This window comes from Schistocerca piceifrons, chromosome X (genome assembly GCF_021461385.2).
Source record: "Schistocerca piceifrons isolate TAMUIC-IGC-003096 chromosome X, iqSchPice1.1, whole genome shotgun sequence".
In the NCBI taxonomy this organism is placed as follows: domain Eukaryota; kingdom Metazoa; phylum Arthropoda; class Insecta; order Orthoptera; family Acrididae; genus Schistocerca; species Schistocerca piceifrons.
In genome coordinates this window covers 384,770,854-385,059,211 of record NC_060149.1, presented here as the reverse complement: position 1 = coordinate 385,059,211, position 288,358 = coordinate 384,770,854, and the positions used below count along the sequence as shown (strand labels likewise).

Below are 288,358 nucleotides of genomic sequence, written 5' to 3'. Positions count from 1 at the left end.
TTCAATGCGAGATGCCTGTAACAGTTTCCACAACGAAACTTTGTCTCGCAACCTGGCAGAAAATCCAAAGAGATTCTGTTCGTATGTGAAGTATGTTAGCGACAAGAAACAATCAGTGCCTTCTCTGCACGATAGCAATGGAGATACTTTCGAAGACAGTGCTGCCAAAGCAGAGTTACTAAACACAGCCTTCCGAAATGCCTTCACAAAAGAAGACGAAGTAAATATTCCAGAATTCGAATCGAGAACAGCTGCCAACATGAGTATCGTAGAAGTAAATATCCTTGGAGTAGTGAAGCAACTTAAATCACTTAATAAAAGCAAGTCTTCTGGTAGAGACTGTATACCAATTAGGTTCCTCTCGGAGTATTTGAGAGTGTAGCATCGTGTTTTAGTACCTGAATAGTGTAATTTCGCTTAGTCTCCTTCCGCCGCCGAGCAGTGTCAGCAGTGCGCAAGTAGCAGCATTACTGCATTTACTAGGCAATCTTGTATTTTAATAACCGTTTAAATTTTGTCGATTTGTTTGCGCTCTCTGTAGATTAGTTCAGACGTTCTTAGCAAAACAGTTTTTAGCATGGATAGGGACTGCAACTGCTGTGTTCGGATGCAGGCTGAGTTGGCATCCCTTCGCTCCCAGCTTCAGGCAGTGTTGGCTTCGGTCACACAGCTTGAGGCTGTTGCCAATGGGCATCACTGTGGGGGTCGGGATGGGGGTTTGTCGGGGACGGCCAGCTCGTCCCACGCATCCCCTGATCGGACTACGACTGTGGTTGCCCGGGATACTGCCCGCATTGAGGCTGATCCCTCACCTGTGGTAGAGTGGGAGGTCGTTTCAAGGTGTGGCAGGGGGCGAAAGACATTCCGGAGGGCTGAACGGAAAGCCTCTCCAGTTTGTCTGACGAACCGGTTTCAGGCTCTGTCTCAGGCTGATACTGATCTTCGGCCTGACATGGCTGCTTGTCCTGTTCCAGAGGTTGCCTCTCAGTCTGCAAGATCCGGGCAGTCGCAGAGGGTGGGCTTACTGGTAGTTGGGAGCTCCAACGTCAGGCGCGTAATGGGGCCCCTTAGGGAAATGGCAGCAAGAGAGGGGAAGAAAACCAATGTGCACTCCGTGTGCATACCGGGGGGAGTCATTCCAGATGTGGAAAGGGTCCTTCCGGATGCCATGAAGGGTACAGGGTGCACCCATCTGCAGGTGGTCGCTCATGTCGGCACCAATGATGTGTGTCGCTATGGATCGGAGGAAATCCTCTCTGGCTTCCGGCGGCTATCTGATTTGGTGAAGACTGCCAGTCTCGCTAGCGGGATGAAAGCAGAGCTCACCATCTGCAGCATCGTCGACAGGACTGACTGCGGACCTTTGGTACAGAGCCGAGTGGAGGGTCTGAATCAGAGGCTGAGACGGTTCTGCGACCGTGTGGGCTGCAGATTCCTCGACTTGCGCCATAGGGTGGTGGGGTTTCGGGTTCCGCTGGATAGGTCAGGAGTCCACTACACGCAACAAGCGGCTACACGGGTAGCAGGGGTTGTGTGGCGTGGGCTGGGCGGTTTTTTAGGTTAGATGGCCTTGGGCAAGTACAGAAAGGGCAACAGCCTCAACGGGTGCGGGGCAAAGTCAGGACATGCGGGGACCAAGCAGCAATCGGTATTGTAATTGTCAACTGTCGAAGCTGCGTTGGTAAAGTACCGGAACTTCAAGCGCTGATAGAAAGCACCGAAGCTGAAATCGTTATAGGTACAGAAAGCTGGCTTAAGCCAGAGATAAATTCTGCCGAAATTTTTACAAAGGTACAGACGGTGTTTAGAAAGGATAGATTGCATGCAACCGGTGGTGGAGTGTTCATCGCTGTTAGTAGTAGTTTATCCTGCAGTGAAGTAGAAGTGGATAGTTCCTGTGAATTATTATGGGTGGAGGTTACACTAAACAACCGAACTAGGTTAATAATTGGCTCCTTTTACCGACCTCCCGACTCGGCAGCATTAGTGGCAGAACAACTGAGAGAAAATTTGGAATACATTTCACATAAATTTTCTCAGCATGTTATAGTCTTAGGTGGAGATTTCAATTTACCAGATATAGACTGGGACACTCAGATGTTTAGGACGGGTGGTAGGGACAGAGCATCGAGTGACATTATACTGAGTGCACTATCCGAAAATTACCTCGAGCAATTAAACAGAGAACCGACTCGTGGAGGTAACATATTGGACCTACTGATAACAAACAGACCCGAACTTTTCGAATCTGTATGTACAGAACAGGGAATCAGTGATCATAAGGCCGTTGCAGCATCCCTGAATATGGAAGTTAATAGGAATATAAAAAAAGGGAGGAAGGTTTATCTGTTTAGCAAGAGTAATAGAAGGCAGATTTCAGACTACCTAACAGATCAAAACGAAAATTTCTGTTCCGACACTGACAATGTTGAGTGTTTATGGAAAAAGTTCAAGGCAATCGTAAAATGCGTTTTAGACAGGTACGTGCCGAGTAAAACTGTGAGGGATGGGAAAAACCCACCGTGGTACAACAACAAAGTTAGGAAACTACTGCGAAAGCAAAGAGAGCTCCACTCCAAGTTTAAACGCAGCCAAAACCTGTCAGACAAACAGAAGCTAAACGATGTCAAAGTTAGCGTAAGGAGGGCTATGCGTGAAGCCTTCATTGAATTCGAAAGTAAAATTCTATGTACCGACTTGACAGAAAATCCTAGGAAGTTCTGGTCTTACGTTAAATCAGTAAGTGGCTCGAAACAGCATATCCAGACACTACGGGATGATGATGGCATTGAAACAGAGGATGACACGCGTAAAGCTGAAATACTAAACACCTTTTTCCAAAGCTGTTTCACAGAGGAAGACCGCACTGCAGTTCCTTCTCTAAATCCTCGCACAAACGAAAAAATGGCTGACATCGAAATAAGTGTCCAAGGAATAGAAAAGCAACTGGAATCACTCAATAGAGGAAAGTCCACTGGACCTGACGGGATACCAATTCGATTCTACACAGAGTACGCGAAAGAACTTGCCCCCCTTCTAACAGCCGTGTACCGCAAGTCTCTAGAGGAACGGAGGGTTCCAAATGACTGGAAAAGAGCACAGATAGTCCCAGTCTTCAAGAAGGGTCGTCGAGCAGATGCGCAAAACTATAGACCTATACTCTTACGTCGATCTCTTGTAGAATTTTAGAACATGTTTTTTGCTCGCGTATCATGTCATTTCTGGAAACCCAGAATCTACTATGTAGGAATCAACATGGATTCCGGAAACAGCGATCGTGTGAGACCCAACTCGCCTTATTTGTTCATGAGACCCAGAAAATATTAGATACAGGCTCCCAGGTAGATGCTATTTTTCTTGACTTCCGGAAGGCGTTCGATACAGTTCCGCACTGTCGCCTGATAAACAAAGTAAGAGCCTACGGAATATCAGACCAGCTGTGTGGCTGGATTGAAGAGTTTTTAGCAAACAGAACACAGCATGTTGTTATCAATGGAGAGACGTCTACAGACGTTAAAGTAACCTCTGGCGTGCCACAGGGGAGTGTTATGGGACCATTGCTTTTCACAATATATATAAATGACTTAGTAGATAGTGTCGGAAGTTCCATGCGGCTTTTCGCGGATGATGCTGTAGTATACAGAGAAGTTGCTGCATTAGAAAATTGTAGCGAAATACAGGAAGATCTGCAGCGGATAGGCACTTGGTGCAGGGAGTGGCAACTGACCCTTAACATAGACAAATGTAATGTATTGCGAATACATAGAAAGAAGGATCCTTTATTGTATGATTATACGATAGCGGAACAAACACTGGTAGCAGTTACTTCTGTAAAATATCTGGGAGTATGCGTACGGAACGATTTGAAGTGGAATGATCATATAAAGCTAATTGTTGGTAAGGCGGGTACCAGGTTGAGATTCATTGGGAGAGTGCTTAGAAAATGCAGTCCATCAACAAAGGAGGTGGCTTACAAAACACTCGTTCGACCTATACTTGAGTATTGCTCATCAGTGTGGGATCCGTACCAGGTCGGGTTGACGGAAGAGATAGAGAAGATCCAAAGAAGAGCGGCGCGTTTCGTCACTGGGTTATTTTGTAACCGTGATAGCGTTACGGAGATGTTTAATAAACTCAAGTGGCAGACTCTGCAAGAGAGGCGCTCTGCATCGCGGTGTAGCTTGCTCGCCAGGTTTCGAGAGGGTGCGTTTCTGGATGAGGTATCGAATATATTGCTTCCCCCTACTTATACCTCCCGAGGAGATCACGAATGTAAAATTAGAGAGATTAGAGCGCGCACGGAGGCTTTCAGACAGTCGTTCTTCCCGCGAACCATACGCGACTGGAACAGGAAAGGGAGGTAATGACAGTGGCACGTAAAGTGCCCTCCGCCACACACCGTTGGGTGGCTTGCGGAGTATCAATGTAGATGTAGATGTAGATGTAGTATGCTGATGCATTAGCTCCATACTTAACAATCATATACAACCGTTCACTCGACGAAAGATCCGTGCCCAAAGACTAGAAAGTTGCACAGGTCACACCAATATTCAAGAAAGGTAGTAGGAGTAATCCACTAAATTACAGGCCCATATCGTTAATGTCGATATGCAGCAGGATTTTAGAACATATATTGTGTTCGAACATTATGAATTACCTCCAAGAAAACCTTCTGTTGACACACAGTCAACATGGGTTTAGAAAACATCGTTCCTGTGAAACATAACTATCTCTTTATTCACATGAAGTGCAGAGTGCTATTGACAAGGGATTTCAGATCGATTCCGTATTTCTGGATTTCCGGAAGGCTTTTGACACTGTACCACACAAACGGCTCGTAGTCAAATTGCGTGCTTATGGAATATCGTCTCAGTTATGTGACTGGATTTGTGTTTTCCTGTCAGAGAGGTCACAGTTCGTAGTAACTGACGGAAAGTCATCGAGTAAAACAGAAGTGATTTCTGGCGTTCCCCAAGGTAGTGTTATAGGCCCTTTGCTGTTCCTTATCTATTTAAACGATTTTGGAGACAATCTGAGCAGCCGTTTTCGATTGTTTGCAGATGACGCTGTCGTTTATCGTCTAATGAAGTCATCAGAAGATCAAAACAAACTGCAAAACGATTTAGAAAAAATATCTGAATGGTGCGAAAAGTGGCAGTTGACGCTAAATAACGAAAAGTGTGAGGTCATCCACCTGAGTACTAAAAGGAACTCGTTAAATTTCGGTTACACGATAAATCAGTCTCATCTAAAAGCCGTAAATTCAACTAAATACCTAGATATTACAATTACGAACAACTTCAATTGGAAGAAACACATAGAAAATGTTGTTGGGAAGGCCAACCAAAGACTGCGTTTTATTGGTAAGACACTTTGAAAACGTAACACATCTACTAAGGAGACTGCCTACACTACGCTTGTCCGTCAGCTTTTAGAATACTGCTGCGCGGTTTGGGATCCTTACCAGATAGGAGTGACGGAGTACATCGAAAAAGTTCAAAGAAAGGCGGCACGTTTTGTATTATCGCGAAATATTGGAGAGAGTGTCACAGAAATGATACAGGATTTGGGCTGCAAATCGTTAAAAGAAAGGAGTTTTTCGTTGCGACGGAATCTTCTCACGAAATTCCGATCACCAACTTTCTCCTCCGAATGCGAAAATATTTTGTTGACACCGACTTACATAGGGAGGAACGATCACCAAGATAAAATATGGGAAATCAGAGCTCGTACGGAAAGATATAGGTGTTCATTCTTTCCGCGCGCTGTACGAGATTGGAATAATGAATTGTGAAGGTGGTTCGATGAACCTTCTGCTAGGCACTTAAATGTAATTTGCAGAGTATCCGTGTAGATGTAGATGTAGACGGTCAACAACGCAGGTAAGGCACGTGTCGCGCTGGACTGTTCGTGTTCAGTACGGACTAGGCATCAGTGCAGGTTGTTTACGAGTAGTACACGCTTCGAATTTGCATTCAGACGCCGAGGTCGATGTGCAATGAAAGACATAACCAAGTTCCAAAGAGAGCAGATTGTAGGGGCCCGATTAGCTGGAGTATCAGTAACCAAGATAGCCAGCTTATTGAATGTTTCAAGAGCAACTGTTTCAACGGTCATGATAGACTACACAAAACATGGGAGGCCATCATCTTTTAAACGTTCTAGAGTACGCAAATCAAAACTAAATGACAGAGATCGTCGTACGTTAACACGAATTGTGTCAAAACAGCACAAAACTACGTTGGTTAAAGTGACTGCAGACCTCAATAGTCATCTTCGAGACCCCGTATCTATCGACACTGTCCGCCGAGAACTCCATAAAGCGAATATTCATGGACGAGCTGCTATAACGAAACCATTAGTGGCGACAACCAACGCAAAGAAGCGTAAAACATGGTGTCAGGAGCATAAATCCTGGACGGATGATATGTGGAAACGCGTCATATGGTCAACGTTGAGAAAGTGATACAAGAATGGCGCAAACAGAAATCAGCTCTCAAAACTGACCAATCAATAGCTTTAGGTAGAGGTGAGTTAGCTATAGACATCCTAGCATTTGCAGACGAGTTTCATAATTTTTAATATCTCGATGAAACCATTCACGAAAACGGAATCTACCCAACGGCAACCGAAATTATATGCCAAAAGATGGGACCTGCATACCGACTGACCCAAAATATCTTCAACAAGAAATGTATATCCAGGCTTTATAATACAGTAATGAAATCAGAGTGCCTCTTTTTATCAGAACAGGAAAACAGTCATTGAAAATATGAGAACAAGGAACGCAAAATCGGAAGAAAAATTCTAGACCCAAAACATGATAAAGGATAACACCGATTCAGAAGTCATCACGAAATCAAACAATACACAAATATCCATAGTGACATTAGAAAACGCAAGCTAAGAATCAATAGGCACTTTAAAAAATAGACGCAGACAGACTTACAAAACAAATAATACATTTTTTTGACAGTAGGAGCAAAGCCAAAACGGACACGATGAAGTGGCTGACGATATCAAAACTGTTCTATAATTGGCAAAAATTACTCTAGATGTCCAAAACCGTGAGATTTTCATGTCCAAAATTCACAAATGGCAAGTTGAACAAAATGAAACACCAAAGAAGAAGACTGGAACAACATGGTCTGAAGACAGAAAGGAAGCCCACAAGAAGACAATGGAAGAATTAGAGGCAAAAAGAAGACAAACGCCCATCTCTAACTACTTTGGTTAGTCCTAACGCGGTTCTTCGCAAATAATGTGTTTAAAATTGTGTTATATATGTTACAGCTTTACTTACACAAAGATATCTCAAAGTACCATAGCAAACTGGAATCTTTAGCGCAAAGGTATCTCCATCAACGGAATGTCAGTCAGCAGCCAGCCACTGCTGGGATTAACAAACCAAAGAGAGTAGAAAGTCACATGTTTAACTCTTTCTGCCTGTTTTCATAGTTTAATTCTTAAATTCCTTGAGTGTTTTTGGGTGATTTCGTAGTTAATTCTCAAATCTGTTGCGCGTTTTTTGTATTTGATAGGCCAGACTCGCGGTTTAGCAACTGTGTTGTGTACATTTGCGCACTCCGAAACGCGTTTGTTATTTGTTTTGAAAGACAGTGACTTCATCCCAGCAGTCAGCCGCCAGTCTCGGTTGCTGACGCACCAGGAGATTAGTAAGTCACGTATTTAGCCTTTTCTGTCTGTGTTCATAGTTTAATACTTAAATTTATTTCCAAGCTGTTGTGTGCTTGCGTAGCTCAATATTGTTAAATTCGTTGCGAGTTTCTGTATTTGAAAGGGTAGGCTCACGTTTCAGTAATTGTATAGTGTACTGTATATTCGCGCACTGTGTAGCGCATTTGTTATTTGTTTTGAAAGACCAGTGGTCACTGATCACAGCAGTCAGCTGCCAGCCTCCGTTGGTGACACACAAGGAGATTAGCAAGTCACATATTTAGCTTTTTCTATTTGCTTTCACAGTTTAAGTCTTAAGTTAGTAGTAATAGGACGGATAGGGTGTGTGCATGCTGCGGACCCAGGAGGAGCTGGCGGCATTTCACGACTAGCTGAAGACGCTTATGTCCATGGTCAACCGTCTGCAGGTTGCAGGCTCGCCGTGTAGCGGCGGCGGAGAATCTGGCGCGTAGCATAGGACACGTCAGCTGGCGCTTGTTTCTTCCGCGGGCTCTGCCGCCTTGGAACTTTCCAGCGCGCCAGACGCGTGGCAGCCGCGCTCAACGCAAGGTGAATGGCGGATCGTTACCCCGTCGCGTCGCTCGAGGCAGAGATTCAGTGTGTTGGCTGGCCGTCTGGCCTCGTCGCCGCTCGTTCATCTGGGCACGAGCAGACACACGGCGGGAGGGGTTTGCTAGTTATCTGCAGCTAAATGCTATGCGCCTTATGGAGTCGCTTAGGGAAATAGCGCTCAGGGCTGGAAAGAGGTCGAATGTGCGCTCGGTGTGTCTGCCAGAGGACCTCATCTGAGATGTGGCTCATGTTGCCACCAATGACATCTGTTGCTTGGGCTCTGAGGCCATGTTCAGTTCATAGGAGACGCTGGCGGAAGAGGTGGAGACCGCTGCCCTCGCACGAGGGGTGTAAGCAGAGCTCACAATTTACAGCATCGTTCCCAGAGCTGATCTGGGTCCTTTGTTTTGGAGCTGAATGGAGGGTCTCAAATAAAGGCACCGTCGATTCAATGACGGCGGCAAATTTCTGTGCTTGTGTTATGGGTTGCGGAACTGTAGGACTCCCCTGGATAACTCAGAGATGCACTACACAAAAGAAACAGCTACTCGGGTAGCAGCGTACTAGTGGAGTTTTTAGACTATGCGGCAATTTGAGGTCCTCTGATGAACGCTTGCAAGTCGATACGCAGAGAGCAAAGTCAGATCGCATACAAAGTAAAGAAATTTCGATTGTCAACACTTTAACGGTAAATTGTCGAAGTATTCTTAACAAAGTTCCTGAATTTACTGCCTTCCAGAAAAATGTTTGAGCTCAACTTATTCTCGAAACCGAAATCTGGCTGAAACCTGAAGTAGAAAGCCCCGAGATATATAGCGAAACATGGAAAGTATATCGAAAAGACATATTAGACGCCTTAAGGAGGCGGAGTGCTCAATACGCTGCTCCAGTGTCTTCACATCTGGAGTCAGCTCTGCATACACGATACTTTTGAGATAGCCCCATAATCAGAAATCACAAGGGTTGAGATCCGGTGAACGAGCAGGCCATGCAAGTAGACCCCCTCGTCCGATCCATCGACCAGGGAAGACATGATTGAGATGCGTTCGGACGTTAACGGCGAAGTGGGCTGGAGCACCATCATGTAGCAGCTACATAATTCTTCGAATCATCAATGGCACATCTTCCAGCAGAGGAGAAAAAGTCACCCGCAAGAAACGCCGATAGTTCCGGCCTGTTAGGCGACCTGGGAGGAGGACTGGTCCCAAAATACGGTCGCCAATTATCCTGGCCCACACATTCCGACTACACCGATACTGATGATTCGCTGACACCATACCATGGGGTTTCTCCATACTATCCTACAGAGGACTTTTATGAAAGCTGAAGATCGCAATCCGCATAAAGGTGGCCTCAGCTGTGAATAGGATGAATGACACAAATCCCGGAATCGTGGTTGCCCATTCCCGATGTGGAAAGCCTGTCGCTAGTAAGCCCTGCGCTCGTTGTAAGTGATAAGGGTGGTAACAATTGTCATGGAGAATGTTCCACACGGTCATCTGACTTACCCTGTACTGGTGGGCTAATTGCCCGGTACTGACACGGCGGTCGCCTTCCACAGTGTTAATCACATTTTCCTCCAAGTCTGGTGTCCGAACATTTCGAGTATGTCCTTCATGATCACCTGCTTCCCGAAATGACCCTGTCTCAGACAAACGGCGAAACACTGTTGCAAACATTGAATACTGTTATTGTTGTCTGCGGAGATAGGGCTCCTGATATAACCTTGCTGACCGCCACCCATTGCCATTTGCCTTTCCGTAAGTAAACATCATGTCGGCAAGCTCTCGATTCGAATACGGAACCATTTTGTACAACGCTGTATCACATCCATTACAAGTTGTGTCAGCAAGAGAAGTGAATCGGACACAACATTACCAATTACAATGGCAGGAGAGGGCGCTAGGGGATGATGAATTAGGAACAGTACCATCTTCTAGGAGGAAACCATGCGTACTATAACTGTGGCAGCATGGCACAGCGAGTATTAGACCGCAGTCTCTGTAAGAAAGCATGATTGAATAAATGGTCTCTAGCATGCAAACCATGCATTTCTGGACATAAGTTCATTAGCCTTTTTTTTTGTTCCGTATCCTCTTATCGACCAATCCCAACAGTTTGTACATACACGGTAGGAAAAATCACCCTGTAGATTCATTGCAGGTGGTAAGGTAAGACAGTTGTATGGAGTACTTTTGAACACGTTCTCCGAAATCTGTAGTGAAGTGCGACAGCCCACACGCAGTGGAAGTATTTTTCGACCTTGTAGCTACAAGTTTCTTTCTTTCTTGGGGCCCTGGTCCCGCTTCACGCAGAGTCGGCCGTGTTACTATTGATTTGACAGTGTTAGTTGCAGAGGGTGGCCGGCGGATGCCCTTCCTGCCGCCACCCCGAACCCCCCTGGACGGAATTAGTGAACCCCAGCTGTCTGCGTCTAGTGTAAGCCATGGAATAGTGCGAACGTTTTCAAATGTCTGCGAGTAGTGAGGAGGAACGTGGGAACGAGCCCCGTATTCACCTAGCGGGATATGGAAAACCGTCTAAAAACCACATGCAGGTTGGCCGGCATACTGGCTCTCGTCGTTAATCCGCAGGCGGATTCGATCCGGGACCAGCGCGCCTACCCGAGTCCAGGAAACAGCGTATCAGCGCTCTCGGCTACCCTGGCGGGTTAACCTTGTAGCTACAAGCAGGTGTGATATCGACAGTGTCAGTATAGAGACGGGGGCTAGTAATCATGATTTTATCATAGAGACGATGTTTACTAATGGTAATAAAGCCATCAAAAAGCCTAGGAGAATATTTATGCTAGAAAGAGTAGTTATTATCACCTCACTTAGTCACTGAATGGACACCATTCAGTTCCAATATGATGATCGTAGAGGAATTACGGGCAAGGTGTAAACTGATTACAAATCGTGCCATGGATAAATATGTGCCTAGTAAATGGGTTAAGGACGGAAAAGATCCTCCGTGTTTAATACTAAAATTCGGAAATGCTGAGAAAGCAGATATCGTTGCACCCTCGATTCAAAAAAGAACGCGCAGATTTCGACAGACAAAGTTAATAGAAATTCCTGCGTCTGTAAGAGAATCGATGTGCGAAGCATACAACTACTTCCATCATCATGTCTTAGCGAAAAATCTTGCCGAGAATTCTAGAAAATTCTCTTCATACGTAAAATCGCTAAGCGAGTCAAAGTCTCTCGCCGACCCCAGGTGTGACAACAGAAGACAGAAAAAGGAAAGCTGAAGTTTTAAATTGCAAAAATTATTCGCTGATAGCGAATTTTTTGACATTAACTGTATTAACAGTATTACCTGTTAGTGACACATGAAAATTTGTGCTGGACTGGCACACGAACCCGGATTTCCCGCACATCGCGAGCGGTCGCCTAAACCACTTTGATTACCGGCGCAAGCTCCCAGGATTCATCCAAACCTCACTGTCTGCATCCCCTAAAGCTCCCGACATTACTTGGATTCCCGGAATAGGGAGAATGAGACAATGAGGAGTGTTTTTAACGTCATTTTGCCCATCTGGGGTTGTAATATTTATTTTACTTTACGTTGTCTGTTTCTACAGACATGCACACACGTTTCCAGAGACAGACATTGTAAAATAAAATACATTTTAAATTTCGCGTTTAACACATCATTCATGTAAGAGGACCGTGCAAACACACCGCCGTTTGACCGTCGTACAGTCACCCGTATGGAGGACGTAGTAATAGGCATCCCTAGCGTAGATAAGCAACTGAAAAAGTTGAAAACGAGTAACTCACCAGGTGCGCATGTAATACCAATTCGGTTTTACAGAGAGTACTCTCACGCAGTTGCTACTTACTTAGTTTGCATTTGTTGCGAATCTCTAGCCCAGATCAAAGTCCCAAGCGACTGGAGAAAAGAGCAGGTAACTCCTGTATATACGAAGGGTATAAGGACGGACCAGCATTATTACAGACGAATAGCCTTAACATCAGTGTGCTGCAGAATTCTTGAACGTCTTGTGATTTCGTATATAATGAATTGCCTTGAGACAGAAAAGCTTCTGTCCACAAATAAGCATGGATTTAGAAATCATCGCTCGTGCGGAGCACAGCTTGCCCTTTTCTCACACGATATACTGAAAACCATGGCTGGAGGTGAAAGAGTAGATTCCTGATTCCTAGATATCCAGGAAACATTTGACACGGTGCTCCGCTGCAGGCTGTTAACAAAGGTCCGAGCAAACAGCCTAAGTTCACAGATATTTGAGTGACTCGAAGACTTCTTATGTAGTACGTTGTCTTCGATGGCGAGTGTTCGCCAGAGGCAAGGGTATCGTCAGGAGCGCCCTAGGGAAGTGTATTAGGAACGATCTTATTTTCTATATGTGTAAATACTCAGGAAAGAGAGGAGGAGGAGGAGGAGATTAGTGTTTAACGTCCCGTCGACAACAAGGTCATTAGAGGAGGAGCATAAGCTCGGATTAGGGAAGGCTGGAGGAGGAAACCGGGCGTGCCCTTTAGAAGGAACCATCCCGGCCTTCGCCTAAAGTGACTTAGGGAAATCACGGAAGACCTACATCAGGATGGCCGGACGCGGGTTTGAACCGTCGTCCTCCCGAATGCGAGTCCAGTTCGCTAACCACTGCGCCATGCCGCTCGGTGGTCAGGAAAGAGTAAGCAGCAATTTGCGACTGTTTGATGATGACACTGTAGTGTACGGGAAGTGTCGTCGTTAAGTGCCTGTACGGAGATACAAGATGATTTTGACAAAATTTCTAGTTAGTTGACGAATGGCAGCTTACTCTGAACGGAGAAAAATGTAATTTCATGCAGATGAGTAGGAAAGACAATCTCATAATGTTCGAACATAGCAGTGGTAGTAATCTGCTTGACACAGTCACGTCAGTTAAATATCTAAACGTAACGTTGCGAATTAATGCGAAATGAAAGGAGCACGTAAGGACGGTAGCTGGGAAGGCGAGTAGTCGACTTCTGTTTATCGGCAGAGTTTTATGTAAGTGTAGATGATTTGTAAACGAGGCAGTGTGTAAAGCACTAGTGCGACCCATACTTCAGTACTGCTCGAGTGTTTGGGATCCCCACAAGGTCGGATTAAGGGACACATCGCAGCAATTCAGAAGCGTAATGCTAGATTTGTTATCGGTAGATTCGTTCAGTGCCTCTTGAATTCAAATGAGAGTCCCTGGAAGGAAGACGACGGTCTCTTCGCGAAACGCTATTTAGAAAATTTAGATAACAGGATATTGCAGCCGACTGCAGAACGATTCTACTGACGCCGACGTACATTTCTCGTAAGAACTACGAAGCTAAGAGAAATTAGAACTCGTACGGTGACGTATAGACAGTCGTTTCACCCTCGCTCCGTTTGCGAGTGGAAAAGGGAAGGAAATGTCTCTTAGTGGTACAATGTACCCTCCCCCATGCACCATTCGGTGGCTTGCGGCGTAAGTGTGTAGAAGTAAACGTAGATGTAGATGAATGTCAGACGTGATAGCAAAGAAATGATACTTCGTTCCGAGAAGTGCTATAACGTATCACACGTGGTAACTTCGCAGAACCTGTAAACAAAACATCGAGATTGAAACAAACACATTTAGCACCGCCGAGGCGAAGCAGTAACCGGTAATGTTGCTCATAACTTAGCCATCGAACGGTATTTCTGCATATGTGCCACACCAAGAACATAAAATTCTACTTACCTAGGCCATAAATGTCTTCCAGATTATTTCTTCGTATGTACCCCGTAAACCACTGTGAAGTCGTGACGTGCGTAACTGCCGACTTTGAGTGTCACACACTAAAGTGCTGTTCACAATCGCTGTGTTTTCACCTTAATGAGTAAGTGAAATTAAATCAAGAGGAAGTATTATCAAAAACGAGTTATACGTTAAAAACATTTTTAAATAGAAGTTATTGACAACTAACACAAATTTACCTTCTCAAGAGAAGGCAGCTACTACCTATATACCCCGCAAGCCATTCTGCAGTATGTGGCGGAGGGTACTTCATACGTATATCGACTATTTTCTGTCCTATTCCGTTAGCGTATAGAGCGTGGGAAACATGCAAAATAGGGCTGTACGCGCCATAAACTCTTATTTAATTCTCATGACCCCAGCGTGACTTATATGATGGTGATGGCAGAATTGTCGCGCAATTTTCTTCCAAAACTGATTCTCCAAATTTACTCAACAAGGTTCCGCGGGAACAATGCCATATTTCTTCTAAAGATTCCCATAAAGTTTTCCGAGCATTCCTGTTACAGGTTTTTATGGTCTGCGCCGACCTATTTCGATCTTAGCCATGCGTTCAGATGTTCAGATGTGTGTGAAATCTTATGGGACTTAACTGCTAAGGTCATCAGTCCCTAAGCTTACACACTACTTAACCTAAATTATCCTAAGGACGAACACACACACCCATGCCCGAGGGAGGACTCGAACGTCCGCTGGGATCAGCCGCACAGTCCATGACTGCAACGCCTAAGACCGCTCGGCTAATCCCGCGCGGCTCCTAGCAATGCGTCTCTGATTTCTTTCGATGTCTGATGTCATGTCTGCTTGATAAGGACTCCAAACACTGAAGCCCCACTCTAAAATTGGTCTTATATGCGTTTCCATCGAAAAATGCAATGCACTTTACCAAAACCATTGCGTAAAATCTACGTCTTTCATTCCCTTCACATTGTCTACGTGTTCTGCAAATTTCATATCTCTTCTTACTATTAGAGGAGAGTGTTGTACCTTGGAACATTTCTCAGGCTCTCGTCTCCAGCCAGCTGTGTGATAGAAATGTAATATGTTTTATAATTCCATTTTGAAATGATAGCATTCAATTTATGCTTGTTGCAGTCTTTTTATGAAATTACAAAAATTACTCTGGAAAAGTTAAGTTCTTCCAAATGTGAAAAACTGTTCCAGGGAACAATGTGGTTTTGTACCTCGAACAAATATTTCATTGCGTATTATTGCTGTACTACACTCCAATAATGAGTAAGTGAAATTAAATCAAGAGGAAGTATTATCAAAAACGAGTTATACGTTAAAAACATTTTTAAATAGAAGTTATTGACAACTAACACAAATTTACCTTCTCAAGAGAAGGCAGATCGTCACGACATTAAAGAAACTCAGTTCATTTGCAAAAGTTACATTTCCCATCATTAAAAGACATTCCGTTTCAAAGTACAAGATGGTGCACGTCTGACGAAGTATGGCTGAACCGGTCACGTGTTATGTAATTATTTTTAAACAAGTGCAGAATTTTACCCCTCATGAATCTCTGCCATCATCATCATCATCATCATCATTTAAGACTGATTATGCCTTTCAGCGTTCAGTCTGGAGCATAGCCCCCTTATAAAATTTCTCCATGATCCCCTATTCAGCGCTAACATTGGTGCCTCTTCTGATGTTAAACCCATTACTTCAAAATCATTCTTAACCGAATCCAGGTACCTTCTCCTTGGTCTGCCCCGACTCCTCCTACCCTCCACTGCCGAACCCATGAGTCTCTTGGGTAACCTTGCTTCTCCCATGCGTGTAACATGACCCCACCATCTAAGCCTGTTCGCCCTGACTGCTACATCTATAGAGTTCATTCCCAGTTTTTCTTTGATTTCCTCATTGTGGACACCCTCCTGCCATTGTTCCCATCTACTAGTACCTGCAATCATCCTAGCTACTTTCATATCCGTAACCTCAACCTTGTTGATAAGGTAACCTGAATCCACCCAGCATTCGCTCCCATACAACAAAGTTGGTCGAAAGATTGAACGGTGCACAGATAACTTAGTCTTGGTACTGACTTCCTTCTTTCAGAAGAGAGTAGATCGTAGCTGAGCGCTCACTGCATTAGCTTTGCTACACCTCGCTTCCCGTTCTTTCACTATGTTGCCATCCTGTGAGAATATGCATCCTAAGTACTTGAAACCGTCCACCTGTTCTAACTTTGTTCCTCCTATTTGCACTCAATCCGTTTATATTTCCTTCCCACTGACATTACTTTCGTTTTGGAGATGCTAATCTTCATACCATAGTCCTTACATTTCTGATCTAGCTCTGAAATATTACTTTGCAAACTTTCAATCGAATCTGCCATCACAAGTAAGTCATCCGCATATGCAAGACTGCTTATTTTGTGTTCACATATCTTAATCTCACCCAGCCAGTCTATTGTTTTCAACATATGATCCATCAATAATATGAACAACAGTGGAGACAGGTTGCAGCCTTGTCTTACCCCTGAAACTACTCTGAACCATGAACTCAATTTACCGTCAACTCTAACTGCTGCCTGACTATCCATGTAAAGACCTTTAATTGCTTGCAAAAGTTTGCCTCCTATTCCATAATCTCGTAGAACAGACAATAACTTCCTCCTAGGAACCCGGTCATATGCCTTTTCTAGATCTATAAAGCATAGATACAATTCCCTGTTCCACTCATAACACTTCTCCATTATTTGCCGTAAGCTAAAGATCTGGTCCTGACAACCTCTAAGAGGCCTAAACCCACACTGATTTTCATCCAATTGGTCCTCAACTAATACTCGCACTTTCCTTTCAACAGCACCTGAGAAGATTTTACCCACAACGCTGATTAGATACCTCTGTAGTTGTTACAATATTTTCTGTTTCCATGTTTAAAGATTGGTGTGATTACTGCTTTTGTCCAGTCTGATGGAACCTGTCCCGACTCCCAGGCCATTTCAATTATCCTGTGTAGCCATTTAAGACCTCACATTCCACTGTATTTGATGAGTTCCGACTTAATTTCATCCACCCCAGCTGCTTTATTGCACTGCAATCTATTGATCATTTTATCCACTTCCTCAAATGTGATCCTATTTCCATTATCATTTCTATCCCATTCTACCTCGAAATCTGAAACATTACTGATTATATTTTCACCTACATTGAGCAACTCTTCAAAATATTCCCTCCGTCTGCCCAAGGCATCCACAGGATTCACCAGCAGTTTTCCTGACCTGTCCAAAATACTTGTCATTTCCTTCTTACCTCCCTTTCGAAGACTGCTAATTACACTCCAGAATGGTTTTCCAGCAGCTTGACCCATAGTCTCCAACCTGTTTCCAAAGTCTTCCCAAGATTTCTTCTTGGATGCTGCAATTATCTGTTTGGCTTTGTTTCTTTCTTCAGCATAACTTTCTCTGCCTACCTGAGTTGTAGCATGTAGCCATTCTTGATACGCCTTCTTTTTCCTTTTACAGGCTGCCTTGACTGTGTCATTCCACCAAGCTGTTTGCTTCATCCTACTTTTACACACTACTGTTCCAAGGCATTCTTTAGCCACTTCTGGTACTGTGTCCCTGTACCTTGTCCATTCCTTTTCCAATGACTGTAATTGACTACATTCAACTAACCGGTACCTTTCTGAGATCGCTGTTATGTACTTGTGCCTGATTTTCTTATCCTGAAGTTTCTCCACTCTTATGCTCCTACATATGGACCTGACCTCCTGCACTTTCGGCCTCACAATCCCAATTTCACTGCAGATTAAATAATGATCAGTGTCATCAAAGAATCCTATGAATACACTTGTGTCCCTCACAGCCTTCCTGAATTCCTGGTCTGTTATTATATAGTCAATGACAGATCTGGTTCCCCTGCCTTCCCAAGTATACCGGTGAATGTTCTTATGTTTAAAAAAGGAGTTTGTGATTACTAAGCCCATACTGGCACAGAAATCCAAGAGTTGTTTCCCGTTCCTGCTGGCCTCCATATCCTCTCCAAATTTACCTATAACCCTTTCATACCCTTCTGTTCGATTTCCAATCCTGGCATTAAAATCACCCATGAGCAGAACACTGTCCTTGTCCTTTACTCTAACAACTACATCACTGAGTGCCTCATAAAAACTATCCATCTTATCTTGATCTGTCCCTTGACAATGCGAATATACTGACACAATCCTAATTTTCTGGCTAGACACTGTCAAATCTAGCCACATCAGTCGTTCGTTTACATACCTTATTGCAACTACGCTGGGTTCCATTTCTTTCCTGATGTAAAGCCCTACACCCCATTGTGCTATTCCTGCTTTGACTCCTGTCAGGTAGACCTTGTATTCTCCCACTTCCTCTTCTTTCTCACCCCTTACCCGAATGTCACTAACAGCTAAAACGTCCAGCCCCATCTTACTTGCAGCCTCTGCCAGCTCTACCTTCTTCCCAGAGTAGCCCCCATTGATATTAATAGCTCCCCATCTCATTACCATTTGTTTGCCAAGTCGTATCTTTGGAGTCCCTGGTTTGTCAGTTAGAGGTGGGACTCCGTCACCTCCAAAGGACCGAGGCATTTTGCTCTGATTGTTGTCAGCATCATATTTAAAGTACCAGGGAAGTAGGTTGCTAGCCTTACTTGCCCCGAGTCCCATTGGGTTTTACTCCTAGCGGTTGAGGGACTAACCGGTGGCTTTGGTAGTCTTTGCCGTATGAGCACAAAGGTGACCACGACTCAGAATATGTCCGAGATGCCCAGCCTTATTCCAAAGTAACTGGTATCCCGACTGCCGGGACCACTTACTTGGCCACTCATACGTTGCCCGTGGTTCATGAACTAGGACATGACTACAGGAACCCACACCATGAACCATGAACCACCATGAATCTCTGTAACTGAAAAATTAACAGTATCCGCAAAATAGCTTTAATACGTGCAGGGGTTGTAATACAATATGGAAACATCGCGAGAAATGCGTACTCGAACATAAATGCAGATGCTACAAGCCTGCAATTGGCGCTATTGTATTTTACCACGAACAGCGCCTATCCAATGGCCTCAATACGTTGCAAGTGTCAGTCGTGGTCAGCAGTGTTGCATTATGCCGGAGCTGAGTGAGTTAGAACGTGGACAGTCTCTTGCTTCTCATATGGTGGGTGCTTCCAACCAAAGGAGCAGATGTATTTGGTGTTTCAAGGGGCAGCGTATTGTACATTCGTACATCATACAGGGAAAGCGGAAAAGAAAGTGCGAGTTGAGTGATCGTGACATAGTGTCATTGAAGACGATTGCGAAGAAAAATAAGAGGACGACAACGGCAAAAGTTACTGCAAAAGAGCCTGTCGCACTCACGAAATTGTCAGCAACGAAACAACAAAAATGGAGTTCCGTAAGCAGGGAATTGCATGGCAAGCTGGAATTCCACAACCACTGAACAGTGATGCAAGTGCCCGTAACAATAAAACGTGGTACCGAACCGTAAAACTAAGACTGTTGGCCAGTGGAAGAAAGTCATTTGATCGGGTGAGACTCGTTTCACATAGTTTCCGACTTCTGGCCGAGCTTACGTCACAGAAGTAGAACAAGGAGGGTGTTCAGTGATGATTTGAGCAGTCATACCGTGGTATTCCAAAGTTACTCAGCAAAGTAGCATTATTGCCAAGGATCATGTAACCACATTGGCTGGTCAGGTCCATCCCATAGCACAATGCTTCTTCCGCAGTGGAAATGCTGTGTTGCAAGACAACTCCCTGTTCACACAGCTCGCACCGGGCAGGAATGGTTTTGTGAGCACGATGATGAATTTTCGCATCTCCTCTTGCCACCACGGACACCAGATCTCAATATTCTTGAGTCCTTGAGCCCTACTTCGGAGAGGAGAATACGTAATCGCTATCCACCTCCACCATCGTTACGTAAACTTGCGGCTAATTTTCAGGAATAATGGTATAAGATTCTCTTGAAAACCCACAGGACCTGTATTTATTCATTCCGAGACGACTGAAAGCTGATTTGAATGCCAACGGTTTTCCTACTCCGTATTAGGCACGGTAATGTGTTTTTGGCGTTCCCACATTTTTGCCCAAACCCTGTACCTCAAAACTGTATCCATATGAGTACTGTCCTCTGCATAAATCACCAAGACCGTTCCAGATGTAAACCATCGTCTTTAAGAAAACTTTGGTCGCTTAAAGAACAAAAATGTTTAGATTCAGCCGCGTCTAGTAGCCGCGCGGATTGAGACGCCATGTCGCGGCCCCTTCCACCGGAGGTTCGAGTCCTCCCTCGGGCATGGCTGTGTGTGTTGCTCTTAGCATGTAAGTAGCGTGTAAGTCTAGGGACCGATGACCTCAGCAGTTGGGTTCCTTAGGAATTCACACACATGTGATCGTTTTTAAATTCAAAGTAAGCTTTCTTAATTGAATGTAGCCCTATATAATGTCAGTAACTGTTACACAGATCGTTTCTTAGTAAACTATGAAAGTCGTGAGTAGATGTGTGCGGGGTCTGAAATTGAAGTTCCACACAAAACAAAACAATTTCCTTAAAAAATCAATGAAATCGTATTTTTCTCTGAATATTCGTTATTGGAAAGGGTTTACAAAAATACTAATCTTGAAGTTCGGTTTTACGCATTGGACAACCATGTATGAAAATTCAGATCTGAGTCTCCGGACATAATTACTTTTTATTAGCAAAATCAAATAGATCGTACTAATATTCTCATTATAGGTATCTTCCCAGAATTTTTCTCTATGTATCCAAACACTGCAATTACAGAACTAAAGATCGAAGACATAATAATCTAAGACCTTTCACAGGTCAATCATACAACACAGCTTACAATTAAAACAATTGGTGGACCATAACGTTACCTAAACTGTGGGCAAGTTCATGAAATATTTGGCAGAAGAAGGTCACATTTCTCCCTCTTCGCTTTTGTCTTCAAAACTCATTATGCGAGCCACCGGTAGAGACCACTTACCGCTCGCATCTTAACTTAGCCGATGTTCAAATCAAGGTAAAAAAAATTCTAATTACGAGGGTGGATCGGGTAGCGCCAACATCGCCACGAGTGCCAAGCTGACACTCCGCCCCCCCCCCCCCCCCCCCGCTTTAAATTTATACATTTATATCCCGTCGTCTGGCAAGACCTGGAGAACCTGCAGCAAAAGTCTGTAGTGGCAGCTGATTCAAAATGTGATCCCTCGGGCTACGACCCCATCATCTTCAAAGTACTGCCCCCATGGATGCTTTTTCAGGGTTCAAAACATTTAACATTACTAGGGCTACGTCGGTGCCGTACGGTGGATGATCCAAGAGTTCGCAATGAAATGTTTTCAATGACCTCTCCGACTGTCTCGCCGGTGGGAGGTGTCCTCAGATAGGCAGTGATAAGACCACGTCTCATCCCCTGCAATCAATCGTATTAGGAAAAAGATTTAACTGCTTACGAATGTTATTGTAGGCAGATCCACAGGGATAAACAATGACACGTGACGCTTCATAACCTCACAACAATTGTCACGGATCATTTCTTCCACATGTTATAATGTGGCATCACTGGAAAACTCTAGGACACACCTTGTTTAAAAATTTTTTTCATAATTTGTTGAATTCCTGTGTAAAATTGAATGGGGTTTTCCGCGAAATGCAGTTGAACCAGCAGCAGGCGACGCATTCCACGATCAACGTTCTCTATGGACAGTCACTTGGCCAACAAAAATCCCATAAATCACGCTGTTCTAGCGGGTATACACTCTCTAATAGCACACCTACAGTCTTGCATTAGCTGCAATCCAATAACGGTTGACGGTGAACTTTCTCCATAGGCTATGTGCCACCTAAAAATATGCTGTCAGCTTTTGGAAACTCACAGGCATTAAATTTAAAACAGTGGCAGTCCATAAGAAACACACAAAAATTAAAACTGTAATGAAGCTGCACCAAAGCTGTCGAAAGAGGAATAGAACAGAGAGAAAAGCGTATTTTCAAATCTGACGATAACTGGTTCACTACAGTACGTCACCCGTCAGTTTTGAATAATACACTACTGGCCATTAAAATTGCTACACCAAGAAGAAATGCAGACGATAAACGGGTATTCATTGGACAAATATATTATACTAGAACTGACAATGACTGCATTTTCACGCAATTTGGGTGCATAGGTCCTAAGAAATCAGTACCCAGAACAACCACCTCTGGCCGTAATATCGGCCTTGATGCGCCTGGGCATTGACTCAAACAGAGCTTGGATGGCGTGTACATGTACAGCTGCCCATGCAGCTTCAACACGATACCACAGTTCATCAAGTGTAGTAACTGGCGTATTGTGACGAGCCAGTTGCTCGGCCACCGTTGACCAGACGTTTTCAGTTGGTGAGAGATACGGAGAATGTGCTGGCCGGGGCAGCAGTCGAACATTTACTTATCCAGAAAGGCCCGTACAGGACCTGCAACATGCGGTCGTGTATTATCCTGCTGAAATGTAAGGTTTCGCAGGGATCGAGTCAGGGGTAGAGCCACGGTTCGTAACACATCTGAAATGTAACGTCCAATGTTGAAAGTGCCGTCAATGCAAACAAGAGGTGACCGAGACGTGCAACCAATGGCACCCCATACCATCACGCCAGTATGGCGATGACGAATACACGTTTCCAAAGTGCGTTCACATCGATGTCGCCAAACACGGATGCGACCATCATGATGCTGTAAACAGAACCTGGAGTCATCCGAAAAAATGACGTTTTGCCATTCGTGCACCCAGGTTCGTCGTTGAGTACATCACCGCAGGCGTTCCTGTCTGTGGTGTAGCGTCAAGGGTAACTGCAGCCACGGTCTTCGAGCTGATAGTCCATGCTGCTGCAAACGTCGTCGAACTGTTCGTGCAGATGGTTGTTGTCTTGCAAACGTCCCCATCTGTTGACTCAGGGATCGAGACGTGGCTGCACGATCCGTTACAGCCATGCGGATAAGATGCCTGTCATCTCGACTGCTAGTGATACGAGGCTGTTGGGATCCAGCACGGCGTTACGTATTACCTGCCTGAACCCACTGATTCGATATTCTGGTAACAGTCATTGGATCTCGACCAACGCGAGCAGCAATGTTGAGATACGATAAACCACAATCGCGATAGGCTACAATCCGACTTTTATCAAAGTCGGAAACGTGATGGTACACATTTCTCCTCCTTACACGAGGCCTCACAACAACGTTTCACCAGGCAACGCCGGTCAACTGCTGTTTGTGTATGAGAAATCGGTTGGAAACATTCCTCATGTCAGCACGTTGTAGGTGTCGCCACCGGCGCCAACCTTGTGCGAATGCTCTGAAAAGCTAATCATTTACGTATCACAGCATCTTCTTCCTGTCGGTTAAATTTCGCGTGTGTAACACGTCATCTTCGTAGTGTAGCAATTTTAATGGCCAGTAGTGTATATAGATGCGAAAGTCAAAAATAAAACTTGATAGAAAATACAGGACGTGCTAATAAAGAAGGCTCCTCCGAACAATAGCACAATGAGCGCCACCGAAGCTCGATCCTGTTGTTGGAGTGAACAAAGCCAAGGCCAGCGATTCGGTGCCGTGACAGAACGCGAACTCAGGTGGAGTAGCGCAGGCACCTCGTAGCGTGTACCAACTACTACAAGCATTAAAAATAGACTACACACACTTTCGCCGACCGCAATATCAGGCATTGTGGTGACATTGAAAGCACTCCTTTAGTCTCTTTAGCCTTCAGTGCTGTTGCGTGTTTCAGTGGGAACCATATGTTACCGTCTAAATTAATATGCAGCTGCGGCGTGGTATGAACCGTCTGTCTTTGAATCCTACATGTTATTTCGCACGCCCTTGGTTGTAAAAATAATTTTACAACTGGATGGAAAGTAATGATCCACGTAGAAAGCAGCGGAAGAAAATGTTATTGGATGATTAGAGAGTGTAACGCAGTGCCAGAGCATAGCCAACCGCCTTAAGACTTGAAGGAGCAAAATAGCCTAAGTGAGTGTATAGGGCCGTCACTGTCTCTCCTAAGAGCCGCCAGGGGCATTGTCTCTGGTGTTTCGAAAGATATTTGCAATTTCGTAGTGTCATCCTAAAAGCGTAGTGTCATCCCAAAAGCGTTGGTTTACCTCCCATTGCAAACAAAGTGATTTTTAAAACGGAATTTTGCGTTCCCATTCGATAAAGCAGTCCCAAATTATTTTATTGCGATATTCGTTTTATAGATATTTATTAACGGGGACTCCAAAACATGAAGAAGAACCGGTACTTTAAAAGCAGCAGTCTTTGCCTGGCTTGCCTCGTCTCGTGTGCCGCCCTGTTCCGCACTGTCTGCTACCGCCATACAGCAGCGCTACTTAGTTGCTGCTGGAGTACTGGTTATTTTTCGTGTTTTACTGTCTCTGTTAATACATACCTATGGACCGAATATCGCATTAGACTCACCTGGGACCGCCCTATGAAATGGGCACATGAAATTTCGCTTTAAAAGTTATATTGTTCGCAACAGGAAACAAATCGACAGTTTTCGTTTACACTGGGGGCCGCACGAAACACATGATGAACTATGTTTATTTTGGCCGATTCCATCTACATATTGCAAAATAAAATCGTAAATATCTACCGAAACACCAGAGAAAATGCGCCTGACGACTCTTATGAGAGGCACAGTATATTAGCCAGCGAACTGTATAGGAAGCTCTGTGGGACTGTACAATTAAGCAACTGGAAACAACGATAACCATAAGACATCTAAGACTGACCATCCACAGCGAGCGAAAGTGGTGCAACTACATCAAACTAGCTCAGGGAAAGGAAATACCTGTGTGTGCTTCACGGGAAGAATCCTAATGGTATGTAATACATTCACGAAATAAATGGCCTACGAAACACTCGTTTACCTAATTCTTTAACATTTTTGAGTCTGATAACCTTACCAGGTACAATTAATTGGTGAGAAAGAGAAGATCCAAAGAAGAGAGGTGCGTTTCGTCACCGGTATGTATAGTTAGTGCAAGAGCGTAACTGAGATGCTCTTCAAATTATAATGGCAGGCACTAAAAGAAAGGGGTCATGAATTATGGAGAGGTTTACAGTTAAAGTATCGGGAGTGTATGTTCAAATAAGGGACAGGTACACTGAGGTGACAAAAGTCATGGGATAGCTCCTAATATAGTGTCGGTCTTCCTTTTGCCCTCTGCAGTGCAGCAGCTCGACGTGGCATGGACTCAGCAAAGTCGTTGGAAGTCCCCTGCAGAAATATTGAGCCATGGGATTCATGTAGGGCGATTTTGGTGACCAAATCATTCGCTCGCACTCTCCAAATAATCCTCAGATCAATCACGAACAATTGTGGCCCGGTGACATGGTGCATTGTCATCCATATAAATTCCATCATTGTTTGCAAACATAAAATCCATGAATGGCTGCAAATGGTCTCCGAGTAGCCGAACATGACCATTTGCAGACAATGATCGGTTCAATTGGACCAAAGGACCTAGTCCATTCCGTGTAAACACAGCCCACATCATTATAGAGCCACCACCACCTTGCATAGTGCCTTGTTAACAACTTGGGTCCATGGCTTCGTGGGGTCTGCGCCACACTCAACCCTACCATCAAGTCTTACCAACAGAAATCGGGACTCATCTGACAAGGCCACGGTTTTCCAGTCGTCTAGTGTCCAATCGATGTGGTCAGGAGCCCAGGAAAGGTGTTGTAGATGATGTGCTGTCAGCAAAGGCACTCGCTTCGGTCGTCTGCTGCCATAGCCCATTACCGCCAGATTTCGCCGCACTATCGAAACGGATACGTTCGCCGTACGTCCCACATTGATTTATACTCATGTTTACACAGTGTTGCTTGTTTGTTAGCATTAACAATTCTACGCAAACGCCGCTGCTCCCGGTCGTTAAATGTGGGCCGTCGGCCACTGCGTTGTCCGCGGTGAGAGGTAATGCGTGAAATGTGGTATTCTCGGCACACTCTTGACACTGTGGATCTCGGAGCATTGAATTCCCTAACGACTTCCGAAATGGAATGTCCCATGCGTCTAGCTCCAACTACCATTCTGCCTTCAAAGTCTATTGATGCCCGTCGTGCGGCCATAATCACGTTGAAAATCGTTTCACATGAATCACCTGATTACAAATGACAGATCCGCCAATGCATTGCTCTTTTATACAATGTGTACGCGACACTACCGCCATCTGCATACGTACATATTACTATCCCATGACTTCTGTCACGTCATTGTAATATACTGCTTTCCCACATCTAAATCTCTCGCCGCGCGGGATTAGCCGAGCGGTCTAGGCGCTGCAGTCAGGGACTGTGCGGCTGGTCCCGGCGGAGGTTCGAGTCCTCCCTCGGGCATGGGTGTGTGTGTTTGTCCTTAGGATAATTTAGGTTAAGTAGTGTGTAAGCTTAGGGACTGATGACCTTAGCAGTTGAGTCCCATAAGATTTCACACACATTTGAACATTCGCATCTAAATCTCGTGACATATACATAGCAGTTCAATCAGATAAATCAGAGCTCATATGGACGGTTACTGACAACTTTTCTTCCCACACATCATTCGCAAATGGAATGGAAAACGCGGGAAGTTATTGTGATACATGAAGCACTTTCCGCCACACACGATAAAGTGGCTTCTGGAGTATGGATGTAGATATTGACGTTGAACAGCACCAGTGGTCCCGTCGAGCTGAATGTCCCTATTCGACGAACTGACCACCACAAAAATTTCGCATGCCTCACTCCAAAACACAGTGCGAGAGGTTTGAAATTTAAGTTATAGGTTTTATGTCGAAATGGAAATGTGTTCGACTTAGAAAGTTTCTTTTGCTGCCACTAATATCACTGTTCGCATCTATAGTTAAAGATATTCACAGGAAACTAACTCTTTGCTGTATTTCTCCCTTTTTAATGCATGAAATCTAAGCCAAAAAGATGAGTGACGATTTATCTTTAAATGAAATAGGAGGAACGAAATTTTAGATTTAACTTAACCGTCATTAGACTCGGAGTACAAGCCCCGACTGGTAAAGGACATGAAGAAACATTTGCCGTTGGCCGCAATTTTAAGTCTTTATGGAACTTTTCCAGCTACTGCGTGAAATGCTTTAGGAACACCATGGAAAACCTAGATCAGTGTGATCGGTCAGGGATTTGAGCACTGCTTCTACACAAGAAAAATCCACTACCTTCACCAAAGCGCCATCTCACTCCGGAAACTAGACAGAGGAAGTCGCAAGCCGTATACGGTCTTGATACAGCTCAGAAATTCAAGAATTTTCGTGTAGTGGTTGTTCTGAGTTCTTGCGCATTCTGTAATTGTTGGAGCTTGTAGTTAATCTGAAGATGTTTATCAATGTGCATCACTTCTAGACATAATTAAGTAACATTTGTGTTCAAGACATTTCTATTTTGTACTGAGTCCTCAACAAAAGATGGTCGCATACCTTTGTAACGAGTTTCTCTATTAGAACATTAACAAAAAAAAATGGCTCTGAGCACTATGGGACTTGACATCTATGGTCATCAGTCCCCTAGAACTTAGAACTACTTAAACCTAACTAACCTAAAGACATCACACAACACCCAGCCATCACGAGGCAGAGAAAATCCCTGACCCCGCCGGGAATCGAACCCGGGAACCTGGGCGTGGGAAGCGAGAATGCTACCGCACGACCACGAGCTGCGGGCAGAACATTAACATTGCGTTCTTGATCAAGTGTTGGGACATATCATAAGAAATGAAATTCAGAGTTGAACGCCAATCAAAAGACATTAACCCAAGATTACTGAACCCTCGTAAAGTTTACGATTGCAGTAACATATAAAAGAGGATATTTTGCACTTAATTTGGTATCTAACATACCACTGAAGATCTAATAATTGCAGTCAACTAATAAATAACCTATAAATTATGACTTCCTTTGAATAAGATGTGGGGTAATACACTTTACGATAGTTTAGCAGCAGTATAACATCCCCCCCCCCCCTTTTAGTGTTCTAGGGTTAAAGCTCATAATAGACGCGAGAGTTTCAACAGATGATTTTCGCAACAGATGTAAGCTTATCTGGTCGTTGGATCTTCAGTGCAAAATAACGCGCTCGTTGAAGCAAGTTATTTTTGTTTTCAACTCAGCTATAAAATACTGACCACTTCCGTGAATTATTGTATGAATGCCGAAATAATGTATCGCAAAAATAGAAAAAGGAAGTTTAGAGTTTTACGGCGAAATTACCAGAGGCAGAGCACAAACTCGGATTGTGATAGGAAAGGAAGGATATATACTGGTCCTAGAGGGATTCAGAGACTCAATCTGAAACCTAAATCTGGGTGGCTGGACATGGATTTCATTCCCATTGCTTTCAAAAGTGTGTTCTATGGCTTTGCAGATTACCCATCTCACTCGATCTTAAAAAAAAAAGTATTGCTGAATCAGTAAGTCTGTTGTTGTTGTTGTTGTCGTTGGTTCAAAAAATGGTTCAAATGGCTCTGAGCGCTATGGGACTTAACATCTGAGGTCATCAGTCCCCTAGACTTAGAACTACTGAAACCTAACTAACCTAAGGACATCACACACATCCATGCCCGAGGCAGGATTCGAACCTGCGACCGTAGCAGCCGCGTGGTTCCAGACTGGAGCGCCTAGAACCGCTCGGTCACCAAGGCCGGCTGTTGTCGTTGCTGGTGGTGGTTTTATTGTTCAAAATGGTTCAAATGCCTCTGAGCACTATGGGACTTAACTTCTGAGGTCATCAGTCCCCTAGAACTTAGAACTACTTAAACCTAACTAACCTAAGGACATCACACACATCCATGCCCGAGGCAGGATTCGAACCTGCGACCGTAGCAGCCGCGTGGTTCCAGACTGGAGCGCCTAGAACCGCTCGGTCACCAAGGCCGGCTGTTGTCGTTGCTGGTGGTGGTTTTATTGTTCAAAATGGTTCAAATGGCTCTGAGCACTATGCGACTTAACTTCTGAGGTCTCAGTCGCCTAGAACTTAGAACTAATTAAACCTAACTAACCTAAGGACATCACACACATCCATGCCCGAGGCAGGATTCGAACCTGCGACCGTAGCGGTCGCTCGGCTCCAGACTGTAGCGCCTAGAACCGCACGGCCACTTCGTCCGGCGTTTTATTGTTATGGCCGTCAACACAAAGATGGGCTCAAAGCAGTTCTCCGCGTTAATATATTGTACAAGTATTTTCATACGTGCATAAATACCGTTCACTATCCAACCCTTTGTCGCCCTCTACAATTTTTACCCTCAGAACTTCTTTCCATTGTCATACTAACTATTCCTTGATGTCTCAGGACGTATCTTACAAAATCATATCTTCTGTTAGTCAATTTTTGACATAAAGCTGTGTTGTGTACTGTCCTTAGGTTAGTTAGGTTTAAGTAGTTCTAAGTTCTAGGGGACTGATGACCGTAGATGTTAAGTCCCATAGTGCTCAGAGCCATTTGAACCATTTTAAGTTCTAGGGGACTAATGACCATAGATGTTATGTCTCATAGTGCTCAGAGCCATTTGAACCATTTGATATAAAGCTCTTTCCTCCCAAATTCAGTTTAGTATCCCGTCATTAGTTATCCGATCTATCCACCTAATCCTCAGCATTCTCCTGTAGCACCACATTTCCAAAATCTTCTAATCGCTCTTTCTCTACACTGTTTATCCGATATTAATATATCTGGAAACGCCTTTCTTGCAGTTACCGATGGGAAGTTTTTATCCTCTTAACTTTGTCAATTATTTTGCTGCTGAAATAGCAGAACTATTGAACTACTCTTAGGGTTTTATTTCCTAATCTAATTCCGTCAGCATCGCCTGACCCAATTCGATTACACTCCATAAATATTCAACGAGACAAGTGGTGCAGACACCGGACACGAATTCGGGAGGGCGCAGGTTCAAATCCACATCCAGCCCCAAGATTTAGATTTCCGTGTTTCCCATAAATAGCTTAATGCAATTTCCAGGAAGGCTTCTTAGAAAAGGAGTCCGCCAGTGGCCTTCCCCATTGTTCCCCAGTGGAGTTTATGCTCCGTGTCTCTGACATCGTTTTGGACGGAACTCTTACCCCTAATCTTCCTTCCACAAATAATTGTACTGCCAGTTTGCAGAACAAGCGGCTGATATAACTGTGTTTACGTTACGTCATGCCTTTGAAACTGTAACAGTTGGGTTTTGCTTTCCGCAGTTCTGAAACGAGGTCCTTTGAAATTTATTGTAGGTACCTGACGCCTTCGCGGAACCTGGCCATAAACTGTTTCCTATTGACATACATTAACAGGACTTTACGCGCTGACAAGTCTTGTTATCGGACGTCGCTACCGGGATGTCAACACTCAAAAGTTAATAGCTGTATGCGCGACATTCCAATTCTCTCGGCAAGTCGAAACTCAGGGATGTCGTATGCTACGTGTTTGTTGTCATAACTACACACACACACACACACACACACACACACACACACACACACACACTCTCACTTTGCTGTTGCGGTTTGGGGAATGAGGTCTGTGTGTCCAACAGTTGTGGGTTATTTATACTACCTAGAATGAGGTGGCGTAGTCGCTAAAACAAAGGACTCGTTTCCGACAGTAGGGGGCTTTAGTCCCGTAATACCATCCTGATTAGATTTTCGTTGTCTCCTGAAATTTTTGTCATCCATCTCTGAACAACATAGCCAGCGATCTACAGCAAGTATATATAATCCTCGAGGATGTCGAAACTGTTAACTCTTTTCTCTTTTTTTACCAGAGCCACATTATCGCTATAATTACTGTTACTGTTAGTAGATTTCTTGGTGGAACAACCATTTTTGTATTTACTCAAACATCTCCGGTAAACACAGTTTCCATATTGCTATAGCTTTTCTAGATTTAAAAAAAAAACGTCTCACAAAGTTGAGTAGAATACAGTCTTTGAAATTATGAAGTGTTTTACGAAGACAAAAGCTCGTGCAAAACGTAGGAGAACTTTGGGAAATTAATTAAAATATAGGGATAAGAAAGGAGCATTTTAAAATTTTCCGATGACATTGCAGTTCTTGTGAGAGACGGAAAGGGACTTAGAAGATTAATTGAACGAAATGGACAGTGGCTGGAAGGAAGTCATAAAATGACATTGATGAAAGTCAAACAAGGTTAATGAAGTGTATTCGGCCTAAGTAAAACGTTTCTGAGAAAATTGGATTGTAGCCGCGCGGAGTGGCCGCGCCGTTAAGAGGCGCCATGTCACTGACTGAGCGGCCCCTCCCGCCGGAGGTTCGAGTCCTCCCTCGGGCATGGGTGTGAGTGTTGTTCTTAGCGTAGGTTAGTTTAAGAAGTGTGTAAGTCTAGGGACTGATGAGCACTGAGGTTTGGTCCCTTAAGAACTCGCATAAAAGAAGTCGGATTGTAAAATGATGTGCTGCAGGAAGTAGGCGAGTTTTGCTACTTGGAAAGCGAAAGAAATTACAACTGCAAAAATGAAGAGGATTTAAGATTGACATGGGAACAGGAAAAATATCTGTTGTGCGAGAGAGAAATATATTATCATCAAATATAAATTTAAATGTTGTGAACTCATTTCTGAAAGTATTTGTCTCGAATGTAGATTTATTTGAAAGTAAAACGTGAACGATAAACAGTGTAGACACGAAGATAATACAAGCTTTTCAAATGTTCCCTCGCTAAGTGACGTCACCAATATGTTCTTGCTATCAGTTGTTTCTGGGCAGTAGCTAGATCGTGACAAGTACATTTCTGAGTCTAAGCGCATAGAACTATTGTGAAATCTCTCCGCTGGGATGCCTAAAATTGTGAGACGCATGCCCTGTCTGATTTTATTAAGTTCTCTCTATTGACTCATTCTCACTGAGAATACGTGTAAAATCAATTTAACTGATTTGTCTATGGATTCTTAGTGAAATATTGCAAATATTACGTAAGAAAATAAACTATTTTCTGATGTTCCATAGTATTTTATTTTACACGGATTACGTTTCTTGTTGCAAGTCTGTGTAACAGTATTAGTGTTTGGAAGATGTTATTCATGTTTTTTGGCGTACTGTGAAACAAACAAAAGAAAGCTGCAACCACCAAAACAAATGTGGTGTATTGGTGTATTACGTGGTCGATGCGCTTTGCATGTGGAGAGCAACTACCAGATAACGGCTTACTTTTCTAGAAAAAAACTGAACAGGCTGTATGAAAATACATAGTATGGAAATAGGTGATACAGAAACAAACTCCCTAGACATTACTGCAAATATCCAAACAGGAAGCAATTAGTTTAAAATATACAGGAAGTAGACATTTACAGTCACATCCATTCCAGCAGCTTCACAGAATCACTTTCCCCACAAACATGCTGTATTTCACCCAACTGTACGCCGTCTCCTATCAGTTCTTGCATCCACAACTGAATTTGCCCGAGAACTGTAAACAATGAAAACAATAACTTTAAACAATAGTTATCAGTCCACTATAAGTCACAGTATTCGCTGAAAGAGGAAAGAGAATAAGCTATAGTTTCCCAAGCTCCAAACAACTGAATATATATGCTGCCTATTTTTGGCGCCTTCTCAACAGAATAGGCAACATATTGAAAGTTGAATATTATTTAGTGGCCTACTACATCACAAGGACAGAATGCAAGAAGTTGTTCAACTACAAAGTCATACAATCCCCTACGAACAAAGCTGGATGTATACAGTATCACTTGCCGTGATTGCATCTCGTACTGCATAGGAAGAAGAGGAGATATGTGTGCAGCAGGCTGAGTGAACATAATAGATATCGGATATTTCTTAAAACAAACTTTACGTTTGCACAGCGTTGATTGGAAACCAAACAGAAATAATGTCGATGTGTCCAAATGTGGCACTTAGCTTGAAATACTAGGAATTGAAAAAGTCAGAAGAGCTACTCAGAACTGCTGCTAAACGACCATACGCTTTTAATTTCTCGCCAAATCTGGATACATCCAGAAGAAGTAAAGAAAAAACTGGTTCATTTGAGCCCCTCCCCTAACTTCCATGCACTGTTCAGTCATTTAATCTGTACCAAATCCTCCGTCGTTAAATAGTGTTACGATTATTGAAACAACCTAGACTTTGTTGGCTAAGACATGGTACTCTATTGTCAGTACTGAGTGATGTGAAACTCTATATTCACTTAAACTGTAACCTATTTTATTCAGTTTTAATAGCGTGTAATTGGAATACTCTCTTTCAAATACTAAAGGTGGCAAGGGTAAAATACAGGGAGCGAAAGGCTATTTACAATTTGTACAGAAACCAGACGGCAGTTAATAAGAGTCGAGGGACATGAAAGGGAAGCAGTAGTTGGGAAGGGAGTAAGACAGGGTTGTAGCCTCTCCCCGGTGTTATTCAATCTGCATATTGAACAAGCAGTAAAGGAAACAAAAGAAAAATTCGGAGTAGGTATTAAAATCCATGGAGAAGAAATAAAAACTTTGAGGTTCGCCGATGACATTGTAATTCTGTCAGAGACAGCAAAGGACTTGGAAGAGCAGTTGAACGGAATGGATAGGGTCTTCAAACGAGGATATAAGATGAACATCAACAAAAGCAAAACGAGGATAATGGAATGTAGTCGAATTAAGTCGGGTGATGCTGAGGGAATTAGATTAGGAAATGAGACACTTAAAGTAGTAAAGGAGTTTTGCTATTTGGGGAGAAAAATAACTGATGATGGTCGAAGTAGAGAGGATATAAAATGTAGACTGGCAATGGCATGGAAAGCGTTTCTGAAGAAGAGAAATTTGTTAACATCGAGTATAGATTTAAGTGCCAGGAAGTCATTTCTGAAAGTATTTGTATGGAGTGTAACCATGTATGGAAGTGAAACATGGACGGTAAATAGTTTGGACAAGAAGAGAATAGAAGCTTTCGAAATGTGGTGCTACAGAAGAATGCTGAAGATTAGGTGGGTAGATCACATAACTAATGAGGAAGTATTGAACAGGATTGGGGAGAAGAGAAGTTTGTGGCACAACTTGACCAGAAGAAGGGATCGGTTGGTAGGACATGTTCTGAGGCATCACGGGATCACCAGTTTAGTATTGGAGGGCAGCGTGGAGGGTAAAAATCGTAGGGGGAGACCAAGAGATGAATACACTAAGCAGATTCAGAAGGATGTAGGTTGCAGTAGGTACTGGGAGATGAAGAAGCTTGCACAGGATAGAGTAGCATGGAGAGCTGCATCAAACCAGTCTCAGGACTGAAGACCACAACAACAACAACAACAACAATAGAAAACTCTGTACCTACCCTCTAATCTATTATATTTATTGCTATCAAAACCTTCAAATGTCAAATAAGTTGTAGGTTCATTCGTATAACCAGTACTGACTCAGTTAGCAGTCTTTTCAAGTGTGTTAAGTATCTGTTCTGAGGGCAGCATGAGCACATTAATAAAACGTATAAGATGACGACAACCGTCGTTGAGAGGTGAAGTAAATTTGGGAAATTTCCCGGCCTGCAAAAAAAGCACATTTTTTACTACACCAAATAACTACGTGTGTCGTCCCAAATTATACAATTTATTAGACGGCCGTGGTGTCTTCGGCATAAACAAAAAATTTGAAAAATATTCGTAGTTGAAACCGTTCGCAACTGTGGTGTTTTATGTCAATAAACTTACAGTCAGGTCCTTCACGAGCAAGACAATATGTGATCATTATAAACACACATCAAAAAAAGTTTTGCATCACCCTAGTTCCCAGAACTCCTGAAGATAGATATTGACTGTGGATATTGTATCACAGACACAGTCCCTTTGACTGTTCAGAGATGTCACTAAACCCGCCCAAAGATGTAAACAACCATGCATGAGCAGCGCCTATTAAACAGAGGGGATCCGACAGCCCATCAGTTCCAGTAAATGGAAAATCAGGGTGGCTAGGGCCTCCCGTACGGTCGACCGTTGGCCTGGTGCAAGTCTTTCGAGTTGACACCACTTCGGCGACTTGCGTGTCGATGGGGATGAAATGATGATGATAAGGTCAACACAACACCCTGTCCCTGAGCTGAGAAAATCTCCGACCCAGCCCTGGAATCGAGCCCGGGCCGTTAGGTATGACATTCCCTCGCGCTGACCACTCAGCTACCAGGGGTGGACATCAGTTCCAGTCATTCCACCAGGAAGGAGGTACACAGCTCGTGTTGTCTGTAGTTCATCCATGCCTAGACGGTCAATACCGCAGTTTAATCGCGTCCGCATTGTTACTTTGTGCCAGGAAGGCCTCTCAACAAGGGAAGTGTCCAGGCGTCTCGGAGTGAACCCCAGCGACGTTGTTCGGACATGGAGGAGCTACAGAGAGGCAGGAACTGTCGATGACATGCCTCGCTCAGGCCGCCCAAGGGCTACAACTGCAGTGGATGACTGCTACCTACGGATTACGGCTCGGAGGAACCCTGACAGCAACGCCACCACGTTGAATAATGCTTTTCGTGCAGCCACAGGTCGTCGTGTTACGACTCAAACTGTGCGCGATAGGCTCCATGATACGCAACATCACTCTCGACGTCCATGGCGAGGTCCATGTTTGCAACCACGACACCATGCAGCGCGGTACAGATGGGCCCAACAACGTGCCGCATGGACCGCTCAGGATTGGCATCATGTTCTCTTCATCGATGAGTGTAGCATATGCCTTCAACCATACAATCATAGGAGACGTGTTTGGAGGCAACCAGGTCAGGTTGAACGCCTTAGACACACTGGCCAGCGAGTGTAGCAAGGGGGAGGTTCCCTACTGTCTTGGGGTGGCATTATGTTGTACCGACGTACGCCGCTCGTGCTCATGGAAGGCGCTGTAACGGCTCTACGATACGTGAATGCCATCCTCCGATCGATATTGCAACCGTATCTGCAGCATATTGGCGAGGCACTCGTCTTCATGGACAACAATTCGCGCTGCCATCTTGCACATCTTGTGAATGACTTCTTTCAGGATAACGACATCGCTCGACTAGAGTGGCCAGCATGTTCTCCAGACATGAACGCTATCGAACATGCCTGGGATAGATTGAAAAGGGCTGTTTATGGACGACGTGACCCACCAACCACTCTGAGGGATCTACGCCGAATCGCCGTTGAGGAATGGGACAATCTGTACGAACAGTGCCTTGATGAACTTGTGGATAGTATGCCACGACTAATACAGGCAAGCATCAATGAGGGAGGACATGCTACTGGGTATTAGAGGTACCGGTGTGTACAGCAGTCCGGACCATCTTCTCTGAAGGTCTCGCTGTATGGTGGTAAAACATGCATAGTGTGGTTTTCATGAGCAATAAAAAGGGTAGAAATGATGTTTATGTTGATCTCTATTCCACTTTTCTGTTCAGGGTCCGGAACTCTCGGAACCGAGGTGATGCAAAACTTTTTTTGATGTGTGTTACTACACTAGTATGTTACACCAGTTTATGACGAACTTATTTTATACAATAACAACAGAAAACCGGGCTTGCAATCCAAAGCTAGGTCAAGTAAAACAAAACGTTTTGTAACATAGGCAAAAGATGTGCTTTCTTACGTATACTGAAGGAAAGGAATTTGATGACATTATTACGGAAACAGAAGTGAATAATGATGATATGGTTGTTGTGATATGGTGTGTAGAGCTTGTCAAAGCACTCAAACACTTCAGTCGAAAATAAACACCTGGAGTAGACGGCATTCCTTTAGAACTATTATTATGCATGGGAGAGACCAACCATGACACGCTGTTCCACCTAATAGGTATGATATACATTGAAGAGCCAACGAAACTGGTATCGTGTAGGGCGCCAGCGAGCACGCAGAAGTGCCGCAACACGACGTCGCATGGATTCGACTAATGTCTGAAGTAGAGTTGGAGGGAATTGACACTATGAATCCTGCACGGCTGTCCATAAATTAGTAAGAGTACGAGGGCGTGGAGATATCTTCTGTACAGCACGTTGTAAGGCGTCCCAGCTATGCTCAATAATGTTCATGTCTAGGGAGTCTGGTGGCTAGTGGAAGTGATTAAACTCATAAGAGTGTTCCTGCAACCATTCCGTAGCAATTCTGGACGTGCGGCGAGTCGCATTGTCCTGCTGGAATTGCCCAAGTCCGTCAGAATGCACAATGGACACGATGGATAAAAGTTATCAGACTGGATGCTTACGTACGTGTCACCTGTCAGAGTCGAATCTAGACGTATCAAGGGTCCCACATCGCTCCAACTGCACATGCCCCACATCATTACAGAGCCTCCATCAGTTTGTACAGTCCCCTACTGACATGCAGGGTCCATGGATTCATGAAGCTGTCTCCATACCCGTACACGTCCATCCTGTAGATACAATTTGAAACGAGACTCGTCCAACCAGGTAACATGTTTCCAGTCATCAACCGTTGAATCTCGCTATTGAGGGGCCCAGGCGAGGAGTAAAGCTTCGTATCGTGCAGTCATCAAGGGTACACGAGTGGGTCTTCGGCTCCAAAATCCCATATCAATGATGTTTCGTTGAATGGTTCGCACGCTGACACTTGTTGATGGCCCAGCATTGAAATCTGCAGCAGTTAACGGAAGGGTTGCACTTTTATCACGTAGAACGATTCTCTTCAGCCGTCGTCGATCCCGATCTTGCAGGATCTTTTCGCGGCCGCAGCGATGTAGGAGATTTGATGTTTTACCAGAGTCCTGATATTCACGGTACACCCGTGAAATGGTCGAAAGGGAAAATCTCTACTTCATCGCTACCTTGGAGATGCTGTGTCCCATCGCTCGTGCGCCAACTATAACACCACGTTCAAATTCACTTAAATCTTGATAACCTACCATTGTAGCAGTAGTAAGCCATCTAACAACTGCGCCATACACTTGTTACCTTATGTAGGCGTTGCCGACCGCAGCGCCGTATTCTGCCTGTTTACGTATATCTGTATTTGAATACGCATGCCTATCAGTTTCTTTGGGGCTTCAGTATATGAGACGCTTGAAATACCCACTGTTTTTCATAAGTCATATTTGCAAACTTCTAACACGAAGTATCTACTGAGAGACGGTAAGAGCGGTAAAACTCGACTTAGATCAAAATCAGTTGGCTTTCTGGGAAATGTGGTAACACGTGGAACACTACTGACCTTACGACTTAACGTAAAAAAAAACTGGTTAAAGGAAGGCAAATATTCATTTATAGTATCTGTAAATTTAAAAATAAGTTTTGACTATGTTGTACGGAATACACTCTCTGAAATTCTGTAGTAATCAGGGAAAAATACAAGGATATCTTCAACTTGTACAGTACAGGGTATATAATTAAACTTTCGTTACTTGAGCCAGTGTAGACGAAAAATTATTTACCGAACGAGTACCCAACTTTACAGGAAAGATGTTCAGATTGTGACTACAGGATTTGCGTTGTTAGTAGTGTTAGTGTCATGACCTGCCGTTAAGTGCTGATACAGGTGCGGCGGGTAGTGTAGGCATCAGTGTGCATTGCAGTTGCACACAGTCAACATGGTTCTGGACAAGGTGCGCAGGACTTTATTCGTAAAAGAACTACAGCAATAGTGCTGCTGCTCTTCGCGAATATCGACGTGTTAAAGAAATGTGGAGAGATCTTATTTCCGCTTCGGGGTTGAAGAACATCATTCGGAAGTTAGAATTAACTGGCGATTTGGGAATTGCTTCTGGGAAAGACCGATGGCCAATTGAGCCACAAATTGTTGAAGAAGTTACTGTTGACATGGTGAGAATCCTGGACGCAATGTGCGACAGCTGAACGTTTCTTGATGCACCGTTGGAAAAGTGCTTCGAACAATATTGTGAAATGCTATTCGTACAAACTTCACATTACTCACCAACTTTGGCCACTTGGTGCAGACATTCGAGTACACTTTGTTCTTACGTTTGTTAGAAGGGTTGAAGTTGACGACCTGTGGCCTTGGAACATTTTGTGGAGTAATGAAGCAACACTCACAACTGTCACATTTGGGGTTCGTCACCGCCAACGAAGGCTCATTAAGTTTTGCTGTATAGTGACGGCATCACTGTGTGGTGTGGCTCCACGGCATAGTTCATGATTGGTCTATTTTTCTTTGAGGAACTCGGACTTCAAGGACGAAAGACATTCAGCGTGAACGGCACACGTTACTGTGATCTGCATCGCCAACATGTGATTCCTGCTCTACGGTAGAGAGGTGATTTGGACTCTGTAGTTTTGATGCGCGATGGAGGTCCACCTCATACTGCTCGTGAGGTCACTCGGTTACTCTGTAACACATTTGGAGAGAAGAGAATCATTGGCCGATCTTTCCATACCATGTGGCCACCAGGATCACTGGATTTGAAAGCGTGTGATTTCTGGGGGAGGGGTTACCTGAAGGACAGAGTTTATCAACGGGACGGTAACACACGTTGGAAGTTGAAGATGAAAGTAGCGAGTGAAGTAGTCTACATCGCACCTAAGGTGTTTCGGGCAGCAGTAGAGCAACCTCTAAGACGGTCCCAGACTGTCGTGGTTGCAAATGGTAGTTACATTGAGCAACGTTTGTAACCTGGAATGTAAACAAGGTACCCAATTAAAAAATGTTTTCCTGTCGTGTGGAAATTAAAACGTGTTTCTTGCAGTGGTTTACGCGTTGTTTCTCTTTCTCGTGTCCTTACAAATGTTTCCAAAAAGTTTCATTGTCCTACGATCATTTGGTTCTCGTAGGAGCCCACTCAAGTAGCGGAAGTTTTATTTTAAACACTCAGTACAAAAGGGGAATTAGTTGCCGAGGGAGTGAGACATGTCTGTAACCTGTCCCCATGTCATTCAGTCCGTACGCTGTGCAAGCACTGAAGGAACTTGAGGAGACATTTGAAAAGGAAATGTAAGTTCATAGGGAAAATATAAAACTTTAAAGCTTTCCGTTGACTCTTTAATACTGCCAGAGAAGGCAAAAAATTGGAAAGATCAATTGAACAGAATGTATAATATCTTGAAAAGAGTTTTTAACACAGATAACAGTATCAGTATAACAAGGGTATTGGGGTATATTCTAAGTCTGCCAATGCTGAGGAAATGAGATTAGAAAATGAGATGCTGAAAGAAGCAGACGAATTTTGCTAATTGAGCAGCAAAATAACTGACGACTGCAGAAGTAAAGAGGGTTTAACACTTAGCTTGGCAAAACCAAGAGAAAATAAGGGTACTAATTAAGAAGAGCTGAAGCGAATTTGGGAGACAAGAACTTTGAGCCACAGCTTGAATAAAAGAAGAGATCGTTTGATAGGACGTCTGACTAGTCAAGAGGAACACTTAGGTAATGGAGTAAAGGTTGTGATGTAAGGTTTGTAAAATTGAAACCAAGGCTTCAGTACAGTGATAGGGTTCAAATGAATGTCAGATGCAGAAGTTACCAGTAGATGAAAAGGCCTGCACAGGATAGACTGGCATGGAGACCTGCGTCAAATCAGTCTTAAGACGGATTATTAAAATAACAACATGAATAAAGCTAACATATTTGTCTTGCGCTTTTACAGTCACAAATACATACACTGGGACACTCATATGCAATGCAGAGTTGACCACTAGACGACACGAGAGGCGGACTCGCCAGTATAAAAGAAGGCGGGGAGTATTTTGTTGTCAACAGAGAAACAGTGACGCCATAATGGGCCGATCAAGAAGGTCAGTGACATCGAACGTGGACTAGTTATTGGATGTCACCAGAGTGACAAATCCTTCAGGGTCGTTTCAATCCTTCTTAAGTTGCTCAATTATACTGTCAGTGACTTACACTGCTGGCCATTAAAATTGCTACACCAAGAAGAAGTGCAGATGATAAACGGGTATTCATTGGACAAATATATTATACTAGAACTGACATGTGATTACATTTTCACGCAATTTGGGTGCATATATCCTGAGGAATCAGTACCCAGAACAACCACCTCTGGCCGTAATAACGGCCTTGATACGCCTGGGCATTGACTCAAACAGAGCTTGGATGGCGTGTACAGGTACAGCTGCCCATGCAGCTTCAACACGGTACCACAGTTCATCAAGAGTAGTGACTGGCGTATTGTGACGAGCCAGTTGCTCGGCCACCATTGACCAGACGTTTTCAATTGGTGAGAGATCTGGAGAATGTGCTGGCCAGGGCAGCAGTCGAACATTTTCCGTATCCAGAAAGGCCCCTACAGGACCTGCATCACGCGGTCGTGCATTATCCTGCTGAAATGTAGGGTTTCGCAGGGATCGAATGAAGGGTAGAGCCACGGTTCGTAACACATCTGAAATGTAACGTCCACTGTTCAAAGTGCCGTCAATGCGAACAAGGGGTGACCGAGACGTGCAACCAATGGCACCCCATACCATCACGCCAGTATGGCGATGACGAATACACGTTTCCAAAGTGCGTTCACATCGATGTCGCCAAACACGGATGCGACCATCATGATGCTGTAAACAGAACCTGGATTCATCCGAAAAAAATGACGTTTTGCCACTCGTGCACCCAGGCTCGTCGTTGAGTACACCATCGCAGGCGTTCCTGTCTGCGATGCAGCGTGAAGGGTAACCGCAGCCGTGGTCTCCGAGCTGATAGCCCATGCTGCTGCAAACGTCGTCGAACTGTTCGTGCAGATGGTTGTTGTCCTGCAAACGTCCCCATCTGTTGACTCAGGGATCGAGACGTGGCTGCACGATCCGTTACAACCATGCGGATAAGATGCCTGTCATCTCGACTGCTAGTGATACGAGGCCATTGGGATCCAGCACGGCGTTCCGTATTACTCTCCTGAACCCACTGATTCCATATTCTGCTAACAGTCACTGGATCTCGACCAACACGAGCAGCAATGTCGCGATACGATAAACCGCAATCGCGATAGGCTACACTCCGTCCTTTACCAAAGTCGGAAACGTGATGGTATGTATTTATCGTCCTTACACGAGGCATCACAACAACGGTTCACCAGGCAACGCCGGTCAACTGCTTTTTGTGTATGAGAAATCGGTTGGAAACATCCCTCATGTCAGCACGTTGTAGGTGTGGCCACCGGCGCCAACCTTGTGTGAATGCTCTGAAAAGCTAATCATTTGCATATCACAGCATCTTCTTCCTGTCGGTTAAATTTCACGTCTGTAGCACGTCATCTTCGTGGTGTAGCAATTTTAATGGCCAGTAGTGTAATTTTGAAGTGGAAACGCGAAGGAACAACCACAGGTAAACCAACACAAAGCAGACCATACGTGCAGACGGACAGAAACTGTGGAGCACTGCCGAGGGCGATTGTAAAAAATCACACGAAATCAGCGGAAGGAGTCACTCGTGAGTTCCAAAACGCTACCAGCAGTCAAATGGCTCTGAGCACTATGGGACTCAACTGCTGAGGTCATCAGTTCCCTAGAACTTAGAACTACTTAAACCTAACTAACCTAAGGACATCACACACATCCATGCCCGAGGCAGGATTCGAACCTGCGACCGTAGCGGTTGCGTGGTTCCAGACTGTAGCGCCTAGAACCGCTCGACCACCCCGGCCGGCTACTACCAGCAGTCCAGCTAGGACAATTACAATGTGTTGTCAGTTGCAAAGGTTGGAATACAATTGGTGAGCATCTCCTCATTAGCCACACATTTCTGTAGTCAATGCTCAGCGCCACTTGAGGAGCTGTAAAGGGCGAGGCCTCTAAACAGTGGATGACTGGAAACGAGTGACTTTGAGTGATGAATCACGCTAAGCTCTGTGGCAATCCAATGGAAGGGTTTGAGTTGGCGAATGCCTGTAGAACGTTACCTGCCGTCACGTATAGTGCCAACAATGAAGTACGGAGGTCGCGCGAAGTGGCTGCGCGGTTAGAGGGGCCGTGTCACGGATTGCGCGGCCCCTCCCGCAGGAGGTTCGAGTCCCCCATCGGGCATGGGTATATATATATATATATATATATGTGTGTGTGTGTGTGTGTGTGTGTGTGTGTGTGTGTGTGTGTGTTGTTCTTAGCATAAGTTACTTTGAGTAGTGTGTAAGTCTAGGGACCGATGACCTCAGCAGTTTGGTCCCTCAGGAATTCACATACATTTGAGCATTTGAAAGTACGGAGGGGATATGTTACGGTACAGGGCTTTTTTACGTGGCTAGATTGTGGTTCCCGTATTTCCACATCTACATCTACATCCATACTTCGCAAGCCAGTCTCGTATTGTTCGTGGAAAAATGGTTCAAATGCCTCTGAGCACTATGGGACTTAACTTCTGAGGTCATCAGTCCCCTAGAACTTAGAACTACTTAAACCTAACTAACCTAAGGACATCACACACATCCATGCCCGAAGCAGGATTCGAACCCGCGACCGTAGCGGTCGCGCGGTTCCAGACTGTAGCGCCTAGAACTGTCGGCCACTCCGGCCAGCGTTCGTGGAAAGAAAGACTGTCGGTGTGCCTCTTTGTGGGCTCTAATCTCTCTGAGTTTATCCTCATGGTCGGCCGGAGTGGCCGAGAGATTCTAGGCGCTACAGTCTGGAACCGCGCGACCGCTACGGTCACAGGTTCGAATCCTGCCTCGGGCATGGATGTGTGTGATGTCCTTAGGTTAGTTAGGTTTAAGTAGTTCTAAGCCTAGGGGACTGTTGACCTCAGAAGTTAAGTCCCATAGTGCTCAGAGCCATTTGAACCATTTTATCCTCATGGTCTCTTCGCTATATATACATTGGAGGGAGCAATATACTGCTTGACTCGTCGGTGAAGGTATGTTCTCGAAACTTAAACAAAAGCCCGTACTGAGCTACTGAGCGTCTCTTCTGCAAAGCCTTCCACTGGAATTTATTTGTCATCTCCGTAAAGCTTTCGCGATTACTAAATGATCCTATAACGAAGCGCGCTGCTCTCCGTTGGATCTTCTCTATCTCTTCTATCAACCCTATCTGGTACGGATCCCACACTGGTGAGCAATATTCAAGCAGTGGGCGAACAAGTGTACTGTAACCTAATTCCTTTGTTTTCGGATTGCATTTCCTTAGGATTCTTCCAGTGAATCTCACTCTGGCATCTGCTTTACCGACGATCAACTTCATACGATCATTCCATTTTAAATCACTCCTAATGCCTACTGCCAGATAATTTATGGAATTAACTGCTTCCAGTTGCTGACCTGCTATATTGTAGCTAAATGATAAAGGATCTTTCTTTCTATGTATTCGCAGCACATTACACTTGTCTACATTGAGATTCAATTGCCATTCCCTGCACCATGCGTCAATTCGTTGCAGTTCCTTCTGCATTTCAGTACAATTTTCCATTGTTACAACCTCTCGATGTACTACATCACCATCAGCAAAAAGCCTCAGTGAACTTCGGATGTTATCCACAAGCTTATTTATGTATATTGTGAATAGCAACGGTCCTACGACACTCCCCTGCGGCACACCTGAAATCATTCTTACTTCGGAAGACTTCTCTCCATTGAGAATGACATGCTGCGTTGTGTTATCTAGGAATTCTTCAATCCAATCACACACTTGGTCTGATAGTCCATATGCTCTTACTTTGTTCATTAAACGACTGTGGGGAACTGTATCGAATGCCTTGCGAAAGTCAAGAAACACGACATCTACATGGGAACCCGTGTCTATGGCCCTCTGAGTCTCGTGGACGAATAGCGCGAGCTGGATTTCACATGATCGTCTTTTTCGAAACCCACGCTGATTCCTACAGAGTAGATTTCTAGTTCCAGAAAAGTCATTATACTCGAACATAATACGCGTTCCAAAATTCTACAACTGTTCGACGTTGGAGATATAGGTCTATATTTCTGCACATCTGTTCGACGTCCCTTCTTGAAAACTGGGATGACCTGTGTCCTTTTCCAATCCTTTGGAACACTACGCTCTTTTAGAGACTTACGGTACACCGCTGCAAGAATAGAGGCAAGTTCCTTCGCGTACTCTGTGTAAAATCGAATTGGTTCCCATCAGGTCCAGCGGCCTTTCCTCTTTTGAGCGATTTTAATTGTTTTTCTATCCCTCTGTCATCTATTTTATATTTTATATTTTGCCATCTGTTGCGACAATCTAGAGAAGGAACTACAGTGCAGTCTTCCTCTGTGAAACAGCTTTGGAAAAAGACATTTAGTATTTTGGCCTTTAATCTGTCATCCTCTGTTTCAGTACCATTTTGGTCACAGAGTGTCTGGACATTTTCTTCTGATCCACCTACCGCTTTTCTCTTACGAAAACGCGAAATGTGGAAGGATATGAAAACATTTGACAGCACTGTGTACTATGGGGGAACAATTCGGATACGACGACTGTATAAACATAGCAATGCACTCTGTCAGAAAGCAGCACCTGTGGTTAGTGGATTTGCTGGCACTAACACTTCTGAAATGGAGTGGCCTGCCCATAGCCTCGAACTGAACCCAATGGGACACCTTCAGGATGAGTTAGAACGTCGACCTCGCTCCAGACCCCAACGTCCGACATCATTACCTTCTCTGGTTTCCGGGTTTCGGGAAGAACGGGCTGCCATTCCTCCACAGACGCTGTAAGTGTCCCGAGCAGAATACAAGCTGTCATAAAGGCGAGGGGTTGACGTTAGAGGTCTGCATTATCTCCGATTTTTACCGGCGTGTCCCGCTCACCCCTCTGGCTCTCGGGAGTATTCGGCCGAACGTCCTCTTCCGCCGGCTGTGGGCAGCCGAGCGCCAGCGCTCGGCCAAGTGCGCCAAACGCTCGGCCGGTCGCCAGTAACCGGTGGACTCAGTGCCAGCGAGCGGCGCTTCATCACACTCCTTGAGATCAGAGGCCACCGCTCCACATTAACCACTCACTTATTTCTTTAACAAATGTCTTTCGTTGTTCGCTACCAGTTCTATGATCTAAATAATACACTTGTATATGTCACATTTGATGTTTGTTAATATGTTGCAAACTACTGGAGCTTCGCCTTTGAGGTTATCATGTATTCCAGTAACTGTAACGTTAACAACAGTAATGTCTGTATTTAGTGTTTTGTTCCGTTCGGTAGACAAACGGGAACACAGTAGTCTAACACCGACTATGTGCAGCCTATCTCCAAACTCGGCCACGTATACGTTGTACTAATAATTGAATGCAGGATCGAGAAGGAATGACGGAGTTAAAAGTAATACTCACGAAATTTTGTTGCACAAACGTTAATTTCTGAACAAATTATGACCTGTAATAACGTTACAAGTGAATCGTGACTATACAATTCGTTCTTCGTCATTGGTGCTCCCTGATACACAGGCGTCATTTGTGTTCCTGGAGCTATTACTACAGCTGGCGGTTTGAACGTTTTCCTGTGAAGTCAATGAAAGTGGAATCATACATTCATAGAGTTTGAGGAATGTTTCCTTCCTTGTGATTACGCGGTATGTTGTGAATACTTACGTAATTGTGATGGATCAATAAGAGATCATCCACCTTGTCTGATACCAGGCACGATCTTTTGCTGGACAGCAGGTGACCGGCCTGGCTAAAATTTCTCTCGCTGGCAGCACTAGTGGCAGGAATACAGGAACTCTTCTAGCTATTACCGACAGCCTTGGAAATAACACCGCGTGCATTTTCCACCACTGCAAAATTTGTCCTTCGGCACAGCTACAGTCGGATTTGAAGAGCGAAAGGTACCTGTCGAGTTCATTGGTAGTAACTGTGTGTCCATCTTCGTCGTCCTCATCCGAACTCCAGTCCAGCCTGGACTTTTTCATGGGAAGAACTTGGTCACTGTTTGCTTGAATGGACTCTAAACATGAATGAAAACATCCGTAAGATATTCCTGTCACTTTTAAATACGTATACACCGTAGTTAGAATTACTGGTTACTAAACGACTATTTACGGTGACATTTTATATATATCGCACAAATTATATCAAAACGCATTGTGGAATGTTTAAGCTGCGAAACCTTTCCCAAATATCACATTGTAGACATAATAAATGTTGATCTAACGAAAGATGGCAGATTAGACAAACAAACATTCGTTTACTAATTGGTTTCAGTGAATGAACCTTACCATTTACGGGCAGTTCCAAGTACAATCGTCGAACTTCAGCATACGCAGCTTGCTTTTCGTCTGCTGTGAGTTTCTTCAAATGACGCCGTGAGGGCCCTAGAACCGTGCAACATAATGGATAGACTCAATTTTGCACTTCTCTGTGATGAAGTATGCTGCTCTCCTTTTTATTTTCGCCATGAGCTGAAAAGGAACCCAATATACATAACTGCACTCTGATAACTCAACAGTTGTATAAAGGATCGTAACCTGTAGAAAGTGTTCTTACTTCGTTGTCACTGTTTATTGGTTCACAATGATGTAACAGACTCTTGTACCACGGCAGCATACGTTCCAGCGTTGTCATCTTTGCAGTTTCCAAATCCAAACTCGCTTCTTTAAAGGGGGTTAGAAAAGCGACAACGTCTCGTACGCACCCTTCTTGGAAGGTTTCTAAGAGTGCCGATTGTCCCCGGGATTCTAGCAGATCTCGAATATCGTCGTTTTGACTTATGATGGAATTGAGCATTAACAGTATACTGTTCCACCGAGTTACAGCTTCTTGCTTCAGAGTGCCGCCGACGCCCCGAGTGACTCGATCTCTTCAAATAGCCTACTATAGCTCTTGCTGATAGTAGACACGACAGGATTTCAGGGGCTTCGTCTTCTAAAAACGTCTCTTGAAATGTATGACAAAGCGCAGTCATCAAGCAGTGATCAACGCAAGGCAAACGGTCGTAAGATTCAAGTGCCTTCTTCATATTAGTTCCTTGGTCGGTGACAAAGTAACATTTCGTAAGATCATTCTTGTTAATTCCTAACTCAAGCGTCCGCTCTTCGATTTCGTGCCGTATGTTCTCTCCTGTCTTAGGTACGTGCGGAAACTCGGTTGTTATCAAAACAAGCATTTCCAGCTGCCACTCATCATTCACATAATGCGACGTCACAGTCAAAAAATTTCTCTTCTTGTAGTTATCAGACCACAGATCAGCGTCTAAAGCGCACATTTTGTTCTTTAAGGCACATATTAGCTTGGGCACCGTTGTCACCCGTATTTTGTCTGCCTTTTCTTTAATATGCCGCGATACAGTTGTAGGGTGCGGAAGAACATCTTCTATACTGACTTTGCCGTAAGTGGCGCCAACATTGATGAGCTCCTGCGAATAAATCTTGAAGCCAATCTTACTACAAGTATTTAACGGTAGCAAATCTATTCCACTCATATCGACCAACCTATCAACAACAACTTTCTTTATGCTTCTTGGTACTGAAAGTGGCCGGTGGACTTCTGTTCCGCATTTACTTTTGCAGTGCCGAATCATACCTGTTGTGCTTGACTGGTACGAAAGTATGGTATCGCATGTGGTACATTGCACGAAACCAGCAGAAGCCTGCGTGACAGGATCCACTACAAGTGCAAACGATTTCCAAGCTTCACTTTTCGCCTCCTCTTCCGACATGTCTTTCTTCTTCAGGACTAATGAGCCGCTCCTAATTCTCTCCATAATACTTCTCTTCGTTTCATGAATGGAACGTTTACGACCTATACTTGATTTATCCATAACGCTGTCTGCGCTCTTCAAATCCAGGTCGTCAATTGCGTTTGCACACGGTTTCTAATGCGAGTCGGCACTGTAGAGCGCGCGGCGGTTGTACTGTCACCGACCGAGATTGTGAGTACGCTCGAGCGCCCGGCAGTGCTCGACAGTCCAACCGATAACCGAGAGGTGGAGCACAACCGGCCACATGGCGCATTAGACGGCCGTACCGCAGCGTGGGCCTTTCCCAGCCGTCGAGCAGCGGCACGAAACGGGAAATGCTCGAGCGGTTGTTTTCATCGTAATGCAGAGCTCTAGTTGACGTAGCCCATAATCAGTTAATATCAGCTGACGGCGATCAGTACAAGCCCAGTGAAGAGTCTGTAGAGCCTTGAGCACGTGGTCCATCGTCAGGGCAGAGTAGAAGCAAATGCACTGTCGCAGCAAGTCTGACAGAAGAGAGGGGTACGAATTTCAGCGAGCCTGGAGTACTGTAGCGGCGAGCTCAAGCAGCGAAAGCAGGTTATCGGCGCTAGAACACGTCCCGTCGTTGTGCTTGCGTAATGGCGGCTAGCGGTAACGCTGGAGGCTCGGTACGATAACGAATTTGCCGGCAGGTCGCACGGAACGCAGCTGCCGAGTTCAGTGTGAACACCGCAGGCAGGTACAACCGCAGTTACCTCACCAGAAAGAGAAAAGGGGAAACGAATCTCGCGATCTCGTTCAAAGTGATGTTTTATTACTTTACTACAGCAGTTAACGACACCTTCGGCTCTGGCTTGTGTACTGCATACCATTTTAACCCGAAGGTGCGTTTTCCTCCAACCTTAATTTTTATGGGCAGTTGACGAAGAACGAGTTAGATGGTACAGAGGTTAGCTCAGATGACTCGTTTTCAGAAAGATAATGGTTAAATACTCATTCAGCCATCCGGTTTAGCTTTTCCGTAGTTTTCTTAAATCACTCAAGGTAAAAGCTGAACAATGCCTTTGAAACGGACACGGCCGATTTCCTTTCTAATCCTTACTCTAGCCCGACAATGTGATCCGTCTCTAATGACCTCGTTGTCAATGTGATATTAAACCGTACTCCTCCTTTCCTTCCTTGTTTAAAGAAGATTCGTGAAACTTGTATCCAGTTATCTTTGGAGTTATATGAATCTGTATTATCACATTAGAAGTTCTCATATGAAATTTCCCCTTGCCGCAGCGTGCATGAACTCCGTTAAGCAACTGTATTTATGTTTACCGTCGCTTGCATTTTTACTTTTAAAATTTACTTTAACTGCAGGTGTTGCAAACTCATCAACTGCACAGTATGACACTATTTCTAATCCTTTCCTCCAAACAGAAACATATACAATGATTCAGGTCTCCCAAAAAATGTTGGTGTACAGATTTGAGGTCGTATACATTGAAAACAGAAATATAGACGCTAAATAATGGTGAAATGCTGTATTAACACTTTTGTTAGAAATATTATGACATGCTATGAATTTCTACACTGCAGTAACAATAGGGAAGTAGTTTGGCAAGTACAATGACTTTCAGAAATTTGAGAGAATCACGAAACAGTAACTCAGGAAAACACAAAGCAGCTGACACAAAAATCGAATATAAAATTAGAACATTAATGGTGCACAAAACTATCCACACCATTGGTACTGACGTACGCTATTAGTTACATGGCTCCGTCTCCGAAACGAAGATCAACGTCAATCAAGAGACGTTTAGCCATTCAATACAGTTCAGCGTTTGCGATCGAGAGGTGTTTGATGTGTGAAATACAAAAGAGGCGTTATTGGGGTGTATCAGCAGATCACATACATGTACGTACTTCGAAGGAAGGACGGAATATAGAGGTGACATTAGAGATTAAGCACAGGCTTTGGTAGGAAAGGAAGTTTTATAAAATAGAATGGTTTGGGGAACCCAAGCCTATATGGCTGGACGGAATTTTGAACTTCTCTCCTATAGAAAAGAAGTCTAGGTATTCAGTTTATTGTGATGCCTGTCTCTTTCTGATGCCTGCTTCTTCAGTGAGGACTGCGTCTAGCAAGGTAGCCACAAACTCTTCACCATAATTCCACTGACAATACAGCTGTAAATTCGTCACCATAGATCCACTGAAAATGCGGTCATAAAAGCGTTGTTTCTCTGCGTTCTTCCTCAAAAAAATGGTTCAAATGGCTCTGAGCACTATGGGACTTAACATCTGAGGTCATCAGTCCCCTAGACTTAGAACTACTTAAACTTAACTAACCTAAGGACATCACACACATCCATCCCCGAGGCAGGATTCGAACCTGCGACCGTATCATTCGCGCGGTTCCAGACTGAAGCGCCTAGAACCGCTCGGCCACACCGGCCGGCGTTCTTTCCTCGACCGCTGCCAATCCCAACGACTTTCTGTACCTAAGGATAGTCGCAAACGTTTGCTAAATTCCTAATCATCTTACAATTACTTTTAGAGGGAGTAGATTCAGTGGTCACCCGAGTTCCTTCATCGATACCTACCCATTCTCCACTGTCTGGATTCAAGAACATCTTACAGCAGCTTTTAGTGATGAAATATGAGGCATCAGACGCTACGCTGTGCAATTAATGCACAAGTCTGGTCACACACCATGTGAACCAATGTAAATGACGTAGGATGGATTTGTAGATGCTCGCGTGGAATCAAATTAAATGTGGAGTGCGGAAGATAGTCGCCGATAAATTGGGGAGAAGTAACAAGCTTTAATGGACAGTAAGAGGATACATGATTGGTGGGATTACATATTATTTTTGCTCAACACTAACCTCTGTTGCCGTGATCCCTAAAGCGCATCTCAACTATGGAGCTCGACTCAAGGTACCAGGATCGCATCCTGATGGTGTAAGAAATTTTCACCACTAATAATTGGCCGTCAAGAACAGGAGCGCTGGTGCCGTAAAGGCCTTCATCACCGAACTTTGCACCAATATTCTCGATTTAATTCATAACCACTCGACAGTGTCTCAATTAAGTGAGGGCATGTGAAACTGTTGACGATCATGCGTCCGTTGAATTCACCATCTCCCTTCTCTCATCATCATCCAGCAAGACGTAACTACCGAGGTGGAGCAATGATTAGCACACAGGACTCCCATTCGCGAGAACGACAGTTCAAATACGCGTCCAACCATCCTGATTAACGTTTTCCGTAAATCGTTCCAGACAAACTCCGGGATGGTTTCTTTGAAAAGGGCACAACCGATTTCCTTCTCCCTCCTTGCTGAGCTTTTACTCCGGCTTTAATGACCTCGATGTCGCCTGGACGTTAAATCTTACTCCTCCTTTTTCTTGTTACAAGCATGACATCTCACTTATACACTCGTCTCTTTCAATCACCTACTTTCAACAGGTATACTTAAGACACATCTCTCATGCATCACGTTGTTAACGGCCATTGTGCGCACAGAAAGAAAACCTTTTCCGATCAGGCAGCTGAACAGCCCCTCAGGGCTTCCCAGCCAACAATGTCTAGTAAAATGGTTCAAATGGCTCTGAGCACTATGGGACTTAACAGCTATGGTCATCAGTCCCCTAGAACTTAGAACTACTTAAACCTAACTAACCTAAGGACATCACACAACACCCAGTCATCACGAGGCAGAGAAAATCCCTGACCCCGCCGGGAATCGAACCCGGGCGCGGGAAGCGAGAACGCTACCGCACGACCACGAGCTGCGGACCAATGTCTAGTAGTACAAAATATAAGAACACTGCCGTCCCATAAGGTACATATGGTTATTTCCTCTCAGACATCATTCATCGTTTATCTGCTACGTCGCGTATTCACCGGCACACTTGACGCTATGATCGGCGAGCATCACGTGACTGAGAGATTTACAAAAGCCTTCCAGCGAACTACGTTACCTGCCATATTGTACCACGACGGCGTCGATTTGTCCTCAGGGCCTCGGACCGCCGCCAGTGGGGCTCTCGCGTTTCATAAGCGCTGCACATGTATCAGCTTCTCGACGAATACTTGTAATGTATTAGTGAAACTGCCAACGGCCTTTCCGCAGTGTAACACCGGTTCCCGTCAGATCACCGAAGTTAAGCGCTGTCGGTCCTGGCTAGCACTTGGATGTGGAACCATTCACGTTGGCCGAGCGCTATTGGCAAGTGAATTGCACTACTCAGCCCTTGTGAGGCCAAGCTTGAGAGCCTATTTGGTTGAGAAGTAGCGGCTCCGGTCGCGAAAACAGATAGCGGGTGGGAGAACGATGTGGTAACCATATGCCCCTTCATATCCGCATTCAGTGATACCTGTAAGGATGGCACGGCGGTCGTTTGGTACCGATGGGTCTTCCGAGGCCTGTTCGGACGGAGTTTAGCTTAGTTCATTAATGTAACTACATGCAAGAGTTCTACATGAAATAATTGACGTACAATTCGTCTTCCAAACGACCTTATCAACGATTGTTTAATTTTCTTATATCCTGTAAAATATACACTAGTAATAAATTGGTTTATTTGAATGCGCGTGAGTTCCTACACTGGTGGGCAAAACTCAAGAATTTTCGCATGATGTGTCACTGCCAAGTAACATAGCTCGATACGATTTGGATTATACACAGAAAGAAGAGTATAGTACAGAATGTACTCTACTGGCCATTAAAATTGCTACACTCAGAAGAAATGCAGATGATATACGAGTATTCATTGGACAAATATATTATACTAGAACTGACATGTGATTACATTTTCACGCAATTTGGGTACATAGATCCTGAGAAATCTGTACCCAGAACAACCACCTCTGGCCTTAGTAACGGCCTTGATACGCCTGGGCATTGACTCAAACAGAGCGTGTACAGGTACAGCTGCCCATGCAGCTTCAGCACGACATGTAAGGTTTCGCAGGGATCGAATGAAGGGTAGAGCCACGGGTCGTAACACATCTAAAATGTAACGTCCACTGTTCAAAGTACCGTCAACGCGAACAGGAGGTGACAGAGACGTGTAACCAATGGCACTCCATACCATCACGCCGGGTGATACGCCAGTATGGCGATGACGAATACACGCTTCCAATGTACGTTCACATCGATGTCGCCAAACACGGATGTGACCATCATGATGTTGTAAACAGAACCTGGAGTCATCCGAAAAAATGACGTTTTGCCATTCGTGCACCCAGGTTCGTTGTTGAGTACACCATCGCAGGCGCTCCTTGTCTGTGATGCAGCGTCAACGGGAACCGCAGCCATGGTCTCCGAACTGATAGTCCATGCTGCTGCAAAGATCGTCGAACTGTTCGTGCAGATGGTTGTTGTCTTGCAAACATCCCCATCTGTTGACTCAGGGATCGAGACGTGGCTGCACGATCCGTTACAACCATGCGGATAAGATGCGTGTCATCTCGACTGCTAGTGATACGAGGCCGCTGGGATCCAGCACGGCGTTCCGTATTACCCTCCTGAACCCACCGATTCCATATTCTGCTAACAGTCATTGGATCTCGACCAACGCGAGCAACAATGTCGAGATACGATAAACCACAATGGCGATAGGCTACAATCTGACTTTTATCAAAGTCGGAAACGTGATGGTACGCATTTCTCCTCCTTACACGAGGCATGACAACAACGTTTCACCAGGCAACGCCGGTCAACTGCTGTTTTTGTATGAGAAATCGGTTTGAAATTTTCCTCATGTAGGTGTCGCCACCGGCGCCAACCTTGTGTGAATGCTCTGAAAAGCTAATCATTTGCATATCACAGCATCTTCTTCCTGTCGGTTGAATTTTGCGTCTGTAGCTCGTCATCTTCGTGGTGTAGCAATTTTAATGGCCAGTAGTGTAAGTGAAAGAAAGAGTCAATGAGACGAACAGATATGGCACTTTTATTCAAAGTCAGTGAGTACATTGAAGTCATCGCGATTTATGATGGTCCCCTGGACATTATAAAAGGCGATACAGGGTTCTTAATAGGGTGTGTAATCAGTATAGGCGGCAGTACATGCTCTGCAAGGTCGTCACAAGGTTGGTAAGGAGTTTTTGCTGTAGGCTGTACCATTCCTGCTCCAGCGCTGTTGAGAACTGTGGATGGTTATCAGTGCGTGTGGACACGCCGCAATATCTCCCCAACGCGTCCCACTCGTGCTCGATGGGATATGAGTGGTGGGGAACGGGCAGGCCAGTCCATTCGCGTAATATCCTCTCGTTCCAAGAGCCCCTCCAACTGGGTTGTTCGATGCGGTACCGCACTGTCGTCCGTAAAAGTGAAATCGGGGGCGAATGGACGCCTGGAAAGAACGTACGTTGGGAAGGAATGCAGTGTCATAATAAGTTTCACCGATGCGTGTACCGTGTTCAAAGATTTCGTGGCCACATACCCTCGGAACACTAAGTCTCCTCACACTGTAGCACCTGGACCACCAAAACAGTCATCTTCCACAATGTTCCTCGGTGCATCACATGTTCCCGCCTCTCGCCATATGAGGGTATGTTCAGAATCACTACTCACACTGAATGTGCTCTCATCCGAGAAGAGCACACGAACCCAGGTCTCGTCGGTCCAGCTCCTCTTGTCACCACTGCAAACGGTGCCGCCGGTGTCAACGGAACACAACGTATTGTTTGTCGGGCAAACAGACCACCCCATGCAGTCGCCGTGCAACAGTGGCGTGTGAGGTTGTGTGCCTTGCAGTCTTGTTAAATGTGGTTGCAGCTGCACCCGCCGATTGATATGGGTCTCTTCTTGCCTGCTGCACAGTGCAGCGGTCATATGCTGCTGTAGTGGACCATAGCGGACCATCTCCTCTCCTTCAGGCAGCAGTGCCTGTGGTTCGGAATGTTCCCCGTGCACGTGAAAAAATGCTCGTCACACTTCGTCCTTATGCTGGTTTCCCAATGATTCTTCAACTGCCTCGTGTTACAGGGTCAGCCCCATTTGGCGCTATTGTCACGCTATTTCACGTCATGTAACGTCCAGCTTTCTGTGCGCAACTGGGAGACCTCTGGCAACACACTCCTGCACTTTCATTCATTTCCACTTAGTAGTTAATATGTTAAGTTATTTTATCTACATCGCCCCTAAATTCTGCAGAACAGTGTATTAGCCACATTTCTTTCATGTAACCAGCTCCCAACTCTAGATCTGATCGTTGTTAGGTTACTTTCAGCAGTCTGACGTTGACCTACTGTTAAAACATCAGATAAGACCGGAGGGTCACTGCATAATTTGACGACCAACTGAAAGCATACCACTACAGTAATCTCTTTGATACTGATTTCTAGCCTAGTCAACTTTCCATCCACGACCGAGTCCCAGTTAGCACCAAATTCTCCCCATTGGGCCGGCCGCTGTGGACGATCGGTTCTAGGCGCTTCAGCCCGGAACCGCGCGACTGCTACGGTCGCAGGTTCGAATCCTGCCTCGGGTATGGATGTGTGTGATGTCCTTAGGTTTGTTAAGTTTAAGTAGTTCTAAGTCTAGGGGACTGATAACCACAGATGTTAAGTCCCATAGTGCTTAGAGCCATTTGAACCATTTTTATACTGCTGTTTTAAAAACTTACTATTTAGGAAGTCCGTCTCCGTAATAGAACGGTTGGCCTATCTGAAGGCCATGCGGGGTATTCAGATTATATCCACGCTACTGGGAATAATTATTATTTCCCGGGAGGACTAGAAAGGAGTTTTCTCTCCATTGTGAAACAAATGAGGAGCTACTTCAAGAAGAAATAACGCACCTGTTTTCGACAGCTGCGAGACAGATATGCTGATAACATGCCGCTCCAACACGTCAAACCACTGACGCATTTACTACACAACGATACAGTGACTCAACAGTAGATGGCAGCTTTCAGTTGTTGCGTGCACCTGATCGTGGAGCTTGTTATTGGCCCACGAGAATTGTCTGGCGTTTCAGTTCACAACAAATACCAGTTAAAAGATCAAAAAGAGGTTAGACGCGCTCCATCTTTCGTACCATTTCCCAGGCATAGACTTGTAACTCTAGGGAAATGTAAATTTACTCCCTTGAATTTCTTAGACGACATTGCAAATATGGACAAACTTACATACTTACAAACGTGCGCTTCATCAGTTTTGATCTCACTGAAGTAGGCTGTAGGTCTCCTGCCCTCCTCCTCGCATGTAATGACAAAAACAGGAAATGTACAGGAAATGGGCCGCCCAATTCGACCACTGCAGTTTTTAGAGCTACCAAGCTAACTGTCCTGTCTGCGTAGGAAGGTCCAAGAACATCTCGTACTCGACATGTGTTGTATTACATCTATATCTAAAAATGTGTTATGTTTATGCAATAAGACTGAAGTTTTAAATGGTGAGTGGTATACTGACCAAGTGATATGATATCCTGCCAAAAGAAGTGCATGTTGTAAAGTTTTACCAGTAAATGTGTTGCTGCGTCAAACTTTCGTTAAACAGTTACGTAGGAAACTTCGAATGGAATAGGATATCTTATTTTCAGAACGCAGCCCAAGTATCCCCATTATTTTCGCGCTGTGGTCTTAGTCGCGATGATTTAACGTAACTTCCCGTGACGTGTCACAATTGTGTATGTGGAATGTCCGTGACTGTTGAGTGCTATATAAGCACTTTGCTGCGTTTCGAACTCTGTGAGAAAATAGGAAGAAAAGGAAGATAGAGGCTGAAATGCAATGACGGCACTTAACATAAGCGTCTCAGATACCATCAAAGGGCTGCCGAGCTACATCTCCACCACGCACACCGACAATGAGAGGAGTGTTATTTCAAAAGTAAATAAATGTTCAGTATTTTCAAAATTCAGATTTCTGTAGTTACAAATCAATCTTGTTATCATGCATGACTTGTTGGAAAAGTTTGATCAAAGTCTGATATTTGCCACTGTTATAGGGACTTCACTACTGCGAGCTTTTGCTCTCAGCCAGTCAAAGAAAAAGTCAATAAACACGAACTATGCTATGCTTCTGAGAGACGTGAAGGGAGTATAAGAATGTTGGATGTCAATAACAAAATATAGGACGTCACTGTCAATGTCAGTGATAATGTGAGAGAGTTATCTGCAAGAAAAAGAACATAAACTTGCCACCAGAGTCAACAATAGAAATTAATGGTTTAAACAACAGTATTAACTCCTGATTATTGCTCAGTTCCAGGCAGTTTTATCAGAGAGAAGTTTACAGTAAGAGAGTAGGGTGTGAAACTGAGTTTAATTGTAAGTGATTCAGAAAATGGTACACATGTAATTGAGTACCCAGATGGCATGAAGTCCAGGGCGAGAGTGAAAGCATCCAAGAAGTCCAACAACAATAAGAAAATGCCAGCTATTGCCTGTTCGGTTGGGCTACCAGGTACACCAGTGAACCCAAAAGCTGTAGGAAGCAAAGAATGCACAGCAGCTGATCTAACTTATGACGATATCTGCACTTCTCATTATCATGTAAAAAGTTTAAACAAAACTGACCAGGATAAATTATTATTAAAATAATGGTAATCACATCACCAAAACACAGGAACATCGTGAAAGAAGCAAAAAAGGAAGAATACTGTTTCGATAAAGTACAGCATAAGGAAAAAAGATAGCCAGAGAGTACCTCTCTGTGCTGCAACATTTCAAGCAACATCAGGGATGTCCAAAGGCAGGCTCTTAAGTTTGTCCTACAAATTTCATGTAACAAGGAAGTCACCAACTGAAAACCGAAGGAGAGACCACAGTACTACTAAAGATAAAGAAGTGACACGAGCTAAAAAGAATGACATGAAAACATACAGGTGTAAGGAAAGCCACTGTTATATGCACCTAACAGGGTTTGGAAAGGGCATTATTGTGGGTCTCCATTTGGCCGATTGATCGAATCGTGCAGTATGCAGATTTGTGGGGCGTTCGGATGTGCCAACGGACTTAAGTTGGACAGCCTGGGACGTGAGGGCAGGCATACTGTTCCTGTCGGTCACGTCTGACCACTGCAAAGGTGTACTGTACACTAAGCACATCCGAAGCCCTTCATATCTGCGCTTGCCATCTCAGAACAAGTACCGGACTACCTTTAAGTTTCTGCGTCCTCCTGCCTCATTGATCGGAGACCAGCAGTAGCCGGACTACGGAATTACCGTTACATGCATAGGCTGCCGTTAACAGCACAACACAAAAAAATACTAATGTGTTCATTAATGTTAACACTTATCATGTATGTATATACTGTAAACTGACTCTTCCCACATCATTTTGACAAAAGAACTGTTCATATGCTCTATGGAACATATAACTAACTAACGGCTGCTTTTGGAGTTGTGCCGTGACCAGGAAGCATGGACTGCTGATGAATATACTGAGCTCAGCAAAGAGTCGTGGTTCTATATTAGGCCGGATTAGCATCGTCAGCTAGTATCGCGGAGCCCACGAGGGAGGTCCTCTTCTTCGAATGTTTAGGAGAAGTACGGTGTAACTCTTGGCGTCATGGTGTTGGGAGCCCATCGGTATGACTTCAAGTCACGGCTGGTAGTGACTGAGGGAATTCTGACGGCACAACGGTATGTCACGGATATCCTGCATCCTCATGTGTTACCTCTCATGCACCAGTATTGTGGAACCATTTTTCAACAGGACAATGGACATCCACACATGGCACGTGTCTATGAACTGTCTGCATGATGATGAGGTACTCCTACAGCCAGCGAGATCCCTAGGTCCGTCCATGATAGAACATGTGTGGGACTGGAATGGTCGTCAACCCCACTCCAATGTCAGTGTCCATTACATCAAGGACCAGTTACAACAGTTGTGCGCTCAACGGCTTTATGAGAGTCTTCCCAACGCAGTCACTGCATGCATCCAGGCCAGAGGACCTGCAACGTCATGCATTCAAGTGGGCTCATATCCCGCTGTTTCACGATTCGAAGGATTCCCTGTTCCCAGAATTCCTGTAGCTGTGACAGGAGCCAGTCGTCCACTGTGTCTTTCAGTTCTTCGTCCGAGTTGAAGGTCTCACCTTTGGGATGTTTTGTAGCGGATCTAACACATGGAAGTCGCAGGACGACATGCCCGGACTGTAAGGCGAATGCTCAAGCTGCTCCAATTTCAACTTGGCGATTACATTTTGTGTGATCTTGGAGACGTGTGGACGAACATTATCATAGAGCAGAATCACTGCCTCTGTGAGCAACCCAGGCTGCTTGCTCTTGATGGAGTTGCGCAGGCTACGGAGTGCCTCACTGTACACGTTACTGTTAACGGTTTTTCTGTGCTCGAGGAATTCGACATGTATCGGACCTCGAACGTCGAAAAAGACGATCAGCATCACCCTAGCTGCTGTCGGCGCAACTTTGAGTTTTTTAGGGGGTGGTGACAACATTCGCGTCCCTAGATATCGCACTACGTTATCCCAAACTGGAATATGCAAATTTCAACCGGTTTGGTTGTTACGACACTTCGTACCTTTTCATTTGAACGCTCCTTTTACAATGAGAAATCAGTATCCACCAACGCTAAACCTACACACTACTCTATAGTAATTCGCCCAGAAGCACTTTACGAAGCAGAATTTTTAACTCGGAACAACAAGGTGATGATGGAGACACTGGAAATCACCAAAAGAGAAGTACTACCGGAAAATTTTGAACCAACTGACGAGCAAACACAATACGGAAGACGTCTTAACAGTGAACTTTAAACACATATTGAAAACATAATTAGGACCGAGCGGTCTAAGACGCTGCAGTCATGGACTGTGCGGCTGGTCCCGGCGGAGGTGTGTGTGTGCGTGTGCGTTTGTCCTTAGGATAATTTAGGTTAAGTAGTGTGTAAGCTTAGGGACTGATGACCTTAGCAGTTAAGACCCATAAGATTTCACACACATTTTTTGAACATAGTTAGGAAAATAAAATAGCATTCTAATTCCATATCCAAAGGATGAGTCCCAACAGATTGCCAAAAAGACTGTTCACTTATTTCGGTAAATTATAAAATAAGTTGAAAGGGACATGAACGAACTCAAAATTATCCCACAAGATGCTGACGAATAACTGCCACTCAGAAAGAAATTACAGGATTTCAAACGCTTCCGTAAAAAACCCGAGAAGAAGACTGGAACTAGAAAGAAATTTTCACTCTGCAGCGGAGTGTGCGCTGATACGAAACTTCCAGGCAGATTAAAACTATGTGCCGGACCGAAACTGGAAGTCGGGACCTTTACCCTTCGCGGGCAAGTGCTCTACCGACTGACCTACCCAACCACGACTCACGCCCCGTCCTCACAGTTTCAATTCTGCCACTACCTCGTCTCCTACCTTCCAAACTTCACAGAAGCTCTCCTGCGAACCTTGCAAAACCAGCCCTCCTGAAAGAAAGTGTATTGCGGAGACATGGCTTAGCCACAGCATGTGGGGTGTTTCCAGAATGAAATTTTCACTCTGCAGCGGAGTGTGCGCTGTTATGAAACTTCCTGGCAGATTAAAACTAGGTGCCAGACCGAGACTCGAACTCGGGACCTTTGCCTTTCGCGAGCAAGTGCTCTGCCAACTGAGTGCTAGCTCTGCAGGATCGCAGGAGAGCTTTTGTAGGTTGGAAGGTAAGAGACAAGGTACTGGCAGAGCTGAAGCTTTGACGAGAGGTCGTGAGTCGTGCTTGGGCAGCTCAGACGACTGGCTCCTGTCACAGCCACAGGAGTCCTGGGAACAGGGAATCATTCGACTCATGAAGCAGTGGGATAGTTGTGCTCACATCTTCGAATAAAGACTTACATTATACCCACAGTGTTATTTCGTACCTTTTCTTTTGAACACCCTACATATATGTCCTTTGTGAGGTATTATGCTGTTTTCGTCTTATTAACTCTTGCTTTAATGGCTTCTTTCTCCGAAATGTCTTGTTCAGTTATTTCTCCTAAATACTTGAACCTGTTAGTTCTCTCAGTTTTTCAATATTTAAAAAAAAACTTAACTCCATCTGAACAGGCCTTGGAAGGCCCACCGGTACCGACCGGCCTCCGTATCATCCTCAGCCCACAGGCGTCACTGAATCCGAATATGGAGGGGCATGTGGTCAGCTCACCGCTCTCCCTGCCGTATGTCAGTTTCCGAGACCGGAGCCGCTGTTTTCGTCTTATTAACTCTTGCTTTAATGGCTTCTTTCTCCGAAATGTCTTGTTCAGTTATTTCTCCTAAATACTTGAACCTGTTAGTTCTCTGTTTTTCAATATTTAAAAAAAACTTAACTCCGTCTGAACAGGCCTTGGAAGGCCCACCGGTACCGACTGGTCTCCGTATCATCCTCAGCCCACAGGCGTCACTGAATGCGAATATGGAGGGGCATGTGGTCAGCTCACCGCTCTCCCAGCCGTATGTCAGTTTCCGAGACCGGAGCCGCTACTTCTCAGTCAAGTAGCTCCTCTGTTTGCGTCACAAAGCCTGAGTTCACCCCACCTGCCAATAGCGCTCGGCAGAGCGGATGGTCACCCATCCAAGTGCTAGCCCGACAGCACTGAACTTCGGTGATCTGAAGGGGAACCAGCGTTACCGCTGCGGTGAGGCGGTTGGCCAATTTTTCAATATTTAGCTTTCATTATGTTTGGGGCTACCTTGCCGTTTGTCAAAAATTTGGTTTCATCAAAGGAGATTTGTAATCCTCCTTTTCCAGATTATTATTAAGAGAGCGCCTGAAATACCTTAGCTACTGCTGCTGCATATTGGTTTAAGGAGACTAAACATCTAAGATCAGTAGTCTCCTTTTCACCCCTCAGGAGGGAATTAGTTAACTCCATATGTCTACGTGTAGAGAAAATTCATGTGGAACCCTAATAAAGTTTCCTAAATGTTTGCGTAGCTTGTATCTCAGATGGGACGTGGGTATCGACATATTATTCACCTTTTGGTATGTGGGAAACCGCCTAAAAACCATACCCCGATTGGCCAGCACACCAGCCTTCATCGTTAATCGGCGGGGCGTGTTCAGACTGGGGCTGGAGGGTCCACCGTGCCAGAAGCGGATGCTTTAACGTGGACAGCTATCCAGGCGGGTGGAGTCCCGTTACAATCCAGACGAAATAAATTCACAGTTAAATGCATTACCCTGAAGCGCTTAGATATTTTGATTCTAAAGGAGAAGGAAAGGATAAAGCTAGAAGATTTTCTCATTTAATGTCAGAGAAATTTGTAAAGGTTAAAAGGGTAGCATACATCAAGTGAAGAAGTATTCAGTAGAGGAGGCTAATTAAAATCAGTACTAGCTTTGATTCATGAGAATAAGTTTACTTGACATGTATTGAGAAAGATAATATTGTATGTAGTCATAGAAGGAATCTGACTGTTGCCCGGCATACAGCCTGACATCCAGGAGTGATCGTGTGAGGTGCAATCTCATTTGGTATCAGAACTCCTTTAGTTGACATCGTGACATCCTTACAACATAACGGTGCGTCTATGACATTCTACTCCTTGTTTTGTTGCCCTTTATGTGTTATTCGTTGCGGCGTGATCTTTTCACAAAATTTCAGTCTGCAGCTAAACTGTCGAATGTGAAAATACTTTGTTGACGCCCATCTACATGGGAGGTGATCATCGTAATAAACTAAGAGAAATCAGAGCTTGCAAGGAAATATTTAAGTGTTCGCTTTTCCTGCGCGCTGGTCGGGAGTGGAACTGTGAGCAATGGTGTGAAAGTGGTTCGATGAATCCTCTGTCAGGCACTTAAGTATGAACTGGAGAGTAGTCGTCTGGATGTAGATGTAGAAGACTGGGAAGGAAATCGGCCGGATCCTTTCAGATAAGTCATGCCGCTTTTGCCTTAAGCGATTTTAGGGAAAGCACGGGGATTTGAAACCCGGTCCTCTCGAATGCGAGTCCAGTGTGCTAGCCGCTGTGCTAATTCACTCCTGGAGAACAAAGTAGAACAAAAAGTCGCTATTAAAAGTATGAAGTAACCTTCGCCACGCACCGTACAGTGAGTTGCGAAGTATATATGTAGATGTATCATCGCCTTAACTGATTCTGGGAAACGGCAGAAACCCTAAATCTAGATGGTCGACGGAGATTTCAACTCCGTAGATCCCGAATGCGAATCCACTGTGCTCGCTGTCCCACCTTACGCACCTCCCTTCCTTCGACTCGTGATATCAAGACACCAACATTAATCCATCACTTAAACAGAGTCACTACCTTAAAATTATAATTTCAAGGTACTAGTCTTTCCAGAATAATGGAAACGGTATGTAACACCGTATAATCCTGTGTAGGACTCCGTCCCGAAAGAAAGTGCAACTCGCACGTTAATAATTTACGTTATGCTCTGGACGAGAAAATATCTACATTCATGCTTAAACGAAATACGACCTCACTCAGACAGAAGTAGCTGATTTTAAAGGCTTCTTTGAAACAATATTTTCAGCTTTAAACTGATTTCTGAAAGTCGTTTATTACAGCTGTGTTCAAAGTCTTATATAGCTTTTGAGAAGTTGCAGTTTAGTGCCAAGCCACTATTACCAGCAAAGTGGAGGTAATTCATACGGAAGTCGTTTATGCCATGCAGTTTGCTCAAGGTAAATCGATTGTCTAGGAACAATGTGAATTGTTTCAACAGAAAGATCCCTCGACAAAAGCGAATTTACGAGTACGATAAAGAAAATGGTTTCAGGCGAAAGTTAATGTAAAAGACACTCTGCTATTCGTTTTTCTCCGTGAAAAGAATATTAACGTACGCGAATGGCCACGCAGATAACATCAGGCAGGCGAAACCGTGCACGTACTTTACACTGTAATTCCCTAAAGAACTTAACCTTCTGTTCTGAGAAGCCGTATCCGTGCCAAGCCCCGCTGATTGCAAGTAGTGGAGTCATTACATACTGGCGACAGTAACACATGTTTATCCTGCAGGTCTGAAAAGCCGTGTGGCATGGGGTGAGCTATTCTAACTTTGAGCAATCCTAACTTAATAAGCAAATTCCCTGTCGTGGCCAGAACCTTGCAGTGATCGTGCTAGTAGAGTCGAGAAAACATCCGTCATTTAATGAGCAGCTACGGTATCATTTTTCACAAGTTTCTTGTTTTGCCAGTTTCAGTGTTATTTTGTGACAACTTAGTTTAATTTCCGTTCTTTAATTATTATTCCAATGTTTCCTATTTCATTATTTTCATTATTAGCAGTATTTACTTTCTCAGCTACATATATCAGACAGTACGCATTACATTTATTTACATTATACAGAAAAAAGCATTGTGTCAAATTTGAAATACTGCAGCAAAAAAGTTTCATGGGCTGTAATTCTTTCACTGAAAATTGCTGACAGTTTTTCGAACAACACCATAGTCGTAATTTCTAAACAAATGAAGTGTAAACATCTATAAAATCACAGGACTAATACTACGAGTATGAAGCCAATGTAAGTAAACTAATGAACTTACTTTTTGTTGTCCATCGGTTTTCGCCGAAAAATGCCAATAGGGCATTATTTTTCCCTTTGTAACGACCACTGTTACCCATCTAAAAGGAAAACCGATTGACTAGACGGAATAATAAGAAACTAAATAACAAAATATAACAACATAAGAAAGTAAATTGTGTCACAGCAGCCGGTCGAAGTGGCCGTGCGGTTAAAGGCGCTGTAGTCTGGAACTGCAAGACCGCTACGGTCGCAGGTTAGAATCCTGCCTCGGGCATGGATGTTTGTGATGTCCTTAGTTTAGTTAGGTTTAACTAGTTCTAAGTTCTAGGGGACTAATGACCTCAGCAGTTGAGTCCCATAGTGCTCAGAGCCATTTTAACCATTTTGTGTCACAGCAGCGACGTAAACAAACGAACAGTAAAATAAGAACCAGTTCAGACTGTGGGAGATGGTCACATGAACTTCAACGATGATGTCTAAGTATCTCGCAGCTGACGCTCCATATTGTTAACAGTCGAGTTTAGTTCTTTTCACAGTGAGTGTGAATGCCTCCTCCGTGTCAACCGCAGGACAGAAGACATTACGTCGGGCTGTTCCCTGGAATTCCGACGGATGACATTTCCATATTGATCATGTTTATAAATCAGGGATATAGCATACCTCACTCTACTTCCGTAATTCTCGTTTTGGTTCGAATTAATTTCCTTTCCAAATGAGATGTTTCCTAGTGAGAAAATTCTGAAATTCGATACCAGCTCAATTCAATGAATCATGAGAAGCCATATTGTCACAGAGCGCAACTATAATTTGACAGAAGAATTATGATGACATCATCACTCAACTGTTACTTGAATCAATAGCAATTTTATTAGCAAAAATAAATTAAAAAATTGGGTTGTGCCGTTATCATTGCATTTTCGTGTGATTCATTGCTCTATATTTTAAAGAAGAATTTCATGTTCCTACGTATTTGTTGTGAAGTGGAAGCCATAGTTTGGAACACGCGCTTTGAATACATATTCATGGAATGGGGCCCTGAAACGGATCTCACGTATATAATGATTTGGCTCATCTTATATCCGTGTAATACGTTAAATTTGTGGATAACAAAATTATGGAAACGTTTCGTAACGTATTTCGTTGGTATGAAATACTTTACAGTGAACGAGGTCGCTGACGCACGCCTCTGCAGTGGTGCTGGACTCGGAGATGGCCGTATCGAATTCTCGTAACGGAAAAATTTTCGCGGCCAACATTTAGCGACAAGGGTGTATTGGTGGAGGGGTATACATCTTTTGCGTCAATTTCATGCCTTAAATTCCATATCTCTACGCAACATCTCACGTGGTAATCCTTTCGTGGGATGATGAGGTTAAGCTGGACGGTCACCTTGCTGCTACTGGAAAAGAGCGGTCTACTTACTGGGATCAGGTTTCACACTCTTATATCTCGCTGTCATCAATAGCACAAACATGGCACTAAACTTTACATTTACATACCACATTTGCCTCCACTGGACAGATCTGCTTAAGACACATTCACACGTCGTGAAGGAAAGATGACACCGTCGTATGCGAGGGAGGAAAACATTTCCAGTTAGACCCCTTAGGGTCTCTCAGTCAGCACAGCCAGCTTCACTATTAAGACGGTTGATTTTTCATTCGTTACCTTATTAAGCAGGCGCTAACTATACAGACTGTGATCGTCCAGCATAGCTGCTACATTTACGAATCCCAGTGCTATACTGCTTATAGTAAGTATTGGTAGAGTAGGTGCAGTGAGACAGGAAATATTTAATCCGATTTTTTCAATGTTAAATGAAATTTTTCTGATCTAGTAATAAATGCTATCAAAAAAGGTTTTGCATCACCCCGGTTCCGAGAATTCCTGAAGATAGACGCTGACTGTGGATATTGTCTCAGACACAGTCCCTTTGACTGTTAAGAAATGTCACTAAATCCGCCCAAAGATGTAAACAATCATGCATGAGCAGCGCCTGTTAGACGAAGCGGGTTCCACAGCCGATCAGTTCCAGTCATTCCACCAGGAAGGAGGTACACGGCTCGTGTTGTCTGTAGTTCAACCATGCCTAGAGGGTAAATGCCACGGTTCGATCTCGTCCGCATCGTTACTTTGTGCCAGGAAGGGCTCTCAACAAGGGAAGTGTCCAGGCGTCTCGGAGTGAACCAAAGCGATGTTGCTCGGACGTAGAGATACAGAGAGACAGGAACTGTCGATGACATACCTCGCTCAGGCCGCCCAAGAGCTCATACTGCAGTGGATGACCGCTACTTACTGATTATGGCTCGGAGGAACCCTAGCAGCAACGCCACCATGTTGAATAATGCTTTTCGTGCAGCCACAGTACGTCGTGTTACGACTCAAACTGTGCGCAATATGCTGCATGATGCGCAACTTAACTCCCGACGTCCATGGCGAGGACCATCTTTGCAACCACGACACCATGCAGCGCGGTACAGATGGGCCCAACAACGTGCCGCATGGACCGCAAAGGATTGACATCACGTCCTCCTCATCGATGAGTATCGTATATGCCTTCAACCAGACAGTCTTCGGAGACGTGTTGGAGGCAACCCGGTCAGGCTGATCGCCTTAGACACACTGTCCAGCGAGTGCAGCAAGGTGGAGGTTCCCTGTTGTTTTGGGGTGGCATTATGTGTGGCCGACTTTCGCCGCTGATGGTCATGGGTGGCGCCGTAACGTCTGTACGATACGTGAATGCCATCCTCTGACCGATAGTGCAACCATCGGCAGCATAATGGTGGGGCATTCGTCTTCATGGACTACAATTCGCGCCACCATCGTGCACATCTTGTGAATAACTTCCTTCAGGATAACGACATCGCTCGACTAGAGTGGCCAGCATGTTCTCCAGACATGAACCCCGTTGAACATGCCTGGGATACCAGAATGAGATTTTCACTCTGCAGCGGAGTGTGCGCTGATATGAAACTTCCTGGCAGATTAAAACTGTGTGCCGGACCGTGACTCGAACTCGGGACCGCGAACAAGTGCTCTACCATCTGAGCTACCCAAGCACGACACACGACCCGTCCTCACAGCTTCAGTTCTGCCAGTACCTCGTTTCCTACCTTCCAAACTTCACAGAAGCTCTTCTGCGAACCTTGCATAACTAGCACTCCAGGAAGAAAGGATATTGTGGAGACATGGCTTAGCCATAGCCTGGGGGATGTTTCCAGAATGAGATTTCCACCCTGCAGCGGAGTGTACGCTGATATGAAACTTCCTGGTAGTCGTCCTCGGATAGCTCAGATGGTAGAGCACTTGCCAGCGAAAGGCAAAGATCCCGAGTTCGAATCTCGGTCCGGCACACAGTTTTAATCTGCCAGGATGTTTCAAGCCTGGGATAGATTGAAAAGGGCTGATTACGGATTACGTGACCCACCAACCACTCTGACGGATCTACGCCGAGTCGCCGTTGAGGAATGGAACAATCTGTGCGAACAGTGCCTTGATGAACTTGTGGATAGTATGCCACCGACGAATACAGCCATGCATCAATGAGAGAGGACGTGCTACTGGGTATTAAAAATACCAGTGTGTACAGCAATCTGGATTCTGGACCACCATCTCTGAAGGTCACGTTGTATGGTGGTACAACATGCAGTGTGTGGGTTTCATGAGCAAAAAAGGGCCGAAATGATGTTTATGTTGATCTCTATTTCAGTTTTCTATACAGGTTCCGGAACTCTCGGAACTGAGGTGATGCAAAACTTTTTTTTGATAAAACATTGTAAATGTGAACTACTGAAGAAAGTGTAAAATATCTGTGTTCCGCTGTTAAGAGGTGTAAGACATGTTATCCAAGCTGAATTAATCGAGGCCTTTGTTGGAGTTTTTTTGCCATGGCCCCCGGTACTGGGTAAAATCATTTTACTATCTGCTTTAGAAGTACTGGATACCTCCGGCACACTGGGGGAAGAAAACTTGCCAAGACAAATTGTACTTTCTCGAAGAACGCGTATTTCGACTCACGTGATTGTTCTGTGCCAGATACAACCTTACTCGCTGCCAGATACAACCTTACTTGCACTATACAATTTGTATTCATCTTTACAAACAATTACGTAATCATTAACATGAGCTTTACGGTCAAGTTCACCAAATTTGATCAGGTTGGAATTATAAGAATCTTGAAAGGTGTACTTTGGGTTGTCTTCATCATTTCCACCTCCATTTTTCTCAAATAATTGTTTTGTTGGCTTATTCACACCTTTTCTCACCCATAACTCTAGTTTCTCTGGTGTGTCAAGTGTTCAAATGGTTCAAATGGCTCTGAGCACTATGGGACTTAACATGTGAGGTCATCAGTCCCCTAGAACTTAGAACTACTTAAACCTAACTAACCTAAGGACATCACACACATCCATGCCCGAGGGAGGATTCGAACCTGCGACCGTAGCGGTCGCGCTGTTCCAGACTGTAGCGCCTAGAACCGCTCGGCCACCCCGGCCGGCTGCGTCAAGTGTAATTCTGGTTTTTACTTTATGCTTATTTTTTATTTTCACTTCTTTTTCTTTACTTCTGGGTGTAAATAGCCTCAAGACTTGTGTAAGTAACTTGTGACTTTTGAGATGATGCTTTCATCAGTTTTGTTGCTAATCCGGAAGAGGACTGAGCCATTTCACTTGTTGGTTGAGAATAATCAGTCATGCTCCTCGCAAGAGGTGTAGCAAGCACATTACGTAGTGGAAAGTTATCCCCACTAAAAAAATGTGCTATCTATACCTACACTCCAATAGTTAACACGAATGGACAAAGTGTCTTACTGTTCTCCGTGTATCACTGCACCCATTTCTCCCGCACATTTTATGGACAAAACGCTTATAGTCGCCGCTCCCCACTGCCCTCGACCAAATTTATCTCTCATGATTATCAAATGCAAAAAAATGGCTCGGAGCACTATGGGACTTATCATCTGAGGTCATCAGTCCCCTATAACTTAGAACTACTTAAACCGACTTTTCCAGTGACTGCAGAAGAAGACTGCTACAGATTTGTATCCGTCTATATTCCATTTCGCATGTAAAATCTACATTATGAGCTTACTCCTTGAGTAATCGTCACCTGTTCTTCCTAATGCAAAATAGTAAAATGGTGAAGAATTTGGGTGTAACTTTGGACGAGCACCTCCATTGGAGAAAAAATACTATGACACCGGCAAGAAAACTTCCGCTTTTCCATATGGCCTCTAGAATTATCGGAACATATTTTACAGGGTGTGAAACGTAAACTTGTGTAACCACTCATTAGCCTCGCCCCCTATCTTGCGATGCAGTCCTACTGGGCACGAGTAGTTAAAAATTCTAGACGGTTAGAACTGTGATGTTTGCGTGCGTTACGACTACAACATCTGTCTATTTGAACATATTACGGCTTCATATCCCTAGTTATTTGGAGCCATACACTTTACTTGACTGCTTTTATTTTCGACTTCTATGGTGCACGTTCTATAATTTGTAATTAATGTGACGAAAATATTTATCAACTTTTTTTCTTCATTTATTTGAATTTAGAAATTAAATTTTCTTACTTGCTTACTTTCATAATTTTGTTTTACTGTTAATACTTAGCTCAAACTTTTTCTGAAGTGATGCACGTCTAGGAAGTGTGTTCTGCCTATGTTTTTTTATTATCAAACATTAAGTAATATCATCCGAAATTCTTATGTAATAAATGCGAATTCAGTTCTTTTTATCTCTAGAAGTTTTTCCTTTGATGATCTTTATAGAGTTTTCAGTGAAAATGTTACACGAATATAGTGATAAAAGAGCAAGTTGATTTACTCCTTTTCTAATTTTAGCTTTATATTGCTCTCCATTAACCTCTATCCTCACACTTTGGTTTGTATGTACGTTTAATATTGATCTTGTAGTTATTAGATTTATATGTAATATGTGTCATAATATATGCAATGTAAAATATGCGGAAAAGGATCCTCTGCCTCTAACCTTGCCAGAATAAATGTATAAATAAATAACACCGGTAGCAAGTACCAACGAAAACTTCACTGGTAGGAGTAACCATGTATTGGTTGTCGTTATATGATTTCCCAAATTCTATGGTTTTCTGTCCATGTAAACACAAAAAGGGAGTCATTGTATTCTCTGTTCTTATTTTCGTTGAACATCTCTTTATATGTACTGAAAACTTCTGAGGATGTGAGGATGTAACATCACCGCTTTGTTCTTTTATCTTAGCACCTTTGTTCGTTTGTTTAAACACTCCAGATCTCCACAGCGAAATGTTCATTAAAACCGTTACGAGTCGGTGTCGTAAGACAATCTTGTGCGTATGATACCGACAAACTGCCGCCGTAAAAATACTCGAGCATGGCGACATGTTACGTTTTAGCTACGGGATTCTGAGGAAAAAGGAACGAGTTAACTGTTCTTCCGTCCACAGGTGAAACTACGTACGAGTGACAACTTCCATAATCCTGCACAACCTATAATTACTCTCAATATTTTCAAAACAACATTTATGTAATTACTGCACAGATCGTTATAAAATTTTCCTTGTTTGCTCATTAACAACACTGTCTTGAAATTTCGTAAATGTATATTCTCAGATCACGTGAGAAGTCAGATCGTTCGGGATCTACGCAATGTAATATGACCAAATTTGTGAACATCTATTTTGCCACTCTTTGTACGCCTATGTGATCAATTACAGAAAACCAGTTTTGTTGGCATGCCATACACTTTTCTAATATTTCACCGTAGCTCGTTGTGTAGCAAATTTTCGACGTAAAATAACTTGAGTTAGTTTTACCTCCTCCATAAACGATGCTTGTCACTTGCTTTAGCCACTAATGAGCTTATATAATACCACAAATTGCTGCTCTTGATACTTGAACCAAACGAATGCTTCCCGCTTTGAGTCATCGATTCTGTAATTAAACGCTACAACTTTTACAAATGTAGTGGCGTGCTTAAGTTCATACTGTTCTAAATTTGGAGTCAACTGGATGTTCCTTCTCTAGGGAGAAATTTTGTCAATATCAGACCGAATAACCTTCCAGTTTTCTTCCGGTACCTAATATGTATTCAAGCTTCACAAATCGTTATTATGTATGACGAAGAATGTATATTTTACTGCACCATGTTTCAAAGTTTATTGTTGCTCTATTTACGGACTTAGCGTGGAAAGAATAAATTTTTATGTGCCAGTGTTATTAGTGTCAATTTTACCTTCGCATCGTGAAAGAGGAGGAAAAAATTCAGACGTTGCACCACGGAAATTGGTTCTTGGAAGTTCCTTATTAGTTTTTCACTTGCTATTGTATGGCAAGTTCTATTGTCTACCAATTCGTACTTTTCAGCCAAATTGTGGCGCTCTACTTTGAAACAAAAAAAAAACATGTTTTTACTCATTTCGCTGTTTTTTGTACACATTTCATGCCCCCCCCCCTCCCTTTTATTCGAAGTCGACACACTTACGCAGTATTTCATTATATGTTGTACAGACGTTTAATACTCAAATTCTTTCGTAGACACGCTTCAGCTTTCCAGTATTCCACCACTAAGCGTAAACATTTCTTTTGGTTTTCACACGATGGAATGTATGCGATGGTGCCAGTGTATTTATGCCTAGTTACTTCTAAGTGTCTGGATGGTATGTCTGACTCTAGGTGCATCTTATTACTTCTGTAATCACTGGCTGTTTCGGCACGGGCATATCTTTAAATTTGTCCTTATTTAGAGTCAAATTCTGGGTTATATCTTCTCAAGATAGAAACAGATGTCTCAGACTTTTTTTTCATCAAACATTTTCTCTTAGATAAGCACTTTCTTCGGCGAAGCGTCTGAGATCGCAACTAGTTACACATAACAAAAGCATTAATGATAATGCCATATTTCTCAGAGGCACACCGGAAATTACTTCGGTTGTTGATTGCACAACCACTATAAAACGCTGCAGTCTGAAAATGAAGAAACGCTCAGAGTAATCTTAAATCTTTCTATGAACCTCATGGGGAACTGATTTTTTCCTCAGCAGATGTCGTAGTTCTGTGTGTAATACTTCCAGGGAACATGTGCGGTAGAATATATTAGTGAACATTCCCCTAAGTAATTGTATGTCTTCCCTACTTTCTTCTTGTATCTTCCTTAGGCCTTCAAATTTCGTAAAACAGCTGCTCAGTGCATTCACCGTTCATAACACTGTCAGTTCCTGCTGCATTTCCTGGTTTTTGGACGAACGAATCCCAAGTTGGGGACCAGTTTCAATCACAGAACTGTTGAGTGTTGAGATATGGTCCTTCTTTTCTTCCATTGTATACGGTGTCAAATGTGTATCTGTCTCTTCTTAATGGCTGCTAAGTGGTTGTACTGTTCACCGTTGTATTTGAGCTCTTATGGACCGTTACATAAATTTAAGTAAAGGAGATCGTGAAATTCGGCGCTAAGAGGTAATTTCTTTTTTTATTCACAGGAACCAGCAAACATGTCGGAAGATTGCCAAAATTAATTGTTTTTACAATATTTTCCCCAATTACTAATTTTCAAATATTTTAAGTTCTTTCCCACACTATCCGATAAACACATCAATTGTTCTGGCAATCTTCTTCCTTCTGGGAATTCTTTTATCGCACTCTTAAGCTATATGTGTCTTTATTACCTTATTTTTGTTACTGAGTGGTATTCATTAAATAAGTAATATATTTCTATCTTTTTCTTCTTTTTCAAATTCACCATTCTCCACTGACGTGGCCTTTCACTATTCCAAATACGTTGCGCAGAACACCGATATGCAAAATTAAGGATGAAAGTAATCTTCGCATGATGTGTCACTGCCAAGTAACGTAGATCGATGAAACTTGGACAACACATACAAAGAACTGCTAGAGTATAGCACAGAAGGTAACTGAAAGAGATATGCAGTGAGACGAACAGAAATGACACTTTTATTCAAAGACAGTAATTACACTGAAGGTAGATCCGAATATCCCCCCCCCCCCCCCCCCGAGAAGACCGCAGAAGGGGAAGGAGTACAATGGCACAATAACGAGTTGACCGGTGAGTAGTGTATTGTGTTCAAAAGATTTGGAAGTCAAAACGCCCATGTAACATTATGCCACAGAGCGGGGTAGCGTAGTGGTTAACACACTGGACTCGCCTTCGGGAGGACGACGCTTCAAACCCGCGTCTGGCCATCCTGAGTATGGTTTGCAATGATTTCCCTAAATCGCTTAAGGCAAGTGCCAGGATAGTTCCTTCGAAAGGACACGGCCACTTTCCTTCCATCCTTCCCCAATCCGAACTTGTGCTCCGTATCTAACGATTTCGTTGTCGACGGGAGTTACACTAATTTCCTCAACATTATGCCTTTCCGCCCCCACACCATAACCCATGGACCACCGAAACAATCATGTTCGACAATGCTGGATGTACCCTCGTATGGCGAGAGGTGGAAACACGAAACGTACACAGGAACAATCGCTAACATGGCAAGTTTAGTGGTCCATGTGTTATGATGAGGGGAGGCATAATGTTACATTGGCGCTCTGACCTCCAGTCCTTTGAATACGGTATACTCACCGGTCAGCGTCACTGTGACACTCTACTCCTTCCCATGTGGGTTTTTCAGCGGTGCATTCGGCCCTGACTTCAGTTCTACGGATGCGCGACCACGTTGAACAGCGCTCTTGGAACGGGTGAATTTTCGGTGAAAGAACTGATCTGCCCATTCCCCCGACTCAAATCCCATTGAGCACGTGTGGGACACGTTACGGTGACGCCATCCAGCATTTGTCAACCACGTTGGTGGAAGAATGGAACGCTCTGTCACAAGAACTCCTTACCAACCTTGTAGCCAGTGTGGAAGCAGGTTGCCCAGCATCAAATGCTCTCCGTGTTGATCACACACCCCATTAAGGACCATCTGCCACCGATTGTAATGCCCAGGGGGCCATCGCAGATCGCCGAGACTTAAGTGAAATTATTGTCTTTGAATAAAAGTATCAGTTATTTTGTTCGTCTCATTGTGTCTTTGTTGCTCCAAGCTTCATCGAGCTATGTTACTTGGCAGTGACACATTATGCGAAAATTACTTTATTCCTCAAGTTTTGCACACCAGTGTATTTTCCCCTCAACTTTTCTGAAGGTTTCTCCATCTGTCTTTGTCAGAGTCCTGAATTAACACCTACCTAAGTTGGGACTCATCACCTGCGGAAATCACTGTGAATGACACATGAAATTTGAGTATTGATAAATTATCCAACCCTCCAAAACTCATCAGAATAATTATCTAGAGTAAATGATTAATCCGGGATTTCAAAGAACTCTTCCTTCAGTGTAGGCCGTGGGTGTCTTGGAAACTGAAATTGCCCCCTTCACACGAGGACAACACATATGGGTGACAGATGGTAAAGCGGCTGAATTTACGATGTGGTATAAGGATTCATTAAAACGGGGTGACTATCAAGCAATTTATATGATTGACAAAGCGATGTAGCCAAGGACGTTGTGTCGCCCACAGTGTATCCTATGTCACTACGACTGAAGTGACATTAAGAGGCACGATGTCGCTTACACTAGTCAACTACCAACGTAAATCATTTGTTTGCTGAGACACTGTACGACAAATTACTTTATATAAATGAAGCGAAGCTAAATCTATTCCTGAAATTATTATTCCAAAGTTTATGTGAAATAAATTTAAAACTATAGTTCCTTGTCCTGTAACGTTTCTGATGTACCTTTTAGGAAAGAATGTCGTTAAAAAAAACTTATACATTTTTATCTACATAGATTCCCACTGTAGCTTCATGATGAACCGATTATCGTTTCGTTATTCCTTGTAAGTTTTTACATTATTTCAAAATTAAGTGAGTCGTCACAAGTAATTTCAAGATTTTGCATCATAAAATGTGCACATTGGATGCTCTGCGTCTGGTGTACTTTAAGTCATACTTTTCTGTCAGCGTGTAGTGAATGTTATTCGTATGAGAAAAAAGGACTTTCCGTCTACGAAGAAGAGTGATTTACATATTATTATGTAATTTAGTTAAAAATAAAAAACATAACAATCATAGGAGGTTTCATCTAGACATATGCTACCTTCAGAATCTGTACATTATATGCAGCATTTGGTGAACTAAATGTTCACAGTATACGTTTCATACTAAATCTAAGAATCTTATTGGATGTAGTAAGTTAGACATGTCGCGAATGCTTTGCTATCCAGTTGTCATATGCGATGTATAGAACGTCTATCCGAAACTGGTTATGACTGTTACCATATGATGTGATGGTGTCTGAAATGAAGATCAGTGAATGATAGGTATCTCGTTTATTTAATCGCATGAAATCAGAATTACAATGACAATGACATTGTTTTGAAAATTTCTTTCATTTTTTATGAGTTAAATACAGTCATATTAGGTGACTTATTAATATTTATGTGAAACATTCTTTTGTCTGCAGTGTAATATTCAGTCAACAGCATCAACACTCTATAAATGCCCTGCAAAATTCTCGAGATTATTCTTTCAGTAAGAATTCCGTTGATTCCTGTGGAGTTCTACAATAATAAACAGTTGTTTTCGTTCAGTACAGCACTTCACGGAAGTTAATGGTAGCCTTCCTCACTGTGCAGCATATCTTTAGGTTCCTTTTTAATGTATTCATATTTTCTGTTTAGTAGGCCCGCACCTAAGGTGTTGGTATTCGGAAATGGTACAAGAACTAAAGTGAACCATTTTCCACTTAACGATGAAGAACAAGTCCCATAACTTGTAGTGGGATGTATTGCTTCGTTTATGTCTTTTTTATGTGCTTTACTTAAACACGAAATAGTAGCCACTTCAAGAGCTTATATGCACTTGCAAGTCGAGTTGTTCGTGAGTACCTTGATCACGAGTTTATACGTTTCTCTTGCGAGCGGATGTGAGCTGCTCGGCGCGAGCGGCATGCTGTCAGTTTCTCTGGCGCGCACGAAGGGAACGCTCTGGCTCAGTGGCGATAGGTGGCGCTGATGCGTTTGTGAGCGAAGTCTTTTGAATCTTCTTTTTGTGTGTCAGTATGCATTTGGGGGATTGCAAATGCTCCGATTCATTGCTGTCTTCTACGTTGTTGGCTACCCACCGAATCCGATGTAGCCTTTACCTGCCTTTTTGTGCAGGATCGTGGTATTTTTTTTCCTAAAACACCTTTCCATATTTGACTTTCAAAGGCAATTAATCTTAACTGGAGCAAGTCCGATTTACAACTACGGCTGTTAACAACAGAGGGTGACTATTAAATAAAAACAGATGTTTTATTTCGAAATGAAAATACTTCGTTGACACGTAATTTATGGTGTTGGCATTTAATGCTCCAGCTTTCTTGGCTTCCCTACATCCCACTAATAAACGGAATACGTGCATACGGGGTACCCGCACGGATAGGTAATGGGACTCAAAGTTTCCTAGGCCGTGCTATGACCAGTCAGAAAACATGGATGGCTCCACAAGAGTCTTAGCAGATGACGCAGTTTTCACATGCAGATGACATTGTTAGAAACGTCTTATAAAGTACAGAGAGACTTTAAGATGATCAGTGGCTGGTAGCTGACTCCTAACACGTACGTAGTGTAATGCGCGTGAAAAGGCGAAAGGGTCTAGTATCTTTAGTCTATACTGATAGACAATCGCTCAAGAGAATCAATCACAATCTACAAGTCTCTAGAAGTTACTGTTCTAATTATTTTAGGCGGAATTTCCACTTATATCTAGCCGTAAGGAAGCTAGATGCCACAATTATTTATTGTTACAATGCTAAGAAAGTGCAATTCTCAGATGAAAGAGGTCGCTTGACCAATTACTGATTATTGTTCACCACTTTGGAACACTTACCAACTTGGATCAATGGTAAAAATAGAAAAGACTCAAAGAAGAGCTGCTCGATTAATCACGAATTTGCTATTCAGTGTAAGAGTGTCAGGAAAATGCTCGACAAACTGACGTAGTAAACGTTACTACATAGACTGTTTTTCGCAGAGTGATTTACCCACAACAGCCACAGACCCCATGTTTCAAAATGACTAAAAAGAAAAACATACTATTTCCTTCAACATACATCTCGCATAATGATAACTACGCTAAAATTAGAGAAATTAGGGTCCATACGGAGCGGTATTGAAGTCTTTCTTCCAGCCAACCATTCGTCACTGGAACTGAAAGGGAAGGGGGGTGGGGGTGATGCACCAATTCGATGCTTGTAAAACGTTGTGGAGATGTACATCACGTTTTTTTGACATCAGACTTCTGACTGGTTTGATGCTGCCCGCCACGAATTCCTCTTCTGTGTCAACCTTTTCATCTCAGAATAGCAGTTGCAGCCTGCGTCCTCAATTTTGTACTGCATGTATCCCAGTCTCTGTCTTCCTCTACAGTCTTTATCCTCTGCAGCTCCTTCTAGTACCTTGGACATTATTCCCTGATGTGTTTACAGATATCCTACCATCCTGTCTCCTCTTCTTGTCAGTGTTTTCCACATATTCCTTTTCTTACCGAAATTGCGCAGAACCTCCTCATTCCTCATCAAATCAGTCCACCTAGTTTTCAGCGTTATTATGCAGCACCACATCTCAAATGCTTATATTCTCTTCTGCCACACAATGCTGAGCTCCAAACGTACAATCTCAGAAACGTCTTCCTCAAATTAAGATCTATGTTAGGTACGAGTAGACTTCTCTTGGCCAGGAATGTCCTTTTTTCCAATTCTAGCCTGATTTTTGTGTCCTCCTTGCTCCGTTCGTCATGGGTTATTTTGCTGCCTAGGTAGCAGAATTTCTTAACTTCATCTACTTCGTGACCATCAATATTGTAATGTTAAGTTTCTCGCTATTTTCATTTCTGCAGTTTCTCATTTCATAACCGGTGTTGAATGTTTAAACTTTAATTCCATTCGGAACTGATGTCCATCATCAACATCAGTACGTGGTTTAACCCCCATTGGCACAAATACTTGCCTGTATTTTTTGTCGCATAGAAGCAAACAGTCTCCGAATGTTATACTGAGAAATTTATTGCCGTACCTGAAATACATATGGTGGCAGTTCGTGAAAGTTACTGAATGGATGCTGGTGTGAAAGTATTCGTCTTTCAATTGAAACCTAAACATGCTCTGTGTGTGACAAATCAGGGGATCGGGTGTTTGTGGTCAGAACTAGAGCGTTCAGTCCAGAATTACGCTGCCGGAATTTGGTACCCTGGTCATACAGGGTACGGCAATAGGCTTTACCATCTGTGCCACATACTGGCGACAGTTCAACCTCTACTCAACAACTACAAAATCGGTCCTGTTCTCATACCTAATAAATCCCCTATCGTTATCCCAGCAGTTGAATAGGTATGGGTCTGGAGAATCTTTTCTTCAATGGCTCTAAGCACTATGGGACTTAACATCTGAGGTCATCAGTCCCCTATTCTTAGAACTACTTAAACCTAACTAACTTATGGACAGCAAACGCATCCTTGCCCGAGGCAGGATTCAAACCTGCGACCGTAGCAGCAGCACGGTTCCGGAGGGAAGCGCCTATAACCGCTCGGCCACAGCGGCCGGCAATCTTTTCTTCCTCTCTTTTTTCACAAACTCATCTACAAACACGTTGACGTCCATCTGGCAGCCATAACAGACGCGAGAATTGTCCATCACACTACAGAAAGCGACTCACTGTCTCATTTGACTCTGGCTCTACATCACACATGTTTCTGTTGTCTGTGGTATGCTGTCAACGACAAAAGAACGGGGCAGGTTAAGATCTCAGCCCAGCTTCCAGTAATATGTTACAGACAGTTCGTGGCGACTTGTGACCTCTGCCGAATTTCAGCCGTTGTTATCCGTCTATTCGTCATAAGAAGTTCAACACTCTTGCTATTCTCTCGTGGTGTGAACCTTCTGGAAAAATCCGTGCCACACTTTTGGTCCTGAGTCCACCTCGTCAATACTCGTTCAGCAGTCGTTACACTAGTCAGCGCAGTGGCTAGCACACTGGACTCGCATTCGGGTTGACGACGGTTCAATCCCGCGTCCGGCCATCCTGATTTAGGTTTCCCGTGATTTCCCTAAATCGCTCCAGGCAAATGCCGGGATGGTTCCTTTGAAAGGGCACGGTCAACTTCGTTCCCCGTCCTTCCCTAATTCGATGAGACCGATGACCTCGCTGTCTGGTCTCCTCCCCCACATCAACCCAACCCAACCCACTACAGTCAACGGTCTGTGTGATCTGTCGGTGCGATGCTGCGATGTCACTCATGCCAAGGATTTGAACTTTCTCAAAATGCAAAAGATAAGCTTAAAGTACACATCGACTGGGCATGCTGTGTTAAAATCTCCACCTGAAAAGTTCCAGTAACCTTGGACATATCCAATAGCCATCACACACATCTTTCATTTGTAGGAATGACTTTTTTTCGGTACTGAAAACACTGACAATAAGGTCGTAAAATGAAGAAATTTTAATCAACATATCACACATGCATGGAAATACTGTTCATTGTACAACACTTTCTATTTCTATAAGCGTAGTTGTCAGTATAGATGACCAGCGGCAATTAGTCAAACCACGTAGAAGTCAAGCTTTAAATACAGTTCATGTTTCATGGTCAACTTCCGATAAATTTCCGCAGCGTGAGGCAGGAAGGTGTGGCTCTGGTGACGCAGCGAGATGTGCTGTATTATGCATGCGACCGCAGGATAACTCCTCGCCGGAGTGCATCGCCAAGCCGCCCACTACTGCAGAGGTCAACGCTGCCCTCGCCTGGCGGCGCGGTGGCTTCATTAAGGCGATTACTTTACCACTCACCGGCGAACTGCGTCTGGCGCTGCAATCCCAAAGCCGCGTCATTCTGCACGGTCGTCAAAGAAAGCGTTTACTGACTACTCTCCGTACAACCGTCATTTACAAGAACTCCTAAACTGAAGAGAAAGTTAGACATAAACGTGCGTCGATGTCGTGGTCGATAGAGACGGAGTATTAATTTAGACTGCGACTTACCGACCCATGATGTAAAAATGCAGCAAGACTGAATGCCATCCGGTGGCGTTGTGGGTACATGATGCGCTCAGGAGAGAATACAGTAGTAGCAATGGCGAATGGGAATCATTCTAGCTGTGCACCTGATCCCGACGGAGGTTGGAGTCCTCCCTCGGGCATGGGTGTGTGTGTTTGTCCTTAGGATAATTTAGGTTAAGTGGTGTGTAAACTTAGGGACTGATGACCTTAGCAGTTAAGTCCCATAAGATTACACACACATTTTTTCAATCATTCTAGCAAAGACACAGGCCGCAGAAGGTGGAAATCCTCTTACTAAAAGTTTATGATGGAGGGCAGATGGTTATTGCCCGTGCCTGGGAACAAGCGTCTCGGAAACGGGGAAGCTGGTTGGATGTTCGCGTGCTACTGTCGTGACCATCTTTGGAAAGTGGTTGAAGCACGGTGAAACAGCAAGTAGCTACAAGGTGTTGGGTGGCCTCGTCTCATCACAGAATGTGGAGATCGAGAACTTCGCAGGTTGAGAGGGTATGTGATAGTGCAGCGATTATAAAATCGAGTCAAATTGACACATTAACTCGGCGATATGAGCCTAGTTATAAGTAGCACACTGCACCACCTCTGGCCTGGACACATGCACTGATTCTGTTGGAAGCGCGACATAATACTGTCGTATTCTCCTCTGACTCAATGTGGCGCACAAATATTGTAACTGGTCCTCGATATCCTGGGTACTGACACTGCGATGGAATTGATGTACGAGCTGACCCACATATGTTCTATCGCAGACGTATCCAGGGATCTTGCTGGCCACGATACTGTCTCAACACCACCCAGTTGGTTAATTAAGACAAGTGTTATGTGTTGACAAGTTAATTTTCTGTCAAAAATTGGGATCACGCTACTGTCGTGTGAGACGTGACATACCAGTGAGCCATCAGAGTTCCCTCACTCACTACCAGCCGTGACCAGATGTCGTACGCGACGTCTTCCTAGCATAGCATCTCAAAAACGTTCAAAGAATGAGACCTCTCCCCAGGCCGCTTCTATACTGGAGGATGGTCATCCGGAGTAGAGCGGAACCGCGAAGCCATTCGTAAGCAGTCCATGCTACCAGGTACCAATCCACATCCAGCCGTTTTGTGTTGCGGCGTTCCTGGTCGCCTATGTATGAGACGGTAATTCCGTAGTCCGGCTATTGAGACTCCGAGTAATGCTGCAGGATGATGCAGAATTTGCGAGGAGCTGATTACATATTTTTGGATGGGAGGCGTGCTTGGTGCACAATACGACGATGCTCCCTCTTGACGTCCGACGTGGTGGACCGGAATGTTGACAACGAGTACGTCTGCCCTCACGTTTCATACAGTCCAACATCGAGCCGCCGTCACATCTTAATGCCGTAAAAACCTGGATACAGCACGATTTAGCTAGTCAGCCAACCAAATGGAGACCCATTATGAGACTGGAACTAATAACGCTCTCTCACACGACTATGCGGCATATCCGGGTCCTTCACAGTAATCACTGAACATCTGACGCTGTTCACGCCCCTATATGCCCCTGGTTACAACACTAGACAAAAACAATAGGCTTTGGTGGTCGTTCTACCTGTCACAGAGAACTGTAACTGTAATCATTAATATACCCGCCTATAGCGTGTAAGTGTACAAAGATACATTGATATTCCACCATCTCTTCTGACTGCTTCACTTATTTTTAAGGCAGTAGAAATCTAGCTAGGAAAGTACTCCATTTCAAATGACTAAAACCGAACAAAATTTTCGTTAAATACGAGCAGTGTCTGTTCTAGGATCAATCAAGGTCATATATGTGTGAAACTCTACATTTGTGTACAGTCGATGTTTGATGATTAACCAATATAAAGCTCAAGCCGCTAAAGAAACAATACCGTACAACAGACAATTACGACCAGCGGTTACACAAGAGTCATAAACGAAGTACTTTTTGGCAACAAGCTAAACAATTCCTTGAAGCAATATACATGAACATATGCAGCACTTACAGGGCTATATTTCGCAAAACAGATTTTGCTATGTTGTCACATATCCTCTCATTCGGCATCAGAGAGCAAATGTGGAATTTAAATGAAGTGATTAAAACACACACGAATGGAAGAATTCATGTCAAATATCTGGATAATGTGATTGCTGTGGCTTTTGATATTGGATGCACCGAATATGATACAGCATGTTCACAAGTTTCGTTGTCAAGTTCCATACTGTCCTCGTTCAAAAAACCAAACTGCTGAGGTCATCGGTCCCTAGACTTACATACTACTTAAACTAACCTATGCTAAGAACAACACACACACCCATGCCCGAGGGAGAACTCGAACCTCCGGCGGGAGAGGCCGCGCAATCTGTGACATGGCGCCTCAAACCGCGCGGCCACTCCATGCGGCACACCTCATTCAAACTTAACTTTTTTTACACTATTTGCAATTAAAGTAACTATGTGGTTTAAGCGTTGTGCTTCTCCAACGCAAATCAGTTACATTCTTAAGGATGCCCTGCATGCTACTACCTACCACGAAGGGTGGAAAGGTACAAGAGGACAAAAAAAAAAAAAAGGTTCAATTGGCTCTAAGCACTATGGGACTTAACATCTGAGGTCATCAGTCCCCTAGTCTTAGAACTACTTAAACTTAACTAACCTAAGGACATCACACACATCCATGCCCGTGGCAGGATTTGAACCTGCGACCGTAGCAGCAGCGCGGTCCCGGACTGAAGCGCCTAGAACCGCTCGGCCACAGCGGCCGGCTATAAGAGCACAAGTTCAAGGCTTTCGAGTTCAGATCTGAAGCTGTTGGTTTACGCAGTAGACACTCTTGATGTAGAAACACTTCGTTAACTTGTCTGGAAGCCTGCGAAACGCCTGTAAATTATGCTGTATTCCATGATCGGACAAGTGCATGTGCAAACTGACACAGGACGTCTGCAACATGTGTTGTAAGTTTCTGGCATGGAAATTTAGTGACATATTCTTTCGTTAGTAACTCAGAAACGTAGGATCTTCTCAAAAACGTTTGAACGGACTATTTTCTTGTTTTGGTGTGAGGTGCTCCCCTCTAAAAATTTTTAAAGGTGTTTCTGATATTCTCTGCACATATTGTGAACTATAACGGGCCTGTCACACTTCCTGAACTCTGCTTTCGCTTCTGACGACGTTTTTTCGTTAGAAAGAGTTAAAACTTAATTTAATGAAATTTGATTGCCTAAGTAAAACAATCTTTTTTATCTCGTGGTACTCATAGTGGCTACTCTTGGCTAACCAAGAAAATGAAATTAATGGAAAACGCATTAATAAAATCTGTCTACAGTACTTTACAGTGTATCCAGTATGTCAATGTACATTTCAAACACATTGCTTCATCACCAGGGCCTCCTTATGCAAGAACCTTCCTAGCGATGTCACCCCCTCTGCATCACTTATCAACAAAATTCGCAGACACGCGTTTCTGGGGTTTTGACATCGCTATGAAGATCCTTGCATAACGACTGAGGCTGTGATGATGAAGCCGTGCCTCCTTGCAATATATGGGTGAGCTAACAACGCTATAAAAGACAGGAGATGGAATGTGTTATCAAGTTTTCCAACTGTTTTGTTTCAAAAGGACACAATTATCACTCGTTGAGGAAAATGTCATTTAAAAAAAGCGTATAATGAAAACTGAGGTCTTTGCAGATGGAAATTAGTTAGAGTACGGAATAAATAGTGACTGAAGAACCACACGGAGCCCAAATTCAAATCTCACAGCCTCCTTAGAAAGTACTTCAAATTTGCAGTTACATATATGTGCACTGAGAACGTCCTTATAAACACTTCAAACAGCAGAAGGCTAGGATTGAATATGAAATATACAGTACAACGCTATTAACATCTGTAAAGAACACTACTCCAATTCCCGTAAATTTGGCGAAATTCCTTCAGGAAGCTAGTAAGCCATTAGCAGGAAGGTGACTGGATAGAATCTGTTGCAGATGTCTCAGGTAGTAACAGAATGATTTCCTCGTGGCGGGACGGGACCTTGAACTAACCTGGCAGCATACAAACGGCAGTGTTAGTAGAATGTGATAAGAGTCTGACTTTCCCCCGCTTTACACAGGCTCTGCGTACCTGTGGTCAGATCTGTTACACGAATATGACGGAGTATGACATTTTATTCATTTTCTACACTTCCATTACTGCACAGAGGAAGAGAGTTACAACACTAGACTTTTGTTGGGTATTCAGATTTAATATACGATATTCCTCAATTCCATTTGAGTCATCGATAGAACGCAAAGAACCGCAGAGCCTGTGGGATTTCAGTAAAAGAAACATACGCTTACTGCCGTTTGTATGCTATAAAGTCGGCTCACGATTAGGACATCACGTGAGGAAACGTTTGTTACGACCAGGCATCTACGCAGTTGCCATCCTCTGGCCACCACAAGAAGAGGTGAAAGATTGGAGTCTATCGTTGCGTCTTCTACGACGTCAGTAAAGAATATGCACAGTGGAACAAAAACGGACGTCCAGTGGGCTTTTTGTAGGAACTCTATCATAAATGACCCAAAGTGCTTCAGGTAAACAGGAACATAGTGTGTACAGTCCTCTTCCTGACGCGAGTTCAATGTCTCAAGTACTGCACCACGTCGACTGTCCCAGCCAGTCAGTCTTCTGCCTAATTTAAACACAGTGAACAAAAAAATTAGTCATCCCCACAAGACATCACGCTAATACCATAAACACCGCCCCTATTCTTGATAATGGCCTCTGTTCGGCGAGGACCGCCTAGGGGGCTCACAGCTCTTTCATGAATACCTGTGTCGTACGCACTGCGTGCTAAACCATTGTAGTAATTCTTCCTTTCCTGTCCTAAATTTTACTCTTTGACTGTATCTTTTCGTACACTTGGTCTCTAGGACAAATTACTTGCTGACAACCTAGCTGTCTTGTAGGACGTCAAGTAGGCTTTCCCCACTTTCTTCCCTTTATTTTAGACCACATATTTCGATTACCTTATGTTCGCGGTCCCCACATCTAGGTCTGACCATCTTTTCTAAATTATTTTATAGAGTGTGCAGGCCGTGCAGGGAAGGTCGCCCAACACCTAGCATGATAGCCAGTCCATGTGGGGGTCATCAGGTACCGGTACGGTGGTAGCCCCCTGAAAACGCAGGGATTGCACTGTTGATGACCTAGCTGTCACCTCTCCGCGCATGCCGTGGACGAGATTTTTGTCCGTTTGGGGACACCGAGACTCTAGACATGGGGCATTACACAAGGTGGCCTTTGCTTTGTCCGGGTGGCGCCGCTGGGCATAGCGCTCGTTCGGAGTAGGCGGAATCATTGCGGGTGTTTGGCGTCATGAAACGGCCAAAGTTATCAGCCGGTGGTCGTGAGGCTCCGGCGGTCTCTTCAGACAGACCACAATTCAATGCAAAGTATTAAAATTCTGGAAACTTTCCCTCTTCGGGCAGCGCATCGGAGAAAATCTGAACCAAGTGACTTGGAGACAGTTATTCACCTCAGTTTCTGCTTCGTACCCAAACAGATGGCTGGTCCTTTCTCTCTACTGAGCCAGTGTTGTTTGTGGGGAATATTTAAAACTCATTTGGAGAACTTTCTGACCTTAGTAGATTACGAAGTGGTCCCGAGTTGTTACTCTATTGCAAACAACTTGGTTTGTGCCTGTTACCGAAACATGGAGCATGGATTAATTTTTCAACAAAACCTAACGCTGCAGACTGATGAAAAAGTACACGAACACTTGGAAAGGTGGCGGAGCCACTTCATACACCATGCATGTCGAGCCCCTCCAGACAACAATGTTGACACTGACACATTCGTCCTCGCTTTTGAAGTGGATTCGTTTCCAAAGAAGGTCAATATCATGATTTACTGCTTCGATGTGAAGCCGCATTTCCCTCTCTGGCTTCGTATGCCAGCGTTTTAGACAGTCTTCCCGGCATATATAAGACCTGATCTGTGGAGACTGTACTCAACCACTTCACTTTTTCAGGACCCTCTCCTCAGAAATCCACAGATCAGCAGCCCAACACCAGCCAGTCGCTGAAGAAGCCACAGACTCTCGGTCCCAGAGCTGCTCACTCTTCTCTCTTTCTTACACCTTCATGGGATAAGCACTCACAATATTCTCGCCGCTATAAGTTGTGAAAGAGAAGAAGAAGAAATGTAGGGAATATGCTGTCTTGGTGATTTTAGAGGGGCCAGAAACCGCCCCCACACACACCTTCGAACTCCAAATAGACGTTCGTTGATGTTGTTCCACACCCATTGGTGACTGACAGTGATCCCAGGGCGTGACCAGTCCTCCCGGCCCCTTCGCAACTAACCAGGACACCCTCATCCATGGCCCAATAAACCTGTAACGCATACTACTGTCATCTACCAGAACTACAACTAATTTCCTCTTGTTGTGTGATCTGTGTTGCTCTCCAAGAAGCACATTTCAGTGATGATCATTCTCCAACTCTTCGAGGCTACTGTGCATTCTGTCAGAATCACACTGGCCCTGAGAGAGCATCTGGATTGTCTGTACAATGGTTCTAACAGATATCGTTAGTAAGCGGATTCAACCCTGTACTCCACTGATAATAAAGTGCAAGTGCAACCAGTCCCAGTGATCACCAATTGTGAAGTTTACTGACGTGGCCTTACTTACCTTGAAATGACCACCATAACGCAACATTTCTCTCCCCTTTTCTCCTATTTGGGATTTCAATGTTTACTACGTGCTGTAGGGGAGTATCACTTCACTTGAATGGGAATTCTGATCAACCACCTTTTTTCTGGCCTATATCTGTGCTTCTCTCTTATGGTACTCCTACCCGTTTTAGTGCCACCCATGACACCTTTTTGAGGATGTACCTTATGCGCTTTTACCACAGTCTAGACCTTCGCTACAATGGTCACTGCATGTCGAGCTTAGTGTAGGTGACCACTTTCTGGCGATCCTGTCACTTCCTTATGACCACCCAACAGACAACTTATCACGTTGTGATCTTTGAAGAGGTAGCTGGCAGTTGCGTACCACTGCCATGACCTTCACCACCTCTCTGTCAGAGTGAATCGACGAAACTGTGGGAAACGTCTTCCACGCAATCACCCCTACCGCTGGATTTGCTATGCCCCTTTCTAGGGGCCCAATCCGCCACCAGTCGGTGCCATGGTGGACCAAAGACATTTCAGCACCTATTCAGGATCGTCGAAGGGCTCTGAAATGTCTCAAGTGGCTGCCTCCACAGACCACCCCCATCACTTTTAAGTGGCTCCACACTGAAGCTTGCAATGTAATTAAAATCTGTAAGACGGATTTCGGCGAGCGCAACATATCACCCTTACGGGGGTGCTCACTTGTATCCAGCCCAAAAAAAATTTACATCCTTCAAAACACGGCAAAACCAAAAACGTTGTTTATAGATAGCAAAAACTTTAAAAAGCCAAGATCGCATAAATACCGGTATTTTTGTATTTACAGCAACCAGTTTCGACAGACGTTGCTGTCATCTTCAGGTCTTCAAAAATCTTTGTTATAAGACTTGTTCATTTTGAGTTGAAACCTCACGCCAAGTTGTCATGTGAGTAGATAAAATATAGTACACTATGTAAAGGTTTGTCGTAAGTAATACATCTAAAATCAAAAAGCACCTTGTACAGCTAACAATGTCCATGTATGTAGCGTTCACAGATAATTTTCACGTCATAAAAACCACAGTGCACAAACAAATATTTATCCAACCTTGGCTTCAGAAAGTTTTTACCAAGTAAAACAGATCGCACCTTCTGATTTATCACTATGAGAAAAAGCAGTCAAGCTGTTAAAAAAAAAGCTGCTTATAGAACTGTGTTGAGTTAAGATCGTGCAATAAATAGTTGATAAGTAAGAAATTATTTTAGTTATCGATATTTTAAAGTAAGACTCGACACGCAGTAAAATAATAAAAAGACATTATGTACATATATACTAGTACTACGTAAATATTTTATACATACACACAGACATATCTACAGCACTATATGCCCAGACAATAATAAATCCCTAGCTTACTTACTTACTCACCTCTGTCATCATAAAGAAACTATTGATATGCGAGCGCAGCCGCGGCTCACAGCCAGTATCCCATAAAACATTTAAAAACTTAAAAACACTGCAGTTGCGGGGTGGGTAACCGGGGGGGGGGGGGGGGGGGAGCACATCACGAGCTATGTTTCAGCGCGCCTCGTGGACTGTTTCGAACCCATTAAATAAAACCTAATTCTGGGTGGTCGAGTAGGGATTTGAACCACCATCCTCCCGCATTGGTTGTAACTGAAATTAGTACCTAATTAGTTGAAACAGTATCTCAGTGGGTCCAGATTTTTCGACCGGCGATCTGGTAGCGAGTGACTTCCGTGACAAAACGTAACATAAGAGCGCAAACGACAAAGCTGGCGAAAACAACTTTCCTTGTGGTCAGCGATTACATTCGTGCCGGAAGCCAATGCGCACGGCGAGAGATAAGCTGGTGGAACACAGGTTTTCATGCGACGTTACACTTTTAGTCTTGCTTGAACCGAGCGTAAACGCCACACACTCGTGCAGTGTAAATCATAGTCGTGGTAAACGCGCACCAATGGAGAAGAATAGGACGATCCAGCCTGACATAAGGCTGCTACCCAAACAGCTGTGTCTTTTGAGACATAATGATTCATGTGAGTACCATGCGCTTATCGCTTACAACTGAACACCGTCTTAGTCTTAAAATAAATGCTCTGTTGACTGCTTTGCGCATACGAGCTTCGTCGTATCATTCAATAATGGTTCCATTCGTTGTCAGTACAATGAAAATTTGCTGACGATGAAGAGGACTTATTTCATCTAACCAGAAATTCTGCGTTTCATCTGTCTAACATCTCAAGGTGACGCAGTTCACGTTGAACATTTAAATTGTATTAGGCGAACGAAACTTTACTCATCTTTCTAGAATTACTACACATTTCTTTGGCAGACTACTCGAGACCACTTCGTAAAAGGTTCTGTCCGTTTCTTTCCGCTGGTTTTCGCTAATGATAATTCCTCACCTGCATGTAGTCACAAACCTCTAAAGAATTTCTTTTGTAGAAATCATCAAATATTTGGCAGTCACTGTTTGCGCGAAATCGAACTTCCATTTCCATTGCAGATTTTTTCTAAAATTCAAATGCTTGTGCGCTGATGCACTGTGTATCCCGTGTTTTCTGACCTAAAAATATTTTGAAAGATGTTGCACGATTATTCGTTAAATAGTTGCTTTAAAAGCACTAATGAAAATGTAGATATTCCATTGCTTCTGATATATTTCCTCATTGTAAGTCTTTACTATACGAGTCTCTTGAAAAATACCGTTTGTTCGTGAACATTACTCCAATGCACGTTGGAAAAATGTTGTTTTGTGCTCAACCGTGGCAGTTTAGTACACACCTGTGCTATCAATTTAGTGACTTTATTAACAGCAGCTTCAGTATTAGTTCATTTTTCCATCATTTTTAATTAATAGTCTGCATTTGAAAGCTGTAGCAACGTTTTAGAAAAGAACGACAGAAGAATAAATACTTGTACTCTTCTACGGAGCTGCTTGTATTTTGTAGATGTTTACAAAGTAGTAAGTTTTCACTCATGCATCTACAGATATGATTTTTCTGACAAATGTAATAAGCACTTCGCACGTATTCGGCTACGAAGTGTGGATGATCAGTGCAGGTACCAATAGGTTCCGGCCGTACTGGTGATGCATTGCAGATTCCTTACTAAGACCATTTAAGTTGATAATCTGAAGAGAAACTGGACTATGAGTGAGAGCAAATGAAGTTTAACAGCTACAAGGGGACTTACCAGAAGGCACCGATCTTTCCTGCTGTTTCTACTTCACAGACGTATTTATTTATTGGAAATTTATTATTAGTTATTGTTTACCTGCATCAAGCTCTTCCGTGGACAATGCTGCAATTTATTATATGCATAACTAGTGCATAAGGTGTTTTACGATATTCCTGTTTACTGCATGCATATAATCTGACCAACATACCGCAGTCTCATTTACCCTTGAAGAATTCTGACCAAAACCGTTATATGGTACTTGTTTTCATCCAGCCTCGATATCTCAATCAACTTTCACAACCAATTACATCCTTTTACAGCCAGTATCATCATCGTTAGCGATAAAGGCCTCTTCCAAACTGTTCCATACTGCAATCCTACAACCATGTTGCTCTTGCATATTTTACAATACCATCTACCCCACTTTCGTCAGGTTGTCGTCTCGCCTTTTATTATCTTTTGGTATCCTGCAAAGAACTTTCTTGATCCGTCTTAGGCCTGTTCTCCTGGCTACATGTTCAGATCACCTATAATGCATTTTCGTTGCAGCTGTAATTAGGTCTTCCACTTCAGTTAGTTCCCTCATTCATTTGACTGTTTCCCCACCTGTCCTAGTAATTCCAAAGTAGCATCGTGCCATTCCTCACGATTTTTGGGTGGTTTTCGCCTTCGAAGTTTCGTCTCACAGCCATAATTCATAATTGCCAAGACATACGGATTTTTAGGCAAATCACAAACTTGGTTTTGAAAAGATTATTTAATTTACCAAAACCATTCCAAGCCATTTTTACTGTTCTGCTTACTTATTTTGTTGTCAGTTCAGTTGCTGTCTTCAATTGATCTAAATAAAAAATCCCATCAATTGGTTCGAAGCAAACGAAAGTGGTTCATGTGAGTTTGGATTCCTCTATGGCTGCTGACAATATTTTTCGCGATATCTACATCTACACATATAGTCCGCAAGCCACCCTACGGGTCGTGGCGGAGGGTACCCTGTACCACTATTTGCCATTTCCCCTCCTGTTCCACTTGCAAATAGAGCGAGGGAAAAACGACTATCTGTACGCCTCCGTATGAGCAGTAATTTCTCGTATCTTATCTTCGAGGTTCTTACGTGCGACGTATGTTGGCGGCAGTAGAATCGCTCGGCAGTCAACTTCAGATGCCGGTTCTTTAAATTTTTTCAATAGTGTTTCTCGAAATGAACGTCACCTTCCGTACAGGGATTCCCATTTGAGTTCACGAAGCATTTCAGTAACGCTTATGTGTTGCTCGATCCTACCAGTAACAAATCTAGTAGCCCGCCTCTCAATTGCTTCGATGTCTTCCTTCAATCCGACCTGATACGGATCCCAAACACTCGAGCAGTACCCAAGAATAGATCGATCCAACGTCCTATATGCGGTCTCCTTTACAGGTGAACCACTCTTTCCTAAAATTCTCTCAGTTAACCGAAGTCGACCATTTGCCTTCCCTACTACAGTTTTCACACGCTCATTCCACCTCGTATCGCTTTGCAACGTTACGCTCAGATATTTAAACGGCTTGACTGTGTTAAGCAGGACACTAGTAATACCCTATCCGAGCATTACAGGTTTGTTCTTCCTACTCATCCGCATTAATTTACGTCTTTACACATTTGAGGCTAGCTGCCATTCATCGCACCAAGTGGAAATTTTATCTAAGTCGTCTTGTATCTTCCTACAGTCATTCAACTTCGACACCTTCCCGTACACCTCGGCATCATCAGCAGGTAACTAACTGCAGATTGCTACCCATCCTGTCCGCCAGATCTATTTGGTTGGCTCTCCTTTTAATTCTGATTGTGCTACTAAAGTGTTCGAATGTAATGGGCACCGTAGCATTCATGTATACATTGATGTGCCATAAAATTATTATTGCCGCCCGGCAACGTGACGCGTATGGAATGTACTTCGGCAGTCAAATGAAAACGAGACAGATGAAAAAATTAAGTAAACTCTTAATTATTTCAAAGGTAATTTCCATAACTGTTCTGTTAATACATTTATCTCACTGTGAGACTAGACGGTCAATGCTTTCATGGAAAAATGTTTGCAATTACTTACAGAGGCCGGCCGCGGTGGCCGAGTGGTTCCAGGCGCTTCAATCAGGAACCGCGCGACTAATACGGTCGCAGGTTCGAATCCAGCCTCGGGCATGTATGTGTGTGATGTCTTTAGGTTAGTTAGGTTTAAGTAGTTCTAAGTTCTAGGGAACTCATGATCTCAGATTCAGAGCCATTTGAACCATTTGAATTACTTACAGAACCATGATTGTAACCAGGTGTGCACTTCTCCGTCCGAAGCAAATCGAGGTCATGAATGTCTCTCTTCTGGGCTCCAAAGATATGGAAAACGCATAGTGAGAGATAATGATTCCATGGAGGATGTGTGAGCGCTTCCAAGTGAAACTTCTGCAGCGTAGTCAAAACACACTTGGCAACACGTGGGCCCACCCATATGCGATTTTCATATTTTTTGGAGCCCTGAATATAGACTTTCCTGGCTGCCGATTTGCTTCGTACGAAGAGGTGCACGCCTAGGTACAATCATGGTTCCGTGGGCAACATCAAACATTTTTCCATGAAGGGAAAATCGATTAAATTAACAGTTATGGCGATTACTTTTGAAATAATGAACGGTTTACTTTTTTTTATCCGTCTCGTTTTCATTTGACTGGTTCTTATACAGAGGGGCCCAAAAAAATGTATCCACCGTTTAAAAGTCCATAACTGGCAAACTAATTGGCGGAGTTATCTCATCTTTGGTAGTGTAATAGTTTGTAGTTCCGGCAATCCCCCCAAAGCGTTGTATTGCGTTGTTTTGTTTTGTCAGATGACAGTCGCCAGATAGTCAAGTGTTTTGTTCTTAGTTGCACCTAGTTACTCGAGTAAACATGGCTGGCGCAAGGCTTATATTCGATGAAAGGAAGTCAGTTTTGAAGTGGTATTTTAAGCATGAAAACATTAATGAGGTTCAACGGCAATGGCGAAATGAGTATCAAATAGAGCCACAATTCGTCGCATTCGAGACAAATTTGAAGCCGTAGAGGTTCCGCAGACCTAACTCCTCTGGACTTTTACCTGTGCGAGCGGTTCCAGGCGCTTCAGTCTGGAACCGCACGACCGCTGCGGTCGCAGGTTCGAATCCTGCCTCGGGCATGGATGTGTGTGATGTCCTTAGGTTAGTTAGGTTTAAGTAGTTCTAAGTTCTAGGGGACTGATGACCTGAGATGTTAAGTCCCATAGTGCTCAGAGCCATTTGAACCATTTTTTTTTTTACCTGTGGGGAACACTAAAGGACGTCGTTTATCGACAAAAGCCATGCAGATTGGATGTACTTCGAGAATTCATCGTACATTCATGTGCAAATATCCAACTGAACATGTTGCAGTCAATAGTTCATGCTGCAGTTCGGCGGCACCGTTAGTGTGCGGATGTTAATGGTGACCATTTCGAACGTCTACAGTGATATCTTTAAGTTGGACTTTAACCTACACTTTCACCAAAAATGAGACAACTCCGTCAATTAGTTTGCAAGTTATTGACTTTTAAACAGTGGATACATATTTTGGACCCCTCTGTATATACGGTCCAATCACATTAATGTGACCACCGCCTATGTGCGACGTTGACGTGCAATAACCACTCACTGAAGGCAGATAGTAGCACTAGCAGTGGAGGGTATATAAAGCGTGTCGGGGGAACGCGGAAAACAGTGCACTCGTTGTCGTAATGCGGAAACAGAGCGATTATCGGACGTCAAAAAGGGCATGGTCATTCGCTTTCGGGCCAAGGGTGGAATCATTGCCGAAATTACAACGTTTGTAAACTGTTCTGGCGTCGCCGTGGTTAAAGTGTACCGTGCATAGCAAAGTGGCGCTATTCAAAACCGGCGCAGAGGCAACTATGATGCACCACGGGCAACAGATGACAGGGGTAAACGACAGCTGTGGAGGCGTGTAGGGGCGAATAGATGTGCAATTGTTGAGCAACTGACCTCCCAGATGAACCCAGGAGCTAGCAACAGTGTCGTTGAGCCGACGTAGCTGCGTATGGACCTCTGCAGCAGGTGGCTAGTTCATGCACATATGCTGACCGCTGTTCAGTGGCGCCAAAGGTTGCAATTTGCACGCCAGTACCGCAAATGGACATCCACTGTGTGGTAACGGGTACCTTTTTCAAGCGGATCACGTTTCACGTTCCACTGAACCGATGGCCGTTGTCGTGTACGGCGTGAAACGTCTACTCTTGAGAACAATGTCCACCCTCCCATGCAGTTTGTTTTCCCACAGCACGATCTACGAGCAGGGAAATGCAACTTGTCATGCAACTCATAGGGTACCTACGTGGTTCGAACATTACCAGGATGATTGTTGGATGTGAAGTCCGCCAGTTATGCAAAACACCGTTTTTTCTTTCAGTACCCAAACATGTTTCGGCACCACTGTGTCATCATCAGTGGGTTTTCGTTTTTATTTATTCTGCAATGTGAACATTTCTGTTAAATGATTATAAAGTTATGTGCATCTTTAGTTCAAACAACAGATCGTCTCTTTTTGTAAATACCTTTATATTTGGTGTGCATGAATTTTCTGGATCACTTGTGTGTTAATTACTACGGGTAGCTTGTCAAAATGGTTCAAATGGCTCTGAGCACTATGGGACTTAACATCTATGGTCATCAGTCCCCTAGAACTTAGAACTACTTAAACCTAACTAACCTAAGGACATCACACAACACCCAGTCATCACGAGGCAGAGAAAGGGTAGCTTGTCATCTGCGACCAAACGATGTTGATGAGAAAGTTTTTACTGGGAGTTAACCTATCTTCTAGAATGTAATTTAGTTTGTCGCGATGTTTTCGCGCCGATATTCGTTTTTACTTACGTTTTCGTGTGGCAAGCACTTCCATTCTCCGCATCATGCTGAGGTGTTGTGATGCGCACGTAACTATAACAAATATTTTCCACAAATAACGCAGTAAAAACACTTTTCACTTCACCACAACACAGTGTGATTGTCGTTTGTTGTGTGTCCCAGCCCAGTCAGTGTTCATTTGTTCACCAGAGAGTCCGCCACTAAATTTGAATTTTTACTATGTTATTTGTGGAAAATGCTTGTTATAGTTACGTGTGCATCACAACACCTCAGCATGATGCGGAGAATGGAAGTGCTTGCCGCACGAAAACGTAAGTAAAAACGAATATAGGCGCGAAAACATCGCTACAAAGTAAATAACATTCTAGAAGATAGGTTAACTCCCAGTAAAAAACTTTCTCATCAACATCGTTTGGTTGCAGACGACAAGCTACCTGTAGTATTTAACACACAAGTGACCCAGAAAATTCATGGACACCAAATGTAAAGGTGTTTACAAGAAGAAACGATCTGTTGTTTGAACTAAAGATGCATATAATTTTATAATCATTTAACAAAAATGTTCACATAGCAGAATAAATAAAAACGAAAACCCACTGATGATGGCACAGTGGTGCCGAAACATGTTTGGGTACTGAGAAAAGACGGTGTTTTGCATAACTGGCGGACCTCACATCTAATTGCAAACACTGCCAATACAAGGAGATGCAAAACAAAATGATGGATATTACCAGGATGAGTTTACCGTACTCTCCTGGCCACCAGCCTCCCCAGATTTAAACCAAATCGAGATTCTATGGGACCTCATCGCGCCATGGATCCTTAGTTGAGAAACCTAGCGCAGCTGGTCACAGTACTGAAGTCGAAATGGCTCCATATACCTGCGAGTACCTCAATTACTCTCTTCATTCACGTCTTGCAGCAGCCCGCGCGGTAGAAGGTGGTGTCTCATGCTTCTGACAAGTGGTCACATAAATATGACTGGACAGTGTATGAGCGGAACATGGGCTCAAATGGCTCTAAGCACTATGGGACTTAACATCTGAGGTCATCAGTCCCATAGACTTAGAACTACTTAAACCTAACTAACCTAAGGACATCACACACGTCCTTGCCCAGGGCAGGATTCGAACCTATGACCGTAGCAGCTGGGCGGTTCCGGACTGAAGCGCCTAGAAGCACTCGGCCACAGCGGCCGGCCGGAACATGCGGAACCATTCTAGCGACAATATGGTGCGGAAGCGGGGAAATTCACGGACGTAAGCGACTGTGATGAAGGACAGATTGTTATGACATGGCGCCTGGGTACAAGCGTCCGTGAAGCTGCGAAGCTGTTTGGCTGTTCGCGTGCTGCTGTCGTGAGCATCTTTGTATAGCGGTTGAAGGACAGACAAATTCCCCTGATCAGAAACCGATGAAATAGACTGGGATGCTATCGCGTGCTAGCACCGAGCCCACAAACCACAGGCACGAAATTTCCAGGAACTACGTAACTTGTGCGTATACATCTGGTGCCATATACCTCCACAAACCTGACAAGGACTTTTAGAATCCATGACATACAGAACGGATGCTGTATTGCGTTCCAAAGATGGATCAACACAATATTGATCAAGTGCTCATAAAGTTTTGGTCATGAAGTGGATATTTTTCAGTACACTAAGATAGGCTGAATCGCTGCTTCTTTCCCTAGAGCTTTTAGTACAGGCTGCCATTCTATATTCACGAAGATGCAAAGCTGGTACTTTTTGCCGATGATACAAGTATAGCTATCTCACCCGACAGACAGGAATTAACTGATGAAATTGTAAACGATGTTTTTCACAAAATCATTAAGTGGTTCTCTGCAAATGGGCTCTCATTAAACTTTGATAAAACACAGTATATACAGTTCTACACAGTAAATGGAATGACACCATTAATAAATATAGACTTCGATCAGAAATCGGTAGCTAAGGGAGAATATTCAAAATTTCTAGGTGTATGCATTGATGAGGAGTCGAACTGGAAAAAACACACTGAAGATCTGCTGAAACGTTTGAGTTCAGCTACTTATGCTATTAGGGTCATTGCAAATTTTGACGATATATTTCAGTAAATTAGCTTACCATGCCTGCTTTCATTCTCTGCTTTCGTATGGCATCATTTTCTGGGATAACTCATCATGGAGTAAAAGAGTGTTCATTGCACAAAAGCGTGTAATCAGAATAATTGCTGGAGCTCATCCCAGATCATCCTGCAGACACTTATTTAAAGATTTAGAGATCTTCACTATAGTCTCACTCTATATATATATATATATATATATATATATATATATATATATATATATATATATATATCCGAACGAATTCAAAAGTAATAGCAGTGTACATGATCTTCACTACTCAAGGTTAAATCTAACTTTGGCTCAGAAGGGGGTAAATTATTCTGCCACAAAAGTCTTTGGTCACTTACCTAATAGCATCAAAAGTCTGACAGATAGCTATATAACATTTACAAGGAAATTAAAGGAATTTCTGAATGGCAACTCCTTTTACTTGTTAGATGAATTTTTGGATATAGTAAGTGGGTAATTTCCCCCTCCCCACCCCCACCCCCCAAAAAAAGTGTACTGTAATATTTTTTTAATGTAATATCTTGTATAGACACCTTTTATTAACCTGACTCGTTCCACATCATTACGAAGTGTCGTATTCATGATCTATGGAACAAGTACTAATCTAACCTAATCTAATCTAGTTGAACCTTAGTCCAAAGACTTTTCGAACTCTATGACTGCCTGGTAAAGTGTAAATTCAAATTTATAGTTCCACTCTGTAGTTTTTTTCGTGACTTGCAAATGATCCACCGTACTTCATCGCTTTATAACACTAGCTTCTTCCTTTACTTGATTAAAATTTAATTTTTTCTACGGGGTTGGTGATTTTTTTTATTAATCTAGTCATTAGAGGAGGAAACGGATAAGTCTACAACCTTTTTTCCTTTTCTGTCTCCTTTCCTGTGATGCAGAACAGTTGTAGCATTATTCCAGTTTGGTGGAATTACACATGATAACGTTCGACAATGTTCATGGGTGCACGAAGTGTTCCCAGCCTCTCACCGTACGACGGTACGTCCAGTTTTGTCGAACATGATCGTTTTGGTGGTCCAGGTTTTATGGTGTGGGGAGGCATAATATTACGTGCGCGTACTGACCTCCAAATCTTTTAAGACGGCACACTTACCGGTCAAGGTAATCTGTACACCTTCCCCAAGCGCGTATTTTCAGGGGGGGGGGGGGGCGGCATTCAGATCCAGCTTCATTCTTCTGAATGGCAATGCGCGACCGCATCGTGCTGCACGGATGGACGAGCTCTTGGAAAGAGAGGACATTCGGCGAATTGACTGGCCTGCCCGTTCGCCCGACGATCGACCAGGTGTGGGATGCGTTGGGGAGACGTCCACATGTACCAACGACCATTCATCGGTTGGCAATCGCGCTGGTGGAGGAATAGGAGGCCCTGCCAGAAAGAACTCGTTACCAACCCAGTGACCAGCATGGGAACACGTTGCAGAGCACCTACTGCCGTCCTTAGTGCTCACACATCCTGTTAAGAGCCATCCCACGCCTTTTGAAATGTTAGGGAGACCATCATGAATCGCAATGACTTCAATGTAATTGTTCGTCTAATTTGGTATTTATTTCAGTACCTTTTGGACTGTACCGTAGCAGTTCTTCCTATGTGTGATCCAAGTTTCATCGAGCTGTGTTACTTGGCAATGACATATCATGCGAAAGTTACTTTCGTCCTTTATTTTTGTGCAGTAGTGTATATTCCCCCTCTCGTGTCACGAAAGTCTTACCAACGAGAGAGTAGTTTCTATGTTCCACGTCTGAAGCAACCTGAAATTTTACAGTTTAGAAAGTCTACAAACCATATTTGAAGAATATTTGCATTACATATCGTCATCTTCACGCACACTCCTCAAGCCACTCCACAGCACATGGCGGACTGTTCCACTCGCAAAAAAATGGTTCAAATGGCTCTGAGCACTATGGGACTTAACATCTGACGTCATCAGTAGCGGTCGCTCGTTTCCAAACTGTAGCGCCTAGAACCGCTCGGCCACCCCGACCGGCGTTCCATTCGCAAAAGGAGCGAGGAAAAAGACAATTGCCTTTATATTCTGTACTATCTCCAGTTTCCCTTATTTTCTCCTTGCGGTGCTTACACGAAGTGATTGTAGGCGGCATCAGAATCATTACGCAGTCCGTTGCAAATTCCAATACTCTAAACTCAATAATGTTTTGCAAAAGCATTGCCCTCTTCCAACCAGGGGTTGTCTTGTAAACTTACGGAGAATTTCAATAACGCTCTCGTAATGGCCGAACTGACCAGTAACAAATCTAGCACACTGCTTCTGAATTGCTGCGATATCTTACTTTTGTCTGCCCTGATCGTTATCTATAACATTTAAGTTGTATCAAAATGGGTCGCACAAGCCTCTAATTTAGTGCAGCGCTGCACTTCTCAGAAGCATCCCAAGAAATTTTATTAGGTTATCCGCCTTCCCTGTAACTGAACAGTTGTGTTCGTTACATTTAATGCCGATTCGCAACGTTTCGCCTAGATATTATATCCACATTTATAGGAAACTGCATTCCTCGCATCAAATGAAAATTCTGTCTAAGTCGCTTTGAAACCCTTTATATTTACTCAACAATTTATTGCGAAGAGCCGGCCAGAGTGGCCGAGCGGTTCTAGGCGCTACAGTCTGGAACCGCGCGACCGCTACGGTCGCAGGTTCCAATCCTGCCTCGGGCATGGATGTGTGTGATGTCCTTAGGTTAGTTAGCTTTAAGTAGTTCTAAGTTCTAGGGGACTGATGACCTCAGAAGTTAAGTCCCATAGTGCTGAGAGCCATTTGAACCATTTTTATTGCGAAGACATTTCACTAATAAACAAATAACAAAACATTATTGTACAATAACGTTAGTGGCTATGATGTGAGATTTAATGCATGTATTTGTGTCATAGTCGTTGAGCAGATCATCTGCAGGCTCTGATGATGAAGTAGGTGATGGTCTGCCGCTGTTGCTAGTGGATATAGCAGTGTTGCAGGTGATGCTTAAATCTTGATACTACTGATGCTGGGAGACGGTCGATGCAGATAGTTTGGAAGTGGTTGTGGTTGGAACGGCAGGATAGCGGAAGGGCTACAGCAGTTCCCAATGGATTAAGATGACTTTCTTAATAAGAGGCAGAATACTGAATGATGTATTAAGAACTGGAGGGAGCGGCAGGGAGGAAGGAGCCACGGAAAACATTGCTTGGACGCTAATGAGATGAAGCATATAGGCAGATGAATGAGGAAGTTATAGTGGCAGATAAGGTTATATCGCCGTTTTTTTAGGTGTGAACAAGAAGTGAGCCTATTCAAAGAATACGCAGTGTAGAGCTTAAGGCTGAAAACTGAGCTGTCAGCGAGACAAATGATAATTAGGATGTGGAAACATTGGAGGCAGTAGTTTTTTTGGAGGTTAATGGTGAGGAAACAGATTCTTCTGCTATGGATGTCAGAAGGGAGCCCACACTATTCAACAGGTGGCTTACGTACGTGAAGAATAGGAGCAGTCGTGTCGAACTTCCCTGGGACGCTTCTGAGTTTATAGAATGAGTTCACTCGAAGACTCTTGGCTAGAGAACGGGATAGGTGAAAGTTTGTGTGTGCAAGATGGAGACTGTGGAGAGGATACAGTTCACATTCCAGTCAAGCTTCCCGTTAGCTGTTCCGTCACGTCACTGGTGTGTGGGCGTCGCAGGACAGTGGTATCGTTTTCCCCGCCGAGTTCTTCAACTGCGGTTGCAAGGCTTCCTAGACGTTGACAATAGATGGTTACACTCCAGGGAAGCAATTCGTGGCACATGACATAGTACTGGGCACGGAGAGGTTTTTCCAGGGACGGAGGAATCGCGCAGTGTCATTCGGAGTATGGGACACATCAACCGGTTGAATAGTGACCGAGAGAATTTTTTTTCTTTTTAATTTTTTTTCCAGCATACATCCTTTAATGAGATACAATCATATCACATAACGATGCAAACAGGACATTCGTCTGATTTTATTACAAAATATAAAATAAAATTGTGCGAAATAATTAATCTACGAAGTACATTAGTCTCACTACACCAATATAAAAAAAGTGAAGCGCCTAAAAGACATGGTCAGGTGCGAGTATAACTTCCTACATATACACACTGATGACGGGTTTCTAAGTGACTGGAGTTGCAATTCTCTGTGACAGGTAGAACGGCTACCAGAGTGCGTTAGCGTCGTTGGTATTTAGTGTCCTTGGTTCAAATGGCTCTGAGCACTATGGGACTTAACATCTATGGTCATCAGTCCCCTAGAACTTAGAACTACTTAAACCTAACTAACCTAAGGACAGCACACAACACCCAGCCATCACGAGGCAGAGAAAATCCCTGACCCCGCCGGGAATCGAACCCGGGAACCCGGGCGTGGGAAGCGAGAACGCTACCGCACGACCACGAGATGCGGGCTTTAGTGTCCTTACCATGCCTGGTAGAGTATACAGGGTGAACCAGAACACGACTCATAAACTTCTGTAGGTGGTGCTATTGACAAAAACTAGGAAAAATGTCTAGTAAACATAGGCTCTTAAATGCGTACCCGAAGGCTATGAGCTGTTCTGTATCTTTCCTACTGTGAGACTATGTCTTCTAGTGAAATCTCTTTGCTTTCCATATTTTGTGAGGTGGTAGTATCAGCCAAAATAAGAAATAAAGTCTTCAGACTACGAACACTTCTTCATCTTCGCTATGTGAACCACATATCTTCTACTGAGTAGCTCTTGAGGTGTGAATTTTAGAGTCCATGTTTCCTGGACTTTTTTCTTGTTTTGGTGCATACACCCACTCCCAAAATATGAAAAGCAAACAGCTTACAGTAAAACAGACGTGTTTCACTGTATAGAAGATGAAAAAGTGCTCATAGCTCTTAAGGTATGCATTTTAGAGCCCTTACTAGTCATTTTCTCTTGTTTTAATCTGTACTACCACCTCTGGCTCTCAGCACTATGCGACTTAACTTCTGAGGTCATCAGTCGCCTAGAACTTAGAACTGATTAAACCTAACTAACCTAAGGACATCACACACATCCATGCCCGAGGCAGGATTCGAACCTGCGACCGTAGCGGTCACGCGGTTCCAGACTGAAGCGTCTAGAACCGCACGGCCACAAGGGCCAACTACTACCACCTCTGGCACTTTTTCGGTGGAGTTCTGGCTCACCTTGTATAGGGGACGAAAACAGCGTCATATGTTGATTGTTCATCGTGAAGGATACGGAGAGACCGTGTACTCGTGTGAGACAGCGTTATCAGCTCCTGAAAGAGTTTGAAACTGGCTTCATTGTAGGTCTTTATTTGCCCAGTTGGAGGAATAGTGCAATATCCCGATTTGTGGCGCTTTCGAATGTGACGGTTGCTCGATAATGGTTTGCGTGGGAATGTGAGGGGAGGTATACCCATTGTAAAACTTTCTGTCGACCGTGTCCCACTACCAGAAGGGAGGATAGCCGTATTGTGCACCAAACACTTAATACCCCTTCACATCTGCGCCTGCTTTCCGAGAACAAGTAATGGACTCCCAGCAACATTCTGTGTCATCCCGCACCGTTGGTTGGAGACTAACAGCAGCCAAACTAGGCCTACACTAGGGTGAAAAAAGTCATAGAATTTCTTCTAATGTCGTATCGGACCGCCTTTAGTCCGGCGTAGTGCAGCAACTCGACGTGGCTCGACTCAGCAAGTTGTGGAAGTCCCCTGCAGAAATGATGTGCCATGATGCCTCTATAGCCGTTCATAACTGCGGAGTTGTTGGCGCAGAATGTTGTGCACTAACTGACCTCCCGATTATATCCCATAAATGCGGGTGATATGGGTGGCCAAATCATTCGCTCAGATTGTCCAGAATATTCTTCAAACAAGTCACAATAATTGTGGCCCTGTGACATGGCGCATTGTCATCCATAAAAATTCGATCGTTGTTTGGGAACATGAAATTCGTGAATGGCTGAAAATGGTCTCCACGTAGCCGAACATAACTATTTCCAGTCAATAGTCGGATCAGTTGGACCAGAGGACCTAGCCCATGGCATGTAAACACAGCCCACACCATTACGAAGCCACCAACAGCTTGCGCAGTGCCTTGTTTACAACTTGAGTCCATGATTTTGTGGGGTTTGCACCACACTAAAACTTTACCATCAGCTCTTACCAACTGAAATCGGGACTCATCTGACCAGGCCACGGTTTTCCAGTCGTCTGGAGTGCAACCGATGTGGTCACGACCCCAGGTGAGGCGCTGCAAGAGATGTCGTGCTGTTAGCAAATGCACTCGCCCCAGTCGTCTGCTGCCATGTCCATTAACATCAAATTTCGGCGCACCATCCTAAGGGATACGTCCGTCGTACATTCCACATTGATTTCTGCTGTTATCTCAGACTGCGTTGCTTATCTGTTAGCACCGAAAACTCTACGCAAACGCCACTGCTCTCTTTAAGTGAAGGCCGTCGGCCACTGCGCTGTACGTGGTGAGTGGTAATGTCTGAAATTTGGTATTCTCGGCACATTCTTGACACTGTGAATCTGGGACTATTTAATTCGCTAACTATTTCCGAAGTGGAATGTCACATGCTTCTACCCCCAACTAACAAGCCTGTTAATTGCCGTCGTGCGACCCTAATCACGTCGGAAACTTTTTCGCATGAATCACCTGAGTACAAATGACAGCTCGGCCAATGCATTGCCCTTGTTATACCTTGTGCACGTGATATTACCAGCATCTGTATACGTGCATATCGCTATCCCATTACTTTTGTCGCCTTAGTGTAGGTAATTACTAACCCATGCGAAACGGACGTTGACACTACAGCACAAACGGATGGGTCTGGAGTGGTGCTGTGACCAGGAAGACTGGTCGCATTGTGTTCAGGATGAATTGAGGTTCTGCAATATCGCGCATGACCCTATTCGGTGAATATCGCGGCAGCTTGGGGAAATGTCCTGTTCTTTCAATGTTTTAGAGAGACACAGCAGTACTACACCTGGTATCGTGTCGTGGGGAGCCATCAGATATGATTTCAGTTCACGGCTGGTAGGTACCGAGGTAACTCTTATGGCAGAACAGTACGTCACGGACATTCTACGTTCTTATGTGATATTTCTCATGCGACAGTATCGTAATGTGAAACATCGGACCTTCGTAGTGTCAGGATAGCACTGCTTTCTCGAGTCCTAAGTATAGGCTGAGGCATCTCTTTCACTTCTGATATTTTTTAATATGCTAAAAGACATTGGTAATCTATTTTCACTGTGACAGAAAGTTACAATGGTCTGCTAAAATAACAATCAGAGTGTATCCGTAACCTTATTTACTATGGAAATGAAGAGATTACTTTTTTTAACAGAACTTTGTTCTTTCTAGTTCTCGGTGTGTTCTGCAGCTCTTTATGCATTTGCTGCCATTCTCCACATTTTATCACAGTTCCAGCAACTCATCATTAGCAGTAGTCATTCTAAACTTTTAAAAACCTTTACAAATTGCTAAGAAGTTGACGCTGTACATATTCTATAAACTGCGCAAATTAAATGAACTTCAGCGTAAGTATGTAGGCTGTCCGTACTAACCCAAACAAATACTGCTCATCGCGTCTTTCGTGCGACACTCAGTATCGACGGAAACAGTCGGTTTGCTTCCCGTTACTAGAAAAAGGTTTTTTTAAAGCGAAATTTTACGTGACCATTCTATGGAAAGGTCCCAAATTAATCTAGTGCGATACTCGTTTCGTCGATATGTATTAAAATGGACATCAAAACACAAATAATGACCAATACTCCAGTAACCACTGAGCAGCCTTTTATGATGCTACAGAGGAGAAGCAATTGCCATGGTCACATTGAGAAGATACCTGGAGAAAGGGCTTGAAAACGTACCGCTGCAAAAAGAAGGAAACGAGGAAGATCACGGAAAAGATAGAATAAAAGTTGCTATGTCGAAACGAAAATAGAAGAGTACAAGTGTCATAAGAATTTGTGGCTCTTAGGATGCTGTAAAAAACCTCGCTCATAGACAGATAGACACTTTAAACGTGTTACACGATTTCACGTATGACTTGGTATGTACGCTAGAAAATGTAGTACGATGGCCCGAATCTCCGTCCCTCGTTGGAGCCACGATAAAAATATCAATAACGTAACTCATCATTTTGTGGTGCTTTTTAAGCAAGTTGTTCGAAAGTTCGGAACCCGCATCACGCTGTGTAGCTGCAACAACGTCTGGCTGCGGCGGTTCGCAGCTGCGGTTGCAATGTGCTGAAAGTTTCCAGATTTCTATCATAAGGCTGGATCCAGTACTGAACGCGCCTGTGAGAAAAGTAAGCGAGGCCTAGCGCGAGTCCCCACCGTCCAGTCAGGAAGAGCGGAAGCTGCGCGCGTCAGCTGATCTGCTGGCGCTGCGCGGAATTGCTTAACTACGCCACAATCCCTTGTTAGCAGGGCATCGTCCCCTGCTGTCGCTACTGGCTGCTTGAGGCTTTGCCACGGGCACAGCACGGGCTCGGTGGTGCCAGAGGACCAGAATATGAAAAAACGAAAACAAACTTACTTTACAGTTTCTAAAATACGGCTTGCAGTTGGTGCTCCAAGGTTCTGAAAAGTCTCAGGAATCACATTTTCAAACCGCTAAAAACTAGGACATCATTTTTTTAAAAAAAATTACGACCAGTTTTTATCATAGATCTTCATCTGATTGACACAGTTCGTTGACACCAAGCACACAAGTGGGATACAAGAGCCCAATAGCTCTACGAATACCTCAGTTCAGGTTTGGATTTTAATTTAGTATACCGAAGCGTTTCTCGTTTGGCGACGTATGTATACGAGAGCCATTATGCGGAATACAGTGAGTGGGCACTCATAATTATTTCGAATATCTCATGCCAGCTAACTGAAGTATCTGTAGAGCCATGATGTTTAATATAGTGGTCCCATACGTCTATTTTGGAAGTTTTAAGCTTCACCATGAAATTGCCGTTTCTCTTAACATCAACAGTTGTGCATTTGTGGTAGTTTTCAGTCCGAAGGTGTGTTTGATGCAGTTCTCCACGCTAGTCTATCCTGTCGATGCCTTTTCATCTCTGCATATCTCCTTCAAACTACATCCACGGGAACCTGCTTACCATAGTGAAACCCTGACCACCCTGTGCTGTAATTTGCGCGCCCCCCACTTCACTACCTTAGCGAACTGACAATTTCCTGACGACTCAGGATGAATCCGATCAACTGACCTCTTCCTTAAGTGAAGTTGTGCCATAAATCTTTTCTCCCTATTTCAATTCAGTACCTTTTCATTAGTTGCCCTGTCGACCCAACCAATCTTCAGCATTCTTCTGTAGCACCGCATTTCAAAAATTTCTGTTCTCTTCTTGTCTGTAACGAGCATATTCCACCTTTTCACTTCCGTACAACGTTAAACTCCAGACAAATACCCACAGAAAAAGTCTTCCTAACACTTAAATTTATATTTGACGGTAACGTGTTTATCTTTTTGACGAACGTTTTTTTGAATCCTCTCTACTCCGGCCGTCGTCAGTTATTTTGCCTTCCAAATAGCAAATTCAACTACTACTTCTAGTATATAACGCCCTATTCTAATTCCTTCAGCATCGTAAGGTTCAATTCGTCTACATTCCATTACCATCTTTTTAGCCCTAGATTACTAAACCACTGTAAAATTTCCGATGGCGGTAGGGAATAGAACACGACATTTTGTACTTAATTTGGTATGTAACATGCCATTGGAGATCTAATAATTTTAATTGACTAATGGATACCCTATAATTTATGATTTCCTTTTAATAAAATGTCGAGTAGTACACTTTACGATGGTTTAGTCGCAATGTAACATTTCCCACCATTAGTGTTCTATCATTATTGTTGACATTCGTATTATAACTTCTTCTCAAGACTGTTCAAGAGATCTTTCAAGTCGTTTGCCGTCTGACATACACAGAGCTCACGAAACTCAAGGAATAGCGATATGCACATAGACAGATGGTGGTAGTATCGCGTACACAAGGTATAAAAGGGCCGTGCATTGGCCGAGCTCTCATTTGTACTCACGTGATTATGGCAATTGGAGCTAGACGCATGGGGCATCCCACTTCTGGAAATCGTTTGGGATCTCAATATTCCGAGATGCAAAGTGTCAAGAACGTGCCAAGAATACTAAATTTTAGACATTACCTCTCACCACGGGCAACGCAGTGGCCGACGGCCTTCACTTAACGACTGAGAGCAGCGGCGTTTGCGTAGAGTTGTTCCTACGAGCAGACAATCGTGTGAAATAACAGCAAAAATCAATGTGGGACGGAAGACGAACATATCCGTTAGGACAGTGCGGCGAAATTTGGCGTTAATGGACTATGGCACCAGACGACCCACGAGAGTGCCTTTGCTAATAGCATGACATTGCCTGCAGTCTCTCTTGGGCTCGTGAGAATATCAGTTGGACCCTAGACGACTGAAAAACTGTGGCCTGGTCGGATGAGGAGTACCAATTGCAGTTGGTAAGAGCTAGAGCTTGTAGTGTTCGAGTGTGGTATAGCCCCCCCCCCCCCCCTAATTCATGGATCCAAGATGTCAACAAGGCACTGTGCAAGATGGTGGTGGCTGCATAATGGTCTTGGTTGTGTTCACATGGCATGGACTGCGTTCTCTGGTCCAATTGAACCTATTATTGACTGGAAATGTGTTCGGCTGCTTGGAGATCATTTGCAGCCATTCATGGACGTCAAGTTCCCAAACAACGATGTCATGTCACCAGTCCACAGTTGTTCGCGATTGGTTTGAAGAACATTCTGGACAATTCGAGAGAATGAGTTGGCGATCCAGATCACCTGACATGAATCCCATCGAACGCTTAAGGTACATAATCGACAGGTCAGTTCGTACACAACATCCTGCACCGGCAACTGTTTCGCAATTATGGACGGCTATAGAGGGTGCATAGGCCTTTCCGCAGGGGAGTTCCAACGACATTTTGAGTCCGTGCCACACCCATTTGCTGCACTATGCCGGGCAAAAGGAAGTCCGATACGATATTATGAGCTAGACCTAAGCACGACCTTTGTCACCTAAAGTGAAATTACAATATAACCTGGAAACTTCGAAGTTTTTATTTCGTAACCAATAAATTTTATTCCCTTTTCAAATATCTTCTTGCTTTCCGTTACTGGTTGCTCACTGTACAGACTGATTAACCTGACTTAGAGACTTCAGCTATGTCTCATTCCCTGCTCAATTACTGCTTCCCTTCCATGTCTTTCGACTCTTGTAATTACAGTCTGCCTTCTGTACAGCTTATAGATACCCTTTTGGCGCTATATGTATACTTTCTATTTTCAGAATTTCAAACAGCGCATTCCAGGCAGTAAACAATATCTCTTCGTACTGCCATGTCCAAATTTTTCCTTACCATTGGATTGCTATATGATGTACAAAACCTTTTGGGTCATAGCTTTATAAATGATAGGATGCTTCGGTGGCTAAGTTGATGCGTAAACTTCGAATATTATCTGACTAATCTAATGTTATCACCGCCACACTCTTCGAATATAATATAATGTCGTGTGTCTAGGGCCTCCCTTCTGGTAGACGGTTCGCCGGGTGCAAGTCTTTCGATTTGACGCCTCTTCGGCGATTTGCGTGTCGATGAGGATGAAATGATGATGACTAGGACAACTCAACACCCAGTCCCTGAGCGGAGAAAATCTCCGACCCAGCCGGGAATCGAACCCGGGCCCTTAGGATTGACATTCTGTCGCGCTGACCACTCAGCTACCGGGGGCGGACACTCTTCGAACACAAAACGCAGGAAAAATATGGCCTCCCATTGACATGTGAAGAAGGAAACTTATACTGAAACGTGTAAAGGACTTTTTCATAAATACTAGCAACATATGGGACTCTTCCATGAAGAAAATTAACTTAACAACGAAATAATCACCGAGGGAAGTGGCGCAATGGCTTGCACACTGGACTCGCATTCGGGCGGACAACGGTTAAAACCCGCGTCCGGCCAGCCAGATCTAGGTTTTCCTCGATTGCCCTAAATCGCTCCAGGCAAATGGCAGGATGGTTCCTTTGAAAGGGCACGGCCAATTACTTCCCCATCAAGGACACAATTCGGGCTCGTGCTCCATCTCTAATGATCTCGATGTCGACGGGACATTAAACCCAGTCTTGCTTCCATCAACAAAGGAATTGATCACTGAAATACGGAAAGGAGAGAAGCGATGTAACGTTGATGAAATGTATCGTTATAAAAACTGGGATCGGTATCGAGAAACATAAGCAACCGAATTCATACTTCAGACGTCAAGGCAGCGTTATAGAAAGTAGTGACTTATGTAGTGGTCACCAAGAAAAGATTGTGCATATGGGCGATGCAAAAGTAGTACCTGCAACATAATGCCACCCACAAGATACACTAAGTCAAAGGATTACACGTAGCGAGAAAAGCAAGAGCTGGAAAAGGATCAGAAAAAATCACTGCATCGGTCACTTGAAGTGCAAAAAAGAATTTCAGTCTGAAAATTCTGAGAGGGCCAAAAACAAAATACTACCTATAAAAGAGAAACGAGTCACTCAAATGCTTAATGGTAAAAACGGTAACCTATGTTATTAATAAACAAGGTATGATCAACCCAATTGATTTTACAGCCTACGTGGTTAACAAGTACACGATATCTGCAAGATACCCCACTCGCAAAGAGACATAGTTAGTTAGTTTCATGTTCCATGGTTTATTTGCACGATAAATAGTAATGATCGGAAACGAGTCATTCAAATAACAAATTAATTTGTGATTGTTGCTAAACGCTAACCATTATTTTTTTTGGCATACACCACATTTACCCATTAAAATAATAGAAGTTCAGTATGGAACAGGAGTAGCCAAGATGAAACTTTCTCAGTTTCTTTTCAAATTTTACTTTAGTGTGTCTCAGACATTTTATATCACTGGGTTACTGATCAAACATTTTGGTTCGGCACTGTGCACCCGTTTTTGCACTAAAGACAACCGTAATTTGGAGTAATGAATGTCATTTCTTTCTTCTGGTATTGTAATTACGTAAATCATCTTTCTTTTTTAACTAAAGTGGATTATTAACAGCAAGCTTCATGATGGAATAACTGTACTATAACAAGACCATCGCGAATGAGCACCACATTTCATTCCTGCAGTATGTTTTTGAGCAAGGAAGACTTTGTTAAAGATGAGTTACCCCAGAACATTATTCCATATGGTATTATTGAATGAAAATATGCAGAATATGTCAACTTACTGCTCTGGGTCTCCCCAAGATTTGCAGCGGTTCTATGTGCAAATGTGGCTGAACTAAGTTGCTTTAGGAGTTCCAAAATGTCCTTTTTTTTCATTTTAAATTTTCATTGATATAGACACCTAAAATTTTGATATTTCCACCCAAGTTATTGTTTCCTCGCCATGTGTCATACTTATCATTTAGATGTACAGAGCTGAATATGTTGTGCCTTTTCAAATTGAATATTTCTATAAAACCTAAATATAATATTTTTAATGAACCTTATTTGCAATTTTCTCTGTATCTGTAGGTCTATTTGGACTGATTTAAATATATCGTTTTGAACATCAAATTCACTAACATCCACACGAAAGTAATGTTTTCTCTTTATTAAATATATTAATAAGATACAGATAATCTCACTTCGTCGAGCAGACGAAAATAGAACAGTCGATTTACAAACACCTTTCGCGTCAAAAGACTCGGAAACCCGTACTTGATTGGGCTAGCAAAATAAAATGCTGTTCGTTAAACACGATACTGGAAATCGATTTCTGAAATTCGAATTTCATCTAACGCAAGTTGTGTTAGTTATTTATTTTCGTGTTCCGCTCATCAAAATTACGGCCTCTCGTTACGATGTGGACGAGTTTTACAAATATAGTACTATTTCTCAATGAAATACACTTTCAGATCAAAAGTGTCCGGACACCTATTAGTGCACATTTCTATGGGATGTGTCCACCCTTCGCATTTATGGTGGCCTGAGCTCTGTTGGACACTTTCAGTGAGGTGTCTGAATGTCTGTGGAGGAATGACAGCAGCCCATTCTTTCTCAAGAGCAGAAACCAGAGAAGGTAGTCAAGTCGGAAGCTATGGTCTGGAGCGGTGTCGACGTTCAAATTCATCCGAAGGGTGTTCCATTGGCTTCAGGTCGGGACTCTGGGCAACCCAGTCCATTTAAGGAATGTTATTGTCCACTGCACTGTCACGCTGATACAATCATCGTCCTCGAAGTACACTCATACTCATAAATTAAGGATAATTGCAGAATGTGATGCCACACAACGTGGCACTACAGAAAGCTGCATAGGCGCATAGAGAACACACACGACACAGATCTGTAAGTCCACGGTGTTGGTGATAAGTTGAGAAAACCGTCCCGAAACACATGTGCTACAAAACGTCACTGTTTACTGCGCATGTACCTCGACATCAATATGGGATATGATCACCATGCACACGTACACAGGACGCACAACGGGTTGGCATACTCTGGATCAGGTGGTCGAGCAGCTGCTGGGGTATAGCCTCCCATTCTTGCACCAGTGCCTGTCGGAGCTCCTGAAGTGTCGTAGGGGCATCCCAGACGTGCTCGATGGAATTTAGATCTGGAGAACAGGGAGGCCACTCCATTCGCCTGATATCTTCTGTTTCGAGGTACTCCTCCACGATGGCAGCTCGGTGTGGCCGTGCGTTATCATCCATTAGGAGGAAGGCGGGACCCACTGCACCCCTGAAAAGGCGGACATATTGGTGCAAAATGACGTCCCGATACACCTGACCTGCTACAGTTCCTCTATCAAAGACATGCGGGGGTGTACGTGCACCAATCATAATCCCATCCCACGCCATCAAACCACGACCTCCACACAGGTCCCTTTAAAGGACATTAAGGGTTTGGTATCTGGTTCCTGGTTCACGCCAGATGAAAACCCGGAGAGAATCACTGTTCAGACTATACCTGGACTCTTCCATGAACATAACCTGGGACCACTGTTCCAATGACCATGTACTGTGTTCTTGACACCAGGCTTTACGGGCTCTCCTGAGACCAGGGGTCAGTGGAATGCACCTTACAGGTCACTGGGCGAATAAACCGTGTCTGTTCAGTCGTCTGTAGACTGTGTGTCTGGAGACAACTGTTCCAGTGGCTGCGGTAAGGTCCCGAGCAAGGCTACCTGCAGTACTCTGTGGCCGTCTGTCGGCGTTTATGGTGAGATATCGGTCTCCTTGTGGTGTTGTACACTGTGGATGTCCCGTACTGTAGCCCCTGGACACGTTTCCTGCTGGAATCGTTGCCATAATCGTGAGATCACACTTCGTGGCACACGGAGGGCCCGTGCTACGACCTACTGTGTTTGACCAGCCTCCTGTCGCCGTAGTATTCTACCCCTCATAAAGTCATCAATATGTGTTCTTTGAGCCATTTTCAACACACAGTCACCATTAGCACGTCTGTAAACGTCTGCACACTTACTCGCTGCACCGTACTCTGACATGCACCAACACACCTCTGCGCATGTGGACTGCTGCCAGCGCCACCGTGCGACGACCACAGGTCAAATGTACCGCATGGTCACACCCCGAGGTGATGTAAACGTGCAAACAGCCCACCAGAGCGTTTTCTCACCATGTATCAGCATATCCTTAATTTGTGAGTATGAGTGTATTTCGCTGCTGTACGCAGTACACAATGCTGTAAGATGTGTTCATATTGTTCCATGTTTAGCGTTTTCTTAAGCACAATAACGGGACCGCACTCTCAAAATGTTCAAATGCGTGTGAAATCTAATGGCACTCAAATGCTAAGGTCATCAGTCCCTAGGATTACACACTGTTGTTGTTGTTGTTGTCTTCAGCCCTGAGACTAGTTTGATGCAGCTCTCCATGCCACTCTATCCTGTGCAAGCTTCTTCATCTCCCAGTACTTACTGCAACCTACATCCTTCTGAATCTGCTTAGTGTATTCATCTCTTGGTCCTCCTCTACGATTTTTATCCTCCACGCTGCCCTCCAATGCTAAATTGTGATCCCTTGATGCCTCAGGACATGTCTTACCAACCGGTCCCTCCTTCTTGTCAGGTTGTGCCACAAGCTCCTCTTCTCCCCAATTCTATTCAATACCTCCTCGTTAGTTATGTGATCTACCCATCTAATCTTCAGCATTCTTCTGTAGCACCACATTTCGAAAGCTTCTATTCTCTTCTTGTCCAAACCATTTATCGTCCATGTTTCACTTCCATACATGGCTACACTCCATACAAATACTTTCCTGACACTTAAATCTATACTCGATGTTAACAAATTTCTCTTCTTCAGAAACGCTTTCCTTGCCATTGCCAGTCTACATTTTATATCCTCTTTACTTCGACCGTCATCAGTTATTTTGCTCCCCAAATAGCTCCTTTACTACTTCAAGTGTCTCATTTCCTAATCTAATTCCCTCATCATCACCAGACTTAATTCGACTACATTCCATTATCCTCGTTTTGCTTTTGTTGATGTTCATCTTATATCCTCCCTTCAAGACACTGTCCATTCCGTTCAACTGCTCTTCCAAGTCCTTTGCTGTCTCTGACAGAATTACAATGTTATCTGTGAACCTCAACGTTTTTATTTCTTCTCCATGGATTTTAATACCTACTCCGAATTTTTCTTTTGTTTAATTTACTGCTTGCTCAATATACAGATTGAATAACATTGGGGAGAGGCTACAACCCTGTCTCACTTCCTTCCCAACCGCTGCTTCCCTTTCATGCCCCTCGACTCTTATAACTGCCATCTGGTTTCTGCACAAATTGTAAATAGCCTTTCGCTCCCTGTATTTTACCCCTGCCACCTTTAGAATTTGAAAGAGAGTATTCCAGTCAACACTGTCGAAAGCTTTCTCTAAGTCTACAAATGCTAGAAACGTAGGTTTGCCTTTCCATAATCTATTTTCTTAGATAAGTCGTAGGGTCAGTATTGCCTCACGTGTTCGAACATTTCTGCGGAATCCAAACTGATCCTCCCCGAGGTCGGCTTCTACCAGTCTTTCCATTCGTCTGTAAAGAATTCGTGTTAGTATTTTGCAGCTGTGACTTATTAAACTGATAGTTCGGTAATTTTCACATCTGTCAACACCTGCTTACACACTACTTAACCTAAATTATCCTAAGGACAAACACACACGCCCATGCCCGAGGGAGGACTCGAACCTCCGACGGGACCAGCCGCACAGTCCATAAGACCACACTCTAACCACGAAAAACATCCCCAATGCGCAACACCACTTACTCTGTACTTCACTGCTGGGCACTGCACATGACGGTAGGTAACGTTCTTTGAACATTCAACAAACTCAAACCTTTCTGTCGGATTGGCACAGGGTATCAATCTTTTCCAGTCGTCCACTGTCCAGTGACATGTCACTCTTTACTCCACGTCAAGCGTCACTTATCATTGGCTATAGAAATGTGTTGCTTATGAGGAGCTGCGCGACAGTTATACACTTTTTTTTCGACTTCCTATGCAAAGTCATTGTGTTAGGTGGACAGCCTGTAGCGCTTTAGAATTCACGAGTCATTCCTTTCCCGATTTTTTGCAGTTTTTTGCAACAACCGTCCGTAATGCTTCACGGCCCCATCCTTCAGTACATGAGGTCTGCCTGGTCCTGGTTGAGCTGTGTTGTTCCTTCGCGTCTCTGCTTTGCAGTGACGTTGCCAAAAGACGACTCTAGCAGCTTTACAAGAGTTGAAGCGCCGCTGATGGGTTTGTCACTCAGGTGACATCCAGTGAATATGGCTCTGAGCACTATGGGACTTAACATCTGTGGTCATCAGTCCCTTAGAACTTAGAACTACTTAAACCTAACTAACCTAAGGACATCACACACATCCATGCCCAAGGCAGGATTCGAACCTGCGACCGTAGCAGTCGCGCGGTTCCGGACTGAGCGCCTTAACCGCGAGACCACCGCGGCCGGCCTCCAGTGAATAGACCACGCTCGAAGTCACTGACCTCTCCTAACCGACCCATTCTGCTGTCACTGCTCCCCTACTGACAGCCTCCTTTTATACTGGCGGGTCCACCTCTCGTGGTCAATTCCACAATATATATTGGGTGTTCGGATACTTTTGATCAGATAGCATATGTAGCAACATGCTGAATCATTTACTTGATTATCTTACGCTATGGTCTTTTTACCGCGATTTGGACATAACTATACTCTAATTTTATTTAGCAGGAAGAGTTGTCAAGCAGATTTAATTTCAGTCTGTGCTTGAAGTTGGTTTTATTTTTTACTTCATTCTTTAAATCGGTGTGTGTCGCGTGTGTACGTGGTGCGCAGGGAACTCCGGCAACCAGCGTCGTACAGGAGTGTGCTCGGCCCTCACAGCCGGAGCACTTGGCGTTCCTGCGGCGCGAAGGAGCGAGGTCAAGGACGACCGCTCTCCCTGCTGATCCTCCAGCGTAGAAGCCGCTGGAATGCCGAATCACGGCTGATTCCAGCAGTAGGGGAAGGCCGAAAACGATTTAGGCAGCTTCCCACGTCAGAAGCCGTACTTCTTCCCGCTGTGAAAACGTTTGCGTTTCGCCGTTCGCATACAGAGGACAGTGACTCGATATTCTGTCTCATCGTCCTTGCCCATACGAGAAATGTCACACAATGTATAAGGTCTTCACTACTTCTATCCTCTCTGCGACGTTTCGTTCTCGCGTTTTACGTATCTGTTTGAATGTAAATGTTGAGTTCTGGATGGAATCACTGTATACCTTCTGTGTAGTGAATTTATTTGTGATTTTCTTTGTATTTATCAGATTCCTGACCTCTGTGATATGGGACGCCAGAAATTCCTCACCTCTGTCAATATCTTCATCTCAAAGCACGACTTAACCCAATGTCCTCAAATCTATTTGTCATGTCCATGGTGACAATTATTGAAATATATGGAAAAAACGTAAATTAGTTACGAACTATGGCGTGCACACACTTTATACAACGTGTAAACGTCACTACATGTATTCAGATTTAGGTTATGGCAGGTACGATATGCCTGCCATCATTGGCGATGATGTGGCGCAGACGAATAGCGAAATTCTATATCACCCGCTGAAGTGTCGGAATATCAACGGTATCGATAACCTCCTGAATAGCTGCTTTCAGATCAACAATGGTTTTGGGATTGTTGCTGTACACCTTCTCTTTAATATAGCCCCACAAAAAGGAGTCGCATGTGTTCAGATCAAGTAAATAGGTGGCCAATCTAGGCTCATGCCAGTGGTCTCTCGGTACCCAAGAGCCAGAATGCAGTCCCCAAAGTGCTCCTCCAGGACATCAAACACTCTCCTGCTTCGATGGGGTCGAGCTCCGTCTTGCATAAACTACATCTTGTCGAAATCAGGATCACTTTGGATAATGGGGATGAAATCATCTTTCAAAACCTTCACGTACCGTCCGGTAGTCACCGTGCCATCAAGAAGCATCGCACCGATTATTCCCACCACACATTCACCCATTTAGGATGAAGAGACTTCTCTATCGCGAAATCCGGATTCTCAGTCCCCCAAATGCGCCAATTTTGCTTATTGACGAACCCATTCAAATGAAAGTGGGGCTTCGTCGTTAAACCAAACAACAACGAGCATACTAATTCCCATCATGCCCCGCGACCAGGCGTACAGTTTGAACGTCCTAACGCAAACCGTTCAGAAGTTATGACGATTGTATTTCACATATTTCAGTAATTGTCACTCGGTATATTCCAGTCTCTACAATTATTCCCTCTACGGCTCCCTCTCCTATCATAGAAGTTATTCCCTAAAGTCTTAAGATTTTCCACGAATTCCTTTCCTCGCTGATTCTATGGACAACCTCATTTTAATTTTCTGCGTTCCTCTGTAACACCTTTTCTGAAACGCTTCACTCTTTTACTTTCCGGTTTTTAAGTTAATACTGATATATATATTCGTCTGTTCTCTGCAAATCTCTATCAACTGCGTACAAGGGAAACTTCTTAATGTAGTATTTATTGAAGTGACCTTGCGGAAGATTCACAAATGCGGCGTGGGAAGAGTGACTTATTATATACCTCTGTGCTGGCTGATGTCAAGTTCATTATGTCGACGATATTTACGCTTTTGTAGACCCCTTTCCCTAGAATAACGAACGCAGTGAATTCGTGTTTCCACAATCACACAAAGGGAGTAATACAACACTTTAAAAAGTTTTCACGTCTTTCAACAAATAGTTTTACAATTAATACTGGTTTGTTTTTCATTATCCCCTTTTTCTCTGTTAACCGATGCGCTCTGGTAACAAATCAGAAGCACGGTTCCTGAGCGAGCCAGTGGGGAATTATAAATGGCGTACGTCCCATCGACCAAACCGATATAAAGTCAGAAGCGTATGTTGATAGTATTTGGTCGAATTACACTGATGAGCCAAAACATTATGACCACATGCTTAATAGCTTGTTTGTCCGTCTTTGGAACGAAATACCTCACTGATTCTGTGTATCAGGGATCCGACAGTTTGTTGGTAGGTTTGTAGAGGTATTTGGCATTACATGTCTACACACAGGTCATGTAATTCGTGTAAATAACAGACCGCTGGTTTGCGTACTCGGTGATGGCGCCCGAAAGCGACTCAGATGGGTCCCACAAGATTTACATCAGGAGAATTTGGTCAACGAGATATGAACGTGGTTTCACTATAATGCTCCTCAAACCACTGAATCACGTTCTGGATCCGAGACACGGACAACTGTACTACTGAAAGATGACATCACCGTCGGGAAAGACATCAAGCATGAAGGGATACCGGTGGTTCGCAGCAATCAGCGTGTCTTCAATTACTACCAGAGGTCCCATGCAAGCGCAGTAGAATGTCTCCTATAGCATAATACTGCTCCCACCAACCTACGCCCGTGGCGCGCGCCACGTTTCGAGCCACTATTCACCTCGATGACGGCGTTTGTGGAGACGACCAGCAACCTAGTGCAGCAAAAATGTGATTCACCCGAAGAGCCGACACGTTTCCTTTGATCGACGGTCGAATCCCGATGGTCCGTGCCCAGTCGTTGGGTTATAATGCGAACATGTAGTGTGGTCCGCTGCGGAGCTCTATGTTCAACAATGTATGATGAACAGTGCACTCCGAAACACTTGTTCTTGCACCAGCGTTGTGCGCTTCCAGCAGAGATATCACAGATCACCATCTATCCTACTTTACACAGCAGACAAGCTTCCGAATCCCACATTTTGTGAAAAGTCGTGGACGTCCAACCATTAAGCGCCTAGTGGAAGTTGCATAGTCCTTCTACCTCTTTCCGTGGATGCTCAGAGCAGTAGCACGTTGACATCCAACCAGCTTAGCCATTTTCGAGGTACTCGTTCACAGGCTCTGAGTATTAATAATCTGCTCTTTCTCAAAGTCGCTTATCTCAGTGGATTTCCCCATTTGCAGCCCTTATCTTCTCTTGGATGATCCCCCGCCCGTGTCTGCTCCGTTTACACACATTTTGTATCACTGGAAAACGAAGGGCCTTATACAACTCAGCATCGATCTCATGGATACGTGTCATTTGATGCCCGATGGTCAATAGAAGACATCTTCTACACGAGCAAAATTTTTGTCTCAAACGACTTCTCTTGGCAAGTGAATGCTGCAGCGCCTCCGGAGTATTATTCCTGTACTTTTTCTTCGGCGTCAAAATGTCGCGTATTGTGAGTGCTGTCTCTGAACGGCGAAAGTGAGATTATGGGGGACCACCCCTCCTACAAAAAATCCAAATATAGTAGCAAAATTAAGGAGCTGATCAATGGTCAAAACAAAATTCAAAGAAGGCGTTCTTGACAGTGGAAAATTCCCCACAGAGCTGATAACTGAAAGAATTGGAAATGTTTTCAAACATTCCAAAACATCAATACTTATTTGTTCAAGAAAATGTATGCGTGGAAATGCATCAAACAATATACATAGCACATTTTTACTTCATCCTTTGTGTCTTGCTTTCTCTCTATGTACCACATAGCGTTTGTCCAGTACATACTCTCCAATGGGACTGACTCACCGTCGTTTCATTATCAGCCGACTGGCGTTATCTGGTGCGGATATGGAGAGGAGTGGGGTTAACACATTGCTCTCGCGGCCGTTGTCAGTTTTCGCGACCTGGAGCCGCCAGCACTCGGTTAAGCACCTCCTCAATTGGCGTCTCGAGACTTAGGTGCAGCCTGGTAGTTCAACAGCACGTGGTGACCCGAATAGTCATCCATCCAAGTGCCAATCACGACCGATGATTCTTGACTTCGGTGATCTGATGGGAACTGCTGTATCCATCGCGACACGGCCGTTGTCCATGAAGAGAAAGCAAACTATAAAATATAGATTAAGAGGATACAGAACCGTTACTATAACATGACTGAGAGAGGTGACAATTGGTTAGTTTCCACTATTAGCAGACGACGCCACCGCCCTTCTCTCCACTCATGCAAAGTCTTCAGCAAACTCAGAACTTTAAAATTTGGAACAACTCGGGAAAATCAACTGATCATTAACGTCACCGACTCAGTCGTGACTTGGCTGGCGGCCGATTTACACACTGGCGTGTGTCGTGGAGCCACCACAAGTAGTCGTGTAAACAAGACTTCTGCCCTTTGGTCTCGTGACGTGATGCTCCATTCCCTTTAGGCACCGCCTACGTGCATCCGTCCCTACCAGGATACCTCCCCCAGCCGATGTGCTCCTAGCACCCGTCGAACTGACAGGTGTATTCATGCGCGTCTGGCTGACAGTCACGTCACACACTGCTTTTTTCTCTCTTGTTTAATCACACTCTTCCTCCAACTCAGCCACGAGAGTATCGCGACCTAAGAGAGTTAATCGGAAAAATACAGTTACGTTACTTGCGTACGACTCATTGATTGTACCGTCTTCACCATAAATTGTGTGCTGTAGTACCCAGTCAGTAAACTGGGTCTCCCAACACATTTCACTGAACAGTCTCCACCATAAGATGTGAATGCAACATTCTGCAGATTTATGACCAGAATAAATGTTATCGGGTTACTCATACTAGCAACGTCAATACGTTTATCCATTTCGAGGATTAAGTATTCAGTTCAAAGCGAAGTCTATTGCCGAAAGCTTGTGTGTTCATCTGGAGTAAAGCCGTAAGTAACGTGAGAATGTTTTAACAGATGTTGGCATTGATACCGCATTCGTCAGAGTTGTGGTGTCCACTTTACACGATGTGTGCCATGCTAGGCTGTGATTTCAAAGATATACTAGTGCAGTCTTCTTATCGTTATATCAATAATAAATCGTCTTTGCGAGCAATAGTACATCTTCTTTGCTCGTAGTCTCTGTCCGGCTTTCCACAGTCACGTATTTCTTAGTCGTTTACTGCGGATTCCGGGATGTCTCTTAAAAAAGGAGACTGCCGATTTTCTTCCCCTGCCCTGTTCTCATCCGATCACGCTTATCTTGCTTCCTTTCTTCGATTTTCCTACTCCACCTATCACCACAAACCAACCATCGTCTGCTCCCATCTTTTCTCAACGAATTTCCGTCTTTATTTGTTTCGTGTGCGGTACATATGGGGATGCATCTGCAAGATACCACGTGTGGGAGGGATTCTATAAATGAAATGCAAGTAGTGTTGTTCAACATATAAGTGGATTATTCAGTGAAACTACATTAAACTGTATGTGCAATAATTATTGAAATTTTATCAAATTCATTAAACATTCACTCACAAATTATTCAGATAATGATAAACAAAAATAAAAAAAAATTGGGTCGCCAGATACTGTAGAAAGTATTAAAAAAAATAGAATTGAATTGACATCAAGAGCTCACAAGAAGTGAATTATATAAGGTGCCTGCCCTGGTATTTGCCTTTTAACATGAGCATTGTATGACTTCATTCTAATTTAACATATAAATAAATTACACGAGACGGGTGGACCTGGTGTAATAAATCAGGAAGGAATAAAAAAAAACAGCTGAACATATGACTCTCTTAGCGGGCAAACGGTTAATACTGTGCCTTGCGTCTTCTCTCGCTTTCTTGAATTTCCTTGCAACGTGTTAGATGCTCATAAAGCCGCAAGGCACAGTATTCACCGTTTGCCCGCTAAGTGAGTCATATGTTCAGCTGTTTTTTTTATATTCCTTCTTCATTTATTACTCCAGGTCAACCCGTCCCGTGTAATTTATTGATATGTTAAATTAGAATGAAGTAATACAATGCTCATGTTAAAAGGCAAATACCAGGGCAGGCACCTTACATAATTCACTTCTTGTAAGCTCTTGGTGTCAATTCAATTCTATTTGTTGTTTTTTTTATACTTTCTACAGTATCTGGCGACCCAAATTTTTTTTATTTTTGTTTATCATTATTTGAATAATTTGTGAGTGAATGTTTAATGAATTTGATAAAATTTCAATAATTATTGCATATACAGTTTAATGCAGTTTCACTGAATAAACCACTTATATGTTGAGCAACACTACTTGCATTTAATTTATAGAATCTCAATAAAATTCACATCTCTTTCTCACTCCCACATATCGTCTGGTAACTGAAAATGGCTTTAATGTAAGGGGCCATCAAAAAGTTTCCGTTCGAAAGCCCTGCAGTCCAGAATCGGAATGCCAATCAGACAAAATCGCCGTGAGTATTGAGGCAGTCATTTCACCTACTACGCACCAGGTTGAAGATATCCGTTGGCTTAAACACCGTATCCAGACGCACGAAGAAGTCCATAACTGCCTGCTGCACCTCCTAGTCCGACAGGAATCGTCGACCATTCAAGATCTTTAAATGACCGAAGACTTATTAATCGCATGGGGAGAGATCAGGACTATAGGGTGGGTGCTCGAATGACGACCAGCACGGAACTCAGCGAACGACGGACATGGTGCCCCCTACGCATCCGTCATTCTTCGATGGATGTCTAATGGCGATTGTTCTTAAGCAGCCAAGAAAATAATAACAGAACGTTGCTCCTGTTTCGACACATTGGTAACAACGTCGCCAAATTTCATGTTTCCGCAATTACCGCATACACATCGGAAAGCACGAATGCGTCACTAATCTTTTGCCTACATGTCTGTTCTTATATACCCGCATCGGAGACGCGCTACGTTGCATATACAGCGATGTGACGAAAGTCATGGGATGACAATATGCACATATGCAGATGGCGATAGTACCGCATACACGAGGTAAAAAAGGGCAATGCATTGGCAGAACTGTCAATTGTACTCAACTGATTCATGTGGAAAGGTTTCCGACGTGATTATGGTCTCACGACTTTGAACGCGGAATGGCAGTTGGAGCTAGACGCATGAGACATTTCATTTCGCAAATCTGTAGGAATTCAATATTCCGAGATCCACAGTGTCAAGAGTCTTCCGAGAATACCACATTTCAAACATTACCTGTCACCACGGACAACATTATGGCCAACGGCCTTCACTTAACGACCCACAGCAGCTGCTTTTGCATTGGCTGCGGCCGGTCGGGGTGGCCGACGGTTCTAGGAGCTACAGTCTGGAAAAACGCGATCGCTACGGCCGGAGGTTCGAATCCTGCCTCGGGCACAGATGTTTGTGATGTTCTTAGGTTAGTTAGGTTTAAGTAGTTCTAAGTTCTAGGGGACTGATGACCTCGTAAGTTAAGTCCCACAGTGCTCAGAGCCATTTGAACCAACCATTGGCTACGAGATTGGAATAATAGAGAATTGTGAAGATGGTTCGATGAACCCTCTGCCAGGCACTTAAATGTGATTTGCAGAGTATCCATGTAGATGTAGAGTTGTCAGTGCTAAGCAACACTGCGCGAAATAACTGCAGAAATCAATGTGTGACGTACGACGAACATATCCGTTAGGACAGGGCGAGGAAATTTGGCGTTAATGGAATGGAACAGCCGACAGTGCCTCTCCTGGTATCGTCACCATATCGGTTGCACCCCAGACGACTGGAAAACTGTGGCCTGGTAAGATAAGTCCCGATTTCAGTTGGTAATAGCTGATGGTAAGGTTCGAGTGTGGCGCAAACCTCACAAAGCCGTGGACCCAAGTTGTCAACAAGGAATCGTGGAAGCCGAGGGTGTCTCCATAATGGTGTGGCTGTGTTTATATGGAATGGACTGCGTCCTGTGGCCCAACTGTACCAATCATTGACAGGAAATCCTTATGTTCAGCTACTTGGAGACCGTTTTCAGTCATTCATCGACGTCATGTTCCCAGACAATGATGTCACATCACCAGCCCATAATTGTTCGTGAATAGTTTGAAGAACATTCTGGACAATTCGAGTGAATGATTTGGCCACCCAGATCACCTGACATGAATCCCATCTACTATTTATAGGACACAATCAAGAGATCAGTTCGCACGCAATTATGGACGGCTATAGAGGCAGAATAGCTCTGTATTTCTGTAGGGGACTTTCAACGACTTGTTGAGTCCATGCCATGTCGAGATGCTGTATTACGCCGGGCAAAAGGAGGTCAAACACGATATTAGGAGATATCCCATGACTTTTGTCGCCTCAGTGTATATTGCAGCAACGCCCTCAGACGGAAACATTTTGATCGCCCCTTGCGCTATTAAGCTACAAGATTTTAGATTTTTTAATCATGTATTTTTCATTTCAATCGAGGGAGAGGGAAGGATAGTGCCAGGCCACCAGCAGTTCAGATCGGGTGATACAGTGAGCCAGCCGAGGTGCGATAAGGCACCTGAGTGTTTTTCAAACCAGGGATGTGTGTGTGCAGCCCTGTGAATACAACTTTTATCATATTGCAAGACAGGAGAGTCCACAGCATACTCATCTTGAACATGTAGAAGAAATGGCAACAGATGATCACCCAGAACGATGAAATAAACATTTAGAGTCACGTTCATGGTAACTTGAACGAGTGACTCCAAGTTATTGTGCAGGAAACGCCCCCCAAAAAACATATAACCAACTCCAACCTAAACTACATCCTCCATATTCTGCAGATTAAACGACTCATTGAATCGTCGGTGCACTCGACGTCTTGTGGCATTTGAAAAGAGAAAAACTCGTGATTCGACGGACCACACTAAACGCCTCCAGTCAGCTACTGTCCTGAAGACGAAGTCACACTCAAATGAAAGACACAGTTGTTTTTCTCGTGTAATTCTCTGTCTGTTTAATACAGAGTTGTAAAACTACCGTAGGCTACAGTAGATCATCATAAGTAAGTGTAGACTAAGGTGGTTTTCCTAGTAGCCTTAGTCAATTAAGATCTTAACCACATTACTTGCGCGGTAGGTGTATTGCATCGGGTGTTACCTCATTTCAATCTCCTTGTCTGCGTGTACTATCAGTGTCTTACTATGTAGATTCCCCCAGAAACCAGAAGAGGTGGACTTCCAGAAGCTGACTGAGGGTATATAAAAGGCCACGTAACCTAAAGAACATTTTTGTTCTACATAGTTATGTTCCTGTGTGTTACTCAAAGCAAATAGTCTTTATAGCAAAATTAAAACTGTCAATGTTTAATTCAAGTTTCTTTCGAGAATCGTTGATTTGTTACGTAAAACAGAGGGATATTGAATTAAAAGTAAAAGAACAATACAGATGTATCATACAGCGTTAGAAAAGGTAATATCCTCAAAAAAGGTAAAATAACACCGCAGAACAAAAAGATATCAAACACTGCTTCCATACTTCGTCGAGCTCATATAAAACATGTTTCTGTTATTTATAAACAACTTTCGCAGTTATCAGTAATAACAGGAAACTCTTGCCTTTGGTCATGATGAAGAACGTTCTGTTGAGTACAAAATGACAATAATTTCTACAGTTTTTTATGTTTGTACTTGCATCAAAAGCAATTACTTTGGATACATAATAGCGCAGAAGTTGTGGGATCAACTAATTTTTATTGCTTATAAAATGCAATTTATATTTTAAAGGATATAAAACATACAGCAGATTATCATTGAATCATGTGCGGTCCTAATTATGTGCAAAACATACAAAAAAACAAAGAGAAGTGGTCGGCTCCCAGTTTCTGTAACACATTCGTCTGTGTTTTTTCCCTGCCAATGCTACCAATACCAATACTACCCTACAGTTTACTACGTAATTTATGTAATGTACCAAAACTGCAGAACAGGTGACCTCTTTTTCGTTTGAAAATCATGAGTTTCATTCAAGATGGCGATTTCCAAAAGACCACCATGTTAGTAACACAGACTTGCAGGTCGTTCCTCCTCTCACGTCTAATAATGCTAAATTTAAATTTCTGTTTATCTCCCTGTTTTTGTTTTGCAAGGGTGTTTTACACCTACGGGCCATCCTGCACTTGCTCATCCTTACGTGTTGTGTAATAACCACAACGCTAAAATTTAAAAAAAAAATGGGCTTGTACAGAGGAGGTACTGTACTCCTTCTTCTCGTATACTATCCTCGAACGAAATATAAGGGAAAATGATAATGGTACGCTAAGGAACCTCCTTTACACTTTGTGCAGTGGTTTACAGAGTATGGAGGAATGTGTATTGTAGAGAAGTAAGTTAATTCTACAGTTTATTGTTTTTCGTACCCATTTTTCTATCCGACCTAGCGTAGGTAGAACACAATTTGTGGCTACTCGTAGTAGTAGAGACGTAGAACTGGTGAAACAAACAGGTGATTCCTGTGGTCGATGAGGGCAGAGTTCAAGAAATGAACTGCTAGCCAATGCAGAGTGTAGAATTTTGCGATAGTCACTGAAAGCATGCGCAGTGAATCCTAGGAAACGTAAATACAGGCAAGGTCAACCACTCTGTTATCAATGGCGCATACTGTGGGCATCAGAGACTGGTGAGAACTGCCGGGCTAGTGCAGGTCTGTGGTATTTACACATCAGTAGACAAGCCCACGTGACATGCCTGCTGCAGCGCCCTCTGTAGGAGCAAGCTGCGGCCATGGTATCTCTAGCGTGTATTCCGTATCGATACTTGCACGGGGCAGGAAATCGGAATCACTATTAGACGCTAAACTCACATCTATTTCATTTAAATTGAATCACAGTAGCATACTTTTTTTACTTAAAGAAATCACATTGTATCACATGTCTAACGGATTTATTTACTAGCAGTTTCAACGGAAACAAATTGTCTGCAGGGGATGTTCCAGAAGTAATTCCTTTCTGATTTTCTAACTCTCTGATCTATGTTCAATTTCCTTTTATCGAAAATTCATCGCAAATTGCAGGTGTAGGGATGATTATATTTAGTCCTGTGTATTTGGTGCAAAATTTTCTGTCTTTTTTTAAAAAGCAGAACCTACATCTGCATACTTAAACTCTGAAGATAAATGCTCCCCATTCATGACTCGAGCAAAAGCTCAGGCTTGCGACAAAATCCTTCGCAGTGAACTGAGTGCCCATACCTCGTACCTGCGTAACTTTCTGATATCAGTAGTGTGATTAACCAGCTGACGTTTTATCAGTTCATAGAACAGCGTGGTGCTACATTCATACATTACGTTATAGACTGTTTAATAGAATGCAATAGAAGGCTCAGTAGCTGAGTGATCAGCGTAGATGACTATCACGCGGAGGACCCGGGTTCGATTTGCGGTACTGCTAAGAAGTTTTCCTTGCTGGGAGGACTGGTACAGGATGCATTCGACGTCGTGATGCCAACTGAGGAGCTACTTTACCTAGTAATTGCGGCTTCACGGTCTGGAAAGCCTGCAAAACGGCAGCGACAGTGGTGTGCTGACCAAATGCGCCTCCATATCACATCCGCATGACGCCGGAAGGGAGGATGATACAGTGGCCCGCAGAATTCCCTATGTCCTTCATGGCCTGGCGAGGACCTCGCTTATCAGTAATGTATAACAAAGACGACAGTAACAACAGACACATCTGTACTCCAGAAGCCACCATACTGTGTGTGACGAATGGTGTTTCTACTTGCACTCTCATCCGACCCTCTTCATCCTATTCCATTTGCTAATGCTGGAAAGAACGACTTCCGATGAACATCTATATGAGCCTTAATTTCTCTTATTTTCTTTTTGTGATTCTTTCGGAAGAGGAATGTGGAGGAAGTAATGTGTTTTCCGACTCTCCGTGGAACTTACGCCGTGGCAGTTTCAACAATAATCCTCTCCGCTATGCACAACGCCTCTCTTGTAGCGTCCGCCACTAAGCATCTACGTGAGCATTTAGAGCTTACTAAAAGATCCCGTGACAAAATGCGCGTCTCTTCTTTGGATCTTCTCAATCCCTACTACTAATCAACCTATTGAGGACACAATACGGACAAAGAATACTTAAGAATAGTCGAACAAGTTATTTGGTAGCCATTTCTTTCGTGGATGAATTTCGTTCTCATAAGATTTTCCTATGAATCTTAGCCTTCATCTACATCTACATGGATACTCTCCAAATCACATTTAAGTGTCTGGCAGAGGGTTCATCGAACCACCTTCACAATTCCCTATTATTCCAATCTCGTATAGCGCGTGGAAAGAACGAACACCTACATCTTTCCGTACGAGCTCTGATTTCCCTTATTTTGTCATGGTGATCGTTTATCCCTATGTAGGTCGGCGTCAGCAAAATATTTTCGAATTTGGAGGAGAAAGTTGGTGACCGGAATTTCTGATAAGATTGCTCCGCAACGAAAAACGCCTTTGTTTTAATGATGTCCATCCCAAATCCTGTATCATTTCAGTGGCGTTCTCTCCTCTATTTCGCAATAATACAAAGCATGCTGCCCTACTTTCGACTTTTTTGATGTACTCCGTCAATCCTATCTGGTCGGGATCCCACACCGCGCAGCAGTATTCTAAAAGAGGACGGACAAGCGTAGTGTAGGCAGTCTTCTTAGTAGCTCTGTTACATTCTCTAAGTGTCCTACCAATGAAATGCAGTCTTTGGTTAGCCTTCTCCACAACATTTTCTGTGTGTTCCTTCCAATTTAGGTTGTTCGTAATTGTAATTAATAAGTATTTAGTTGAATTTACAACCTTTAGATTTGACTGATTTATCGTTTAACCGAAGTTTAACGGATTCCTTTTAGCACTCATTTGGATGACTTCACATTTTTCGTTATTTATGGCCAATTGCCAACTTTCGCACCGCACAGATATCTGTTTTAAATCGTTTTGCAATTTGTTTTGATCTTCTGATGACTTGACTAGTCGATAAACGACAGCGTCATCTGCAAACAACATAAGATGGCTGTTTAGGCTGTCTCATGTCTTACACGAAGACTTTCCGTCAATTACTACGAACTGCGACCTCTCTGACAGGAAATCACGCAGTCACATAACTGAGATGGTATTCGATAAGCACGCAATTTCACTGCAAGCCGCTTGTGTGACACAGCGTCAAAAGCCATCCGGAAATCCAGAAATACGGAATCAATTTGAATTCCCTTGTCAATAGCACTCAACACTTCATGCGAATAAAAAGAGCTAGTTGTGTTTCACAAAAACGATGATTTCTAAATCCGTGTTGACTGTGTGTCAATAGACCGTTTTTTTTCGAGGTAATTCATAATGTTCGAACACAATATATGTTCTAAAATCCTGCTGCATATCGACGTTAATGATACGGACCTGTAAATTAGTGGATTACTCCTACTACCTTTCTTGAATATTGCCGACCGCTGTGGCCGAGCGGTTCTAGGCGCTTCAGTCCGGAACCACGCAGCTGCTATGGTCGCAGGTTCAGAATCCTGCCTCGGGCATGAATGTGTGTGATGTCCTTAGGTTAAGTTAGGTTTAAGTAATTCTAAGTCTAGGAGACTGATGACCTCAGATTTTGAGTGCCATAGTGCTTAGAGCCATTTTTTTTTTTTTTAATATTGGTGTGACCTGTGCAACTTTCCAGACTTTTCGTACGGATCTTTCGTAGAGCGAACGGTTGTATATGATTTTTAGGTATGGAGCTACTGCATCAGCATACTCTGAAAGGAACCTAATTGGTGGCCGGCCGGAGTGGCCGTGCGGTTCTGGGCGCTACAGTCTGGAACCGAGGGACCGCTACCGTCGCAGGTTCGAATCCTGCCTTGGGCATGGATGTGTGTGATGTCCTTAGGTTAGTTAGGTTTAAGTAGTTCTAAGTTCTAGGCGACTGGTGACCTCAGAAGTTAAGTCGCATAGTGCTCAGAGCCATTTGAACCATTTGAACCTAATTGGTGTACAGTCTGGACCAGAAGACTTGGTATTATTAAGTGATTTAAGCTGCCTCACTGCTCCGAGGATATCTACCTCTGCGTTACTCATGTTGGCAGTTGTTTTTGATTCGAGTTCTGGAATATTTACTCCCACTTCTCTTGTGAAGGCATTTCGGAAAACTGTGTTTAGTAACCCTGCTTTGGCAGTACTGTCTTCGATAGTATCTCCATTGCTATCGCAGAGAGAAGGCATTGATTGCGTCTTGCCGCTAGCATACTTCACATACGACCAGAATCTCTTTGGATTTTCTGTCAGGTATCGGGACAAAGTTTCGTTATAGAAACCATTATAAGTATCTCGTTTTGAAGTCCGCTCTAAATTTCGAGCTTCTGTAAAAGAATGCCATTCTTGGGGATTTTGCGTCTGTTTAAATTTGGCATGGCTTTTTCGTCATTTCTGCAACAGTGTTGTGACCCGTTTTGTGTACCAAGGAGGATCAGCTCCGTCGTTTGTTAATTTATTTGATACAAATCTCTCAATTCCTGTAGATACTATTTCTTAGAAGTCATGCCACAACTGATCTACACTTATATTAATTTGGAAGGAGTGGGGATTGTCTCTCAGGAAGGCGTCAAGTGAATTTTTATCTGCTTTCTGGCCGGCCCGTGTGGCCGAGCGGTTCTAGGCGCTGCAGTCTGGAACCAAGCGACCGCTACGGTCTCAGGTTCGAATCCTGCCTCGGGCATGGATGTGTGTGATGTCCTTGGGTTAGTTAGGTTTAAGTAGTTCTAAGTTCTAGGGGACTGATGACCTCAGAAGTTAAGTCCCATAGTGCTCAGAGCCATTTGAACCATTTTTTATCTGCTTTCTGGAATAGGTATATTTTTCGTTTATTTTTGGAGGATTTGGGGGTTACAATATGCAATCTCGCTACGACAACCCTGTGTTCACTAATCCCTGTATCCGTTTTGAGGACCGTTATTAACTTAGGATTATTTGTTGCTAAGAGGTCAAGTGTGTTTTCACTCTTGGCATATGTTTTTCCTGCAATAGTTTTATGTGATCGTGCCACTTTACATCGCTACAGACTGTTACTCCTATTTTACAGTTGTTGTTGTTTTAGCGTAATCGAACAGTACTTGTACAACGAACATCTACAACATGGAGAATTATGGGTTTTAATTTCCCGCAAAATCTGTCGTTTGAGATGGAAAATCATTTTTCATTGGCCAAATATTAGGAGGTAGTACTCCTTCCATCTCTGCAACCATAACTATACGGATTTCTTAAGAAGGGCTTCTGTTCAGAAGACGAGGCATGGCTGTCATTGTTCATTGTCTATAGGAAGCGCCATGGCATAAATAATAGAACTGTATTGTCGGCTTTAATTATTTCACGTGGAGTGTGTCTCCTGGTCCTGTTGAGTAAGCATGATCGCATTTCGCCGGTACGATATAAAGTACGTACAGAAAATCAAAATCATGAATACTGGATCATAACTTGAACCTGGACAGTCGAAAATGCGAATACAGTGCTTGTCTGTATCATACTGAATAATTAAATGCTATGTAATGTAATGTCTTTTCATTAATAACAATTTAACTAGAAGGCACAGTGATAAATTACTAAATATCCAGTTCATAATTCGTAACTGATTCACTCAGAAACTGTGGTTATTTGCGATCGTGTTGAAATGTCAGATGTCTCAGCGATACTAGGCAACAGAGTGTGTCTGGCGCCTCCATCGACCGAACGGTCAGTACTGCCACTTTAGGTAGCAGGATCTGCCGTTCGTGCTGCCGTGTTCTGTAATCGCCCAGACCCCGACAATTTGTTATTTTTTAGATCCTGTTGTGGTACTTGCGTTTCTTACGTCATGACTGTTTGGATTTCTTCATATGTGGCTCTTGTTTAGGAGACAGGTCGTATACTACCCTATTTTTGCTACAAGTTGTTTATAGAATGGTTTCCATTGTTGATTTAAATGGCAACAACAGGAGACACCCGCAGTTCTGATATAAAGTTGTATTACTCAAACTGAAAATGTTTCAAACCTAAGTTCATTTTCAGCAGTCGTCCTGCTGAAGAGAAATGAAAGCACTATATCGGAATGATCAAGACAAAAGCATTTATATAGGAACACATAAAAACACTAATGGCAGAAAACTTACGTGGTCGAATGAAGCTTGGTGACCACATTTTGCAAATACAAGAGACAGTCTTCACTCCTTCCAATCTGATCAAGTAAGTGCAGAAAAGTTGTGGAATGTTTTCAAAGAGATAGTATCGACAGCAATGGAGAGATATATACCACGTAAATTAATAAGTGATGGTACTGATCCCCCATGGTACACAAAACGGGTCAGATCGTTGTTGCAGAAGCAACGAAAAAAGCATGCCAAATTTAAAAAGAACGCAAAATCCCCAAACTTGGCAAAGTCTTACAGGAGTTCGAAATATAGCGCGTACTTCAATGAGAGATGCTTTTACACTATTGGCAAGACGCAATCAATACCTTCACTGCGCGATAACAAAGGTGAAGTCACTGATGACAGTGCCACTAAAGCAGAGTTATTAAACACGGTTTTCCGAAACCCCTTCACCAAAGAAGACGATGTAAATATTCCTGAATTCCAATCAAGAACAACTGCCAAGATGAGAAACATAGAAGTAGATATCCTCGGTGTAACAAAGCAGCTTAAATCACTTAATAAAGGCAAGGCCTTCGGTCCAGATTGTATACCAGTCAGGTTCCTCTCAGAGTATGCTGATAATATAGCAATTATATACCACCACTCGCTCACAGAAAGATCCGTACCTAAAGACTGAGAAATTGCTCAAGTCACACCAATAATCAAAAAGGGAAGTAGGAGTAATCCACTGAATTATAGGCCTATATCACTAACGTCGATTTGCAGTAGAGTTTTAGAACATATATTGTATTCGAACATTATGAAGTACCTCGAAGAAAACGATTTATTGACATATAGTCAGCACGGATTCAGAAAATATCGTGCTTGTGAAACACAACTAGCTCTTTATTCTCATGAAGTAATAAGTGCTATCGACAGGGGGTGTCAAATTGATTCCATATTTTTTAGATTTCCAGAAGGCTTTTGACACCGTTTCTCACAAGCGTCTTCTAACCAAACTGCGTGCCTACGGAGTATCGCCTCAGTTGTGCGACTGGATTCGTGATTTCCTCTAATATTCGGCGTTCCCCAAGGAAGTGTTATAGGCCCTCTATTGTTCCTGATCTATATTAACGACATAAGAGACAATCTGAGTAGCCGTCTCAGATTGTTTGCAGATGATTCTGTCATTTACCGTCTTGTAAAGTCATTAGATGATCAAAACGACTTGCAAAATGATTTAGATAAGATATCTGTATGGTGCGAAAAGTGGCAATTGACCCTGAATAAAGAAAAGTGTGAAGTTATTCACATGAGTACTAAAGGAAATCAGCTAAATTTCGATTACGCGATAAGACACACAAATCTTAGGGCTGTACATTCAACTAAATACCTACGGATTACAATTACAAATAACCTAAATTGGAACGATCACATAGATAATATTATGTGTACAGCAAACCAAAGACTGCGATTCACTGGCAGAACACTTAGAAGGTGCAACAGGTCTACCAAAGAGACTGCTTACATTACGCTTGTCCGTCCTATTCTGGAGTATTGCTGTGTGGTGTGGGATCCGCATCAGGTGGGACTGACGGATGACATCGAAAAAATACAAAGAAGGGCAGCTCGTTATGTATTATCGCGAAATAGGGGGGATAGTGTCACAGACATGATACGTGAATTGGAGTGGCAATCATTAAAACAAAGGCGTTTTTCGTTGCGACGGGATCTTCTCATGAAATTTCAGTCACCAGTTTTCTCCTCCGATTGCGAAAACATTCTGTTGGCACCCACCTACGTAGGGAGAAATGATCATCACGATAAAATAAGAGAAAGCAGGGCTCGCACAGAAAAATTTAAGTGCTCGTTTTTCCCGCGTGCCATTCGAGAGTGGAATGGTAGAGAGACAGCATGAAGGTGGCTCATAGAACACTCTGCCAGGCACTTTATTGTAAATAGCAGAGTAATCACGTAAATGTAGATGTAGATGTACAAGAGGCGTTCAATAAGTAATACAGCACATTGTTTTCTGAAAGCAGTTTATTCTTATTCAGGATTCCAGTGCGCCACATTATTCCACACGCTTTGGCTACGAAACATTACTTTTCAACGTAATCTCCGTTCATTGCGACGGCCTTACGGCAGCTGATTGGGCGGGTCTGTACGCTCACTTGATGCAACTCTACTGGTCTACGTCGGAGCCAACGTCTTGCTGCGTCAATAACCTCATCATCATCCATGGATTGCTTCCCGTGGAGTGTATCCTTCGTTGGGCCAAACAGCTGGAACTAGGAAGCTGCTAGATTCGGGCTGGAGAGTGGATGAGGAAGAACAGCCAATGAAGTTTTGTGAGCTCCTTTCGGGTGCGCAGGCTTGCGTCAGTCCTTGCGTTGTCATGGAGAAGGGGAAGTTCGTTTGCATTTTTGTGGCCACGAACACGCGGAAGTCGTTTCTTCAATTTCCTGTGGGTATCACAATAAGCTTCAGAGTTCAGTGTTGCACAATGAGGGAGGACATCAAACAGAATAACCCTTTCAGAGTCCCAGCAGACTGTCGCATGACATCACTAGCAGAGGGCAAGGTTTTGAACCTTTTCTTCTGAGGAGAGATGGTGTGGCGCTATTCCATGGATAGCCGGTTTGCTTCTGGTTCGAAGTGATGAACCCATTTTTCATTGCCCGCAACGATGTTCTACAAGAAATTGTCACTATCAGCCTTGTAAGGCTCAAGAAATTCATCACAGGTGGTCCTTCACTGCTTCTTATGGTCTTCTATTAGACGGCGAGGAACTCTTCGTCCGCACACTTTTGAGTACCCCAACTGGTGGACGAGTGTACGAGTGTGTCAGCACTACCAACAGAAAAGTCCAGTTGAGCAGCGAGGTGTTTGATTGTCATCCGTCGATCTTCTCAAATGAGAGTTTCCGCAGGTTCCAACATTTTAGGAGTCACAGACTGACCGCCCTTTTGTTCACTGCCAGGTCTCCGTAGACATTCTGCAAGCACTTATGAATGTCTACGATGCTCTGTTTTTCCGGGACTGGAGCGGGAATTTTCCACGATATCCCACAACAAATTCCGCATTTTTTCAACCGAAACTAGCCGAGGAAGAAATATGTTGCATTACGTATTGAACGCATGTCGTATGTGCATTCTACAGTCACATGCAGAAAGAAAATGAGCTGATGTATGGGATCTCTTTTGAAAGAGACACCGCTGATTTCCTTTTCCTATCCTAGCTTCCATTCCTTTCCTAATGGCTACGTCATCGCCGAGAGTTAACCCTACTTTTTTTTTTTAATACTGAGCTCATCAGGAGCTGAGACAGACCCTAGCCGCATCGTAAATACGTGTATTTGTGTCAGAAACGCTGTCTCCAAGGAGAGGCGATAATATGAAGTGCTCTCTAATGAAAGCCTGAAGATACGGAAGAAGTGGGTTATTTATGTTTGCTTTTACAAAGATATTGAGAACAGATACAGATACGGAGTTCTTCGATCTTTTTTAACAAGAATATTTCGTTCCACTAGTAAATATGCTTTATGTAATGATTGATGTAGCTGCTCACTTCGCTTAAAAAAGCTATCACAGGATGGTGTAGCACCTACCCCAGTGATTAGTTTGTGAAACTTCGTCAAAGTACTGGCTTAAATAAGTTTTGTGACCGAAGCGTCTGTAAAAAATATTACAGATATTCAGAAAAGTAATTTTTAATTGAACAGTATGTCAGGAATCTCTCGCAAGGAACGGCGTGGTTTTCAATGATACGCTGAAATCGTATCTGAAAAGAGCCAGTATCTAAAACATATCTTTATGTCTTAATATACGAGTATCGCGATCGTCCTTACAGGGTACGGCGCCTACTTCTTTCATCTCAAATAACTGTTGACTCGTTTACGATATTTTTAATCTCTTTCCACATAGGCGAACGGCAACCAAGGGTTTGTGGTACAAGGTTCAAATGGCTCTGAGCACTATGGGACTCAACTGCTGAGGTCATTAGCCCCTAGAACTTAGAACTAGTTTAACCTAACTAACCTAAGGACATCACAAACATCCATGCCCGAGGCAGGATTCGAACCTGCGACCGTAGCGGTCTTGCGGTTCCAGACTGCAGCGCCTTTAACCGCACGGCCACTTCGGCCGGCCGTGTGGTACAAGGACAAACGCATTTTCACGACTTTATTAACCATTAAGTTGCCGGCATTAACTTTTTTTTAGGTGAAGTACAGTATTTATTTGCACCATAAGAGCAGGTACGTATGAGACCAATTCAATACCATAACTATTTCGTAGATATTAGGAGAAATTACTGAGTGACATCGAATATGGAGATTTTTAGGTCACTGTTGCGGCTCTTTGAATGACGCGCCGCCCAGACCTTTATGCGACTGTACGCAGAAACTCCATCCCTAATGATCTCGTGGGCGACGGGACGTCAGATTCTGATCGTCCTTCCTTCCATGGTAACTAGCACCGCCAAGGCAAGAGATACATAGCGTTTACTCCACGCTCGACGGAGAATGGAGAATGAGGAAAACTTTCAAGCTGCACAATGCTGTAACGTCAGTCGTGTAAATGAGTCATTTTAGACAACAGTCCATGTGTTCTAGGAGGCCACGGTGCATGCACACGTCTGTGGTTCACCATATTGTTGATGAAAATTCTGAGTTAGGTCTTTCTTAAATAAACAATCATTAACGTTCGGTCGAATTGAAGCTCTTTTCTAAACTACACCAGTTCCCGCAATCATATGATTGCCTGTAACGTCGCTAATGTTTAACGGGTTCATTGTACGTCTTGCTGTCTCATCTTAACAAAGACTGGCCACTTCCTTGTTCCAAGTGTGGGAAAGTCTGCAGCCGTCTTTTCGTCCGACGCTTTCCGGGCGAGTGGAATCTGATGCCTTCCTTCCATTGTTCAGAGAGAACACACGCCACGACTGTTTGGCCTATCGCAGCAGTTTCTCTACCTATGTATCAATATCAGAAAATAATGAACAAATTAACTAATAGAACTGAACATGCCAAACGTATGTAGAAGGAACATAACATTTAGAAACGTAGATGGTCACTTCAGTTGTTATTTTTACGCTACAGCAAAGTTCTACGATTATCTTCCTATTATGTACAGTGTGTCAACTGACTTGCAAGGTAATAAATCTCTCGCTAAAATTTACGGCTATAAACGGGCAATTTACATGAATATATTTTACTTGCATTTCCATTATATTATATATCTTTAAACTTATCGGTAGAAACATGTACACGTAAACATTGTCTATTCAAAATTTCATGTACAGAGCAGGAGAATTTTTGAAATAAAAAGTGTCTCAATTCGTTAGTTATGAGGACCACAGTTTAAAATCAACAAATGACAAGAAAACTAGTAATAAGTTATTCGTGCCACTCTATTCTAGAGTAATCCTCTCAACTTGATATCAGTTCTACTTTATGTATGACGATGAAATTAAATAGTGATGATGTCGGGTAGCTCATACCCTTGTAGTTTTCTGTTTGAGGCATTCCAGTGCCCTGTATGTCAGTGTTTGGCACTTCATCACTTAATAAGTTCCTCAGTTATCTCACACCGCTGAGTGGATCAAGTTTTTGACAGTTACACCGCACAAAAATTAATTTGACATTCGGGAATCGAACCTTGCGTACACAAAAAAACAATAATACTATCCTTGCTTAAATATATAACATATCAATAAATATGTTATTACAGAGAGCTTAAAATATGTCCTTGTTAAGTGAGCCCCTCCATGAAAATAATTTTCACGAAATTTCAGTGACCAGCTTTCTTCTCTGAATGTGAAGATATTTTATTGTCGCCAATCTACATAGGGAGAAATGATCATCACAATAAAGTAAGAGAAATCAGAGCTCATACAGAAAGATTTAAGTGTTCGTTTTCCCACGTGCTGCTAAAGAGTGGAACGGTAGAGAAATAGTTTGAAAGTGGTTCGAAGAATACTTTGCCAAATACTTAAGAGTAGTCATGTATATGCAGGTGTAGATATTATTGGAGAGATATGAGTAACTAATGCCTTGTTTAACTGACAACTCTTTTAAATTAAAAACTTTAATTAAATGTGAATTTGAGCAGTTTTATTCAAAGTTTTTATTACACGCAGTCACTGCTGTTCCGAAAAACATTACATTTAAAAATATTATCGAAATGTGTTAAAGCGATAATTTAGTGGTTTCTGGTGCTTTTTATTTTTAAAAAAAAAGGAAGAAAGTAAGCATGCTGTCATTTATACACGTACTTACTCGTTCAGTGACCCGATGAATGTATGTTAGTTAAGAAATAATTTAGTAAGAGTAACGAATATTACGATGATAAAGCACTATAAACTACTAACAGTTGAGGTCTTTGGTTTTTAATTTTCTCAGTTCGTGGCGAGATTTGTGAAATAATAAATATGTTTTTCTTCATTCTATTTTTTGCTGTTTCTCCTGTCAGATATTACTAGACAACAGTGAATGTTCTACGATGTTCCTACCTGCGACGACCTAGCATTTGCTGGGCGCCAGATGCGAGAGAAAAGGAAAACGAAACGTAACGGGCAAAGCGTCACAAAAACGTAAGTGTAGCTGGCTGCTGCAAAAAAGTGCAGTGCGGCGGCCTTACCTCTCTGGTTGCTATGCTCGGCCGGTCACCGGAGGCAAAGGACCCTGAGCTCGATTGTTATACCGTCCGTGAACACCGCAACGGCTTTCTAATGCCCCTGTCAAACGTAACGCACTACCAGACAGCATTGTTGCTAGTTGTGGATATAGGAGTATGATTCTGAGGTAAAAAATCATATCAGTAAATAGCATACGTCTTTTCTATCAATTGACGTGATCATTTTGGTGACAGAAATTGAAGTCACTACGAATTGCATTTTACAGTTGTTTACGGATCAAGGTCCTCTTACTCTGATGGAGAGGCGGTAGGTCCCTAGGGAGAGATACACAAACTGTTCAATAACTCCAGTTCATATTTTAATGCGAAAGGAACACAAAAATTAAACAAAGGCTACTGCAATCAAATGCTCACACTAACTGGTTAGTGACTAAACCATTTTTCACTGATGAAACCGTTTCAATAGCCCATTTTTTCTTGGTCCATGGCTTCGTCAAAACAAGCTGGGCATCAACATTTATTTGAGACTGCTACAAGAAGACTTCCACAGCTTCTTCTACGAAGAATCTTCTAGAAGCCGTCTCACTGGACCAAGAACTGTATGGCTTATAGTTCATCAGTGGAAACCTATTTAACAGAGCAACATGTTTGCCATTAGCACATTATTTCAGAGTAAACAAATAGAAAATGGACCTGTCGACTGTCCAATGCACCTACAAATGAAATTAATTGTATTTTATCAAACAACAAGGAAATTATGCTAAACGAGAAGTAACAACACAAATATAGCATTGCAGTTGTGTATCTGTTTCGCAGCTTCAATCAAACTCAGGTAACGGTATGTCCTCGAGAGATTACACATGGATTTAGAAGCAGAGTTCCGACACCATATCCCGAAAACAGAGATTAACATACTGGATTTGCAGACGGGAGTTGTGGGACTTAAATCCTCGCTCGGTCATCCAGATTTACGTTTTCCATGGTTTCCTAAGTCACTTATGGCAAATGGCAGGAAGGTTACTTTGAAAACGTACACTACCGGCTTATTTTTCCATCCGTTTCCTATCCTACCTTGTGCTTCGTCTCCAATGAGCACGTCAAAGACGGCAGTTGCTATCTCATACTCTTGACTTTTTTTCTTTTTGGGGTAGAACATATTAAGAGATCAGATATATTTCAGCTGCAGACGTCAAACTTCTCAAACTGAACTTTATTGGTAGTTAAGCTTTTAGTGGCTGCTGGCATGTTATTGAAAACATGTATTACTGAATAGGCGAGACCTTTCTGTACCAAAGTAAGGACTTAAAATCTTTGTGAAAGTTGTTCTTATTTCTAGTACTGATTTCATGAACTGAACTGTTGATTCGAAAAAAAAGATATATTTTAATGACAAATTTCATTAAGGAATAAATAAGTTGGGAAGCATTAGTTAGTATCCGCAATTCTTTAAACAGCCCTTTGCAGGACGTTCTTGAGTTCACACCACAAATAATTATTATTGCACGTTTTTGAGCTCGGAAAAGTTTAGCTTGGCTCGATGAGCTACCCCAGAAAATAATCCTGTATGACAATGTGGGATGAAAGTAAGCATAGTAGGCTAGTTTTTTATTTTTATATCGACTATTTCTGAGAACATTCGCATAGCGCATAGAGATTTGTTTAGGCGCTTCAGAAGTTCTGTGGTATGCTACTCCCAGTTAAATTTATTTTCAAGCTGTAATCCCAAGAACTTGACACTGTCAACTTCTTCTATCTGCTTGTTGTCATATTTTACACGTATACTGGCAGTGAAGTTCTGAGATGCATATAGTACTTTTTTTTCAAAGTTTAGTGACAGAAAAGTGGCTAGGAACCATTTACTAATGTCCATGAAAACTTCATTAGCTGAACTTCGTAAGGTTATACTTGATTTGCTATTTATTGTAATGTTTATAACATCTGTAAACAAAACAAACTTGGCAACTGGTAATGTTACTGATGAAAGGTGATTGATACACACAAAAAATCCTAAGGGCTCTAAGATGGAAACTTGGGCGACACAACGTGTTATTGGTTCCCAGATGGATGATGCCTGACAGCATAATACACATCTCTTTCCTATTGACTATCTTTATTTTCCGGCAGAGATATAGGATTTGAACAATTTTGCAGCATTTCCTGTTACACCATAATATACTAATTTACTTAAATGGATATTGTGATTTACATAGTCATATGCCTTTGACAGATCACAAAATATACCAGTAGCCTGTAATTTACTGTCTGATGAATTAAGTACATTGTCACTGCATGTGTAGATACCCTTCTCAATACGGAACCCTTTAGAAATACGAAGTGTGAGTTAGAAAATATTTTATTTTTAGTCAGCTGGTTCAGAAGATGACGTATATTATCTTTTCAAAAATTTTTGAGAATGCGTGCAAAAATGAAACTGGACGAAAGTTTGATGGTATTTCATTATCTCTTTTCTTGTACAATTGCTTAACTTCAGCATACTTCAACCATTCAGCAAATGTTCCACTGATAAAAGATTTGTTACACAAGAAACTTAAAATAACACTAACCTCAGAGGCCAGCAGTTTAATCAACTTTGTTGATATACAGGGTGTTTCAAAATGAACATACCTGTTTTAAGGTGTTGTAACATTTATTACGTTTAACTTACAATTGTAAATAATACACCAAATGAAAGAGCAACTCAAACAGTTTTGTTCGTATTCCTGTGCGCAATGGGAAGAGTATGGAATGACAAATAATGACTGAAAAACGTGTTGAACGACTGCGGGCCTTTCACGCTTAGCTCCAAGAAATATCGCCGCGGAAAGTTTATGTGCCTTTCTTTTTCGGTGAATCAACTGTAACTGATGTTTCTTATCTTGATGTGCTACAGCTATGGCCCGTGCCTCAATGGGAAGAAGCTTACAACACATCTTTATTTGGGAGAAAGATGGTGCGCCGCCTCACTGGCATAACTCAGGACGCGACTGGTTAAACGACGTTGTATCCGACCGGTGGATTGAGCGCAAGGGGCCCGTAAACACAGCATTTTATAATTGACCTCCACGTTCACATACGATCTGACGCGATCATGTGTATGTGCCTCCGATACCATCTTATCTTTCCGACTTTAGAAACAGTGTTATTGCAACAGTTACTCCTGACACATTGATCAAGGTTTCGGAACATCTCGCCTATCGACTCGATGTGTGATCGTTGTTCACACTGAATAATTGTAAGAAAAACTGTTTGTGTTTCTCTTTCATTTGGTGTATTATTTATAATTGTAAGGGGAATGTAATGTGTGCTACAAAGCCTTAAAACCCGTAGATTCATTTTCAAAAACACCCTGTATTACCATAGGCACTAGAATTGTTTGGTTTTAAGGATTTTATAGTGGACGTTACTTCTGCTGGTGTTGTGAGGGTCATACTCGTCTTATTTTAGTTCTTTATAGTGACTGGTCTGAGATATTCCATGGCAGTTTCTGCTAAACCTGAAAGCCCCATCTTTTCCATAACAGTTATCAAGTGCTTATTGAAAAGTTCAGCGACACTGCACACATCCGTTACCCATGTATTATTTACCCTTAATGCTACATACTCTTCTTCATCTCTGATTCTACCAGTATCTTCCTTCACCATATCCCATATTGTCTTTATTTTGTTATCTGGCATGCCTATCCTTTTTTGATAATGCATTTGCTTCGATGTCTGTATTACTGTTTTCAATATTTTGCAGTATGATTTGTAATGATCTATAGCATTTTCATCAGGGCTGATTCTGGCCGCTAGATATAGCTTCCTTTTTATTTTACAGGATATCTTTATTTCTTGATTTAATCCATGGGTTTTTTATAGACTTTGGTCTAATCTGTGTTAGATTTGAGGGAAAACAATTTTCAAATAATTTAAGGACATTATTAATAAAAGCGTAGTATTTATCATTCATGCTATGAGCATTGCGCACATTAGTTCAATTCCTGTCTTTGAGAATTTTCCTAAAACAGTCAATTTTTGGCTTACTGTCTACCCTCTTGAACTTAGATTTAGTTGATTTTATATCCTATCGATATTTAGCTAAAGGAACTGCATGTCATTGTCTGCGTAGCTACTTATTATTGGTTTTATAACATAAAGTTGTTCATTAGCAATTTCTATAAAGATATTACCAGTGGCTGTCTTTGAGCCCCTAGCTATTATAGTTGGAAAATTAACAGTATGAATTAAGTTGAATAACAATGCTACTGATTGTAAGAACTTTCACTGGAAGAGTTTTCAAGAAAATCTACATTAAAATCACCATCAACCACTAATTCTTTCTTTTTTGTTGTTAAATAGGTCAATACAACTTCAAAGCAATTTATGAATAGATTCAAAATCACCTGCCGGTACTCGGTATACACTTACTGTTATGAATGATTTATTACGAAATTCTAGTTCTGTTGGACATGCTTCCACATGCTCCTCTAGGCAAAGTTTATAAATTTCTATTTTATTAAATTTTTGGTAATTCCTGATGAATGTGGCAACTCTTCCATCATCCATTTCTGCCCTACAAAAGCGAGAACCCAACCTAAATCCTACAGCATTTAGCACATCTATAACAGTGGTCACGTGATGGTCAGAGAGCCAGATTATATCAGCTGGGTTGGATGACTAATTAATTCATAGAATTCGAATATTTTTATGCGCTAAAGATTGTTGGTATTTCACATTGACCGAGATAAAACTGGGTGGAAATAAAATTTCTGCCGACTAGTGAAAGATTTTAAATAACAGCTGTCTTTGATGATCCAGTGTGCCAGAATTCTGCTATTTAGTTTCCTCCCCAAACTTACGGTTCGTTTCAATTCTACCTCTCTTAGAATTTGACTTCTTTCTGTCCTACCTAGCCGGCCGCGGTGGCCAAACGGTTCTAGGCGCTTCGGTCCGGAACCGCACGACTGCTACGGTCGCAGCTTCGAATCCTGCCTCGGGAATGGATGTTTGTGATGTCCTTAGGTTAGATAGGTTTAAGTAGTTCTAAGTTCTAGTGGACTGATGACCTCAGATGTTAAATCCCATAGTGCTCAGAGCCATTTGAACCATTCTTTTGTGTGAGACCAATACCAAATAGGACTAAGAGCGGATATTGAACGTATGCAAATAAGGGTAGCACGAATGACCTCAAATTTGTTTGACGCACAGGAGGGTGTCACAGAGACTGGAAAACTGAACTGGCAGACTCTTTTAAGGTACAGATTAACTAACCTGCGAAAGCCTACTGACAAAGCTTCAGGTGCCAGTTTTAAGGGATGAATCTAGGAATTTAAAATTGCCCTCTTAGTATAGTCCACTTAGGGGCCACGAACATGACATTAGACAACATTCAAAGCACACAAATATGTTTATGACGTCATTATTCCCGCGCTCCATACACGAATGGAATGGGAAGAAGCCCTAATAGATCCTGCAGTGGGTAGTACCTTTCGCCGTGCACTTCGCAATGCTTTTCAGAGTATAGATGTAGATATGATTCCAGTGTTAACATGAGGCTGCGCAGTCAAATAATACCATATCTTTTCGACTATTTACGAGCTTTATATTATATTTACTTATGTTTAGAGCCAGCTGCGTGAACACCAGTAGCCCCAGCAAGCTGGTCACAAATAAATACGAGGGTTCGAACTTAAATAGGGCAACTGTTTATTCACAACCGATTCTTAAGAGTTACATGTTTGTACCTGTTACTGTCCTTCAAAGTAGTCACCAGCGTTGTGTAGAACACGTTGCCAGCGATGTGGAAGGCGTAGTATACCGTTAGCAGAGCCTGTTCTGTTGATGGTGCGAATGGAACGGTCTACTGCCTGTCGAATGTCTGGAACAGTTCTGAAGCGAATGCCACGAAGCCAAAACTGAAACGCCAATCCAAAAAATGGCGTCATTATGGGTCGCCGTGAAAGTCGAAAGTGCGTCAGAGCCCCAATATGGTGAAAGTTATGGTGATTCCCATGTACGACTGTGATGGTGTTATCCCAATGCATTACGTTCCTCCAAGGCAGACCGTCAGTGCACAGTATTACTGTTCGTTTTTGGAGCATCACCTGCAACCAGCTTTGCGAAAGAAGCGGTGACACTTTCTGCGCAACCCACCCATCATTTTGCACGACAATGCGCCGGCGCATATAGCGAAAGCTGTGGCTGCCCTGTTCGGTCGACAGGACTGGAAGTACTGTACCATCCACCATACTCCCCTAACTTACGTCCTTGTGACTTTGATTTGATACCGAAGATGAAGGAACCACTTCGTAGCATTCGCTTCAGAACTGTTCCAGAGATTCGGCAGGCAGTAAACCGCTCCATTCGCACCATCAACAGAACAGACTCTGCTAACGGTATACTACGCCTTCCACATCGCTGGCAACGGGTTCTTCACAAAGCTGGTGACTACTTTGAAGGACAGTAACAGGTGCAAACATCTAACTCTTTTGTATCGGTTGTGAATTATTAGTTGCCACTGTTTAAGTTCCAACCCTCGTAGGTTTTAAAATGAAATAATTTGCGTTTTTCATCTATCACAGTGTTATTCTCAGACGTAAGTTCTATTCCTGCTCTTTTTATGTACACACATCGGTCGCTTAGTGTTTTAGAGCAAAGGAAGGATCAGAATGAAAAGCCGCATACTCTGCAGTAACCTACAACAATTTGCTCGAGGTTTATGTACGAATACTGAGTTATCCAGCACAACAGAACACGCGGGAAAGGGCAGCTAGAGAAGTGTACACAATGATATTGCGTAAACACTAGCGAAGTACTGGCGCTTGCAAAAAACGGCCTCCCCACAGCGAGACCGTTACACAGTCCTCGCGTCCGCGCAATGATACGTCATCCAGTTTTCTCCTCCCACGACAGTTAAGCGTTTTTGTACTCTCTTTATTGGTAGCATGAGAACACAATGCCCCTGAAAAATTAACCTCTGTTCCTTAACAGCAAAAAACATGGCCATTCAATTCTGCTAGGTTCTTCGGTTCCAGGAATTACTAAAAGCAACGGTCGCTGTGACAGACCTAGAACATGAACTGATATAAACTGCCGAACGCCCACAATCGATAGACAATTATAGCTGTCCATTTAGTCATTTGGTATTCTGTACAGAAATTATTGGATGGTAAAATCTGGTATGGAAATCCTTGAAACATATGTATAATAGTTAAAATTTATAGTAAAAACTTATTATTTAAGGATTTATCTGTTGTCAGTTACTCCTACTAACAAACTTCCGAGTTATTCAGGCAGTCTGTAGAACTGCAAATCGACTGTATCACCGCTTTTAAAACCAGTCACTGCTGACGTCAGAAAGTGGTCCGTCCTCGGCACCTTCTCATAGTCACACGTTGGCTCTTCGGCGACAGTCCACTTCCCCATCTGACATCTGGCTCTCCCAACGCTAACAAGTATTCTGTGTAACTTGGCCACTCCTATAAACCTTCTTTGTATGCAGATCGCTCTTCCAGTCGTCGGGGTGGTTATGGTTTAGATCAGTGCTGTCTGTTGGAGCTCAGGGTATTGTACACTGCCTGACGAAAAAAGTGAAGCACCCAAAAGACATTGTCGGATGTCACTGTAACTTCGTTCACGTATTCACTATCGGTGGGTATACAAATGATAAGAGTAGCAGTAGTCTGTGACGAATAGAACGTCCACCAAAGTGCATTAGCGTTCTTCGTGTTTAGTGTTGTGATCAGGCGTGGCAGGCTATACAAGCGGCTGAACAGCGTCTCATGTCGAATGATCACTGTGAAGGACACAGAGATGCCACGTACTCGCGTGAGACAGAGTTATCTGCATCTTACACAGTTTGAAAAGAGGTTCACTGTGGGTCTCCATTTGGCCAGCCAGTCTAATTGTGCAATATCCTGATCTGTACGGCATTCAGACGTGGCAGTGGCCTCATGCTAAACATGAAGGCAGGCATACTCGTCATCAAGGACAGCCGTTTTGTGCGTCAACCATTTCCCAACGCCTTCACATCTGAGAACAATAAATAGACTCCCTGCGTTCTGTGTCATTGCGCACCATTGGTCGGAGATTAGCAGGAGGCGGCTGGGAAATTACAGTCGAATGCGTTAGCACCACGACACAAACGGCTGTGATCGGACTGCTGCTGTGACTGGAAAGCAGGGACTGCTGATGAATGGCATCGCATTGTGTTCTACGATGAATCGAGGTTTTGCACTGCCCAGGATGACCGTCGCTGTCGAGTATGGCGGCGACCTGGCAAGATATCCCATCCTTCCAATGTTTTGCAAATGCTCAGCAGTTTTACTCCCGGAGTCATCGGGTATGACTTCAGGTCACGCGTGATGGTGTTTTAGAGAACTCTGATGCCGTAATGGTACGTCATGGACATCCTGCGTCCTTTGTGTTATTTCTCATGCGATAGTAGTGCCCTTTTTCAACAGGACAATGCTTGAACTGCCTGCATGACGTGTTGAGGTACTCCCGTGATTAGCAAGATCTCCAGGTCTGTCCCGGGCAGATCATATGTGACGTTAACTCAGGTCCAGTGCCAGGATCCACGATGTCAAGGACCAATTATAACAGTTATGCGCCAGTTTGCTTCTGCAGAGGATACAACGAATTTATGACACCCTTCCAACCTATCAGTGCATGCGTCCAAGCCAGAGGAGCTAAACATATTCGTCAGTAAGTAACTACTTCTCAACCTCACCTTCAGTCTGTTTTGAATATTGTAGTCTTTCCCTGTCTCTGCGGTTTTTCCTCTCTGCTACTCCAGTACAAAGTTAAGTATTCCTGGATGCCATAACAGACGTTCCACTACCCTGGCCCTTCAAGTGGTACACCTCTTTCTCCAGTTATTTGTTTTAGCACTTATGAACCCATTTATTTTTTAATGTTCTTCCATAACACCACGACACCACACCACCACGAAATTACAATGCTGTACTCCAGAAGCACACTTTCAGAAACTCCTTCGGCATTTCAGTATCCATCTTAGATACGACGAGAGCTCTTTTAGCGAGAAACCTTTATTTATCTTGTCAGTCTTCCTTGCTTCGATAATACTGTACAATCTCACCTCGCAGATGGAAGAATTATTTTACTTCATCCACTACTGTGGCGTTCGCAGTTTTGATGATGAGTAACTGGTTATTCTTCTTTCTAATAGTCATCAACTTCACCTCTGCTTTGTTTTGCCTTAACCCTCGTTCCGTTTTAAGTACTCTGACGATTTCTTTTAACACGTCTTTCTTACATCCGACATCTTTTGCCCTTCACTTTTATCCCTCTCCCCATCACCGAGCGAGGTGGCGCAGTGGCTAGCACACTGGACTCGCATTCGGGGGGCCGACGGTTCAATCCCGCGTCCGGCCATCTTGACTTAGGTTTTCCGTGATTTCCCTAAATCGCTCAAGGCAAATCCCAGGATGGTTCCTTTGAGAGGACACGGCCGACTTCCTTCCCCGTCCTTCCCTAATCCGATGAGACCGATGACCTCGCTATCTGGGGTCGGAGTGGCTGAGCGGTTCTAGGCCCTACAGTCTGGAGCCGCGCGACCACTACGATCGCAGGTTCGAATCCTGCCTCGGGCATGGATGTATGTGATGTCCTTAGGTTAGTTAGGTTTAAGTAGTTCTAAGTTCTAGGGGACTGATGACCTAAGCAGTTCTGAGCCATTTTGAACCTCGTTGTCTGGTCTCCTTCCCCGAACAACCCCAACCTCTCCCCATCAGTGGCGATAAGATGCAGCCCTTCCTTACAGCCTCTTTAACACGAACTTGCTTTCTTCACGTTTCAGTATGTTTCGTAGATGTTGTAAATTATTCGTCTGCCTGCGTCCTTCAACACCAATCTTTATCTTTCTGTAGATTTCTCCGGCCAATTTACTTTTGATGTCCCGCTTGGTTGGTACACCTTGAGTAATGTTACTTCCTGGATAGGAGAGCTTTTATATTACTATGTTTTCTACCATTTTTCATCGCTTTTGTCTTTCCTTCGTTTATCTACACTCGAGATTTCTTGCTTATTAAGCCACCTCTTTGCTTCTACATGTGATCTAACAAGGCGCCTGCACGAACTTCCACTCTCCTATTTGATTCACAATGGCAGGGTGTGTAGGTAGTGCACGAATAGAACTTCAACATATGTAAAAAGGAAGACGCAACTCCCAATAGTTCTCTAGAAAAACGAGTTTGAAAATTTTAGGAGAGCTTATACTCTTTGTGGGGGCGCTAATATTCAAGGAGTCCGCAACCGAGCGAGTAAGCGCTTAGTTTCTTAAGTGCGAGGTTGCTGGACCAAATCTCGCTACCAGTACTACATTTTTGTGAGTTATCTGCACAAATATTCGGTGATATGCTTCGATATGCGTGGCACGCCACGAAACCGTGTGACTAGCGATATCCGTTTACGAATGTATAACAAGTTTGTTTTCCAATAGACACACTGAAACAACCATGCACATGGAAACCTTCGGCTTTCATTACATGTACTATGTGTAGCAATAATGATTGTTTTCCACATTTATACAATCAGTATCATCGTGATTCGTGCAGTAATGAAAATGAATATACTGATCTGAAACTTTTCGCCGGCCGAGGTGGCCGAGCGGTTCTAGGCGCTACAGTCTGGAACCGCGAGACCGCTACGGTCGCAGGTTCGAATGCTGCCTCCTGCATGGATGTGTGTTATGTCCTTAGGTTAGTTCGGTTTAAGTAGTTCTAAGTTCTAGGGGACTGATGACCTCAGAAGTTAAGTCCCATAGTGCTCAGAGCCATTTGAACCATTTGAAACTTTTCGTGTATTGTTCATTTCTAATTTCCTTCAGGAAACTTTTATTCTCCTGTTTCCAGAGTAAAGATTAGGAAATATATTGATAATTTGCACCGTCATAATACATATGTTGCTAAGATTACTTTGAAAAAAGAAAAGTACCGTCAACGAGATTCTATCCAGAGACCTTGCACTAATGAAACTCAGAGTATACTCACGCTGCTGCGGACTCCTTGAATACAAGCGACCCTACAAGCGACCCTACCCTACACGCAAAAGATTTTCAAACTCTGTTTTCTCGAAACCGGTTGAGAGTTGTGTCTTCCTGTTTACATATGCTGAAGTCCTAGTCGTGGCTAATATGAATCAAATCGGCCAGAGGACGTTCGTACGGTCCCCTTGCAAGTCTTTCTGCTTTCGACCGGAAGAGATGCGTCTTCATTGTTAGCAGCTGTTTCAGTTCTGAATTCTTTTTCCAGTTTGTTTCTGCAGAATGAAAGTCACACAACTGTGGCAATAATTTGCAAACACGCATTCCACAATTCTCACATTTGTATCTACTTCCGTACTCTGCTAATCAATGTGAAGGGGGGGGGGGGGGGTTCAGGAGGAGCGGATACTTATTATTACACCACATCTTTTCTTCCGGTTCCATTCGTGGATGAAGCATAGGGGGGGGGGGGGGGGATGACAGCTCATATGACTCTAAGCTTGGTGATATTTGTCTAATTTTTTCAATACGATTATTACGGTGTATATGCGTAGATAAAGTTCCACGTGGAGGAGCATGCGGTGAGCACACCGCTCTCCTGATTCTTGTCGGGTTTCTTGGAACCGCTACTAATCGGTCGAGCAGCTCCTCAGTTGACCTCACAAGGCTGAATGCACCCGTCCTCCCGCGAAGGCAAAATCCTTGGTAGTACCGGGAATCAAACCCGGGTCCTGCTCATGGCAGTCAGCTGCGCTGACGAGCTCGGAGGCGGACGTATGCGTAGGGGCTGAAGAATATTTATACTCTCTGCCCTGAAAGATCGTTCTTAAAGCTTTCTACGCAGTTTCTCGAGAGCTTACTGTGTCTTTCATCTTGTGTCTGGCGTAGGGTGTATGCAAAACAGTTATTACACTCTCTCGCCAGTGAAACAAGCCTATGGCCATTAGTACTACCGGACTCTGTAGTCGATGTACCCTGTTAGTCCAACCTGATTTGAGTTTCATACACAGCATTATTCAGGTACGGCCCATACACATGTTTAGTACACAATCCCTTTTGTTGGGAAGTAGGGTTTCTCAGTATTCTGAAAATGAATGGTAGCCCGCCATTTACTTTGTCTACAAGCAAGCTTACGTTGCAGTTCCAGTTCATATGTCTACATCTTGTTATTCGCTAATACTTGTACGACATTACTTGCTGTAGTTGTGACTCACAAATCCTGAAGTCTGAAGTCAAAGAATACCACGCTTTTACCTTCGTCAGTCTTTCGTTTTCATGAGTAATATAAGAACCAGGGACACGGAAGACACGAAAGCAACAATTCAACGTTCTTATCGTTTGACGTCGTGGAACGCTCTCCATTAACTATAATGTTTGACCATGAAGGCGGTTATCACGGATCCTGATAAGAGTAGCTGCCTGATTCTCTGTATCTGAGAAGCAGTACATGCCACTGGCATGTTGATAAGGACGTTCGAGTGTGTAGAGGTGTAAAGAGGGTTGAGCGTGCCGACAGAGACGCGGCACCAACCCAGGGTTCTCAAGGTGGGGAATAAAGTGGGGCGTTGGGATTCCATTTTGCGGGCGATGTAGGACTTGAGAAGGCATTCTTGGAGTTTGAATAGATTCGGGTACTTTACCAGCTGATACGGAATACGAGTGTGGGAAGTTGATCAGGTATAGAATGCAGATGTAGTGCACGACTATCGTCGATTTAAAGGGACTTTGTTTTTACACCGTCTAGAGTATTTGTTTTATTGCTTGCTGCCAGCCAACTATGTGGGCGTGTTTCTTTCGAGACCTCACACAATGTTCTCAGCACTAGTTTTCCTCTTAAAATTGTCCTGCGATCGTGGATTTTGCTTCGTATTTCTTGATTTGGCAAATAATATTTTCAATTTTTTGAGTGGATTCCCTTCACACGGCCACAGTCATCAGTTAACCCACAGGAAAATGGAGACAGAAAGAGGCCAATTCTGTGGCAGCCAGACTACACTCGAGATGACAAATAGATAGCGCTGCAAGGAGAAACGTTGCCAAATACCCACTTAATTAAAAAATAACGCGTATTTAGCAAGAGACACGAAGTAACATTGCTACATTTTTAGTTGATGAATGGCTAAAGAAAATGCTTTCCTATATATAATTACATTGAATGAGCGATTAAATAAAAGTTTCTCGTAAAGCAGTGAATGTGTCCACGAACAGAACACCAAGAATAATGAAATATTAGCCGTTTATTACGATGTTTCTGACATTCCGGAAACAATGGCAATCGATCAGAAAAAACAAGTTTCATTTGTTTTATTACAGAGAGACTGAAGCGATTACGTATTTTCCTGCTGAGATAGTTATCGTTGAAGTTACACTCCTGGAAATTGAAATAAGAACACCGTGAATTCATTGTCCCAGGAAGGGGAAACTTTATTGACACATTCCTGGGGTCAGATACATCACATGATCACACTGACAGAACCACAGGCACATAGACACAGGCAACAGAGCATGCACAATGTCGGCACTAGCACAGTGTATATCCACCTTTCGCAGCAATGCAGGCTGCTATTCTCCCATGGAGACGATCGTAGAGATGCTGGATGTAGTCCTGTGGAACGGCTTGCCATGCCATTTCCACCTGGCGCCTCAGTTGGACCAGCGTTCGTGCTGGACGTGCAGACCGCGTGAGACGACGCTTCATCCAGTCCCAAACATGCTCAATGGGGGACAGATCCGGAGATCTTGCTGGCCAGGGTAGTTGACTTACACCTTCTAGAGCACGTTGGGTGGCACGGGATACATGCGGACGTGCATTGTCCTGTTGGAACAGCAAGTTCCCTTGCCGGTCTAGGAATGGTAGAACGATGGGTTCGATGACGGTTTGGATGTACCGTGCACTATTCAGTGTCCCCTCGACGATCACCAGTGGTGTACGGCCAGTGTAGGAGATCGCTCCCCACACCATGATGCCGGGTGTTGGCCCTGTGTGCCTCGGTCGTATGCAGTCCTGATTGTGGCGCTCACCTGCACGGCCCCAAACACGCATACGACCATCATTGGCACCAAGGCAGAAGCGACTCTCATCGCTGAAGACGACACGTCTCCATTCGTCCCTCCATTCACGCCTGTCGCGACACCACTGGAGGCGGGCTGCACGATGTTGGGGCGTGAGCGGAAGACGGCCTAACGGTGTGCGGGACCGTAGCCCAGCTTCATGGAGACGGTTGCGAATGGTCCTCGCCGATACCCCAGGAGCAACAGTGTCCCTAATTTGCTGGGAAGTGGCGGTGCGGTCCCCTACGGCACTGCGTAGGATCCTACGGTCTTGGCGTGCATCCGTGCGTCGCTGCGGTCCGGTCCCAGGTCGACGGGCACGTGCACCTTCCGCCGACCACTGGCGACAACATCGATGTACTGTGGAGACCTCACGCCCCACGTGTTGAGCAATTCGGCGGTACGTCCACCCGGCCTCCCGCATGCCCACTATACGCCCTCGCTCAAAGTCCGTCAACTGCACATACGGTTCACGTCCACGCTGTCGCGGCATGCTACCAGTGTTAAAGACTGCGATGGAGCTCCGTATGCCACGGCAAACTGGCTGACACTGACGGCGGCGGTGCACAAATGCTGCGCAGCTAGCGCCATTCGACGGCCAACACCGCGGTTCCTGGTGTGTCCGCTGTGCCGTGCGTGTGATCATTGCTTGTACAGCCCTCTCGCAGTGTCCGGAGCAAGTATGGTGGGTCTGACACACCGGTGTCAATGTGTTCTTTTTTCCATTTCCAGGAGTGTAATATCCATTACGTAATTATCAAAACAGTCATGAACAGTAAAGTTCAAATGACTCTGAGCACTATGGGACTTAACTTCTGAGGTCATCAGTCCTCTAGAACTTAGAACTACTTAAATCTAACTAACCTAAGGACATCACACACACCCATGCCCAAGGCAAGATTCAAACCTGCGACCGTAGCGGTCGTGCAGTTCCAGACTGTAGCGCCTAGAACCGCTCGGCCACCCCGGCCGGCAACAGTAAAGTGTTCCGCTATTAACTGTTAAAGTAGTAGTGAAGATAGCTTCATGATAGTATTTCTAAGAAATAAAGAAAGACAAAAGCAATGATTAGTGAAAGTTGATCGGGAAGACAGGAATCGTAAAGCTGCCCGAAAAAAACAAGCAAATTTTTAGTGTCCGTACAGAAAGATATTTTATTTGGGTTTCCCGACTATAAGACTTGGCTATTAAATTCACAGTGACTCCTCGAAAGAATACTGTGCGAAGACGGAAAAAGATATTCAAAGCTTAGAGGCTTATACACTCCTGGAATTGACACCGGTGTGTCAGACCCACCATACTTGCTCCGGACACTGCGAGAGGGCTGTACAAGCAATGATCACACGCACGGCACAGCGGACACACCAGGAACCGCGGTGTTGGCCGTCGAATGGCGCTAGCTGCGCAGCATTTGTGCACCGCCGCCGTCAGTGCCAGCCAGTTTGCCGTGGCATACGGAGCTCCATCGCAGTCTTTAACACTGGTAGCATGCCGCGACATCGTGGACGTGAACCGTATGTGCAGTTGACGGACTTTGAGCGAGGGCGTATAGTGGGCATGCAGGCCGGGTGGACGTACCGCCGAATTGCTCAACACGTGGGGCGTGAGGTCTCCACAGTACATCGATGTTGTCGCCAGTGGTCGGCGGAAGGTGCACGTGCCCGTCGACCTGCGACCGGACCGCAGCGACGCACGGATGCACGCCAAGACCGTAGGATCCTACGCAGTGCCGTAGGGGACCGCACCGCCACTTCCCAGCAAATTAGGGACACTGTTGCTCCTGGGGTATTGGCGAGGACCATTCGCAACCGTCTCCATGAAGCTGGGCTACGGTCCCGCACACCGTTAGGCCGTCTTCCGCTCACGCCCCAACATCGTGCAGCCCGCCTCCAGTGGTGTCGCGACAGGCGTGAATGGAGGGACGAATGGAGACGTGTCGTCTTCAGCGATGAGAGTCGCTTCTGCCTTGGTGCCAATGATGGTCGTATGCGTGTTTGGGGCCGTGCAGGTGAGCGCCACAATCAGGACTGCATACGACCGAGGCACACAGGGCCAACACCCGGCATCATGGTGTGGGGAGCGATCTCCTACACTGGCCGTACACCACTGGTGATCGTCGAGGGGACACTGAATAGTGCACGGTACATCCAAACCGTCATCGAACCCATCGTTCTACCATTCCTAGACCGGCAAGGGAACTTGCTGTTCCAACAGGACAATGCACGTCCGCATGTATCCCGTGCCACCCAACGTGCTCTAGAAGGTGTAAGTCAACTACCCTGGCCAGCAAGATCTCCGGATCTGTCCCCCATTGAGCATGTTTGGGACTGGATGAAGCGTCGTCTCACGCGGTCTGCACGTCCAGCACGAACGCTGGTCCAACTGAGGCGCCAGGTGGAAATGGCATGGCAAGCCGTTCCACAGGACTACATCCAGCATCTCTACGATCGTCTCCATGGGAGAATAGCAGCCTGCATTGCTGCGAAAGGTGGATATACACTGTACTAGTGCCGACATTGTGCATGCTCTGTTGCCTGTGTCTATGTGCCTGTGGTTCTGTCAGTGTGATCATGTGATGTATCTGACCCCAGGAATGTGTCAATAAAGTTTCCCCTTCCTGGGACAATGAATTCACGGTGTTCTTATTTCAATTTCCAGGAGTGTATAATTGCTTTGTAGGTCCGTCTGTAATTACTTAGTCGCCAACCACCGTTTCCCGTCTTTGCCGTCTTGGTGCCCCTGCAACCGCAAATTATACAAATGTTAGCGGTGCCATGTAGCCCACAGCGCCGTGGTTTACAGCAAGATGTAAGCTATAGGATACAAGTTTCCGTACTCACTCTGTATTAAGCGCCAGCTTCCATGAATTTCTGAGAGCCAACCTGCACTTCTATTACAGTTGTTAGCGACGCACTCAACAATGCATGGAAGCGCGCAATTGGTGCGAAGGGACTTCAGGAAAATATGCGCCAGACTTTGCTTTGTGAAGTGAAATATGGCGCTGCAGTCCCTGTCACTTCTGTGACAGTAATTTGCTTTTACTAAAGAAGATATTGTAGACTTTTTATACACTTTCACCGCGCTTTTTATATACTTTTCCTTTTATATACTTTTCCTAAAGGTAGAGTGGGCCCTTCGAGTTCTGACCCACTCATGGTGTTTTCAGCCAAATAACAGGCAGCTCGGTTATTGGACAGAGAGATTCCCCATTGGAAATATTTGAGAAGGGATTTCCAATTCCTTTATCTGTGTTACAAACAAGGATTATTATCAGGAAACCTTGGTCAGAATCCGGTGGTGGAAATTAACTTAATTCTGAGACAATAAGATCCAGACATAAATGTAAAAGCCTAGTGTACGTCCATTTGTTTAGGTATACACAGAGTGAAGTCCGTGACTTGCCTCACTTACATAGTAATCCTACGTCGCTCGCGATCCTGCTGTATATCTCATCACACAATGGGTCTACTCGTTTCGAAACGTGGACATATTAGAAAACTAGATATAAAATACTAGAAAATTGTGTTCGTTCCAGATTTTTGGGGTCGCCAATTACGAGTGCGAAGTCGGAATGACGAGACTCAGAATGGAGGACACAACATGGTGGATCATAAATTATAAAATTTGCGGAATCGAGTAAAATTTCGAGAAAAAGGCAATTTTGCGGTCACTGATAACGACTTAGAAGTCAGAATTCCCGTATTGAAATGTTTTATTCGATATTTCACATTTTTCAATTGAAATCGTAGTTACCTTTCTCGTTTGTGTCATTGTCGCTATCAGAATTGTCGTTATTGGGCTGTCCACTGCGGGATGGTTTGAAAATCATCTTTTCCCTCAGGTGGCATCTGTTTATTTTCTACAGTTGTAATTGTCTAGACGCTCGAGATGAGTGGATCCGAAGATCCCAGGAGCAGATGGAATACATCACAGGAATATTTTTGCGTAAAATCTTCTCGGTAACACCGGATATCCTTATTCCGAGTTTCCTGTGCATCTTCAGATAGCCAACCAATATGTAGCGCAGCAGTTTTGAGTATGGCATATCCGTGCATCAAAACTGTGCGGACTGATGTCGGCATCGACTACCATGAGTATAAATCTGCGTACCGTCTAGCCACATGCAAACAGTATCTTTTACATTTTGCGACATTAATGGCATACCCGCTTGACATCGTCTGCAAAGTTACTTTGCTCTTCGCAACCAACTCCTCAGCAATCCAGAAAATTTGTGCTGTTAACGACACATCATCAAAAAACGCCTATCATAAAACATTCTCGGACTTCTTGCTGCGTAAGTTCAGGGTAAAACCTCGAGCTTTCCACCGTCGTCTTCGTCAGAAGCAATTGGCTTTCATAACTGATGCTGTGGTGGCCTTATACATCCAAAGAGGGCTTTTGATTGGTCGCTAGTTACGTCATACTATCGCAGATGGTGTCAACGTCAGCGTTTGTGGCGCCACCTCTCCCGACATAGTGTAAACATTGCGACAAATATCTCTGGATCTTATCTGGTTCGAGAGCTCCTTTCCATGCAGCGCTAAGATTTTATATCCGCCGTCGCGGTTGAAGATTTTCTCACACTTTCTTATTTCTGCAGCCTCTTTAACTATGGAGTCCCAGTATGTGGGAGCCTGGGACAAAATTTTGTTTTCGTCAAAGAGTATTTTATGTTTGTTTGTGAAGCTGAGCACAGCAGCTGCAGATTTCTCCAGTTCTCGATTTTTATCTTCTTAGGGAGTCGGAAATAGATCCGATACCACGTCTTCAGAGGACTCTGCTTATTTTGCTGGATGTAGCGCCGCAGGAGCGAAGGAATGCAATCGGTAGCTAACCACGTGAATGTTCAGTATTTTCACGTTTCCTTTTCTTGGAGAACACTGACTTAATATCACATGACCCATAGCCGTCCTTTCGGAACACATACTTCGGATAATTAATTTCGGAACCCAAGTGGTCATCGTCAGAAACTGTTTTCCTCTGTGTACAGCATGCATCCAAGCATCCAGTTCACTGTTGAGACAGAGAAATAGGGAAGGCCATCGCATTTACATGTTCTGGTACAACGAAATTCTGATGGACGTCTCGGCCGTTCAGAGTACCGCAAGCCGACGCACACTGATTTATATCTTAGCGCCCAGAGTTTTCACCATCCATTCCAGAAGAGAGCAGCTTTAAATTCACTGGTAAACAGAGCAGTAACCGTTTCTAACGATACCACTTGGATTCCGAAACTAATCATCTGAAGTATGTGTTCACGTGGTTCATGTAATATCAAGTTAGCGTTCTCCAAGAAACGGAAATGTGAAAATGTTGAAGATTCACGTGGTGAGCCACCGGTTGCATTCCTTCCCTTCTGAGGGACTACATCCAACAAAATATGCAGATTCTTCTGAAGACGAAGTATCAGATTTATTTTCCGACCTCCTAAGAAGATAAAGTAGATGCTACACCCTATTCAAGACAGTTTCGGTCACTGGATTTCTGGGATTTACAACATCCCATACGAATACGGAAACAGTTGCATCTATCAGTCCAAAAAAAAATGGCTCTGAGCACTATGGGACTTAACTTCTGAGGTCATCAGTCCCCTAGAACTTAGAACTACTTAAACCTAACTAACCTAAGGACATCACACACATCCATGCCCGAGGCAGGATTCGAACCTGCGACCGTAGCGGCCGCCCGGTTCCAGACTGAAGCGCCTAGAACCGCTTGGCCACCAACGGCCGGCTCTATCAGTCCATCTGTACCGTTTCCAACCGCTGTGCAGAACGTCGATGGCATATTAAAAATTGGGAACTGGAGAAATCTGCAGTTGCTGAGCACAGTCTCACAAACAAACATAAAATACTGTTTGACGAAAAGAAAATTTTGTCCCAGGCTCCCACATACTGGGACTCTATAATGAAAGAGGCTGTAGAAATAAGAACGTGTGAGAAAACCTCCAACCGCGACGGCGGATATAAAATCTTAGCGGTGCATGGAAAAGAGCTCTCGATCCAGATAAGATCCAGAGATATTTGTCTTAATGTTTACCCTATGTCGGAACCGGTGGCGCCACAAGCGCTGACGTTGGCACCATCTGCGATAATATGACGTAACTACCGACCAATCAGAAGCCGTCTTGAGGCTATATAAGGCCACCGCAGCAGGAATTTTCAGCTTCTCCAATATGCTGATGACACAGCCTTCCTGGCTCTCCATCCTCCCCTTCAACGGTCTCAACGTACCCTCCAAACCCACCTTAACCAGTTCACCATTTGGTGTAACCAGTGGTTCCTCCGTCTCAACCTCTCCAAAACCCAGGCAATCATCATAGGCCGCACCACTCGCTCCTTTCGCCTCCCTGATTTCTACCTCACCCTTCATGGTCGTCCTATCCAACTCACCCCCACCTTGAAATACCTTGGCCTCACCCTTGACCGACACCTCACCTGGACCCCTCATCTCCTGACCATCCAGCAGAAAGCCCATTCCCGCCTCCGCCTGCTGAAACTCCTGTCTGGCCGGACATGGGGATTGCATCCTTCTACCATCCTCCACACCTACAAATCCCTCATCCGTCCTATCCTCTGTTATGGCAGCGTCGCCTGGATCTCTGCCTCCACCCGCTTTTACAAGGCCCTCCAAATCCTTGAACACCATGCACTCCGCCTTGCCTTCCGTATCTGCCTTCCTTCCCCCACACGGCTCCTGTGTGAACTGATCTCCTTCCCCCACCTCCTCCTGTTCCTCCAACATCTCCGCATCCTTTACATTGTTCGCAGGCTTGATCCCCCCCACCCTCTGGTTTCCTCCTTCCTCTCCACCCCCCGCCCGTTGCCGCGCCTCTAGCGCTATCCCTCCCTCTCTCCACCTCCACACCCTCCATCTCCTTCATCAGGGCAATTTCCAACCCCTCCCCCTCCCGGATGACGAACTTTGCCGTGACATCTACCCTTCCTTCCAACTATAACCTGGCCTTGTTCACCCCCCCCCTCCCCAGGGCCCCCTTTTCCTCTTTCCTCCTTCTCCCAGAGCGGATTTTCCTCTGTCCCCCCCACCCCTGAGACCCTGCACCCCATACTTGCCTCTCTCCTTCCCACATCCCTCCCTACCTGGCCCTCTTCTGCGCGCCCCCCACTCACCTCCCCAATCTCTTCTCCTCCCTCCCTTCTTCAGGTCTCCCTCATCTCCTAGCGCCTGGAAAATCCTCTATATTGATCATCATCAGTGTGCCACATCAGTGTTGTGTTTAGTGCTGTTTCTCATGTGCGTCTAGAGGTGTGATTTTAATTGTGTACTGCCTTGAGGTTCGCCGTCAGTGTTACATTATGTGCTATGCCATCCGTCGCTACCTTTATGCTCCTGTCGTACTGTGCCTTGTGTTCTTTTAACCGTCGCAGTGTGTGGCTTTTTGTGTGTGCTACTTTTAAACAGTTTTTTATCTCCATTTTACAGTCACCCCGTTTTTTGTCTATTGCCTTCCATGATGTTCCCCCTTTTATATATCTATGTTCACCTTATTCTCTCCTTTGCTGTTTTAAAATGTCTTCTATTGTTTTGTCCTATGTCTTTTGGCTGAAGAGCAGCGCCTATGCTGCTGCCAGCCTGCCCCGATGGGGAAATGAAATACAATAAAGGAAAAAAAAAAGCAATTTTCAGTCAGTTGCTCCTGACGAAGATGATGGTGGAAATCTTCAAAAGCTCGAGGATTTACCCTCCATTGACATGGCGAGAAGTTCGAGCATGTTTTATTCAACAGTGCCTTCGCGAAAGCCTTCGTTTTCAAGCTCCTCGCAGTACTACTATCATTTTTGTTGTGCCCCATCTTTGTTGGGGAACGTCAACCAGCAAACCGAAATTGCGTTTAAATCGCTTTCAATTTTTCACTTTGCGAGCTGCGATATGCTGTTTAAACCCTACAGACTGAGCGTGGCATGAAGTATGTACCGAAAAGGAATCATTGAAGATGTTTGTCACAGAACTATCCACAATACGTTGTTTATTGATTAATTTTCAGTTCAGTAGCCTAGCAATAATTTAACTGAGTGTTAAATAATTCATTAATTATACTGACCTCCCCAAGAACCATGGACCTTGCAGTTGGTGGGGAGGCTTGCGTGCCTCAGCGATACAGATAGCCGTACCGTAGGTGCAACCACAACAGAGGGGTATCTGTTGAGAGGCCAGACAAACGTGTGGTTCCTGAAGAGGGGCAGCAGCCTTCTCAGTAGTTGCAAGGGCAACAGTCTGGATGACTGACTGATCTGGCCTTGTAACAATAACCAAAACGGCCTTGCTGTGCTGGTACTGCGAACGGCTGAAAGCAAGGGGAAACTACAGCCGTGATTTTTCCCAAGGGCATGCAGCTTTACTGTATGATTAAATGATGATGGCGTCCTCTTGGGTAAAATATTCCGGAGGTAAAATAGTCCCCCATTCGGATCTCCGGGCGGGGACTACTCAGAAGGATGTCGTTATCAGGAGAAAGAAAACTGGCGTTCTACGGATCGGAGCGTGGAATATCAGATCCCTTAATCGGGCAGGTAGGTTAGAAAATTTAAAAAGGGAAATGGATAGGTTGAACTTAGATATAGTGGGAATTAGTGAAGTTCGGTGGCAGGAGGAACAAGACTTCTGGTCAGGTGACTACAGGGTTATAAACACAAAACCAAATAGGGGTAATGCAGGAGTAGGTTTAATAATGAATAGGAAAATAGGAATGTGGGTAAGCTACTACAAACAGCATAGTGAACGCATCATTGTGGCCAAGATAGATACGAAGCCCACACCTACTACAGTAGTACAAGTTTATATGCCAACTAGCTCTGCAGATGACGAAGAAATTGAAGAAATGTATGATGAAATAAAAGAAATTATTCAGACAGTCAAGGGTGACGAAAATTTAATAGTCATGGATGACTGGAATTTGAGTGTAGGAAAAGGGAGAGAAGGAAACATAGTCGGTGAATATGGATTGGGGCTAAGAAATGAAAGAGGAAGCCGCCTGGTAGAATTTTGCACAGAGCACAACATAATCATAGCTAACACTTGGTTTAAGAATCATGAAAGAAGGTTGTATACATGGAGGAACCCTGGAGATACTAAAAGGTATCAGATAGATTATATAATGGTAAGACAGAGATTTAGGAACCTGGTTTTAAATTGTAAGACATTTCCAGGGGCAGATGTGGACTCTGACCACAATCTATTGGTTATGACATGTAGATTAAAACTGAAGAAACTGCAAAAAGGTGGGAATTTAAGGAGATGGGACCTGGATAAACTGACTAAACCAGAGGTTGTACAGAGTTTCAGGGAGAGCATAAGGGAACAATTGACAGGAATGGGGGAAAGAAATACTGTAGAAGAAGAATGGGTAGCTTTGAGGGATGAAGTAGTGTAGGCAGCAGAGGATCAAGTTGGTAAAAAGACGAGGGCTGGTAGAAATCCTCGGGTAACAGACGAAATATTGAATTTAATTGATGAAAGGAGAAAATATAAAAATGCAGTAAATGAAGCAGGCAAAAAGGAATACAAACGTCTCAAAAATGAGATCGACAGGAAGTGCAAAACAACTAAGCAGGGATAGCTAGAGGACAAATGTAAGGATGTAGAGGCTTATCTCACTAGGGGTAAGATAGATACTGCCTACAGGAAAATTAAGGAGACCTTTGGAGATAAGAGAACGACTTGTATGAATATCAAGAGCTCAGATGGAAACCCAGTTCTAAGCAAAGAAGGGAAAGCAGAAAGGTGGAAGGAGTATATAGAGGGTCTATACACGGGCGATTTGCTTGAGGACAATATTATGGAAATGGAAGAGGATGTAGATGAAGATGAAATGGGAGATACAATACTGCGTGAAGAGTTTGACAGAGCACTGAAAGACCTGAGTCGAAACAAGGCCCCCGGAGTGGACAACATTCCATTGGAAGTATTGATGGCCTTGGGAGAGCCAGTCCTGACAAAACTCTACCATCTGGTGAGCAAGATGTATGAAACAGGCGAAATACCCTCAGACTTCAAGAAGAATATAATAATTCCAATCCCAAAGAAAGCAGGTGTTGACAGATGTGAAAATTACCGAACTATCAGTTTAATAAGTCACAGCTGCAAAATACTAACACGAATTCTTTACAGACGAATGGAAAAACTAGTAGAAGCCAACCTCGGGGAAGATCAGTTTGGATTCCGTAGAAACACTGGAACACGTGAGGCAATACTGACCTTACGACTTATCTTAGAAGAAAGATTAAGGAAAGGCAAACCTACGTTTCTAGCATTTGTAGACTTAGAGAAAGCTTTTGACAATGTTGACTGGAATACTCTCTTTCAAATTCTAAAGGTGGCAGGGATAAAATACAGGGAGCGAAAGGCTATTTACGATTGGTACAGAAACCAGATGGCAGTTATAAGAGTCGAGGGACATGAAAGGGAAGCAGTGGTTGGGAAGGGAGTGAGACAGGGTTGTAGCCTCTCCCCGATGTTGTTCAATCTGTATATTGAGCAAGCAGTAAAGAAAAAACAAAAGAAAAATTCGGAGTAGGTATTAAAATCCATGGAGAAGAAATAAAAACTTTGAGGTTCGCCGATGACATTGTAATTCTGTCAGAGACAGCAAAGGACTTGGAAGAGCAGTTGAATGGAATGGACAGTGTCTTGAAAGGAGGATATAAGATGAACATCAACAAAAGCAAAACGAGGATAATGGAATGTAGTCGAATTAAGTCGGGTGATGCTGAGGGAATTAGATTAGGAAATGAGACACTTAAAGTAGTAAAGGAGTTTTGCTATTTGGGGAGAAAAATAACTGATGATGGTCGAAGTAGAGAGGATATAAAATGTAGACTGGCAATGGCATGGAAAGCGTTTCTGAAGAAGAGAAGTTTGTTAACATCGAGTATAGATTTAAGTGTCAGGAAGTCATTTCTGAAAGTATTTGTATGGAGTGTAGCCATGTATGGAAGTGAAACATGGACGATAAATAGTTTGGACAAGAAGAGAATAGAAGCAGTCGAAATGTGGTGCTACAGAAGAATGCTGAAGATTAGATGGGTAGATCACATAACTAATGAGGAAGTATTGAACAGGATTGGGGAGAAGAGAAGTTTGTGGCACAACTTGACCAGAAGAAGGGATCGGTTGGTAGGACATGTTCTGAGGCATCACGGGATCACCAATTTAGTATTGGAGGGCAGCGTGGAGGGTAAAAATCGTAGAGGAAGACCAAGAGATGAATACACTAAGCAGATTCAGAAGGATGTAGATTGCAGTAGGTACTGGGAGATGAAGAAGCTTGCACAGGATAGAGTAGCATGGAGAGCTGCATCAAACCAGTCTCAGGACTGAAGACCACAACAACAACAACAACAATTATACTGAATTATCTCGCAATAATTTGCATAATATCGTGCATTATTGCAGAACACTGTGCAAATATACGTAAGCAAACACATTTCAACTCGGTAACTACACAATAGTTCGAGAGCCATTTACAAATGTGGAGCCAAGTAGAACAAATTTTGTCGCCAAATATTTCGGATAAAATCGGTGATAGTTTGAAGTTGATATACATCATTACACCGGTGAAAAATGTCATAAAGACACCTTCTGGAGTGCTATCCATTTTATTTAAACATGCCACAAGCAATATCGGGGAAATGTGTCATCGCCGATTCGCTGTTTACAGGCAACTGTCACGGCACGTGTCATATCGACTTGTAACTGGAATGCCACCGCAGCAGTGGGCAAGTACGCAACAGAGCCATCTACACAAGATTTCGTGGGACTAGAGTAGGAATGCGGACTTTTTCTATTTCCATTCGCCCAGGTTTTGAAGCGAGTTAGCTCACTGTGTGGGAATCCAAAACGCTTCCAGACTCGATTAATATCAAACAGAGAAAAGTTAAGATGAGGGTTTTAATATTTCATGTGATCTACATAGTCCCCCACACTTGAGTACAATGTACAGAGCGTTCATACAGCCACGTGGAACTGTCGGACTGGCTTGAATGTCGATTATGTCGTCAAAGTGCTGACCATACATGTGAATTTCTGCACTATGTCACTTTGTGGTAGCTTTGTATTGATAACACCAAGTCTCATCATCGGCGATGATTTTTCCCAGCTAAGAGGTCTTTTGTATTTCAGTCAAGTCGCGGCAGTCGTCTACGCATCGTTGTTTTTGTTCGGGACTCTAGGTGTGGAGGACAAGCGTTGCACACACTTTTCTCTTCTTCGAAACGTTCTGGAGAACGTGTTGAAACTTGATTTAGAGGCGTTGCTCCATTGTGGTTGGTGACACAACTGTGTTGACACACTACGATTGCATCTCCACTACTTAACACTGTCTGCTCACAACCGACTCGTCGAATGGACACCTTTTGTTTAGAGTAGTTCAAGCTACAGTCGTAGTTACTGTGCTGACGCCGATTAGATGCTAGAAATGAAATCAGTCTCGGGACTCTTTGGACGGCCGGTGTACTATGCCAATTTGAGGTGGTATACTAATGGGGACATTTTATTCAAGAAAACTCCTACGAAAAATGTCATGATCACATAAGTCGTCAGGCTTCCTTGTCAATTATAGCAGAGGAGTTTCGTTGCAACACAGTTTCAAAGCACGTTAACACGCTCTTGCCCTCGCCCAGAGGCTACTAAACAAAAGAATACTCTCTTAAGTGCGAGGAACGCCTTCAATAAAAAAGAGAGAGGGAAGAAGTAGTTGAGTGGTCGGGGTAGGAGGAGGATCCGGGTTTGATACCCGGTTTCGACAGGGTTTTTTCCTTGGTGAAAGGGATGACACGACGGTGCACGCAGCCTCCTGATGACATCAGATGAATTACTTGATTGAGTAGTAGGGGCTACACGGTCTGGAAAGTCGACAGTGGCAGCGGTGTGCAGACCGCATATCCCTCCATACCGCATCCGCATGATACCACATGGCGGAGGATGATATGGCGGCCGGTCGAGGTCCTTTGGACCTCCATATCCTGGAAGAGGAGCTTGCTACTACTGTCTAAATTGTACGGTTGTGTTGAAACGCTAACCGTTTTTATATCCAAGCATACAGTATACTTCAGGCCAATTTGATTTCTTGCTATCTTGTAAAAAGCTGACATGTTGAGAGACGCGGCTGTATTACAGTTGTGTTGTTGTTGTTGTGGTCTTCAGTCCTGAGACTGGTTTGATGCAGCTCTCCATGCTATTCTATCCTGTGCAAGCTTCTTCATCTCCCAGTACCTACTGCAACCTACATCCTTCTGAATCTGTTTCGTGTATTCATCTCTTGGTCTCCCTCCACGATTTTTACACTCCACGCTTCCCTCCAATACTATATTGGTGAACCCTTGATGCCTCAGAACATGTCCTACCAACCGATCCCTTCTTCTAGTCAAGTTGTGCCACAAACTTCTCTTCTCCCCAATCCTATTCAATACCTCCTCATTGATTATATGATCTACCCATCTAATCTTCAGCGTTCTTCTGTAGCACCACATTTCGAAAGCTTCTATTCCCTTCTTGTCCAAACTAGTTATCGTCCATGTTTCACTTCCAATCATGGCTACGCTCCAAACAAATACTTTCAGAAACGACTTCCTGACACTTAAATCTATACTCGATGTTAACAAATTTCTCTTCTTCAGAAACGCTTTCCATGCCATTGCCAGTCTACATTTTATATCCTCTCTACTTCGACCATCATCAGTTATTTTTCTCCCCAAATAGCAAAACTCCTTTACTACTTTAAGTGTCTCATTTCCTAATCTAATTCCCTCAGCATCACCCGACTTAATTCGACTACATTCCATTATCCTCGTTTTGCTTTTGTTGATGTTCATCTTATATCCTCGTTTGAAGACCCTATCCATTCCGTTCAACTGCTCTTCCAAGTCCTTTGCTGTCTCTGACAGAATTACAATGTCATCGGCGAACCTCAAAGTTTTTATTTCTTCTCCATGGATTTTAAAACCTACTCCGAATTTTTCTTTTGTTTCCTTCACTGCTTGCTCAATATACAGATTGAATAACATCGGGGAGAGGCTACAAACCTGTCTCACTCCCTTCCCAACCACTGCTTCCCTTTCATGTCCCTCAACTCTTATAACTGCCATCTGGTTTATGTACCAATTGTAAATATCCTTTCGCTCCCTGTATTTTACCCCTGCCACCTTCAGAATTTGAAAGAGAGTATTCCAGTCAACATTGTCAAAAGCTTTCTCTAAGTCTACAAATGCTAGAAACGTAGGTTTGCCTTTCCTTAATCTAGCTTCTAAGATAAGTCATAGGGTCAGTATTGGCCCACGTGTTTCAATATTTCTTCAGAATCCAAACTCATCTTCCCCGAATTCGGCTTCTACCAGTTTAAAAAGCAGCAACCAGCCACCAGTATGGTTTAAAACATTTATTTAACTCAAACCATTACCACTTTCGGGTTTATTACAAATCCACCTTCGGATGGCTGTTACAGATATCCCTTCTTTCTTGTTGGGGCCTCGCTTTCTATTCGTTTATTTGTGTTTTGCATTATAAAAGTAACACATTTTTGCACATGGACTGCGTTAGTGCAGTTTAATTCCCTTTAAATTGCTATAACACACATAAAACGACATGTATTGTAACAATTCACAGGGAATTAAATAGCGCATATACAAAAATGTGTTAACTATATAATTTAAAACACAAAAGAACGAATTCGTCACAGAGAAACATCCCCCACTGCAATGCACCAGTAACGAACTCAAGACGAGGCCCCAGTAGGAAAGAAAGGCAAGCTGTAACAGCCATTTGAAGATGGATTTGTAATAAATCCGAAACCGGTGCCTGTGTTGTTACGGAGAACGATGTAATATTCCTTCAGACATGCACGCATGCAAGCACTGAAATATCGTATTTAACCTCCGCTACCAGGCAGCGACATCCAGTTAAAATGTCCTCCAGTGTATGGGAATTATTTAATATGTTTACGAGTAGAGATTGCGACGCAGGAACGAAAACATATGTAAACTTGGGTTAGCCCTGAGTCGTGCACGGATAGCTAAAAAAATGGTTCAAATGGCTCTGAGCACTATGCGACTTAAATTCTGAGGTCATCAGTCGCCTAGAACTTAGAACTAATTAAACCTAACTAACCTAATGACATCACACACATCCATGCCCGAGGCAGGATTCGAATCTGCGACCGTAGCGGTCACTCAGTTCCAGACTGTAGCGCCTAGAACCGCTCGGCCACACCGGCCGGCTCTTAAGGTATGCATTTTATAGCCCATTTGTACTACTTTTTTTCCTGTACTACTTTTTTTCCTGTACTACTTTTTTTCTTGTTTTGGTGTAAGAGACCTCTCCGTAAATGTTGTCGGTTTTTTTGGGACGCCCTGTATATGTGGGTCACTGAAAAGAGCTCATGTTTACTAGACTTCTTCTCTTGTTTCTGTGTGAGGAACCTATTCCTAAGGCTCGTCGGTGTTTTCTTGGGACACCGTGTACATGATTATCTCTCAAGTGCCGGCCGCTGTGGCCGAGCGGTTCTAGGCGCTTCAGTCCGGAACCGCGCTGCTGCTACGGTCGCAAGTTCGAATCCTGCATTGGGCATGGATGTGTGTGATGTCCTTAGGTTATATAGCCTTAAGTAGTTCTAAGTCTAGGGGACTGATGACCTCAGATGTTACGTCCCATAGGCCACTCCGGCCGGCGGGATAGCCAAAGTGGTGAAGGCGACCGCTCGCGTAAAGCGAGAAATCCGGGTTCGAGTCCCGGTCATTGCAAATTTTCATTGTCATCATTCTCTTATGCAGCTGATAATTGTTCGTAATTCGCAGCAGCGAATACATTTCATGAAACCGGTAATGGTATCAGCTACATAAACTTTTTAAACCATACTTGTGGCTGGTTGCTGCTTAAATTATAAACCTTGCAATTTGACTTTCGTTGCCGGCCGGAGTGGCCGTGCGGTTCTAGGCGCTACAGTCTAGAACCGCGAGACTGCTACGGTCGCAGGTTCGAATCCTGCCTCGGGCATGGATGTGTGTGATGTCCTTAGGTTAGTTAGGTTTAAGTAATTCTAAGTTCTAGGGGACTGATGACCTGAGAAGTCGAGTCCCATTGTGCTCAGAGCCATATACGTGTTATCAACATAAGGAAAGAATTAAGGTAGTCGAAGGGGATCAAGTTTGAGACGCATTGCTCGAAATGTTCCGTAAACAATTTAGAGCTTTTGGCCATTTGGTCAGTGGACAGTTGTGAGAAACTTTCTATGACGCCCGGATCCTGGTGAAAACGACCCGTCGTTCGCAGTTACTGACGCGTGTCGTCACAGGAAGACCACGAAATGCGGCGAAGCAGGCGAGCCGGCGGCGGTCCCCGCGAGTTGTGGCGTAAGAGGAAAGTGCTGCGATGCCCTGCGCTGCGTGACCGCGCTGGCGGCCTTGCGGTGAGTAACGGTGCCCGAGTCCACCGTGGGCTTTCCACTGGCCCTTGCACCCTGCCGGTGCCACCTCAAGCCCACTGCTAACACCCAGGAGGACGGCGGATCGAATCCCCGTTCGCCCATCTAGATTTAAGCTTTTAGTGACTTCTCTAAATCTATTAAGGCGAATGCCAGAATCTCTAAATCTATTAAGGCGAATGCCAGAATGGTACCTGTGAAAGGGCACCGCCGATTTTCTTCCCCATCCTTCCCAATACGAGCTTGTGTTGGGTCTCTAATAACCGCGTCATTGACGGGACGTTAAGCCCCATTTTTCATTCCTTTTTGCAAACTAGCATCTGGCAACTAGTATCAGTTTTGTGGATGTGGGATGGCTGGAGGAAACGAAGCACAATTCCTTCATAAAGTAAAACTCGTTATTACTGAAAAACTAGGTTTATTAATCACCAGACATACTAATGCTGCCACTCTGCGCAAAGGATAGTCAAAGTTTTGAAGCCATGTCGAATTTATCTGTTTATCAGTTACATGTCTGTAGTCACGATAAACATTGAAAGTGGGGCTGGGAAAAACCGACCGGTTAAAACTGATACCGGTGTTTTAGTTCTAAATAACCGATATTTTCGGTATTTGTTTGGCCTCGGTTACAATAGGGGTTTCTTATTTTCTGCTAATGACGGGGTAAAAACCAAAGTATCTATTAGTCATAGCAGTGGCGCAAAAATTTTTGATTTTTAATAAACCTTTTTTATAAAACGAGTAAGTTTTATTCGTAAAATTTCAATTGCTTTGAAATATTGCGTTATTGTAGAAAATGGGAACAGCGATCAGAGCTCTTTTAATAACGATGGTGACAGAAACGAGAAACACTAAATGGTTCAAATGGCTCTGAGCACTATGAGACTTAACATCTGAGGTCATCGGTCCCCTAGAACTTAGAACTACTTAAACCTAACTAACCTAAGGACATCACACATATCAATGCTCGAGGCAGGATTCGAACCTGCGACCGTAGCGGTCGCGCGGTTCCAGACTGTAGCGCTAGAACCGCTCAGCCACCTCGGCCGGCCGAGAAAGACAGACAGGACTTAAGGTGCTACAGCAGTGCACTACTGGGACAATAATGTCCCTGTTACCGTGTGGCGTGACTTATTGGGTGGTACTCGTGTACATGCACTGTGCGAGATTTGCCTCATCTGGTCTATATGGTAGTTTCTCGCTGTCGTAGTCAGAAAGTAGTTGTATTATGAAATGGCACCGTCCATAGTCTGGAAGTATTTTACTAAGTGCATTATCAATGAAATACAAAGCTGCATTTGCTTTAAAAGATTAAGGACAGTAGGAGTCACAACAACTTGTGACATTATATAAGGAGAAAACTTAAAAATTAACGATTCATTCATAGTTTACGAAGGAAATATGAAGTAGCTGATCTGTTGTCTGTGTGTACACAATATGCCCATATGTCCAAAACTGACAAATCTGTGCGAAAAATAGAGTTCTTCAATCTCAAGTTTCACTCTTTAGCACTGACTGTTAGTGGTGTGATCCTCGATACAGGACGATTTTTTTGGCAGAGTTACAAAAAATTAGAACCACTAGGAGAATACTGGTGATTTTTTTGTAGTATTCAACCACTTATCGCGTTTCAAGCAAAGCAGCAAACAGTGAATGGACTAAGTTTTCTTTCATTTGCCTAGTCACATTAATATGTTTATTCTATGCACATTGAAACAGAAGGAATTAACATTTTTCAATCTTTGTTCGATTTCTACGTTTAATACAGGAAATTTTGTTGTTGTTGTGGTCTTCAGTCCAGAGACTGGTCTGATGCAGCTCTCCATGCAACTGTATCCTCTGCAAGCTTCTTCATCTCCAAGTAACTACTGCACCCTACTTCCTTCTGAATATGCTTAGTGTATTCATCTCTTGGTTTCCCTCTACGATTTTTACCCTCCACATTGCCCTTCAATACTAAATTGGTGATCCCTTGATGCCTCAGAACATGTCTCACCAACCGATCCCTTCTTCTAGTCAAGTTGTGCCACAGATTCCTCTTCAAAATGGCTCAAATGGCTCTGAGCACTATGGGACTTAACATCTGTGGTCATCAGTCCCCTAGAACTTAGAACTACTTAAACCTAACTAACCTAAGGACATCACACACATCCATGCCCGAGGCAGGATTCGAACTTGCGACCGTAGCAGTCGCGTGGTTCCTGACTGAGCGCCTAGAACCGCTAGACCACCGCGGCCGGCAGATTCCTCTTCTCTCCAATTCTATTCAGTACCTCCTCATTAGTTACGAGATCTACCCAGCATTCTTCTGTAGCACCACATTTCAAAAGCTTCTATTCTCTTCTTATCTAAACTATTTATCGTCCATGTTTCGCATCCATACATGGCTACATTCCAGACAAATCATTTTAGAAAAGACTTCCTGACACTTAAATCTTTACTTGATGTTAACAAATTTCTCTTCTTCAGAAACGCTTTTCTTGCCATTGCCAGTCTACATTTTATATCCTCTCTACTTCGACCATCATCAGTTATTTTTTGCTCCCCAAATAGCAAAACTCCTTTACTACTTTAAGTGTCTCATTTCCTAATCTAATTCCCTCAGCATCACCCAACTTAATTCGACTACATTCCATTATCCTCGTTTTGCTTTTGTTGATGTTCATCTTATATCCTCCTTTCAAGGCACTCTCCATTCCGTTCAACTGCTCTTCCAGGGCCTTTGCTGTCTGTGACAGAATTACAATGTCATTGACAAACCTCAAAGTTTTTATTTCTTCTCCATGGATTTTAATTCCTACTTCGAATTTTTCTTTTGTTTTCTTCACTGCTTGCTCAGTATACAGATTGAATAACATCGGGAGAGGCTACAACCCTGCCTCACTCCTTTCCCAACCACTGCTTCCCTTTCATGCCCTCGACTCTTATAACTACCATCTGGTTTCTATAAAAATTGTAAATAGCCTTTCGCTCCCTGCATTTTACCTCTGTCGCCTTCAGAATTTAAAAAGAGAGTATTCCAGTCAACATTGTTAAAAGCTTTCTCTAAGTCTACAAATGCCAGAAACGTAGGTTTACCTTTCCTTGATCTATCTTCTAAGATAAGTCGTAGAATCAGTATTGCCTCATGTGTTCCAACATTGCTAGATTCGACTGCGTAAAAAATTGGAGTGTGAAAAAATTGGGACTTTGTACGGCGCTACGGTCGCAGGTTCGAATCCTGCCTCGGGCATGGATGTTGGGTTTAAGTACTTCTGAGTTCTAGGGGACTGATGACCTCAGCAGTTAAGTCCCATAGTGCTCAGAGCCATTTGAACCACTTTGTACAAGCGTTGATGACCGCGCAATTGAGCGCCCCACAAACCAAACATCCTCATCATCATAATCATCATGTTCCAACATTTCTACGGAATCCGAACTGATCTTCCCCAAGGTCGGCTTCTACTAGGGAACAATAGGAATAAAAAAGCGAAAATCGATTATTTCAGAAACCTGTTATTTCGAGCGGTTTTAACACTTGGGCTAAACTGGCGTTGAAAAAAGAGAAAAAATATATAACTGAAAATCGTTTGTTTCAGTGATAACCGCCATCCCTAACTGAAAGCCCCATACCACATTATCGTAGCACGCCGCTAGAGAAGCCAAAACAGTATGATTTCCTTAGTCGCGAGGATTGGTCTGACTCGCTGCAACATTTCCTGTGCTGCTGAAAAAGAATTACCGCAAGCTTCCTCACTATTTCAACAGGCTGCGTCATTTTCTTGACTCACCTCTTCTAGCGGCATTCCACGGTACTGTAGCGCAGGTATTTAATTGTGTTCCACAAATGCAGACACGTAACTGCAAACAACAAAAATTAATTACATAGATTTATTTTTTCCAGGTTATAATCAAAAACTGAACTAGTGCTAGTAGGACTCCAGCTGTGAGGATTCCGTACAAACTTAGTTATGCATACAGGGTGTTCCAAAAAGGTACGGCCAAACTTTCAGGAAACATTCCTCACACACAAATAAAGAAAAGATGTTATGTGGACATGTGTCCGGAAACGCTTAATTTCCATTTTAGAGCTCATTTTAGTTTCGTCAGTATGTTGTATCACGTTGGAATGAAGCCTCACCCGTAAAGAGAACATTTGCACTGAAATGAGGATTGACACATTGTTGGATGAACCATTCGCAGAAGTGTACCCGTGTAGGCCAATCAGCTGCTCATAGTGCCTGCACACGCTGTACATGGTACGGAAACAACTGGTTCTCCCGTAGCACTCTCCATACAGTGACGCGGTCATCGTTACCTTGTACAGCAGCAACTTCTCTGACGCTGACGTTAGGGTTATCGTCAACTGCACGAAGACTTGCCTCGTCCATTGCAGGTGTCCTCGTCGTTCTAGGTCTTCCCCAGTCGCGAGTCATAGGCTGGAATGTTCCGTGCTCCATAAGACGCCGATCAATTGCTTCGAACGTCTTCCTGTCGGGACACCTTCGTTCTGGAAATCTGTCTCGATACAGACGTACCGCGCCACGGCTATTGCCCCGTGCTAATGCATACATCAAATGGGCATCTGCCAACTCCGCATTTGTAAACATTGCACAGACTGCAAAACCACGTTCGTGATGAACACTAACCTGTTGATGCTACGTACTGATGTGCTTGATGCTAGTACTGTAGAGCAATGAGTCGCATGTCAACACAAGCACCGAAGTCAACATTACCTTCCTTCAATTGGGCCAACTGGTGGTGAATCGAGGAAGTACAGTACATACTGACGAAACTAAAATGAGCTCTAACATGGAAATTAAGCGTTTCCGGACGCATGTCCACATAACATCTTTTCTTTATTTGTGCGTGAGGAATGTTTCCTGAAAGCTTGGCCGTACCTTTTTGTAACACCCTGTATACAGGGCGATAAACAATTCCTGTTACACACTTCTAGAGGTTGTAGAGGGGACTGAGGTGACCACGTTTTCCATAGAAACCCACACCGAGAAGCGTCATCCAACGACGCTACAGAGCGTCAAAGCTATAGGCGTCGGCGCCTGTTATTGTATTTATATACGGTGTGATATCGTAATGGTGTTACAAACTTTCAAGGATGATGGAGAAGGATAAATGTACACTATGTGATCAAAAGTATCCGGACGCACCCAAAACATAAGTTTTTCATATTAGGTGCATTGTGCTGCCACCTGCTGCCAGGTACTCCATGTAAGCGACCTCGTAGTCATCGGACATCGTGAGAGAGCAGAATGGGGCGCCCGCGGGACTCGCGGACTTCGAACGTGGTCAGGTGATTGGGTGTCACTTGTGTCATACGCCTGTAAGCGATATTTCCACACTCTTAAACATCCCTAGGCCCACTGTTTCCGATGTGACAGTGAAGTGGAAACGTGAAGGGACTGCATCAGGATCCACTGCAGGTACTATGACAGTTAGGTGAGAAGTGAGAAAACTTGGATTTCATGGCCGAGCGGCTGCTCATAAGCCACACATCACACCAGTAATTGCAAACGACGCCTCGCTTGGTGTAAGGAGCGTAATAAACATTGGACGATTGAATAGTGAAAAAACGTTGTGTGGAGTGACGAATCATGGTACACAATGTGGCGATAAGATGGCAGTGTGTGGGTATGGCGAATGCCCGGGGAACGTCGTCTGCCAGCGTGTGTAGTGCCAACAGTGAAATTCGGAGGCGGTGGTGTTATGGTGTGGTCGTGTTCTTCATGGAGGCGGCTTGCACCCATTGTCGTTTTGCGTTGCACTATCACAGCACAGGCCTACATCGATGTGTTAAGCACCTTCTTACTTCCCACTGTAGAAGAGCAATTCGGCTATGGCGATTGCACCTTTCAACACGATCGAGCACTTGTTCATAATGCACGGCCTGTGGCGAAGTGGCTACACGACAATAACATCCCTGTAATGGACTGGCCTGCACAGAGTTCTGACCTGAATCCTATAGAACACCTTTGGAATGTTTCGGAACTCCGACTTCGTGCTAGGCCTCACCGACCGACATCGATACCTCTCCTCAGTGCAGTACTCCGTGAAGAATTGGCTGCCATTCCCCAAGAAACCTTCCAGCACCTGTTTCTTTCTTTCTTTTTTTTTTTTTTTAAGTAGACATAGTACCGCGGATTTAAGGTGCAATGCAACGGAATGGTCTAATAACAAAGAGCGATTCGGCATGATGGTACGAATCGTTGGCCGAAATGTGATACCTGAAATTCCCAGGGATGGGAATGAGCGTCAAGAAATGGTAGTGGAGAAAGAAACTACGGGAAAATATCATGGAATGAAAATTAACGTAAAGAATGCAATAATAGTGAGAACAGGAGGCGAAAGGGTAAAAACAATACTGAATGAAGAAAAATTAGAACATTTATAAGATTTTTAGTATCTAGGAAGTAGAATATGGAGCAGCTGGAAGTGCATCACATAGATTTAATCAACAAGAGCCAATGGCAAAATAGGAATCCTCTGAGAATAAGAGAATTTTATGCAGCGACATGGAAATGAGATTTGTGGAAAAGTGTACGAATTGTTTTGTCTGAAGTGTTGCACTGCACAGTGCCGAAACTTGTGCCCTGAGGATGGAAGCCTGGACGCAGTTGGAGGCTTTTGAAGTATGACTTTTGGAAGTTGTCCGATTCGCAGTGGACGACAACGGAACGTCACGTCACTGTAACGGCTCGTCAAATGGTCGTGTATTCAGAGTTGACGTCCGTTAGCATCACTTCACGTTGCACTGGCCAGTACTGAAAGGTGAAAGCGAGGTTATGAACGTTTGTCCGTCGCAGTATAGTCCCAGCATAAAGGAGTAAACAATGACGTCAAAATTTACTGACGAGCAAAGAAGAAATCGTAATGAATGATTTTTTTTACACTTTTTTTCTCCTTGGTTTGCCCAGTACTGAAAGGTGAAAGCGAGGTTATGAGCGTTTGTCCGTCGCAGTATACTCTCAGAATAAAGGAATAAACAATGGCGGCAGAATTTATTGGCGAGCAAAGTAGAAATCATACTGAATTCGTATTTTTACATTTTACAAGTAAGTTACAACGTATTCTTGTACGCCTTCATGCTATAATGGAATCTATGCAGACGTAGACATGGAATACAAGTTCACCTTGGAATACAAGTTCACCTCATTCTGTGTCAATGTAGCAGTTACACACCGAAGTCCAGTTAAAGGCCCACACTCGAGGACATTCGTCTTGCTTTAATCGATACGTTCATAGTTCCATGTTTCGGTGTTTTTTTGTTTTTTTTTTTTTTTGAACACGAGCTAAAAGCTGTATACTATCTACATTGTTTCACAAAAATAAAAACGACTGAGAGTTTTAAGCCCACTGCTAGTAAAATGTTTTTTCCAGTCAGATTGCTGCAAGATAGCCAACAAAATTAACGAACGACCTTCTCCGAAGGATGTGTCATGTCAGAACTGTATGGAGTCATCAGTCGATTGGGGAATGTGGAGAGTTTTGCAATGAATCAGAAGGATGACGCGCAGACTCCTCATTACAGAATGGACCTCACGACTTGTCTCCACCTGTCTGTGCAACACCGACCGCACACACGTTTGGTCTCGGGCAAAATCTAAATGTGTGCCCTGCAGGCAGGTGTGTTCTTCTGATCTCCGTTACATTTTAAGGCACTTCCGGAAACGCATCTAGTCTTTATCATGCGATGCTTGCAGCACATTAAATCAGTTTGCAGTAGATCAACGGATCTATCGTAGTGCGGGTCTACAATTTAAACGTTGCTTCAATTCAAATTTATCGGTAACAACGCCCTCTTTTTGTGACAAAAAATTATATGAGCCACCTTGTAACAATACCTGATTTTCAGGTTTGTTTTGTGGCTGATTTGTAGAGCATTTCCTTTGTTTTCCATTTGCATTATAAAACAAGGACTATCCAGAAAGGGACGTCCGTTTTCATGCAGCAAGAGAAGTACTGGGGTTGAAGGAACAGCAGCTACACTGATTCATGCAGCAGACCCGAACTCTTGAGCTGCGATAGAGAGAAATCCATATTGCTTCTCAATCGCCTGCAGCAGATGTTCGAAATGTACGATGCAGTTTAAAACCCTGACAATTGTGAAAGATGGTCTGTAATATATATTTTAAAGGCAAAAATTCTCAAAGCCACTGACATTCATTGCATAATTTGTACTGTTATACGGACCGAATTTTATGAGTGAAGGCGTTGTGCGTCAGTGTGGTATCCTTTGTTTGAGTGGAAGGACGAATGTTCATGATTATAGCCGAAGTGGCCGTTCACCTGTAGTCAGAGACAAACTGGTGCAGGAAGTTGACGAAAAATTCGAGAGAACGGAAGTTCCACGATATCTCCACAGTCAACATTCCACAGATGTCTCAGAGTGTAGAACACCAAATGGTAACTAGACAAGTAAGATTCCATATTTTCTGTGCTCGTTGGGTTTCAGAACTCATCAGACGGCCTGAGATAATACAGCCTCGATTGAAACAAATTAAAAATGGCGAAAAAAGAAGCTAAACTCTAAATTCTGTCAGCCAGAAATGGTGTAGCTACTATTCTTCTAGGTGGGAGGGCAGTGACGTGGAAGGGCAATTAAGTCTGAATTTTCTTGTAAAAATACATATTTTAAAATCGCCAAGGGTGCTAATAAAATATTTCTTTATTTGCTACCGGTTTCGATAAGAATATAGCTAATGTATTTTACAGAACGCAAAAGGTCAATCACTTCTGAATTTTCATGTAAACACTCATATTTTAAAATCGCGAAGAGCTGCTGATAAAACAATTATTTTTAATTGGCTCAGCTATGGGTTCTTGGTGAAAAATTGTATATTTTATTAACTAAATGAAACACTTTTTGCCTTGGTTCACAAAACTTTCTTGTTAGTGTCGACCTAGGCTATTAAACTCATTTTCCAGTAAATAACTGATTCCAAAGATGGCAAGCAAGCAAAATAAACACACGTCAACGTCTTCATCTGTCATTTCTCGACTAAACCCACAAAAATTATCTCTGTTGACCGTCGTGACATAATTACGTTTGTATTGTACTACGTTAAGATTTTCATCAGGACTGCATTTAGTCTATCAACAAATATGAATGAAGGCGTCAAGATTCTCCTCCTATGTAGAAGTTACAACATTATCTAAAAGGGGTGAATAATTGAAATGAGTTTGCTCATTCAATAGTAAATGTAGAAATAGACACATCTATTTGTTGCTTTTTAATATCTGTAACTGAATGAGCTTTGCGTTCCTTCCCTCTTTGTGTAGGACTTCTTCATCTATTGCATATTTGTGATTCTGGCTTAAATAATGTTCTTTAATCTCCAGCTTCTATGGTGTTTCCCGAGCCTAGTACAGATTGACAGCTCAGTCTAACCTCTTGGCTTACATAAGTCGTAAAATATAATAAATTGTAATGAAACAATCCAAAAAATTGCTTCGTTTAGTTAACAATAGATAATATTTACTAGTTGTCTGAATCATATGATCATCTCTACAAATAATATGTTATGTTATCTGCAGATGACCTGACGATCGAAGGCGGTAGTAAGTAAAGAATTATTTTATTAGAGTTATTGGCGGTTTAGAAATATATATATTTTTTTCACTTACGAGCTTACTTGCACAAAATATCTGGATGTTTCGTCGTATCTGTTCCCGATGAACGAAATCATAGAGAGCGAGATTTATTGCCAGGAGACCATCTTCAATCTCGACGCCGTCTCATATGCAAGACTTTTCACATGATTCCACAAAAATAAATAAAATGGGGTCAGGTCACTTGAACGTACTGGCTGCGAAACGAGACCTCCTCTTACTGTCTACATTTCAGGCAACGAATGACACTGTTGTTTATAGCTAGGCTGTAAAAAGTGAGCTGGTTCTTGGGTAGGGCTTTGTCCACGTGTTGCTGTCTATGCTGTCAAGGGCTATTTTTAGAATTCGCCGAACAGTGGTCGCTGCGACACAGCCTAGTCGACGCGAATATTGACAAAAGGTAATTGGACATGGCGTTCGCGGCATCAGGTCCATGTTACCGGCTGCCCACGCACGTACACAGCGTGTCACGAAAGCCGGACCGGGCAACGTATTATGTAAATTATGAATGGTGAGAGTGGTGGCGACAAGTATGTGAGCACAGCAGCAGAGGGGAGGGTTGCACGGAGGCAACTTACTGAGAAGTCTGCAATTTTAGCCATATTAGGATCGGTATATGTATGTTTAAACGAAAAGAGTGGTGAAAATACATGTTTCAGTGGTATAATGACTGAATAAAAAGAGTCTTAATATCTAAAAGTTACTATGTGTGGAAACAATGAAACTGTCGCGGCGAATATCGGATTTCCTGAGAGGCTGGACGCAACACCCCCTGACTAGAGAGTCACCAGCTGAAGGAGTTGTCAAATACACTCCTGCAAATTGAAATAAGAACACCGTGAATTCATTGTCCCAGGAAGGGGAAACTTTATTGACACATTCCTGGGGTCAGATACATCACATGATCACAATGACAGAACCACAGGCACATAGACACAGGCAACAGAGCATGCACAACGTCGGCACTAGTACAGTGTATATCCACCTTTCGCAGCAATGCAGGCTGCTATTCTCCCATGGAGACGATCGTAGAGATGCTGGATGTAGTCCTGTGGAACGGCTTGCCATGCCATTTCCAACTGGCGCCTCAGTTGGACCAGCGTTCGTGCTGGACTTGCAGACCGCGTGAGACGACGCTTCACCCAGTCCCAAACATGCTCAATAGGGGACAGATCCGGAGATCTTGCTGGCCAGGGTAGTTGACTTACACCTTCTAGAGCACGTTGGGTGGCACGGGATACATGCGGACGTGCATTGTCCTGTTGGAACAGCAAGTTCCCTTGCCGGTCTAGGAATGGTAGAACGATGGGTTCGATGACGGTTTGGATGTACCGTGCACTATTCAGTGTCCCCTCGACGATCACCAGTGGTGTACGGCCAGTGTAGGAGATCGCTCCCCACACCATGATGCTGGGTGTTGGCCCTGTGTGCCTCGGTCGTATGCAGTCCTGATTGTGGCGCTCACCTGCACGGCGCCAAACACGCATACGACCATCATTGGCACCAAGGCAGAAGCGACTCTCATCGCTGAAGACGACACGTCTCCATTCGTCCCTCCATTCACGCCTGTCGCGACACCACTGGAGGCGGGCTGCACGATGTTGGGGCGTGAGCGGCAGACGCCCTAACGGTGTGCGGGACCGTAGCCCAGCTTCATGGAGACGGTTGCGAATGGTCCTCGCCGATACCCCAGGAGCAACAGTGTCCCTAATTTGCTGGGAAGTGGCGGTGCGGTCCCCTACGGCACTGCGTAGGATCCTACGGTCTTGGCGTGCATCCGTGCGTCGCTGCGGTCCGGTCCCAGGTCGACGGGCACGTGCACCTTCCGCCGACCACTGGCGACAACATCGATGTACTGTGGAGACCTCACGCCCCACGTGTTGAGCAATTCGGCGGTACGTCCACCCGGCCTCCCGCATGCCCACTATACGCACTCGCTCAAAGTCCGTCAACTGCACATACGGTTCACGTCCACGCTGTCGCGGCATGCTACCAGTGTTAAAGACTGCGATGGAGCTCCGTATGCCACGGCAAACTGGCTGACACTGACGGCGGCGGTGCACAAATGCTGCGCAGCTAGCGCCATTCGACGGCCAACACCGCGGTTCCTGGTGTGTCCGCTGTGCCGTGCGTGTGATCATTGCTTGTACAGCCCTCTCGCAGTGTCCGGAGCAAGTATGGTGGGTCTGACACACCGGTGTCAATGTGTTCTTTTTTCCATTTCCAGGAGTGTAGATACGATTTCAGTTTGCGTTTGAGGTTACTTTTATCATATGTTAAATTCTCTAAATCATTCGTTAGATGGTGAAAGATATTTATGGTTGAATACCTCACACCTTACTGTGCCACACCAGGACTGAGTGAACGATAGTGTAACTCATTTCTTCTGCTAGTGTTATGAATATTACTGATGTTTTGAAGCTGTAATTGTTGACAACAAGTTTCATACGGAAGTGAATATACTGTGATGCTGTTATCAGTATGCCCAACCACCTAAAGAGCTGTTTACAAGAGGTTCTAGAGTGGATACCACATAGTGGACGCTGAAGTGAAACCTGGTGTGTCCACGGCAGTGTTACTGTTCATGTTATACAGGGTGAGCATTAATACAAGAGTGGGCTGACGAATGAAAGTTACTCTGAGCGTGTGCCGCTGTTCCTTGTGTGTTGTACGCTGCGCTGTGTGATAGACGCAGCGTACTGTACGCAGCAGAATGGTCTGGTATTCATGTCGGGAACAAGCCGAGATGGTGTTTGTGCACGGCCAAGCAGATGAAACGGTCGAGAGGCAGCACGGGTATACCAAAACAAGTACCCTCACAGGCACCAACCACATAACACAACATTTCAAGCCTTTTTTGGGCGTTTGTGTGATCATGAGTCCTTTATAGGAATGACCATCGTGCAGGGAGGCGGTGGACTGTGAGTACACTAGATCTGGAGGACCGTGCTGCCTCTCGACCGTTTTCATCTGCTTGGCCGTACAAAAACGCCATCTCAGCTTCTTCTCGCCATGAATATCGGACAATTCTGCTGCTTACAGTACACTGAGTCAATCACAGTCTGCAACAGGCAAGGAACACGCGGCAAATGGTCAGAGGAACCGTCATTCCTCAGCGCCATCTACCGCGGCAACGATCCATTTCCGGACACATGTTCATAGGACCTTTTTTCCTCCATTTCCAGTCAGTAATCCTGCAGTTTTTCGGTTTTATTAATGTTCACCCTGTATGTTAATAATACAGCCGATAGTATTAATTGAGAACTCAGGCTTAATAAGGATATTCTGACCGCTAAAAACTGAAGTAACATCCAACCAGATCTTAAAAAAATATCATTCTGGTGCAAAGACTGGCAACTAGTTATTAATGTAGAGAAATTCAAAGTTGTGCACTTCATGAAGCGTAATAGCGTAGTATCATTCGGCTAAAGTCGCATTAGCCATTCGAGTCAGACAAATATTTAGGAGTAACAATGTGTAGAGGTATGACGTGGGACGATCACCTACGCTTTTTTGTGGTAAAGTAAATAGCAGGCTACGATTCCTTTCTAGAATATAGGGAAACAGCAATGTGTTTACAAAAGAGATTGCATACCAAACATTGGTAGGGGCCATACTCACATACGCTCAGGTGTATGTTAGCCCTATCAGATCATGCTAACGGGGAACGCAAACAAAGAAGGGAGATTCAAATGCTGCTTTCATCAGCGAAGTGTCTTTACATTCACCTTCTTTATACACACATCAAAAAAAGTTTTGCATCACCTCGGTTTGGAGAGTTCCGGAACCTGTACAGAAAATTTGAATAAAGATCAACATAAACATCATTTCTGCCCTTTTTATTGCTCAAGAAAACCACGCATTGCATGTTGTACCACCATACAGCGAGACCTTCAGAGGGAGTGGTCCAGAATTCTGTACACAGCGGTACCTCTAATATCCAATAGCACGTCCTCTTGCATTGATGCATGCCTGTATTCTTCGTGGCATACCATCCACAAGTTCATCAAGGGACTGTTGGTCCAGATTGTCCCACTCCTCAACGGCGATTCGGCGTAGATCCCTCAGAGTGGTTGGTGAGTCACGTCGTCCATAAAGAGCCCTTTTCAATCTATCCCAGGCATGTTCGATAGGGTTCATGTCTCGAGAACATGCTGGCCACTCTAGTCGAGCGATGTCGCTATCCTGAAGAGTCATTCACAAGATGTGCACGATGGGGGCGCGAATGGTAGTCCATAAAGACGAATGCCTCGCCAATATGCTGCCGATTACGGCGCCTTTCGTGACCTCCAGCGGCGTACGTCGGCCTCACATAATGCCACCCCAAAACAGCAGGGAACCTCCCCATTGCTACACTCGCTGGACAGTGTGTCGTAAGGCGTTCAGCCTGACCGGGTTGCCTCCAAACACGTCTCCGACGATTGTGTGGTTGAAGGCATATGCGACACTCAACCGTGAAGAGAATGTAATGCAAATCCTGAGCGGTCCATGCGGCATGTTGTTGGGCCCATGTGTACCGCGCTGCATAGCGTCGTGGTTGCAAAGGCGGACCTTGCCACGGACGTCGAGAGTGAAGTTGCTCATCATGCAGCCTATTGCATACAGTTTGAGTCGTAACACGACGACCTGTGGCTGCACGAAAAGCATTATTCAACATGGTGACGTTGCTGTCGGGGTTCCTCCGAGCCATAATCCGTAGTTAGGGGTCATCCACTGCAGTAGTAGCCCTTGGGCGGCCTGAGCGAGGCATGTCATCGACAGTTCCTATCTCTCTGTACCTCCTCCATGTCCGAACAACATCGCTTTGGTTCACTCCGAGACGCTGGACACTTCCTTTGTTAAGAGCCCTTCCTGGCACAAAGTAACAATGCGGACGAGATCGAACCGCGGTATTGACCGTCTAGGCATGGTTGAACTACAGACAACACGAGCCGGGTACCTCATTCCTGGTGGAATGACTGGAACTGATCGTCTGTCGGACCCCCTTAATCTAATAGGCGCTGCTCATGCATGATTGTTTACAACTTTGGGCGGGTTTAGTGACATCTCTGAACAGTCAAAGGGACTGTGTCTGTGATGCAATATCCACAGTCAACGTCTTTCTTCAGTAGTTTTGGGGACCGAGATGATGCAAAACTTTTTTTGACGTGTGTATTAGCCTTTTCTATAGCACATGAAACTCAAATTTTTTGGATAGCTTTTTATTTTCGCCACACTGTTGAGGTCAACACTACGTCTTCTAGATGCATGTTTACTTCGTCACTCGTTTCATGACAATAGAATCTTACTAGAGGCAAAAAAAAGCTCTCTACACCCTCCACACCTCTATCAGTAACTAAAGTATGTCTCTTACTGTGCCGTTTTCCTTTCCTTCGTCTTCTGCCTAGCCATTAATGGATGTTGGCAACCACACGATGCATATTTATTCTCTGAATCGCAGTATGTTGTAGTTGATCTGCGCTTTGTAATTCTCTCCACTACTTAATGTTATCTAACTGAGATTCCTTCTTCACTCTTTTCTTCTATTACCCTCGATCTTCCCTTCTGTTATCAACAGCAGATGTATATATTTGGTGTTCCGTAAGATACGTACTTTCTTCTCTTAAACATTGCTGTCATTTCTCGCTGTCTGTACATTCGTCTCAATACTTTGGTGTTAGTTCCTCTTGCGCCCACGATAATTTAAATATTTGGCAGTTAATCCACATTTTAAATATATCGATCTTCTTTGCACTTGGCTCATTAAGTGTCCATCTTTCACAGTCATATACAAAGTGTTCGAAAATTTCCGTTACAGACATCCAGGGCTTGTAGACAGGACTGGGTACATAATATTTTGGATAAGAAACCAAGTCCGGAAATTTATCGCTTCCGTTTTACGTCGGTTTCAATTCAAATGTTCAACTCATCCACTTCTGCTTGAGGAATTGAATTAAGCGTGACACAGTACAATTATTCGGTAACAATTCGGAAGGAAACATAACGAAACATCTATCACTTAAGCACATTTGTTGTATTAACACTTAAACATTACGTGTTTACATCATTCCAAAACAAGAAAGAACTCAGCACACTGTACGTACAGAACAGCACTGATGCGTTACAAAAGCGGCCCGATGTGGTGACCACTAACATTGTTAGAAATGTTCTCTCCATCCCATCTGATGCGTCTTCAATTTCTAGTGCAACACCCAGAGGTTCCAACAGATCTTCCTCTGCCTCGCAGCAAGGACAGACGTTAAGTGACATCAGGTAACCCCCTGACGTAATACAGTCATCCTGTCTACCCTGCTGCGTACCAGGACAAGGAACTCTGAAACCTTTTCCTTTCCCTCAGCAGACGTGGACGCATTACACATCTGAACGGAAACCTTCGTAGAACGGAAACAGTGATTTTCCGGACATGGGTTGCTATTCAGAATATTATGTACTCACTTCCCTTGACAAACCCTAGAAGTTTGTAACGGGAATTCCCGAATACACTGTAGAAGAACAGACAAGTTGTAGCATCCTACAACACGAACTCAAAGGTTTAAGTCTAGCTTTGTACTTTTGAGAACAATCTTGAATTTTATGAAAGCATTACGGTCGTTGTCAATGCCACATTTTATCTCGATGTGTGATCTCCAGTATTCGCAGAGCCACGATCCAAGGTACTTAAACTTGTCTGTGCTTTGTATTAAGGAGCCATTGAATTAAAATGCTTCTTTTTGGCATCATTACTCGGACTTAGATGACGGCTTTAATCTCCTACTATGTTGACCAGCTGTTGAAGATAGTCTACGTTATCAGCAGTCAATAATGTACAGTATTACGGCATAGAGAATGTTGTTGATGAAGACTGCATTAACCTTTATGCCATTTACTATATCACGACGTGCTTCCTGAAAAATACTCTCTGAGCGCAATTTGAATAACAAAGGTGACAGAATACATCCTGTCGAACTCATCTACAGATATTAACCAAGTCGGTGACACAACTATCAAACTTCACCTGTGCAGTGTAATTCCAATATAAATTCTCTATGCAGCAGATGTCTTCTACATCTACTTACATACTCCGCAAGCCACCGCATGGTGCGTGGCGGAGGGTTCCCTGTACCACTACTGGTCATTTCCTTTTCTGTTACACGCAAAAATAGAACGAGAGAAAAACAACTATCTATATGTATATAAATGAAGATGATATCTGTTCTTTCGGACATGTCCGAAAGAACAGATACCATCTTCATATAAATATATACTTAAGACTCACCGGCCATTCGACCATCTTCTTCTGTGCAGATGCACAAACAGTGCATTCTTACGGGAATCGGCAGTAAAGCCGCGAGTAATGAGTATAATGGGCAGGGGCACTATGAATATAACGCGGGACAATAAGTTGCGAATGTGGGTCTCACGGGAGGCGTGCCAGAGATAAGTCCCTGCAGTCGCACTATCCTCTGTGTTTTCTGTGGCTCAGCTGCATAGAGCGTCTGCCATGTAATCAGGAGATCCCGAGTTCAAGTCCCAGTCGGGGCACACATTTTCAACTGTCGCTGTTGACTCATATCAACGCCTGTGTGCAGCTAAGGGTATTCATTTCATTGTAACTATCTATATGCTTCCGTACGAGCCCCAATATCTCTATTCTTATCTTCATGACCCTTACGCCAAATATACGTTGGCGACAGAAGACTCGATCTGCAGTCAACCTGAAATGCCGGTTCTCTAAATTTTCTCAATAGTGCTACTCGAAAAGAATGCCCTCCAGTGATTCCCATTTAAGTTCCCGAGGCATCTCAGTAATACTTGGGTGTTGTTTGAACCTACCAGTGACAAATCTAGCAGCCCGCATGTGAATTGCTTCCATATCTTCCTGTAATCCGACGTGGTGCGGATCTCAAACACTCGCACAGTACTCAAGAATGGGTTGCACTAGTGTCCTATATGCAGTCTCCTTTACAGCTGACCTACACTTTCCTAAAATTCTCCCAATGTCCCATTGTCTTTCTGATCTGTGTACATGCTCTTGAGAGCTTCTGTAAGTTTATGGTACTGTACTCGACCAAAGGTTTTTTCATAATTAGTAAAATAAATACCACATTTTTATCCTGATCACAGGATGTATGTTGTATGATACTAGATACAGTCGCTCTATACGCCCCGAGTATAGAGCTTGTTTTCATGTTGATGACACAGACTTTTTATGGATGCTGCAGAGATAAGTCCCTGCAGTCGCACTGTCCTCTGTGGCTCAGATGGATAGAGCGTCTGCCATGTAAGCAGGAGATCCCGGGTTCGACTCCCAGTCAGGGCACACATTTTCAACTGTCTCCGTTGACTCATATCAACGCCTGTATGCAGCTAAGGGTATTCATTTCATTGCAACTATCTAGAAGCCTCCGTACGAGATTCGATTGTATTGGTTTGTTACAATTAAATTTCCACTGCTTGAGAGGACCACCATGAAAAACGAGTGATCGTAGGACAATGAAACTTTGTGGAAACATTTATAAGGACATGCGGGAAAGAAATAACGAGAGAAGGAACTCTGGTCTGGTATCCTCCTCAGGCAGCGATATGGATGTTCTCACAGTGCCGTGGGTGATACTAGTGTGAGACTCCATACGTCACCATTAGCGTCGCTGCATTCTAGCAGTGGGGCCAGTTCCACAGCCTAGCGCCAGTGTTGCGTTTACTGCAGACGCTATCGTTACGTTCACGTTACAACAATACTGGCGTTATCGCTACGGACTGTTCTTCAGCTGTAACTATGGTATAGGAACGTGTGCTATGGACTGGCTTTGCTTGGACCGTTACTACGAGGTACATTCAAGTTCTAAGGCCTCCGATTTTTTTTTCTCCGGACTGGAAAGAGATGGCAACATACGCATTGTTTTAAAATGAGGCCGCGTTCATTGTCAATACGTCCCAGAGATGGCAGCACCGTACGGCAGATGGAATTTTACCGCCAGCGGCGAGAATGAGAACTGTTTTAAATACTTAAACTGGCGACGTTTTCCTTACTTGAACAGCGTGCAATCATTCGTTTTCTGAATTTGCGTGGTGTGAAACCAATTGAAATTCATCGACAGTTGAAGGAATCATGTGGTGATGGAGTTATGGATGTGTCGAAAGTGCGTTCATGGGTGCGACAGTTTAATGAAGGCAGAACATCGTGTGACAACAAACCGAAACAACCTCGGGCTCGCACAAGCCGGTCTGACGACATGATCGAGAAAGTGGAGAGAATTGTTGAACAGATCGCCTCCAGAGTTGGCATTTCTGTGGGTTCTGTGCACACAATCCTGCATGACGACCTGAAAATGCGAAAAGTGTCATCCAGGTGGGTGCCACGAATGCTGACGGACGACCACATGGCTGCCCGTGTGGCATGTTGCCAAGCAATGTTGAAGCGCAACGACAGCATGAATGGTACTTTCTTTTCGTCGGTTGTGACAATGGATGAGACGTGGATGCCATTTTTCAATCCAGAAACAAAGCGCCAGTCAGCTCAGTGGAAGCACACAGATTCACCGCCACCAAAAAAATTTCGGGTAACCGCCAGTGCTGACTAAATGATGGTGTCCATGTTCTGGGACAGCAAGGGCGTAATCCTTACCCATTGCGTTCCAAAGGGCACTACGGTAACAGGTGCATCCTACGAAAATGTTTTGAAGAACAAATTCCTTCCTGCACTGGAACAAAAACGTCCGGGAAGGGCTGCGCGTGTGCTGTTTCACCAAGACAACGCACCCGCACATCGAGCTAACGTTACGCAACAGTTTCTTCGTGATAACAACTTTGAAGTGATTCCTCATGCTCCCTACTCACCTGACCTGGCTCCTAGTGACTTTTGGCTTTTTCCAACAATGAAAGACACTCTCCGTGGCCGCACATTCACCAGCTGTGCTGCTATTGCCTCAGCGATTTTCCAGTGGTCAAAACAGACTCCTGAAGAAGCCTTCGCCGCTGCCATGGAGTCATGGCGCCAGCGTTGTGAAAAATGTGTACGTCTGCAGGGCGATTACGTCGAGAAGTAACGCCAGTTTCATCGATTTCGGGTGAGTAGTTAATTAGAAAAAAAATCGGAGGCCTTAGAACTTGAATGCACCTCGTACAACGGATTTCTCTGCAGCCTACGACGACGACGCAGCACTAGCATTGGCACTGGATATATCTGTATCCAATGGTCTAGAGATTCGAATGTATAGGATTGGTACAATTAAACTTTCACTGCTTGAGACGACAACCGTGAAAAACGAGTGATCATAGGACAATGAAACTTTTTGGTACCATTTATAAGGACATGCGGGAAAGAAATAACGAATAAACCATTGAAAGAAACATTTTAATTTCTACATGAGAGGGTAACATTTGTTATGCTACGCGCTTCGTCACGGGTTTGTTTAACCCATTCCGGTCTGAATTTTTTCTGAAGGACGGAAAATTTTTCTTTATGTGGTAATGCTCTTAGGTGATTTTTTACTGACTTTAATGCAAGATTTATGCAAAAATATGTACCCATTTTCAAAACATACTTTGTACACTTGACTTCATTTTATGGACTAAAACAGCTATTTACGAAAGGTTCTCTATTGTAATAAATAGTAAAATTATCTTTCAATAATTACCATGCAAAATAACAGTAACAATATTCCAATGTTCAGTGGAACACAGCGAACCAACCACATCCGTGTATTCCGTTGGTCACGAGCTGCTTCGCACTGCTACAGTGACTTACTAATATTCTCATAGTGATGCCCAACGGTTGGCAGCACTTCCATATGATGAAAAGCTTGAACATTCACAAATTTGTGCCTCCGGTTTCATCGGGAAAAGATACTTCTGTTACAGAGAAGACACAGTAAAAGGTAATGTACACAGTCATAGCCAGAAAGTCTGAAAGGGTTAATCGGCAAGAGGCTCATATTTTATATCCAATCACATTTCTTAATTATATAAAAATAACCATGCACAGGTTCTGCACAGAGGTTCTTGTAATGGGGAAAAAGAATTTGTATTTGATATGTCTTCCCCCAGGATTAAGTCGTGTTCTGCGGCAAAATCTTGTTTACAGCTTATACGTCTTGCATTCCGCCTACTTTTGCAAAACTAAGCGTGAAAACTGAGAATTTGTGTTTCACAAAACAGGCGTAAACCACGCTCTACAAATTCTTCTGGAAACTCGTTTACTTTGAAGCATCACACACCAAATGAAATATAAGTTACAGTTTAAACGGATATTATCGCCCAAACTACATTCCTATTTCCGCCCATTAAGGCGTTTCAGCCTTTCCCGAAAACGCTAGATTCGCAAGGTAACGACCGATTGCTTCCACAGTATTCGCTCAAATAAGCATTCCTTGTACAAACTTAGAAGACACGACGGAGGGAGTTAGGATGACGCAAAGAGCTCCTGGACGAGAAAGCGAACTTGTAGCTATGTTTTCGTGTCTTCAGTTTCACACTGTTTTACATGACGTCAATTCAGTGATTGTCGAAGTTAAAAAGCACGCGTCTAGTTTCCTGGAGAGGTGCAGCGAAAGCAGGTCATATAGTAGGACGGACTAACATCTTCGCATTTAGCACGCAAAGTGCCGAATGTCTGCAGATGACACGACAGGCGTCGAACAGATGCGTTACATCATCGCGAATAGGCACAGCACGCCAATGCGACGCTGATGACTGTGCGGCAATTAGCTATATCCCAGTTGCGTGAGGCCGAGGTGCGAAGTTACTACGCCGCTCGGCCCGGGGGACGCAGTCGCTGTGCTTTCACGAGACCGTTGCCGCAACCTGCATGCTCCGCGTTTGCCCAACAGCCACGTGAGTATAACGCCCAGCTCTGGAACCACTCGGTGTCACTCCCAACGAACCTGTGTTCAGTGTTATGGTTCCCATCCAAAAGCTACCTCCTTCAAGCATGGTGGTACAAAAATCACCCCACTTTTTCAACGTTATCTCAGGAATCACCATGGTGATATATATTCATGGTCAACATTTTACAGCGTTATTTTACTGTTTCATTATGTACAGAGCGCACACAGGAAGCGAAGGAATCACCTACAACCTCTGTCACTCGGTTACGTTTTCGATCAGTCGTTAGCTGTGGTACGGTGAATATCTCTTCCCTAAAGAAAGCATTATGAGCACATTACACTCGATTTTCTCATCGTGTAATGCTTCTGCGCTGTATCGCTAAGGTATGTACCAGTCTTTACACAAGATGTCTACATCTACATCTACATCCATACTCCGCAAGCCACCTGACGGTTTGTGGCGTAGGGTACCTTGAGTACCTCTATTGATTCTCCCTTCTATTCCAGTCTCGTATTGTTCGTGGAAAGAAAGATTGTCGGTATGCCTCTGTGTGGGCTCTAATCTCTCTGATTTTATCCTCATGGTCTCTTCGCGAGATATACGTAGGAGGGAGCAATATACTGCTTGACTCCTCGGTGAAGGTATGTTCTCGAAACTTCAACAAAAGCCCGTACCGAGCTACTGAGTGTGTCTCTTGCAGAGCCTTCCACTGAAGTTTATCTATCATCTCCGTAATGCTTTCGCGATTACTAAATGATCCTGTAACGAAGCGCGCTGCTCTCCATTGGATCTTCTCTATCTCTTCTATCAATCCTATCTGGTACGGATCCCACACCGGTGAGCTTACCTGCTATATTGTAGCTAAATGATCTTTCTATGTATTCGCAGCACATTACACTTGTCTACATTGAGATTCAATTGCCATTCCCTGCACCATGCGTCAATTCGTTGCGGATCCTCCTGCATATCAGTACAATTTTCCCTTGTTACAACCTCTCCATATACTACAGCATCATCCGCAAAAAGCTCAGTGAACTTGCGATGTTATTCACAAGGTCATTTATATGTATTGTGAATAGCAACGGTCCTACGACACTCCCCTGCGGCACACCTGAAATCACTCTTACTTCGGAAGACTTCTTTCCATTGAGAATGACATGCTGCGTTCTGTTATCTAGGAACTCTTCAATCCAATCACACAATTGGTCTGATAGTCCATATGCTCTTACTTTGTTCATTAAACGACTGTGGGCAACTGTATCAAACGCCTTGCGGAAGTCAAGAAACACGGCATCTACCTGGGAACCCGTGTCTATGGCTGAGTCTCGTGGACGAATAGCGTGAGCTGGGTTTCACACGATCGTCTTTTTCGAAACCCATACTGATTCCTACAGAGTAGATTTCTAGTCTCCAGAAAAGTCATTATACTCACAAGAGGAATGGTCAGTATACGCGGATATGACAGAAACGACCATTCGAAGCAAAAAAGTGAAGTAAACATGGGCTCCAAAATGCATATCTTAAGCGCTATGAGCACTTCTTTACCTTCTCTTAAGGTATGTATTTTAGACAACATGTTTACTAGACATTTTTTTCTTGTTTTGGCCCGTACTACTTCCTCCCAAGTTATGGTAATCAAAGAGCTTACAGTAGAAGAGATCTGGTTCACAGCATCAAAGATAAACGTGGACTCATTGCTCCTAAGGCACGCATTTTAGAGCCCGTGATTACTAGGCTTTTTTCCTTCGAATGATCGTTTCTTTCAGATCGCTGAATACTGACCATTCCTCGTGGGATAGCCTGTACAGTAACCGCTATTTTCATTGTTCTGACGTGTTTCGTTTGAGGTGGTACGTTTTTCTTACTTCCATGCAATGAGAAGAGTTTTGCCTAATTTTGCTTTATATCCTAAAAACCATCCAGCGTGAATTATTCGAAGTTGCCTCTACGTTTTGTGTCCTTATACCTTCTTCGCTGATTCGTGATATTCTTTCCTCACGTGTAGGTCGCTTCTCTGAAGTATTTCTCGAATGAGAAAGGCACTGGAACTGAAAATGTTTGATCGAGATTTCAACTGGTTCAAATGGCTCTAAGCACTATGGGACTTAACATCTGAGGTCATCAGTCCCCTAGACTTAGAACTACTTAAACCTAACTGACCTAAAGACATCACACAGATCCATGCCCGAGGCAAGATTCGAACCTGCGACCGTAGCAGCAGTGCGCTTCCAGACTGAAGCGCCGAGAACCGCTCGGATTTGAACTGGTTTTTAGTCTACAGACGATACTGAGTGGTACTTGTGTGGTATCATACACAGCTATATAAAAACGGGACCGTCGACGACACGACAGTCAGTTATTTCTTGACTACGGCCGTGCATTACTCCGCTGAGTTGATACTCCTGAAAGCTGAGAAGTTTTATTAACTCATATCGTCACGAGACCGTGCATTCGTAAACTCTATAGCAAATTTTATAGTGCAGTTACTGTTCCCTCCTAACGAGCTCTATTATATTCTTATTTGCGGGGTGTTAACGTTTGTATACCACTCATAATTTGCAAATCTTTGAAGTACCAATTTCTGAACCTAGAGTTAATTTTTGCCACTCCCTTATCAGAAATAACTGCGGCAAATATAAAATCTCTGCTTCAAAGATTAAATGCAAGATCTTGAAACGAGTTTTAAGATTAGTGTCCAAAATATCGCCTCTGTGCCTAATATCACCTATGCCTGTTCTCTTCAGAAGAGGCATACGTGATATTAGGCACAGAGGACATGTTTAGGACACTAATCTTAAAACTCGTTTCAAGATCGTGCATTTAATCTGTGCAGACCATCCTTGATTTTTCGTGGTCAGCATCCAGGTTTGGGAGTTCAGTTGTAGAAGGCGCTAGTACAGAAGTTACCAGTGATGGACGAGATAGTGATCGGAGTTGGGCTTTTATAGCATCTTTCATAATCTTTTCGGCCTCAGATACAGCTGTGGAACGACCAGGTAATAGTAACCAAGATACCATCTTCACAGATATGCCGATGGCTCGATTATATTTTGTCAAATAGAAAATGGTTCAAATGGCTCTGAGCACAATGGGACTTAACTTCTGAGGTCATCAGTCCCCTAGAACTTAGAACTGCTTAAACCTAACTAACCTAAAGACATCACACACATCCATGCCCGAGGCAGGATTCGAACCTGCGACAGTAGCAGTCGCGCGGTTCCAGACTGTAGCGCCTAGAACCGCTCGGCCACCCCGGCCAGCTGTCAAATAGAAGTCACTGCATTTTACTATACGTTAAATATAGAACAGAAACGAAAGTAAGGTCTGGTGTACCCCAAGGAAGCGTGAAAGACACTCTCATGTTTTCAGTATAAGTTAACGATGTACACTATCTGAATGAAAGTACCCGGACGCTCTTATGCAACAAGAAATTGACCATTAAATGACAAGAGAGGCGGACCTGCCAGTGTAAAATGTGGTGGGGAGTATTGTGTTGTCAGTAGAGAGGCTGTAACGGCAGAATGGGTCGGTCGAGAAAGCTCAGTGACTTCTAACGTGGACGAGTCATTGGACGTCAGCTGAGAAACAAACGCGTCACGGACATTTCAACACTAAAGCTGCTCGTGTCGACTGTTGGTAATGTGATGGTGAAGCCCAAATGCCAAAGAGCTGCCTCAGCTCCAGGTAGACCTCGTGTATTGACGGACAGGACCGTCGAGCATCGCGGTGGGTGGCTCTGAAAAATCACATGAGATCAGTAGAAGGAATAACTCGTGAGTTCCAAAGTGCTACCAGCAGTATAGTTAGCATGAGTGTGAGCAGTATGTGAAAATAAATTATTTAAATAAAAATAAATTTTTAATATACTATGTTCTTAAATCGACTAAAAAGTATAAAATAATTTCTCCTAGCCTCACGAAGGGTACTCATCCTATATGGATAGTCCTGAAATTTTGTGCTTGTGAATTTTTAATATCTATGACAATACTTGGGAGGTACATAACGAAAAACGTGGGACGCACACAATAGATAACAGAAGGTGAACTATCCATGCATCAGTTCAGTGTCACTTGCGCGCAAGTTTTTAGTTACAGATCCCCTAAGTATTGTCATAGCTATTAAAAATGCACAAGCCTACATTTGCAAGTGTTAGGAATATGCATGAGGCTCGAAGAAATTCTTTTATACCTTTTAGTCTAATTTAAAAACATATTATATCAAAAATTATTTTTATTGAAATTATTATTTCAGCTTTTTAGTCTTGTGTGTGTGAAATTTTTCAGTGGACTTTAAACATATTCATGAGATCATATTTTTTTGTTTAAATCAGCTATTACTTGGGCAGCTTCACCCATGTATGTATGTGTCATGTGCGTTACAGACATCTCCTCTTTCCCCTCTCTCTGTCCATCTTCTCTTCTCCCCCTCTCTGTTGAGTCTTGTCCATCCACTCCCATACCACGTGGAAAGGATTCTAATGCTATCTGCACAACATGCTGGTCCTACAGGGCAGCCAAGATGTCAGGTGTTACCAAACTTTTTCACCCCCACCCCTACTGAACACCCCGACAAGAAAGCGAGTTAATATTGCGTTGTCATCCTGTTCTGAACTATGATTAAAATTTCATATCTCTAACTCACCTGGAAGTTAGTTTAAAATCAACTGCAAAATTTGTACTGAACAGACAGACTGACAGACTAGAAAGCAACCTAACAAAAACGTGTTAAAAAAAAAAGATAGCTTCAGATTAATGTAAAAGAGAACAATGTAAATGAATAACACGTTACCATATTTCTCTCTGAGAAAGTGCACTGGAAATATTAACAGAATTGTTCCACATCATAGTGAGAGATCGCAATCCTGATCCATGTAATTTGTAAATAACTAATCATCTAGACTCTAATAACGTCCCATATAGTACTGTGCTATTGTACCCCTATGGGGAATGAGTAGGGCTCAAATCCTCTTTCAGATATACTGATTTGGCTTCTTGCAGTGTCACAAGCCATTCCACACTAACTCCGGGATGGTTCCCTCTAGAAAGGCATCACCAGTTTTCTTCCCTGTCTTCATCCAATTGAGCAACTGTTTCGTCTCTATTGAACTCAATGAGAACAGGACGTTTAGCTCTTCAGGCTTCACATCCGTGACCGTTATTCAATATTTAGGCTTACTGTGGTTTTCCTAGGGAAGAAAAAGCCTCAGTAACCGAGGTCACTAATGCACGCCGGTGTGGTGGCACTCGACTCGGGGGTAAGCCAGTTCCAATTCTGGTGGTGTATGAACTTCTCACTACCAGTATTTGCAGCCTTTGCGCCGGTGACCTAGATTAGATTCCAAACATCTCCGCAGTATCTCATGAAGTGAGGGCATTGTCAACTGCTCCAAGCAGCAACCGTGCTTTATTGGTAGTCCACACTTTTCGCAATTTTGGCTATAATAAACTGCAATGTTACTATAGTAGGTGTCACAATTTCAACTAACTAAAACGTTCGTGCTGTTCGCACGTTTAGTTACATATTAGCTGAGTACCTGGCATTGCCTCGATGTGTATTTATTCCAGTCTTCTGTTAGCTTATCTTCTTCGTCCTCTCTCTGTCCATCTCTTTGTCCACCTCCTTCTCCCCCTCTTTGTCCATCTCTTTGTCCACCTCCTCCCCCCCTCTTTGTCCACCTCATCCTGCCATTCCCTTTTCCATCTCCTCATGCCCCTCTCTTTGTCAATTCCCTCCCCTCCTCTCTCTGCATGACTCCTCCTCCTCCTCCTCACTCTGTGCATCTCCTCCTGCCCCTCCATCTGCTTATCTCCTCCCCTCTCATTTCCATGTACATCTCCTCCACTCCCCTCTGTCTATCCATCTCCTCCTCTTCCTGTCCATTCCCTCCTTCATCTCTGTCTGTTCATCTCGTCCTCCCCCTGCCTCTGTCCAACTCCTCCTCTTTCCTTTCACTGTCCATCTCCTCATCCTCCTATCTGTACTTATCTCCTCCTCCCCCTCTCTGTCTGTCCATCTCCTCCTACTCCTCCCTATCTATGCTTATCTCCCCCTCCCCCCTCTGTCTGTCCATCTTCTCGTCCTCTCTTCTCTCTCCATGTTATAAAGCTCACCTCAATAGGGGCTAGTGGTTCTTACCCCTATTTTACTTCTTTCCAGATTGTTACTAATATGTGTACCAATTTTTACTGACATTGTTCCAGGGGTTTAGGATGAGCTTTTTATCCTTGCTTTGCCCGAAAATGTACATGCCAAAATATTTCACACGTATTCAACATATTTCAAGCGTATTGTACACATATTTCACCTGAAAGTCTAACGAATTTACCCTTGCAGTTTCATTTTCACGCAGCTCAGTGTTTTGGCGACGTATCTGGTGAACTATGTGATGTACAATGACACTATATTGCAGGCACATCCAGTGGTACATGTGTCTACTGTCTGCGAAATATATTGGGAATAGAATAATTGTACTCCTCAGCGAAATGGCAATAAAGGATGGGAAGGAACACCATGTGCACTCAGTGTATATGTCTGGGGGTCTCATTCAACAACCGGAGAGAGTATTAAAATTCTAGAAATTAGCTGCAGAAGCATTCGAAAGAAGATGCCAGAGTTTGAAGTGCTCGAAAAATGCAGTGAAGCTTACATAATAGAAGGTACAGAGAGCTGGTTAAAGCCTTCGACCATAGATACTAATAGACCGGGAAAACAGTACAGTCACTACACACTTGGCGTGGTTGCAACACAGAATCACGTGACTGTTGGCAGAACATTAGCGGGAGTTCAAAGCGGCATCCTGCCTTCTGATTTCTTTTCCGATATTTTTCAACGCTTTCCCTACTAACTTCACTGCGTTAAATGTAGCTTGTTCAAATAACTTACGGGGATGCAGCTTGGTTACGTCGTCGATAATCGCCGATATTTCGACACGTGCACACCCTGTTATTGATTTTCAAGGCAAAACTGCACCAAATAAGCGCCGTGCAAGGGAATTTAAAACCACCATTTTCAGAGCAATGCCGTAAAGATAAAACACACATACACTGTACGTACTAGCACCATCACTTAACGATAGATGACTGACGTCAGAAGTTACTGATAGCGAAAATTAGTAACCAACGAGTGAGGTAACATTAACCCTTTCCCTCTGTTTTTTGACAAAGGGGAAACAAGATTCCACGCAGAATTTAAACAAAAAACTCCCTCTCCATTTATAAAGTTACTTGCTAACTTAATTTCAACTGCTTCCCTGGTAACACTAACCCAGTAGTTGGAATTGTATGTGAGAATCTCCGTGTTGTTATATTCCACAGGATGACCGGTCTCAAGACAATGTTCTGCAATACCAGATTGCTCGGATGTCGCACGTGTGTGTGACGCTTATGCTCAGTACACCGGACTTCAGGATGGGCTACCTCAGCTGATAAACTCTCAGTGTCTGGGATGACGTGGGAACTGTGAACCAAGGTACGAAGTACCCGTTCACTCTGAGCCAAATCAGCCTGTACATACAAGTCAGCATGGGGAGACTTCCTATAAACGGCATGTCCAAACGTACAATCAGCCTTTCTCCTGACCAACACATCAAGGAAGGAAAAGCAGCCATCCTCTCCAACCTCCATCGTGAAACAAATATCTCGGTGGATTGAATTTAGGTGTTCCAAAAAGTCGTTCAAATTCTCACTGCCATGAGGCAAACAACATAAGTACCGTCTAAATATCTGAAAAAAAAAACACGTTTCAAAGTCGCCGACTCCAAGGCACGTTCCTCAAGTCTTCCATACGGGCAATAACAGGTGACAACGAGCTTCCCATCGCAACTCTATCTATCTGCTCGTAGCACTGGGCATTGAATAAAAAGTAACAGGAAGTCAACACATGTCGAAGTAGGCTAGTTAATTCAACACCAACTCTAATTTCAGTTAACCATAATGAATCAGATGGAGGAACGATAGTGAAGAGAGATAACACCAGAACTTACTAGAATATCAGAACCATTCAAAGGCATCCCCTCTAATCGACGTAAGAATCCGCCGACTTTGTAATGTGGTTCTCACTCCGACCTATTAGCGGGCTCAACAGAGCCACAAGGTGTTTTGTCACACGATATGTCGGAGCACTAACATTACTCATAACTGGCCTTAGACGACCCCCTTCCTTGTGGATCTTAGGAAGGCCATATAACCTAGGGGTCCGTTGCGATACCGAGCGAAGTGGTGCAGTGGTTAGCACACTCGACTCGCATTCGGGAGGGCGACGGTTCAAACTCGCGTCCGGCCATCTTGATTTAGGTTTTCCATGATTTCCCTAAATCGCTTCGGTCAAAGGCCGGGATGGTTCCTTTGAAAGGGCGCGGCCGAATTCCTTACCCATCCTTCCCTAATCTGATGGGACCGATGACCTTGCTGTTTGGTCCCCTCCCCCAAATCAACCAACCAGCCATCTGTTGTGACAAGGAGCTTTTCTGAAGGAGGCTGTTAGTCTTTCTCTCAGCATTTTTTGTGGTATCAGACAGTAAACACTATCTTTTGAACATAATCCTGCTTATCCAAAACTGTTGTAGCGTTGTCACAAGTAAAATAACAATATCAGTATCAGCTCTAAGAAATGGTTCAAATGGCTCTGAGCACTATGGGACTTAACTTCTGAGGTCATCAGTCCCCTAGAACTTAGAACTACTTAAACATAACTAACCTAAGGACATCACACACATCCATGCCCGAGGCAGGATTCAAACCTGCGACCGTAGCGGTCGCGCGGTTCCAGACTGTAGCGCCTGAAACCGCTCGGTCACCTCGGCCGGCTATCAGCTCTAAGTGAACGTAAAGCAGTCCTCTCAGTTGCTGTTATATTACTCTCTAGCTTGTTTAAACACGAGTAGTAGTGGTAGCGTGAATGACACAGGGATGAGCATGGCATATATTCACATGTTTTAAATTATATTTTCCGGCACAATTCAGTATTTACAATGAACTCAGCACTGAACAGATATTTTGTAAGAAGACAATAAAAATTAAGCACAAATGATTTTATGGCACTTAAATAATTTTATTTATTTATTTAAGTAAGCTTCTTACACATCTTGCTTGGAAAGTTTCAATCTCTGTCTTTCCCAAATTCTGATCTTGAAGTGTTCAAATAAAATGGACTTTATAAGTGTAGAGCCATGGTTTTCTGTGACTTCAATGTTCACAGTATGTTCACCAACAAATCTAAATATATTGCTGTCAGTTTCTGCGGTAGCACATGACTAGAGCACTAACGTTACATATATGTTTATCACCATAGCCTTTGCCTGCTGCAAGCGATAGGCTTGCACTGCTACTTTGCAGATTTTGAAAACATCCCTGGAAGGTGTCACTAAACCACCCATATTATTCCTTGTGAGGAACTTATTTTCAATTCCTATTGTGCCATTTAAACAATTTGTGCTCATAGAACAACATATGGTTTTCTGCAAGTTCTCTTCAATGAATCCCACTACGTGTCCAACAGTGTTTGTTACACTGATTTGATCAATGCAGGGAGACAAAAACAGCAATGGTCTTAGCCCACTGTTATTCACACCAGAACTGTGATTATTGTGCAGTTTAACTCCCTGTGATTCTAATTCTCTATTTTTCCACTCCCGAACACCTCACGAAAAAAATGGTTCAAATGGCTGTAAACACTATGGGACTTAACATCTGAGGTCATCAGTCCCCTAGACTTAGAACTACTTAAACCTAACTAACCTAAGGACATCACACACATCCATGCCCGAGGCAGGATTCGAAACTGCGACCGCAGCAGCACGAAAAAAAGCTCCTATATCCTTCCGTGCGAGCTCGAAGTTCCGTTATTTTATTATGATGATCGTTGTTCCCTACGGAAGTCAGCGTCAATAACATATTTTCGCATTGGCAGGAGAAAGTTGGTGATTGAAATTTCGTGAGAAGATCCAACCGCAGCGAAAAACGCCCTTTTTTTTTAGGATATCCACTCCAAATCCCTTACTTCCGAGACACTCTCTGCCCTATTTCTCGATAATATTAAACATCTGCACTTCTTTGAATGATGTACTCAGTTAATTCTATCTGGTAAGAAACCCACACCGCACAGCAGTGCTCCAAAAGAGAATCGATAAGAGTAGTGTAGGGAGTCTCTTTAGTAGATCTGTTGCATCTTTAAAGTGTTCTGTCAATAAATCGCCTTCCAACAACATTTTCTATGTATTCTTTCCTATTTAAGTTGTTCGAAAATGTAATTCCTAGGTATTTAGTTGCATTTACGGCCTTTAGATTAGACTGATTTGTCGTGTGAAGTTTAACTCATGTGAATAACCACGCTTTTCATTATTTAGGATCAACTGCCAATTTTTCGCACCATGCAGATATCTTTTCTAAATCGTTTTGCAATTTGGATCGGTCTTCTGATGACTCCACTAGACAATAAACGGTAGCATGATCTGCAAACAACCTAATATGGCAGTTCAGACAGTCTCCTAAATCGTTTATATAGATAAGGAACAGCAGAGCGCCTGAAACACTACATTGGAGAACGCCAGAAATCACTTCTGTGTTACTCGATGACTTTCCCTAAATTACTACCAATTGTGACTTCTCTGACGGGATCTCACCAATCCGAAGCAACTGGAAAAACAACTTTCATCTACCTCACCGCAAGCCCCCTCCACAAACTCAAGCAGGTGAGGTCACGGTTGCTATAGCAACCACACAGCTGTACCAGTCTTGTCTCCATCCACGAAGTTGAGCTGCGAGAAAGGGAAGGCTACCTCACTTTGCCTGGTCAGAATTGCACGTTTGCTGCTACATGAGAGTTCCGCACACTACAGAACTGGGAAATACGTTTGCAATAAGAACCAGCATACATAATTAAATAAACTTTTTTAACATGTGGCAAGATGAAAATACTGGTGAAGTGCCACTTCACCTACTAGCCCAGAATAGCCGCCGCTGGTAGAAAGATTAGTACGTTCAGTAATCAGAATAAGGAAGCAATAGAACCATATCTCAACGACTAAATTGAAATGTTTAGCTCAGGACACACCACGTAGCACTATGGCTCAAATTCGAAAGAACGGTTGCCCATGCACTATATAGCTGTGTAGCTAGTTGAACAGTTCATGATGGGAGGGACTGTCTACAGTATACAGTCACTGTGAAGAAACTCCTAAAGAAAGAGAAACAACTGTATAATAGGTGTAAAACAAAGCGGAGGGCTGCAGATAGAGATGTGCTAAATGAAACGCGTTTGGCTGTCATCAAGACAATGCGTGATGCTTTCAGTGAGTGGTATAGCAGAATATTATCGGACGATCTTTCACAAAGCACGAAGAAATTCTGATCTTGACACCAAAGTACTGTCCAGACACTCGTGGACGAAACTGGAACAGAAATCGATAGTACCAAAGCAAGAGCAGAAATGCTTAATTCTTTTTTCAGATGTTTCTTTCCGATGGAAAACCCAGGCATTATGTCCCTGTTTGATTCTCGTACCACTGCAAAGAAGAGTGTCACTGGCGTTGAGAAACAGCTGAAATCGTTAAAATTGAAAAGAGTTAAAGGGCCTGATGGAATACCTATTAAATTCTATAACGAAACTACTGCCGAGTTACTCTTTCTTTTAACCATAACACGCCGAATATATATCGCGAACAAGAAACTGTGTCCAGGGTCGGAAGAAAGCGTAAGTAACACCCATCGACAAGAAAGGCAGCAGAATTGCTGCACCAAACTACCGTCCAGTAGCCTTGAGATCCGTTTGCTGAAGAATCTTAGAACATATTCATAGCTCAAGTATAATGAGGTATCTCGAAAAGAATGACCTCCTCCAAGGCAACCAACATGGACTCCGAAAATATCTATCATTTGCAGCCGAACTTGGGCTTTTCTCACATGACACGAATCAGCATGGTTTTAGAAAGCGTCTCTAGTGCGAAACTCAGCTCGCCCTTTTCTTACATGTTATACTGCGAACTATGGATGAAGGGTAACAGGTGGATTACCTATTTCTAGATTTCCGAAAACCATTTGACAGGGTGTCGCATTGCAGGCTGTTAACGACGGTACGAGCTTATGGACAGGTTCACAGATATGTGAGTGGCTAGAAGACTTCTCAAGTTATAGAACCCATTATGTTGTCCTAGACAGCGAGTGTTCATCAGAGATAAGGGTATCGTCAGCAGTGCCACAGGGGAGTGTGACAGGACCGCTGTTGTCCTCTATATACGTAGTCCGCAGCTCGTGGTCGTGCGGTAGCGTTCTCGCTTCCCACGCCCGGGTTCCCGGGTTCGATTCCCGGCGGGGTCAGGGATTTTCTCTGCCTCGTGATAACTGGGTGTTGTGTGATGTCCTTAGGTTAGTTAGGTTTAAGTAGTTCTAAGTTCTAGGGGACTGATGACCATAGATGTTAAGTCCCATAGTGCTCAGAGCCATTTGAACCATTTTTTTCTATATATATAAATGATTTGGCGGGCAGGGTGGACAGCAATCTGCGGTCGTTTGCCGATAATGCTGTGGTGTACGGTAGGGTATCGAATTTGAGTGACAATAGAAGGGTACAAGATGACTTAGACTAAATTTCTAGTTTGTGTGATGAATGGCAGCCAGCTCTAAATGCAGAAAAATGGAAGTTAACCAGGATGAGTAGGAAAAACAAACCCGAAATATTCGAATAGAGCGGTAGTAGTGTCCTGCATGACACTGTTACGTTTTTTAAATAGCTGGGTATAACGCTGCAAAGCGACATGAAATGAAATAAACATGTGAGGACTGTGGTCGGGGAGGCGAATGGTCGACTTCGTTTATTGGGAGGATTTTAGGCAACTTTGGTTCATCTATAAAGGAGACCGCACGTAGGACGCTAATGCGACCTATTCTTGATTACTGCTCGAGTGTTTGGGATCCACACCAGGTCGAATTGAAGCAATTAATAGGCGGCTGCTAGATTTGTGACCGGTTGGTCCGAACAACACACAAGTGTTATGGAGATGCTTCGGAAAACGAATGGGAATCCCTGGAGGGAAGGAGACGTTCTTTTTGAAGAACAATATTGAGAAAATTTAGAGAGCTGGCATTTGAAGCTGACCACAGAACGATTCTACTGCCACCAACATACGCTGCGCGCAAGAACCACAAAGATAAGATACGAGAAATTAGGGCTCATACGGAGATATTTAGACAGTCATTTTTCCCTCGCTCTGTTTGCAAGTGGAACATTAAATGAGTTGTATAGTGGTGGTACAGGGTACACTCCACCAAGCGCCGTGCAGTTGCTTGCGGAATATCTATGTAAATGTTGATGTAGACGTAGAAAGCCTTATATCAAGACAGCCAGATAGACATAGTGTTTCTTGACTCCCGAAAAGCATTTCACTGGTACCACACATTTTATTACTATGCAAAGAACGATCACGTACGGTGTCAAGTGGAATTTGTGACTGGATTTAGGAGATCTTTATGGAGAAGAGACATCATGTTATCTTGGATGGAGAGTCATCAGCAGATGCAGAAGTAAAAGCTGCACAAATATTGAGTCAGTTCTTGTAAAGTGGTGTAATGACTGGCAAGTGGCTTTAAATGTTCAGAAATGTAAAATAATGCTTTTCAGAAAACGAAAAAATGCAGTATCCTATGAGTAAAACCTTAATTAGTCGTAGCTGGAATCGGTCAACTCATACAAAAAACCTAGATGTAGCAGTTTGCAGCGGTATGAAATGGATCAATCACATAGCCTCAGTCATAGGTAAGGCAAGTGGCAAACTGCATGCAGTTCATTGGTGGAATACTAGGGAAATGCTATCAGTCAACAAAGGAGATTACATACAAAATACTCGCGTGACCGGTCCTAGAATATTCCTCCAGTGTGTGGGACTCGCTCTAAATAGGCCTAACGGTGAAGCTTGAAAGTATACAAAGAAGTACAACACAAATGGTCATAAGTTTGTTTGAGCCATGGCAGCGTGTCATGAAGATGCTAAATGGAAATGTGTGACTAGGGCCTCCCGTCGGGTAGACCGTTCGCCGGGTGCTAGTCTTTCGATTTGACGCCACTTCGGCGACTAGCAGTCGATGGGGATGAAATGGTGATGATTGGGACAACCCAACACCCAGTCCCTGAGCGGAGAAAATCTCCGACCCAGCCGGGAATTGAACCCGGACGCTTAGGATTGACATTCTGTGACCCTGACCACTTTTTTTTTCTTTTTTTTTTTAGGTAAGGAGAAAACAAATAAAAACCTCTTGTGTATGAAAATAAAAGATGACGTTCTTCATAAAATAACACAATATCCTTTGAAAACGTAAAACATAAAAGGTAGCTATATTGCCGCAACGGCCTTCTTTTTTTATTTTTTTATTTTTATTTTTATTGTTATTGTTAACATAAATGAGTGTAGAATCTCACCATCAGCAGCAACCCAAAGTTGTTTTATGTTTATTTTTTTTGGGGGGGGGGGGGGAGCACAGGATAAAGAAAAGAAAAGTAGGCTGCGGATAGAGAGCTATGCGTGAAAAGCGTAAACATGTGTAAGGAAAAAGAAAACTTAGAGGACGAGGAGAAAAGAGAAGTGAAATAAAATAGGAATACTTTCCGCGCCATGCTCCACTTTGGCGCGCTATCAGAACAAAATGCATTCTATCATTGACCATTAAAGGGGAACGTGGGATCGTCCAGTCTTGGCTGGCACGGTTCGTTTAGATTCCAGCTTTGAGGCGGGTTGGTGAAAATACTCTGTAAATAGTTCGCGAAAGTGGCCCGATAGTGTCGATGTCGGCGAAGGGTGTGGTGATGTACTTGGAGGCGTGTCCAAAAGTCCGCCGGATCGACGGTGTCGTCCCGGTAGAGGTAGTTGACAGCCATGCCACTGATCCATGTGATGGCGTGCCACTTAGCCGATGGAAAGTAGGTCGTGTCGGGATACATCATCATGGTAGGAGATACGTGATGTGGTGGTACTCGGAGGTAGAAAGCCACAATCTTTTGTACGAGGGTCCAGACGGCTGCTGCCGGCCCACACTCAAAACGATGTAAATCTGTATCTTCGACATTGCACTTGAGGCACAGGGGTGAGTCCACCAGCGCGATGCGATGCAGTTTCTGTCTTGTAGTATACTTGCCGTTGACGAGAAGGTACCACATAGAAGTGGTGTCAGTGGTGTGATATGGTTGGTGGATCGTTTTCCAAACTGTAGGCCATGAAACCTGGGGGTGACGTGTTTCGACGGGGTTGCAGGATGGAGACTTTCGGAGAAGGCAATAGATGTCGCGGGTGGTCGTCTTCCTGGTCCTGGGGAACTCGGTGCATGTGTAGCTGTACTCCAAAGAGAAACGGCCGATATGTGACATCGGAGGTGGGATGTGTGCCAGAGACGTCGGTGGGCGTCTCGAAACAGGTGCGAGCTCAGTGGTCAACATTCCAGTAAAACTAGCATTTTGGCTTTTCCATAACCGGAGCATAGTATTGGTGTAAAGTGCCGTAGTCCTGGCTCACACATTAACCAGATCGAGGCCACCGTCCCGCTTCGGTAAGGTGAGAGCTTCATACTGCACTTTGAAGATGTGTCCAGAACAAATAAAATAGCCAAAAGCCGCCTGTAATCTGGCCGCCATTGTCGCAGTGATGGGCAGAATCTGCGCTATATGTGGTATCCGGGCTGCCAGATGGGTATTGACGAAGGTGACTCTCTGGCACATATTCAGCGGGCGTAGTACGTGATTTTGTATGTTGGCTCGGATGCGTTGCAGTAGCGCCCGAAAATTGATCACCGAAGTGCGGCGAATGTCTCGCGTGTACACCAACCCGAGACAACGAAGGGTGTCCCCCAGTTGAAATGGGACTACGCTGTCTGCGGGAAGGCCGCGGCCGATCTTCATGGCGCATGATTTTGCCACGTTCATAGCGCTCCCTGCCCCTGCACTGTAACGGGCAATCCACTGCATCACGGCTTGTACGTCGGCCGCTGAACGTACGACGAGGGCCAAGTCGTCCGCGTAAGCTCGGCAGCGGAAAATATGACCCTGGAGTGGAATACCTGTCAAACGTCGCCGTAGTCCGCAATTGAGTGGTTCCATTGCAATGACATAAAGTACCGTCGACAAAGGGCAACCCTGCCGTACTGAGCGTTCAATCCGTATAGGTTCTGTAAGTCTGCCGTTGACGAGAAGTCTGGCCGTTGCTCCTCCACTCAGCTACCGGGGCCGGTATGCTTAAAGAGACAAGGGACATTCCGTATTGATTTTCACTTTATTTTTCCCCATCATTCATTGCGCGCCATTTGACTCATCGCTACAGCTGCAAGTGTGTAGCACTTTGATCCACTCGATGGTGGCAGGTCAGTCACTAGAAGTGTAATCCCTGCACAGGGCAGATCATTTTCCCAACTGCTGTCATTACGTGAGCAGACAACATGTAGTGTGATTATCAGTGACAGCGCTGGACGACGTGGTTTCTGTGGAAGGAAGATGTAAACACTAGATATTCACACGCAATTGGTGGCAGTGTGTGGAGAGAGTGCACCGTTACGAAAGAGTGCTCTTGCAATATGACATCGCTCGTCCCATACGAAACGAAAAACCACGGCTGCCATCGCCGAAATGGGGTTCCTTGTGCTACTACATCCACCGTATTCTTCTGACTTGGATCCTTTAGCTTCTGCAGGCCCTCCTCGAACCCCTTTTCTGGAGTCCATCGCACCCACCACAATGCCGTTTCTCATAGCTCCTGGAAGCCTGCGAAATGATATCGGCACAGGGTTTTCTTCATAGCTCCGAACAGGTGGTAATCAGAAGGGGCCAAACCAAGAGAATATGGTGGGTGTGGCAGTACCTGGAATCCCATTTCAGCGATGGCAACCACGGTTTTCCGACTCGTATGAGAACGAGCATTGTCGTGTTGCAAGAGCACTTTTTACGACGATGCACACTCTCCACATACGGCACCAATCGCCTGTGGTAGTGGTACGCTCTCTTTCCACAGAAACCACGTCTTCTAGCGCTGTCCTTGAGGACCACACACTGTGTTGTCTGCTCACGCAATGACAGCAGTTGGGATTACATTTCTACTGATCGTCCTACCACCTATGGTTAGACCAAAGTACTACAGACATACAATTGTAATGACGGTACCATGAATGATAGGGAAAAATAAGATGTAAATCAATATGGGACGCTCCTCGTAGATGCAAACTATCCCGTGAAAGCCTAATTTTAAAGTTTCTAGAACTAATAGTAAGTGACGGATCTAGGAATACACTACAGATCCTTACGTTTTGCTCCCATAGAGATTGCAAAGACAAGATTACACTCATATCAGCACGCACACAGGCGCTTATACAATCATTCTTCCCGCCCTCCACACGTGGATGGTAAGGGAAAGCCGGCCGCGGTGGTCTCGCGGTTCTAGGCGCTCAGTCCGGAACCGCGCGACTGCTACTGTCGCAGGTTCGAATCCTGCCTCGGGCATGGATGTGTGTGATGTCCTTAGGTTAGTTAGGTTTAAGTAGTTCTAAGTTCTAGGGGACTGATGACCACAGATGTTAAGTCCCATAGTGCTCAGAGCCATTTGAACCATTTTTTTGGTAAGGGAAAAGCTGCGATGACTGGTACAATGAGACATATTCTCTGCCTTGCACTTCACAGTGGTTTCTAGAGTATATATGTAGCTGCAGATATATGTGTGCCCCTGTTGATGGTGATGCGACAGTCGAATGGGGACGTTAAGCTCGGAAGGGGCTCCCTTGGTGCTATTCGTGAGGAGTATGTTATGTGTCAGCGCCGGTTGTCACTCTCTCCCGTCTGTCATCAACATGCAACACAAACCCAACGCTACACTACACACGTCTCCATCACACTCACCTACTCTCAACAAATCGACATATGAAACAGTTCTCACATGTTCGCAAGGAAAGGAACCACCGTGCGCCAACGAAAAACACATTTTCCGACTCAGCGGCTAAACCCATCCCGTTGGCTATCTCAGATAATAATGATATGCGACATTTAATTTAATTTTCCTAGAAAAAGGTGACTGCCGTGTTAGTTTCTCAACAGGCGACGGCTGCTTACTTCCGCCAAACTCCTCCAACTATCTCGTCTGGAATCGATTAGATACACTGCTCGTTCTGTAGAAATAGAGTGAGGAGAGCTTCGATGAGGTGGAACAAGTCTCAAAAACAAAAATCGTAATACATACAGATATCTACAAAGAACTGGTGTACTAGTGCTTGTCCGCAGCTCATGGTCGTGCGGTAGCGTTCTCGCTTCCCACGCCCGGGTTCCCGGGTTCGATTCCCGTCGGGGTCAGGGATTTTCTCTGCCTCGTGATGACTGGGTGTTGTGTGATGTCCTTAGGTTAGTTAGGTTTAAGTAGTTCTAAGTTCTAGGGGACTGATGACCATAGATGTTAAGTCCCATAGTGCTCAGAGCCATTTGAACCATACTAATGTTCTTTCAGCAGATCCTAAAACAGATAGTTCTCAAGGATGTGAAAAAAGTAAAAGAATGTATATTTCGATTTGTGCATTAATTAAAAAGCCCACAACAAACATTTAAATGAATAAACATTCCAGTATATAAAATACTTTCAAGATTATTGTAGTCAAGAGGCGTCAAAACAATGAAAATTTGTAAGGCTTAGTTACATAGATTCCACTACTATACTGAAGCAGTGCAATAGCCAGGTATTAAATATAACTCATGTTGTGTCATATAGTAAATAATGAGTGCATCAGTTGGATCTACTATGAAACTGATCAGTTGAGTAGAAAATCGTTGAAACTGTACTTTCCTAGTAGCTAATTTTTTTCTGGTTTCTGTGAGAAGTGTGTGCTCCTGAATAACTGACAGCTCTTGCTCAAACTGAGTGACTTTAAGCCTTTATGAAGATTGTTCTCATTCCTGGAACTGACACTGTGAACTGACCTATTAACATGAAAGAGAGGTATTGCACAAAAAACGAATTTCATTAAGAAATAAATACACTGAGAGGCAGCAATTAGTATGCCAAGTTCTTTGAACAGGTTTCTGTATATAGTTCTCGAATTTACACAACAATTAATTCGTATTAGTCGCTTCTAAATCTGTAAAACTTTAGCTTAGGTTGATGAGTTTTTACGGAATATATACTCTGTTTGCAATGATTTCGACTTCGACGAAACATTAAACCTTAATTTCCTCTTTTCACAGGTACAGCTCATGGGCAGCTTCTGTTACTAGTGCAACTACATCAACGTCTAATCTTCAAAGATTATACTAAAGTAAGTAACAGCAGGTAATTCATACTCTTCTACCACCTAAAAGACATTTTTCTCGATCCAACCCGTTATCGAGCGTGGGGGAAACGTCTCCCCATATATAATCGTGTTTTCTTTGTTGTAATTTAATTCCATCAGTGTTATGCATCGAATCTGGTAAAAACTGCGCACTGTCTTTTAAAAACTAAAATTGGCAGTAGCCTTCCCAATAGGAGTGAACCACTTCAATCCACTGCACTAACCTTTAGGAACTGCATCAGGAAAGGGTTAATTTGGAGTAGTAGGCTGAAGTGATGTTGGAGGGCTGGCATGAGGGGACGTGTAGTGTGGGAGTGTGGGTGGTAAGAGTCATTGAATTTTCTATAGGGATCAATACGTTGCAGGCCAGCTCATAATTTACAGAGAAGAATGGAAGTATCAGGGTGGGAAAGGAAGAGGAAACAGTAACGTGACAAAGGACTGGGAGGAATATGCTACATCTGATAGCAAGGACAAATGTCAGAGCGAATTTCGCTGCAGAAATTGAGTTGAGAGAGGGTGTGGAAGTCGAATAGGTATAGTATGGTCAGAAGGTGACGGTATCGGCTCAGCAGCATGCCAGTATTGCTAACTATTTGGGGTGGGGTGGAGTCGGATGGAGTGTGCTGCAAGGGCAGGGGAAAAATGATAGTTTTGTTTCACTAAAGTTTGTGGGCTTTATAAGAGACACACAGATGTTTGGTGTGAATGAGTGGGGAAGGAAGATAATGATTTTCTAATGGATAAAAGTCATGGGACACCTCTTAGTATGGTATCGGAGCTTCCTTCGCCTGGTGTAGTGCAACAAGTCGACGTGGTTTGGGCTCAACAAGGTTTTGGAAGTCCTCTATAGAAATATTGAGCCCTGTGGCTTCTATAGACGTCCATAACTGCCAATTTGTTCCCATTGCAGGGTGCTGTGTTCAAGCTGACCTCTCCATTATGCCCCATTAATGTTCGATGGGATTCATGTCAGGAGATCTGATGGCCAAATCATACGCTGAAATTGTCCAGAATGTTCTTCAAACAAATCGCAAACAACTGTGGCCTGGTGACATGACATTGTTGTTCAGGGACAGGAAGTCCATGAATGGCTGCAAATGGTCACTGATTGGTTCAGATGGACCAGAGCACACAGTCCATTCCATGAAAACACTGCCCACATAATTATATACACACTACCAGATTGCACAGTGCCTTGTTGACAAATGAACTCTACCGTCAGCTCTTACCATCTGAAATCGGGGCTCATCTGGACAGGCCATGGTTTCCAGTCATCTAGCGTCCTACCGATATGGTCATGAGCCCAGGAGAGGCACTATAGGCGACATTGTGCTATTAGCAAAGACACAGGCATCGGTCATCTGCTGGCATAGCCCATTAACACCAAATTTTGCCACACTGTTCTAACGGATACATTGGCCTTACAAACTACATTCATTTCTGCAGCTGTTTCACCCAGTGTTGCTTGTCTGTTAGCACTGACAACTCTATGCATATGCCACTGCTCTTGGTCGTTAAGTGAAAGCCTTCGGCCACTGTGTTGTCCATGGTGAGAAGCAGCTCCCGAAAATTGGTATTCTTGGCACTCTCTTGACACTGTGCAACTCGGAATATTGAATTCCCTAAGAATTTTCCAAATGGAATGCTCCATTCTGTTAATTCCCGCCGTGCAGCCAAGTCGGAAACCTTTCCACATGAATCATTTGAGTACAAATATCAACACTGGCACTGTCACAATTCGGGCGAATGTTTTGGCCACCCATATGACATGACATGAAGCCCATCGAACATTTATAGGACACAATCGAGAGGTGATTTCGTGCACATAATCCTGGACCACCAACAATTTCTTAGTTATGGACGGCTATAGAGGCAGCGTGGCTCAATATTTCTGCAAGGGTATGCCAACGATTTGTTGAGTTGATGCCACATCGAGATGCTACACTATGCCAGGTGAAAGGAGAACCAGCACGGTATTAGGAGGTATCCCATGATGTTTGTACCTCAATGTAAGCAACACATTCTCTACTTGTTACTTATAATAATTAATATTTGTAGCCATTTTCGGGAAACGAACACCTGTTTAAATAATTTTCTGAATAGGCTGGCTTTCTCCCCATTTGATAACTTTTGTATCTTGATGAACAAGACAATGGGATAATCTTTGACCACAGTCATAGTGTGTGTGCCCTTTTAGGTATATCACAGAGAAAAATATAATCAGGCACTGATTGAGGACTACTGATATATGAAAAGGATATATACCACAGCAGCGCGACTTTCCAATGTAAAAGGCAGTCTGAGTTTTAGGAAGTACACACAACTCACTCATCCTGATTTTTGATGTTCGTCTGGTTATCTGTAGAGAATGCCATCGACTTATTGTTGCTTCTGCACTCATTTCATCACTCGTTACTGCGTGTCACAAATGAGTATTTAATATTGATGTACCCAATTTAACAAGACACACATAGGGTCCAGTAGAAAACTCTCTGAGAAGATGCAGTGATAAGAAACTGGACTCATTTTCGGGAGGTTGGCAGTTCAGATCCCAGTCTGTCCATCCAGATTTAGATGTCCTGTGGTTTCCATAAACTACTTGAATCAAATACCGTGGGGTTTTATTTGAAAATGACACAGCCAATTTCCTTCCAATACCCAAACGTGTTCTCTGTCTCAGATTGCATTGTTGCCAACTGTAGGTTGAACTCTAATCTTCCTTTCTCCATGTCATTCCAAAGGTTATCAGTGGGGTTCAGGTCGGGGTTTCGGATGGATCAGCCTAGAAAATTCGCAAAATGTTTATTCACACTATGAAGATGAGACATAATAATGTAACATTCATTCCATTTTCTCTCTGCATAGTCTCCATATTGTCTTCAAATGGTTTAAATATTGCTCTATAGACAAATACGTTAACTTAGAGCTTAGTGTTTCATGCAGCCTGCTCACAATACATTCTTTGTGTCTGAGTTGCATATAGAAAACAGTGAGTACATACTGCGCGCCCACACATCTGTGCACATCCCTTCAAAAGCTATCTTTGTGGCTTTTAAATTCCGAGAAAGAATTCAGGAAGGGTGCATAAACAGAAATGATAATTAATAATTAATTAATTAATTTGTGTGTGAGGCATGTTCAGGGCCAGAGGGTATTCTCTGATTTAACAAAATCATTTGACTGTGTGAATTTTTTAATACATTAGAGCATTATAGAATCAGAGTAAAAGCTCACCAATGGTTCATTTCAAAACTAGAAAATACGAATCTTGAGTATCCTCCAGTTTCATTCAGCAGGGAGCATAATTTTATCAATCTCTGATACTGTACAATCGCAATGCCACAACGCTCTGTTCTTTATCTACTGCTGTTTTAAAACAAGTGTCCTGCATTCTTGCAAGAGATATTTCTGGCAAAAACTATAAAAATTTCGTATAAACATATGCCTGCAACAAATACTTGTTGAGACATTGGTCATTTTACTTTTATCTAGAATGGTCGATATTCACCAAGGGAAAGGCCTCAGACAAAGTCAACAGATTTGGTTCATGTTGGCAGGTCACTTGTATACTACCTGAAACGAAAACTATGTGATGTTGTGGATCACTAACCCAATCGACTCAAGCTTGATGTTATTAATAGATAATTGAAAACTGAGCATTTTCATAATCTATGTGCTCCACAAATGGATGTTTTACAAGAAATCTAAAAAAAGAACTATTGTGATTGCCACTTATGTGTCCAAAATTTTAAAGTGGAGCTGGCCAAGAGACCAGAGCATCTGACTGAGAAACAGAGGAACTATGTTGGATTCTTACATGCATTCTGCAGTTTCCCCTTCATTTTCATTTTTTCTGTATCGAAATTGGTGTGAATGGAACAGTTCAGTAGGTTGACATCTTCTTTTATTGTAATTAATAATATTAATTGAAACATTAAAGTCTGAATGAAGCAAATTACCTGCATCAACATATTTTGACACTGTATATCAACAGTGATATTTGAGTTGCTTCAGATTGCTTTTCAGAGAATCTCCCAAAAAGTATGTTACTGAGTTGCTACAGAATGATTTTCAGAGAATCTCCCAAGAAGTATGTTACATTGTGCTTTCACATTAGGTTATCACCCACAAAAACTATTACGTTATTGCAAATAAGATGTGGCTCTGACTTATGATAAATGATAGTAACTCTAGGAAGCACTTTAAAATTTGGATCATAGGAAGAAAGCTGATAAAATAAATATAAGTATAAAGTGTTAGCATGAAAAGAGATGGATAATTTCAAAGAATTTTGTGTAGCATATGAAAGTGTCTTATTCTGAATCAGAACTACCTTTTTTTACCCAAAAATTTAGGTTATGATGAACAAAAGGCCTTCCTTGTGAAACAATTGTGTAAGTATAGAACACATGATTGCAATCGATCTCTAGTTTACAAAAAGAGTAGAGGATTCAATAGAATTATATCAAATCCTTATGGAGGAAATATCTTCGCATTTGCGATAAGCAGTTTTGGGAAACTGTGGAAAACGTAAATCTAAATGGCCAGTTGGTATTTTGGACCTCCATCTTCTCAAATAAGAGTTCAGTGTCTTAACAACTGTGCTACTTCGCTCAGTCATTCCTTAGAGTCTGATATGCATTTTCTCAGTGAAATGTGGAGTTCTGTGTGCTGCTACATGTCAATATATCTGATTATACCACGAAAATGTACTAACTATTTGAACACTATTATCGTGTTATATTTCTGGTTTCTGTATAGGCGTTTTGGCGTTCATGTGAATTTAGCTCCTCAGTGAATTCCCTGCAGTCAAAAAGCAGTTTGATATACATCCAGTCCTGAGCTAGGATTCTTCTTTTCTCAGATATCTCAGGGTGTTAACGTGCTGTTATAATCTATCGTGTTGTATATTCCCTTTGCTGCCAGTGTAGATGATACTGAGAGTATCAAAAATACGGGAGTAAACTTCGGGTATGGATTCCTTGGTCCAAGACCAGAGGAAAAATTATGTGAATGTTATCTGGAAATTCTTTTTCTTTTTGTCACTCCACCAGTTTGTGCAATGGTGCATTATCTGTTAGCTACTGTCACATCATTAGAATGTTCAAAGTGTCTTCAGTTTATAAAAACTGGAAATAAATAATCAAAATGTCATCCTTTTGTGGCTACAAACACCTCATCTTGTCGCATCATGGATTGTCACAGGGGACTCCCTTTTTCTAACACATTTAATGTAATCAGAGGTAGTGTGACTGATAAGTGGAAATAATCTACTTGGGACATTAGAGTTTGGGTTCCTGCATTGCTGTTCAACTGAAAATATCATTTACTCACCAAATATTAGAAAGATAAGACAATAAGATATCACCAGTTGATATTTCTGTTACTTGTCCAAGGCATCTAACTGTGTGGACAAAGGACGTCAAATACAAATGCTCACAGGAACCAGACACACAAGGCTACAATATAGGTGAGTTAGAAAAGAATCTATGGAGTTAAAACGCAGTTTTGATATAAACAAATTATTTCAAGAAATATAGCACAAATCACAAGAACAACGATAATATTAATGTGAGACGTGAGTTTCTCCTGGCATATACAACTTTCAAATAACTTCCAGGAATTCAGCCAGGTAACACTTTCAGCGACCGCCGATATCGGCGATCGCTGAAAGTGTTACATGGCTGAATTCCTGGAAGTTATTTGAAAGATAATATTAATGGTTTCTTCCTGGCACTTGACATCTCTTTTCTGCTGCTGTCTTCCCTACTTTTTTACAGTAATTAGTTTCAAAACTGACCAAAAGTGACTGTGAAATTTTAGATCTGACAAGAGATTTATTTTGTTACACAACTGAACATAGTCACTTATGCTGATGAGTACTTACAAATATGGAAATAATATCGCTCATAAATTTTCGAATATTTTCAAATGTGGCAGGCAAATATTTACTGTATTCAGGTATGCCAACTTCAGTAAATGTTATCTTCGAATCTCAATCACACTATATTTCATTTACCTCATCTTGCATTTCATTAGACACTGATTCTATATTTTTAAATAAATCGAAGAGATCAAAGAAAACTTGTTTTCCAATAATTTTAAATCCACAAATTTTAATTTAATATCGTTTCATAATTTTTTCTGCATTTGTTTTGTGTAATGTTGTTTCATTGTAATTACATTTGTTGATGTTGCATGTCAAAAAATCTGTTCAATTTTCGTTCTTCATCTGATTTTATCATAAAACTAACTTACATTTGAATGCTTTAACTTGATCACCCACATTCATGATGATGGTGTCTTTCCAATGAAGTTTCTGATTCAAATTATATAAGTGTTTTGTTATATCAACCATGAACAATACAGCTTGTAAATCATATTTTGCATATCTTGTCTTGTATCTTGACTTTTATATCTAAAGAATGAGCCTATTTCGTATTTCAAATCCCAGAACTGTTTAAGAACTGTGGTGTAGGATATGCAACGTATCTTGGTATAGTGTGACAAACCAGAATAATTGATATTTAGTTGATGTAAGAAAGCAGACAACCGTGTTAGTGATTTCAACCACAAGATTTTATGAAATTTGTGGTTTTCTTGTGAGTTTAACAAGTTTAATATGCTTCAAATGGCTCTGAGCACTATGAGACTTGACATCTGTGGCCATCGGTCCCCTAGAACTTAGAACTACTTAAACCTAACTAACATAACATGTTCTGTACAAGTGTTTTGCATCACAAACAGTTCCAATAATTCCTTAAAAATGCTGTGCCACAAACATGAGAAAATGTAACTAATTTAGGTATGCTTCCAATGTTGATATTCTTATCACAGGCATGTAAAAAGCTTCGAAACTTTCTTGTATCTGAATACATAAATAGTTGTAAAAATCAATTATTCTTTCTGCAACTGTGTTTCAAGACGAAGGGATTGTTTGAAAAGCCTTCACGTTTCCTGGACAAACAATTTCTGCAGTCTTTATTACACATTTTTTTGTGAAATCACCTTCAATAAAAGGTTTCGATTGTTTAGCTTTCACTTCTGACAAGATGTAACATGTGTGCACCACTCCTTCACTTTCTTATGTAATCGTTTGAAACAATAACCGGTGTTTTGTCACTCCACACTCAGTTTTACTTCATAATTCTTACATGTTAATGTATATTATTCACAATGATGACTAATGCTGTATATTTTTGGTACACTAATATCATTATCGCAAATCAAGCGGACTACTTTATCATTTACGTCACAGTGAAAGAATTCTAGTTCACGCTTTTCTTGGAAATTTCGAGTTTCCTCGACAATTCTTTGATTATTTGTACTACCAGTTGGTTTCAATAGTGACATGCTGAACACAAAACGCTGAAATAAATGAATGATCGTTAAAATTCTTAAAATAATGGAACTTTTTAATAAAAAATAAAATATTTCTTGAATAAAATTTACCAAACAATGAACAATTCCACAAATTGATAACATTTCCAACAGCAAAATATAACCTCTTCTCATCAACCAAAGAGATCAATTCATGCAAGACTAAAGTATGTACATATAGCTGCATCACACGAGATGGGGTGAGGAGGAATTAAATCTCAGCTGCTCCAGAGTCTAGGAGGGTCAGAGGGGAAATGTTTTTCGATTTATGCTGAATTTTTACCAACTCAGATACCATGCACTATCAGCAGCTCTTGTAGAAATGGCATCTAGAAGTAACTGTTTCATGAAAATGTGTTACAATGATGTTCATGTTGAAATGTGTTACTCTTTTGTAACAGTGAATATGTCCCTGATTAAGAGGAATAGCTTCATTTTTCATTGTTATATTAATTACTTCTGGATAACCACTCACTGACAATCTACCATACCACAATTTTTTGAATACTGCTGCTGACGCTAGTGGAAAACATTATGATGTCATAGGCATGAAGACTACCAGCATACAGCAGTATTTTCTCAGGTAGACCGAGTGAGCAAAGTGACATAGCTCCAATGACAGACCCTACTGACTAAAACTTTGGTCGAAATCGATCCATTGTTTTTACTTGAAAACACAGCGGAACACTCTTTCCATGTTCAAAGCAAACACTGTTGCTCCAAGAGCCTGACTGTAGTGTATCATGAATAGAGGAGTCTCATTTATACCCTTTGGGTCTGTCAGTTTGTAGTCACCCACCAAAATATACATTGCTAGTCTGTTTTGTGCGCCTGCATCTAACATGACATGATATTTACATATTGATATATTTGTGAGGTGGGCCACAAAAATAAGCTTTACAGGCTGCATGTGGCCAACAGGCTACGAGTTTGACATCCAAGGTAAAGACCATCACATGTTGGAAAAGCTTAAGTTTTATGGAAGTAATGTTGTTACAAACAATGGATTTAAGTCATATTTAACAGAAACAATGCAAAAAGTGATGTTGAATAATTCTAGAACGGACGAAAACCTTAATGACAGTAGAGAAATCAAGAGTGAAATCCCACAGGGTTAAATTTTGGATCTGCAGCTATTCCTTAAATTTAAAGGACATTTGTCATACGTCAAATAAAGTTGACACTTTAATCTGATGACATAAGTCCTATAATCAGTCCAGTTAGAGAGGCAGCAACTGAAGGAATTGTTAATAATGTTTTTAAAAGAATTAATCAATTCTTCTCAATAAATGTACTCTTCTCAATTTTGTAAAACAACAGCTTATTTAGTTTTGTAAAACAGATAGAAAAACCTCAGTGACACATAACTGGAAGTCAATGACTAGGATATAACGCTCAACATTTCTTAGAGCACATATTGATAAAAAATCTGAAATGTTGGAAAGATGGTACTGACCACTTAATCAGTAACTTCTGTTCTTTGCATAATTGCCACCTTTGAAAACTAGCATGTCAACATATTGATGTATTTTGCACATTTCCTCTCATTAATGTTTTCTGGTATAATTTTCTAGGATAACTCAATAGTTTGGCATAAAGTATTGGTTTTCCAAAGGCAAACAGTGCAAATGATACGATTCATGCTGATCGCTCACTGTTATACTCAGGGAGCCTCTTCAACTAGTTAGGTATTCTCAATTCTTTATATATATACTTATCAATGAAATTCATCATAACTCGTCGATTGCAGTTTCACTAGAACACAAATTTACACAGCTGAAACACGAGAAAAAATTACCTTCCTTGCCCATTCTGTTAGCAGCTCAAAGAAGTTCGTTATACATTCACAAAAATATGTAATCAAGTGCCTACAGACAATAAAGCAAAATTAAAACTTAATCATAAATAAATTCTTCTAGACAACAATGAACACAGTATTTAATTGCCTTTGCTAGCAAAAGTATATAGTTAGATCACATCCTTGTTCTATGAGTTCACAGTTGTTCCCAGTTAGTTGATTGCACCCATGACAAATATTACTTGTCGTCCTTATGTCTCTTTGCAGGCTCCATTCATTCAAATGCTTTGTGTGTACCAGAGTAAAAGGACAATTTTTATATCTTCTGACTATAGAAGTGGAAGATCGTTTATGTATATCATAAAAAACAGAGGACCCAAAATAGAAACGTGCAGTGTACACTTGATAGCTTCAAATTCTCAGTGTGTACTGCTGTGTGGAACTAACACATTCTGCTGTCGTTCATATAATACAAAAACCGTGACCTTCCTGTATCTACTATTCCATAATGTATTAACTCTTTCGTAAGGATGCCGAGGGTCACATATTCAAAATCCTTAAATAAGCCACAACAAATTTCCAGAGGTAATAAGTTTTGACTTCTTGATTCTGCCATATCATCTATCAAGGCAAATACAGTCTGTTTAATTAATAGTCCTGTTTTAAATACAAACTGTTTGCGACTGAACTATTATAGTACGTGTATATAAAGTTTATTCTCCATCATTTTCTCGAAAAACTTTGAAAATTCTGGAATAATGTGGTGAGGAATCATTGATTTACTAATGTTTTGCCTCTTTTTTCTTAAGTCACTTGATAGTTGCATATTGAACTCAGTCTCAGAAAATGTCGTTATGAAAACATTCCTTGCAAAAGTGATATATTACAAAGTTCAGTCAAACAACATTTCACTCTTTTGCATATATTTTCATCAGTACTATTTCAGTTATTTATGAGGACTGATAACTTTTTCTGGATATATACGATTAGATGAATTTAATCAGAGCTGCTGTTGGTATGTTATTCTTAGAAACAGTTAGCATCAACTATTGTAGTATTCAGACCTATATTATATGCAGCTGACAGAAGGAAGCTATTAAAAGTGTCTGTAATTTTGGGGCTTTTCTTATCATTTGGTTCTCATCTTTCAAAGGAACTTTCTCTTTGTTCCTTCTGTCTTTCTTTGGTACAGTCCGAATAATTCTTATCTTATTAACAAAACAAAACACTTTTTTAGTCTTGTTTCACAAACTTTATTATTTCTGTACAACCTGGGTTTAGGGTTATAAGCCTGTTTTCTGGTACATAACTGATCAAAAATGTGGGAACCAACATGATAAACATGTCAACTTTTTATACTATAGTTTCTTGGCTTACATTGTGGAAGTTACTTCTGTTGATAATTTGGAAAAAATAAAATATGGATTCATAGAATTCATTAGGACAGTATACTCCATGCTACCTTGCATCTATTATTTGAGTTTTCAATGTAATGTTCATTTGCTCTACATGTTGCTGTTCCAACTTGTGATCTATAATGTCCTTTGAGGTTGTTATATGTGGCTTTGTCCACATTACCACTTTTTACTTTTTTGTAGCAAATAATTACCAAGATCTTTAATTTCTGTAAGCCAGGTGTAAACCATTTGTTTTGTCAGGTGCCTGGTTCTTCTGACTTTATTACTATATTGTTTTTGGTCTTTTGGCAGCAGCTGTTATAAGAAATTAAGACAGTATCCCAGTCTACTAGCTTTAGTTTCTCCCTATAGGTGTTAATATTCTAAACAGTTAATAACACAGGACAATGATGGAAAAACTTTTTTGCTGAAAATACCTTATTCTGATGTTTTTTTGGGTGCGAAATCCAAATATGATACTTAAAAAACTGTATCAGCCACCATTTCTTCACATTTTACAGTTAAATTTGTTAAATTAAGCGATTTTTTAAAGAATTTAACAGCTTTTATATAGTTAAAATAATTTAAAAATGAGGTGTAATGAATGTAGATGACATTGGTAGCACTGCTGAAAAACATTTTCTGGCAAAAAAGGTCAGTTCTATTTTTGTATTAACAGTTGGTGTTTTGTTTACTGTCAACTTAACCTCACTTTCCCGTTTCCTGTACATGTGCTCAGTACAGTGTCTGGCTAATCATGGTTGTAAAAACTCTGCTGACAGTTTTTGTTATATTTGTGGTGAATTTCTGATTAAAAAACACTAAAGAAACGTTACAGACTTTCTGAAAAAGGTTTATCTATCACACTTAGGATCTAAACTTGGTGATCAACATAAATCTTGTTCGCCACATGAGGTATGTTATGTGTGTGTTGAAGATCTGAGAAAAGAACCAAAAAGGAGAAAAAAGACTTTAGATTTGCTGTTCCTATGATATGGAGGGAGCCAAGAAATCATTCTGATGATTGCTACCTTTGCAGTGTTGATATTACTGGTCATAATTCGAAAAACAAAAGATAATAGGTTACCCTAACCTTCTGTCCACCATCCAACCAGTAGGGCATGGTGTAGATTTGACAGTTCCTTAACCATCAGATGATTTAAATTCTATTCCAATAGATGTATTTTCTGATGTGCAATGTGATTTAGATGAACCAGATAATGATGAAGTCCATTGTAATACAGAAATTGTAGAGCCCAAATTGTTTACTCAGACCGAGATTAACGATTTGGTTAGGGATCTGGGCTTAATGAAAGAAGAAGCTGAATTGTTTGGCTCTAGATTAAAAGAAAATAACTTATTGGCAGCTGGAATCAGCCTATACATGTATAGAAAGAGAGAGCCGCAATTTTTCAAGTTTTTTCAACAAGAAGATGATTTAGTGTACTGCTCAGACATTCCCAGTATGATGAATGAGTTTGGTATTGAATAAAAAAGGAAGACTTGAGGATGTTTATTGATTATCCAAAATTCACTTAAAGGCTGTATTATTACACAATTGTAACATGTATCCATCTATACCTGTTGGACATTCTGTATATATGAAAGAAAGCTATGAAAACCTAGAAATAGTGCAGAATAAAATAGGCTAGTCTGCTCATGGTTCGATGATATGTGGCGATCTAAAAGTAACATGTATGCTGCTTGGTCAGCAAGGTGGCTTTACCAAATTTCCATGTTTCTTGTGTGAATGGGACAGTAGGACTAGGGATGAACACTCGTTCAGAAAGAACTGGCCTGTGTGGGAGTCTTTAAAACCTGGTGAGAAGAACATTCTACACAAAAACCTTGTAAATACATAAAACGTACTCCTACCACCTCTACATATAACGTTAGGCCTAATAAAACAGTTTGTAGAGGCTTTGCCTGAAGATGGACCATGTTTTAAGTATCTCTACCAAACGTTTCCACACCTTTCAGAAGCTAAACTAGAAGTAGGCGTCTTTGTCGTACCTGACATTAGAAAATTGATGTCTGATGTTAACTTTGAATTCACAATGCCCGTAAATGAGAAAGAAGCGTGGGTATCATTCAAGCAAGTCGTTACAAAGTTCTTAGGACATGAAAAAGACTCAGAATAGGTTTCTATTATAGCTGCATTGTTAAAGAAGTTTAAAATTTTAGGATGTTTAATGAGTATGAAAGTTCACTTTGTGAACAGTCACCTTGATTACTTCTTGGACAATATGGGCGATGTTAGTGAGGAGCAAGGAGAGCGTTTTCACCAGGATATTAAAGTGATGGAAAAACGCTACCAAGGCCGCTGGGACACCAATGTGATGGAGGACTACTGTTGGTCAATTCACTGAGAACTTCAGCAAGCAACTCATCATAGAAAAAGCTATACAAGAAGCTTCAAAGAAAAAAAAGAAAAAAATACAAACCAATTCCAGCTGAAAAGTGAAACCTCTACTAATACCTATCATTGTTTTAAGTAGCTTACTGTAAATACAAACCATGCTTATGTTGCAACAAAGTGTTTCATTAATTTCCCCATTTACTGCATAGCATAGGATTTTTATACTATATAATGAAAAGCATATTGCTCGAAAACTATGGGTGATACAAAAAAACTGAGGATAGATTTGGATTCAGCTCATAAAAATCTATAATGATCAGCTATCAAAGTAAAAAAAGTTTTTCAAAAACCATTTTTCGTTGGCCTGTGTAATCTATCAACGTAGTACTGAATTTGTTCATAGTCTACATTTAATTTCTCAGTACAGTAATTAATTTCACCCATACATTTTAGATCTGATAGGTGATCAATGTTAAACAATCCTAGCTCAAATTCACTTTTATTGACACCAATGTTAAACAATCCTAGCACAAATTCACTTTTATTGACATTTGCTATGAAGTGTGTGTCTGTGATGTATTTATGGTCTCCACTTATACAATGTTTGGCAAAGGATGAATCAGGCTTCTTTGAGCTCTGGTTTCTATGGTGTTCTCTGTACCTAGTGCAAATAGATCTGTCCAATACACCAACACTGACAACACAATTTAATACAAACAGTCACAACATTTTCTGCTATGGAAGTTTTTACAATTTGACAAGTTTGACAGATAGAGTGACACTATTGCTTCAAGTGGCGAGAAAGCACAATCATATACATGGTAAGAATAATATTTGTTTTTCATCCCTCTTCTGTGTGACTTATGAAGTATTTCTTTTTTTGCATCCAAGAGTATGTGCGAAATCAAAAGTCATGAATGACTGCAAAATAGATGTAAAAACAACAGACCTCACTGATTCAGTGTCATAAGCTACAACTTACTCATGAAAAAATACTTCTAAATATGTATATAACTGCATCTTACTCTGCTGAATGCAAGAGAATATGAACACCCATTTCATGCATGAGAAATGTATATTTCTGTTATTGCATGTTCTAATTATTAAAGGTACTTACCTTGAGACAAAGAAGTTGTGTATGGTGTATAATGATTCGCACATTCTTAAATTTCACTAGACTTTCTGACACACAAATATTTGTGCAAATGTAATTGCTTTTGCTTTAAAAGCAAATATGTTGAAGATTCTTTCTGTTTGTGACTCATATGTGCAACACTGTGTAATTGGTCTTCTTTGTTGGGAGACAGTTTTACTGATTTTGACGTTTTACTGTTATGCCTGTATGCTTTTCCCTTCAGTTACCATCGCGTTGATTTATTTGATATGTTAAGTAATGTAGGTATTGCATTCCATACATGTTTTCTAAGACCACATTCTGACAAGCCTGCACATGTAGGTAGTGAAGACAGCTTCATGTTTTTCAGTGGATCTATGATGTCTTTCGGCATGTCAGGTCTTCTGCTATTTACGAGCCATTTTTTCTCAAAAAACAAAATAGCATTGTTCAGTAAGTATCTGTAGGTTGTAAGGGAACCATAAATAAACTGCCAAGTAACGTACCATTTTATACCTCTCAGGGTCCTTGGCATACCTGAAAAAAGGCAAATGTGGCGTTTTCTTCTTGTAGTTGCTGTAATTCATTGCGCTACAGGTGCTCCCAATTCGTAACAAAAATTCTACAAACCAATTTATACAATTGTGATTGACTTTCAAACTCAGCAGTGTAAGTTACTGACCACCTGGTGTGCTGCTGCTATCACAGTGAGTAACAAATATGAGATAGAGTGTCAACCCACCACAAACCAGCCAACCAGTACTTATCGATTATAGCAACGAAACTAAAATATTTTATAAAATAATTCCTTTTCATGAATTTTAGCTTGAAATATAGCATACTGTGTATAACATTATATGAAAGTTTTCTGAAAAGCAACTGATATAATATTGACTTCGAAAAGTAATGCTATTATCGACAACTGCTGTTGAGGAAAAGTAATTCTAGAGGAGGATGTCCTATTCCAAACTGTTACGTTAGACCGTGCTGACACTCTTGGCAGGTGATCTTATAAATCCCACTTTCTGTTATGTCTGATTGTTTAACTTTTGAATTGAAGAGAAGTGTACCTCTTGTCTGTGGGACATAGAAAAGGACAGAGAAACCCTTTCCTGTCAAAATGTTGATTATCCTAATTGAAATGTTACCTATAAAAGTTAACTGTACCAATTCCTATGTTGTACACTGGGTAAAATATGTTGTGGCTTCCTTCTTTATTTTGCGTTGAGGAGTTCGTCAGTGATGTTAGTATCAAATTAATTATTTGTGGCTGTTATTTTTACTTTGTTGAGTTCCTGGTCATAGTATCCTTAGGACATAGTGTTAGAAAGGAATTGGTGAATTATGTGGTGGAATGCTACATGTGTGTAAGCTGTAGGATGTTTAGAGGAAGCTCAGATGAATATGTTCGTAAAGGAGTCTTTTTAGCAAATTTTAAATTTATTGTTGCTATTTTCTATCCGTAAGCTGATGTCCTGAAAATAAGTGCTGGAACACCCTAACTCCATACTAATCTTTATGGTAGTATGCTATTGATTCATATTTTCCACAAACTTGTGTAGTTGTCTAGAGGAACCATTCCACATACACAGAATATCAATGACATATCTGTACCAATGGACAACATGGTTTGTGAATGGTTCACTCCTTAGAAAATCAATCTCCCACTTCTTCATGAACATTTCTCTAGCAATGAGGATAAGGGTGAGCCCACTGCCAGACTATATGCGTACTTACAATAACATCTTTCAAAGCAGAAACAATTTTGATTTTAAGAACAGTCTATTGTATTAATTATGCTCAGCTGTTCTTCTGGATTACTGTTGTGTAAATACAGAGATTCTGACACAATACCTCTAAAATATTTCATTGGAATGCTTGAAAACAAGCTGCATACATCGGAGGAGACTCATTTTGCATTTTTTTGACGTCTTAACATGTCTTAACTTGTTAACTAAATCTAAACTGTTCTAAATGCTATTTTATTCTGTGAAGATCACGTTTTTCCTCCAGATGGTGTTGATATTCCTTGCAGTATTGTATACTGGTGCTTGTATTTAAGACACTACTGGTCAGATTGAAACTTCTAGTTTATGGAGATTCAGTAAGCCATACAGCTTTAGAGTCCTAGAATTAATCTGAAGAATGCTCTTACAAACTTATTCATAAAGAATGTTGGTGCACTTGTTTACCACCCACTTAGCCTGATCATTGTATTTAGCTGTTCGATCTTTCTGTATTTTCTGAAGTTACAATAACTGTAAAAATTCTTCCACTTTGCTTACATCATCTGTTTTATGTAACAACACTACAGTTCGTGCTTTACCTACTTTAATCACAATCATGTTACTGCTCTCAGTCCTAGTTTTAAGTTCCTTCATGAATAAAAACTCGTTTTCCTTTCTATACTGTAATTGTTGTTGGTACTGTGTCTCCTTGATTTCTTCTGCACAGTGTACTTTCGTAGCTATATCTTTTTGTAGCGCTTATTTCAGGGCTACTTTTAGATGGTGTAACACTTAGGGTTTGATATCATATTTCTGGTGTGTTTGTGGCCTTTTGATATTAACTTTTCTTCTGGTTATGTCAGGGTTAACGTTCATAGGTTCACAATTGTATCTATAAACTGGATTGGCATTTTTTGGGGGCAGTGTTCTCTCCTTCAACAACAGTAACTGTTGTAACTTCATCTTTTGGTCGGAAAACGTAGTATAAATGATGTCTAAAACTGTCTAACTGCATTGTCCAACCAAGTAAATTGACACAAACGTAGCATGTGAGTAAGCAACATATGGACTTATTCTTTGAGATGCTTATTTTTTTCTTCAAAATATTACCATTTTTATACTTTGGCAACTTTGTGTAGAATTTTACAGTGCAGTTCTGTAGACTGTTGGATCGATTTAACCCTGTCATCATCTGTTCCTATTGATGCTAAGTAAAATATTCCCTTAGTTTTACATTATATTCCAGTTCAGTTTGTAACCCCAAGTTTGGGAGAAGTTAACCTATTTTCACAGGTTAATCTATCAGGACAACTGTTTTCAGAGTAATCTATGGCTGTTGCAAAATACATTATATCCTTCATTGTATTGAGTATTGTATGTGCATCTTTCCAGATTGTACTTCACAAATATGTTTTTGCATTTCCCAGTTCATTTTTCATTTATTAATCTTGTAGATTTCCAGTTATTTTTATTTATGTTATACACTGTGATATTAAATGCGGGAATTGGTCATTGTGATCTGAAGTGTTTAACAGCACATCAAATTGTCTCATGAATAACGAAGTTATGAGATAGAGTGCTACATGTTCTGACTATTATGTCCAATTTCCATGAATTTATATTTCTGCTGCATTAACTCCAAAAACTGATCACTCCAAAATCTAAAACTATCAAGGTTTATATATGTTTCACCTTTCCTAATTTAAGTAACCATTTCTTCTTTTTCGGTACCTGACCTACAGTGAATATTAGATATTCAGCAATGCTGCTGCAGTTATGAAACCAGATTCAGGAGCATATATTACACTTCTGTAAGTTGTAGGCTACGGTTTTTTATTTTAACAATTTTGAAGTTCACTATTTTTCTTTGTGAACCATCTAATGTTTTGGAGCAATAAGGTTAGTTTGATCTCCATGTCATCTTCACATGTTTCAGGCTCAAAATTTCCAGTCATATTTACTTCTTTACCTTCTGATAGGCTGAAATATGAGTTTCTCCTAAAATACAGATGCTGCCCTGATATCAGAGACTACAAGGATACTCTTATGAGTGGCAGTGTCGTAAAGAAAAGATTCTCCTATGAACACAGCCAATTTTCCTTTTCCTGTGGAAATGTAAGTCATGTTTGTAAAACTCCACCTGCCATTTGCACCAACAGAAACTAAACTCAAATTCGACCCTGTAACTGATAGATGTAATTAATATAACTTGTTTCTTAACTGTTTTTGCAATACCAAGTCAATATCACTTCAATGGCTGCTATCTGACAATAGGACTTTTGTCCTCTATTCTACTTTCGCTGAAATCACTAATTTCCTTATAAAAGCCTCTGCACCTAGCCTAATTGTGTCAGTAGAGCAAAGTTATTTTCCACATCCATTATAAAACTTCCAGATACTCCATACTGAATACTACGCTCTGCAGCTGAACGTGTGCTGATTTGAAAAATCTTAGTAGATTAAAGCTGTGTGCAGAACCACTCGAATCGTGACTTGATAGCTCAGTCAATGAGAGCATTGCCTGCGAAACACAAGGTTCGATTTTGGGTTCTTGGTCTGGGACACAGTTGTAATCTATCGATACTACTCTCTCTCTCTGTGGCCAGTGTTTTCTGCCATCACTTCCTACATCTCATTATCTTTCTCCCCTCTTAATTTTCCTATTTTCTTCCAAACTACATATAGCTGCATTTTATTGGCCCTAACCCCTTTCCAACCATTCAGCTATTATCCTGTGATGTGCGAACAGACTCTGCACCTTTCCAACGACTCTAAGTTTGCCTTAGTGAAGCAATCTCTTACAACAGCTGCGTTACACCCCAGACTTAGCTTTTCTATGGCAGCCCAATCACATCATGCTCGTGTTTGTATACAAATAATTTGGAAATCTGAGCCAAAAAATAAATTTTATGCGGTACAATAAAATCTTAAATTATATAACATCTTGCATGTACAGTTATTAAGTAACAAGACTATTACAGAACGGTTACATGGAAATTTAGCGATCTCTGAACAGCGAAAATTGGGGATCTCTGCTGTTCAGATATGTAAATTCTTGTACTTCCCCATAATAACTGAAATTAGTTTGTGGTTGCAACTGTGTTCTTAGTTACCTTAGGGACAGTCTCACCAATCCAGTAAATGGCTGATTCCGAAGTGTGCGCTGAGTGTACATTAAATAAATTTTTCTTCCTTGCTGCTTGTTCCATGAGATCTCTCGATATTCAAACACCCAACATCTATCTCAAATGAAATATACTTGAAAAAGTTTTCCAATTCAGGGAAGGTATAAGCGATTTCCTATTTAACTGTGATGCGTTCTGTACAAATATCTCTTCTGAGTCCTGTTGCCGGAACTCTTACGCCGTATATCAGCTATATAACATAAGGTAGTGATAGTTGCAGTGTCTGTGTAATACATGGATGCCGGTCATTACAGTTTCTGAACGGTATCTACTACCATTCGCTTAATCATACCATATCAAATGTTTCGTTCTCAGATTATGCAGGTGTGCGATTTCGAAACTTTTTATCTCTGGCGGTCGGGGAGTTCGTCGGCATTCCCAGAGAGCTACAGTGATTGTTTCCATCTCGCGATACGATTATCTTTGGTCGTGAAGTTTTGTTGTGACATTTATGCACGCCAGGCTACAGGGGAGTCTGACTAATCTTCAGAGAAATGGTGATACGTTGGTGTATATGTGAAGGTAGCGAAACTAAATTTCCACTCCTAATCGCAGATTATGGGTGCTGATAGGAAAACTCCCTGACTTCAAAATCTGGAAGTTAAAGCAAAATTTCTTCATTCGTCGGAGCGCTCCCGTGGATAGCAGCGTATATGACTGCTTCAAGTGTGAGTATACAATTCTCTTATATATTTTTCTACGTGTGGGAGTATGATTATCAGTATTTACTGTACGTTCATGTGGCGTGTATATACTGCTGGCAATATTTCAAATCATTTATGTAGGGCGTACTTCCGTCATTACAAAAACCGGAGATCAGTAGCAGACGAATGGGTGTTTGTTTTTCTTGTGTACCCAATGTTGTAAATTAGTTTTTTTTTTATACCCAGTGACTTCCACATTGAGGATGGAACCGATGTCGACATTGTTTGCGAGCAAAAATCGCTGTGTTCAATGGTTATCCCGACAGTTCTAATTCGTGGCGTCTCAAATGCATGTAACATTACACAAAAACTCTCCAGAAAAAGAGCGTCTCGTTAATATTTTAAAATGTAGTAATCAAAAAATTCCATGTAATGGAAAGTAAGGACTCGTAACAGGTAACTCAGCGAGCAAAGCAATATTCACATTTCGTGTGGGATGCTCGCATAACTCTAAGGTTGCTTAAAAACACTGCGTTGATAACGTTAATAAACAAAAAATAATTGTTTCTTGTCATTAACAACTGCATGAGTAGGGCAAAAAAAAGTGTCAATTCATGTTAACACTAGCAATGTATACATTTCTGGTAAACTGACTTGCTCCACATGGTTTCTATAAAATAATCGTGCCACTGAGTACGCATTAGAATGACCAGAATACCAACGTTTCTTTAGTGAGAAGTTTGCCGTCGTCATTTCTAGTTGCAATATTCAGCTCTCAGTACACTCATGTAAAAATTTTAGTCCTAGTCCGTGTGACCAGAACCCTTTAAAAGAGTCTAATATTTAGGAATTGCATATCATGTCTAACCAGTTTCAGATGAAAATATTTTTTGTGCATTAGAATGTTCTTATTAAAGATTGGAATGATCTTTACTGAAGAGGATGTAGATAAATAAATTTTGCAACGATAATGGAAATGGTAGATAACTGATCTAGTGCCAATTGATGTGAATTGTAGTTACTGGCTGAAATTGTTAGGCTTCCCCAACATTTAAAATGAAATATCCTAAATTTTAACAAATAACTAGATGTTTTGCTTTTGAGCACCATTTTACCGTTGGAAAGTCGTACCTGTTTGCTTGTAAAGTAAATGGAAAACTACTTATGTACGGGTACAAACGAAATATAAAGAAACATTTGTGTGTAAATGCTGATAATTTGAGATAATCCATATAAAACTCTACTTTTTGATGAACCCCATTCATCAGTGATGGGTTATTGAATTTGTCGTAGGAGAATCAACATTTGAATCCAATCTTTCTGATTAGTTTTTATTTCAGTGGGTATTGTAACCCCTTTAACACAAAGTTCACTTGATCGTTAAGTGATAACCCAGTGACTTGGTTCCATAAGTTCCAAATTCACATTGGTATATCATTTATGCACTTTTTCAGGATTTAATGAACATCATAGTTCCTCTCTGAATTTGGCAGTGTGTCATTGCCAAGTGAAGGCATTTTATGGAAAATTGTAATGTATTTTCATTCAGTATATTTGAACTACAATGTAGCAAATTTCCAAGGCAGACCGAAAAATGACGTGTAAAATGGGAGAATTTTTAATGAACTTTCTTAGATGTTAAAACTATGCATGGAAGTGTGATAGTAAGCCAGATCTTTACCTTTGAGCACACCATCTTAAGTGTCCTTCATTTACTGACAGAAAACCTTAATTGGTATGTGGTGGTGGTCATACAGTGAATTAAATGTACAGCACTAGCTTCAGTGTGTGTTGTTTGCTTTCTGACTCCCCCCCCCCCCTCCCTCCCTTCTACACACACACACACACACACACACACACACACAGTGGTGTGGCTTGGGGGGGGGGGGGGGCGCACTGGTTAGCACACTGGACTCTCATTCGGGAGGACGACGGTTCAATCCTGCATCTGCCCATCCTGCTTTAGGTTTTCCGTGATTTCCCTAAATCGCTCCAGGCAAATGCTGGGATGGTTCCTTTGAAAGAGCACGGCCAGCTTCCTTCCCTAATCCGATGAGATCGATGACCTCGCAGTTTGGTCTCTTCCCCCAAACAACCCAACCCACTCTTATGGGGCAATCAAGTCACCTGAGTCTGTCGATACTGGATGTCGGATTCATCTCATAATGTGATGATGTGATGGCATACATGTGCAGACTGGAAGGTGACAGAACACTGATGGTATTTTGTTTGTGTCTTTATTATATTTTGGAATGTAAGGTGGGGTAATACAGTACTCTGTAGTGTAGCCCAGTTTCCTCACACACAATTCCAACCACCTTCCCCAAACCCAACCCCATCAGCTCACCCTGTACACCCTCCCCACTCGTGTAAAAAAATTAAATCACACTAATTCTATGGGACGCCATTCCACCAGCAATACCAGTCTAAATGAAATTACAAATTGGAAGAGTGAGAGCACCTTTTTTTTCCTTCTCCTGATCAGATTTGGTCACCTGCAAAACTTGTCTATTCTATTTGTGCAAGCTGCAGGGTCACAACCCGTAAAATCAATACTATGATTTACTGCCAAATGCTCATACCCCCATTTCCTCAAACACCTGTAAGAAAAAATACATCATGCATAACAGTGCTGCTGTCCTCAACATACTGCTCAATCAACCTCACAAGTTCCCTCTTACACTGACTACGCAACACCTGAATATGTCCCCTCCCCCTTCAAAACAACACCCACTCCCCTACACCCACAAACCAACCTCCAAACCACCCCTCCTATACTCACCATTCCCAAATTGAAACTCATCAGCCTCCACTGCCATGCCAGGACACCAAAACTTCCCCATGTAGTAACACACTTCTCACACTCATTCTTGTCTCATGTGCAAAAAATATAATGAAGACTGGTAACAAAAATAATACTCCACTAAAATGTCTCCCTCATGGCGAACCTAGATCTCTCAAACCAGGTACCCTGCCAGATAGATCTTCAAATATTGTAACAGTGACACCACCACATGTACAGGTTTTGGTACGAGTACCACACGTAACACAAACCACTTCAAACCTCAACATCCACTACAAGTGTGTGCCACCAAATACTGTAAGATGCCTACAAACAAGAACCAACTCAATAACCCTGTGTCACAGTGATGTCACACACCAGGACAGCATTATGTCATAGGTCAAAGCAGACTGGTGGAATCACACACTTCACATGACCCTACCCGAATGCCTTATATGACAGTCCATTAATCTGGCCCATTTTGTTGTAAGAGAATTTAATAAGTTTCTTTCTTCCATTTATTTTTATAGTACTATTTCATGTTGTACTTTGCAGGTCTGTTTAAAATTTCAAGTCTTCTGTATGACAACAACACAGATGCTTCAGGTTTCTTCTTTTCTGGATTTTTTGCAATTTGTACTTCACTTCCATATTCTTACAGGACCTCCGTCAATTGTATTTCAATATTTGACACCAAAAGAGCCATTTATTGAATAAAGCTCTCTTTACTTGTGTGTAGGCTCGATACCCTTGATTTTTTAATCATCTCATGTAATCCTGGTGTTACTACATCCAGGTCCAATTTTGATATTAAAAAAGTTGATATTTTCTATTCTAATACTCATAACTTTTGTCTTGGCTTTGCTTAACTGTACTGTATCTTGTGTACTTAATATGTTGCCCATTACTTCATACAGTGGAAGTTACCATAAGCATAAGGTTTCAGCAATCAATTTTTGCCCCATGCTTGCCTCTCTCTGCAAGATATTCCTAATTTGAAGAGACAAGACGACAGTTAATCTCTCATCCTTCCCTTTTGCTCTGCTATAAGCTTATTAAAGGCAAGGAAGAACTTAAAAATTGTACTTTTATAGCAAGACTGGTATGCAGTCAGCATTTGTCACTTCCACTGATCAAAGTGATGCAGTGGATAAGACACTGGTGAACTCACATCACGAAGCAGCAGGATTTAACTTGCTGTTCAGCTATCTAAAATTAAAGTTTTCGTGGTTTCACTAAATCTCATTTGATGAATACTGGAAAAGTTCATTTAGAAAAGCCACAGTCAGTTTCCTGCCCCATGACAGATTGCATTAAGACTCATAATGATGATGTTAATAGTGTATTAAACACCAGTTTTCCTTTGTTCACCACTTTCTGCTGCTGTTTGGCTTGCATATATGTGCAATGTATTGCTGTTTTAGCAGTTACATTGTCTTCTGCGTATATGTAGAATTAATGCGTAAACTATGGTCTGTTTTAGACAAGGAAATGTGCTCATGTGTATTCATGAAATGCATCTTTTAATGTTATTTTTGCCTAGAAACTTTGTACCTACACATTTGCAGATGTGTTAAAGGGATTGTTTAGCATAGGATCATAACCAAGTGAGGTGGCACAGTGGTTAGCATACTGGACTTGTATTCGCGAGGACAGTGGTTCAAACCCGTGTCCGTCAATCCCGATTTAGGTTTCCTGTGATTTCCCTAAATCGCTTCAAGCAAATCCCTGGATGGTTCCTTTGAAAAGCCACAGCTGACTTCCTTCCTCATCCTTCCTTAATCCAATGGGACCATTGACCTTACTGTTTGGTCCCCTCCCCACAAATCAACCAACCATAGTAGCATTGCTTCTAAGAGTTTACAGTGGCGTTTTATGATTCAGTATTAACTTGGTAATATGGAGAATATACTGCTACAATATGTTAGGTCTTTTTATTTGAACAACTTTTCTTATATTGACTACTGTATATGAATTCAGTTTCACACACCAGTTTTTATTCACTTGAGTTTTAAATTCACTCATTTAGGCTGGTCAGTTCCCTCCCAAACTGCTGCCTGCATAAATCTGGAAAGACCATTTGCAGTTGTTTGTTTATTATTGCTTCTCATCAACATATCTGGAAAACTATGCCTTTCAGATTAGTTTTCTTTTGGCATTTACTGGTATACACTGTCAGATTGTAAACTTTATTTAATGGTAGAATTGACCACTAGATGTCAGGAAAGGAAGACCCACCAGTATAAAAGGAGTTGTTGAGTATTGTATCGGGGAAGGAGGTGGTGAGTATTGTATTATCAGTAGAGAAGCAGTAATAGAAGAACGTGTGGGTCAGGGGTGGCTTCAAATGAAACTAATCATTCGGTGTCACCTGAGTAACGAATCCATCAGTGGCTTTTTAACCCTTATAGAGCTGCCCGATTTGACTGTTGATGTGATTGTGAAGTGGAAACATGAAGGAACAGCCACAGCTAAACCATGTCTAATGTAGGCACTGTAGTGTACAGACAACAAGGCCAAGGACAATCTTTCTTTGTATCCACATTTTAAGCTGAGTTTCTCAGTCTCCTTTGTGATAAATGTAACTGGCTAATTCTTCAGATCAGTGCACAAAAGGAACTGTTTTAACCCAATCTTAATAGCTCCAGATAATTGTATGGTCCACCTATAAAATAACTGGAACAGTTGTTGGTATATCATTTTTATTTTTTATGAACCCTAATAAATATGAGAAGCAACTGATGTTATTTTCCTTCTGTTGTATTACAGACTGAATCAGCTGGCAGGTTGATATTGGTTCCATCCTGCAGCTTATGTCAACTGCATTTAAAATCCTTGCAAAATTGCTACAAACCTCAAGGTATGTATTTCATAGCTGTTAATTCACATGAAATGATTGTATTTTGCTGGTTTTGTCATATTGACATGTTCATAATTTTAAAATATCTGGTACTTATTTGTAATAAAAGAAAAACAAGGTTGAAGACTGCATTTTCAGTGGTATAAAGATACAGGATTAGCATCTGGGTTCAGAGAATCTTGTCCAAGGAAGCAGACATCTAATAATTTAAAGTTGGAAGCAGCACAGTAAAAAACCAAAATTAGTATTGTTTAAAATGGCAGTCCTTTACACTGAGTAATAGTGGTGTAGTTGGGTATTATGGCAGTTGCCATTTTGGTTAATAGCTAGTAGTGACGATTTCAGTTCCTTGCCAAAAGAAATGGTAAGTCGCCAGTATCCGCATTGTTACTTTGTGGCTGACGTGTTCTGGAAAATGATGACTGAACCAACTAGTTTGTGTTTATATGCTTTCAGATGTCCAACTGAATAAAAATTAATATTCTATTTTTATTTAGGTAGTCTTCTATTATAGAACTCTTTAGACTCTGTACAGTTAGACCAGTACAGACCTAATATTACTTCTCCAGCATAAAACAATTCTTGAGGGAAATGGTCTGTGTATTTGAAGTAAATTTTTGGCCTGTGAGCAATTGTCTTTGCTTTAGCAGTAGAAAGAAACCACAGAGCTCAAATTTGGTGAAAAAGGTGCGTGTGGAAGGGGGGGGGGGGGGAGTAGTTTGATATGGAGGTGCGATTAGATCAAAGCATTTGGCTATCATGTAGTGCTGTAGAGTATACTCTTGACAGTTTTGTACTCTTGACAATTGTCAGTTTTTGCTAGTCTGTTTGAGCTAGACGGTGTTAATTAAAGAAAACACAGCAGATACAGTAGCACCTATCATGTGATCTACTTTTAGGTTCATCTAATGATAAAGTTGAGTTTTATTAGTACTGGCTAGACACAGCAAAAAGTTTACTTAATCTGCTGATAGTTATATCAACCATGACCACATTGAAAACTCATTGTCATTTGTCACAGGGTTCTGGCTTTTTCAAAATTTCCTCAGTTGTATAAATTTGTGGCCAGTAGTTAATTTGAATGATAATCTCAAAACATTCAAAAAGTTTTAACTTTTATTTGAAAGAAGGGCTAGTGTGTTATTCAGTAGGTCATTTATTAAGGCCTCAAAAGAGTGAAAAATATGCTTCATATTGATTCTAGTTTCTAATTATATTTGTTCATGCAAACAATTTTGAACCATAGTTTTTAATCACTTCTTGACACACTAAGTGTTCGAATTTTTCTTACGAGAATCACAGCTAGTTTGCTTTGTCACAGCGTTCTTCTGATCATACAGCTTTGAAGCTTGATTAGACACAAACTTCAGATACATTGTAGTCTTTCAAGGTGCCTTGAATAGTTTGGTTCATAGAAGTTTTTGAGCACCTGACTCCATTCCCCTCAGAAATAACATCTGTTTCCTTGTAAAGTGAATGGTGGGTTTGCCCATAATTGATCTCATTCATTACATCTCATGTCTAGATAATTTGTTAATTGTCCATATATTGTACAGTTTTCCAGCTGCAGAAGAGAGCCATAAAAATAAAATCTGGAAATAATAACTGAGCTCATTATAAGAGCTGTTTAAAAGTTGTAGAGCCATAACTGGTCAGTGTGAGCACTACCAGTCCATTATGCACAATCAGAGAAACTGTAGCAGTTGTTCCACAGACAACTGTATCAGTGATCATAGAAGAAAATATAGACATAACCTCCATTTAGAAAGAAAAAATGATAAAAAGAATTCTTGTGTAGCGTGAAGGAAAGAGAAAATTCATTGAACTGTCAGAAAAGGGACTGGGTACAGAAAATGTTTCCCTCTCCCATCGTAATGCCCTCCCGTGTATCTAATCTTTCTTGATATGTTGTAACAGTTGTTTCTAGGTAATGTTTAGTGTACTTACTACTACTGCTACTACTACTACTACTACTACTACTACTACTACTGCAATAAACTATTTTTGCAGTATCTGACTCAGTATATATGTCATGTGCATGTCCTAGAAATAGGAGTTTGGGCTTTAGGAATAGATCATTCCATTGCATTGTAGTACCTGCTTTGCTAACAGTTTTTTGTGTGCTTCATAACAGTGAAAAGTAAATGACATCAGTAGCTGAACAAATTCTCACAGTTGTGCTTCATGTGGGATGCCCAGTTGTCAGTGAAAAGTACATAATTTAGTTCAGAATTTTACCAATTAAAATGGCTCAAACTGCATATAAACATTTGTTTTATATCTTTTGCTATAGACTGAAAGTAACACGCTTGATTTAATTTTTTTACAGCTCATGGCTTTTCGAGTCAGAAAATCTCATTCACTGCTCCTTGGTTTAGTAGGCATTGTCCTAATAATGTATTCAGCTTATTATTCGAATTCAGGATACCTATTTGTCGAAAATGGGCCAAGTAAGTCTTCTATTAAATTGTATGCTTACATTAAAATTTTCAGTGCTTCAGTACAGTAGCTATTTATTACCTCTCACCTATGTTATCATTAATAACTTTTGAGTTAATATTCATAATTTCCAATCATATTCACACTTCAATGGGAGATATTTGAACTTGGGAATGTATTGCAAATTGCAATCACTGCTTTTAGTAAGAAATGGATGGGTATTAGACTAAGCACATTTTCTTGTAATACACACTTAACGTATACTTCAGAATTGTATTTAGCCACAGTTCTGTTTCTGGACCATAGAACTTTTTATGTTTGAACCTATCAAGATATTTCTGTTGTTCTTTTGTAAATTTCTTATCAATATGAAAGATTGTAGTGTGTTAAAGGGAAAAGAGGGGATAGACCATTTGTACTTCACTTTCGAAGAAAGTAAAGTGCAGAGAAGCTAAATACTACATTAATTGCCACACAGTTAATGACTGTGATAATTGCAGCAGTATGCACGCTCATGTCACAAGTTAAGGATTTTTAGAGATCCATGTGAAAACATTACCTCCTGGTGACACTGTTTAACTGTTGTGGAAAAACACAGAAACATGCAGCATACAGTACATACTAATATGACACCACTTAGTGTTCCTGCAACAATATGTGTGTGTGTAAAGGTCTCTGGTGGTGTTCTGATTATTTGTTTAAGCTTTGGCACACAGTACTAGTAGAAGAGTAACAGAATGGCACATCGGGACTGATAACCTCAGAAGTTAAGTCCCATAGTGCTCAGAGCCATTTGAACCAATGACACATCAAACACATTTGGATGACATTACATCCAGCCAGATCAGTGTCAGCTTTGAGCTCAGTAACAGTCAGTCCATGGTGGACTCAAAGTTTAATACTGCCCACATCATAATGTCACAGATCCCTGAAGGGAGGCAACACTACCTGTCCAGGCAGGGTTCACCTTGGGTTCTCATTTGCATATTGTGGATTCAGGAAGATGCTTTGCATGCTCAATGCATTCTTCTCTCACAAAGACACCAAATAACTCATAAAATATGGTTCTTAGCTGACCATTAGTTGACTCAGGAACAGTGGCATAGTGAAGTTTTTATCGATAAGTTACGGTTCAACTTTAAGAGTAATTACCACTATATGTTGACTTTAAAACTCTGCCTGTAGTATCAAAAGGGGACCATAGAGTAACAGCAATATTCAAATCTGGAATGGCAGCCTGTTAGAATTGCGTGTATGCCACTGTATGTGTTTACAAGGGCTACATTAATGACTGTAGGCTATGAGTATGACACTTTGCAGTAATATGTGGGCCTTTCTCATAGTGTGTATGGACCTCGGTTGTATCCAAAGGATAATGATACCAGGCAATGAAACTCTGACGTTGTGACTGAGTGCCTGAAACATAAGGTCAGTCAGCTAGTGACAGTTTTTTTCCTTGGACTTCAATCCGATTGAACATGAGTGGGGACTGTAAGCAAAAGTATTTAAACCTCACTAGCACAGACCATTGCTGATCAGATAAAGACACTGATCCATGAAGTGGAAGTGTTGCTGCTAGCCTTGCTGGTACAGTACGGTCTACACTGAGGATTCATGTTGTCGTGTAAGCACATTACACACCATACTGACACTGTGTATGCCAGTTTTGTATGGACATCACACACTGTAACTGTCACCCATAACCTACATATGTGTGTCCACAACACTTTGCATCCCTATTACTTGCTCAAAACATCCCCACGAAACCCTTCAGTATGTATGTTATAATGCTTCATGTTTTGTGGATTTTGGAGATTCTCTAACTTATAAAAATGAGTGTCATAAGACTTTGTTGTATGCCAGGCTCCTGAGTGATGGTAATGTTGCTGTCAGATAAATTAATTATGCACAATACACTCCATTCTCAGATTATACTACAAGAGAACACAAGGCTAGATCTGAACTTAAGCCTTAGATTAACAGGTGTTCTTTTATCCTGCTGTAAATTGTTTGATAAACTGAAATTTTAATTGCCTCGAATAAATATTTCTCACTCTTTCAAGAAGTTTTTGTTTTCATAGTTACTCTTTCTCTCCCCATGGATGAGTATTTTTAACTGGAGCTGTTACTTAGAATTAGTGAGTTCCAAACCTCCATCCAACCCTACTACATTTAGTTTCTCTCTTCTTTGCCTAAATCACCCAGGCACATTCTAGTATGATTCCGTTTGAGGACATTCTTCATTACTTCCTTTTTCCACTTGCCCTACCCCAGTGTTTTGTTTTCTAATGCCCTCAGTGGTGGCAACTCTGTTCATCTTCCTTCCTAATTTTCTTTTTTTCCTTCCTGTGTTCGTCCTCCCTCCCCCTTTCTCCCATGCCCTTCCTGATCATTGGTCCTGATTCTAGTATTGTAAAACAAATCACATACCTACATTTACATGGCACTAATGACTGCACTTTCTCTACCTCCTATTTTACAGTCATTTCTTGAATGTTATAACAATTTTATTTCAGGTAAATTGTGACCTGTGTGTTCCTTATGTCTGTTTTTCCTACAAATATAATCATGCAATTAAGTGTTGTGTATTTATGTTAAGATATGTTCCTCATGGAATGACATGTAAGAATTTCACTACTCATAAATGAAGTATGAATCTGTCTTTTATTATGTTATTTGCATTATTGGCCAAGGGCAGTAAAATTATGGCAGATTCTCACAAGGCTAAATATCTTCACTAAATTTGTTGAGGAAATCCCCCTCCAAAGAGTTTTAATCATCAGAAATGTTATCAGGTGAAATAATCTTATACATTTCTTTGAGAAACTACTATTCTTTATGCAGGACATTTTCCACCATACGTTGTAGCTAAAAGCTGATTTTTTTCCCCTAAATCATGTGAACATTATTTTTAGAGCTAATTAAGTATGCATATAATATGATATAGCATTGTATTCTTTCAGTGATGAATTTGTGATTTGGAAATACTGCTGCATGAATTGGTGTTACCGAGCTAAAAATGAATACTACCTTTCTTTCCAGATTCTCTTGTGTTCTGTGAAATGCTTTTAATTTATTCCTAAGCATACTGAAAGGACTGTATAAGTGAGAAAATATCTACAATCATTGTTCAAGTTACTGCAGATGTTAGTAATTTGTTCACATGAAAATTTTCAGCTGGTAACATTTTTCATGTCACACAGATTTTTATCATCATTAATGATTTTGTAAATACTTACCAGTGTTTTAAATTTGGTTGCGTTTCTGTGTGTTGTGTGTGTTATAAATAATATTTGGAAATACCAAAACAGTAAACAGAAAAGATGGTTGCAGTTACTGAAAAATTAATAATTTTAACAGGAAATGTCAGAGTTCAAATTGTGTCCAGAGTTCTTGCCTCATTTTCATTGGTTCACCTTATTTCTACATGAAGATGTGCAGTCCACAAGCCACTGTGCACTGTGCGATGAAAAGTGCTTTTTACTAATATCAAAAACCTTGTTCTACTCTGTTCGCATATGGAGTGAGATCCCAATGTAACAGGCAGTAACATCATTGCCAAGTCTTGTTTCATCTTTACGTGCCAGATCAGGTTCAGAGAGAACAAAATTACCCATCTTCCGAAGACTAGTATTGAGTTCCATGAGCATCCCCATAATTTCTTTGTGTGGAACACACTGCCGTGCTATAATGCATGCAGTTCATCTCTGAATATTTTGTTTGTCTGCTGTATAAATTATATAATGATTCCAAGTGGTGGGGTAGCAGTATAGAACAGAACACACTGGTGTTGTCTTTGCAATTTTCAGAAATGATGGGCTGCACTTTCTCAGAGTTCTCGCAACAAAATTGTCTTCCATTCACGTTCCCTGCTAAATGATTCCACATGTTCATTCCATTTTGTGTCTATCCACATTGCTCCCATTCAGTACACAGTGTGAAAGTACTGTCCAAATTATTCACCAGCTCCTTTGGATCATCCAGCAACACTACCTTCCTGTTGACAACATCATCAGCAAAATTGCTCTACATATATTGTTGATTGACAATACAGCACAGTGTTAAAGCAATTCGGGAATCTAGGAATACAGCATCTACATTTCCATTTGCACCAACTGCTTCCATAAAAGGTGAATCAAAGATGGATTAATAAGCCCGTGATTTAAAGCCCTTTCCACGTTTCCATGTTCTTGTCCAGTGACACAAAATTTCTGATATGATGTAAATGTCAATAAGATATAACCCCTTCCTGCTCCTCCCTTCCACAAAAAATGAAAATGGTACAGATGAAATGACTTTGCAACCACTATGAAATTTATCAGAGGGTTACTTCCCATTTTACCATGCGTGCTTCAGTGCCGTGCTGTGCTGTAAGACATCCAATTGTTTCCTTGCAGTCCCTTCGCGGGTGATACATCGAGGGTTGTTTTGTATTCCTACCTTTCTTACTGAAAGCTGGTTCTTGAAACAGTGTATGTAGGCTTTCATAGGGTAATATAGAGCTCTTAAAGTGTGTGTCAGTTTAGTTTTACTAGCATTTTCCTGATGCTATTCCATGGGCCAAACAAACCTATGACCATTCATGCTGGTTTTTTGTTTAAGTTAAATATCCCTTGTTAGTTCTATTTGCTATGGGTCACACACGCTTGAACAACAATCTAGGATGAGTTGCAGGAGTGTTTTGTAAGCAGTCTCCTCCGTAGGCTGATGGTATTTTCCCATACCAGTGTATTGATGTGTTCCATTTGCTTCACCTATGATGGAGCCCATGTCACTGTTCCATTTCATAACCTTACAAATTGTTACAACCAGTACCTGAATGAGTTAAATGGTTCCAGTTGTGACGTACTGATATTTTAGTCCCAGGATATGAAGTCTATTGTTTTATGAAGTGCACAGTTTTACATTTCTGCATATACAGAGCAAGTTGCTAATCTTTGCACCACTTTGAAATCTTATCCATATCTCCCTGAAAATTTGTGCAGATTTCATCACAGTACTTCATTATAGATAACTGTGTCACTTCTAAAAATTCTAAGGCTATCATTAATATTTTTCGCAAGATCATTAATGTACAGTATTAACAAAGTCATCAAGAAACTCTCTGGAGTTTACCAGAAGTTACTTCTACATGTGTTGACAACTTCTCATCCAAGTAACTTGCTGTGTCCTTCATAGCAAGAAGTCCTCAATCCAGTTCCAGAATTTGCTTGATATCCATAATAAGCATAGGTGTTGGTTGTACTGAGTCGAATGCTTTTTGGAAGTCAAGGATTAGTTCACCTGCCTGACTGCCGTAATCCATTGCTTTCAGGATGTCGTGGGAAAAGTGTGAGTTAGGTTTCGCAAGAGTGGTACTTTCAGAATCATGGTTGTTGGTATGGAGAAGACCGTTCTGTTACAGAACATCATTATTTTTGAGTTCAGAATATGTTCTAAGATTCTAAAACACATGGCTATGACACTGAACAGTAGTTTAGGGGAAACGGTAGGTTCACTGCGATGATACATGTCCATGGCTAACCAATTTTATGTTCATCTCAGAAATTCTGTCTGTAAATGTACAACTATTGGGTGCGCCTCATTAGTATTAATACATGGAAATGTATTTATAGGTTGCTCACCAGTGAATGTCACGTCTTTTTTCATCTTATTCAGTTTGACATGTTTATTCACTTTGTTTTGATTTGTGTTCATTTGAGAACCCTATACGTGGTGTAATGTCATCTGGTTACATATTAACTATTATATGTGCTTTGTAACCAGAATAATAAATTCAGTATTATCATAACACTCCTCTGAAACTATAAAAAGAACATAAATACCGAGTATCATTGTGACTGTTGTTTCCATTCTTGCACACAAATTAAAGCAACAACTCATTATATCTTCAGTTGGTACATTCATTACAGTTCTGGAAACTATTGCTGCCTTTTCTTTCTTTGCAAGTGAGAACCTACGAACTTCATACTCATTATTTACATACATATTACAAACAGTATTTAACAATAAGCTCCCCTAGGGGTAAATGTGTGCAAAACATTACAATTCACTGTGAGGAAAATGTTGTTATTCCTTTTCACTTCAAAGTAATGGAAGAAAAAGGCAGCAGGAATATTCCTGTATCTACGATATGGGTTCAAGTCCTGGTCCGGCACAAATTTTCATTTTCTTTCCATTATACTGCTAACGATTGTCCGTATTCACAACAGCAAGTACATTTCGTGTATTCCTTTGCTTTTACCAGAATACATTTCATCTTCGTGTGTACTTTAATTGAAGATTTTCTTATGGAGAAAAGAAGTCTGCTGAAATACCCATCTTGTAATTTTTCTTTTATGCTGTAGCTATTCTTTCAGAACAGATACTTCATATATGCAATCTCTGGATTCATATGTGATGGAATACTCTGCATGCCGAAATATAAATCAGTGTGTGTTGGCTTGCTGTATACAGAGTGGCTAATCTACCCATTCAATTTTTGTTGTACCAAAACGTCTGAAAAAGGCAACTTAGCTTCTGTCTCTCTCAATAACAAACTGGATGTTCGGGTGCATGTCATTCTTGTGATTGAGAAACTGTTCAACAGCTTGAGTGCTCTGTGACCAAACCATAAATGTGTTGTCAACATATCAGTAAAATTAACATCAGTAAAATGGAGCTAAATTTAATGCCTATTCCTCAAAATGCTCAATAAAATACTTGGCCCCTGTTGGAGACAATAGAGGGACCCATCGTCATTCAGTTGGTCATACCAATTTTATCAACATGTGACCCCCAGGGGATCCACAACTCTTTTGTGGATACGTGCGTGGTGAGCACGGGGCCACGAGCTATTGCAGCCTTCTTTCTCTCCAGGGCTGCATTTCCTTCCATTTCCCCTCCTTGCTCCTTTCCCGTCGCCCTCTCCTCTCCCTCTCTTGGTGTCCTTGCTTATGTTGGCCCCCGCTATCCTCCTGGTTCTGTTGGTTTTACAATCCGGCTTTGTTGCGTAATCATCTCCTCCTTTTGGCATTCCTTGGTCCCCCTCTGGGGTTTGATCTCCATTACAAAATTTCTCCTCTGTGGTGTGAGCCATTTGGGGAAGAGCACCTTACCTAGTGTCTCCCTCCTAGTGGGCCCTCCTAATACATTCCACCTTTTCTTTCATGTCGTTGTCTGCTGCTAGGGTGCATAGCCAGCACGGTAGCCAGCCCATGTGGTGGGGTCGCTATGTACCCTTTTGGTTGAGCCCCCTGAACACACAGGGATCACACTTCTGATACCTGAGCTGTGACCTCCTCATGCATGCCTTGGAGTGGTTGCTCGTCATCCTGGAGCATCGGAACTCCCGGCAATGGCCACCGTGCCAGACGGCCCTTGCTGTGGCTGGGTGGCGCCCGTGAGGAGAGCCCCTGATTGGAGTGGGTGGTATCACGGCGGATGCTATGCAAATGAAACGCATACGGGTCCAGAACTCTGGCCGTTCTTCTGCGGCCGTCTCTCTGCGTGGAACTGATTCTTCAAGTGCTTCTTCTCTTGCCCCTTCGGCCTTCCCTTCCATGGCTACCCCCTGGGAAGAGGGTGAGGCCCGTCGGCTAAGGGGCAAAACCTTTCCCCCGTCATCTAGTTTGCACCAGGACTGGTGGAGATACTTTCACCAATACCAAACCTTTATTCTTTGTGGAACACATTGAAGACAAGTTTGGCAAAGTGGACTCCCAGAGCAAGATGCGGTCGGGTTCGTTGCTGATCAAAACTGCTTCAGCTGCCCAATCTGTGCCCCTTCGTGCTTGTACCCATCTTGGCACAATTCCTGTGTCCATTACCCCCCACTAGTCTCTAAATATGGTACAAGGTGTGATTTTTCACAGGGACCTCATCCTTCAAACTGATGAGGAACTTCGGGACAATCTGGGATGGCAGGGTGTTCACTTTGTTCGGTGTGTCCAGAAGGGTCCTAAAGACAATTGTATTGATACTGGTGCCTTTATCCTGGCCTTTGAAGGGGATACCCTCCCGGAGAAAATTAAGATTATGGTTTATTGATGTGATGTGAAGCCGTACATCTCACCTCCTACGACGTGTTTTAAGTGCTTGCATTTTGGACATGTCTTCCTGCTGTTCACAGGCCCCTCTCCGTGGTGACTGTGGACGTCCACTCCATGAGGGGAGTCCCTGTGTTCCCCCTCCTGTGTGTGTAAATTGTCATGATAGTCATTCTCCACGTTCACCAGATTGCCCAGTATATAAGAAGGAAAAAAAGATACAGGAGTATAAGTCCCTCGATCGTTTAACCTGCACAGAGGCCTGTAAGAAATATACACGTCTTCACCCTGTGTCCATGACATCTAGTTACGCCTTGGTTACATCTTCACCCCTTCCTCCCCCTTCCTGACCCCCATCCCGGACCCCTCTCCTCCCCACCTCCGCTGCGGCTCCCACACCTTCTCCTCTGGGCGCTGCCCCTGCTCCCCAGCCGGAGAAGTGTCCCACTCCTTCGGCGTCTGCCGGTCAAGGGTGCCTCTCCCGGGATGCCCCTTCCCGGCACCTTCCAGGCCAGAGGTCTGCTGCTGCGCGACGATCGCGAGAGCCGCGGTCTGTCGGCCCCCAGGTCGCCCGGTCTCTTTCTGTTCCTGATCTTGCTGCAGCTGGCTCCTTTACGCCACACAGCCCTCCTCGATCTCAGCCTGAAAAGAAGAAGAAACATAAGTCCCGGGACAAAGAGCCTCTGGTGTCACCAGAGGTCCCTTCCCCGACTTCACAACCGGATTCTGACCTGTCGTTCATGGATGTCGCCCTCTCCTTGTCGGTGACGGGTGGGGACCTGGCGTTATGACTGGATTTAGCGTGTTCAGCCTCCATTTAAATCATCGTTCTGTGGTTCTGCAATGGAATTGTAATGGATACTATTGTCACCTTCCGGAATTGAAATCCCTTCTTTCGTCTTACTCTGCAGCTTGTGTGGTTCTCCAGGAATCTCATTTTACTGATTCTCACTCACCGACCCTCTGTGGGTTCCATGTTTTCTGTCTAAATCGGGTTGGACCCTTGCGGTCTTCTGGTGGTGTTTGTACGTTGGTCCGTACAGACATTGCTAGCACATGGATTCCTCTTCAAACTACATTGGAAGCGGTTGCTGTTAGGGTCCACCTAGACTCTGTGGTCACAGTTTGCAGTATTTATCTCCCTCCTGACAGGACTCTTACACCTGCTGCCTTAATTGCCTTTCTTCAGCAACTTCCTCCTCCCTTCCTCCTCCTTGGGGATTTTAATGCTCATCATCCCTTGGGGGGCAGTGCCTTTCCATCTAGATGAGGTCTTATTATAGACCAGTTTATTGCAGACCACGACTTGTGCCTTCTTAATTATGGCTCCCCTACTCATTTCAGTGCCGGTCATGGTACCTTTTCTGCCATTGATCTTTCTCTTTCTTCTCCCTCTCTCCTCCCTTCATTACACTGGTCGCCACACAACGACCTTTGTGATAGTGACCATTTCCCGTTGATTATCTCGCTCCCTTTTCGCTCCCCGATGGACAGGTTACCTCGTTGGTCTTTCCAACGCGCTGATTGACCTCTATACACTGCACAGGTCGTGTTTTCTCCCTCTTTGTTGGGTTGTATTGATGACGTCCTACGTGATGTGTCTGACGCGATTGTTCGCGCTGCTAACCTTGCTGTCCCGCCCTCATCTGGACCATTTCGTCGCCGGCAAGTCCCATGGTGGAGTACGGCCATTGCCATTGCCATCCGTGATCGCCGTCGAGCTTTGCAACACATTAAGAGGCACCCATCCGTAGCCAGCCTTACTACCTTTAAATGCCTCCGCGCTAAAGCCCGTTATTTAACCAAACAGAGCAAGCGGATATGTTGGGAACGATTCGTTTCTTCCCTTGGTTCTACTGTCCCTCTGTCACGGGTATGGGCTACACTTCGCTCTCTCCAGGGTTGCCATCGGCATTCCACCCTCCCAGTCCTTCATCCCCCAGATGGCCTTTGTACGGACCCATTAGTTCTTGCAGAACATCTTGCGACCCATTTTGCAGTGGCCTCAGCATCAGCCTCATATCCAGCTGCTTTCCTTCACCTGAAACAGCGGGCTGAAGCTTCCACCTTATGTTTTACCCCTTGTGAGTCAGAATCTTACAACGAACCTTTTACTGAATGGGAATTTCTTTCTGCACTTTCTTCTTCTCATGATACGGCCCCCAGCCCAGATTCCATTCATAACCAACTGCTTCAACATCTCAGTGCTCCACAACGGCAACATCTTCTTCAGGTGTTTAACCGTATCTGGCTCCAGGGTGACTTCTCTTCTCAGTGGAGGGATAGCATCATGGTTTTTGTCCTTAAGCCTGGTAAGAACCCCCTATCTGTTGACAGCTATCGGCCAATTAGTTTGACCAATGTTGTTTGTAAGTTACTTGAACGGATGGTAGCCCGTCGGCTCAATTGGGTCCTCGAATCTCGGGATCTATTATCCCCTTACCAGTGTGGCTTTCGAGAGGGACGGTCTCCAATCAATCATTTACTTCGCTTGGAATCCGCAGTTCGGCAGGCTTTTTTCCAGGGCCGCCATTTGGTTGCAGTGTTTTTTGACCTTCGCAAGGCCTATGACATGGCCTGGCGCCATCACATCTTACTTACCCTTCATCAGTGGGGTCTTCGGGGCCCACTCCCGATTTTTATCCGCCAGTTCCTGATCCATCGGTCATTCAGAGTTCGAGTTGGTACTGGTTTTAGTTCTCCACGGACCCAGGAGACGGGCATCCCACAGGGTTCTGTCTTGAGTGTCCTTTTCCTCATTGCTGTCAATGGACTTGAGGCCTCTGTCGGTCCTTTGGTCACCCCTGCCCTGTATGTGGATGATTTCTGCATTTGGATTAGTTCCTCTTCGATGGCATCTGCAGAGCGGCAGCTCCAGGGAGCTATACAGCGTGCCTCTGCATGGACCCTCTCACATGGGTTCCAATTCTCTCCTCTAAAATCGCGGGTGGTCCACTTCTTTCACCGTACTACGATCCACCCTGATCCAGAGCTCTATCTCAATGCCCACTGATTGCCTGTGGTCCCACAGTTTCATTTCCTGGGTCTTCTTTTCGACAACAAGCTCACTTGGCTGCCTCATATCAGACTTCTGAAGATAGGATGTTTCTGTAAATCCAATGAACTTCGCTTCCTTGCCCACTCCTCTTGGGGTGCGGACCGTTCCCTCCTTCTCCATCTTTATCGTGCTCTAGTTCTGTCTTGCTTGGACTGTGGTTGTCAAATTTATGGTTCAGCTGCTCCTTCCACACTGCATGTGCTGGATCCAGTCCACCATCGCGGTATCCGTTTGGCCACCGGTGCCTTCCCTACTAGCCCTGTTGATAGTCTCCTGGTTGAAGCTGGGATCCCCCCCCCCCCCCTTTCTGTTCGGCGGTCCCAGCTTCTGGTGTCTTATGCACTCACTATCCGTGCCTCTCCCACTCATCCTTCCTATTCTATCCTGTTCCCAGACCATGGACGTCGCCCACCCGACTCCCGCCCTCGGGCGGGTTTACTGGTTGGGCTCCGCCTTGCGTCTCTTTGCCATGATTTTCAGCTTCCTTCTTCGTCCTGCCTTCCTAGCTCCCTCCCCTCCACCCCCCCCCCCCCCTTGGTTAGTTCCTCGGCCTCGAATTTGGATGGATCTCCGCCGAGGTCCAAAAGATTCCATCCCCCCGGTGGTGTTCCGTTCCTTTTTCCGCCAAATTTTATGGGAGTTTCGGGATGCTGTTGTTTTTTACACTGATGGCTGTAAATCTGCTGATCATGTGGGGTATGCCTTCACGTCCTCTGTCGGAACGGAAAATCATCTGCTGCCACCTACATGTGGGGTGTTTTCTGCGGAATTGATGGCAATTTCCCAGGCCCTTACCTTTATTAAACAGTCCCAACACAACCGCGTTTTGTTATGTACGGACTCGATGAGTGGCCTTCTTGCTATTGACCGATGTTTTTCGCGCCATCCCTTGGTCTCTGCCATCCATGACCATCTCGCTGATATTCACCGTGCTGCTTGTTCCATTGACTTCCTTTGGGTCCCTGGCCATGTGGGTATCCCGGGTAATGAGCTCGCTGATCGTTTGGCTGGGGGAGCAGTCACTTACCCCTCCATTTTCTGTAACCCCTCCTGCAGCGGATTTACAGCTTCACATCAAATCCCACTTCGCACAGTCATGGGCCAATTCTTGGGAGGCTACTCCCGTGTCTAATAAACTTCGTGCGATTAAGGTGACACCAGGCCCGTGGCGTTCTTCCTTTCGCCTCTCCCGAAAGGACTCGACCACACTGTGTCGTCTCTGCATTGGCCATAGCAGGCTGACCCGTGGTTTTCTTTTGCGTGATGAGCCACCCCCAATTTGTGGTTGTGGAGCCTTCCAGTCGGTAGCCCACATTTTGGTTGAATGCCCCCTTCTTTTGGCTCTGCGTGCTAAGTACTCTGGTTCTCGGTTTCCTCCGGGAAAGTGGTTTTTATTCTCAGTTTTAAGGTTTTTAATCTCTCTCTGGTATTGGGGCAGGGCGGTGAGTGTTTGGGTGTCTCCCACTGTAAGCAGTGTTCAGATTCCCGATTCACCTCCCTGACCGAAATCCTCTTTTCTTCCCCTTTTACTCTGTTTTTACCCCCCCCCCCCCCCTTTTTTTTTTTTTTTTTTTTTTTTTTTAGGCTTGGTTAGTCTCCTATTCCCATATGTACCTTCTACCAGTTGTACCTTTCAAGTCACAGGTGGTCTTGCCTATGTTGCTTCAGCATAGCGTTGGGTTCGTTCTCTTGCTGACTTCCCTCGTTTTGTTTTTACCATTGACAACATGACTGCCCCTTTACGTTTTTAGCCTTTTCCCTTTTATTGTTCTGACTTTCCCGAGATGTCACATTAGCGGAATGGACCACATTTGAAACAAGGGACTGATGACCTTGCTGTTTGGTCCCTTAAACCTCAAACAACCAACCAACCATCAACATGTGAGATGTAGGTGGTTGTCAAAGTGTGGCAAAGAAACTTCATAGTTTTAAAAGAAAAGTGGTCTGCCAACAGTTTGTGTGTCTTGTACAAGAACTTTAGTAAACTGAAAGACCACATCTAGAATGACTAACACATCATTAGGGCTAACTTTGATTTGTTTGGTTTAAACATTTGAAGTATGTTCTCCAAAAGAGCAGCTAAGGCACTTGAGATACAAAGTTTGCGCTCTTCAAAAAATTAAAATGTGAACTATCTGTTGTGATTCTTCCTTGCTGCAGCACTACATCTAGCAAAATAGGTAGGGCCCTGGAAAGATATACCATCACACCCATGTTCTGACCATCTAAGAAGGTAGGGAGATGTTGTGCGTAGCTAGACAGCCTGAATGTGAGGATCGGGTTCGATAGGAGTGTGGAAGCAATGACATCAAGCAGTCCATCTATACAGTTTCCAACTGTGGTGCAGTAAACCAACAGCACATTAAAAATCAGGAACTTTAAAAGTCACTAGCTACTGAGTACACCATCATGAATAAATATAGAATAATGTTTGATGAAACTAAAGTCTTTGCCCCATGCTTCTGTACACTGGGGTTTTATTATCAAAGGGGAAGCAGTAATTGGAATGTGCAACAACAAATTCAGAGATGACAGTAGGTATGATCTTAGTCATGTGTGGAAGGCAGCTGTTAACATCAGCACAGACATTGACACAAAATCTGACAGCATGGCATATTCTGACCAATTAAAAGTTGTTTATGTGCTATAAAAGGTAACCACAGCAATCAGTTGTTCTTGCTGAACACTGTGACGATGATCGTCGAAAGCTTGAGGTTTTTCCTAGTATTGATGCACAGGAGGAAGAAGTATGTCTTAGACAAGAATGTCATTGCAAGAAAATTTGGTCATGTCCAATCTCAAAGTATGTTCATTTGGTGTTTCTTGATTTTGACTAATACAAAGAACACTGGCTTATTTCACAGATTGTTCCAGATTATATGGACTTCACAGTCCTGTAAACTATGGCAAGGCCTACAGATTGCCAACACATTAGGCAAGAATGGCAACTGACCATCAACATAGGAAGTGAAATGCAATAAACATAAATAACTGAGTACTCATATGTATTAATTACACTATAGTCAAGGAATTACAGTAATCACTCACACCTTGTAAATACGTGTATCCATCTGGAGTTATTTAAAATGAAAAGACCACATAAATCTAGTTTTGAAAAAGACAGATTCTGCGGTCAATTGCAAAATCACAGTACAACCAATTAATGAGTATTGTCTGTCTGTCAGGGGCCATTGTATTGTTAAATTAGAGGGGGTGAGGGGAGAAGGAGACAGCACGATTTGTTATAGGCTCGTGTAGTTAGTCCAGCAACATCACAGGATTGATTGACACACTCCAGCATAAAATGCTACTAGAAATATGTGCCTCAGAAGTTAAGATTACAAAAACAGAAATTCTAAATCATTTCAAGAACCATATTAGTTTCTGACTTACCTCTCAAGTAATGACTTCTTTTTTTTTATGTCCCATCCTGCATGTGGAAATTATTTTATTTATTTGGCCAGATACTATTTGAGTAGTCCGTCATTTATACCAGGATGTTGGGGAAAGTCAAGTATGCTATTACACTAAATCATGTAAATTTCGTTCTGTGTGCACTAACTGTTTGCACATTGTGTTTCTGAGAAGGCAATGGGAATGATATTGGCATTTGCATAGACAAACTACCCAAACTTCATATCGAGTCTTGCTGATGTGCCAGACTAATAGTCCTTAACCTGGTTTGGCTCACTTCCATATGTTAAGCTAGTGCATTATAGATTGTTGTATGACTAGATCACGTAGGGTACAATTAAATAATTCCAGACTTTTCCAAATATACCATCAGTTGTTCCTCCTGTGTACCTCCCTCAAATCTAATGGAAATGAGACTGGTGTGCTGTTGTTCATGTGCTCACATCCTAGCGTGGCTTGTGGAGTACAGAAACAGATGTAGATTGAGGAGAAACACAGTATAACAGCTAACCAGTTGCACAATAAGCATGCTTCGTTCTCGTGAAAGTTTATGTTGCATCAAGCTGATGGTTGACAAAGAATTTGATTGCTTATTTCTCTCCTGTACTTTGCTGTCCCATTCTATTGAAGTGCCACAAAGTTTCACAATTGCACAGTTTGTAAAACTGCATGTCAGTGTATAATTTGGACATTAGATAAGTCTTAACTGGTTTCATTATAGTCCTACAGTGTCTGCCCTGGTAAATGATTTCATTCTCATTGGTTCCAAAATACAGATCTTCCAGTCAGATAGGTCAGTTTTGTTTAGAAGTATTGATGGCGAGGGCGTGTATTAATGAATTTTATAGTAGGTGCTCAGTTCACTGAACTGTCTAGTGAGTGTGTGTGAATGTTAAAAAATGAAGCTACTGACACAATATCCCACTGCCCAAAATGTACTTAGAACTGTGTTGTGAATGCCCTCTGATTGCTTCATTGTTAGTATTTTTAGTTTTATTTAGCAGATGCTCTGCCAGAATGAATCCATATTCATTGCTTTTCACATGACCAAACATAAACTTTACAGCAAGAACTCCTGTGGCCAAAACATACTACAAATAATTTCCACCACACATTCACAGGAAACTGAAAATTAATCAGTCTGATGAAATTATAAAACTAGTAAAATATTAACACCTACCTGATGTTTGCAAAAATATTTGTGTTATAAAGTTAGCAAAATTGTCTTAATTCTGCAGAAATGTGACTAAGTGGTAAAGTGCCACACTACAGATCTAAAGCTCTGACACTGGAATTTTTTCTGTCAATGTTTGGAGGAAGGGCAACTGCATACCACCTCCAATTGGACCTGCCTAGTAAAGTGCTGGTTTCTTTTTTTTTCCCAAATCAACCTTCAGGTTGATGGCAGTTTCACCTTTTTTGCAATAATAAGTATTATAAGAGTTTTCAGACTCACTAGAATTGTCAGGGGACTGTAAAAGAAAACTTCTAGTTGCTGTAGTAACATCCATGCAGGCACCCATTTGGTGCATGTGTAAAGAAATCTAAGCAAAGGCAGTATAATTCAAGTAAAGGTTTTGTAACTTGCATGGAAATGTGCACTTCAGGGCAACAGGATTCCAGAGGCTTCAAGGTTTAACAGCAATAGGATAAAAGAGAAGTTAGTCAGATTTCTGTCCGTTCTTTCTGTAAAGTACCAGATATACTTCCAAATAATTCTGTGGAAAACATAAGATGGCCATTTTAAGGATTTTTTTTTTTTTTTTTTTTTTTTTTTTACAGGGATTTAGATTGTTTTGCTGACATCTAACAAATATATTCAAGTCTCACAATCGGGCAAGGTTGGGAAGCAGAAGGTGGCAAATAAGCAATCGTACATGAGAATGAGTGAGACATTGAAAGATTTAAAATATTGAATATGTATAAATCTTATGACAGTATCTCAGAAAGTATATCCCAGAAAAAAGGTGCACACATATTAACCAGATGTAAACATTAATGTAATTAATACTTTCCCCCTAGGGGAGCAGCAGCCAAATTGGATTGCAGAATAAATATGATCCCACAGTTGAGTGAATCTTTACTTAAAACTGAGATTATTCCAACAGAACCAGCTAGTCCCTCAGAGGGGAGAAAAAGATCCCATATTCCACCAGAACATGGAGTAATTGAAGAAAAACACACACAGTGATTTCAGCATACACATTTGAAAACCTTGTTTATGATAAGGGGATGGAGCATCCACAGAAGCAAAAGTAGATTGTGGTAGATTAGTTCACTGGCTGGCAGAGATGTTCAATGATAAATACTGCTTTTCTCCTGTTTCATTCACCATTGATTTCCATTCAGTACACCATTAAAACTAATAGTAGTATTTTATGTGCCAAGGAATAATACTCTTACAGTGGAACCACAATGCCATTTTGTCTCGAATGAATTTTCTCTTATTTTGTCAGATAATTTACACATAATGTTATCATGAGGAAAACAATCTCACACCTGATACTGCAGCAGAGTAAGGGTATTATCTGTTGTTGTTCCCTTTTGTGGTGTCATATCATTGTTAACATTGCCCAGTGTAGTGGTTGCCAAGACCCATCCTAGTAGCCCACCTCAGATAGATCCAAAGATCAAGCAGTAACTGAAATGAAAGCTGCTTCAGCAGAAAAGATATTCTTCTCATTCCCAGGTTAAGCAACACATTATTCCAAAAGCAACTTTGGTATTATGTTCCATAAGATACAGTGGAGGGTGGGGGATTACATTTGTCTGGAAAGCACTTTCTTCCTTTCTTAGTGGAATAAAGTGTGACTCTCCCCCCCCCGCCCCCTTTCTTCCATTCTCTGGTACCTTCCAAAATTTCAAATTTTTGTTGTTGTTTCATTAGGTGTGATTTTTAAAATGCCTTTTGACACTGCTGAACTTGTTACATTGGGTTACCCAGTGTGCAGGATTGATGGTAATTGTACTTGATCAAGGATATGACATCTCATGTAAGGTATACATTGCTCCATTAGCTAAAAGCAAAGTGATTTGGCATAACAGTTTATTGTTGTAGGCATTCCACGTAAGTCTTTGCCAGGGGATAAAAACTCTTTTGTGAATACAAACATGGAGAACCAAGCCATTGCAGACTCATTCATTTCTTGTGGTGCAGTTCTAACTTCTGTGATTTGGTCTGTAGGACAATTTCATTGTTGACAACTTGGCTTTGCTATGTTGTTGTGGTCTTCAGTCCTGAGACTGGTTTGATGCAGCTCTCCATGCTACTCTATCCTGTGCAAGCTTTTTCATCTCCCAGTACCTACTGCAACCTACATCCTTCTGAATCTGCTTAGTGTATTCATCTCTTGGTCTCCCTCTACGATTTTTACCCTCCACGCTGCCCTCCAATACTAAATTGGTGATCACTTGATGCCTCAGAACATGTCCTACCAACCGATCCCTTCTTCTGGTCAAGTTGTGCCACAAACTTCTCTTCTCCCCAATCCTATTCAATACTTCATTAGTTATGTGATCTACCCATCTAATCTTCAGCATTCTTCTGTAGCACCACATTTCGAAAGCTTCTATTCTCTTCTTGTCCAAACTATTTATCGTCCATGTTTCACTTCCATACATGGCTACACTCCATACGAATACTTTCAGAAATGACTTCCTGACACTTAAATCAATACTGGATGTTAACAAATTTCTCTTCTTCAGAAATGCTTTCCTTGCCATTGCCAGCCTACATTTTATATCCTCTCTACTTCGACCATCATCAGTTATTTTGCTCCCCAAATAGCAAAGCTCCTTTACTACTTTAAGTGCCTCATTTCCTAATCTAATTCCCTCAGCATCACCCGACTTAATTAGACTACATTCCATTATCCTTGTTTTGCTTTTGTTGATGTTCATCTTATATCCTCCTTTCAAGACACTGTCCATTCCATTCAACTGCTCTTCCAAGTCCTTTGCTGTCTCTGACAGAATTACAATGTCATCGGCGAACCTCAAAGTTTTTATTTCTTCTCCATGAATTTTAATACCTACCCCGAATTTTTCTTTTGTTTCCTTTACGGCTTGCTCAATATACAGATTGAACAACATCGGGGAGAGGCTACAACCCTGTCTTACTCCCTTCCCAACCACTGCTTCCCTTTCATGTCCCTCGATTCTTATAACTGCCATCTGGTTTCTGTACAAATTGTAAATAGCCTTTCGCTCCCTGTATTTTACCCCTGCCACCTTCAGAATTTGAAAGAGAGTATTCCAGTCAACATTGTCAAAAGCTTTCTCTAAGTCTACAAATGCTAGAAACGTAGGTTTGCCTTTCCTTAATCTTTCTTCTAAGATAAGTCGTAAGGTCAGTATTGCCTCACGTGTTCCAGTGTTTCTACGGAATCCAAACTGATCTTCCCCGAGGTTGGCTTCTACTAGTTTTTCCATTCGTCTGTAAAGAATTCGTGTTAGTATTTTGCAGCTGTGACTTATTAAGCTGATAGTTCGGTAATTTTCACATCTGTCAACACCTGCTTTCTTTGGGATTGGAATTATTATATTCTTCTTGAAGTCTGAGGGTATTTCGCCTGTTTCATACATCTTGCTCACCAGATGGTAGAGTTTTGTCAGGACTGGCTCTCCCACGGCCGTCAGTAGTTCCAATGGAATATTGTCTACTCCGGGGGCCTTGTTTCGACTCAGGTCTTTCAGTGCTCTGTCAAACTCTTCACGCAGTATCGTATCTCCCATTTCATCTTCATCTACATCCTCTTCCATTTCCATAATATTGTCCTCAAGTACATCACCCTTGTATAGACCCTCTATATACTCCTTCCACCTTTCTGCTTTCCCTTCTTTGCTTAGAACTGGGTTTCCATCTGAGCTCTTGATATTCATACAAGTCGTTCTCTTATCTCCAAAGGTCTCTTTAATTTTCCTGTAGGCGGTATCTATCTTACCCCTAGTGAGATAGGCCTCTACATCCTTACATTTGTCCTCTAGCCATCCCTGCTGAGCTATTTTGCACTTCCTGTCGATCTCATTTTTGAGACGTTTGTATTCCTTTTTGCCTGTTTCACTTACTGCATTTTTATATTTTCTCCTTTCATCAATTAAATTCAATATTTCTTCTGTTACCCAAGGATTTCTACTAGCCCTCGTCTTTTTACCTACTTGATCCTCTGCTGCCTTCACTACTTCATCCCTCAAAGCTACCCATTCTTCTTCTACTGTATTTATTTCCCCCATTCCTGTCAATTGCTCCCTTATGCTCTCCCTGAATCTCTGTACAACCTCTGGTTCTTTCAGTTTATCCAGGTCCCATCTCCTTAAATTCCCACCTTTTTGCAGTTTCTTCAGTTTTAATCTACAGTTCATAACCAATAGATTGTGGTCAGAGTCCACATCTGCCCCTGGAAATGTCTTACAATTTAAAACCTGGTTCCTAAATCTCTGTCTTACCATTATATAATCTATCTGATACCTTTTAGTATCTCCAGGGTTCTTCCATGTATACAACCTTCTTTCATGATTCTTAAACCAAGTGTTAGTTATGATTATGTTGTGCTCTGTGCAAAATTCTACCAGGCGGCTTCCTCTTTCATTTCTGTCCCCCAATCCATATTCACCTGCTATGTTTCCTTCTCTCCCTTTTCCTACACTCGAATTCCAGTCACCCATGACTATTAAATTTTCGTCTCCCTTCACAATCTGAATAATTTCTTTTATTTCATCATACATTTCTTCAATTTCTTCGTCATCTGCAGAGCTAGTTGGCATATAAACTTGTACTACTGTAGTAGGTGTGGGCTTCGTATCTATCTTGGCCACAATAATGCGTTCACTATGCTGTTTGTAGTAGCTTACCCGCATTCCTATTTTCCTATTCATTATTAAACCTACTCCTGCATTACCCCTATTTGATTTTGTGTTTATAACCCTGTAGCCACCTGACCAGAAGTCTTGTTCCTCCTGCCACCGAACTTCACTAATTCCCACTATATCTAACTTCAACCTATCCATTTCCCTTTTTAAATTTTCTAACCTACCTGCCCGATTAAGGGATCTGACATTCCACACTCCGATCCGTAGAACGCCAGTTTTCTTTCTCCTGATAACGACATCCTCTTGAGTAGTCCCCGCCCGGAGATCAGAATGGGGGACTATTTTACCTCCGGAATATTTTACCCAAGAGGACGCCATCATCATGTAATCATACAGTAAAGCTGCATGCCCTCGGGAAAAATTACGGCTGTAGTTTTCCCTTGCTTTCAGCCGTTCGCAGTGCCAGCACAGCAAGGCCGTTTTGGTTATTGTTACAAGGCCAGATCAGTCAATCATCCAGACTGTTGCCCTTGCAACTACTGAAAAGGCTGCTGCCCCTCTTCAGGAACCACACGTTTGTCTGGCCTCTCAACAGATACCCCTCCGTTGTGGTTGCACCTACGGTACGGCTATCTGTATCGCTGAGGCACGCAAGCCTCCCCACCAACGGCAAGGTCCATGGTTCATGGGGGGGGGGGCTTTGCTATACTACACTGATAATGGATACTTACTTTGCCTCCAACAGAATTTCTATTCCTCACACATGGTCACCAGTTCTTGATTTGATGTCAATTATCTCAAAATTTTATACTATTACATGGAATTTTGCCCAACATGTGTGTGATTCACCCAGTCTGCAATCCTACTTTATGTAACCCTTGTATGAGTAGTGTATACGTCATATCGAGGTCGTCAGGTATCTGTATATTGTAATTCATTGATGATGCAACACACCATTGGTGCCAGAGCATGAAAATTCCCCTTCCATGCGAAGGAGTTTTTTAGGGGCATGGGGACTGTGGGCAACGGTTACCATTCCAGGCAGCTGTAGCCAATGCTGCGACAGGCTAGCAGGAGAGCCTCTGGTCAGAATGGGTAGCCACAAGACCCCCCAGCAATTTCACCTGATAGAACAGACCATTTCAGTGCATAAGGGTATGATCCCAAATTTTTCTCTTCACCTGACATATCATTAGAGGAAAATAGATTCAATAGAATTATTGAGAAATGTGCCCCTCAGTACATTTTTTGGTCACAAAACAAATGTTTTTGCTTGACATTTTCAGGATAAACAAACAAGAAGTCACCCTAAAGTGCATGGCAGAGGGTACCTTGTAACATTGCTAGTCATTCCATTTCCTTTTCTGCTCATCAGTGAGGTGAGGGGAAAACAACTTTCTACATGCTTCCATAAAAGTCCTTATTTCTCGTAGCTTGTCTTCATGGTCCTTATGTGTGATGTGCATTGATGGCAGCAGAATCGTTCTGCAATTTGTCAGAAATGTTGGTTCTCTAAACTTTCTCTACAGAATTCTTCGGGGGGGGGGGAACATTGCCTTCTCTACAGAGCCCCATTTGAGTTTGCAGAGCATTTCCAACTGTTGATCAAACCTGCTGCTAGCAAATATAGCAGCACACATCTGAATTGTTTCAATGTCTTCTTTTAATTTGACCTGTTAGTGATCCCAAACACTCAAGCAGTACTCAAGAATGATTTGCACAACAATTCTGATATGGTCACCTTTTATAGTTGAGCTACATTTATCGATAATTCTTCCACTAAATCATGACTTTCTGAATTAAGTTACATTTTTCTCACAATTGGAACAAGCCGCCATTCATTACATTTTCTATCAGTCATCCTGTTTTCTCGTATTGTCAGTCAAGGACAACACTTTCCCATATGCTACAGCAGCATCAGCAATTACAGAGTGCTGCTCACCCTGTACATCACATAATTTTTGCATACAGATAACAAGAGCAGTCCAGTCACACTTTTATCTGAGAACCTACTCCGTATGCTTGGACCTTTAAGTCTGCAGTGTGACACTGTTTGAAATGCTTTCTGGAAATCTAGGAATATGGAATCTGACTGTTCCTCTTTATCTGTGGTGCTGAGGATATCATTCGAGAAAAAAGAATACAGAATTTCACACAAGCAATGTTTTCTATATCTGTGTTGATTTTTGAATAGAAGCTTTTCTCTCTCTTGAAGAAAGTTTATTGTATTGGAACATAGAATATGCTCAAGAATTCTGCAGCAAACTGACATTTAGGTTATTGGTCTGTAATTTTTACAGGTCCTTTCTTATATCCTTCTTATATATATGAGTCACATGCACTTCTTTCCGGTCATTTGGGACTTCATGTTGGGAGAAAGATTAACAATAAATGGAAGCAAAGAAAGAGGTCAAAGTCATAGTGTAATATGTGTAAAACCAAATTAAGATTCCGCCATACCTTGTGATTTACTTGTTTTCAACTGTTTCATTTGCTTCCCAATGCCAGGGATTCATATTTCTATGTCTTCTATATGTAAGTTTGAGCAGCAGTAAAATGATGGTATGTCTGCATAATTCTCTTGTATTAATCATTTTTTAAATGTGAAATTTATAACTTCAACTTACCATTTGCTGTGTTCGATTGCCACACCACACCAGACTGGTCTGTGACAGACTGATTATAAGCCTTTGACCCACTTAATGATTTTTTGTAAGAATAGAATTTGCTAAGATTCTTGGCAAGATCTATTACTAACGTGTGATGCTGAAGTTGTTTTAGGCTTTGCACATCAGTCTTCTTCTAGATGCATGAATTTCTACTAACTTTTGCTTGTCGACAGTGTGTTCGTTTTGGTACTGAGAGTGCAACACTCTCCCTTTTCTCAACATTTTCCAAATGTTGTTATTAAACAATGGCGTATTTTTCCCATCCTTAATACACTTACTCAGCACATACACCTCCAGAGTGTGATTTACAATCACTTTAAATTTTGCCTGTAGTTTTTGTAAGTCCATCACATTGGGGTTAAATGATGTTCATTCATTGTCAAAGTATGATGCTAACAACTGCTTATCTACTCTCTCCAGTTTAAAATCACGCCTAGCCTTCTTGATGAATTTATTAACGTTAGTAAACATCTTGGTGATGATTCCATATACTAATGTGCTAGACATAGATGACTTAGTTCACCAAGGCCAGTTACTTGTGGGCAGTTATCTTTAGTCAGACTTAGTTTCAACCTTGGTAGACATAATATTCTTGTTGTTTGCAGTAAACACTCCCACTTCTGTGATGTTTAACTTGTCCTTTTTTTATATACATTCCATGCTTTGTTAAATATGTCAAAGCATAGTACTTATGGTTTCTTCCAGCTCTCAGTTCAGAGTATAATCTGAGGACAACAGCTTTCCAAAAGAGCAGTAAATTCAGGGACTTCGTTACAAATGCTTGGGCAATTTAATGTTAAAATATTGGCATTCGAAGTGTCTTACTTTGTACATGACCAGATATCACTCTCCGTGTACTGACTTGTGAGCATTAATCAAAGGACCACAAAGAGTTGCCTGACCTAGAGAAACAATGTGCACTCCATATGTCCTCTGTGACCTGAGCAGTTGTTTCCTCACCCCTAACTACTACCAGCTATGCTTCTTCTTCAGCCTATCTTAATCCACTGATGTATCTGCAGCAAATATTGTCACAGGATTGACGGAGCCTCAGGCTGATGCTCTCCACTCAGCTCCAAACCAAAGGAACCCAATGAACTATGGGTGTGTTACTGCAGATTGTTAATTGTGCTTGCACCCAATGAGCAATCTTCACTTCTTCACAGCTGCTCATATGAACTTAGGATGGCCTCAAAACGCAGGTGACGGGTGCACTTGGAGACTATGTGAGCCATAACTTGAAGATGAATGTACCTGGCACCCACGATAACTGCAGTCAGTGCCTCTTGCACGCCTTGGGTGAGACCCTGGCAGACATCAGTGCACACACAGGAGTTATTCCCAGACCTAGATGCTATTTCTGTAAGGCGTTTCATAATACACCCCACACTGTATCTCCTGATAACTATCTAACCCCTCCACCATTGTGCCTGCTGAGACACTATTTTAAGGAGTAGGCCACTTGTCCACTTTTAGGGTAAAGTGCTGAATGCTGACAGCCAGTTCCCACATTCACTCTCTACCTTGAGCCACATGAGTGGATTACAACTTGTCAGTACCCTGAGATGAATGCAGTTTCCCCGTATCAAGTGCACTGAAACCTGCCTCAGCAGCATAGCCTTATGGCTAAAACAGACAATACTTGAGGTATAACACGCAACATACCAGTTTCTCTGCTGGCACTGCATCCTGATGCAGCACCCTGCAGGCAGCTAACTGTGGCAAACAGCATCTTCTTCTATTGGTGAACGACGACTAGCTCCTCCTGTGTCTGCACACAAGACACACACTCCCTATCTGTCCTAATACTAAAATTTGAAAGAAAACAACAAATAAAAACTAGCTCTGTTGTCTTTAAGGCACAGATTTGCACCAACAAACCTCTTAATGTCACAAATGCAAGTTATTAGGAAACATTGAGCCTTTTACTGACAGTGATTCACTGCAAATTGACAAACACATCTTCACTCTTAAGACGATTGAGGGTGCAATTTTTCATATTGACCTCATATTCTAGACAGATCACAGAACTGCTTGCAGAAAACAGCTGACTGCTATCATCTTGAAGGCAGATTTCCAGTGGCTGAAAGATTACTGCAATTTTTGGTTAACTGCCAACACCCACTTGGGCACTATCCACCTGCCCCATAATCTGTGCCCAACTGAGACTAGCACTCCATTGTCAGTGTTAAAATACTTAGGTATTTTCATTTTTAAATTTCCTGATACAAAAGTAACATCTTTTTAACCTTGAACTGGGATCTTACGCTGTGTCATGTTCAATAAACATTTTAGTGATAATCGACAAGGAGTTTAATACAGATGAGTTAGTACACTTTACTGGAACAAAGAAGCAGGGTCTGTGTGTACTTTGTAGACACAAATGGTCCTTTGTTCAAGGTAATGACCACTAACTAATATATTTGATGGCTACACAAATTCGTAGCATCAGTTTAGATTCTTTTGTCGTGACATTTCCTGACAGACTGCAAAAACGCATCTGTGATAAACATCTCGTACATTGCTACAGAATTGATCAAATTTGATGAAACATGTCACAGCATAAGGAAACAATTCAAGTTTGAAATAGTCATTCACCAATAGGCCATGGTAAGTAGTTGCTTAGTAATGCAGGTAGTCTCATTTCTTTTGTGTCAAATTAGTATATATTACTCACAAGGTTTTTTACCTTGTGATGTTTCCTGCAACAAAGATCACACCCAAACCTAATTTTTAGATCAGTTTGTATTATCTTCCTCTTACACATTACCATAAACAGTTTTCTTTGGCATGGTTGGATTTCTTCCCATAGAGAAAACCAAGCTTTGAAAATGTCTGTCAACAACCTCAGTCATCGTGACATCTGGGAGGCAGATCTTGGAGTTGGATTTAATTACTTTTCACTGTTATTAAAATTAGAAACTGCCAACATGAACCTATGATACAATATTTTCTTGCAGTAGGAAACAAAAGAAAAATTCGGAGTAGGTATTAAAGTCCACGGAGAAGAAATAAAAACTTTGAGGTTCGTCGATGACATTGTAATTCTGTCAGAGACAGCAAAGGACTTGGAAGAGCTGTTGAACGGAATGGATAGTGTCTTGAAAGGAGGATATAAGATGAACATCAACAAAAGCAAAACGAGGATAATGGAATGTAGTCGAATTAAGTCGGGTGATGCTGAGGGAATTAGATTAGGAAATGACACACTTACAGTAGTAAAGGACTTTTGCTATTTGGGGAGCAAAATAACTGACGATGGTCGAAGTAGAGAGGATATAAAACGTAGACTGGCAATGGCAAGGAAAGCGTTTCTGAAGAAGAGAAATTTGTTAACATCGAGTATTGATTTAAGTGTCAGGAAGTCGTTTCTGAAAGTATTTGTATGGAGTGTAGCCATGTATGGAAGTGAAACACCGACGATAAATAGTTTGGACAAGAAGAGAATAGAATCCTTCGAAATGTGGTGCTGCAGAAGAATGCTGAAGGTTAGATGGGTAGATCACGTAACTAATGAGGAGGTATTGAATAGGATTGGGGAGAAGAGGAGTTTGTGGCACAACTTGACAAGAAGAAGGGACCGGTTGGTAGGACATTTTCTGAGGCATCAAGGGATCACAAATTTAGCATTGGAGGGCAGCGTGGAGGGTAAAAATCGTACAGATGAATACACTAAGCAGATTCAGAAGGATGTAGGTTGCAGTAAGTACGGGGAGATGAAGAAGTTTGCACAGGATAGAGTAGCATGGAGAGCTGCATCAAACTAGTCTCAGGGCTGAAGACAACAACAACAACCTCCCCAGGGGATCCACAACTCTTTTGTGGATACGTGCGTAGCGAGCACGGGGCCCCGAGCAAATGTGGCCTTCCTTCCTTTCCGGGCTGCATACCTTCCCTTTCCGCATCCTTCCCCTTCTTCCCCTGTCTTCACCCCCCCCCCCCCCCCACACCTCTGGCTCTTTCCTTCACTTTCTCCCCCTCTGGGAGTATGGTTTGCGCCTACGTCCGGAGACGGACGCTTGTAAATGTACCACATTCTTCTTCTTCCTTGCTTGTATGTCTTCTTCCTTCCTTTGTCCTTCTCCTTTCCTTACCTCTTCTCTTTACCCTTTTCTCCGCTGCGGCGTTTGAGACCCCCTCTTCTTTCCTTTCCCTTTCTCTTTCTTCCTCCCTGTGCGTGTCTGAAGGCCGACCCACGCACTTCCATGCGTAGCCGGTGACGGGGTAACGCGTAATTCCCCGCCCCGGGTAGACAGGTAGGACACGTACGTACCGCCTGGTAAAGGCCAGGCCCAGGGAGGGGTGATTACCCGAGCTGATACCTTCCGAAAGTGCCGATTGGTCCCTCCGTCCGTTTGTCGGGAGGTGTGACCTGAGGTGTGAACAATCACCTAAGGCGGGTGTGCCCTCGGTGAGGGCCCCCACAAGGGAGGAGCGCGCCATCGGAGACGCCGGTAATCATGGGGGATTCTTCCGCAATGGTTTCCTCACCTTCCACTATGTCTGCTCACAAACGTAAGTTCACTGAGTCTCAGCCACAGACGGTTCTTCCATCATTGCCACAGTTCCTTGTTGTTTCTCGGTCTGACGAAGGTCACGACTTTTCCACGGTCAACCCTTTCATTATTCAGAAAGGTGTCGACGCAATTGCGGGTCCTGTAAAGTCTTGTTCCAGATTACGGAATGGTACCCTGTTGTTAGAAACACACAGTGCCCTCCAGGCTCAAAAATTGCTGCGTACTTCTCTGCTCCACACCTTCCCTGTCCGGGTGGAACCGCACCGTACCTTAAATTCCTCGCGTGGAGTCGTTTATACACGCTCCCTCGATGGATTGTCTGACGAAGAAATTCAGCACTACCTGTCTGACCAGGGCGTCACCGCTGTTCGTCGGGTTATGAAAAGGGTTGACTCGAACATCATTCCAACCCGCACTGTCTTCTTGACATTTGACAAAGTTCAACTCCCATCAAAAATCAAAGCAGGCTATGAGATAATTTCCGTTCGCCCTTATGTCCCAAACCCTACGCGTTGCTATCGATGTCAGCGGTTCAATCACACCAGCCAGTCCTGTTCCAATCCGGCCAAATGTGTTACGTGTGGCAAGGATGCCCATGAGGGTGCTTGTCCACCTCCATCCCCACACTGCATCAACTGTATGGGTGACCACGCTGCTTCCTCTCGAGATTGCCCCGTTTTTAAGGATGAAAAGCTCATCCAGGAAATAAGAGTGAAGGAAAAGGTGTCGACCTTTGCTGCTCGAAAGTTACTCGCCAGTCGACAGCCCACTGTGCCTCAGAAAGGAAAATACAGCACTGTCCTTGCTTCTCCTCGGCCAACAAAGGAGGCGGCCACGCAGACTTGCGACCTCACATTTAGTACCACGGTCGTCAGATCGGCCAGCGCAAAGATCGCCCGTTCAACCTCACCACTTTCGCCTGCCCACTCTATGGCTCACCCTTCGTCGGGTTCTGCTAAATCTCGAGCCCAAAAGTCAGACGCCAAGTCTTCGAAAAAAGAGCATTCTCGTGAAGAGTTTTTACGTACTGCAACTTCACAACCATCGGTTCCTCCTTCATCTAAACATCATACCTCCAAGAAGGCTACGAAGAAACACAGTTCCTCTCCTTCTCCGCCAAGGCGTGTCCCAACTACAGCACCACCTGGCGGAAATCGCCCTCGGCCATCTTCCGTGTCGCCGAGGCACACTGCTGGTGGCCGGTCAACTGGCCGATCGTTGGTGGCAGGAGCTGCTCCTGACCAACCTATGGATCAGGATCTTCTGCCTTCGACTGAATGCCATTCCATGCTGTCGGTCGCAAGCTCTGAGCAGTCGTTGAGTTGACAGCACCCTTGGTCACGTTTCTCCATTTTCTGTTCACCCTATGTCCATTATCCACTGGAATATCCGCGGCATTCGCACCAATCGGGATGAATTGTCGATCCTCTTACGATCCTACTCGCCGGTCATCTTCTGTCTTCAGGAAACAAAGCTGCGTCCCCATGACCGCTTTGTTCTCCCTCATTTTCAGTCCGTCCGATATGACCTCCCCTCTGTTGAAGGCACTCCAGCCCATGGAGGACTCATGATTCTGCTCCATGATACTCTCCATTATCACCCAATCCATTTAAACACTTCCTTCCAAGCTGTCGCCGTCCGTCTTTCCCTTTCTGGATACACATTCTCTCTATGTACGGTATACATTCCATCGTCTACACCACTGGCACGAGCTGATCTCCTTCATCTTCTTGATCAGCTTCCACCCCCCTATTTGCTGGTTGGGGACTTCAATGCCCACCACCCGCTTTGGGGATCTCCACATCCTTGTCCACGTGGCTCACTATTGCTAGACGTCTTCCACCAAGCGGATCTAGTCTGCCTCAACACTGGGGTCCCCACGTTTTTGTCTGCCTCCACGGCAAATTTATCTCATTTGGACCTTGCAGTCGGTACTGTTCCGCTAGCCCGGCGCTTCGAATGGTTCGCCCTTGATGATACGCACTCGAGTGACCACTTTCCATGTGTCCTTCGACTGCAGCCTCAACTGCCATATCTGCGCTCGCGACGCTGGAAGTTTGCCCAAGCCGATTGGACACTTTTTTCGTCTCTAGCGACATTCGATGACCGTCGCTTTCCCAGCGTCGACGATGAGGTCACACATTTTACCGACGTTATTCTCACAGCTGCGGAACGTTCAATACCACGCACCTCCGAATTGCCCCGGCGCCCCCCAGTTCCTTGGTGGAACGAGGCATGCCGTGACGCAATACGTGAGCGGCGACGTGCTCTTCGCATTTTCCGTCACCATCCAACTTTGGCCAACTGTATCCGATATAAGCAGCTCCGTGCGCGATGCCGTCGCGTCATCCGCGATAGCAAGAAGACAAGCTGGCAATTCTTTATTGGCTCATTTAACACCTTCACTCCCTCCTCGGAAGTTTGGAGTCGGCTTCGATGGTTCTCAGGCGCGCCTAGTTTCTCCCCGGTCTCTGGGCTCACTGTCGCGCATGATACCTTAGTGGACCCCGTCGCAATTTCTAACTCATTGGGTCAGCACTTTGCTGAGATTTCGAGCTCTTCAAATTACCCGCCAGCGTTTCTCCCGAAGAAACGTGCAGCGGAAGTGCGACATCTTGCTTTCTCCTCTCAAAATCGCGAAAGCTACAATACTGTTTTCTCCATGCGCGAACTCCAACATGCACTCTCTTCTTCTCGCTCCTCCGCCCCAGGACCGGATGGTATCCATGTCCAAATGTTGCTGCATTTATCAACCCGTAGCCTGCGCTACCTCCTTTGCCTTTATAATCGAATTTGGACCGACAGTACCTTCCCCAGACGATGGCGGGAAGCTATTGTCGTTCCCGTTCCGAAACCTGGAAAGGACAAACATCTCCCCTCTAGCTATCGCCCCATTTCTCTCACGAGTAGTGTCTGTAAGGTTTTGGAGCGTATGGTGAATTACCGTTTAGCTTGGTGGCTGGAATCCCGCAGTCTTTTAACACCAGCCCAATGCGGATTCCGACAACATCGTTCTGCCGTTGACCATCTTGTTGCTCTCTCCACTTATATCATGAACAATTTCCTCCGGAAACGCCAAACGGTAGCAATATTTTTTGATCTGGAGAGAGCATACGATACCTGTTGGAGGACAGGCATCCTCCGCACACTGTTCTCTTGGGGCTTTCGAGGCCGGCTGCCCCTTTTTCTTCGCGAATTTATGGCAGAGCGCACATTTAGGGTGCGGGTGAACACTACTCTATCCCGTATTTTCTCCCAAGAAAACGGGGTACCCCAGGGCTCCGTGCTGAGTGTTGTACTGTTTGCCATTGCCATTAATCCAATTATGGATTGTCTCCTTCCTGATGTCTCAGGCTCCCTCTTTGTGGACGATTTTGCGATCTACTACAGCTCTCAACGGACCAGCCTTCTTGAAAGACGTCTTCAAGGATGTCTCGATCGCCTCCACTCGTGGAGCATCGAAACCGGCTTCCGTTTCTCACCCAGTAAGACCGTTTGTGTTAATTTTTGGCGACATAAGGAGTTTCTTCCGCCCTCCTTACATCTAGGTCCTGTCAACCTTCCGTTCTCCGACGTCGCTAAATTCTTGGGTCTTATGTTTGACAGAAAACTGTGCTGGTCCTCCCACGTTTCCTATCTTTCGGCTCGCTGTCTGCGTTCCCTTAACACCCTCCGTGTCCTGAATGGCACCTCTTGGGGAGCAGACCGAGTGGTCCTTCTCCGCCTCTATCGCGCCTTAGTGCGCTCGAAATTGGATTATGGAAGCATAGTCTACTCCTCTGCTCGGCCGTCTATTCTTCGGCGTCTCGACTCTATCCACCACCGTGGATTACGTTTAGTGTCTGGAGCTTTTTACACCAGCCCTGTGGAAAGCCTTTATGCTGAGACTGCTGAACCTCCGCTATCCAATCGGCGGACAGTCCTTCTGAGTCGTTATGCTAGCCATTTGTCTTCCATGCCTGCTAATCCAGCCCATGACCTTTTTTTCGACGCCTCCCTTGATGTCGGGTATGCAGGCCGCTCCTCCTCCCTACTACCCCCGGGAGTCCGCTTCTGTCAACTGCTCCATTCTCTTTCCTTCCGCTTTCCTAAAACCTTCTTGACAACTTGGGGTACAGCACCGCCTTGGCTCCGTCCCCGGATCGACTTGCTCAGAGACCTATGTCAATTTCCCAAGGATGGTACCCCTACACTTGTTTACCGTCGGGCATTTGCTGCTCTATGTGCACAAATGACGGAAGCCACATTTATTTACACCGATGGCTCGAAAACATCGTTAGGTGTAGGGAGTGCCTATATTGTTGGCGACACCCCAAATCACTTTCGGCTTCCCGACCAGTGTTCGGTTTATACTGCGGAGCTTTACGCTATTCTCCAGGCTGTCCACTACATCCGCCGCCATCAGCGGATACAGTACGTAATCTGCTCAGATTCTCTCAGCTCTCTCCTAAGTCTCCAAGCTCTTCACCCTGTGCACCCTCTGGTCCACCGGATTCAGGACTGTCTGCGCTTGCTCCACCTGGGGGGCGTCTCAGTGGCGTTCCTCTGGCTCCCAGGACACGCTGGTATCTGTGGAAATGAGGCGGCCGATATAGCGGCCAAGGCTGCAGTCTCTCTTCCTCGGCCAGCTATTCAGTCTCTTCCGTTTACCGATCTACGGAGCGGTTTATGTCGCCAAGTTGCTCATTTATGGCATGCGCATTGGTCAACACTTCCCCATAATAAATTGCGGGAAGTGAAAGCCCTTCCTTGCGCTTGGACCTCTTCCTCCCGAACACGTCGTCGGGAGGAGGTAATTTTAGCTAGACTCCGGATAGGGCACTGTCTTTTTAGCCATGGACATCTTTTAAGCGGTGATCCTCCCCCACTCTGTCCCCACTGCTCTCAGCTGTGGACGGTCAGACACCTTTTAATTGAATGCCCCTATTTTAATCCGTTACGCTCCCGTCTACAGCTATCGCCTGATCTATCGTCGATTTTAGCAGATGACACGCGCTCAGCTGACCGCGTTCTACAGTTTATTAGTGACAGTGAAATGACGTCAGTCATTTGAAGCCTTTTTTTTGGGGGACAACCAACCCCTTTCTATAGTGGATTTTTAAGCATTCCTTCTGCCTTTAGTTTCTCAAATTTTATGACTTTGTTCCCATTGCTGCTGATTTTAAATTTCGTTTTTTTCCTGTTTTCTACGTCACGGGCTGGGCGCTAGTGACCATAGAAGTTTTGCGCCCTAAAACCACAAACAAAAAAAAAAAAAAAAAAAAAAAAAAAAAAAAAAAAACAACAACAACAACAACAACAACAACTTTCTTCTGATTTTGTGATTACATAGTGAGGTGACCAAACAACACTGGTGCAGAGTCCAGTGATTAGAAACCTTATGTCACCACCTTTCCTCCCCTTGTCAGCCAGATTCTGCTGGTGCCAGGGAAAAAACTATCAAGTTTTCAATTTTTTTTAGTGGACTCCCTTGTGGCAGCAGTTGCAGAAGGTTATTTCGAACTGAGTTGGCAATGGTTGAGTTCTTTCCAAAGTGTACTGTATCATATTAGATCCTGGACAGGACAGTGGATTTTTGGATTCTGCTGGAAAAGAAATCCCAGATGTGGGTAACCCCTCTTGCCCAACAAAATCGCAGCTGTATCTGGTAGCTTTACTTTTAATATTTGTGTGTGATGTCATTTAATCTGGGAAGTTTTTTTTCTTTGCCATTCAAGAAAAATCTCATTATCTCATTGAAAGAGGAGGAACTGCAGTGTGTAAATGATATTAACTAGATATCAAACGTAGAATTCCTAGCACATGCGACCATTATTGGAAACTATCGAGCATTCGGGTTTCATTACCAGCTGATAAATTAACGTTGCCAACCCAATTAGAGGTGATAGATTTGCAGATTTCAGTTTTACTTAGACATTTATTACAGCCCTCCTAACTTTCAATGGTAGTATCATTTTATTATAGTGAGAAACATGACCCAAACTACACAGAAATGAGATGCAAGTCAGCTACATGTTTGAACTGAACAGCCTTGAAAAGATAAAAAGCAAAGGAAGCTAAATTCTTGAAACAACAACACTGAAGGCTTTGACATCTTATGTAAATCTGCTCTTGTTTTTGAAAAGAAAATGTCAATTTTCAGCAGTCCAATTAATGTGTTTCTTATTTTGGAAAAAAATGTTTAATATTTTCTTTACATGCACCATTGATGTTGTGTTACCCTCCATGTATATCATCAGCGATTACGTGAGCCGCACTAGCTGCAGTCTGTAGCTCACAGTGCACCAATATGATTTCACATTTGATTATTCACTGTGAGCAACAGTGATCAGCAGGGAAGGGAGCACCCACTGGTTCACTTTGGAATGTGATGGCTGGAATAGCATGATCTGTGGTCCATCTTACTCCTTTGTTTACTCAATGGGTGCAAGGGAAGTGATCATGCCTTGGTACTTTCTGAACAGTTTTCTGTTAGAACTTTGTCAGTTAGAAAAAGAAATAAATTTTCCAAAGTCTGCTGTGTTTGTTGGTGTTCTTTTAATGATTCAACCACTGTCGGACTTCTGAAATTCCTCAGGGTTTTATGGAATATATAAAGAGTGCAAAGATGTTTTGTGGTTTTAGCAATTGTAGTTGAAATACAGACTGCCAAGCATTATTTTTTTCCGCTTCCATTGGTCTGTTTTCATGTTTAACATATTTTCTGAAACTACTTCTTATCCTTGCTAATATTTTTTTAATCTTTGCATATACATAAGCTTCATCTTTTTCTTCTCATTTTGTCAGGAAATGCTATAGATGTGTGAGATAAAACTTCGTTTATCAAAATGTAATCAGTCTGCAGTAAGCCACATATAAGTGTCGTTTTTGTTTCTTTAAAAAGGAAGTTAGATTTCTAGCACTCTTTTCTGTGACACATTATTCCTGCTTTAAATGCATTGATGTTCAAAGCAGCTCAATTTTCCCTAATTTTCATAGTTAGTCACTAAACATTTCTGTTGATAATTTTTGCTGCACTGTGGGAGAAGCAATTGGTTGAAATGTTTTTTACATAAAGGTAAGGAATTGTTAAGTGATTTATTTCAGAAGTAGCTTGTAACAAATGATTTGCCTTGGTAACCGTGAGGGGTGTAAGACAGTGGCTTTCAACTGCTTCGTATTTTTTTGCAGAATAAAATCATTATCGTAAATTTAAAGCAATACTTAGATATAAATAACATATTACGTACATTTCACGAAAATACAGGTAAAATTCCATGCAAAATTTCTGAATTTATGCAGAATCTTACTACAAATTAGAATATATTTCTGTGAGAGCTGCAGAGGAATTTGATAACTGCACATCTGTCGGCAAACATTTTTGCAGACTTTACAGACTTTAATTTGCTTCGTGCAATATCTAATACGAATTGGCAGCAACTAAGCGATGCTGAAGGTGGGTGCTTATAAAGCTGAATGAATGCATGCATGCTAACTGTTTCTGCACCCATTATTTATAAACTCAAGATTGCAGGTTGTATGTTGATGATCTCATGTGACATTTCTTTTAATTTTGCTAATTTATTAAGATGGTAGTGGTGGATTTAATCATAGCAGTTGCATATTTGTAGTTAGCATGTTCTTAGCCCCACCTCTCTCTCTCTCTCTCTCTCTCTCTCTCTCTCTCTCTCTCTCTGCCTGTCTGTCTATGTCGCTCCCCTGTGTGTGTGTGTGTGTGTGTGTTGGGGGGGGGGGGGCGGTGTGCACTGATATGTTTCCATAAAATTGCCTTTTTTACCTTTCTTTAAATTAATAACCATTTTGTAGTGCTCTTTGAGATATGCAAGTTATTTAATAGGTGGAGCTGGATTATGTACATAAAAATATATAGTTAAAAAGCTGATGGCATTTAATAAGTAGATTTTGATGTTAGTGCTAATGTTCTTTGGAAGTATTATTTGTATTTTTTCTTATATATGCTTCATTAATTGCAATTAATATCACAAATGTGTGTTACAGGAAACAGAAAGGCAGCTAATATCACAGCACCAGATGGCTCTGTTATTGTAGAGGTAGATGCATCGAAAAACAATATTGCTGCTCTTAAAGTTTCAAAAAATGCTATTTCTACTGCTGCTTCACGAGTAGTTTCTGTACCTATGGGTGAAAACTCAACACACAACACAACACTTCGTGAAGCTGCAAAACAGCCAAAGCCAGTTGCAAATACAGCTGCAGCTGAGAAGAGTGCACCAAATGTTAAAGCAGCAACAAAACCAAATAATAGTGATCCTGCTGACAAAGCTGTTGTGACAAATACCATATTTGATGCAAGTTATTTCATTACCAATGAAAATTTGTGTATAGATGACGGGCAAAATTTGCAAATTTTAATAATTATTACATCAGCCCCATCCCATTTTGAAGCACGCATGGCCATTAGACAAACGTGGGGAAGCTTCAAGCAACGAAAAGATGTTGCCATGTCATTTCTCATTGGATCTGTGCAAGATAACAAAACTAATCAGACTCTAGCCACTGAATCAGATATGTATGGAGATATCATAATGGCACAATTTTTTGATACCTACAATAATTTAACTTTAAAAACACTTTCTATGTTGGAATGGGTTGATAGCTATTGCAGTAAAATAAAGTTTGTGCTGAAGACTGATGATGACATGTTTATAAATATTCCAAGACTACTTAGTTTTGTTAGCAAGCATTCAAAAGACAAGAGAACAATTTTTGGAAGACTAGCAAAAAGGTGGAAACCCATACGGAACAAGAAATCTAAATATTATGTCTCTCCAAACCAGTATCGGCCTTCTGTGTTCCCTGATTTCACTACTGGCCCAGCTTATTTATTAACGGGAGATGTGGTGCATGACTTGTATGCAACAGCACTTAACAAAACATATTTAAAACTTGAAGACGTGTTTATGACAGGAATAGTGGCACAGGATAGGAAAGTGAAAAGAACTCATGCAAATGAATTCATGAATAAACGAATAACATTCAACCCTTGTGCTGTACAAAAAGTTATCAGCATACACATGGTAAAGTTTCACGAACAGTTTGATCTGTGGAAAAAACTTTTAGATGGAAGGTCAAAATGCACGTAGTGTACTTGTTGTAAATGTGACTTGTCATGTAATGGCAAATTCTTTATAAAGTGCTGTTCATTATGTATTGCTGTTTATTGTATATGTTTCCCATTTCATTAGTTTTGGTTCAGGTTGCAATGTCTTTAATAGATAGTTGTTACCTGTACACTGTTGTGTATAGATATGAAGACTGAATGTTTGAAACCCAACTATTTAAATTTTGTTGAATATGACATCATGTAATATTTATTTTGTGTAATATGTGTTCATTTGTGCATTTTACAGTTGGGTTTCTCCTTTTGTCTTGTTTACAAGCATTTATTTTTTTTAATGTATGCCATTTAATTTAAATCTGTACCATTATTTTTATAAATTTACTCAGCTTCTCAAATAAGACTTTATACTGTCATATACTAATTGCCAGGTAGCTACTTTTACCAGGATTTTTATATACCTGTAGGTGCTCTATATTTCTTTTGTGTCTTGTATTTCAATTTCCAGTATTACAGCAAGAATACATAAATTGTTTTTATACTAAAGCACTTTTTTGCCACCGATCTCAGTTGTAGCAGTATTATAGACCATTTTCCTGTTGTAAATATATAAAACCTTTGTGAGAAGTAGCACAACAAATCTCTTGCCTGTTGTGTGCACTAAAACACTGAGTGCCAGTCACCAGTTTTTTACAGTACTGGTGATGATTAAAAACAAATTCCTTTGCTATTCCATCCATATTCAGAAAGAAGAAACAATGAAGAAGAAAAAAATTGTAATTATAATATTTATGCTTTATATATCTTTCATAATGTCGCTGTTAGCATTCTGGTTATCACTTGTTCCTCTCCCTCCTCCTCTTTCCACCTGCTTCCCACACCCATATACCCTCACTACTGTAAAATGAGTGAAGATTGTAACAGACAAAATGACTTCTTGCAGCTGGAGTGTGTAATACTATCTTCATTAATGATGTGTGCTAGAGGAAAGTTGTTGCCCGTGGAATATAGAGGATGTTTTATCAGTACTGTGCACAGAAGTTTTAGGCATATTATGATTATATTTAGGAAATACTCTGTTCATTTAAAATCTTGCTGTTCAAAACTTTGCTACAATTTCCTGTACCTGTTTAGTTCCAGTCGAATGACATATTATTTGGATAAAAACTTTTAATTATTTGAATTGTCCACATAGTTTGTGCACTGGGATTATTTTGGTCATTGAGGGAAAGAAGATATGGGGAATCATAGCTTAAGAATTGAAAACAAAGAATTGTAAAATTTCTTTAAAAGTGATAGTAATAAACTACATTTTTTTTACTGTGAATTTGATGTATAAGTAGCAGAATATTTGGAAATTGGTTTTGCCTTTGTGTAGTCTCCCTGCACAGCCTTACTTTCTCTTCTTCCTCTCTTTTTTCCTGTTCCTCTTTGAGTTGTCTCCTCTATTCTTCCATAAACATTTCTTTCCTTCATTTTCATTTCAAATTTTCCATGTTCTTTTGAAGGAATTTCAGTATTTCAACAGAACTCTGTTGTTTCTTGTGCTTCATGGTGTGGATCATTGATTCAAACAGCTTTTTCACAATGACAACAGGAGCCTGTCTTCAAACTTTACTGCTTCTGCAGCTCTAATGTTTGGTTTTTACAGCTACTAATACACAAGGTTAGCTGTCCACCACACTCAAAGGCCTTGTCACAGTCCATAAATGATCCTTTTATATTCACTACTGAAGTATCCTACCTGTATGTTTATCCATTTGTATACATTTACGGAATAAAATTTAATGAATTCTTTCTTGCATACTCCTTTCCTCACCAGTGAGACATTTACAGCAAAGGGTAAATCTACAGAAAAAATTAAACACATAATTAACCAAACTATTTGATGATATACTTTTTCATTTGTGCCTGAATTGTCATCTCATCTCAACATTCTTGTTGACTTGTTTCATTGCTTTTTCCGTGAATGCTTACTTAATAAATGGTATCCATTTGTTCAACAGTTTAGTGCAGTGACATTTCTAGTTTCCAGACTTAGGATTAATGCTGCCACCATTTTGTTTGTTTGCTTTAGATTTGAAGTAAGCTAGTAAAGTGTACAGTGCACTATAATTTTTCTTAGAACTGGTAAGACATTGGATTGTAGTGCAAGCTTCAGTGTAGTTTATTCACATGAAAACATGTGCTCAACCATTTTTCTTATTTCGTATATAAACTTAAAGGAATGTTTCTTTCTCAAAATTTAGAATTCATTGCCATTTATGATTTCAGAGGCACTTAAGTCGGTGTCTTTTTGGTGAGTAGGATCTGTATCTGCTGGTAAATATTGTTTCCCCTTTTCAGAAACATTATTAAAATATTCCTAACATTTAAGATGCTTGTTGTTAGCAATAGGTAGATTAATGGGAGAGCACAGACCATGGTGAGAGATTTTGCACTAAACAGTGGTACAAATTTTTTTTTAGAAGGAGCCCCCAGTGAACTGTTAATTGCTGACTGTATAATATCAAATATTAGAAAAACAAAGGGAAATAGGTTGTTTAATGTTAGAGCAAAATGTGTAATTCACTGTAACTGGAAGTTAAACAAGTATTTTTTGGATATAGAACTATAAAAGTATATGCATTTCACATTATACATAAGTGTGGTGCTGTATGATTATCTCCCCTGTGTTCAACAAGGCCAATATTTATTTTCCCTTTTTCTGGACATCTGGTCTTAGTCGATGCCAATGAAATTTTGATTATTTAAATGTAGAGGGTCTGATCTTGCTACAAGTACCCAGTGAAAAAGATTTTAAAGAAGTTGAATTTTCATATCATATTTTATACTGTTACTAAGAATGCTTATTTCTGACAACTTTCCAGAAGTGTGCAGAATTGTGGTGGTTGTTGGTGACAAATGTTTCAGGGTGGTGATTTAATTCTATTTTTCTATTATAAAACATGGCAAAATGAGGCAGTCAGGTGTGTAAATGTGGTAGCTACATTTTAAATATTTTTGTAAATGTTTGTTAATTGTCTTAGGATCTTACTTAGAACTTCTAACTATAATAAGTAGAAGATTTATAAATAATATGGAGTGGAATACATACCATTCCATGTAAACATGGGATCAATCTATATTTTGTTACTTACCCCATGAACTATTAGAATTTACTGGGTGCCGTTGAAAAGTGAATTATGATATTTTTTGTGTCATTTTTCCAAATTTAATGTATAAAATCTGGCAAATCAGTGATACATGTCCTTACTAGCTAACTGTCCTAAAGAACATTTGCAGAAGTTGAAACTTACAGCTTTGTAGGACCACTGAAAACTGTGCACAGTATTAATGAAAACTGAGTCGACAATCGATTGGTTTCATTGCTTAAATGAAGTAGACCTACACATGATGTTTGTAAAGCAAAATTTAACAATATGTATATTGTTTACTCATTACTAAATTGAATTAAATGACATTTATAATAAACATTATTGTTTAATGATCATGAAACAGATAGGTAAACGAGGTGTTTGAATTTACTGAAAATTATTTTGAGTGATATTTTTATTCATTGTAGTCTAAGAAACAAACTTGGTGTTTTTAGTAATCTTCTTTACACAAAGGAAAGTGTTAAAGACAATGTGGTGGAAGTGTTTGTGCATACTGAGCGTACCCAAAATTTAAAATGTGTAATTGACTTCAGAATGTTTGCTTTTCAATTTGATGTAAACAAGCATGTTTTTGTCACAGTAAACAGATGCAACAGCTGACATATTTTTAATCAGTATTTTTTGAAGAAGAGATATATCTTGTTTCACAGTTAGCTTGTCTCACATTTTGTGTGTGTGTGTGTGTGTGTGTGTGTGTGTGTGTGTGTTTTTCACATTACAGGTCAGACAGGGCTGATCAGTAACTTGTGTACATCAACATCTTGTGTTTCTTGGTTCCTTCGGTCCTGGCGTATAGCTGGTTGTTGAGTTTCTTTACAAAGTAATACATTCATCTCTAATCATACTTACATCTTTCATAATACATGTTACAGAAACTAAAAACATTTAGAATGCCTTTTAACATGCACTTTCAATGATAGAATCAAAATATGAAGAACTCCATGCCTGTATTTTAGAGTTGTGATCTGAAGTTCTGAAGATACAATAGAGTTCATGAATGTGCAGTGAAAGTTAATTACCTCAATTTGAATAGGAAGTATAGTGATTGCTCTTTACTTAATAATTCAAAATATGTATGATTATATCTTGTCAGATTGCTGTGAGAGACTGGCAACCAAGTCTTACTTTTGTGTTTCACCTTCTGTCTGTGTGTTGGCTGAGCAAGCTTCCTCCATCTGGGCATGTGGACACACCTGAGTTTTTAATGTATTCTTTGTACGGGTTACCAGAGAAGTTGTTGAAGCATTTTAGTTATCTAATTGTTAAAGAACTTAAAGCTGCAAAGTTTCTTTATTGGGAATGAACATGTAATACCAGGCAGGTGATGTATGTGGAAATTTTTGTGTTTCATTTAGGTATCGCCAGGACTGTAGCGAAAAAAAGTTTGAATATGCTATATATGATAACGCCAAATTGATACCATTTTTACTTTGCTGTTGAAATATCTTAGACTGAAATTTTCTATTGTTTGTTAGTAGAAGGGAACAGCTGGGCACTTGATGAAAACAAAGCGGTACACATTGTATCATCATATTGCACATTTGTTTATTGGAAAACAGGATTTTAGTTATAACACGATTGATGTCAAGATCATTAAATACCTTGCCATAGCTCTATTAGACAAGTATGATAGTGAAAAGTCCTGTTGAAAGAATTGTTGTACAATTTGCCTGAAGTGGTTAGGGAAACCTCATTAAACATAATTGATGATGTCAGTGTGGAGATTTAAACTACCATTCCTCCTCATTATGAACAGCCTCCAAAACATGTCTCAACATTTTGTGTTGTTTGTAGTCCTGGTATTATTTATGGCATGGTACATCAATGTACGACTGAGACATTAATACCTAAAATACAGCCACGAAACACCAGTTTCCCAATTTTAAATTGGATAACAATCTTAGCTGTAGCCTTTTAGTAATATCATCATCATTGTGTGCTGATGTAAATTTCTTCTATAGCTGCAGGAGGAGTGCTCCCTAAGTATTGCTCAACTACCACAAAGGGGAATGAAATGTCATAATTGAATAGAGAACTAAATTCAAATCATCCTCATGCAGATACAAAATTTGCACTAAAATTTCCTTCAGTCATGTCTTTGGCACCCAAAAAATTTGCATTCATTTCAGATTTAGTCTTTGTCAAAAATAGACATTTCAGTGTCTTCACGGGGTTTCATTTGAACAAGATCCACAGGTAAAACATGTTTTGTGCATTCTTCAGTTCATTAGTCATCTTCAAAAAAAATGAGCAAGAGTATCAGAAATTTTATGCTTTAGAGTATTTTCTTATGAATTAAATGTCACACTAATCTGTTTGCATGTTACCTGCAACAGCTTTCTTCATAGATGTGCCCAACTTGAGTATGGCTGAATTCACTCCAGTTAAATTTTATCACCCATATAATTCATTCATTCACTCATATAGCACATTTGCACCTTACTCTTCCGCATAGATACAGAACTAATTCCTGACTATTATTCTATAGTGTCTTACATTGACTCATTTGTGTGTCTAATGTTAAAGTATTGTTTTTGCTGACAAACTTTTATGTATTTGCATTTTATTTTGCTTTCTTACCTCTATATTTTATTTTGACTTTGTACCCAAAATATTTTTGTAATGCTGATTATAAGACATCTTCGCTTTACAAATAAGTGTTTCTTCTGCCTATATTGTATTAGTTTTTTTCTCTTTACCTCCCCTCCCATCACTCCCCACAGCATGTGTGTCATCATGAAAGCCAACCTTCCCTTTTCTTCATACTTAAACCATGTTAACATTTTCATTTTCACCCATCCCATTCCACCACCCCCTCTCCCACAAGAAATACTGTCTACAATAGTCAACTTTGTTAAATTTATTTGAGTGATACAAAGGGGGATGTAGTATACTCCTAGAGTGATCATTTAAAGCTGGTTCTTGAAACTTTAACAGACTTTCTTGGAATAGTTTACATCTGCCTTCAAGAGTCTTCCAGTTCAGTTCCTTCAGTATCTCTGTGACGGATCAAACAAACATGTGACTGATCATGCTGCCCTTTGCTGTGTTTGTTCAGTATCCACTATTAGTCCAGTTTGGTATGGGTCTCACACACTTGAGCAACATTCTAGAACTGGTCACACAAGTGATTTGTAAGCGGTCTCCTTTGTAAACTGATTTCAATTCCTAAGTATTCTATCTATAAACGAAAGTCTACCACCTGCTTAACCCAGTCAGAACTGTACATTAAATTGTTTATATCCATGAAGAGTAATGCTTCAGATTTACTGCTATGAAGTATGCAAAGCCATTATGATGCAAAGTGGTGAAACAGTTGCAGACATGAATGGACATTGCTTTAAGTAGATAACTATTATTAAGTAAACTGTGTAAACATTAGGCCATGATATATATTCAAGAACAAACTGATTCTGAAAATAAAGAAGCTTTGCAGTACTAAATTGACTGAAAACACACACACACACACACACACACACACACACACACACACACTCACTCTCTCTCTCTCTCTCTCTCTCTATCTCTCTCTCTCTCTCCTCAGACTGGTGAACCAGCACATTCAGCAAATTGTAAGAGGTGCCTATAGTTTTCTGTACAACATTAACTGTGGTACAACTCTCTTTTTTTTTTCTCATATACAGTTTATTAGACAAAAAAATCGCATTGACAAAATCCTAGGACAGAGTAGAATTCAAACCCCGACATTTTCAGTTCCGTGCTGATGCATACTTAGGCACCAAGAGATACTTTCTTCATTTACAGTTGCTAAGTTTGTGTATTGGAAGCACCAGCAACAAAAATGGGGAAACATTGTTTTTAGCTGTTGTGTGACTAGCTTCACATTGATAAAGTAGTAAGTGTAGCTGTGGGCTTGATATCAAGTTTTTGAAGCATTTATTTTATGTAGAACACTGTTGAATTTGTTGGCCATCCATTGTGTAAATGATTGTACATATTATGCGTGTGGTAGATCTCTCGTATTGCATGCTAGATGGAAAAAGTAAAAAGTTTTTATTTCAATCCCTTTTTCACTGTCAACCTCACTTCTCTCTCATCTCCCACCATACATTACATTTCTCTTTGTAAATTGTGTTCCAGTTGGTCAGGCTGTGTGTATGCTAGATTTCTGTTCTTTCATTCAATGTGTTACACCACCTCCTCCCTCCACCCCCCCCCCCCCCCCCAAGAAAAAAATTCCATCTTTCTAGCAGATATCATCTAATCATTTAGAGTATTTGATGTGCCTTTCTTCAGTAAATACTTCCTAGTCCTAAAAAAGCATAATTTTTGTCATTTCTAGCAAATTATGTTAATTTTTTACTTGCTGTGAAGGTTGTGGCACCTTAAATAAATGTTTTTCTCTGTCCTAGAATGTTTTATGAAAGAATCGTGTTGCATGGAACTTATTGTTGAGCTCTTGTCAGCCTGTAAAATAGTAGTTTTTTGGTTTTGTGAAATTTATGAAATACTGTGTAGTGGCTTTCCTTTTAATGTATTTTTGTATGTGTTGTATATTATAATGTACTGCAGGATGCTTTTTTAGAATATTTTAATTTCTCTTGTTACTCAAGTTTCATGGAATACTCAAAGTACATATTTAAAGGATAGTGCATGGTTGTGATGATGTTGCTCGTTACTTTATGATCATACTACAAAACTGTTTAAACAGAAGTAAATAAGTTTCTTTTGCCTGTAGTAAGTTGGTGGTATAATCTAATACAGGTATGCTGCCAAATGTGGACATCATGTTCAAAAGTAATCAGTAAGATTTTTGTAATAAATACTATATGAATGTGTCAATGTGTTGTTTGTTCTGTAAAGCCTTCTGCCTTACCCACAAAAGAATTGCTTCTTCTACTAGTATAAAGTGTATTATCCCCTGTTACACATCTCTGTTTCTGCTAATTCTTACCTAATTAATTTTTTAATTTGCTTAGCCTCAGACTGGATGTGTTGCCAGTTCTCTTATGTAAATAGAACCACATTGTCTGTTCAAATATGCTATGGATCATAGTTAATAGTAAAGATGCTCCTTACTTGTACTCAGGTCTTCTTACTAGCATTGCTTATGTTTAGAAATTTTGCATGCGTACATGAATTTGATTTGTTTGTGCATTACTCCAGGTGTCCTAGAATATGAAACAAGTTTTCCCTAGCAGAGTTTGTGTAATAGTTGCTGTGGAGGGTTTATTTCAGTACTTTGCCAGTCTGATTTTAAGAAATAATGTCCACCATCATGCAGCTACTTTACTGTTTCTCAGTCTGTTAAAATTGAGCAAGATTTTAATACTTTTTTGTGGGGAGTTTCAGTTTGAAACATGTTTTAATTAGTTATAGGTATATGAGGAGCAGTGCAACTTTCAATTTTTGCAATATTTGGCCAAGTTTGTATTGTACAGTCATGAAAGAAGACTATAACTGTCACATTTGACTGTATATGTACGGAAAAATAGCTCATTGATGAACTGCTGGATGTCAGTGTCCAACAGGCACAATATTTTGCAAATGACGAGATTGCCATCATCAGGTGCACTTATGAACCGACTGATGGGGAGCTAGTGCCACACTTTTACCTTTGCCTCCTCTCACTCTAATTGGCCACTCCATTGGCTGTCCACACCCAGCATCCCTACACCCACTGCTTCTGCTGATCCACTGTTCCATCCTAGGTTCGTGCCGTGGTCTGCGCACTTGCTTTTCCTCCATCTGCTCCCCCCAAGTCAGTTTGTTGTCTAGTATCTTATTCATCTTATTGACCATTCTAATATCAGGGTCCCATGCCTTGCTAGGTGCATCCCTGTTATCACAATTTGTTAGCAGTTTCCTTACTTGAATCTCAATACGTTCATAAATGACACACCACCATAATTTTGACATCTTTGTCAGAACCTTGGTGTGTTTATAGTCCATTCCATGCGATTCCACCAGAATTGCAGAATTGTTAGTTTGCTGCAGTCTGGTATGGCAGCAATGAATTTTGACAGAACACACCATCTGACCTATGTAAGTCTTACATATTGGCAGTATATCTGATAGATCTCCGATTTCTGTAGTCCAAGGTCATCCTTTGCATTACCAAGTACTGCCTGTGTTTTAGATGGTGGGCAGAAGATGGTGTACACTTGATGTTTCCGAAGATGGGTGCGGACAACCAATGGAGCAGCCAGTCGGAGTGAAAGGGAAAGGAGGTAAAAGCATGGTGCCCCCCCTCCCCCTCCCAATCAGTCCGTTCAGGAAGGCAACATGGTTGTTTGCTGAAATAATGTGCTCACTGGACACCGACATTCCGTCAATTCACCATGAACTATTTTGACAAGAAGTATTATGCCAACAGGAGCTGAAGAATGACAGGACTGGAGAAGTTAAACATAATGAATTATGGACCAGCACTATTTTTATGTAGATTTGACACTGGAAAAGCAAGAGTTACAACATATGTAGAAGTTGGACACAAAGTCAAAAATATTGAGACAAGTAGTTTTTTGTTGATCAGGACCTAGAAGCATGTTTTGTGAGTTGTTAGTGCAGATTACTTCTCTGATAATTGTAACACTCTCCAGACCCCTTCTAGGAAACACTCAGCTATTTGTGTAAAATCTAGATGCATTATTGAACTACCTGTCAGACTAGAAGAAAGAGTTAGTAGTTTTTCAGTGTTGATTCTTAAAGATACGGACAGGAAAAATAACTAAAATCATTATTTGGGTGTTTCGATCTAATTTTTGTTGTCAATTTTCCAACTTGGGGGAAACAAGATAATAGGACTAGGTAATGTTTTTATAGACAGTGCTCAGCATGAAATAATTAATGTTTACCCAATTGTTAACTGATTATCTTATCATGATGCACAATTTATGGACATAAATTAATGAGAACAGGATATAATGTGAGCAAGTTAAGAGGTGATATTGGATGAGGTTTGTATAAAGAGAGAGATGCTAATGTCAAATTTAGTTTATTTTGTAATGAATTTGTCAATATTTGAAAGTTGCTTTCCTAAAAATTTACCCATAAGATCCATTTTAAAAAATTGAGCTGTGGATAACTAAAGGAATTAAATCTCCTGTAGAGGAGGAAAATTTATGTAAAGCCTAGAATAAGTCAAGATCCAACTACAAAAAATACTGTAACATTTTAAGAAATTCATTAACATGTCAAGAAGTATGTATGTCCCTGGCAGAAATTAATAATGCAGGGAATGAGATTAAAACTATGTGGGATATTGTCAAATGGGAGCAAGGAAAGCCAAACAGTGTACAATATACCATACAACAATAAAACTAAATGATAATGTTGTGACCAGTAATTCACAAGTTGCAAGTACTTTTAACAATCACTTTCTAAATGTAACAGTGAAGATAGGATTAAATGGTTCATTTGAAGAAGCAAGGAACAGACTAAAAATATCATTCCACAAAATGTGAAGTAACTAGAGGTAGCACTAACATCCTTCACTGAAAGTAATAAGACTTCAAAAATTCTAAAAAACAAAACCTCAAGTAGTGTTGATGGAATTTCAAAACAAAATTCTGAAAGTTTCCAACTTAATAATTAATGTTCTTAATTATAAGTGTAAAGCATCACTGGCACAGGGAATGTTACCAGACAGGGTAAAATATGCAATTGTTAAACCTCTTCATTAGAAATGTGACAAGACAGACTTAAACAGTTATTGTCCAGTTTCCTTACTGACATCCTTTACTAAAGTATTCATAAAAAGTGCTTAACTCCAGTCTCACACTTAATTGGACACAGTTTACTTAGCAATCACAGTTTGGATCCAGAATGGTTGTTGAGATGCTACTTATACATCACTCATCAAACATTACAAGCCTTAAATAATAAAATATCACCAGTTGATATTTTTTGTGGTCTTCCCAAATTGTTTATTATATGGATAATGGCACAGACTGAGGAAAGCTCAAGTTTTATGGAACTGATAGTTTTACACACAACTGGTCTGAATTATACTTAACAAACAGAATACAAAAATGTGTACTGAATAATTCAAACCCATAGTGGAAGGATAGAAAACTGTAGTGACTAGGTAGAAATCACAAAGGGAATCTCACAGTGATTAATTTTGGGTACACTGCTATTTCTTATATACATGAATGACCGTCCACTTAACATTCAACAAGCAAAATTGTACTTTTTGCAGACATTACCAGTTTATAATAAATCTCATTAGAGAGAATGCAACAAAAGATACTGTTAATGATATTTCCAAAGAATTGTTAAGTGGTTCTCAAAAAATGGACTCTTCATAAATTTTGAAAAAAAAGCAATTGTATTGAGTTCTATACAACAAGTAAGAGTAATCCAAACAACTGATGTAGTACATGAGAAGAGTTGGTAAATAAGGTAGAATGCTCCAAATTTTTGGGTTTACGTAGTGATAAAAACTGGAACTGAAAGAAGCATCTTATTAAGCTTCTCAAACAATTTAATGCAACTACTTTTGCTCTCCATATAATTGATAAAAAGATCAAGGGAACTGTGTGAATGTAACAATCATTGGGTGAAAGAGGAACAGCTCTTCAACTTCATCTACATTTGAGCTTATAGTAGTGAATAAATTTGACTTGTTACCTGAAGTAGCGGGGGAAAAGCCTCATCCAGCTGTAGGTCATAGTAGGGTAGGGTGCAGCAGATTTCTAGCAAAGAAACTAAGTGTAAAAAGTTTTCAGCGGTGCTGAGCCACAGTAATACAGTATTTTTTGAAGAATACATTGGCAATTGTCTGTATTTGTGTTTTTCTTCCATACAGTCTAGATTTATAGTAATATACAGATTACAATAATACACAATCGAATAACGGTGTGTTCTAAATAAAAATAAAGAAGAGAGTGTAAGTCCATACCAAAGAGAAGACTAGGGACAAATTAGGAACATGGTACCGAGGTCACAATTATTGTGGAGCCAAGTGCTATACTTTGTCAGGTCACAGAGGACACACACAATTTGCGAAAAGATTTTGCCGTAGAGGAACAGGTTAATGTAGTAGGTGGAACAGAGAACAGCCTGGATGACAGTAATTACGGCATTAGGGGGTTACTTGAATGCAACTATGCACATGAATGTGAGATTTGTGTAGTTCCTACAGTGCCACGATTGGCTATGGGTTAACACTGCTGTGAGTTAAGTGAACACTGAGTTGAGCAGATAGCTGCTGACTGAAATGACATTTTATGTGAGTATATTTCCTGTAGCTTCAAAAACATCTGAATAGGAGAGGGAAGATAGGTTGCTGAGCTTCTGGCAGCTAATGTCCAGTGGGGATGGGTGGGGTGGTGGGGGGGGGGGGGGGGGGGCGGGCAGAGGGGCACTATTACACTAAGCAAGATCCCTGTCATTACGGGTGTCACAGAGATACCTTTATCGAGTTAGAATCAGGATTCGGGAACCTTGTTTGAAATAAGTCAAAATAACAGAAGGGCCCCACAAAATGCTTAAAAAATGACAGAAAAGCTTATTTCATCAAAACATTACAGGATTTAGCAATAAGGTACAGGAGCTTTTTGTCTGTTTGGAAAATTCAGGGAGCTCTGGAAAGCCTAGGTGCCTATCTGAGCGTCACATAACCACAGGTTTAGGTACCTGACAAAGTATAGCACTTATCTCCACAATAATTGTGACCTGGTACCCTGTTCCTTATTTGTCTCTAACTTGCACTTTAACATCTTGCTTGCCAACAACTAATATGAGAAAAGGCATGACATTTCATTGCGCTGACCACTCACACTCAGCTACCAGGGACGGACATAAAACTCATAGTGATATGTGTACATGACAACTACAGCAATAGTACATATTTTAGTATAATGTTTAGATTTAATGCTGTGTGAAATCTGTAACACAGTCCTCTTCAGTGTAAAGGCTCTTCACAGTACAGTATTTTGTCTTCAGTATCATTTGCATTCCCCTGCATAAGTTCTGACTAGTACTCTTTACTTTCCTCTGAACTTCTTCATATCAGCAGCTTTATTTTTGCTTACGTTATGCAATGATGGAAGTTGAGGTACCGGTATTTCAAACATTACTGAAGCACTCCTCTTTCCAGGTTTCAGGACTTCAACATCTGTCTGTCAGTATAGCGAAGCAAGAACTTTGAAAAAGGCATTGTACCCTGGTCTTAGGTCATTTTACATAATGCAGAACTCTTGCCTCAGATACCTTAAAAGACAATTTGGCCTTCATTACACATTAGGAGATTGTTTTCTTATAATAACACTACCAGTTTTTACCCCATACTTTAACTGCCCCAAACTTTCCCAAAATGTTATGACATTCTGAGGGTAGAATGAGTGTTTTATGTTTTCAAAGTTTTTCAGTCAGGTCGAAAACCCTGTAAAGAGACAAAGAGCTATGTCCACATGTTAGGAAATAATGTTGAATTCCTTTAAATACCTTTGAGCTTTCAATGTTACTCATAAGCTTTGCCACCATTGCGGAGTTTTTGTTTTGGGAGCCACAAGAATCAGGAGATAATCTGAGATAAAGATTTTCCACATCTTATTTTATTAGATCTTGCTCTAAAGAATTTCTAAAGTCTCTCACAGCAGACACAATTTCATTTGTCCCCTTCCTTAGTCAGTCTCAACCCATGTGTAGTTAACTACCTTGTGTACTTTCTTCTGTAAATATTTTAAGGACATACTGTTATAAAATCTGACATGCCTGGACTAAAATACTACTTCAGTTGACAGTTTGGGTAAGGGTTGATTCTGCTGACAGCCAAAACAAGCTGTCACAGTGTTGTTTACATTTTCATTTAAAATATTGAAAAATCTTTTTGCCCCTATTTTGTGCAACCTATAATCTGTTCTTGTATAATTTTTGGAAAAATAGTATAATTGGATAGATAAAAAAAATCATACTCATCAAATGGTGGAAGGAGAAAGCCCATCCATAGGTTAAGGAAATGAGCAAGCTTTCAGATCCAGTGGCTCCTTCCTCTGGCAGAGGGGTTG

The 288,358-nt window shown here is 42.4% G+C and overlaps 1 protein-coding gene across 3 annotated transcripts; it reads left to right on the top strand.

The window, feature by feature from the left end:
- The first annotated feature begins 89,559 nt into the window (after positions 1 to 89,559).
- Positions 89,560 to 282,185, top strand: LOC124721208 (beta-1,3-galactosyltransferase 5-like). Of its 3 annotated transcripts, none has more exons than XM_047246059.1 (5): positions 89,560 to 89,673; positions 209,879 to 209,949; positions 235,123 to 235,213; positions 237,543 to 237,663; positions 273,144 to 273,267. In XM_047246059.1, the coding sequence occupies exons 1-5, from the start codon at positions 89,595 to 89,597 to the stop codon at positions 273,160 to 273,162; spliced, it is 381 nt and encodes a 126-aa protein (XP_047102015.1). In that variant the 5' UTR covers positions 89,560 to 89,594; the 3' UTR covers positions 273,163 to 273,267. The 3 variants fall into 3 exon arrangements, with proteins under 3 accessions (XP_047102015.1, XP_047102014.1, XP_047102016.1); XM_047246058.1 differs by lacking the exon at positions 89,560 to 89,673 and adding an exon at positions 190,588 to 190,699 and having other exon boundaries at positions 273,144 to 282,185; XM_047246060.1 differs by lacking the exons at positions 89,560 to 89,673; positions 209,879 to 209,949 and adding an exon at positions 229,366 to 229,595.
- Positions 282,186 to 288,358: the final 6,173 nt, after the last annotated feature.

Bases quoted from the DNA above. Each gene is read 5' to 3' on its own strand.
- LOC124721208 (XM_047246058.1), top strand. From the start codon at position 237,546: ATGGCTTTTCGAGTCAGAAAATCTCATTCACTGCTCCTTGGTTTAGTA. The intron at 237,664-273,143 runs GTAAGTCTTCTA...TGTGTGTTACAG, and splicing joins ATTTGTCGAAAATGGGCCAA to GAAACAGAAAGGCAGCTAAT.